This window comes from Jaculus jaculus, chromosome 10, assembly GCF_020740685.1.
Source record: "Jaculus jaculus isolate mJacJac1 chromosome 10, mJacJac1.mat.Y.cur, whole genome shotgun sequence".
Lineage (NCBI taxonomy): Eukaryota > Metazoa > Chordata > Mammalia > Rodentia > Dipodidae > Jaculus > Jaculus jaculus.
The window spans coordinates 77828411-78088640 of NC_059111.1; the positions used below are offsets into that span (position 1 = coordinate 77828411).

Genomic DNA, 260230 nt, shown 5'->3' on the forward strand with positions numbered 1-260230 from the left:
ATTTTTTTCAATTTTATTTACTTATTTGAGAGAGAGAAAGAGAAAAGGGAGAAAGAAAGAAAGAAAAAAATGAAATATGCACACACATGAATGCCTTTTTGCCTTTCTGTATGCACATGCATCACTTTATGCATGGGTACTGGGAAATTGGACCCAGGCCTGAAAGCTTTGCAAGCAAGTGCCTTTAACCATTAAGCAATTTCTCCAGCCTAAAGAAATTTCTTTTTATGTAATAATAGAAAGGAAAATATTAACTAAAATAAATATTAGCTTGTTACTCCTCACAAATTCTGTCAGGTTCTCTATGACACGTGAACACACTATGTTAATGTGAATAATATCAAACATTTATTTTTCATGTGATTTAGTCATATTCAAACAAAAGAAGTATGCATATCTTATTGCTTGATCGAAATTAACATAATAATATAATAAACCATATAATTTAAACTGAAATCACACTCTAAAGAAAATTGTTTTATGTTATCATAATTTTTCCTATGGAGTATGGACAAAGAAGTTATGTTATACCACAAATGATTAAAAGCAAAGCTAGGAGAAGTTGAATAAGATATACATGTATAACTTTAAAAATTTCGGGATTATTTTTTCTGGAAAGTTAGCTTGCAAATGAAAAGCAACAGCCCAAATCCGCATACTGTAACAGTTGTCCTCTTCACAATTTTACTCTTCCATGTAGATACTTCCTCTAATAATGGTATGTGAGTTGGATCACTTTCCCGGTCATTCTGCATCTAGTATTTCATGTGGAAAAAGAATTAATGTACAATGCAATGAAAATAAAAACATATCTGATTTGAAAAAAACATAGATCCATCGTGCTAAATTTGATTTATACATAAGCAACTCAAGGCCTCCGTGGCAGATTTAAAGTGAACACTTAGGTTTTTTACCAGTATCCCATTACTGCTAATTATTAGTTTTACATGGATAATAAATATTTTTAGAGGTTATCACATGCTTTTCTATCATGATATAAAGTTCCTTTAATGTCAATTCAGTGGTTCTATTTTATCTACAAGGAATAACACCTAATATTTAGTCCCTTCTGTACTAAATGTCAAATCCTATGCTATAAACGAATAAGCTATAACGACAGCAACACTATAATGAATGAAGCTTAGCAAACACTGGAATATATTTTAAATGTAACAGTAAAAGCAAATGTCACTACAAACTGAAGTGGTTCATTTAGCACTCTTAGCAATGACAGCACATGACCTAGACAGTTTCCACATCCCCACAGATAGGCCTTTTGTGGTCAACTCCTTCCTCCCCCACCACCCACTGTGTCTGTAAAAGGGGCAGTAAAAGGGGCATGGGGAGAAGTAGGAGAGAAGGGAAAGAGAGAGATGGCTGCTGGGGTGGGACCAGAGTGAAAATAAGCAGAAACCAAAAGATCCTGGAAGATAAAAAGAATCAGGCACATTCATGGAGTGATATTTACTAGAAACATCCTGTGCCAGAGTAGAGATATAAATACTTTCAACATTAGTAGGGATAATGATTTCTAAATTCTACATTGTAAATATTTAATTTAAAGTCGGCAATATTAATTTAAATTTATAGCTGAAAAATGGGCTGCAATGCCAATCTCATTAATACTGTATTCTTGGTCTACTTTCCAAATGGCTTCATTCAGCAACAGATTCCTTTTTGACACTGATGCACCATTTACAGTCATTCCTTTTATTATCCAGTTACTTAACAATGACTTTTTGACAGGAGATGGCAGTGTGTTGTTTGAAAGAGACTGATGTGGTGTTAAAGGCCAACCTTGACCTCTCCCACCCTTTCTTTGTTACCTCCTTACACTTATCTGTGATAACATGTATATTTTAAAAAATTCCTATTGGTAAACTGTGAAATATCACAAGCTTAACAAGCATGATAGTATATTTGCAAGAATGGAAGCCTTTATAGTTCCCTAAATAAAATCTCATTAGGATGATTATTACTTAAGGAAGAATAATTTAGAAAACTAATCCATTAGCTTGCTCAAAAATTCTTTCTTGGGGTGGAGGGATGGCTTAGTGATTAACACATTTGCCTACAAAGCCAAAGGAGCCAGGTTCAATTCCCCAGAACCCATGTTAGCCAAATGCACATGGGGTGAATATGTCTGGAGTTCATTTGCAGTGGCTGGAGGCCTTGGTGCACCCATTCTCTCTCTCTCCCTCTTTCTCTGTCAAATAAATTAAAAGAAAATTCTTTCTTTACCAAAGAACTGTGTCTGTTATTATTACAGACAAATTAAGGTTTTCAAAGCTAGTCTTTACATAGAAAATTTTAAATTCCATGTAGAGAACACACACACATACCCTTTCATATAGCAAAGAAAGAGGGAGATTCCCTTTATGGGCACACAAAATTAGCATAAATGTTATGATTTCTGATGTTTTATGTTGTTTTAGAATCAGGTAAGTCTCTTGGCAGTATTTCTTCATTTCAGTTACCTCAGAAAACTCTGATTCTCCGTAATCTCACTTCAGTTCTCTACCCACTCTCATGCTTTTAGTTAGAAAAATCAAATTAGTAACCACTCCTGAGGCAAAGAAGTTTTAAGGAACTTCCTACTATTAAAGTAATGCTTTGTAGGAAGTTTCTATACAGAAATCCTTCCGGTTTTTCTTTGGATTTCCATGAAAAATATCATGCTAAATACAATTAATACCACTTTTATTCAATTTTTCTAGATGAGATAGAGGTAATGAGGATGAATGGTGCTATAATTTTTATATTGTCAGCAAGTTCAGGTTCTAGCTAGATTGTGTAGAGCAGGTGCCTGATATATAGTAGGTACTCAACATCTGTGAAAGAATAAATGTCTCTTATAATACAACTTCTAAGATGCTCTCACTAGAAAGGAGTTATTTTCTCTCTGGACTTGAAATCTACAAATTTCTCCATTTGAAATATCTTTTTCCCACTATTATAGAATCTGTTCACCATTTCCTTGTGACTTTAAAAGGTTTCTTTTGATTAAACATTTATGTTAATAAGTAGAATGATGAATTACCTTGAGCATGTATAAAGTTTACTTTGAGGATAATATTTCTGGTAAAATAGTAGTAAAATGCATTATATTATTATATGCATTTTAGGTTAAGACTATAAAAATTAATGCTTAACTTTCATATCAGATATGTCACAAAGCTGTACAATCATCAAATTTACTAAGTAGACGTGAACTTAGATGTGAGTTCTTTAGTTAACTCATAGTGTTTTCCTCTATCTTTAACAAAGACTACTATTTCAGAAACTTACATATTTGTATAGCCAATTTTCTTCAAGGAAAATAATTTGTTCTTAAATCCAGATATATATTCATATATCTTCTATATAAATAAAAAAGAACCTAAAAGCTCAAAATCTAACAGTAGTTAAATTATAAATGATAATAATAGAGTCTAGCCAGCAGAATGAATATTCATGTATAATCCTATCTCATTAACAGAGTTAGTAAATATTTCATATTGGCCTTTTTGCATCTACATGATTATATGTAACAAGTAATGTACAAATAATACTTTAATAAGTACATATTTTATTTTAATGTTTTTCAACTAGCTTCATATTATTATTATTATTTTGTTGCTGAGGACTGAACCCAGGGCTTAGGACATGCAAAGACACCATGTACCACCGAGCTACACTGCTAGCCCATGGCTGCCATTATTATAACAAATAAGCATACTATAATTTATTAAGGTTTTTTCCTAGTATAGAATAACTTTGGTAATATAATTTTAAAATCAACAATTACTGAAATATACTATTTTTATAGTTTTTGGCTCTTCTTGCCAGCCTGCTTTTCAAAGGTGTTGTACAGGTTTTACATAAGAAATGTTTCGTGAACCCTAGCTAGAAAGACTATCACTGCAGTAGTGCCTTTTTCTTGTAAATCAAGAGCATGGAAAGGCATACTATTTTCTTTCAGCAAGCATTTCTTTTTAAAAAATATTTTATTTACTTATTTGAGAGAGAGGGAAAGGGAAAGAGAGGGAAGAAGGGAGAGAGAATGGGTGCATCAGTGCCTCTAGCCACTGCAAATTAACTCTAAAGGCGTTTGTCACCTTGTGCATCTGGCTTATGTGGGTAGTGGAGAACTGAACCTGGGTCCTTTGGCTTTGCAGGCAAGCACCTTAACTGCTAAGCCATCTCTCTAGCCCTAGCAAGCATTTCTTTAATGACCAACCGTGCCATATATATTCCTCCCCGCTTTGGAAACCTCTTATTCACTCCTCTAAGTATTCCATTTGTTGCTCTAGTCAGAATTGCTTCATTGTCTAAGATCTAGCTGTGAAACATTTCCCTCAGTTCCCAATCCTTGCTAATATTAAGTATATACCTTCTGAATTAAGTCTTTCAGTTTGCAGACTTCACCACTCAAATCTTCAACATTGTTAACTAGTTCTTCACAAACTGAAGTAAAATTTCTGGGAGAAGCCCATTCTAGTACTATCTGTTAATAAAAGTTATATAAGATGTATATTACTTTTTATATCATTTTACAAAACATAATACATAAAATTATACAATAGTCTAAAAATGCAGTTATATGATTGAAAATGGTATTTTTTGTTCAGAATAAATCCTGGTACCAAAGAAGAAGTTAGTGATTTTTTTTTTTTTTTACCAACAGTTCAATCAGCTTGCTACTTAAGTTTCATAAGTATGTATATATATTTTTCTATGAGGAAATGAAATTAGTAGTAATATATTATATATAAATCAATTTGTGAATATTTTAAAAGTGGCGTAATTTTCATGCTAGTAGTATGTAAGAATCATAGGGAAGCAAGTCTGATTAAAAATCTTTCACTATAGACAAATAGCTAAAACCAAATAATATGCAAAACTTTAAAAGTATGCATTTTCAAGTTACTACCTAAACTGTGATAATTCTAAAATCTTTATTTTGATATAGTGTTTAAATAACACTTGATACACCCTTCTGTTTCAACTTTCACTTGGGTTTCCTTAACCCCTTAAAAACACATGACAAGTCAAATACATGGATAAGTTTAAATTTTGGATAGGCTCATTTTCCTTTGTGTGGGGGTGATAACATAAAGTCTTTAAGTTAATTAGCATGGAGAATAGTAATATTAAGCAAATTTTATCATTTTAGATCTTATGTTAAACAATGATATAATTTCACCAGATCAGACTGTTTAATGAATTATTATGAACTTATCTGGATTGTTAGTCAACATTCACACTTCTCACTCAGCACCTTCTGTAGAATACCTTATGAGAGTTTACAGGTAGCTCAGTGATGATATTCTGCACAGCTGTTATTAGATGGCCACATTGTTTATTTAATTTCAGAAGGAAGCTGAGGAACTCATCACCACTAAAGAAGACAAACAGTAATCACTTAACAATAAGTTATTTCATTCTACAAAATTTCTCATAAAATTACTTCCTTTTGAATTTTTTTAAACTAGCCAACATATGTTTGGAACTGAAATGTGAAATTCATATAAAGAAAAAACAAAAGTCTTCCACGTCTTGAGAATGTCAAGTTTTCTTCTTCCCTTTTCTTGAGTGCTGAGATTAGAACCCATGGCCTTGCATATGCTAGGCAAAAACTCTACCACTGAGTTATAGCCCTTGCCTCCACCTGAACATCTCAAATTTCCAAATGTAATACAAGTGATACAGCCATCCCATTACTAATATTTAAAGGAATCCACAAAGAAGGAAGATAAAAGAATCAATATTTGAGTATGTGAGGCTACCCACCCAAACTAGAAGGCAAGACCTTATTGCTGAAGATACCACCTGCTTGGGCTTCAGTTCCTCTGAACTGAAAGTGGTCAATATCACTGACAACTGACCCATTGGTAATGAAAGACTTAAGATATAAATATAACAAATGTGTACACAATCTATGCAATGTGAATTAAAATATTCTGACAAAAGAAACTTTAAACTATAGACTTCTGAGTTGATGCATTAATAGATTTAACACATTGTTACGATGCCACTATTACATAAATTATTCAATAGCATTAGTGTAACAAAGTCTCCAAAGTTTTTTTTAGGTATATAGAACAGCTTAATCTAAAGTGTAAGTGTAAAGCAAAAAGGTTCTAGTCTAGCAAATTCTGATAAACAATAAAATGAATCACTTTTCCTGATGTTAAGTTTGCTTTATGTAGTAAAAACAATCAAGCCAATAGAATCTGAATAAAACCTCAGAGCATTTTGGATTTTGAGCTTTGAGTGTTCCACAAAAGTCTATGCAAGTATTCCAAATATGAAAAACTCCATAATCTGAGGCATTTCTGGTCCCCAGCACTTCAGATAAGGAATACTCACCTGTACTTGTGCATGCACGAACACACATATCTCCCACATACATACATACATACACACACACACACACACGTACACACACACACACACACAAAGAATACAAATCAGAGGTCTAGACTATGTCTACACAAATATGCCCAGTCTTTATTAACACATAATCAAAAGCAATTCAATGGAGGAGTTATAACCTTCTAAATAAATATCAGTTGAACAACTGGACATTCACTGGCCAAAAATGAACCTCCACCTGTACTATTTTTGTTTAATTTATTTATTTGAGAGTGAGACAGAGAAAGAAAGAGGCAGATAGAGAGAATGGGTTCACCAGGGCCTCTAGCCACTGCAAACGAACTCCAGATGTGTGCACCCCCTTGTGCATCTGGCTAACGTGGGCCCTGGGGAATCTAGCCTAGAACCCGGAACCTTAGGCTTCACAGGCAAGTGCTTAACTGCTAAGCCATCTCTTTAGCCCTGCCTGTACTTTTATAAAAATGAATTCAATATGTGCTATGGACTTTAATGTAAAACTACAGATCTCCTAGGAATAACAGGGAAACATTCTCTAATTTCTTAAATTTGATACTAAAAGAATGACCCATAAACAGAAAATCTGATAAATTGGACCTTATTATCATGATGAGAAATTTGGGGCTAAGTAGGTGACTTCACTGTGGCAGGCTTCTGTAACCCCAGCATGCTGATGGAAAGTAAAGACAGGAGCATTTCCCAGAAGCTCACGAAATGCAGCAAATAATAACAGAACAAAATCCAGCAACAGAAATCCTTCCTCACATGAGGTGGAAAGGTGAGGACTGACCCCAAAAGTTGTTTTCTGACCTTCATATGTCCACTGTGACATGCATGTACCCACTCTCACCTGCATTATCTGCATCCTCACAAGAGTGTGCATGTGCATACACACACACACACGTGCACACACAAAGAAAAAATTTTTTTACTCAAAGAAAGACTGGGAAGACTGATTGTAACTATCCGAAGAATTAAATCTTAATGGATCCTAAAACTATCAGTATTAAAATACAAATGGTCCAATGAATTAAAACAGTTTGCAAAAGAAGAAAAAAAACATCAATGGCCAACAAGTACTTAAGAAAATGTTCACATCCTTAGCTATGAGGGAAATGCAAATTAAAACAACTTTGATACCATTTTACCCAGTCAGAATGGTTATCTAGAAAACAGACAACAAATACTGTTAAGGATGTGGGTAAGAGTAGCTCTTATCCACTGCTGGTGGGAGTGCAAACTAGTACAGACATTATGGAAATCATCATAGAGATTTCTCAAAAGTTAGATTAGACCTACCATATGACCCAGTCATACCACCCCTGGGTATATATGCTAAGGACCCCACACTCTATTAAAGAGATACTTGAATGTCTATGTTTACTACACCTCTATATATAATAGTTAAAAATTTGAAACAGCCTACATGGCCAGTGAAAGATGAATAATTACATATACACAATAGAATTCTATTTAGCAGTAAGGAAAACTAAATTATGAAAAATGGATGGATGGGCTTAAGAATTAAGAATTTTATTAAGTGAAGTAATTCAAATTCAGAAAGACCTAAATCACATGTTCTGATACATGAGTCTTAGCTTGTAATTCCTCTAAGTATGTATATCTACGATGACAAATGTGGATAAAACCTATAAACTGTAATCAATAGTGAATAAAGAAATGAGCTGGAAGAGGGTGAATGGACAGGCAATAGCATGTATGTGACATGTAAACAGAAGGAAGTACAATGTAGAGGAGATGGAATTGGGGAGAAGAGGAAAAAGGGACAGTCGGAGGGATAAAAATCAATAAAAACAAGTTATATTTGAAAATGCCTAAACAAAAAATAGAAAATAGGGAAAAGTCACAAAGTGGTATTTTTTTTTCAGAGAAGAAACACAGATGTCAAATAAGACATGAAAAGAAGTCTCAACATCATTAACCATCAGTAAGTACAAGTAAAATAAAACAAAATAAAATTATAAGCTATTACTTTTTATCTATCACCGTGGTTCAACATATTGAAAAGTGATCACTCATACTTTGTTGGTTGGGATATAAGACGATATTATGCTGGAACCAAAAAGGAAACTAGCTCCCTCCTGCATATCCCTGATATTGCTGGAAGAAAGTGGTCACCAACAGCATGAATAAGCAGGTGACCCTGCAGACTACAAATCAACCAGTCAGATAAGTACACATTTGTGCAATACTGACACACAGACTCTGTAGGCAACCAATTGTTCTCTGATTGGACATAAGACCTGCTCAGTGGGAGAGAACTCATTACCTGGTACTGGAAACAAAGCCAGATTCCTAGTCAGGAAACTCATAAAAAAAAAAGATAAAGCCCTCACGTGCCCTCTGGAGATGAGTGGACTTGCACGCCAAAACTCTCTCAAATAACTTTGCACATCCACTTCAACCCAAGCTGCTCTCAATCTTGGTGGAGAATCTGATTTATTTTACAGATGGGAAAAAGGAGCAGAGTCAAGGTCCATCTCCAATAAGACAAGAAGATAACTGACTGCCCCAAGACTTGCCCCCTCTTCCATGTCTGCCAGGGCCCAGGAAAACTTGCACTGGAAGTGGCACCATGAACACTGCTCTTACTGCTATTCTGACTACTAGCTCCAGTGTGATGTTGACAGACATGGTGATCAATCAAAACCTATCAAAGCAGAAATCCAGGGGCTACAAAAACTCAACACTAAATAGACTGCTAACAGGCCTGTACTGTATAACAGGGAACATTGCAGAAGAGTAGCCAGAAATATTTTAAAAGCCACAGAGTATGTGAGAATATGTTGAGGTATGGTTCCCTCACTATCACACTGGGACTGACTGAAGCCTTCATGACCCCACAGTAAATCCTATAATGTCATAGAGGTGGGCCCCAGGAAATGGATATAGGGGAGAAGGAATGAAAGAATATGTTTTTTGTTTTTTTTTTTTAAAGACAGCACTGACATTTTGGAAAACAGATGGGTATTTTGTTGTTGTTGTTGTTTTGTTTTGTTTTCAAACTCAACATGCACTTACTATACAACCTAGAAAATGCCCTCTTGAGTATTTTTCCAAGAAAGAGGAAGCTTGTTTTCTAAAAGAATTTTGCAAATCAATGTTCACAGCAACTTTATTTGAAACAACAATAACCTAAAAAAATCTACTCAAATGGCCTTTAATAGGTAAGTGGTTAAATGAAATGTATAAACATACCATGAAATACTGCATTGCCACAAACATGAATTAACTATTTTATTAGTAATGCAACAACCCTGATGAACCTCAAAGAACTTACATTGATTTTAAAGTAAACCTCAAAAGGAGGTAAGCTACATGATTCTATTTATATAGCATCAAGGAAATAACATCATTATAAAGATGGAGAACAAATTATTGGTTTATAGATTATTAGGGATGTTTTACTTAAGTGTGGCCATAAAGGGGTTTATGATGAGTGGGTCTTGTGGTACAGTTATGTTAAATATTGATTGTAATAGTAGTTACATAAAAATTACACAGTTACATATATGCATACACTTGACTGCATGTATATAACTATTGAAATATGAATAGGCTCTTTAAATTGTACCAATTTCAAATTTCTTGTTTTCATATTACATTATAGTTGTATAAGGTATTAACTTTTGAATAAACTGATCTAAGGATATATAAGACCTTCTTTATTGCTTTGAGTTATGTGAATGTATAATTAAGACAAAATCTTAGTTATTATTTACTATTATATTGATATTAATAAAATCACAATATTTTCAAAACAATTGAAATTACTAATAATCAGTATCCAACAAATTTGTAATATTGGAAATTAAGCTCACATATTGATAATATTTTTCTCCCACAGTAAGGTGAGGTAGAAAATAGAGCTGGACTTACATGAGGAATGCTTTCTTTTTGAATTAAGTGAAAATTTTACTACTTTTCAATTTGATATCTTATCTAAAGAAGGTAAGAACTGTAGTAGGAACAACAAGGTATCTTTTATATGGTATAATTTAGCAGGATGCAATAAAAAAATCTCAAATGTTTATATGTGAGTTACTAATATTCATAGTTTTGTTTCTTCATAAAATAATGTTATGAAAATTAATTTCATAAAATGTATATATTTATTTTTTAAAAATATATTTTACTTATTTGAGAGAGACAAAGAGGCAGATAGAATAGACACACTAGTGACTATAGCCACTGCATTAGAACTCCAGACCCATGCTCTACCTTGTCTGGCTTTATATGATTACTGGGTAACTGAACCAGGGTCCTTAAGCATTGCAGGCAAGCACCTTCACTGCTGAGCCATCTCTCCAGCCCCATGAATGAATGAATGAATGAACCTGAACCCATGAATGAACCTGAACCTGGCATATCCCATAATCACTCAGATGTTAAGCTAAATAAAAAATTGTTCTAAACAATATTGATGTAAATGAATATATTTTTACCTGATTTCCAACTTTGCCACTTCAGGTAACTCTCCAAAATTTATCTCTTCCACCTCCAGTTCTTTAAGAGCAGCCAGAATTTTCTGCTGATCTTTACTGGTAATTCCATTCTAAGGAGAAATAATTTTAAGGTGCGGTAAGAGAACCATACTTTAATAATTATATCTAGAAACTATTAAAAAAAACTTTGTACTTGAATTTTCATCTTGGAAAATAGACACGTTATTGGAAAATAACATACTATATATTTATACTCTGCTCGTGCTGTAACAATGTTAGTTACATCACCAAAATGACTAAGCCATATAGTTAACTACAGTCATGTTTCTGTGCTGTATAACAACAACTGTGATACACTATAGAATACATTATTAGATTTTAATATGTAAGGGGTGTGGGAGAAAATGGGTGCATCAGAGCCTTCAGCCACTGGAAACTGCAGACACATGTACCACCTTGTGCATCTGGCTTACGTGGGTCCTAGGGAATCAAACCTGGGTCCTTTGGCTTTGTAGGCAACCACCTTAACCTCTATGCTATCTCTCCAGCACTGTATTCTACTTTTAAACTAAAATTTCCACCCTGGATTTAATGTGGTAGTAATGCTTATTTTGCATTTTAGCAAAATTTGCCACATATTTATGGACCCAGCAAGATCATTATTTTTTAAATATTCTATTTATTAATATACCTAATAATTCCCACAAATATTTTTAAATTATTCGTAATGCTACATGACCAAAGAACTAGTCCTGATTGCTTTGTGAACTCACCAAAAGGCTTACTATTTGGAAGATACACATTTAGGAAGGACCACATTAAAAATCACCTTTTCTTCCTAAGTAGCTGGTTTTATAAATCTACTATACCAGTTTATCATGATAACCTTTCAAAGAACACACAATTCTAAGTTTCTCAATGTTGTTTAAGTAACAATACTACAATAATATTTTAAATATAATTATCCATTATCCCCTCTAATCAAGAACATAGCAGAAGATCCGTAAGTTTGAGATCCTGGGATTTTACAAGTAGAAGACAAAAGGACCTATAACCTAAAGACATCAAAGAATCTATCTGGAGTTTCTGAAAGTTTTACTAACCTTTGTAAGCTCATCTTTTTTCATAGACAAAAGGTGTCTTAAAGTTATATCTCTTTCCTGTACCAAATGAATAAAATACTAATTTTCAATAAAAAGTACAAAGAAAAATAGGTGAAAATACATCTTAGTCAGTTGTATGCATCACTCAGAAACAACTTATAGTTGATATCCTAGAGGATATGCAGATACAGAATTATTTATTGAGTAGATAATATATATTCATCAAAAATCTACAAATATATCTTGTTTTCCAGTCAAATAAAATGATCACCATTCTAATTATTTAGAAAAAGAAAAGCAGTAAAATCTGACAGAAATTATGTTTTTTAAATTTCTGACTGCATCAGGTTAATCTAGGAGTAACATTATTTTTTACTCAAGATTTTTCCAGATAGGCAGTTTCAGCATTGCATAATCAAAACCAGCATTGAAATCTTGGAACAAGCATTCATATTCTAAGGAGAACCTGTCTTCAATAGTGCTTTGCTGTTTCAGTGCCTTCATCTACGTGATATACGTGATATATACGTGATAATAACTGTGACCTACTCAAACCCCACAGTGTATGCTTAAACCATCTATAATACTGGGCATACATTCCATTTAACCTTTGCAACAACCTACACTTGATACTGCCCTTACAGAAAAAAGATATTTAAGTAACATTCCAGTTAATAATCAGAGAAAGAATTTGACATCACTATTTTTCTGGTTTAAAATCATACAAGAATATCAAGAAAATCAGCAACTACATAAAAAGGCTTAAGTGTATACAGATGTATCATACAGTGGATAAAAGTTGTTAAATCCAGTCAGGTTCTAACTTATATATATTCCTAGTTTAATAATTTTTTGAAATGCTTATTATAAGTTTAAAATTATCTAGACTAAAAATTATGGAGAAAAGGAATGGTAATCATTTATAGGCATGTTTATGAAATAACATTCAATATTATATTAAATAAGTACATACACATATACATAACTCACTGAGTTACATGAAATCTTACCTTTAATACGTCTGTAATATGTTCAAGTCCAAGACCATGTAAAAATATTTCCAGATCTCCAAGTGCTGTATATGAACTATATATATTTATAGCAAGGTCAGATTCAGGACAGATTAGAAATGTTAGATTAGAATTTTATACATATATATGTATATGTATGTATGTGTGTATATGTGTATATGTATATGTGTGTATATGTGTGTGTATATATATATATATATATATACATACACACACATACATATACATACAAACACACATATATGGGTTTGTATACATACACACACACACACATATATTTCACAGAGCATGAGAATAATTAAAAATGAATCCATGTAGAATATATTTGTAAGTTTACATACTATACTTAAATACTATAGCAAGTGATAAACAAGGGACTCTTTTCTCCTCTCTACTTTCTCCCTCCTCCATCCCCTCATTCACAAAGTGCTGGGGTTTGCTAAGCAAGTACTCAACACTGAACTATACTCCAAGGCAAAAGCAAGATTTCTACAGCAAAAGCCAGAGAAAGATAATGATGATGGTAAAATACAGCTCATGTTCCCTAAGACTAAAAATATTCATTAATAGGCATTCCTTGTGAAATCCTTGGAAAAATGGGGTTGCTATAAACATGAATAACAGCTTTAATGTGGTGAGTACAGACTGGTTTGTAACCATTTACTGAACAATAATGCTCAGGGAAAATTTTTAGCTTATAAACTTATAAATGTGATAAAAATAATTAGAAAGCCAGATACAGTAACCTTTGAATACTAACAGATACAATTTCAATTTTTATGAAAAATTTCAAAAATTTATGATAAGTATACATCTACTCACAACCATATTCCATTTAGATTCCTGCATTCAGTGTTGGAACAACACCAAAAGATATTAACACTGATAAAACCTAAATATAATGTATAGTTTAGATAGCAGTATCTTACTACTAATGATAACTCTTAATTTTAATTCTTATATCATGATTGTAAAGTGTACATTTAGACTCACTCCTCACCATGCACAAAAATCAACTCTAAGTGGATTAAAGGCCTCAATATTATACCCGAAACTCTTAAATGACTGGAAGAAAACACAAGAGGAACTCTCCATGACATAAAGTTGAGAAAAGACTTCCTAAACAATACCCAAGTAGCCCAAGAAAATTAATAGTCACTCAATCAGTGGGATCTTGTGAAGTTTAAAAGCTTCTGTACAGACAAACATACAATAAACAGAGCAAACAGACTATCTACAGAATGGGAGAAAATCTCTGCTAGTTATACCACTGACAGAGACATAGTATCTAGAATCCACAAAGAACTCAAAAAAAGCAAGCAATAAAAATATCAATGCACTCAAAACATGGAGCAGAGGTCTGAATAGAGAATTCTTAAAAGAAGAGGTACAAATGGCTAATACTCAAGAAAGTGTTAAACATCATTAACCATCAAGAAATGCAAACTATAACAACTATGAGATTCTACCTTACTCCAGTCAGGATGGCAATTATTAAAAAAAAAAATCAAACAATATTTTCGCAAGGTTATGGGTAAAAAGAACTCTCATTAACAGCTGATGGGAATGCAAACTTGTACAACCACTATGGAAATCAATAGGGATACTCCTGAAAAAGATCAAACTAGAACTACCAACTGACCCAGCCATTCCTATACTGGGCATCCACCCTAAAGGCTACACTCTCCACTGCAGATATATTTGCTTAACCATGTTTATAGCTGCTATTCACAGGTAAGAACTGTAATCAGCCCAGATACCAATGGTCTGATGAATGGATAATGAAGATATGGTACATATATACAATGGAATTCTACTTAGCACTAAGGAAAAAAGATATAATTTTTGGGAAACTGGACAGATTTGCAGTAAATCATACTAAGTGGTTAACAAGCACAGAAAGACAACTGCTACATGTTCTTCCTTGTCTGTGGTTCCTAACCTGAAATACCTCCAGTTGCATACACACTTGACAGGTAACTTGAGGGACAGATAACAGGGATGGAAGAATTTGGGAGGACTGTAACTGGAAGACAGAGGGAGATATACACAAAGCTAAATCCAAAATGAATTGGTACCACAGAAACATTCCTCCTGGACTACAAATTAGAAGATAACCCTCAATAGGAGTATGGGGGGATCATCTGATATTTTTATAAAATTCAGAACAAAAAAACTGAAATCTAAATATTTCTAAGTGACATTAAAAATGCTTGTAAAAATACCCCAATATCTTACATATGTTGCCAACTGTAATACAAGTAATGAAATATGCATTTTATAAGATTTTGGTTGAACTAAAATATGTTACCTAAATATAGAATCTTTTTCTTTATCAGAATCTGCTGACAATAGTTTACAAATAGTCTCTTCTTTTGTTAGCTGTTGAAGTTTTCCTTCCAATGGATTTAGAGTCAAAGAAAGAAAGTTGAAGATCTGAAAAAAGTTCACAGACCATTAAAATATAGTTAATTTATTATATATTACCACACTTAAGTGAAAGTGAATATATTCTATCTAGAATGGGGATTTCAGTGAGGTGAGAGGAACAGAGTTAATAATATGCTACCCTTAGAAGTAGACCTATAACAAACCCAACACGGCTCAGGGAAATTTGCAGAAGAAGGGGAGGAAAGATCGTTAAAAGTTGCAAGCTGGAACGTCATGTACAGAGACATTGCCTCTTCCCCATAACTGATGGCTATGCCCACAATGCACATCCCACAATCCCCATGGGGATAACTGGCATCCCAAATAAGGAAGGTCCCCAAGGATGAGGGTAAGGATGGTACCAACATGTGCTGTTTACATAATGAGTATGTCCATAATTAATAAAAAAAATCCAAAAAAGAAACACTGCTATAAAATCAATAAGAAAAAAGTGTATAAATTCAATATAGCAAAATTAAAAGAAAATAGTAATTATATTTTTACTAAGATATGAAACTAAAAATGCCATTTTAACAAATTATTCATAAAGATTGAGTACTAAAGTAGTACTTTAAATATATTGCTAAGCAGTGAGAAAGAAATAAGCATGACTATAGGTGTATCAATTAAAGTGATATACCTTAAAACAATGTGGAAAAATTCCTTAACTTTGCAGTATTCTGCTTAGGAAGTCAATGCTATGTCATCAGCCAAAGTAGATTTTTAAGTAATTTTAAGAGATGGCTTAAATATACTTTGAGGTTCATAAGTGTCTTATTCAAATTACATGTCATCTCCCAAAATTCAATAGTGTACCAAGCTAATTTTAAGTTTTCAAAATATTAAAGCTTAGAAGAAAAACTAAAGTTTCTGGAGTTCTATTAGATTTTAGTGTTTAGCATCTACTCTAATTTTGAAAATGTAAATTTTATATGTAAAAGATAGGCTAATCAGATTTACTCAAGAAATTAAGAGTATTGTTTTACATGTAGAAAAAGTGGCCTGCTCTGATAAATATGTAATTGAACCTTTAGAATGTCACAGGCTTTACAATTCAAAAACTCAGTGTTTTTAACTCTTGAACTGAATTTTGCAATTGTACTGTATTCTTTTTCTAATTATTTATTTATAAGGGGAGAGAGAAAGCAAGAGGAGAGAGGGAGAGACAGACAGAGAGTCATCAGGGACTCTTGCCAATGCAAATAAACTCCAGATGCATGTGTCACTTTGTGCATATGACTTAACATGGGTACTGGAAAATTGGACCTGGATTGTCAGGCTGGACAAGCTTTTGACCACTGAGCAAACTCCCCCATTATGTATTTTATTTTGTTTAGAAATTCTAGACCTATAGTTGAAGCTTTAATGTTTAAACAAAACATTGGTATCAATAAGGTAATTTAACTTATGTAATACATGTATTACTGAATTTAAAATAATAATGATGGTAGATATATAACCCAAGTATGTTATCACATGTATAGGAATAAATGTCACCATGTATTTAATTTTGATAGCTTATATCTGTTAATTATAATTACAAAACAGTGTTAGATGTACAATTCTTAATATTTACTAGCTTTCTCAATATATAAATTAATTTTTAAAAAAATTAGAACCAGTTCAAATGTTTAAATTGTCTATTACAATGTTATTTCTAGAGACAGAATAAGTCTGTATTATTCTTATAAGTAAAACTATTATATTATCAATAATTTTGATTTAAAAGATGAATATTCTAGCAAAAAGTTTTTATCTAGAGAAAAACTGCTTAAATATTAGCAAGAGCTCAAATACTATGCTTATGAATTCTTTTTTAAATATGTATTTTAGTTATTTACTTTACAGAAAGAGAATGGGCATATCAAGGCCTCCAGCCACTGCAAACAAACTTCAGATACATGTGCCCCTTTGTGAATCTGGTTTATGTGGGTCTTAGAGAGTCGAACCAGGATCCTTTAGCTTTGCATCTCTCTAGCCCATACTTATGAATTTTTAAAAGTTAATTAATTAATTAATTTATTTGAGAGCGACAGACAGACAGACAAAGAGGCATATATATATAGAGAGAGAGTGGGCGTGCCAGGGCTTCCAGCCACTGCAAACTCCAGACACATGCGCCCCTTGTGCATCTGGCTAACATGGGTCCTGGTGAATCAAGCCTCAAACCAGGGTCCTTAGGCTTCAAAGTTAAGCGCTTAACCCCTAAGCCATCTTTCCAACCCTTATGAATTATTTTTTAAAAAATATTTTATATCCCATGGAGATCAAGATTATGGACTTTGTTGAGAAACTTCCCCTTGTCTTTAGCCAGAAGTTAGGCTACACTCATTAAAATCTCCCCAAATTAACAATGCTTATACTCTTTAACCTATCCTGATCTCATGCTGCATTGCAGAATCTGTTTTTCCTTTTTCAGAAAGCAGTGAAGACCGAAGACAACCAAAATCTATCAACAGAGCAAGGGCCACTGACTCCATTGAACTACCCCTTGCACAGCAACGAGAGCCAATGTGAAAACACAAAGAAATTGATAAGTTAAAAAGATTGCTGCTTCCATGGTAAGCCTGACACCATGAGCCAGGGTAATGAAGAACAACACTGAAGATACTCAAAATGCACCAAAGCAGAAATCCAGAAGCTGCTGACAGCTCAACACTATAGTAGACTTAAAGCACACTGAACAAGGTTCAGGGAATTTTACGAAGAGGGAGTGGAAAGCATGTAAGAGCCATAGGGTAGGAGGGAATATCCAGAGACATTGCTCCCCAGCCCCCACAATGACTGACTGCTGCTCTCACAACTCATAACCCAGAACTCCATGGTGAATACCAGCAGTCCCACTAAGGAGGGCCCTGAATGGAATGGGGGCAGGGAGGAGGAGAATGATGGTACCAACACTTCATCCATACAAAGTTTCAATTTAATAAAAAAGTTACTGTGTAAAAAAAGAATTAAAAAGCATTCATAATTTTAATGCAATAAAAATAAAAAGTTTTATCACAAAAATTATTTTTATTACTTATTTGAGAGAGAAAAGGTAGACAGAAAGAGAGAGAATGGGCAAACCAGGTCCTCCAGCCACTGCAAATGAACTCCAGACATATGCACCACCTTGTACATTTGGCATTATGAGGGTACTGGGGAATCAAATTTGGGTCCTTAGGTTTTGCAGGCAACTGCCCTAACTGCTAAGCCATCTCTTCAGCCCTACACTTATGAATTCTAAAAAAATAATGTAAGCATTCTACATATGATAACATGACATTAACACAGAAAATTAATATACAGATATTACCTCAAAGTGTTTATTTCTTTTTGCAATCTCACTTGGTGTCCTTCCATCTTTGGTCTGTAGCATTTTATTAGCTCCTAGTTCAAGTAACTTCAAAATTACATTTTTATGACCTTGATGTGCTGCCCATGTTAAGGCCTATAAGTGGAGGGAAAAGAAGGTTGTTTAAAGAAAAGGAATGTATATGAGATAGGCAATGTTTTAGCAGCATTTGTGACATAATAAAAAAAAAAAAGAACATGGCTAATTTATTGAAGGATGCAATCTCTTCAGGTCACAATATAATATAAACAAAGTTCCACACACGTAACTGAACAGTACAATGTAGTTTTCACTGATTTTATATGTTTTTATTTTATATGTTTTATATAGTTAAATAATGTTAAAGACATGATCTATCTTCCAATTGAAGATGTTTTCTATAAAAGAAGTATTCCTTATACAGCTTTTTGATTTAAGATTGAGGACTGAAAGAGTCACATAATTCCTTTTTACTCTGGATGGTTATTGTCACAATAATTTTACCAAACACAGATTATATCCCAAGTCTTCTGAAATTCTTAGCTCTTACAACTTTTTTTGGTAATAAATGTGAACCAAACAAAAAAACAGCTCCATGTATAGATTAATGATAACATTAACAATATGCCTTTGAAAGAAAAATGAAAGCTGAAAAAATGTTTCTCACGGTATAGCCATTCTCATCTTGGGCATTAACTTCTGCCCCATGGGCAACAAGGAGAGCAACAACCTGTGTGTGACCATCCCTGGCAGCATACATGATTGGTGTCATGAGTCTCCTAAAAAGTGGAAGGAAAGAGACATTTGTGTTAGTTACCATACCAACTAACCAATTTTAAAAATTTCAGCCTACATAATACTATTAACAGTATTGTTTCAAATAAAAGTGAAGAAAATAAAAGCTTTTATATATAGATCAAATGATTTTTAAAAAAATCTAATCTTGTAAAGAAGTAAAACTGCTTAATGTTTACACAGCACCCTCTAGTGAAAAAGCATACAAATTTTAAGTGAGTCTGGTTTTCTAGCATGTTTCATTAACTTATGCATTCCTCTGGAAAATGGTCAAAATATTCATATTATGCTTCTGCTGGGATGACAGTGATCAACAATATAAAGTCCTTGTATCACAATTATCCTAGTCTAAATGTTTATTAAATTTTATTTATGCTACTGAACAAAAACTGTCAATTTTAAAAAACTTTAGTTCTTAGTCTATTTTATCATGATTTTAAGACTGAAAGAATTTTGTTCTAAGCTATGTCTTAGTCTAATCAAAATAGAGATAAGTCTACTCTTTAATCTGCCTAGTATTTATTCCTAAGTTTTCACAATCACACCATATATGTATGTATATATGCATGTGTAATATATATGCATATATATGTATTTAGGAATTATTTTTCCCCTAGCACTTTATTATTGATGAAGTACCATTTGCTTCTTTTCCTTTGCTAAATTTTTGGTTCAAAAAGTATATATTTTTACATTCTAAAAGATATTTTCAGAATGTATTTAGATCTCATTAAGTAATCTTAATTTTAAATGCAGTTTTCAGCATTCTCCTTTTCCTTCAGCCAGATAAAATGGCAATCCTTTACCAAGATGCTAGGAAGTTTTCATCTTCTGTTAGGTCTCTGGGATTTAGAACTAGTTGCTGAAGCAGTTTTTAAAATTTTTTTTTATTGACAACATCTATACTTACAGACAACAAACCATGGTATTTCCCTCTCCTCCCCCACTTTCCCCTTCACTCACTGCTCTCTATCATATCCCCTCCTTCTCTCCATTAGTCTCTTTTTTATTTTGATGTCATCATCTTTTCCCCCTATTATGAGGGTCTTGTGAAGGTATTGCTAGGCATTGTGAGGTCATAGATATTGAGGACAATTTTTGTCTGGGAAGTTGCATTGCAGAGTGGTGCCCTTCCTTTGGCTCTTCCATTCTTTCTGTCACCTCTTCCGCAACAGACCTTGAGCCTTGCTGAAGACTCTACATGTGTGGGCAGCAAGATCACTGAAAATTCAAGCTGGTGCTGAACTGAAAACCTTCTCCCTGTAGACCAGCCAACTGTAAGCTGGAAAAACTCTAAGCTGCATGGCATGCAGCCCTATGGGAGACAGAAGTCATCAAAACAGCGGATGCTGGAAGCCTCAAGTTTAGCCACACAGGCCAAATGACTGAATGAGTGCAACAGTGGCATGCCTGCTCTAAGGGAAACCAACTGTTCTCTAATTGGACTAGAGGCCTGTTCTACAGGAGGGAATACATGCCTGGTATTGAAAACCTAATCAAAAGACTATGGCAGAAGAGGTCATGTACCTCAGGGATATAAAGCCTGCTCTTGTCTGGTTAAATGCATATATTATTCTCACTAAACTGCCCTGAAAGCACTACACACAATGTTCATATTCATATATTAATGCTCTCATTTTTGGTTACAGAAGCTTCTCTTTTTAGATGGTGGTAACCACTGGGATGACTGAAAAAGCAACAGATCCCTGAGAAGAAGTGATGGAGGAGTGCTCAGCACTGAAGCAATTTTTTAATGGCACAAATCCTTGCAGATTTTAAAAATTAAGTTTCCCTTGTAGTGGATCTACAGTTAAGTCCAGGATACTAGCTCTCTCTAGTGGTCAGAATAATGACTAAAGTGTTATTTTTGAATTTAATGGATAAGAAACAGGACAAAAGAATATATCCTGCAATACATGGGGCAATTTCACTCAAAATACACTGTCCCTACTGATGAAGATAGCTTTAAGTTCACATACATATGAAAAAGTTTTTACCTTCACTCTTAAACAACAAAATGACTAAAATTATAATTTTATATTCAAAATTTGTTTCTCAGGCCATTTGTCTTCTTCCATGTACAGTTGTTATATTGTCAGATATATAGTACTGGGTACAGAATGTATGTCTTCACTGGGCCCAAACCTCAACTTTCTGGAGTTTGTATTAGATGACAGAACTTCTAAAACTGCCTTCTACTCTTATATTTTCCTTTATAGCTTTCATTTCTATTGTCCTTTCATAGCAATTTCTTCACACCTACCTTCAAATTCACTCATTAACAGTGTCCCATCTGCTGTTTGCAAATATGCCTAGTTTTAATAAAAATAGTTTATTTCTATGTAAGAGAGAGAGAGAGAATGAGAATATATGAATGGGCATGCCAGGGCCTTTAGCCACTGCAAATGAACTCCAGATGCATGTGCCACCATGTGCATCTGGCTATCATGGGTTCTGGGGAATTGAACCTGGTCCTTAAGCTTCACAGGCAAGTGCATTAAGAGTTAAGCCATCTTCCAGCTCAAATATACCGAGTTTTAATAAGCTCCCATCACAATTTGCTGTATTTGTTTCATATATCCTATTTGTTATTGTGTAGCAGCAAGTAAATTCCTCTCATTATTCAGAGAGATAAACAGGTCCTTTCTTCAATTTTTCTTTATTTAGTCTAAGTCTTTTTGTTGAATTTTGCATCCCTGTTTAATTTCATGATGTTAATATTCTGTCTCTTAATGATTAAGGATAATGTGCCCTACCTTCATGACTATTGTAATGCTCCCACCATGTATTAGTTACCTTTCTTGTTACTGTGATAAACTATCTGATCAAAAGCAACTTGAAGAAAGGGTTATTTGGGTTTCCATTTTGAAGGGAATAAATCATTCATGGTTGTGAAGACATGGCGGCAGAACTAGGATCTGTTAAGTTTCATTCAGTCATCCATTAGTAAACTGAGAAAGATGACTGATACTGCTCAGCTTTTTCCTGTGCATATAGTTCAGATCCATGAAATGGCATGGCCCACATTTAGGGAAGGTCATCTCACCTCAAACAAATATAGAAAATTCCTCAAGGACATGCACAGAGGTTTGTTTCCATGGTGACTCTAAATTTTATGAGAAAGTAATTGTGATTACCCATCAACCCCACCAAACAGAAGACCCTGTGGCTATCAATGCAGATTTTAGTAAAACTAGGGTTCCATTCATTTCTTTCTTCAGAATTATCCCTCTTCTATTCCAGAAGTATAGTCCTTGTTCTTTCAAATACAGCTTTCATAAAATATTATAATGCCTTGATATCTAAAATTTGATTTGTTGGGGGAAGTCAAAGACTTTAACATATTCTCAGCTTAATATCCTGAAGTCATAAATTGCTTTTCTAGAATTTATTGGTCATTACTCATATTTTTCATTCAGGGCTTTTAGCCCACTGGATATTTAATTTTATAAATAAGTTTAGCTTAAAATATATATTTTTCAAAATTTTTATTTATTTACTTATTTATGAGAGAGAGAGACAGAGAGAGAGAGAGAGAGAGAGAGAGAGAGAGAGAGAGAGATAGATAGATAGATAATGGGCACACCATGGCCTCTAGCCACTGCAAATAAACTCAACTGCAGATATATGTGCTACCATGTGTATCTGGCTTATGTGGGTTCTGAGGAATTAAACCTGCATCCTTAGGCTTTAAAGGCAAGTGCCTTAATGGCTAAATCACCTCTCTAGCCCAAAAGATGTCTTTTAGATGTTGTCATCTCAGCCAAAACTGGGATGGTTATTCAATATTCTTATATTTCCCACACTATAATCTAAAACCTTTTAAGTTTCCATTTTCTTGTATACTAATCTCTGTATGTTCATGGCTTTGTTCTTGAGAACAAGATCCATACTATTTTATGTCTTAAGCTGGTCATTATTCATAGATTGAAAGTCAACTGCATTTTGAACATTTGTATTAAAAGTGATTTCATGTTTTCTCCTAACAGTTCCTGAGTGGACATTTTGGTTTTATCAAGTAGAGAACCAGTATTATCTTAAAATTTATAATTCTGTTACCTTTTTGCTAATTATAAAAGGACCAATGCTTTAACAGAAACATTAGAGCTCAGTGGTCTAGGTCAGATTTCAGCATGATTTTCCTTAGCAAGCAGTAGAATAAGTCCTTAATTTTTATAGAGCATACAGCACATGCTACAACCATTCAATTTGTGGCTGTAGTGTAAAATCCTTATCCATAATACATAAATGAATGACCATACATGGGTTCTAATAAAATTTAAGAAGTCTGGGTAAACCTCTGGTTTTAGCTATAACTGTGATGCCAGTCAGCCAAGGTTCAAATTTATCCTTTAAAGCGTTTAATGGACATAAAGCAAGCAGGCCTCCTAAACTATCACTGCCACAGTTTCTATATACGTGCCTAAAAATAGTTTTGACACATGTGCACCTATTTGTGACATTACCAGAATCTATGATAATGTTTAGCAAAAATAGTACCAAGCACAAAGTAAATGCTCTGTAATTATTACCTGTTTTATTAGCTAGACCTCATTTTCTTCTCTTGTATAACAATCACTTTGTAGTTCTCAAAAATAATGGAAAAGCACATATTGTTTGTAACATATATTCTAGTCTTCTCTCTGGCTCTAATACAAATGTTGATAATATTTTTTCCATTGAACATTTGACTTGTGTTGGCTTCAGAATTATATTTGTGAAATTAAGGAACTAGTTATCTAGTCAAACTTTACTATGGTTATAAAATTATAGATTTGAACTTTTATAAAATGTCTTTCTGACATCTATTATAGTAGTGATAGCCCTCCTTGAACAAAATTCCTTGACATATTTATAAAGCTGTTTTTCTCATATTCAACCATTTTTCATTTTTGCATGAATTCTATTTGATCACAGTATATTAATCATTTAATTTTCTAATAACATTAAATTTGCTGATACCTCTTAAAAATTTAGGATTTAATTTTTAAAGGTAGAGTTTTGTTCTAGGCCAGGCTGACTTGTAACTCACTATGTAGTCTCAAGCCCAGGCTGACTTGGAATTCACTATATAGTCTCAGGGTAGCCTTGAACTCACAGCAATCCTCCCACCTCTGCCTTTCAAGTGCAGGGACTAAAGGTGTGTGCTGCCATGCCCAGTTTAGTTTTTTTGTATCTAATTTACAACTAAGCTAAACACACACAGGTTTTACTCTGAGTAGATAATTTTTTATTTGAATTTCAAGACCAAAACTAAGTTCGCTTCATTTTAGAAAAAAGAGGTTGTTTTTTTTTTTTCTGTATGTACTAAAATTATTTAGAAAGTAATAGTACATTATATTCCTTTGGAGGTCTAAGGGGAATAGCTTGTTATATTCTCTGGGCTGACCATACTTTTGGAAAAAGGTATGACTCAGAAATTTTTTCAAAAGATGTGTAAAAGTACTTTTAAAATAGAAACAAAAAATAAAATAACATATTTAATACATCTAAAATGAAAAAAATGTGTAGTAAGAATCTTATAAATCAATAGAAAACATGTGGACTGTCAGAAAGTGAGAAGAATAGAATATAAATAACAAAGCATAGAAGACTTATTAGCTATGTATAATTGAGAAGCATACCAACTAAAATGATGTTAATTAGATGTGCAAATCAGATTAGAAAACTGAGAACATTAAAAAAAAAATCTAGTGTTAGGGCTTGGGCTATAGCTCAGTATTAGGACACTTGCCTAGCTTGTGCAAGACCCAGGGTTCCAGCATAAGCACCAAAAATAAATAAATAAATAAATAAATAAATAAATAAACGAAAAGAAAGAAAAAAATATGAAGAAAACAAAACAAACCCCAAAATCCTAGTGTTGTCACTGTATATCCTCCCAAATACTGCTGGAGCTAGTGCAAGGTTGACGTCTCTAGGACAAGCTGGCAAGACCTGTAAAACACACCTATGCCTCAGAAATCTTTAGGAATGTGCTCTGCAGAAATCTATACAAAGAGCCAGGAACATGGCTCAGTATGTAGAGCATGAGAATGTGAATTTGGATTCTCAGCACCCAGGTAAGACATGGTGGCACATTGTGATCCTAGCACTGAAAAGGGGAGGCTGGAGTATCCCTGAGTCTAGCTGAATCAAGTGAGATTCAGTTTCAGTCAGAGACTTTGCCTCAAAGAATAAGCTAGAGAGTGATTAAGGAAGATATCCAATGCGGACCTCTGGCCTCCACATACATGTGCACTTCTCTCTCTCCTCTCTCTCCCCCCTCCTCCCTCTCTCTCTCTCTCTCTCTCTCTCTCTCTCTCTCTCTCTCTCACACACACACACACACACACACACACACACACAAATCTAAGCAAGGTTTAAAAGATATTCACTATATGGTATTTTTATAATATTAGAAAACTTAACCCATCTAATTGTTCAGGAAGGGAGGGAGAGAAAAGAGAATCTGCTAGAAGGTTGGGGACAAGATAGCCTAGTAAAAACAACAATAAACAGCATTAAGACCCTGCCTCAAAGAAGGATCTATCAACATCTTAAAGTTATCCTGTGACTGCCACATGCATGTGTCCACACTCACACATGTGAATATGCTCCCCTCCCCCCAACAAAAAAAAACCCTCACAGGACTAAGTTTGGGAGAAAAACTTCTAGAAACTTTCATTTGTCACCTGTGTCTCAGTTAAAATTTCTTTCTGTTTGTAGACATTCTCTAACACCTCTTATCTTACTACTGTATTATGAAATTCTTTAGGAATAGATTTCCATTTTTATTTCCTACTGCTTAGCAAGCATTAAGTGTTTAATAAAAACTAGTTAAGTTTACAAGTAGTATTAAGTAATTTTTTATTCATACATATTTCAGTCAAAAAGTGTTTTTCAGAGCTAGAGAGATTGCTTAATGGTTAAGGTGCATGCCTGCAAAGGCTACCGACCTCAGTTCAATTTCCCAGTACTCATGGAAAGCCAGATGCACAAAGTGACACATGAATCTGGAGTTTGCTTCCAGCAGCTGGAGGCCCTGGCATGCCCATTCTCTCTGTCTCTCTTCCCCTTTCTCTCTGCTTGCAAACAAATAAATAAATGATTTAAAAAATTAAAGTATTTTTCAATGTATTTTTGTAAGTATTTTAGTAAGCAACTTATTATCAGGTCTTTTATTCATTCCTTAATGCCTGGTATTAAGCAGTATCAGTTAAAATAAAACACAGGAAAAAGAAGAAAAGGTTTTATTTGTATGGAATTTAATAATGTTTCTCTGAAGCTATTTCTTACAAATGTAGAAAGTGTTCATGATGTAAGTGGATGGGAAGTTTTCATTCAAATGCCTAGTACTAGTGCCAACATATCAAAAATATAAGCTGGTTAGAACATGAGCATTAATACAACTTGGTGAGTTTCTTTTTGTTCAAATGAGCACAGCTGAATACTGATATGGAGCTTTCTCACTAATAGGACGAAATGTCTTCTTCAAATCTCTAACACTAAAAAAGTTAAGAGTTAGTTAAAAAGGATAAGTCTCTGTACATTATGTAACAAATTATTTTTCTGGGTGACAAAGCTCTCTTCACCAGTCTTATTTCTGGTTATTTTCATTTCAAGAAAATTTCCACTAGAGGGCATACAAAGAAAAGATGAAGCAAAACTCAACTTGATAGGAATATTCTTTAACAATGCTGTACTAATCACTTCTTTGTACTAAGGATTAACTGCTTGTTTTATCTTTGGTAACACACTAGGGGAATGACTAATGAATTAAAGGGATGCAAAAGTGCAGTTATGGGGGTCATATACTCAGAGTACAATATACACTTTATATAAAAAGGCATGAGGCTGGGCATGGTGGTGCACGCCTTTAATCCTAGCACTCTGAAGGCAGAGGTAGGATTACCATGAGTTCGAGGACACCCTGAGAGTACATAGTGAATTGCCTAGACAAGAGTGAAACCCTACCTCAAAAAAAAAAAAAAAGGCATGAAAAGCCTGTACCATGTATAATAAATATATGCCAATTTAAAAATATTTTTAACATAAAATTAAAAAGTGGGATGCTTAATTAAATAGCAAACTGGAATGTGTCTCTGTGTTATCTAGTTTAGAAGTCAGCGCATGAAAGAACAAACTCTTCCAAAGAGAGACATAGGAAGAGCATTGGAAATCCACAAAGTTACTGAAAAGACACATAAAAGTACAAAGAAAAAGACAGGTGATAACAATGAAAAGAAGATGCCATGCAGAACACAGTCCCAGTGACATGGCTCCCTGGTGTGTGGAGGGGAAGCAGAAGCATCATCTAAAAGGTAAGCCAGGCAGCCAGGTGAAAAGAGGCTGGCAGTCCTATCCTCAGTACAAGCCCACAGGCTTCACAAGCCTCACATCATTTTGTGGAGACTGGTGAGACAGCGATGAAGAAATCCCATTTAATCATTCCATATGACTCAGAGGGTGGTGGCAGAGCACCATCCTGAAAAGGAACCTATTGTTTAAAATTGATCTATGGGGCCTGATAATAGGGAACAAAGTTAAGTCAAGGGAGCCAAACAAACAACTTGCCACAGCCCCAGGATGAGGAACAGTCCTGGAGGCCACTGTGAATTACTGACAAACTGCAAAGTACAAGCTACAGGAGGCTCCTGCACTCAGTGGCCAGGAGCAGGTCTGAACAAGAGATTAGCAGTTTGGCAGCCTGAGGTCAGATGGATCAACCTCTAAAGCCACCAATCTGCTGTCCACTGCTGAAGACCCTGAGAACTCTCAAATGTATCCCTATAGCAAAGTGACTAATAAATACTTCAAAGGTCTCCAAAGTCCAAAGAAGGTAGGTCTTCCAATAGTACAGATCTCAGTGCAGCCACAGTCCCATTGCTCTTGGGAGATACCACCAGCTGCATTAGCTATCTGCGGGGGGAGCAATCCTTGTTTCAGTAAGGTGAGATAACTGGTCTAGCAGACGGCAACCTAAATTTGGCCAGCAGAGGCCTCTGGTACACAAACACGGCATCCTACTAAAGTGAAGTCAACAGGTCAAATGGGTTTGTTTAACAAATACAGAATATTTCATCTAACAAATAGAGAATACACAAAATCTTCTGAGCAGCACACAAAACCTTGAAAATAGATCACATTCGTGGTCACAAACAAGTCTTAGCAAATGCAAAAGAATCAAATATTCTTATAGTTTATCAGATACAAAGCAAGTCTTAGTAAATACAAGAGAATCAAATATTCTTATAGCTTATCAGAGCATACAGTTAAAAATCAACAGCAAGAGGGCTGGAGAGATGGCTTGGCGGTTAAGCGCTTGCCTGTGAAGCCTAAGGACCCCAGTTCGAGGCTCGGTTCCCCAGGTCCCACGATAGGCAGATGCACAAGGGGGCGCACGCGTCTGGAGTTCGTTTGCAGAGGCTGGAAGCCCTGGCGCGCCCATTCTCTCTCTCTCCCTCTATCTGTCTTTCTCTCTGTGTCCGTTGCTCTCAAATAAATAAATAAATAATTAAAAAAAAATCAACAGCAAGAAATTCACAGAAAACTACCCAAATACTTGGAGACTGAATAATGCACTCTTGAATGACCATTGGGCTACTAAAGAAATAAGATAGGAAATTTGAACATTCCTAGAATCAAGTGAAAATGAAAGTACAACTTAGTGAAATTGTTGGATGGCTAAAGCAGTTCTAAGAGGGAAAGTTCTTACTCTAACTACCAGTCAAAATAAATGACATATTTTATGAAAGCAAACAGACCAGAAGCAAATATATATAATATCCAGCATCTATGAAAAAATTACTAAGCGAAGGCGAAAGTGATCAAGAGAGAAAATAGATATCCAAATCAGATGCATAGGTTTATTTTTATTCCCCTACAATCAAAAATATACTTTGAAGTAATTTTGATTAGTATATTAAAAAAAAAAACCAGAAGATGAGAAGAAAAATGTATCAACTGACCTGAAATTTAGGAAAAAAAGAAACAATTAGAAACTATAAAGTTAAAAAATAGAATTAAAGAACTTAAGAAGTTAATCAATGAGTTTAACAGCAAATATGCTAGTTTGTCATAAGATTACGGATGAGGATGCTATGCCAAGAAAAATGTCCTGTGTGAAATTTGGTAAGGAAAAATAGATGTATCATTTAAAAATCACAAATTAATGGCAATTTCTAGCAATGTTATCTAAACTATGTTAAAATATTTTTGCAAGTGAAAGTTTATGTAATATCTGTTTGCATGCAGAAGATATATCACACATTTCCCTATAACTACAAAGCAAGGTAACACTGTAAGTCAATGCTACGTTCAGTCTATGAAGCTGCTCCACTGTCATTTACATCTAAATTTATAGTCTGAGAAACAAAGCAAAAATTTTCCCAGGGTTTCTTCTGTTCAATAAAATAAGTCAGTAATGTTCAACAAGTTCTTAACCCCATGATGATTACGTCAAAACCTTGAGCATTAGTTAATGTGTTCTATTTTATCAAGGGTAATAAAACATCTACTGAAATTAAAATGCCATATAATTTTATAAAAATCTTAACTTGTGGCTGAATAATCTAAATTTAGCACACTCCTTTTCAGATAAAAGTACCTTCTATATATAAATGTTTTGTTTTTTTAAAGATAGGGTGTCATTCTAGTCCAGGCTGTCCTGGAACTCACTCTAGGCCCTGGCTGGCCTTGATTTAATAGTCATCCTCCTACATCAGCCTTCTGAGTGGTGGGATTAAGGATGTAAGCCATCATACCCAGCTTACATACATATATATATATATATATATGTGTGTGTGTGTATATATGTATATGTATATATGTACATATGTATATGTATATGAAAAAGTTACAGCACAATAGAAAAAAAATCTTGAAAATTCTAAAAACAAAAATGTTATGCATAATTTTAAAGGGTTTATTACTCTACCAATAAAACTGTCAATTCTACTTATTACAAAGTTGTAAGGATATTTCAGATAACATTTAAAATCAATCAATATAGTGCCTACTACACAGTAAACTTCTGCTATACAACAAACATTCTGCAAATGTTTCTTTTAAAAAGAAACAAATGAAACATCCTTACCTTCCCCAACTCTCAAGTCAAAACCAATGAAGTATTATAAATTCCCTTATTTGCCAGTCACAGGACTTCAGTAGCAGTATTTTAGAGAGGCTTAGGAGGTAATCTGTCTCCTAGAAAGCTAAAGTTAAAAATGGCTTACAAATTGCTACTTCTTTACCTTAGTCTCACAGAAAGGAATCTGAAACTCTACAATTAGAAAAACATAATAAAAGAACAAGGTAGGTCTGTATGTACCAACATGGAATTTTTTTAAATAAAAAGTTAAATTAATGCTATTTTAGACAAAATGTTTAAAAATCTGAATGAAAAACAAAGAAATTCAGAGCTAAAAAAGCAACTATAAATATACAGGCAATTAAAAAATTTAGAAGGTTCTTATTTCTACCTCTACAAATGGAAAACTAGATACATGGACCAAAACGGTGAAGGCATTTAAAACAACTTTATCAGAAATATTAATTTCTTTAAAATATAAACATCAAGTCAAAAGACCAGAGATGGGTGGGTGTGGTAGTGCATATCTTTAATCCCAGCACTTGGGAGGCAGAGATAGGAGGATTGCCATGCGATCAAGGCCACCCTGAGACTACCTAGTCAGCTTGGACTAGAATGAGACCTTACCTCTAAAAAAATTAATAACAAATAATTTAAAAAAAGCCAAAGATGCCAAGTTAACATTCACCATTGCTTTTTGCCTTGAAGGCATTTGTTAATTCAGAAGTCAGTGAAAAAAAGGGCACCGAATAGAAGGAACTAAATTAAAAACCCATGATAAAGAGCTTGAGAAACCATACTTGTGATGAATTGAGCCGGGAGTAGAGGGGCTACATCTTTAGGATAAGAACAAGCCTTCATATTCATGGCTCCAATATAGTTTAGGGAACCCCAATCTCAAATTTAAGAAAGGTGGCATGGTTCTTTCTTTTCCTCAATGTTTAATTAATTAATTAATTAACTTGAGAAAGGGAGAGGAGGAGAAAGAGAGAGAGAGAAAGAAAGAAAGAAAGAGGGAGAGAGAGGGAATGGGTGTGCCAGGGCCTCCAGCCACTGCAAATGAATTTCAGATGCATGTGCCACCTTGTACATTGGCTTTATGTGGGTCTTGGGGAACGGAACATGGGCCCTTTGGCTTTGTAGGCAAGTTCCCTAACTGCTAAGCAATCTTTCTAGCCCTAGTGCATGGTTCTTGAACTTATAATTTCCCAATCACCTTTTAGATATAAACAGAATTTTCTCTGATAGATCAGTATAGGCTTCCTGTTCTTCCCATAGTATGCTTGTAAATCTAATGACTAGCACCTAGTCATTGATAAGAAGCATGAGAAATATTACTAACAGAAACAAGCTCTCAAAGATTCTGGACATTGTTTCACTTAGATGATATGTTTATCAAATTAAAGCTTTCATTTAGAGCTTGAAAATATTTTCAAAGAACCTAACATTATAAAAAGTGACAATGCAATCTTAAAAAGGAGTAAGAAATCTCTAGAATTTAATTGAGGTGATGAAGTTAACAACAGATTAGAAAGTAAAATGAGATTTAGTAAACCAAAAAATATCAGAGAGCCAAGTGCAGGGGTACATTCCATTAATCACAGCACTCAGGTGACAGAGGTAGGAGGATCACTGTGAGTTGGAGGCTAACCTATGACTAAAGAGTTCCAGGTGAGTCTCGACTATGAGACTCTAACTCAAAAAACAAAACAAAACAAAACAAAACAATAAAAACAAATCATCAGGACTGGGAAATGCTGCTCATTGGTAGAGCTCTTGCTTTCCTAGCATGTATAAATCCCTAAGTTCTATCTCTAGCAACACACACACACACACACACACACACACACACACACACACACACACAAAAGGAAGATCAAATACTATTAGTTAAAATGCAGCATCGTGCAACATAAGGATGAAAAATGAAAACAACAACAATAAGGAAAAACATTGACCAGGTCTAATGGAGACACTACAATTAGTGGCCCTGAGGAACTAAATAATAAGGTAGAGGTAATATTTGGAAAGGCACTAGATAAAACTGTTCCAGAACTAAGGCAAACATTCAAAATTTAGAAGATGCTTTCATGATATCATGATGGGTATATCTTAATGATATTGAATTAGCTTTTGTTTATTTTTATTTGTTTGAGAGTGAGACAGAGGAGGAAGAGGAGGGGAGGGAGGGAGGGAGGGAGGGAGGGAGAGAGAGAGGAGAGAGAGAGAGAGAGAGAGAGAGAGAGAGAGAGAATATGGGCACGCCAGGGCTTCCAGCCACTGCAAATGACCTCCAGATGCGTGTGCCCCTTTGTGCATCTGGCTAACGTGGGTCCTGGGGAATCGAGCCTCAAAAGGGGGTCTTTCGGCTTTACAGGCAAGCACTTAACCACTAAGCCATCTCTCCAGCCCTATTGCATTAATTTTTTATTTGCTATTTTTAAGACAAAACAGAAGAAACATTCTGAAGAACTATGACATTTTTAGAAAAACTGACACTTAGGAATCTAACTGGTAGTAAATCTGGACATTTAGTTACAAAATTGAAGAGCAACAGAAACATCAAGTAACTAAGAATTGCTCTTTTAATCTATGTAAAATGTAATATTAAATATTCACCTTCAAATGGTAATTTCATTTATTTAGTAAAAAAAATTAAGGGCAACTTCCAAAAGAGTAAGGGTTTAAGACTTCTGTGAAGAACTAGAAAACAATTTCCTCCTTTATGAATGAAACATGCCTAAAGTGTATTATCAGAACTCAGGGCAACAAACATACGAACAAAAACCAGCTGTAGACTCTGTAGACAGCCCCACCAGACAAAGAATTTATCATTCCCAAAATATAAGTAGTGCTAAAGTTAAGTATGTCTGACCTAGTGTGAGAAATGGCAAGATGTATAGATAACCACTATTTAAAAAAAAGATTTTAAAAAGGGATAATATCTGTACATTTTTAGCACATCAATTTATAAGAATTAATTCTGTGGTTTATGGTATAACTCTTAGGAATAACTTTTGAATCTAGTTGTACTTTGAAATTGAGGCAGGTTTTTAGAACACCTAGTTGAAGTAAATTTTTATGAGTGCTGCCATTTGGATTTCTACCTTTAAAAGTGACCTAAGATAATTGCCTCTGTGGGTTCAATGGAAAATTATTTTTGTTTGATGTTCTCTATTTCACATTATTAGTACAACATAAGTAGTAGCTAGACTTGGTGACACATGGATATAAATCCCAGCACTCAGGAAACTGAGGCAGGAGGGTCATGAGTTGTAGGATAGGATGGATGTAGCAGTATCCCTAGCCCTGTCCATGAAATACTAGGGACATCTTTCAGGAGTGAAAATAAAGATATCTTTAGAAGGTATGGGGAGATTGTTCAGTTGGTTAAAGTACTTGATATGAAAAAGCATGAGAACCTGATGGCAATGCGAGAACCCATGTAAACTTCAGGTGTGATCTTCACACCTATAATCCCAGAGGATGTGGAAACAGTTTTGTGCCTAGAGTTCGCTGGCCAGCCAGTCTACCCTAATTGGTGAACTCTAATCTCAAACACAGATGGACAATGCCTGAGAGGCATAACAACCAAGATTGTTTACTGATCTGGACACACTTGCACATATATGTACACTGGACTGGCACATACATATCTTTAGAAATTGGCAAATGCCATATGCGAGGCAAATGATTCTTGCTTGAGAAACACTACTATAAGATAAAAATCTTTATTTTATCAAAGATTTAGAAATTAGGTAAACCCTTACAGTTGTTCCCCAGCTGCTAGTACAGTATTATAGATAATAAACTAAATTAGGAAGAAAATTCTAAGCCAAGCATAATGATACTACATATGAGGTAATAGGTGATAATTATTTGAACTATTACCAATAATAAGTCTATTTACACTGGACATTTCTATGACACAAAATATTAGTTTTTCATTTTGAAGATTAGCTAAAACAAAAAATATATTTAATAATTAAGTTGGAGAAGATGGAATAGAAGACAGAGACAGACAAGATGGAAGTCAATGTGATAGAAATTTTAAGCAATCTGTCTTACTACTGAATTATGGAGAGATGTATAAATACATTTAATGTCCAGCGCTATTACATGTATGTTATTACATAGCTAAAAGGTGAAAATCTTACGAAAATAGAAACACTTTTATTAGTATTTGTGTGATGATGTTTAGTCTTATATGGAGAAAACACTTAAGTGGCTTTACTCGATCATAATGTAGTGTTATTTTTTCCAACTACTTACAAATTCTTATAAGATTCCTCTAAAAAATTACAAGTTGAATTATTACCTTCATGTTATCTCTTTCCTCTGTTAGACAGTTAGAATTGTAACCTTTTGACCTGCTCATTCACCAACTATTTGGCCAAGTAAACAATATTCTTGATTTAAAAAATTGTTCTGGGCTGGAGAGATGGCTTAGTGGTTAAGTGCTTGCCTGTGAAGCCTAAGGACCCCAGTTCGAGGCTTGATTCCCCAGGACCCACGTTAGCCAGATGTATAAGGGGGCACATGCATCTGGAATTCGTCTGCAGCGGCTTGAAGCCCTGGTGTGCCCATTCTCTCTCTCTCCGCCTCTTTCTCTGCCTGTCATTCTCAAATAAATAAATAAAAATAAACCAATTTTTAAAAATTGTTCTACCAAGTAAAAGAATGATACAGAAATATACCTTAAACATTATATCTTTAACATTTTTTTTCAACAGACAGGCTCTGTGATGGTTAAATGTGTGTCAACTTGATCTGTTTAGGAAATCAAAGACATTCCTCACAAGTGTGCCTCTGAGGTTGCTTCCAGGAAGATTAACTAAAGGAGGAATCCTTCCCCCAGGGTGAGCCCTTCCCCCAGAGTGAAAGGCCCCTCTTGGAGGGGAGGCTTTATCTAAAGAAGCTCTGGGAAGAATAGCATCCTCCTCTTCTCCCACCTGGCTGCAGGTGCTGCTTGCTCCTTGCTGTTTGATGCTTTCCAGTGTGGACTGAAGACCAGAGTAAACTGAAGAGCAGCATCTCTCCAGGACACCTCCAGGCCTTCAGTGCCAGATTGGGAATGCTGAGGCATCCAGCTCTAAGGACTGAGCAGCTACATGGTTCCTTAACCCTCAGGCCTATAATAGGCTATTGTTGGATTGTTGTAAACTAATCCAATAAATTCCCTTTTAATACAATTCATTCTATGGGTTCTGTTCCTCTAGAGAACCCTGACTAATACAGGCTCTTACCTACAAGCAACATTTGGATCAGCATTTCGTGAAAGCAGCAGCTCTACACACTTCAAGACCTGTTCCTCTGAGCCATGAGCAGAACATGCAGTTATCAAAACAGTTAGCTTATCTACAGTGAATAAAAAAGAAAAAAATCTTTTCACATTAAGAAGAATCTGCAATTTAATTATTTACTATCCTAAGTAGTTATTGTATTAAATATTCTATAATCTCTTCCTACATCTGTCACTCTTAGCAAATCTCATTAAAACATGAGGAAGAGATCTCTTGCATTGCTAAGGTATATGTACATTTCATTTCTTAATTTTTTTCCTCTATTCCCAATTTTTTAAGTAAGTAGAAAATGGCTAGGCACATGGACTCTTGTGTAGCTACACTGCCTGTATATGAGTAGTTTTCATGGGTTAACATTTACCTTGAACTCTTGGTTAGAACATAATGATCTATAGTCTGTGCTTTCACATCTTATTACCTATTAGACAATTCTTTTTTTTTTTTTTTTGCTTGTTTTTCGAGGTAGGGTCTCACTCTAGCCCAGGATGACCTGAAATTCACTATGGAGTCTTAGGGTGGCTTTGAACTCACAGCGATCCTCCTACCCCTGCCTCCTGAGAGCTGGGATTAAAGGCATGCACCACCATGCCCAGCTGTATTTGACAATTCTTGAAGATTTTTTTTTAGATAAAGTATATTAATAAAATTATTTAATGTAGATACAAAATTAACACAAGAATTAATTCTGAAACAAAATTTATACTTGAAATATGAAGTGAGTTCAACTGTCTATTAAAAACATGCAATGTGAAGTGAATTCAACTGCCTATTAAAAACACAGTAAGTAATCAGCAATTCAATATAGAAAGTAGATGTCTTCTTCTACTTTAAAAAGACTGAAATACTACTACATGAAAATTATTTCACAAAGACAGAAATATATAGATTTAATAAATTATCTTAAAAATAACTTAAATATAACTCAGAGCTTACAATTATAACCATTGATTTCATTTTCAGGTAGTTTTTCAGAAAATTATCAGCTTTTTAATATATCTTGCAAGGTATCTTATTTTAAAAATAACCAGAATCCTCTACAATTAGAAAGCATATAATAATGTAATCTGCTATAAAGATGACAGGTTATAAGTTTATCTTCTCAGAGAGTTTTTCAAAACATGTATGTTTCTAATTTGATTTTGTCTATAATTTATCTAATATAATGAACAGAACATTTTTGCTCAAAGTACTTTATTTTCACTTTGCCTAATTACAGCTTGGAAATCAAAGAATCACAGTAGACCTAATCAGTTAGGTTTCCTCAAACATCTTACCCTTATCAAAGCTTGCATTAGCACCTCTGTCCAAAAGAAACCGAACCAGCTCTACATTGGCAATGCTAGCAGCATACATAAGAGGAGTCCATCCGTATCGAAAGCTGGAATCTACACTAATTCCTGCCAATATAAAAACAAGCTTTTAAGAGCCCCACCACCAAAGACTTAACAGAAGCAAGGACAAAAGGCCTCACTTTATATGTGTGAAATATATGTACACAGCAACTTACACAGATAGGTTTTTCTTGAAGGGCATTTCTTGGTAGAAAAGGCTTCAAATAAATAGATGTATTGGGACTTTGATTTGCTTTTTCTAGCTTTTGTGTAAAATACCTGTAGCATTGACAGATTTTCATACTCAATATTTTTTTCTCTTTGGGGTATTGGGGAAGGTTTCACAAAGTTAAAATGTCTTTTAAATTAGAACATGGTGAAATTATGCATTGTCTCAATCATAAAAGAAAAACTTTGCAGTTTACAATCCTATACATTTTTGCATGATTATTTTGTATCTCTTAGACAGTTAATGCATGTTAGCTCTTAAATAATTTTAATTATTATAGCAGTAATTTGTGTAATTAAATATATTAATTTAATCCAAAGAAATTAATAATGTTTTACATGGAGAAACTGATGCTCTGAAAGTTTAAATAATATTCCCAATGAATCACAATGAGTAGGCCATAAAGCTGGAACAGATATTCAGATACTTATTTTGATATCTAAATCAGGCCTCATTCTAACAAAACAACACAACAAAAAAGCCAGGATGTAGAGATGGCTTAGTGGTTGTGGCATTTGCCTGCAAAGCCTGAGAACCCAGGCTTGATATCCCAGTACCCACGTAAGCCAGCTGCACAAAGTGGCTCATGTGTCTGGAATTCATTTGCAGTGCCTAGGAGCCCTGGTGTGCCCATTCTCAGTCTCTCTCTCTCCCTACCTCTTTCTCTCTCTCAAATAAGTAAATAAATATTTTAAAATGTCAAAGAAAACAACAACAAACAGTTCTTGAGAAACATCTTTCACCCAAATAAACATCTAAAAAAGAATGACCTAAGTGGAATAGGGTCAGTGAGAACAGACTTCCTAAACAAGGTGGAAGAACAGCTGGAAGGAAATTAGGTAAGTATTCCAAATGTGAGGGTAGAAGAAAATAAATGGGCAGAAATGCAAGTCAACTCAGACCTATACATTATAACAGTCACTGTTTTCATAAGAAAAACAACTGAAGCAAAACAAAATCAAAAACCAGTGAATTGAGCTCTGTTCAGTTGACACTACTTTTAACTCTCACCAGAATCCAGGAGCTCCTTCACTAAGGAAATATCTCCCGTGGTCAGTGCTTTTTTAAATGTTTCATTCTTTTCTTCAATTGGTAATGGCCTTTTGAATCTCTTAAAAACAAAAAAGCACAAAGTTAAAAACTTGTTACATATCTTTTCATTTTCACCGTATTAAGAAACAATCATATCTGCTTAGGTTTGTTTTACTTTGGTTTGGCTAACCTACAAAATCTGTAAAGAATTCATGCCTAAAAACCATCATTAAGAAAGTAGGCAATGACGACTCACACGGCTCGTCAAGAGCTACGTCTAACACGCAGAGTAAAGGACTGCTTCCCACGGAAACCACACTCGTGGAACTAGCGGATCATTTGCTTCATAGCTGCAAATATCCGTATTTTGAGACCCTGAGGTAAAGTTGGGGAAATGGGCGAGGAAGAGAGGTTTCCCATGGCTGGGCCTTGCCCTCAAAAATCAAGAGAAGCCAAGACGAGGGGCACGCAAGACTAAGCCTCCAAGCTCTACCTGAGAGGCCCGGTCGAGGTACCCAATATCCCAGCCGTCATCCTCGCTGTCGCTGCTCTCGCCTCCACCAGCCAACACGAAGCAGCGCGGCGCGCCAGCCTCGGCCGCCATGCCCTCCAGCAGCTCTCCCCGCGCCTGCGCACTGGGGGTGGGGGTGGACACGCAGCGTGCTGCCGGAAGATTGACGTGAAGACACATGCGCAGAAGGAGGGGCGTGGTGGTGGGGGCGGAGCTCTTCACCAGCGCAGGCGCAGAGCCACACAAGGGCTGCCTGGCACGACGCTCTGCTGGGGCTCAAGTGCGAGAGGTGAGAAACTTTCCTTGAAGTGGTTGCTCCGCGAGGCTGGGTAGATCCACATCCTCCACCACGCTCCTGCCTGCCACTGTCATTCCTGTGAGGGAGTTTCCCCTCGTTCCTTTTGGAGTGTTTGTTTCATGGTGATTTTGCTAGTCTAGGACTGTGCCTCGCTTGTGGTGGGAGCGAAGGAGGCCGGCACTCTAGAGTCCTGCCTTGGCCTTTCCGTGCCATGGTTGCTTCCCCTACTTACTTTGCAAGTGTGTGCGGGTTGAAACGGACTCTTGTTTGCTTGGAAAAGTAAGACGTCCCAAGGATTACCATCCAAACCTTCCAGGAGGCAGCGGACAAAGCCAGGAGAAAGCACATCCCGGTGAGAGCGGAACTCAGCCTAGACTAATGTAGAAGCTTTCCTCTGGCTGTGAAGTGTAGGGGTGGAAACAATCACCCGAGGACCGCGTGAGGGAACAGTGGATCCAAAAAGATCCAAACATCAGAGAACAAGTGAGACAACCCTCAGGTAAAGGCAGGCCCAAGGTGATACTCACTTTTCTGCATCAAATTTAATGTTAGATGGAATGTCAATAACACATTTATCATTGCTACCGTAGAGAAGATTCACCAAAAAAAAAATACAGTATAGGGTGGTTGGGGAGAAGGCTCCCTTGCAAAGCCTGCTACGCTGAGTTCATTTCCTCAGAGTCCACACAAACAAACTGACAGGCATGTGACCACACTTCATCACACTCATGTGCACATGATGGGGGAGGGGGAGAGAAAGAGGCAAATTATTAAAAAAAATATTCACACCTCAAGATAAAAAAGAAAGTAGCCATGGACCTTTCTTGAAAGCTTTTGCAGTCTTTTTGGCATTGAAGAGTCCTTGATGTAAGATTTTCAAATTATTTACTTCAAAGAAGTATTTTTTGATATTTCATTAAAAAATCTGTAATAACTTTAAAAAATGTGTGTGTGTGTGTGTGTGTGTGAGAGAGAGAGAGAGAGAGAGAGAGAGAGAGAGAAAGAAAGAAAGAAAGAAAGAGAGAGAGCACACACCAGGGCCTCTAGCCACTGCAAAATGAACTTCAGATGCTTGCAACACCTTGTGTATCTGTCTTACATGGGTACAGGGGACTAGAACCTGGTTCCTTAGGTTTTGCAGGCAACTACCTTAACTACTAAGCCATCTCTCCAGCCTTAATTTTATTTATTTGAGGAAGCGACAGAGAATGAGGCAGAGAGAGGGAGAGAATGGGTGCAACTAGGGCCTCCAGCCACTGCAAATGAACTCCAGATGCATATGCCACTTTGTGCATCTGGCTTACATGGATCCTGGGGAATCAAACCTGGGTCCTTTGGCTTTGCAGGCAAATGCCTTAACCACTAAGCCATTTCTCCAGCCCATATATTTAAGTAGGTTGGTTACTTCGGAACCCCATTAATCTACCTAAATGCATTGATTGAATAAATATGGATAGTTAAGTACTACCAGGCACAACTAGAATTTTGGTTTTTGAGAAAGGCTCTTGCCATGTAGCCCAGGTTGAACTCAGACTCTGGACCTCTAGCCTCAGCCTACACGTGTTGCCACACTAGTCACACACCTTCAGCTACAACTAGGTTATTGAGGTGATAGCATTAAAAAGACAAACCAGGGTGCGTCATGGAGGCCACATTTTAATGAAGAGTGACAGATAACATGCATTTGAAAAACAAGTCTTTCAGTATATAAGTGCCTCAAACCAAGTAAGAGTGCTCAGTTTCTGAAATCAAATCACATGGGTTATTTACTGGTAGAATATTTTGCTGTAGCTTTGTGCCCTTCAACAATTTACTTGGTGTCTCTGCATCGTTACCTTTTCTGAAAAAAAATACAAGAAAATATCTTAGTATCCTTCACGAAGAGTTGTTATGAGGGCTAAAAGAAGTAATGGACTTGGAATAGGACCTGTCACAGAGGTAGGCAGATTTCACCTGTGATTATTTAGATAGTTAAACCTGTGCAGGATTCGGAGGGACAAAAAGGAGATAACCATGAAATCTGAGAGAGTAGAACTTTCCTGACAGTATATGTGGCTAAGCCAGCTTCTAAAGCAGGGAAAAGCTGGACCCTGGGCTCCAGTCCCAGGTGCATATATGAGGCCCTTTACTCACTTTGAAGGTCTTGTAAATGCAGCCAGTGGCTTATTACATTTGGCACCCCAAGCAACTAACTTTATTTATTCTAACCCTTACCCCTGCTTGGATCAGAATGGAGTCCTGAAACTGGAGCATCATGAGTAGAAGGATATGTGCTGAGTAAGTTTTTGTCATCCCTAAGTAAGGAGGATCAGACTATGTATGACCAGTTGAACACTAAAGACATGTATGTGTGTATGTGTGTATACATGTGTCCTTAAGCATACTAGCACTTTTGCAGAAGTGTTTACTGAAGTTGGCTAAGTACTGGTATCATTTACTAAGATGGGGTAAGCTGTGGGATAAACTTGGAGATATGATGAGTATCTCAAATAGATTCAAAACCAAGAAACCAAGAAAATTTTTCCTGTTTAAGCAAGAAGGGTAGGAGAGTCTATTAGAAATGTATGCATTAGAGGGTCATCTATATACAACCTCTCTTTAAAATTTGGCATTTACCCAGAAAGAGTTATATGTGAGTATAGTTAAAGTCATTCTAAAATTTACATGAAAAAGGAAGGGAGCTAGAATATCTAAGAAAATCATGAAAAAGAATGGAGTATGAAGAATTGCTTTATTTGATTTCAAGACCTATAGGTACCCTTGAGCTCAGGATTTGGCTATATAAGTAATGGAACAGAATAAGTGACTTAGAAATAGCACCATACAAATGCAGTATATTGGAGAATTAAATAAAGATACAAGGTCAATTCAGTAGAAGAAGGATAGTTTTTTAATGGTGTTAGAACTAATGATTATCTGTAGATTAACTTGAAAGCAAACTTATGTTTTACAAATTTAACTCAAAATTGATCATAAATCTATGTGAAAATCCTTAGCAGTATTGCCTGTCCTAGTTAAGACAGCTCAAATGTTCACCACCTAAAGGAGGGATAAACAAAATTGTACATCCACTTGTGTTAGTTTTATATGGCTACTTAAACAATTTACTATAAATTAGGTGGCTTAAGACAACATATATATTTTTTCCATTTGTAGTTCTGAAGGCTGAAAATTTGAATTAAGGTGTCAGGAGTGCTGTGCTTTCTCTGAAGGTTGTAGAGGATGATCCTTCATAGCTTCTGTTAAATGCTGGCAGTCCTTGGCATCATTTAAAACGGTGCCTTCCTCTGTTCTGGCAGTTTTAGTTCATGTCTCAGAATTTCCTCATAGTAAAACTATGAGTCTACCATTTTTTTGTGAGATTTAGGCCTCACCTTAAATCCACTATTGCGGGGAGGTACAATTAGGGTGACCAGACCCGAGAAGGTAAAAAGTGTAGGAAAGTTTGCACTCGCTAGAAATCAAAGATGATCTGACTTCTTATTTCTTGCCTAGTTGCCTAGACCTGTTTTTCCACAATAACCAGGACCCCTCCTGGGAGGGAGGTCCTTCATAGGATTTAAACATTGTGTTTGGTCAAGTTCCATTCTCCCCACCCCCTGGGACTTGATATCAGGGCTAGCCTCTTCCTGAGACATCCCCTAGCCCTAACCAACCAGCTGTCCTTTTGGAACCAGAAGACAGCCCACCACAAAAGGTCATCAATACCTTTGCAAGGGGAAGGCAGGCTCTCTGAACACCTGGGAAATCGTAGCTGTGGATTAGTTTTTCCTTGGCCTGAGCCTGAGCTGCTCAGCTCTGGCCCAGACCCAGGCCCAGTGGGAGGGCCCCCTAGCCCTTACTTTCCACATGGGCTCCTTTATCTCCTTCAGGTCCCCAAGTGGCAGGAGCTCCTTGAACTTTCTCTTTTCTCTCTATACGTTTTTCCCTAGGCCCTCCACATGGGATCTTTAGCCACATGGGTGTTTTTCCTTGGCTCTGTACTTCCCTCAATAAATATAATAATTTAATAATTATCCTCAGTCTTTTCAAAAAATATATATTATTTATTTATTTGAGAGAAAGAGAGAGATATAGAAATAGGCAGGTAGAATGGGGGGAGGAAGGAGGGAGAGACTCCAGGGTCTCCAGCCACTGCAAAGTCACTCCAGATGTGTGTGCCCCCTTGTGTGTCTGGCTTATGTGGGTCCTGGGGATGAAACCTGGGTCCATCGACTTTTGCAGGCAAGCCCCTTAACCACTAAGCAATCTCTCTAGACATGAGTCTTCTATTTTATTCATTTCTTTGATTAAAATTAGAAACAAACTTAGGGATTGGGGTTGAAGGACTCCCCTGGACCCCTAACAAACTTGTTATACAATGACCTCTTATTTACTTGAGTACCTCTGCAGAGACTATTTACAAGTAAGTTCACAGGCATAGGTTCTGGGCGGACCTGAACTTTTGGGAGATATTATTCACTACACTGTATGTGTATATTTTTGAGACCCATGTTGTAGCATATAGCCACACTTTGTTGATTTTTTAAGAATGAATGCTATGTGGCATTAATTTCAGAGTGTGAATTCCTAAGGTGTAACATGTCCCTTTAGAAGGCTTTTGTAATTGTGAATTAGAGAAAGGGCAGGAAAAATGGAGAAAGATTATTCAAAATTCATTGTAAATTAGCATTATTAAGCTTTGTTGATGAAGAATGAAGGATGAAGGAAAGAGAGAGCAGTCAAAACTAATACGACAAAAATAAGAGGAAAAGGTAGGGAGGAAACAGGTCAGAGATATCCTTAAAATTTCAAGTAACACTGATTTCTGCTTTAGTTTGGAGTTCCTCCATTGGGTCTGGGGTCTTGGCCTAGTTTTAGAATTCATCTTTCTAAGATGAAACAATACACATAGTGGTGATTACCAAGAGAGAAAGAAGAGGATGAAATTGGAGGTCCAGGAACTTAATCTCTAGCAACACTGAAGGAAAGGGACTACCAAAGGGGCTCAAGACATAGTTATCAATCAGCTGGTAAAGAGACCAGTGCTGTAAAAATCTTCAATTGAGTTTTAGCTCACAAAAATAATAATAGTAGCAATAATAACAGCCATATTTATTTTATAGTCTTATGTGCCTTATATAATCTCATTGGAATAAATACTGCATTAATTTTACTAATTTACATATAATATATACATATTATATAAGCGTTACTTTTATAAAAGGGGATATTGATGTACAGACAGTTATAGTAACCAGCCCAAGGTCACCTACTTTGGAAGAACAGTAAGAAGTCCATATTATTAAGTCAATGCTATCTAGCAATTGTATAGCACTTCCATGTGTCCTGACACTTTTCTAAACACTTTTATTCTCATTATAGCTTTTTGAGGTGATACTAGTTCTCTGTATTCTAGATGAGAAATGTATGTATAGGAAGGATATACAAACATGTCCAGATTCCCTTCAGGCTTCCTAGATCCAGAGTGGTGGTCAAGTTTATCTTGGAAAGTGTAATGCTCTAAAGAGCCCTTTCGCTTGGAGGGCACTTACTTCTACTACCTGGTTTACCCCGTGCTCTATGGAGATGCATTCTTTTTCAAATATTCCATCTTGTCACTGGAAAAAAATCATACTCTGAGTAAACCATGATTCATTTTCGGGTAATCACAAGTTTTATTCCTAACCAGATAAGAAATTGATAATTTAGTTTTGTCTGAAAAGATTTGGAAATTCCCTCAGAGTGGTTTCCTGGAATGTAATAGAAAGTTACCTACCTACTCCATTAAAGATTATAGTGTTCTGCTTGGTTCAGTGATGACAAAAGGCCGGCAAGACAAAGAGGGCAGGAAACCAGCAGCACACTAGGAATAGTTATTACTCAAATTTGGGCTCTTCCTAGTTCCTGGATTTATTTTTTATTAACTCCTCAGACATTAGTGATAACTAATACTGTTCACTTTTACCATTACACATGCTATGCTGCATTTTGTGGCAAACTTATTTTAAAAATGAAGGTTATGTCATTTTTATAATTCTTTCTGACTTTTCCCTAGAGAGATATATGATTCTGTTTTCAAATGTTTGAAAGAAAATATACATGGAATTTTTAAATCTTAATCATCTGATATTCATTTGGGTTACTTCTGTTTTAGGGGTGATACTGTGGGCATCAAGATGGTAAAAAAAATTCAGTTATTATAATTCATTTTCATAAGAAAGCCAAGTGGAAAATAAATATACTTTTTATTTTAAAATATTATTTATTCTACTAATACTGTGCTGCTACTATATTATATATGTTATATATTATATGTATCTAGGCATGATAGCAGAAATTGTAAGGAAGACAGATAAGAATTTTGACCCCAGGATGTTTAGTCTAGCAAGAGGAACAAATGAATGAATATAGAATTAAATATCCTTAGTGGTGGGTTCTCCAAAGAAAAATTAACTCAGTAAAGATGATAGAAGGTAATGGTGGCAAGTGGAAACTTAAAATAAAAATTTCAGTAAATAGTACTCTGAAGTGTCATTCTTGATGTGATGGGAAATTACAAATATCTGAGTGATAATTTTAAAATGTCACTGGCTATAAAATGAAAAGACTAAATGTATGGGAGCAGGTTAATTAACTGATTTTGTAGATGTAAGGTGCTTAGAGACTCAAGAGTACCAGGTAAGCATCTGTACCAATAATCTTAGTCTTTAACCTGGCTTGCATGTTAGAATGCTGTGGAGACAATTCTGCATAGCCCCAGTCCTAAGTTAACTACATCAAGATCCTACTCAGCCTAGACATTGATACTTCTGAAGAAGTCACTGTTCTTTTAATATTTACCTATGCCTTGAAAGGCAGTGGAAGAAAGATATTAGGTTCTGTGTTTGGAGCAGTTATTTATATATGGTATAAAAATGTTAAAACAGAACTAATATGTTCTACTAAAGCTACTGATACATGAGTATGTTTTAAAACTAAAAAAATATATTGTGTGTGTATATGTGTTCCAGTAGTAGTCGAGTTTCCAGTATTATATTGAGGTTTTTGATCCATCTGGACTTGATTTTTGTGCATTGCAAGATGTATGAATCAAGTTTCAATTTTCTGCATATGCTTACCAGTTTGTCCAGCACCATTTGTTGAAGATGCTGTCTTTTTTCCCAGCCTGTCTTCTTAGGGCCATTGTCAAATATCAAGTAGCTGTAGTTACTTGACCCAAAGTCTGGGTCCTTGATTCTATTCCATTGTTCCATACTTCTGTTTTTATGCTGTTTTTATTACTATGGTTTTGTAATATAGCTTTAGATCAGGTATGGTGATGCCTCTGGAGTTGTTTCTTTTGCTGAGGTTATGCTCAGATATCTGAGGCCTTCTGCCTTTCCATATGAATTTTGAGATCATTTTTTTTCTATCTCTGTGAAGAACAATGTTGGGATTTTGATTGGAATTGCATTAAATCTGTATAATTGCCTTTGGCAGGATTGCCCTTTTCACAATGCTAACTCTGCCTAAACAGGAGCATGGGAGGTCTTTCCATCTTCTCAAGACCTTCTCAGTTTCTTTTTGAGTGTTTCTATGTTTTCATTGTATAGATCTTTCACTTCTTGTTTAATGTTATTCCAAGGTATTTTATTTTATTTTATTTGCTACTGAAAAATGGGACAATGCCACTTATTTCTTTCTCTGTATCTTTGTCATTTGCATATCGAAAGGCTACTGATCTTTGTGCATTGATTTTGTATCCTGCTACTTTGCTGAAGGCATTTATCACCTTTAAGAGTTTGGGGATGGAGGCTCTCGGGTCTCTTAGGTATAGAATCATGTTGTTTGTGAATAGCGCTAACTTAACTTCTTCCTTTCCAAGTTGTATCCCTTTTATTTCTTTCTCTTGTCTTATTGCTTGAGCTAGGACTTACTGATCTGCTCAGTGGAATGGAACCCATAACTGGAACTGGGAAACAAGTCAGAACCAGATCCAAAAATGAGCCTGCTCTCCATTATCAAGCTCCTACCAATCGTGGGCTATAAGTGGGCCTACACCTATTAAACTCTTTCCAGAAAATAATGGTTATCACATTTATCTGGTGCTAACTTTACTCTCCATCAGAGAATCTACTCCTCTTTTTCAGATAGATGCAGATCCTAAGGAGAGAACCACCCCATCATACCTCCAAAGGGCTCCAGCTGAAACTACAAATAATTGGGGAAACATGAAAGAATGCTGTTTGCTTGGTGAACTGGGAACCAACACAATGGTGAACGAGATAGACGCAGAGAACAATCAACTCCTACCAAATGAGATAACCAGACACAGAGACTCCCAAGATCTCAACACTGAAGCAGACTTAAAATGAACCCAACATGGCTCAGGGAAATTTGCAGAAGAGGGCGCAAAAGAATGTCAGAGCCACATGTTGGGTCATGATATGCAGAGACATTTTCTCCTACCCCAAACTGATGGTTGACCCCACAGTGCATGACCCATACCCCAAAAAGGAGGGTCCCTATGGAGGGGGGAAGGAAAGGGAGGAGGCTAGCAATGGTACCAACTTGACTGTATTCACTTGAGTACAAATGTGTGTGTGTGTGTGTGTGTTACGTTGCATGCAGCTCCATGGGAGAGAGAGAAGTTTCAGTGGAGATAAATAACAGTGGACACTACAAGCCTTAAGTTGGGCCAGCCAGGCCAAGGGAGCCAGCAGGTACAATAGTAGCATATCTGTTGTGGGGGAACCACCTGCTCTCTAATCAGACTAGAAGCCTGCTCCATGTGAGGGAATACATACTTGATACTGAAAACCCATGACACAGGAGGTCTTGAGCCCTAGGGGTGTAACTCATGTTTGGCTAAATGCATATATTATGCTTACATAATGGCCCAGTAAGTACTTATCTTAATTTTCATACCCATATATTAATGCTACTCTTACTTTTGGTTAGAGAAGCTTCTCTTTTCATATTTCAGTGACCTTGAGATGACTCAGAAGGCACCATAGTGGTGAGAAGTGACAGCCGAGTGCTTAGCATTGAAGCATCTCTATAATACCTTCCGAGTTTCAGGGTCCATTGCAGAAGAGGTGGTGGGAAGAATGTAAGGGCCACAAGGGTAGGATTCATTAAAGTGCACTCTTCCAGACACAAAATGGCCTAAATATCCATGACTTCACAGTTCTTGACACTACCTGCACAAGACCATCATAATAGTAGGAAAAGATGTCATCAAAAGAAAAGACTGATTTAGAGAGGAAGGGGATATGATGGAGAGTGGAATTGTGAAGAAGAAAGTGGGGAGGGGAGGGAATTACCATGATTTGTTGTCTATAATTATGGAAGTTATCAATAAATAAATAAAGGAAGTATTTTAGGGCTAGAAAGATGGCTTAGCAATTAAGGTGCATGCCTGCAAAGCGTAAGGACTCATGTTCGACTCTCGAGGTCCCATATAAATCAGATGCACAAGATAATGCAAGTGTGCAAGGTCACACGTGCACAAGTGGCACATGTGTCTGGAGTTTGATTACAATGGCTGGAGGCCCTAGCACTCCAATTGTCTCTCTTTATCTCTTGCTCTCTCACATAAAAAAAAAAAAAGGCCAGTCTGTTGAGTTTGCTTCAAAAGAATTTTTTAAAAGATGAAGTTAATTTTAATGAGAATATTTGTTTCCTCACATATTCTTTTGAGGAGCTCAGGGTTGAAATGGCTATGGGAGAAGGATGTGAGAGGGAGACAGTTACCTGTAGAGGTAATTAGCAGATTGCAGATTTATGTTGTGATGAGATAGCAGATATGATTGGCTGATTGATTGGAAATATAGGATTATAGGAAAAGAGACTTTAGGAATGACATAAACTTTAGTCCTAACCAATCTGATGAATGGTAATTGTATTTACTATAATGGCTGAAAAATGAATAAAAAATCAGATATAGATGTATGCATGAGTGAAGACAGGCATTAAGTTTAAGAATATCAGTTTAAACTTCATGATGCTGAATACTAGTTAAACTCTAAAATAGTTACCAATTTGTTAGGTATAAATTCACAATTTGAGTGATTAGTTTCATAGACTAATTTGCTTTTGCTTACTTGTTTGAATTAACTAGAAAACTTTCTTCACTTTAAAAAAAAACATTAATTTTTAAAATTTATTTGCACATGTGTGTGTTGGGGTTTCATGGCAGGATATCTTACTGCTGCAAATGGATACTTGTCTGGCTTTATTTTGGCACTGGGCAATTAAGCCCAGAATGGTAGGCTTTGTAAGCAAGTTCCCTTAACTGCTGTGCTATCTGCCCTGCCCCTCACTTCATTTTTAAAGTCCACATTCTTACGCTTTGTTTTTATTACCTATGATATTTTATCTTACCTGTTTTTCTCCATAAGTTTGAAGTATATACCCTATGACACTGTGTGTAAGTATAGAGGCAGACTGCGGAGAATTAGTAATGGCTCATAAGTGCATAAGGACTTTGTGTTTAAAACATTGTAAAATTATAAGCTTAAAAGTTGATAAAAGAGGTAACTAAGTATGAAATTTGAGATCTATTACTACCAAATATTTTTGACTATATAACATTTTAAAATTAGTAATAATGTGGCAAAACATGAAGAAGAGCTCAACAGATATAATGGGTCTTTGCATTAAAGTAGAGCAAAAATGAGCTTTTAGGCAGAGTAATTGCTACAAAAATGATCAAATTTGTTATATGTCTAAAATATGAGTTAAGTAATATAGTTCTGTTGAACTTATAATAATATATAATCACACAAGTACATGTTATAGACTAATGGATACAAAATTGATGCCTACAACATACCATTAACTGGAAAAGGCAGTCAGTCATCTGGGTTTTGTATCTGCAGATTCAACCAAGTATATGTAAAATATTCAAAAAAATATACCTGGGCTGGAAAGATGGCTTAGCACTTGGTGGCACTTGCCTGAGAAACCTAAGAACCCATATTCAACTCTTCAGATGCCACACCAGCCATGTGCACAAAGGTGACGCAAGTGCAAGGTTGCACATGCCCACTAGGTGGCACAAGTGTCTGGAGTTTGATTGCAGTGGCTAAGCACCTAGTCTGCCAATTCTTTCTCTCTCTCTCTTTCCCTCTCTATAATAATAATAATAAAATCTGACTGTATAAAATAATTAATGAATTACGTTATTTGGGAGTGAGAGAGAATGAGAGAACATAAACTGATGAGCCAGGGACTCTTGCCACTGCAAATGAGCTCCAGACTCATGTACCATTTTGTCCATCTGGGTTTATGTGTGTCCTGGAGAATTAAACTGAGGCCACCAGCTTTGCAAACAAGTGCTCTTAACCATTGACCCATCTCTCCAGCCCTCGTCTGACATTTTTCCTGTCATTTCTCCCAGAAAATATAGCATGGTAATTATTATTTTTTAACTATTTAGTATTTTTTATTTCATTTTATTGCTAGCTAAGAGAGAGTGTATGTTTGTGAATGGGCACAGTAGTAGGGCCTCTTGCCACTACAAATGAACTCCAGAGGCATGCATCACTTTGTGAATCTTGCTTTATATAGGCACTGGGGAATCGAACTTGGGTCACCAGGCTTTGCAAGCAAGTGCCTTTAACCACTGAGAAATCTCCCTTGCCCCTAGAATAGTAATTATTGACATTACTATTCTACTGTAAGTAATATAGAAATGACTTAATGTATATGGAAGAGTATGCATATGTTATAAAAGTACTACATCATTTTATATCAGGGATTTGAGTATCTACACAGATTTTAATATTCATGCAGGTCCTGGTATTAATTACCACCTGGTACAGGAACCAACTGTAATGCTTGTCCGTAAAATTTTTGGAGTATTTATAATGGCTGAAGTCTATTTCATGCTCCTTTCATGTATTAAGCCTGAATCAGAAGTACTTTTATGTAAAAGTAACAATATTCAGTATCATTCTCATTAAAACATTTGCTTTTTTTTTTTTAATGTTCAAAGGCATCTGGCAGCTGGTATTGATTGGTTCAGTGGCACTATGATTTCTGGCAGCATCTACCAAACTCTTTTGGCCTTGGTCTCATATTGGCCAGATATATCTCTCAGTTCCTAGCAACAGGTTTGTATTGAAGGTGAGAAAATGTAAGGAAATAATGGGCTCAGCCCCATATATCCTCTTTTTCAGGCTATCCAAAGCTTTCTCAGAAATTCTAACAGATTTCTACTTACATCTCTTCTGCTAGGATTGTTACCTACCACCTCAATAAATAAAAATTGAGAAATTAAGTGTTATATTTTTCTAAACTTTATCATGGAGCAGGAAAAAAAACAAACAGGTTAAGTATACGCATTAGATTAGATAGACCAATAATGATTGCCACAAATTCATGTAATTTTGATGAAAATGCTGTCAAATTTTTACTTTTCTATTATTTCACAAATGATCAACCAAATAAGACACAGAAAAGTTAAAAAACTTGACCAAGGTCATACAACAAAACAATGTAAAGCTAGAAAATCAACTAAGGTGGACTTATCTTCAGATTCTTCTATCTAAGCCATTCTCCCTCACTGTGAAGATAAAGCCAAATACACTATATCACACCTTTTTGTGTAAATGAACTTCTGTATTATGAACATTTTCATGAATGGCACCTTGTTGACTGTAAAAGACAATATATTACTTAATGATAGTCAAAGTTTATGTTACTGCCCTTGAGATTTATTTCAACAGTAATATTAAACCATAGAGTTAACTCTGATTTGTAAATTCAATTTTTCAGTGGATTCTAAGTATTTTCACAGCTATGAGTTTCTCATAAATTCTGTGAGAAATAGAAGTAGATGTGATCATTTTTAACTGATAATTTGGAGTGCACAATTCACAATAGATAATTTATGGAGTCAACCTAGGTATCATTCAGCCCATCAATGGACCAGGAAAACATGGTATGCAAACATAGTCAAAATTTATTCATTCACAAATAAAAATAAAATATTTTTGTCAAATGGATGCTACTGTAAATCATCATATTGAATAAGCGAGATCCAGGCCAAATAACATATAGTTACTCTCATTTGTATATCTTAGATCATATATAGAGAGCATGAGAAAGACAGACAGAGTGAGTATGGGCACATCATGGCCTCCTGCCACTGCAAACTAACTCCAGATGTATATGCTACTTGTTGAATCTGGTGTTATGTGGATACTGGGGAATCCAATCCAGGTTGACCGACATTGCAATCAAGTGCCTTTAACCATGGAGCCATTGCTCTAGCCCCTATTTTGTTCTTATTTTGGTAATGCTTCCTAATAAATAAAGAAAAATGAGACACCAGTGCTCTCTGCAACTCAGGAAACGTGAAGGGAGAGCAGCAGTGAGCAAAGGAGGAGCAGACCACAGGGTAGAAGAACACGTGGAACAGTGAGAGAACAAGAGCAGCTGGGGCTCCCTCCCCTCCCCCACCACCTGAGCCCAGTTCCCACGAAGAGAGCAGTGGTCCTGGGACCCAGCCACGCCAACTTGAGCTGACAGCGGGACCCAAGCAGGAACAGAGTCCGGCAGCAAGATCAGCGCCTCCAGCATCGGTAATAGTGGCCCAAGCAGCGGCAGACCCAGCAGCAGCAGCTTCAGTGGCAGCAGTGGCAGTGGACTCAGCAGCAGTAGCTTCAGCAGCAACAGTGGCTCCAAAAGTGGCAGCTACAGCAGCAGCAGCAGCAGCTTCAGCAGCAGCAGCAGTGGCTCCAGAAGTGGCAGCTACAGCAGCAGCTTCAGCAGCAGCAGCAGTGGGCCCAGCAGCAGCAGCTTCAGCTGCTGACAGACACAGCAGAGGCAGCTTTAGCAGCAGCAGTTCCAGCAACAGGGGTACTGATCTGCAGGGCCACAGTTGCCAGGCTAGGTTTGCCCTACAGGAAAAGCCAGTGCTCAGCTCCAGAAATCAGAACAGCAGCCCAACGACCAGGCAGCAACTTGACTGAGACCAAAATCATCCAAGATAACTGGGATTGCACCAGGGAAGGGTCTCACTTGGTCACAAGCTGACTTGGATCCCTCAACAGACCAGAAATCTTAACCTCTATGTTGATAGAGGATCTGGTTGTTATAATAACTACTCTGGAATACATACTTGGGGCTGTTTTTGATTGAATGGGTACAGTGTTTAGTTAACTTTTAGAATCTACCTGTATTTTATTCCACTTAGTCTACTTGAATACTCCCATAGCAGGGAAACTCAACCCCTAAGAGCACCTTTGTAGATACTCTCAGAGTCTTAAGAGCCACACCTGACGCTTTAAGCTCCTACCCTGAAAATATATAACATCAAATCAATTGATACAGCTAAGAATACCCAGCTAGCTAGAAAATCCAAGCATTAACTTAATCTAAGATGCAAAAATATATACATTATAACACAAGAAACACTAAAAAGCAAGAAGATATAAATCCACCTAAAAGTATTAATGCATCAGAAATGACCTCCAGTGAGAACAAGTTAGAGGAAATGCATGTGAAAGAGTTCAAAAGAATGATTGTAAATATGTTCAAAGAAGTCAGAGAACAAATCAAAGGAGTCAAAGAGGAACTTAAAGAGAAAATCAAAGGAATCAAAGAAGATGCAGGACAGCAATTTCATGAAATAAAGAAGGCAATACAAGACATAAATAAGGAAATAGAAATAATAAAGAAAAACCAGTCAGAATTACTAGCAATGAAGAACACAGTTAATGAAATAAAAATTCTGTAGAAAATCTCACCAGCAGAATAGATGAAGGAGAGGACAGAATATCTAAGCTAGAAGACAAGGTGGCAGATCTAATACACTCCAACAAAGAGAAAGACAAACTTATAGAAAAGTATGAGTGGGAATTTCAAGATATTCGGGACAATACGAAAAGATCAAATATAAGAATTCAGGGCAGGGCTGGAGAGATGGCTTAGCGGTTAAGCGCTTGCCTGTGAAGCCTAAGGACCCCGGTTCGAGGCTTGGTTCCCCAGGTCCCACATTAGCCAGATGCACAAGGGGGCGCATGCGTCTGGAGTTCGTTTGCAGAGGATGGAAGCCCTGGTGTGCCCATTCTCTCTCTCTCCCTCTATCTGTCTTTTGTTCTGTGTCTATTGCTCTCAAATAAATAAAAATAAAAAATTTTATTAAAAAAAAAAGAATTCAGGGCATAGTAGAAGGAGAAGAATTCCACTCCAAGGCATAGTGGGCATCTTCAACAAAATCATAGAAGAAAATTTCCCCCAGATTGGGAAAGAGGTGCCAATGCAGATACAGAAAGCCTTTAGAACCTCAGCCAGACAAAACCCGGAAATAACCTCTCCTCGCCATATTATAATCAAACTTCCAAACACACACACCAAAGAAAAAATATTGAAAGCAGTTTGAGAGAAAAATCAAGCTACCTATAAAAGCAAGCCCATCAGGATTACAGCAGATTATTCAACACAAAGTTTTAAAGCCAGAAGGGCTTGGAGTGATATATTCCGAGCTCTGAAACATAACTACTGTCAATCAAGGTTACTTTATCCTGCAAAGTTATCCATTCAAATAGACGGAGAAATAAGGACATTCCATGACAAAAGCAGGTTAAAGGAGTATTTGAAGACAAAACCAGCTCTACAGAAAATACTTGATAGAATCCTTCATGCTAAAGAAAAGGAAAAGCACACATATAAGGAACCTAGAAAAAAACAAGCAATACCCAAATACTAGTTAACACAAGAGAGCATAGGTAGAACTGGAACCACAAAAAAAATAGCAAACATAAATACGCACCTTTCAATAATATCTCTTAATATCAACGGCCTCAATGCCCCAAAGAAAAGACATAGGTTTGCAGACTAGGTTAAAAAGCAGGATCCTACAATTTTTTTGTCTCCAAGAAACTCACCTTTCTACAAAGGATAGACATTATCTTAGGGTGAAAGGTTGGAAGACGGTGTTTCAAGCAAATGGGCCTAAAAAACAAGCATGGGGTTGCTATCCTAATATCAGACAAGGTAGACTTTAGTCCAACGTTAGTCAAGAAAGATAAGGAAGGTCACTTTATATTGATTAAGGGCACACTCCAACAGGAGGACATTACAATCCTAAACATATATGCACCTAACATGGGGGCTCCCAAATTCATCAAACAAACACTATTAGAACTAAGGTCACAGATAACACCAAACACAGTGGTGGTGGGTGACTTTAACACCCCACTCTCATCAATTGACAGGTCATCCCCGGGGAAAAAATAAGCAGAGAGGCATCTGGACTAAATGAGGTCATAGAAGGAATGGAACTAACAGATATATACAGGACATTTCATCCAAAGGTTGCAGAATATACATTCTTTTCAGCAGCACATGGAACATTCTCTAAAATAGACCATATATTAGGACACAAAGAAAATATTAACAAATTCAGGAAAATTGAAATAATTCCTTGCATTCTATGTGACCACAATGGAATTAAACTACAAATCAGTAGCAAGAAAGGCTAAAGAGCATACACAAAATCATGGAAACTAAGCAATACACTACTAAATGATGAATGGGTCAATGAGGAAATCAAGAAGGAAATCAAAAAATATAGAGTCAAATGATAATGAGAACACAACATACCAAAATCTCTGGGACACAATGAAGGCAGTTCTAAGAGGTAAATTTATAGCCTTAAGTGCCTATATTAAGAAATTAGAAAGGTCGCAAGCAAATGACCTAATGCTTCACCTTAAAGCTTTGGAAAAAGAAGAACAAGGCAAACCAAAAATCAGTAGATGGGAAGAAATAATAAAGATTAGGGCAGAAATTAATGAAATAGAAACAAACAAACAAAAATCAATCCAAAGAATTGATGAAACAAAGAGTTGGTTCTTTGAAAGGATAAACAAGATTGATAAACCCTTAGCAAATCTGTCCAAAAGAAAGAAAGAAGAGACACAAAGTAATAAAATCAGAGATGAAAAAGGTAACATCACAGCAGATTCCAGAGAAATTCAAAAAATCATAGGGACATACTATAAAAGCATATACTCCACAAAGTATGAAAATCTGAAAGAAATTGATGCTTTCCTTGATTTATATGATGTACCTAAATTAAATCAAAATGAGATTAATCACTTAAATAGACCTGTAACAAACCTGGAGATCCGAACAGTTATCAATAATCTCCCAACTAAAAAAAGCCCAAGACCAGATGGATTCACTGCAGAATTTTACCAGACCTTTAAGGAAGAGCTAACACCATTGCTTCTTAAGCTTTTTAGGAAATAGAAAAAGAAGGAATTCTACCAAACTCCTTCTATGAGGCCAGCATCACCCTGATACCAAAACCAGGCAAAGATAGAACAAAAAAAGAAAATTACAGACCAATCTCCCTCATGAACATAGATGCAAAAATTCTCAACAAAATATTGGCAAACAGAATACAAGAGTATATCAGAAAGATCATTCACCCTGACCAAGTAGGCTTTATCCCAGAGATGCAGGGATGGTACAATATACACAAATCTATAAATGTAATACATTATATAAACGGGTTGAAGGACAAAAATCACATGATCATCTCATTAGATGCAGAGAAAGCATTTGACAAAATCCAACATCCCTTCATGATAAAAGTCCTACATGGACTGGGAATAGAAGGAACATATCTCAATATAATAAAGGCTATTTATGACAAGCCTACAGCCAACATATTACTAAATGGGGAAAAACAGGAAGCTTTTCCACTAAAATCAGGAACAAGACAAGGGTGTCCACTGTCCCTTTTATTTAATATAGTTTTGGAAGTCTTGGCCTTAGCAATAAGGCAAGAGACACACATAAAAGGGATACAAATTGGAAAGGAAGAGATCAAGTTGTCATTATTTGCAGATGACATGATTCTATACATAAAGGACCCTAAAAACTCTACTAGCAAATGGTTCGAGCTGATCAAAGCCTACAGCCATGTATCAGAAAACAAAATAAGTACACAGAAATCAGTAGCCTTTCTATATGCTAACAACAAACACACAGAGGATGAAATCAGAGAATTGCTCCCATTCTCAATTGCACCAAAAAAAATAAAGTACCTTGGAATAAACCTAACCAAGGAAGTAAAGAATTTCTACAATGAGAACTTTAAAACACTCAAACGAGAAATTGCAGAAAACACTAGAAAGTGGCGAAACATCCCCTGTTCCTGGATTGGAAGAATCAATATTGTGAAAATGGCAATGTTACCAAAAGCAATCTACACATTTAATGCAATCCCTATCAAAATTCCAAAAGCATTCTTCATGGAAATAGAAAAAACAATCCAAAAATTCATTTGGAATCACAAAAAACCTCGAATATCTAAAATAATACTGAGCAACAAAAATAAGGCTGGTGGTATCACCATACCTGATTTTAACCTATACTACAGAGCCATAGTAACAAAAACAGTGTGGTACTGGCACAAAATAGACATGTAGATCAGTGGAACAGAATAGAGGACCCAGATGTAAGCCCAAGTAGCTATAGCCACCTGATATTCGATAAAAATGCCAAAAATACTCATTGGAGAAAAGACAGCCTCTTCAGCAAATGGTGTTGGGAAAACTGGATATATATCTGCAGAAGGATGAAAATAGATTCTTCTCTCTCGCTATGCACAAGAATTAAGTCCAAATGAATTAAAGACCTTAACCTCAGACCTGAAACTCTGAAACTGCTAGAGGAAAAAGTAGGGGAAACCCTCCAACATATTGGTCTTGGCAAAGACTTTCTGAATACAACCCCAATTGCTTAGGCAATAAAACCACAGATTAATCACTGGGACCTCATGAAATTACAAAGATTTTGCACTGCAAAGGACACAGTGTAAAAAGCAAAGAGGCAACCTACAGAATGGGAAAAAACCTTCGCCAGCTATGTATCTGATAGAGCATTAATATCTAGGATATACAAAGAACTCAAAAAGTTAAATAATAAGGAATCAAACAAGCCAATCAAAAAATGGGCTATGGAGATAAATAGAGCATTCTCAAAGGAAGAAATACAAATGGCATATAAGCATCTAAAAAAATGTTCTACATCACTCGTCATCAGGGAAATGCAGATTAAAACTACATTGAGATTCCATCTCACTCTTGTCAGATTGGCCACCATCATGAAAACAAATGATCATAAATGTTGGTGGGGATGTGGAAAAAGAGGAACCCTTCTACACTGCTGGTGGGAATGCAATCTGGTCCAGCCATTGTGGAAATCAGTGTGGAAGTTCCTAAAACAGCTAAAGATTGATCTACCATATGACCCAGCTATAGCACTCCTAGGCATATATCTGAAGCACTCATCTCATTTCCTTAGAAGCACGTGCTCAACCATGTTTATTGCTGCTCAATTTATAATAGGTGGGAAATGGAACCAGCCTAGATGTCCCTCAACTGATGAGTGGATAATGAAGATGTGGCACATTTATACAATGGAATTCTACTTAGCGGTAAAAAAAAATGAAGTTATGAAATTTGCAGAAAAATGTATGGCCCTGGAAAGGATTATATTAAGTGAGGTAACCCAGGCCCAGAAAGCCAAGCACCACATGTTCTCTCTCCTATGTGGATCCTAGCTACAGATGGCTGGGCTTCTGTGTGAGAATGAAAATACTTAGTAGCAGAGGCCAGTAAGTTAAAAGGAGACATAAAAGGAAGAGAAAGGAAGGGAGGAGGGTACTTAATAGGTTGATATTGTATATATCTAAGTACGATGATTATGATAGGGAGGTAATATGATGGAGAATGGAATTTCAAAGAAGAAAGTGGGGGGGGGAGGGAATTAACATGCGTTTTTTTATAATCATGGAAAATGCTAATAAAAATTTAAAAAAAAGAAAAATGAGACTATAATTTTCTTTTAGATTTATTTTGTATTTTATACCTCCATGTAAAAAATAGCTGTCTTTTTTCAATGCTGTAAGGAGAAAGATGTCACCTCTAGAATTGAGATGGGGAGGGTATATGATGGAGAATGGAATTTCAAAGGGGAAAGTGGGGGAAGGAGGGTATTACCATGGGATATTTTTATAATCATGGAAAATGTTTTAAAAAATTGAGAAAAAATAAAATAAGATTAAAAAAATATATATACTTTTTTGCCAAGAAGCATTCTTATGCAGTCTTTTATTAGACAAGATCATGAGATAAACACAAATATAAAAGCTTTATTTATGTATACTGTAATTTATCCTGCAGATTTTTGATGCAGTCATTTGGGATTGCCCATTAACCAGTGGCATGGATATTTTTTTTTCTGCAAGAAGAATGTTAGAAATGTTTCTGTCATAACTTAGTATTTAGGGAAAAATACATCTTCAAAGGTGGATTATTTGAGTAATATTTATTCTGTTATGGGAAAGAAGCAGCTGTCTCCTTGCTTTTACCTGGCTTTATGGTTATTGCTTTTCTTACGTTACTAAAGAAGCCACATCGGCCAGACCAATGTGAATCATTCAGTTGCCACCAGCTAAAAGTTGATTTCCTGAGCTTTCATAGGTTCATGCAGTCATGGGGAAGGTAAATTGAATGTAGCAAGACATAGTAGAAGACGTATTTAAGATGGAAGTGAAATTACTGCCAAACATCTTATGGGGTATTTTCATTTTTCATGTATGTTTAAGAAACATCCTCTAAAACACCAGCTGTATTTTGCAATTGAGAAACTAATGTTTAGCAATTTCAATTACCTTGCCTGGAATTACTACATTTGATTATGAATTTCAAGCTGTGTCTTTAAAAATATTATTTATTTGAGTGGGGGCAAGTAGGAAGACAGAATGGGTACACCAGGGCCTCTAGCCACTACAAACTCCAGATGCATTCACCACCTTGTGTATCTGGCTTATGTAGGTACTGGGGAATTGAACCTGGGTCCATAGCCTTCACAGGCAAGTGTCTTTACTAAGCCATCTCTCCCACCCCTCAAATTGATTCTTTTTTTATTGCATAACTACTTTGTAAAAACATATTTTTGTATTTCTATTCAAACATACACAGAAGTAATAAACAGTATGTTAGTAAGCCTTCTGTACACTGTGATAAAATACCTGGGAAAATCAAAGGATAAAAGATTTATTTAGCTCACAGTTTCAGGGAATACATGGTCCAGCAAAGCTACTCACTTCCTGGCAGTCAGGAAGGGAAGATAGAGCTTTTTGTTTGTTTGTTTGTTTGTTTCTTCTTTTTTTTTTTTTTTTTAACAAAGGTCTTTCTTAAACAATCATTAAGCTATGAGCTCTCACAATCTAGTCACGTCCCACAGGACCTACATCTGAACATGGTTGCATTGGAGAACAAGCCTTTCAATTCATGAATGTTTTAAGGACACATAAGATTCAAACCATAATACATAATAAGGCAATGTTTTACAAGGAGGTACTAGTGTTGTTCTTTCCTAGGTACCTCTTGCTTCTCCACCTTCGCCACTGTGGAGAGCATCACTCCCCCATCCAGCCCAATGAGTAATTATCCAAATAAGTTTGGTCAGCTATCACATAGGTTCCACCATTTTCTCTCTCTCTCTCTCTGTTTTTGTTCCCACAGTTCTAGTTCCTGTGCTAAATGTTGTGACTTTTGACAATAGTTCTTATTTTCTGGGCAAGGCTACACTTCTGAGTATCACAATACACCTCTCACCACCACTTGGACAGTCCTGGAAATTTTGGGAGACTTGGTTATTTCATAGATGCCTTTTAAATGGGCAGGAATGTGTATATTATATAATGTTCTGCTGGAAAGAGTCCCAGAAATATTCCCTTACTTTTGGAACTCTGCCAAGCATTGTGTTTTTCTGAAGAAACCATACCATTCTTTCAACTTAGCATTTTTTTTTTCTTCTAACAGACATCTGCTTATTGAGCACTTTCATCAGTACTGGCTTGTCAAGTGTGGCATTGCAGTTATTATTTTTAAAATAAAAGTTTTCAGTTTTATATGTAAGGAACCCAAGAACAGAGAGCTTACATATTTGCCAGGTGTCTCATGGGCAATAGTCACATGGTGGGGTTCTGAGCCAGAACAACTGGACTCTAATAAATACTGATATGCAACAAGATTTACTTTACCTTCCTGTACTTCTGTCCTCAAGCTGACCTGATGGGTAACTCACAGTTACTCTATTCTGAATGACTGTGATTCTTCTTACTAGTAGATCTTGACCACTGCCTGAAAAATAGGCATTATCAAAAGTGTTAGCACAACTGAAGGCGAGCTAATTCTATTAATTCTATACTGCAGGTTATGCTCCAGAACTTTCCTATGGGATCACAATCCTAGTATCCAGCTAGTCTGTAACTGAACTATGGTCTTGCTTCTCTTGACCTATCCTGCTTCATAGACTTATCTATATTAGAGTACAGCCCAATAAACTTTTTGAACAAGAAAATATAAAAAATAACAAGAAAATATAAAAAAGAATATATATCAATCTAGAAAATCTAGAAAATATATATATATCTAGAAAAAATATATATATACACACACATCTGTATATAGTTGTTGTTTTGTTTTCTGAGGCAGGGTCTCACTTTAGCCCAGGCTGGCCTTGAGCTCACAGTGTTTTTCCTATCTTTGCCTCCCAAATGATGAGATTAAAAGCTTTCGTCACCTTGCCTGGCTATATCCTATTTTTTAAAAATAATTTTTATTGACAACTTCCATAATTATAAACAATATCCCATGGTAATTCTCTCCCTCCCCTCACTCTCCCCTTTGAAGCTCCCTTCTCAATCATATCCCCTCTCCCTCTCCATCAGTCCCTTTTTTATTTTGATATCATGACCTTTTGCTCCTATTATGATGGTCTAACACCACAGTGCATTGACTTCTTGTCTTTGGACAAGGACTGTTTCTGTCGTTCCTTAGGATAAACTTCCTCAGTTGCTCCTATAAAAAGATCATATGAAGAGAGACTCCCCTTGATGAATGCTTCCTGTGATCAGGTAAAGTGATATTGTGAAATATCCTTGCACTTAGAGTATCTTAAGTTAAGCATAGATAAATTTTAGGAATCATTTGTGTAACCTGATAGCCCAAGGATGTCCAGTGAAAATTTAAGAATATATTTCTTAAGTAGAATTAGTTTTAATATTTTTCATTTTTGATAACAGTTATATTACTGGAAACAAAATTGAGTATATTTTGATACACATAGCTGGATTCCATGGGAAAGTATGTATTTTCTCTATTCCTGAGCACTATGGACTTCACCTCTAATATATAGTTGTGGGAAGCAAATTGTATGTCCATTCAGGATTTTACCATTATATAGTAATAAGTACACAATGTCTAACTAGGAATTAGAAACTAAAAGTGTAAGAAACAAAGTGATATGTACACATAAATAACTTCATTTTTCCAAGCATACATATGCTACAATTGATTGATTGACTAAAATGTACATCTTATCATTACAAGTAACGTCTGTCTAATTGATCCATACAAAGCATTCCAGGGGAGGCCTTTGTTGATTACAGATTGTACATTTAACTTCAAGATCAGGGAAGCAGACAGAATTGTAATGAATGGTATAATTGTTGAACACTTAAGCAAACATAATTTGCTTGGGAATGAAGAATATGATTTACGTAATGGAAAATCATGCCAACCGATCAAGCTGAATTCACCAAGTGATAAATAGCTGTTTTAAAAATGGGAACGAGTAGATGTAACTTATTAACATTAGAATTTCTCAGACAAAGTCTCTATTCTCCCTGCTGTACTCTACCACCCCACATGCTTATACACAGACTAGATCTTTAAAAGATGAACTATTAGATTGGAGAAACACCTTTGTCTTGTGTAGGAATTGACTTAGAAACTGATAAGAGACAGTTGGAATAGTTACTTATTTACAAAGAAAAGTTTGGTAATGGCTTTCTCTGACAAAAGTGCTGATAAGAATTAAAATTTTTATGGTTCAAACCCTTAAATCTTTGTGTTAACAATCATATTCTATGACTGAGTTTTGGTTCTGAAAAAAGTATGAGAGAAGTTTCTAACATCTGGTATGTTGGGAGGGACAGACAACTGAGAGAGTTGAAATTTAGTATGACTAAATATAAATCTAAGATGAAGTATATAAATAATTCAGATGTAATTACCTGGATATGATCTGGTGTCACTATGGTCCTTTACAACATATCTGAGGAAATTAAAAATGCATTCTCATATTTAAATTCTTTATATTTATTTATTTTGTACTTTGGTAAGAGACACACAACACACATTTAGCCATTTTTGTTATTTTAGTGGTAATAGATCAATTTCAGTGACATTGAATACATTCAAAGTGGTGTGCAATCACCACCACCATCCACTGCCAGAACTTTTTATCTTCTGAACAAAAGTCTGTACCCATTAACAACTATCTCTCCACTTTTCTCCCCCCTCCCCACTCTCAGCCTTTAATAACTTCCTTCTTGCCTAATCTAGGTACCTTCTATAGGAAGAATCAAGATATCTAACTTATTTGTAGAAATATAGCCTAGATAGTCTTAAGTAACATGCTCTAGTAAGAATTTAAATTAGCATTTGGGATAGGTATATATCTAAGTTCAATTCCTTAGGCAATACAGTAAGCTGTCACTTTAGTGGGATTTATCTGGAAATATTTTTAAAGTTTGTATCTTTGAACTTTAAGAAATAAGTTCTCTCTCCTCTCTCTTCACCTCTTTCTCAAATAAGTACAATAATTTTTAATAAAATTAAAAATATGGGCTGGAGAGATGGCTCAATGTTTAAGGCACTTGTCTAAAAACCAAAGGACCCATGTTTGATTCTCCAGGACCCACATAAGCCAGATGCACAAGGTGGTGCATGCAACTGGAGTTCATTTGCAGCAGCTAGAAGCCCTGGCATGCCCATTCCTATTCTCTCTCTCTCCCTCCCCTATTTCTCTCTCAAGAAATAAATAATATATTTTTTAAAAAATTAAAAAATAAATATGTAAATATGCAAGATGGCATAGAAAATAGAATCTGAATGAAAAAAATTGTTGAATTTTATTGCTGCTGCAACATTAACTAATAAGTATAACTGCATTTTATTTTATTTTTAAAAATATTTTATTATTTATTTATTTGAGAGAGAGGGAGGGAGAGGCAGAGGGAGGAGAGAGAATGGGTATGCCAGGGCTTCCAGCTACTACAAATGAACTCCAGATGCATGCGCCACCTTGTCCATCTGGCTTATGTGGGTACTGGGGAATCAAACTGAAGTCCTTTGGCTTTCAAGGCAAGCGCCTTAACCACTAAGCCATCCCTCCAGCCCCTGAATTTTATTTTGGTTCTAGTTAGACAAAGGTAGAAAGGGAAAATGATTTGCTGAAGGCATTATTTAGTTTAAATATATCTTTGGGGCTGGAGAGATGGCTTAGCGGTTAAGCGCTTGCCTGTGAAGCCTAAGGACCCCGGTTCAAGGCTCGGTTCCCCAGGTCCCACGTTAGCCATATGCACAAGGGGGCGCACGCATCTGGAGTTCGCTTGCAGAGGCTGGAGGCCCTGGCGCGCCCATTCTCTCTCTCTCCCTCTATCTGTCTTTCTCTCTGTGTCTGTCGCTCTCAAATAAATAAATAAATAAAAAATTAAATAAATCTTTGTTTGGGCAAGTCTTGGAATTTTAAAAGTTAAGGTCTTTCAGATGGAAAATATAGCCATATATATATATATATATATGATGTTATTTATTGAGAAAAGTCAAAATTTATGAGATAATAACATTAACAACTTAGTTTTCTAAGCTGATGGGCAGCTGTACACATGTCACATGCTATAGCCATACCTTTGAAGCCAGATAGAAATGGGTCTGGTGGTTTAGGCCTATAGTACAGGTAACTTGGAAAGTCACATGGTTATAATCTTATATATTGGTTGTCAGCTTGATAGGACCTGGGATCATCTGTGAGTTATCTAGATTGGGTTAGCCTCTGGGTAAGCATAACTTGATTAGGTTAATTGAAGTTAGAAGACAACCCCCCCCCCCAACTGTGGGTGGCATCATTCCATGGGCAATGGCCCTAGATTGTATAAGTAGGAGAGAGGTGACTGAGCACCAGCATTCACAGGTCTGTTTCCTAACTGTGGGCAGAATATGACCTCAAGTTGCCATGGTGAACTGAACCTAGAATTGTCAGCTGAAATAAACCCTTCCTGGTTTAGACTATTTTTAATTTTAAAAAAATTTTTATTGACAACCTCCAAATATATAGACAATATATTATGATCATAATCCCCTCTCATTACCCTCATTTTATCCTTTCCCAAATCTTTCTCTCCATGAAATCCCCTCTTTCCAACTAGTTTCCCTTCTACTTCTATGCCTCCCCCCCTTCTATTATGCAGATCCTGTATAGGTAGCACCAATCACTTTAAGGTCATGAATACAACAGCCAGTTTGTGTCTAGAAGAGAGCATTGCAAAGCACCCTTCCCCTTCCTTTGGCTCTTACATTCTTTCTGCCACCTCTTCCTCAATGGTTCTCGAACCATGGAGGTATGATAAAGATGTCTCACTCAGTGATAAACGTATTATTATCATTCCTCAGCTCTTTAGTGAGCTTTAAGCCCCCTCAGTGGTCACTACCATCTAAAAATAGAAGTTTCTTAAACCAAAAGTATGAGTAGCAGACAGCTTGGTGGGCATAATATAAATATTTAGACTTATTTTTGTCAGGTGTTTTGCAAGGAAAAGGTAACTAACCAATACAGGGGCTAAGGCCTGGCACAACTGCAGAAAGAATTAAAGGTCAGTCAGGACAATCTAGGAAAACAAAATTAAAAAAGAAGGCTGGATATATCTCAGAGGTAGAGTACTTGTCTAGAATGTGTGATGCCATATGTCCAATTCATAATACAATAGAAATGAAGAAAGAACCATATAGATTGTCCAAAGGTTAAGTATTTTAATTTGTACCTGCAACAACAGTCTTATCAATCTACATATTAATGCTTTTGATGACAAGGACAACACACAGTTCCATGTCACCATTGGACTTTGCAGGCATTGGAATCTCATGTTTGGACTAGTTCTTCCTTTTGTTTTCAAGTCTAGGATCTTATTCCATTTCTTTCAAGAGACCATGCAGAATAGATCCCTGTGAAGTTTTTTCAATATTTGAAGATATCATAATTAGCCTACTATTCACTGCTTAAGATGATTACAAGCTAAGGCTTGAGAGGTCAATGTGCCTGGGAGAAAACTTACATTGAGACCTTGCCCTTGATACTTATAAACATCCAAAAAGCTATAACATCACAAGTGTAATGGAAATGATAAGTAAATGTGGCTCTCTTAAAATTAAGTACTTTTTTTTCATCAGATAGTACTATTAATAATGTAAAAAGCAAATCTATTGAGGGGAATATTAGTACAACATTTTGAATTTGTGTGGTAAATTAAATAGATTCCCCCCAGTAGATTCAAGACTTTATTAAAACTTCTTAGGACTTCTGGTTAAGATGGTGGCGTAGGTACCACGCCAAAGCAGCCTAGGGGGGAGAAAGACTAAAAAAACTCAGCAAAATACACACTTTTACTAAAAAGTGAGGTGTATAGGAAATTGAAGCGGCAGCGGAGAAGTAGAAGAGTTATAGAGCATCCAGAGCCTGCACAGGCGGGAAAAGCGGCTCCGGCAGCTCGGCCAACTGCCGCGGCGCAGCAGAAAACCGCCAGGCTCGGCTCGAGCTGCAGGAAAAGCCAGGTGCGGGATTTTCCCCTCACACCGCGCTCTCCGCAACTCAGGAAACGTGAGGGGAGAGCGGCAGTGAGCAGCGGAGGAGTAGACCGCAAGGTAGAAGAACACGTGGAGCAGCGAGAGAACCAGAGCAGCCGCGGCTCCCTCCCCTCCCCCACCGCCTGAGCCTAGCTCCAGCAAACAGAGCAGTGTGGCCCGGGACCCGGCCACGCCAACTTGGGCTGACAACGGGACCCAAGCAGGAGCAGAGTTCTGGAGGAACATCAGCGGCCCCAGCACCGGTACCAGCGGCCCCAGCAGCAGTGGACCCAGGAGCGGCAGCAGCAGCGGCAGATCCCACAGCAGCAGCTTCAGGGGGATCAGCGGCAGTGGACACAGCAGCAGCAGCTTCAGCAGCAGTGGTGGATTCAGCAGTGGCAGCTACAGCAGCAGCAGAGGCAGCAGCAGCGGCTCAGTTTGCCCCATAGGAAAAGCAAGTGCCCAGCTCCAGAAATCAGAACAGCAGCCCGATGACCCAGGTAGCAACTTGACTGAGACCAAAATCACCCAAGGTAACTGGGATTGCACCAGGGAAGGGTCTCACTTGGTCACAAGCTGACTTGGATCCCTCAACAGACCAGAAATCTAAACCTCTTTGTTGATAGAGGATCTGGTCATTATAATAACTACTCTTGCATACATACTCAGGGCTGTTTTTGATTGAGTGTGTACAGTGTTTAGTTAAATTTTAGAATCTACCTGCATTTTATTCCACTCAGCCTGCTTGAATACTCCTATAGCAGGGAAACTCAACCCCTAAGAACATCTTTGTAGATACTCTGAGAGTCTTAACAGCCACACCTAATACCTTAAGGTCCTACCCTGAAAATATATTACATCAAATCAATTGATACAGCTAAGAATACACAGCTAGCTAGAAAATCCAAGCATTAACTTAATCCAAGATGCAAAAATATACACATTATAACACAAGAAACACTAAAAAGCAAGACGATATAAATCCACCTAAAAGTATTAATGCATCAGAAATGTCCTCCAGTGAGAAAGAGTTAGAGGAAATGCCTGAGAAAGAGTTCAAAAGAATAATTATAAATATGTTCAAAGAGGTCAAAGAACACATGAAAACAATCAAAGAAGAAATCAAAGAGGAAATCAAAGAGGAAATCAAAGGAATCAAAGAAGAGGCAGGACACCAATTTAATGAAATAAAGAAGGCAATACAAGACATAAATAGAGAAATAGAAATAATAAAGAAAAACCAGTCAGAATTACTAGCAATGAAGAACACAGTTAATGAAATAAAAAACTCTGTAGAAAATCTCACCAGTAGGATGGATGAGGGAGAGGACAGAATATCTAAGCTAGAAGACCAGGTGGCAGACCTAATGCAGTCCAACAAAGAGAAAGACAAACTTATAGAAAAGTATGAGTGGGAATTTCAAGATATTCGGGACACTATGAAAAGATCCAATATAAGAATTCAGGGCATAGTAGAAGGAGAAGAACTCCACTCCAGAGGCATAGTAGGCATCTTCAACAAAATCATAGAGGAAAATTTTCCCCAAATTGGGAAAGAGGTGCCAATACAGATACAGGAAGCCTTTAGAACCCCAGCCAGACAAAACCCAGAAAGAAACTCTCCTCGCCACATTATACTCAAACTTCCAAACACACAAACCAAAGAAAAAATATTGAAAGCAGTTAGAGAGAAAAATCAAGTTACCTACAAAAGCAAGCCCATCAGGATTACAGCAGATTATTCAACACAAACTTTTAAAGCCAGAAGGGCCTGGAGTGATATATTCCAAGTTCTGAAAGATAACAACTGTCAACCAAGGTTACTTTATCCTGCAAAGTTATCCATCCAAATAGATGGAGAAATAAAGACATTCCATGACAAAAGCAGGTTAAAGGAGTATCTGAAGACAAAACCAGCTCTACAGAAAATACTTGATAGAATCCTCCATGCTGAACAAAAGGAAAAGCACACATATAAGGAACCTAGAAAAAACCAGCTATACTCAAATACCAGTTAACAGAAGAGAGCACAGGTAGAACAAGTAACACACACACACACACACAAATGGCAAACATAAATACACACCTTTCAATAATATCTCTTAATATCAACGGTCTCAATGCCCCAACAAAAAGACATAGATTTGCAGACTGGGTTAAAAAGCAGGATCCTACAATTTGTTGTCTCCAAGAAACTCACCTTTCTACAAAGGATAGTCATTATCTTAGGGTGAAAGGTTGGAAGACGGTGTTTCAAGCAAATGGGCCTAGAAAACAAGCAGGGGTTGCTATCCTAATATCAGACAGGGTGGACTTTAGTCCGAAGTTAGTCAAAAAAGATAAGGCAGGTCACTTTATATTGATTAAGGGCACACTCCAACAGGAGGACATTACAATCCTAAACATATATGCACCTAACATGGGGGCTCCCAAATTCGTCAAACAAACACTATTAGAACTAAGGTCACAGATAACACCAAACACAGTGGTGGTGGGTGACTTTAACACCCCACTCTCATCAATTGACAGGTCATCCAGGGAAAGAATAAACAGAGAGGCATCTGGACTAAATGAGGTCATAGAAGGAATGGAACTAACAGATATATACAGGACATTTCATCCAAAGGCTGCAGAATATACATTCTTTTCAGCAGCACATGGAACATTCTCTAAAATAGACCATATATTAGGACACAAAGCAAATCTTAACAAATTCAGGAAAATTGAAATAATTCCTTGCATTCTATCGGACCACAATGGAATTAAACTACAAATCAGTAGCAAGAAAGGCTATAGAGCATACACAAAATCATGGAAACTAAACAATACACTACTAAATGATGAGTGGGTCAATGAAGAAATCAAAAAGGAAATCAAAAAATTTATAGAGTCAAATGATAATGAGAACACAACATACCAAAATCTCTGGGACACAATGAAGGCAGTTCTAAGAGGTAAATTTATAGCCTTAAGTGCCTATATTAAGAAATTAGAAAGGTCGTAAGTAAACGACCTAATGCTTCGCCTTAAAGCCTTGGAAAAAGAAGAACAAGGCAAACCAAAAAGTAGTAGACGGGAAGAAATAATAAAGATTAGGGCAGAAATTAATGAAATAGAAACAAAAAGAACAATCCAAATAATTAATGAAACAAAGAGTTGGTTCTTTGAAAGGATAAACAAGATTGATAAACCCTTAGCAAATCTGACCAAAAGAAAGAGAGAAGAGACACAAATTAATAAAATCAGAGATGAACAAGGTAACATCACAACAGATTCCAGAGAAATTCAAAAAATTATAGGGACATACTATAAAAGCATATACTCCACAAAGTATGAAAATCTGAAAGAAATGGATGATTTCCTTGATCTATATGACCTACCTAAATTAAATCAAAATGAGATTAATCACTTAAATAGACCTATAACAAACATGGAGATCCGAGCAGTTATCAATAATCTCCCAACTAAAAAAAGCCCAGGCCCGGATGGATTCACTGCTGAATTTTACCAGACTTTTAAGGAAGAGCTAACACCATTGCTTCTTAAGCTTTTCCAGGAAATAGAAAAAGAAGGAATCCTACCAAACTCCTTCTATGAGGCCAGCATCACCCTGATACCAAAACCAGGCAAAGATAGAACAAAAAAAGAAAATTACAGACCAATCTCCCTCATGAACATAGATGCAAAAATTCTCAACAAAATATTGGCAAACAGAATACAAGAGTATATCAAAAAGATCATTCACCCTGACCAAGTAGGCTTTATCCCAGAGATGCAGGGATGGTTCAACATACGCAAATCTATAAATGTAATACATTACATAAATGGGTTGAAGGACAAAAATCACATGATCATCTCATTAGATGCAGAGAAAGAATTTGACAAAATCCAACATCCCTTCATGATAAAAGTCCTACAGAGACTGGGAATAGAAGGAACATATCTCAATATAATAAAGGCTATTTATGACAAGCCTACAGCCAACATATTACTAAATGGGGAAAAACTGGAAGCTTTTCCACTAAAATCAGGAACAAGACAAGGGTGTCCACTGTCTCCATTTCTATTTAATATAGTTTTGGAAGTCTTAGCTATAGCAATAAGGCAAGAGACACACATAAAAGGGATACAAATTGGAAAGGAAGAAATCAAGTTATCATTATTTGCAGATGACATGATTCTATACATAAAGGACCCTAAAGACTCTACTAGCAAGCTGTTAGAGCTGATCAAAACCTACAGCAATGTAGCAGGATACAAAATAAATACACAGAAATCAGTAGCCTTCAGATATGTTAACAACAAACACACAGAGGATGAAATCAGAGAATCACTCCCATTCACAATTGCATCAAAAAAAATAAAATACCTTGGAATAAAGCTAACCAAGGAAGCAAAGAATCTATACAATGAGAACTTTAAAACACTCAAGCGAGAAGTTGCAGAAGACACTAGAAAGTGGAAAAACATCCCTTGTTCCTGGATTGGAAGAATCAATATCGTGAAAATGGCAATCTTACCTAAAGCAATCTACACATTTAATGCAATCCCTATCAAAATTCCAAAGGCTTTCTTCATGGAAATAGAAAAAACAATCCAAAAATTCATTTGGAATCACAAAAAACCTCGAATATCTAAAATAATACTGAGCAACAAAAAAGAGGCTGGTGGTATCACCATACCTGATTTTAACCTATACTACAGAGCCATAGTAACAAAAACAGCATGGCACTGGCACAAAAACAGACATGTAGATCAGTGGAACAGAATAGAGGACCCAGATGTAAGCCCAAGTAGCTATAGCCACCTGATATTCGATAAAAATGCCAAAAATACTCATTGGAGAAGAGACAGCCTCTTCAGCAAATGGTGTTTTGAAAACTGGATAAATATCTGCAGAAGGATGAAAATAGATTCTTCTCTCTCGCCATGCACAAGAATTAAGTCCAAATGGATTAAAGACCTTAACATCAGACCAGAAACTTTGAAACTGCTAGAGGAAAAAGTAGGGGAAACCCTTCAACATATTGGTCTTGGCAAAGACTTTCTGAACACAACCCCAATTGCTCAGGCAATAAAACCACAGATTAACCACTGGGACCTAATATACAAAGATTTTGCACCGCAAAGGACACAGTGAAAAAAGCAAAGAGGCAACCTACAGAATGGGAAAAAATCTTCGCCAGCTATATATCTGATAGAGGATTAATATCTAGGATATACAAAGAACTCAAAAAGTTAACTAATAAGGAATCAAACAAGCCAATCAAAAAATGGGCTAAGGAGCTAAATAGAGAGTTCTCAAAGGAAGAAATACGAATGGCATATAAGCACCTAAAAAAATGTTCTACGTCACAAGTCATCAGGGAAATGCAGATTAAAACTACATTGAGATTCCATCTCACTCCTGTCAGGTTGGCCACCATCATGAAAACAAATGATCATAAATGTTGGCGGGATGTGGAAAAAAAGGAACCCTTCTGCACTGCTGGTGGGAATGCAATCTGGTCCAGCCATTGTGGAAAACAGTGTGGAGATTCCTAAAGCAGCTAGAGATTGATCTACCATATGACCCAGCTATAGCACTCCTAGGCATATATCCAAAGGACTCATCTCATTTCCTTAGAAGTACATGCTCAACCATGTTTATTGCTGCTCAATTTATAATAGCTGGGAAATGGAACCAGCCTAGATGTCCCTCAACAGATGAGTGGATAATGAAGATGTGGTACATTTATACAATGGAGTTCTACTCAGCGGTAAAGAAAAATGAAGTTATGAAATTTGCAGAAAAATGGATGGACCTGGAAAGTATTATACTAAGTCAGGTAACCTAGGCCCAGAAAGCCAAGCGCCACATGTTCTCCCTCATATGGGGATCCTAGCTACAGATGACTGGGCTTCTGTGTGAGAATGAAAATACTTAGTAGCAGAGGCCAGTAAGTTGAAAAGGAGACATAAAGGGTGGAGAAAGGAAGGGAGGAGGATACTTAATAGGTTGATATTGTATATATGTAATTACAATGATTGTAATGGGGAGGTAATATGATTGAGAATGGAATTTCAAATGGGAAAGTGTGGGGGTGGGGAGGGAGGGAATTACCATGGGATATATTTTATAATCATGGAAAATGTTAATAAAAAATTAAAAAAAAAATGTTCTACGTCACTAGTCATCAGGGAAATGCAGATTAAAACTACATTGAGATTCCATCTCACTCCTGTCAGATTGGCCACCATCATGAAAACAAATGATCATAAATGTTGGCGGGGATGTGGAAAAAAAGGAACCCTTCTGCACTGCTGGTGGGAATGTAATCTGGTCCAGCCATTGTGGAAAACAGTGTGGAGGTTCCTAAAACAGCTAGAGATTGTTCTACCATATGACCCAGCTATAGCACTCCTAGGCATATATCCAAAGGACTCATCTCATTTCCTTAGAAGTACATGCTCAACCATGTTTATTGCTGCTCAATTTATAATAGCTGGGAAATGGAACCAGCCTAGATGTCCCTCAACAGATGAGTGGATAATGAAGATGTGGTACATTTATACAATGGAGTTCTACTCAGCGGTAAAGAAAAATGAAGTTATGAAATTTGCAGAAAAATGGATGGACCTGGAAAGTATTATACTAAGTCAGGTAACCCAGGCCCAGAAAGCCAAGTGCCACATGTTCTCTCTCATATGTGGATCCTAGCTACAGATGACTGGGCTTCTGTGTGAGAATGAAAATACTTAGTAGCAGAGGCCAGTAAGTTGAAAAGGAGACATAAAGGGTGGAGAAAGGAAGGGAGGAGGATACTTAATAGGTTGATATTGTATATATGTAATTACAATGATTGTAATGGGGAGGTAATATGATGGAGAATGGAATTTCAAATGTGAAAGTGTGGTTGTGGGGTGGGAGGGAATTACCATGGTATATATTTTATAATCATGGAAAATGTTAATAAAAATTAAAAAAAAAAAAAAAAACTTCTTAGATTTCCAGCCACTTGGCTGGAGGAGGTGTCACCGGGTGGTCCAGACCTAAGGTGTAGTGGTAGATTTTACATTCTAATCTAAAGATTTAAAAATTGCCTAAGTTCCTCCTAGAGTTTCTAAAGTGTGTTGTATGCTTGTGGCTTCTCTTTCTCTCTACTTGGACTAGTACAAACAAGGCCAACTTTTTTTGACACTACAAAACTTCTCCTAAATCTATAAGATTCAATAAGTATCCCTTCCTCCATAATTGTGCCTGGCTTAAAAGTTCATCTCAACAAACCTGAAGATGTCTATTACAAAAATTGGTACCAGGAGTGGGGTAAAATAATTCTTAACAATGCAGATTTGGGTCTTTTACAACTTTTGTTTTGAAGGAACATAGACGTGGTACTTACAACTAAAGATTTCTTCTAAATCGGTAAGCCAAATATTATGGACTATTATGATAAAAGTTTAAAAGTGCTTAATACAAATAATTAAATACTTGGCTTATGAACTTTCTAAGGAAAAGAAAAAAAAAAACTACAGAAAACTTTGTTAAAACATGGGTCCTGACATAAAGGCTGACTGCATTCTTCTGCCCTGGCCTAAAAAAGTTAATCAAGGTTAAATTTATAATAGACTAATGTGTTTGCCTAAAGATATTGAACTAAAAGATATAAATTTTAAATTAAAAATCTTTCAGTTAAAATTAAAGACAATAAGACTGGTTTTAGGTTACTAAAACTACTATTGTTAACAAAATAACAGTCTTAAAAAAGATAACCCAACTGCTTTACATTAAAACAATTTTTAAAAGCCTGAATAAAACTATGTTAAAAATACAAACTCTTTAAAAAAGTTAGCTATATAAAAACCTGCTCTTCAAGTTCATGATTTATTTTGTCCCTAAATGAAAAATAGAACTGTGTCCTATATACCTAATATTAATACTAAAAACATAAAAAATTCCTAAAATAAGTAATAAAATATACATGGTTCCAAGAGCTGCTGCTAAAACACAACATAAGACAGGACCTAATAACCCTAATAAACTGACAGTCATTAAAACGTAGACCATGGTTTATATAAAGACCTAAAAACTTCAGATATACCAAAACTATACATGGACTACCATAGAGACTGTTGGCTAAAAATAAAAGTTTTCTCTGACTACTCAGCCCAGCTTGAGGGACAAAATTTAAAAAATCCCAAACAGTCACTGGTTAAAACTACAAACGTTTAATGTTTGCTTGATGGTTGTTAAGTTTACATTGTTCTAGTATTTCCCTCTTATGCCTTATAACAGTTAAAAATGTTTACTCTGTGCAGTATATATATATATATATATATATATATATATATATATATATGTGTGTGTGTGTGTGTGTGTGTGTGTGTGTGTGTGTGTGTGTGTGCATACACACACATATGACTTGTTTGACTTTACAAGACTCACAGATAAAAAAACAATCTTAAATCTCAGATAAAACTTTAAGACTTTAAAGCTATCTTAAGTTAATAAAAACAATAGACCTTTAAAATTAAATGAAATACAATTTACAATGTAAAATAATTTAAAATCTAGTGGTGGCCAAAGACAAAATGTGGTAGTTTAAATAAATGCTCCCCAATAGATTCAAAATTTTATTAAAACTTCTTAAATTTACTGGAAAAAGTGTCACTAGACGGTCCATCTCTAAGGTGTGATGATAAATTTAACATTCTAATCTAAAGACATATAAAATGCCTAACTTCAATCTAAAATTCCTAAAGTGTGCTATGTGGTGTTTGAATTTTGGTTTGTGACTTCTCTCTCTCTACTTAAACCTGTAAAAGCAAAACCAACTTCTGCCATTAAAAAACTTCCCCTAAATCTATAAACTTCAATAAATATACCTTCCTTCATAACCATGCCTAATTTAAAAGTTTATCACAACACACCTAAAGCTGTCTACTATACTATGATAAAGGTCTGTTCTAGAATATGTGAAGATTTCTTTAAAATTATTGACAGAGAAAACACTCCCCATAGTAGAATGATGAACAATTTCTTTATATGTAAACAAATTCAATTAACCAATAACCTCATAAAAATGCACTCAAAATAATTAATCATCAGAAAATAGAAATTAGAATCATGGTAAATCATGATGGTTAAAATTAAAACAGGGTGAGATGGAGAGATCAGTGGTTAAGGTGATTGCCTGTAAAACCTAATGACGCAAGTTTGATTCCCCAGTAAAGCCAGATGCACAAAAGGAGCACATGAATCTGGGATTTGTTTGCAGCAGTTGGAGGCCCTGTCATGCCTATTCTCTTTGTTTCTTTCTCTCTCTCTGTTTGCAAATAAATAATTGAAAAAAAAATAGAGCAAAATAGAAGCTATAAAATTGTCATGTATCTATGTGAGAAACAACTAGAACTCCCCTGTATTTTGGCAGAATATAAATTATGTTTATACATTTTTTTTGCAGTGCTAAGATTTGAATTTGGGGCATTGCACATGGTAGGCAAGCATTCTATTACTGAGCTACATCCCCAGCTAGATACTAAATCATTCAAAAGCTGTGACAATAGCTACTAAATTGAACATAATTCAGATTACAACACGTAGATTTTCTGCTCTTGATAACTTAAAAAATGCAAAAACTGCTGGGTGTGGCAGTGCACACCTTTAATCCCAGTACTCAGGAGGCAGAGGTAGGAGGATCCCCATCAGTTCAAGCCTACTCTGAGACTGCATAGGGAATTCCAGGTCAGCCTGGGCTAGAGCAAGACCCTACCTCAAAAAATTAAAAAAAAAAAAAATCCAGAAAAAAATGCAAAAACTAAATAGTAGAATGGAACTCTGTGTGGTGAGTCATGTTAATCCAACTATTTGGGAGTCTGAGGTAGGAGGATTACCAGAAGTCTGAGGTCAGCCTATGCTATTGTGGTGGTTTGATTCAGGTGTCCCCCATAAACTTAGGTGTTCTGAATGCTAGGTTCCCAGCTGATGGATATTTGGGAATTAATGCCTCCTGGAGGGAGTGTATTGTTGGGGGCGGGCTTAAGGGCTTTATAGCCAGTTTCCCCATGCCAGTGTTTGGCACACCCTCCTGTTGCTGTAGTCCACCTTATGTTGGCCAGGGGGTGATGTCCACCCTCTGCTCATGCCATCGTTTTCCCCTGCCATCGTGGAGCTTCCCCCCAAGCCTGTAAGCCAAAATAAATCTCTTTTTCCCAGAAGCTGCTCTTGGTTGGGTGATTTCTACCAGCAATGCGAACCGGACTGCAACAGCTATATAGTGAATTATAAGCTAATCAGACAGTCTGGGTTACAAAGTAAGACCCTATTAAAAAAAAAAAAAACTCACCAGAAAACATTTTCACTAGTGGGGGGGGGGGATGCAAATTGATATAGCCACTGTGGAAATCATGCAGAGGTTTTTCAAAAAACTAAAATTGAGGTAACAAATGAACTAGCTATAACACTTCTGTGTATATAACTAAAGAACTTGATATCCTAACACCGAGATACTTGCACATCCATGTTCATTGCTGCTTTACATACAGTAGCTAGTAAATGGAATCAGTCTACGTGTCTATCACCTGGTGACTGGATAATGAAAATGTGGTTCATATACACAATGGAATTTTATTAATTGTAAAAAATATACAAGAAAATGGATGGAACTGGAAAAGATTACACTAAGTGAGGTTAAACCAGGTCACAAAAGACAGTTATCTCATGTTTTCTCTCATATGTGGATTTTAATGTTTGTACATAAGTAAATAAAGAGATTTGAGAATGAGTAAAGACTATGGGTCAAGACCACAAGGTAGGAAACAGAAGTGATGGATGGGGGAGAACACAAGAAACATAGTATGAAAGTAGAAAGGAGGTGATATTGGGGGAGGGGACGAGGAAATAAAATAACAAAAAGAATTTGTTTTAAAGTACACCACAATGGAACTTAATTCTCTGCACACTAGTAAAGAATAAATAAAAACTTTAAACCCCCAAAACAACCAAAAAAAAAGTAGAATGGAAAAATTTATCACGTAAATGCATATAATGGAATACTTTATAGAAATTAAATGACTGTTTCAATGTACAATTACAATTAAAAATTAAGTTGAAGAATCCAGATACTAAAGTGTATATGCTATAAATCTACTTGAAAAATTTTTTAAAAAGCCAGTTCTCTACCCCCATCCCCCATGGTGATCGAAGTCATAATAGTTCCTTGAAGGGAATGTCATGAAACAGTGACAGGAAAGAGACTTCTGAACTTCTGGTATAACCTATTTCTTAATCTGATAGTAGTTACTTGGACATATTTCCTTCATTAAACTTCAAGTTATGTATATAACAAATGCGTACTTTTCAGAATATATATTAAATTTCAAAAAGTTAACTTAAAAAAAAGAAATGCCTAGAGAACTTTGTATCCAAATTTAAGTGCAGAGTTACCATATTGTACATTTGATGAGTTTGAAACTTATGCTACACTTAAAAAATTAAGTTTTGGGTTGAGGCACTCTGAAATATTGAGACATTATCATTTCCTGATCTGTCTTAGAAAAAGAAATCCAACTCATTCTTTTTGAGAATGAGAGATGGACCATAAGTGAAGCAACTGTGAATGCAAATCAGCATTATCTTGGGGTTTTATGATATTTTTACAGTCTGTAGGAATAACATGTACAAAGCAATCAAGATGGCTATTGCTACTTTTTTTGCACCTGCATCAAACTGTAGATCTCTTGAATTTGCTAATGACTGAAATTTCAAAGTATGATTCTTATGCTTGAACAAATTTGAAACTGATGTAGTAATTTTTATTTACTCAGTGTTTAGTTTATGACAGTCTTTATGGACTGGGATCTACTAGACTTCATTCTAAGCTTGAGTGAAAATGTTATCCACTTGGGACTTAAGCTGAAGCCCTCCAGACCATCCACGTTAGAGCCATGCTTACATGATGCAGTAATCAGAGCCCTTTATATGACCCTTCAATCAATTATAAATGCTGTAAAAAGAACTCATTGAAGCCATGTATATTTTGTCCATAAGGATGTAAGAATAGAAACGGCATGAAATATTTTTCATTTGGACAATTTTTAGATGTTTATGCTCTTATTTTAGCATGACCATTTATATGATTTGTATTGAATATTAAAAACATTTCCAAGTCCATTTTCTGAATTCTAACCCTAACTCAAAAACAGTATGCTCATATATGAGTGTTGTGTCTAATTGGAAACAATTTTCACTCAATCTGGTCTAATGAAAAAGTTTTAACATTTAAAAAAAATTTATTTATTTGAGAGAAAGAGAAAGAGGCAGAGAGAAAGAAAATGGGCATGCTAGGACCTCCACCTGTGCAGAGGAACTCCAGACACATGCGCCACACTATGCATTTGCCTTACATAGGTCCCGGGGAATTAACCAGGGTCCTTTGGCTTTGTAGGCAAGTTTCTTAACTGTCAAGCCATCTCTCCAGCCCATGAAATTTTGTAACACTAAATTCTTATTTTTAAAATGAACTTTTTCAGGGTTTATAAAGCTTCTTTGATTTTAAAAATTATGTATTATTTAGTTTTGTACACAGTGGGCAAATAGAGAAGAAGCAAAAATTAAAGGCTTCTTTCTACCCTTGATTTAAACTATGTAAACATTTTTGTCTAAAATGCTTACAAAGAAAGTTACTTTGTTTTCCCTTTATTCTGTTTTGAATATAATTGTTATAATTACAGAATTTAATTTCTTACAAAGATATTTGGATTAACAAATTCCTAATGAAATTAGTGTTTCAAATTTTGTTTACAAATTAGTGCTTATATATATATGTGTGTGTGTGTTGTGTGTATGTGTTGTCTGTGCATATGTTTTGTATATGAGTATTTGCATGTGTCGGGGTAAATGAGTGCATATGGAGGCCTAAGTTCATTTTGGGTGTCTTCCTCAATCACACTCCACTTTTTTGAGACAGACTCTCTCACTCAAACCCAAAGCTTGCCAGTTTGTCCTGTCTAGCATGCTCCACGTGTCTCCTTTTCTGCCTCCTAAGTACTGAGCTGACAGCAAACCACTGCCTTTGTGTCTGTGCGGGGTATCCAAACTCAGACTTATGCTTGTGTGGCCAGTGCTTTGCCCACAGAGCCATCTCCTTAAACTCGCCATGATTATACCTTAAAAATCAATTATATTTTGATGTGACATAACTAAAATGTCCCCTTTCATGATTTCTTAACTTAATTGTAGTTAAGTTTCTATAAATATTTCTCAGGTACCTCTTAATATAACCATTGGTCATTGACTTCATGGCCTGTAGTTTTATTAATCAAGTAATATGTGTCTTAAAAACAATTGAGCTGGGGAGTGGTGGCACATACCTTTAATCCCAAAACTTGGGAGGTTGAGGTAGGAGAATCACTGTGAATTCAAGGCCAGCCTGAAATTAATTACATAGTGAATTCCATGCCAGCCTGGGCTAGAACTAGACCCTATCTTGCAAAACCAAAAATAAAACAAACCAACAAAACAGATGAAGGAGAAGGAGGGCTGGGGAGATAGCTCAGCCACTAAAGGCACTTCTTTGCAAAGCCTGAGGATGCAGGTGTGATTCTCCAGTGCCTATGTAAAGACAGATGCACAAAGAAGATGATGTGTCTGTAGTCCCTGGAACACCCATACTCACTCTGTCTTCTCTCAATCTCTTTCTCTCAAACAAATAAATAAATGAAATAACCGAAAGAAGGAACTTCAAGTGACATATGATAGTTTTTTTTTCTTTTCTGCAAGGTATACCCCCAGGAATATTTAAATACTGTTTTAGGAATATATTAAGATGTTTTCTCATGCAGTTTTAAGTTTGTTTAATCAATAATAAAACAACCTTTCCAAAAAATTAGGTGGTATAATGAACCACATAATTTAAAGCATCAGCTTGGCTTGTAGTTAGTCATCATTCAATCAAAGTCAAGTGGCAACTTGGAGTTTTTGTTTCTTTGGTATAAACTGTACCACTCTTGAAGGACAGAAGCAGGGAAAAATTGAGTATTTTCTACCATTGGGAAAATAAATCTCCATAGTGTTTATTCCAAGTACTAGGAAACCTCCTTTTCTCTTCTTACAGTGAATCTCATTATTAATAATGTTTTTGTGAAATGACAAACAAGGTTACTTACAGAGTTCAGAACACTGCTATCACTTGGAAAATGCAATTGTAAGTATTGCTTATTAGTGCAAAGTCATGCATTTCAAGTACATTAATTAAACTAGGATCCAATAAAGTTGAAAAATTGATTCTTCACTAAAAAGAAAACATAGAATAATTAACTTACTCTTAGAAGTACTAATTCAGGGCTGGAGAGATGGCTTAGTGGTTAACACTTGCCTGTGAAGCCTAAGGACTCCAGTTCGAGGCTTGATTCTCCAGGACCCACGTTAGCCAGATGCACAAGGGGGCACACGCGTCTGGAGTTTGTCTGCAGTGGCTGGAGGCCCTGGTGTGCCCATTCTCTCTCTCTCTCTATCTGCCTCTTTCTCTCTCTGTTGCTTTCCAATAAATAAATAAAAATGAACAAGAAAATTTAAAAAATATTAAAAAAAAGAAGTACTAATTCTATTCTTCATTTTGTTAATGAAGAAAACATCTTGACTAGTATAACTCTTAACACATCACTTTACTAGCAAATGGGAGAAATAGTGGTACCACTTCAGTGTTTCAGAATAAGTGTTTCCTGATATGCTGAACTGGTACTGAATTTCCTGAATACTTGTAATGAAATGTGTCTGGATAAGACCTAATTTATATATATATATATATATATATATATATATATATATATATATATATATATATATTATTTATTTATTTGAGAGCGACAGATACAGAGAGAAAGACAGATAGAGGGAGAGAGAGAGAATGGGCGCGCCAGGGCTTCCAGCCACTGCAAACGAACTCCAGATGCGTGCACCCCCTTGTGCATCTGGCTAAACGTGGGACCTGGGGAACTGAGCCTTGAACCGGGGTCCTTAGGCTTCACAGGCAAGCGCTTAACCGCTAAGCCATCTCTCCAGCCCAAGACCTAATTTTTACAAAGGAACCAACCTGGATAAGGAAGTTTTACCTTTGATGCTGAGTTTTCTTGTCAATAATTAAATAATTTAAAAATATGGATCAAAAGAATAATCTTTTACCTTCTGAAAACAAGCTTACAACCTGGGACAGAGGTGAGGGAGGGATCTAGGATTTAGTGAAAAGGAAGCTTTGGTTAGGTGAAGAGTGATAAAGCTTCAGGCCTAGGGTTAATTTTTCTGAACAATCTCTTCCTGCTGCCCTAGGTCACTGTGCTTGTTTATTCCAGTTTTATCTTTATAAAACACAACAAGAGGATTTGACTTCCTTGATCCCAATCTCATAAAGAGGCCCAGACCTCTAAGTTTATTAACAAAATTTTGACTTTATAATGATAGAAATGTAGTATTTAGTAGAAACTATATATTAAAATTTGATTTTTTTTTTGTTTTTAGCACTGCTGATGTACAGTATGGCTCCTTGTATTGGGCATCTAACTGATGATACTCTATGATGAACTCTTCTGCTAAGCTGTAATGCTCCTTAAGCTAGGTGTATTAACTACATTTTTAAATTCATGTTACTTTCAACTTAAGATGATAGCTACTACCCTTTCATAAGCCCATGATCATCTGTTTTGACTTCTTAGAACTCTGGATTTTGCCAAGTTGTGATTCTGACAGAGTCCCAGTCTGATTTTTTGCATCTACTTCCTCCAGTGTTGTCCATGAAATAGGGCTCTCTGTGCTTATAATTTTCTTTATCTCTCTTTTTAAAAGAAGTTTCTATGCTTTTTTTTCTATTTTTATTCATATGTGAGAGAAGAGGGAAGAGAGAGATAGAGAGGGAGGGAGGAAGGGAGGGAGGGGCAGATGGAGGGAGAGAGAGAGAAAGAAGGAAGGAAGGAAGGAAGGAAGGAAGGAAGGAAGGAAGGAAGGAAGGAAGGAAGGAAGGAAGGAAGGATGCACCAGGGCCTCTAGCCACTGCAAATGAATTCCAGAGGCATGCATCACCTTCTGCATCTGGATTACGTGGGTTCTGGGGAAGCAAACTTGGGTCCTTAGGCTCTGCAGGCAAGTGACTTAACCACTAAGCAATCTCTCCAGTGCTCTGCTTATAATTTTCTTAATCATCTTTGCCTTCTAATAGCCCCATTCTCTCAAGATGCATCTTCATCATGACTCTTCCTAAAGACATTTTAATTCTTATGTGGAAATGATGCTTGGTGCCCTTGAATCTCATAACTGTATAAATTTCTAGAATTGCTTTCATCTTATTCTCTCTTTTATTGGGAGATATTATATAGATACAGATATAGATATAAATATAGATATAGATAGATAGATAGATAGATAGATAGATAGATAGATAGATAGATAGATTATATATAGACATAGATAGAGATGCATGTGAGAAGACTGCCTTAGTTCCAGAGATCAGTATGGTACATTGCAGGTAGAAGAGCCACTTGAAAAAGCCAGAGCTACTGGAAATTTTCAAGATCCTGATTTATTAAAAACTAAAGAAATTCCAGCATCACAAAATTGTGTATTTTAAGTATTACAGAAAACAAATAGATGTAAGGAAAACACACATATGCTTACAGCAAAGCACAATGTGACTGATATGTAAGACTGTCATAGGATTTCTATAAGATTTAACTCAGTATTCTTGACTGGTATAGTCTTCTAACTAGACCAAAGATTAGTGTTTTATGGTGACTGTCTTATTTCTGTTCTTCTCCTTTGTCTCTGGGTCTCTATATATTTGGAGGTAAGGCCTAGGTTCATGGTCTTCCAGACACGGAGGAGCCATCATACCTGATGATCCCTTGATACTTATTCTATAAGTTGTATTAAATTATGTACCAAAGACTTGCTGTATATAAATGTCACACATTTTTTATTTAGATCATTTTCAAATATAATTTGTGCACTGATTCCATTTTATTTTTTATTTTTTTAAATATTTTTTGTTCATTTTTTTTTTAAATTTTTATTTATTTATTTGAGAGCGACAGACACAGAGAGAAAGACAGAGAGAGGGAGAGAGAGAGAATGGGCATGCCAGCACTTCCAGCCTCTGCAAACGAACTCCAGACGCGTGCGCCCCCTTGTGCATCTGGCTAACGTGGGACCTGGGGAACCGAGCCTTGAACCGGGGTCCTTAGGCTTCATAGGCAAGCGCTTAACCGCTAAGCCATCTCTCCAGCCCACTGATTCCATTTTAAAATGTGGTCATAATTTAGAAATAAGACTGAAAATTATAATCAATATTAAGTTTAATGTCCAAACTTAACTTTAATTTTTGTTTAGGAGGCCAGAAAACTAATATTGAGAAAAAAGTACTTATTTTTGCTTCCTTACTAACTGTGCATTTTCCTGTACTATGAGATGTAGAAAGATGTGAATTATATTCTCTGTGACTCACCTTCTGAGTTAGTCATTTGAATAAATGCTTAATTAGAATTAATATAATTTCATTTTTTCAGTGTGTGTATAGTATGTGTGGTGAATGCATGTGTCTGTACAGTGTATTGCATATGTGCATAGCCTGTGGAGGCATGTGGAGGCCAGAGGAGGAGACAAGGCTTCCTATTCTGTTGTTTTTCTTTATTTCCTTGAGACAGGGTCTGTCTTTGAACCTGGGCTCATGCTCTTTTGTAAGGCTAGGCTAGCTAGCCAACAAGGTCCAGTGATTGTCTTGTTGCCATACACCCTTCAGCATTGTAGTTACAGGAATGTGTGACATGCCCAGCTTTGTATGGAGGATTATGGATCAAACTCAGGTCCTCAAACTTGCACAGCAAATACTATTACTCTCAGAACCATCTTGCCAGCCCCATTATATTTAGCAAAAAGTTTAGGGATGAAAAATAATGAATTCTTAGACTTTAAAATATTCAAATAAATAGTCATAAATTATTACCCATAGGTTTAATGCAATATCAATATTCAGTCATTCGTGCTTAGCAAAGATAGCTTAAATTTGTCTCTATAACCAAATATCAAAGTCTCTTACCAAGAAAGGGAGTTATTATGGGTTTATGGTTCTAGTGTAAGGTCAGTTGCCTGCATCTGGTGATGGCATCTTGCTGTGAGAGTACCAAGTTGTGCCGAACATCACATGCTAAGAAACAGAGATTGATATGTATGTCCATATCCTCTGGTATCTTTCTTCTTATAAAGCTATTAGTACTCAATCATGGGCGCTCCATCTTGAATTCTTTATTTAGTTGTAGTCATGTCCCAAAGACGCCACCTAAAATTATGGTGAGATTAAGTTGCCAGTTTCTTATTACTTTTCAGTGGGGTGTAAATTTCAACCCATAAATGTCTGCAGACTACCCTGAAATCATTTCTAAGCTATCGTAGCAAACAAATTTTATAAATTTTTATTTATTCATTTATTTATTTACTTACTCATTTATTTTTGAGGCAGGGTCTCACTCTAGCCCAGGATGACCTGGAACTGACTCTGCAGTTCCTGGCTGGCTTCAAACTCACCATTATCCTCCCACTTATCGATATTTTATTTATTTCTTTTTGATGGGTGGGACATATACACACAGAGAGAATGGGTATTCCAGGGCCTCTAGCCACTGCATACAAACTCATGTCACATGTACCACCATGTGCATCTGGTTTATGTGGGTTCTGGAAAATTGAATCTGGGTCCTTAGGCTCTTAGGCTTCACAGGCAAGTGCCTTCACCACTGAGCAATCTCTTCAGTCTGATCCTCCTACTTTTGCTTCCCAAGTGCTGGGATTAAAGGCTTCTGTCACCACCCCTCGCCAGATTTGATTTTAAATATTTATTTATTCATTTATTTATTTATTGGAGAGTGGGAGAGAGAGAGAGAGAGAGGAAAAGAGAAAGTGACAGATATAGAGAATGAGTGTGCAAGGACCTCTAGCCACTGCAAGTGAACTTCATATGCATGTACCACCTTATTAATATGGCTTTACATGTGTACTGGCGAATTGAATCTAGGTACTTGGGCTTTGTAGGCAAGTGCCTTAACCACTAGGAAATTTCCCCAGGTCCCTAAAATTATTTTATAATGCAAAGGAGAATTGAAATGAAGAGGACTTAATTACTTATTATTCAGCTATAAGAAAAACACTAGTTATTTAAATCTTAAGTATAAGCCTATTCTTCTACTCTCATACACCTAAGAAAGATTGATTTTAAAAAAATTAACTAACTTATTTGTAAACAGAGAGACATAGAGAGAAGAGAGGTAGACAGAGACAGAATGGGCACAGAGGCTTTCTGCTGTTGCAGACAAACTCCAAATGTATGTTCAACCTTGTACATCTGGCTTTAAGTAGGTACTAGGGAATCAAACCTGTGTCAAAATTAGGCTTTGCAGGTAAGCACTTTAACCACTGAGCCACCTCTCTAGCCCAAGATTGATGGTTTTTAATGAGTAACGATAGATTACTGGACAAGTTGTACTGGGCACCAGGAAGTGGTGAAATGTGAATTAGTTAACTAATAGTAAATGCAAATGATTCTGAAAACATTCTTTGCCAGAATTAATACTAAGTTGTGGATGATTAGATATATGAAAACTAGAAGGATAAGGCTATTTGTCAAGTTATTATTAATTTGTTAAAAACTACATCTATTAAAATTTATTATGAATTACAAAATTAAAATCTATATAGGCAGTGATTTTGTGACTAGAATCAAGTAAAATATGAATCAGTTAATTATTCATACACATACTTTTGACTTATTTCCATTTTCTACCCAAATAGCTTTAAATTTGTCTAAAATATAAAAGCATTTTGATAGCCTAAAGTGTTTTATAATAAAAGTGCAAATTATTAAAAGTTTTTTTTGTTATTATTAGTTATGTACACAGTGTGTATACAGCCTTGTTGGTATCATCATTAGCCTCCTCCCTGTCCTCCCTCTCTACAAGGAGCCTTCTTGTTGGGGAATGTGGGTCATGCATTGTCTTTGTGAATAATGCCCCAACATGTGTCTCTAACAATCTTTCCACCCCTTCTTCCACTAATTTTCCTGAGCCATGTTGGGTTCGTTTTAGGTCTACTTCAGTGATGAGGTCTTGGGAGCCTCTGTGTCTGTGGATATCTGGTTTGGCAGGAGTTGAATATTTTCTGTGTCTCTCTCCTTCACCATTGTGCTGGTACCAGGTTCACCAAGAAAGCAGCACTCTTGCTCATTTCCCACATCACTGTATGGTTTCAGCTTGGGGCCTGCTGGGGTAAAATGGGCTGATTCTCTCCTCACCCATTTGATTCACCCATTTGAAAGAGAGAAGCAAATTTTCTAATGGAGAGTGAAGTTATCACCAGATAAATGGGATAACCATTATTATTTTAGAGAATTTAATATGTATAGGCCCTCCTATAGCCCATGATTGGTAGGAGCTTGATAATGGAGAGCAGGCTCGTGTTTTGGATATGGTTCTGATTTGTTTCCCAGAAGTAGCTATGGATTCTGTTCCACTGAGTGGATCACTTAGCCAAATCAAGAGCAGTTGGTTACCCACCATCTCTGTATGCCACTATTGCACCTGTGTGAGTATCAGGTCAGGTTGTTTGCTGCTGAGTAGCTTAGACCATGAGTTGCTTGGACAGATGTTGGCCATTTTCCCCCTGTCGCTCATGTAGCACCTTTTGGCACTAGATGAGCTAACTGTCTGGGGACTGACTCTCTTCCAGATTCCAGTCAGGTCACTCCATGTTCTGTACCAACAGCATATGGTGTCTTTGGCAGTAGGCTCTTACCACTAACCTTTGGTGGGTCTTCAAGTACTCTTGACAGAAATGTGTCTTTTGGGAAACGTTGTAGGTCTCTCTGATCAACAGCTCACTGTGGATGTTGACTACATGCTAGTACTAGGAATTACAGGCCAGTGCCAATGAAAAGAAGGAAGAAAAAGACAGGTAATATAAAAGAGAAAGATAGGAGAGGGAGGGAGAGAGAGGAACCAGAAAAGATTAAGATTAGTCTTCATCATACCTTCTCAGGGTCCTGTGGTTCAGGTGTTCCCTCTAAGGACCTGATGAAGGTTCAACCTTTTAGTTTGTCTTTTAGGATACAGAATTTTATGGTAGCATTGCCATTGGGTCCAGTTTTGTCCCCCCCACCATCATTTCCTCCCCTCCAGCTCCACACTCCCTATTGTCCAGTCCTGGAGGGGGTAATTAGGTATGTTAGCATCTCGGGAAGTTTTAGGTTAAGAGCCACAGGTGAGTGAGACCATGCAACAATTATCTTTCTGTGATTGGGTGAGTTTGCTGAGAATGATCTGTTCCAAGTTCAACCATTTTCCTTCGAATTTCATTGTGTCATTTTTCCTTACTTCTGTGTTGAATTCCATTGTGTAGATATAACACATCTTGATGGACATCTGGGTTGATTCCTACTCTTAGCTATTATGAATCGAGCAGCTGTAAACATAGATGAGCAGCAGAGTACCAGCATAAAAATAGGACTATAGACCAACAGAACAGAATCAGGACCTGGGCTTTGGGTAAAGTAACTATAGCTACTTCATATTTGACAAGGACCCTAACATTGTAGGCTGGAAAAAAGACAGCATCTTCAACAAATGATGTTGGACAAACTGGAAAACCATTTGCATGAAAATGAAACTCAATCCACACATCTTGCCATGCACAAAAGTCAAGTCCAAATGGATCAAAGACCTTAATATAAGACAAAGAAACTCTGCTACTACTGGAAGAAAAAATAGGAAGAAATTTCCATGATATAGCAATGGGAAAAGACTTCCTGAACAAAACCTCAGTAGCTCAGGAACTTAATTACTCAACCATTGGGATCTCATGAAGCTGAAAAGTTTCTTCATAGACAAACAAACAATAAGTAGAGCCAACAGATTACCCACACAATGGGAGAAAAATTTTGTTGGCTACACAACTGACAGAGGCCTAATTTATAGACTCTACACAGAACTAAAAAAATGTAAACAATAAAGAAAACCAAACAACCCACTCACAAAATGGGGCAGAGAACTGAATAGGGAGTTCTCAGAGGAAGAAATACAAATGGCAAACACACACTTAGGAAAATTTTTATCATCCCTAATCATCAGGAAAATGCAAATTAAAACTATGAGATTCTACCTTACCCCAGTAAGGATAGCAAACATTAAAAAATCAAATGAAATCAAATGCTGGTGAGGATGTGGAGAAATAGGAACCCTCATTCATTGTTGGTGGGAATGTAAGCTGGTACAACCACTATGGAAAACAATATGGAGGCTCCTAAAATGGTTGACTGTAGAGTTACCAACAGACCTGGTTATTCCCTTGCTGGGCATTTACCCTAAAAGCTCCATGCTGCAGTTCAGAGTGATTTGCTCAGCTATTTTTAAAAGTGAATAGTTAAAAAAATATTTTTATTTATTTGAGAGAGAGAAAAATAGACTGGGAGGGAGGGAGAGAGGGAGAGAGGGAGAGAGAGAGAGAGATAGAGAGAGAGAGAATAGGCACACCAGGGCCTCTAGGTACTGTCAATGACTCCAGATGTGTGTGCCCCCTTATGCTTCTGGCTTATGTGGGTCCTGGGGAATTGAACCTTGGTCCTTTGGCTTTGCAGGCACGTGCCTTAACTACTAAGCCATTTAAAAAAAAATTTGTTCACTTTTATTTATTTACTTGAGAAGACGAGACAGAGGGAGAAAGAGGCAGAGAGAGAGAGAGACAGAGAGACAGAGAGAGAATGGGGATGCCAGGGCCTCCAGCCACTGCAAATGAACTCCAGACGCGTGTGCCCCCTTGTGCATTTGGTTAATGTGAGTCCTGAGGAATCGAGCCTCGAGCCAGGGTCCTTAGGCTTCACAGGCAAGCGCTTAACCGCTAAGCCATCTCTCCAGCCCTACTAAGCCATTTCTCTAAACCCAGATTGCATGATTTTAAAAATAAGTCACAGTTTGTTAAGCTTTAGAAAATTATCTATATACAAATGTTATCAATGTAGAATTTATGAAAAGATGGAAGAGTGACTCTCTGAAGCCTAACAACTATAGATCATAGTTTAATCTCTTCTCTTATATTCTAAGTGCTGCCCAATCAGACAGATGAGCTTCCTTTGTGTGTAGGAAGAGTAATTATTTGCTTCTTCACCCAAAGCTCTGCAACATGAACCTCTTTGGACTCAAAGAAACCAAAAAATTATTCCTTTTTGCTAAATGCCAAAAATAAAAAATCTGTATAAGCTTAAGTCATTTGAATTTGCTAATTCATATTACTTCATAGGTTCATTTTTCTCCATTTTTTTCTTAACTGTTTTTCTTTTTTTTTTTTAATTATTTATTTATTTATTTATTTGAGAGTGACAGACACAGAGAGAAAGACAGGTAGAGGGAGAGAGAGAATGGGCGCGCCAGGGCTTCCAGCCTCTGCAAACGAACTCCAGACGTGTGCGCCCCCTTGTGCATCTGGCTAACGTGGGACCTGGGGAACCGAGCCTCGAACCAGGGTCCTTAGGCTTCACAGGCAAGCGCTTAACCGCTAAGCCATCCCTCCAGCCCTTAACTGTTTTTCAAGAGTTTAAGGTCTCATTAAATTTTATAGGAAAATAGTTGTAAAATTTCCTTTCTTAGTGATTTTAGTTTAGTTGACTGGCTGTTATATATTTCATCCTGCAATAATATAAGAGAAGTGGTCTATGAATGGGTTATACCTACTCCAGGATAGCCTGTACTATATCTTAGATTATAAATGAAGATATTAAAGATTCTTTGGACTCTTGTTTTCCTCAAGTGTAAAATGTTATGAATGACACTCATCCCCTAGAGGTATGGATAGAACTAAATGTAGGGAAGAGGGTCACATAAATGTCTTAGCACATTGGAGAATAATGTGCGTGAATTTTCTTACATTTTGCTTATCCTATATTTGTTTCAGATTGAAAAATAAGATGAGGAGAGATTTAGATGCATGCATTGTGCTTCAGCCATTTAAAATATTAATTATTCCACAAAGAAAAGTGTTTTGTTTGTAAAATATGTTTTTTAAAATTAGTTTTCTATTCTGCAAGTACAGGCAATTTGGTACCATTATTAGGCTCATCCGTGACTTACCCCTCCCCATTGGCACCTCCTTGTTGAGGTATATGGGTCATGCATTGTGGAGTTAGCACACAGTTATTGGTATGAGAAATGTCTCTGTATATCATGACCCAACTTGTGGCTCTGACATTCTTTCCACCCCCTCTTCCTCAAAATTTCCCTGAGCTATGTTGGGTTCATTTTTGGTCTGCTTCAGTGATGAGGGTGTTGGGGGCTTCTGGGGCTCTGGCTCTCTGATTTGGTAGGCGTTGACTTTTCTCTGTGTTGGTTTCCTTCCCCCTTGTGCTGGTATCGGGCTCATCAGGAAAATAGCACCCTTGCTTGTTTCGCCCATTTTCCTTAGTTTCAGCTGGGGCCCTTTTGAGGTATGATGGGGTGGCTCTCTCCTTAGGATCTGCATCTATCTGAAAATGAGAAGCAGATTCTCCAACAGAGAGTAAGTTAGCACCAGGACAAAAGAGATAACCCTTACTTTTTTTTTTTTTTATAAAGAGTTTAATAGGTGTAGGCCCTCTTGTAGCCCATGATTGATGGTAGCTTGATATTAGAGAGTGGTCTGATGTTTGGATATGGTTCTGACTTGTTTCCCAGCTCCAGCTATGGGTCCCGTACCACTGAGGGGATCAGTTAGCCGAATCAAGAGCTGTTGGTTCCCCACCATGGTTTTGTGCCACTATTGCACTTGTGTGGGCATCACACCAGGGTACTTGCTGCTAAGTAGGTTGGACCATGAGTTGCTTGGACAGATGATTGGTCATTTCCCCCAGTTGCCCATGTAGCACCTTGTGGCACTAGATGCACTGACTGTCTGGGGACTGACTCTCTCCTGGCTTCCAGCCATGCCTTTCCATTTTAAGTGTCAGCTGCATATGGTGTCTTCAGCAATAGGGTCTTACCACTAACCTTTTGTGGGTCATCAAGTACTCTGACAGAAATCTGTCATTCTTTTAGAAAACCTTGTAGGTTTCTCTGATCAAAAGCTCATTGTGGGTGATAGCCCCATGCTGGTACTGGGAGTTACAGGTCAGTGTCCCCTAAGAAAATGAGGAAAAAAGGTAACTAATATACAGGAGTTAGAGAGGAGAGAGAGAGAGACAGGGAGAGGGAGAGGTAGGGTGGGAAGATGTAGAGGATTTAGGTTAGACTTGTTCCTACCCTCTCCAGTGTCTTGTGGTTCAGGTGTTTCCTGTAAGGGCCTGGTGAAAATAGTTTCTTACATTAGGAACTCTTACTATATAATATCAATTATTTTAAAAATGCCTTTTTTGAGTAAAATATGATACCCTTTGCTAATTTATAGCAGTTCTATTAAACACATAAGGGTGAAAGTAGTGTCAAACATAGTTGAATGAAGAGTAAAATGACTGGAGAAATGGAAATTGCTGTAGTTATTTTCTCATTATTCAGATAAATCTCCCTACCAAAAGCAGCTGATGGGAGGAAAAATTCTTACTTTGGCTTACATTCTTGAGAGGAAGCTTTATGATGGCAGGAGAAAGAATGGCACAAGCAGAGGTTGGACATCACCTCTGCCCTCAGCAGGTAGACAAAAGCAACAGGAGAATAAGCCAAGTTCCAGTAAGGGAGAGGTGCTATAACATCTCTTAAGCCTGCCTGCAACAAAACACCACCTGCAGCAAGGCTCTCCCTCCCTAACTGCTCTCAGCTGGGGATGAAGCATTCACACATGAGTTTGTGGGGGAGAACTGATCCAAGCTACCACAGAAGTAAAATTAGTTAACTATAATACACTTCTTTAAGTAAAATATTTTTCCTGTAAAAAAATGAAGAGTAGAACTTTAGAGTGAAACCTCTGTTAATCCACTGTTTTTCCATATCATTACTTTTATGTATTTATTAGGAGGGAGTGACAGTGAGTATGCTAACACCATCTGTCACTGCAAATGAACTCCAGACACATGCACTACTTTGTTCATCTGGTTTTACAAAGGAACAGTGGACTCAAACCCAGGCCAGGCCATCTAGGTTTGCAAGCAAGCACTTTTAACCACTGAGCCATCTCTCCAACCAATCAATCCACTGTTTTCCCAGAATCCTTTCTTTTAACACAAAGCAATAGGGTTAGAAATTTGTGATCACTGTAGCCAAACTCATTTTTCTTTTTGTTTATTTTTTTGAGGTAGGGTCTTGCTCTGGCTCAGGTTGACCTAGAATTAACTATGTAGTCTCAGGGTGGCCTTGGACTCATAGAGATCTTCTTACCTCTTCCTCCCAAGTGCTAGAATTAAAGGCATGCACCACCATGCCTTGCGCCAAACATATTTTTAAGTTTCACAATTCTCATAGTGAGAAGTTCAAGTACTTTGAAACTTGGCTACTATATGGCTTTCAATTGTTATAGACCACTTTGATAGTTATAAGGTGCTTTTGCATGAATTTATTCCTACTGGGAGTAGGAAGAATTATTAAGGTCATAGAATAACCTAATTCAGGGCCCTATTTCCAGATATACACAGTTCATTCTGTGAGCCTTAGATACTATGGTCATCCTTGCAAGGGAAATAATTGAGAAAAATAAATAAAACTATTACATTTGAAAAAGTATTACTGGGCTGAGAGATGGCTTAGTGGTTAAGGCGCTTGCCTGTGAAGCCTAATGACCCAGGTTCAATTTTCCAGGTCCCACGTAAGCCAGATGCACATGGTGGCACATGCATATACACATACTCTCTCTTTCTTTCTTTTTTTTTCCTCCTTCTCTCTCTCTGCGTCTCAAATAAATAAACAACAAATCTATGTCCTTCCCTCTATCTGCTCTGCCTCTTCTATGTTTCTTTAAAAATAAAGAAAAATAAAAAAGTATTACCTCTTAATAATGCCCAAGATGAAATTAAAAAACAACAACATAGTGGACCTGAAAGATGAGTAAAGACTTAAATTGTCAGAACTTTGTTGTTGTATAGAAACTGTTCAAAAGGTCAGTGAAATATTTTTGAACATTTTAAAAGTTATCACAATTGTCAAAAATTGTAAAAAAAAAACATTAAACGATCACAATTGTCAAAAATTGTGAACGTAGAGCAGAGAGATGGCCTGTTGGTTAAGGATCTTGTCTGCAAAGCCCAATGGCTGGTGTTCCATTCCCCATTAATCACATAGGGCCAGGTGCATAGGTGGTCCACACATCTGGAGTTCATTGTAGTGACATCCATTCTTTCTCTCTCTCTCCTTTCTCTATTAGTCTGTTTTCTCTTTATCTCTCTCTGCTTACAAATAAATAAGTAAAGAAAAAAATTTAAAATTTGTAAAAATACTACAGGGAGATTTCTTATACCCCACACCCACTTTTACCTATTATATTCCATTAGTAGACTACGTGTGTATTGTATATATGTAAGTAGAAGAACAGATTACAGGGAGGGGAAAGGCCTAAGTGAGGTCAGGGGAAGAGCAGGGGGAGGGTCAATTAAAATTCAAGATATTCTGAATAAGACATATGAAAATCTACTTTCTTAAATAATGGCACATTCAGAAGCCATAGATTGTTATTAGAAAATTTTCAGTGTCTGGGATGGGATACCTTTCAGTGTGCCATTGTTCAGGGAGGTCCCTGTTGCCTCCAAAACATTACAGCCTATTGCAAAGGCCCTTGGTTCCCCATGAGAAAGAGATGGTAAGACCCTATTGCTGAAGTCTTTTCATGCCTGAGAGGTAGTCACTGAGAAATCAAGTTGGTGCTGAGCAGAAAACCTTCTCCCTGTAGCCCAGCCAACTGACAGCCAGAAAAAAGATGCACTGTATGCAGTCTTATGGGAGACAGAAGTCATCAGCAGTGAAAACAATGGACACTAGAAACCTCAAGTTTGGCCAGACAGGGCAAATGGCTGAACGAGTGCAATAGTGGCATTTCTGCTCTGAGGGAAACCAATTGATTTCTAATTGGACTGAAGGCCCACTCTATGGGAGGGGAATAGTGCCTGGTACTCAAAACATAATCAAAAGCCTATGACAAGGGAGGTCATGAGCCTTAGTGGTATAAAGCCTACTCTTGTCTGGATAAATGCATATATTACTCTTACCAAATTGCCCTGAAAGCACTACACTTAATTGCATACTCATATATTAATGCTACTCTCAATTCTGGCTAGAGAAGCTTCTCTTTTCAAATGGCAACGACCACTGGGATGACTAGTGCTGAGAAGAAGGGACAGAGGACTGTCCAGCACTGACATCTCACCCCCACCAAGGCTCAGGGTCCATTGTGAAAGAGGTAGCAGAAAGAATATAAGAGCCAAAGGAAGGGTACCACTCCTTACATACAACTGTCCAGACAGAATTTGGCCTTAATATCCAAGACCTTGCAGTGCCTAGCAATACTCACACAAGACCCTCATAATAGGAGAAAAAGATGATGACATCAAATTAAAAAAGAGACTAGTGCAGAGAGGGAGAGGATATGACAGAGAGCAGAGTTATGAAGGAGAAAGTATGGGAAGGGGGAGTGAAATACCATGGTTTGTTGTCTGTAAGTATAGAAGTTGTCAATAATATACATACATACATACATACACACACACACACACACACACACACACACACACACACATATATATATATATATACATACATACACACATATATATGTATATATATATATGTATGTATGTGTGTGTGTGTATGTATATATATATATGTATATATATATATACATACACACACATAAAGACAAAAAATTGAGAAAATACTATAGAGAGATTCCATATACCCCACACCCACTTTCACCTGTTATATTTCATTAGTAGACTACATGTGTTATGATTAATGAATTCATCCTTATATATTAGTGTTAACTAAAATCTATGTTTAGTTCAAATTTCCCAGTTTTATCTAATGATGTTTTTCTGCTCCAAGATCTTATTCAGTATTCTATGTTGTCTTTAGTACTCTTTTTGATTTTTTTATGAGGTAGGATCTCACTCTAACCCAGGTCAACCTAGAATTCACTATGTAATCTCGGGCTGGCCTCAGACTCACAGCAATCCTATCTCTGCTGCCCAAGTACTGGAAGTAAAGCTGGTTGCCTGGCTCTATAGTCCTCTTATTTCTTTACACTCCTCATAGTTGTTTAGTTTCTAAGAGTATTCTTTCTTTGTTTTTAATCTTGATTTTGAAGACATCTTTTCTGCTATTTTGTAGCATTCCCCTCCATTTGTGTTTGTCTGATGTTTTCCTCATGGTTAGACTGGGGCTATGAATGGGGTTTTGGGAGGAAGACGATGGAAGCATGGCAAAATTTTCATCACTTCATATCAAGGATGCATACTATCTGTATGACTTCTCAACACTGATATTGTGCTTGGTGACCTGGATGAGGTAGTCTTGTTGGATTCTTCCACTATAAAGCCATGCCAGTCCCTAGTAATACTATGTTCGTTGGAAAAAAGTCATTATAAGTAGACCATACCTAAGTAAGTGAGGCTCTACCGCCTTGACAATGAAGTATCTAAATCATTATCTGGAATTCTTCTGTACCACAAGAAAGTCTATTTTCCCTTAGACATGTATGTGATCTAATTCATTTATGTTACTATGGACCCATGGATATTGACTTTATACTTTGGAGTATAATTACATGGTAATTATTTTATTCCTTATATTGTTCTAGCCTTGGTTATTAAAATGTCCTGTTCTGTGGTTCCTGAGTCTCTTTGAAATATTTCTGGCATTTTGTATTTGTTTATGATTTCTCATTTCCTTATTTTCTGACAATACAAGATGTCCCATGATCATCTTGTATGCTTCCTGCTTCTATCCTAAAAAGAGCTATGGTTGCTTTGTTTGGAGGATGATATTAAAAACTATGGTCTGGAACCCCTGTGCACTAGTACCTATTTATTAAGTTATTATGGTTTCATAAAGTATCTTTAATCCTGCTATGTTGTTACCACACAGATCACTCTAGTCTCTTTCTTTTGTTTATCAGTAACTTCCTATTTCAACATTGGGAAACCTGGCTTCGACTACCCGCTATCTTTTGATTCAATTTTCCATTTCTAGAATATATAGAGAGTGGTTTAAGAATTATCACATGCATTTCTGTAGGATACAACTTTGTCAACAAGAGGAATGCATATGTTGTTGTCTTACCTACAGTCTCACAAGGCTACTTCAGTCAGGATCTTTCTTCTATACTTCTTTTCATGAGTTTTTTTCTTGTAATAATTTCTTTGTTGCATTCTGCTTTGCATCATGCAGTTTCTCCCCCATCCAGTCATCTAAGTGATTTTTAAATTAATATGTCTTAAAATTTGTTGCACCGTAGTGCTCAAAGGCCTTAAACAAGTACACAGTGTAACATATCTAGTAATACAATACCGTACTGCAGAATAGTTTGACTGCTTTAACAATATCTCCTGTGCTTTTCCTATTCTGTCCATTCCCTTTCCATCTCAAACTCCTGGCAACCACTGATCTTTTTATCATCTGTACATATTTATACAATTTGCAGAATGACTATCATAGAAGTAATATAGTATATCAACTTTTCACACTTGCTTCTTATATTAGCATTGTGTCTTTAGTATTCATGTATTTCTTTTTTTAAGTTGATAGCTCATTTCTTTTTATTGCTAAATAGTATTCTGTCATATAAAGATAGCAGTTCTTTTATGCACTTACTATTGAACAATGTCTTGTTTAATTATAGCTTTTAGCAATTATGAATAAAGCTTCTATAAACACTTGAATTCAGATTTTTTTGTGGACATAAGATTTTCAAATCTGTTGGGTAAATACCTAGGTACATGATCATTAGATTGTATAGTCAGACTATGTTTAGTTTTTTAAGAAACTCCAAACTATATTTCAGAGTGACTGTACTATATTATTTCCTTACCAGCAATTGGTGTCATTATTTTTAGATTTCAATCAATTTTATAGGGTGGATAATAGCATGCCATTAGTATTTTAATTTGAAATTTTCTGATGAGAAACAATTAAAGGTATTTTTATATGCTATTCCAAATTGTGTATCTTCTTTGCTATGGTTTTCAATTTTTTTCTTGATTTTTATTTTTTTTATTATTGTGTCATTTTCCATTATCATTATATTTTAAATAATTTCATATACTTATACACATTATATTTTTTGTTCCTCCACTTATCTTCTGTTTTCTCTTTCATTCTCATGCAAACTCCTCTTCCTATTAGGTTCTCATCCTACTTCCATGACTTGTTTATTTTTATTTTTTGACCCACTATTTTAAATTAGGCTATCTTACATAATCACAGGTGGGAGATTATTTACTGGAAAATGAGCAATCTTTCAGTGGCTACACCATTAAAGGACATAGCTTTCCTTCTCTAGCAATCATCAGTTTCCACTATTGACTCTGGAAGGTGTGGAGTCTGGTGGACCCACCCTCATCTAGTGATATTGACATACTCAGGAAACCCCTTCAATTGTAAGTCCATAATTGTACTGTGTTTGTTGTATCCAGAAGATAGCATTCTGCAGCCCCACTTCTGATCTTTCTGCTTTTACATTCTTTTTTTATTTTTTGTTCATTTTATTTATTTGAGAGTGACAGAGACAGAGAGAAAGAGAGAGAGAGAGAGAGAGAGAGAGAGAGAGAGAGAGAGAGAGAAAGAGGAGAGAGAAGAGAATGGGCACACTAGGGCCTTCAGCCACTGTAAACAAACTAGTTATGTATGTGCCCCCTTGTGCATCTGGCTTACGTGGGTCTTGAGGAATCAAGCCTGGAACCAGGGTCCTTAGGCTTCACAGGCAAGCACTTAATCGTTAAGCCACCTCTCCAGCCCTGCTCTTACATTCTTTCACCCTCTTCTTCCACAAGTTTCCATAAGCCTTGGAGGGTGGGGTTTAAAAGTCACCTTTAGGGCTGAGTACAAACTAGTTATTTATTTGGTATCTTTATCATTTGTGAATATTTGCATTCACTTTTACTATTTTCATAAAGAAACTTCACTGTTCAAGGCTGTGAGCATAATAAACTATGGGAACAAACAGATTTTTAGAAGATAGTTTGATATTTTGTCCAATTAGCATATGTCAGTGGATAAAAACTGCATCCAGAAGATACAGGATGCTAATTGAAAATCCTAGTGTCAAGGATGTGTTACCTCCCAGTGACTTGTTGGTCAGGTGAGCCACAGAGGGTCCTCAGACACAATTGATCATTGCCATTTCTTTTGGTTACCCACCACAACTGGACAGTTATTGCTGAAGATAGCTCATGCTTCAGTTACAGGAAGTCAAGAAACCAAGCTGGAGCTTAGCTGGAAGCTTACTACCTGCCAGCTAGTTTTCTTTGTACAGATGATGCTATGCAAGCTGCTAGGGAAGACAACAACCCTTCATAGCTGTGGACCTGTGTGCTCCAACAACCTTTAAGGCAAGATATGTCCACTGGTATAGTAGAGGCAAGAGAGTTACGGGGGTAACCAGTTGCTCTCTGATTTGAGGCCTGCTCAACAAGAGGGAAATCATGCCTGGTACTGTATAAATCTGGCAAAAACTCTATGGCTAGGGACCTATGTTCTAGAGGGTGAGGGTGAGGGAACCCAAAACTATGGTCATGCTAACTTTCCATTATTTTTTAAGAAAAAATAAAAAAAAACTGTTTGAGAAAATATGTTTTTAAAATCATAAAGAGTTTTACCTTACATTTCATTTTCCATATAAAGTAACCATGAGAGTCTTAGTTCAGCATCAGTGGACTGTTAATTATGTGAACCTTGGATTGTTAGCATACACTGTTGATCATTTGACTATGTCTGTCACTGTGCTTAAACTTTTAATTTTTCTATCAACTCATTTAATTTCACTGTAAACTCTATGTAATAGAAGTTCTTGTTTCTCTGATTTTACAATTAAGGAAATCTTAGCATAACCCCCCCCCATGAATTATAAACCACTATACTGTGCATTCTGAACCTAAACAAACATACACACGTAAGACCCTATTGCTGAAGACTCCACATACTTGGGCTGCAAGGCCACTGAGATATCCTGCATAAAACATTTGATATATGTTCTTACTGTGTTGCTTAGACTAACCACAAGACAATATATTTTAAAATAAAATGTTTGTTTATTAACAGCTAAAGGAAAGTACATTTTAAATTTTATGAGTGAATGCGGAAACAGATTACAGAAACCAATTGTATTTTCTTGAATTATCCAAGTTGTTACAGATCTTGAAGTTGTTTTGGTTTGTATAAGAGTCTGTTTAGGTATTTAGGTGATAGAGTTGTACTGTTTTTCAGATGTTATTTATTTTTCATCAGTTTTTCTGTTCTCCTTTCTTGAAAGCAAACAAGATATCATAAGTATAATAATCAAACAGGCTCTTTTGTCCTTTTCATCTTCCCTTTCCATTAATTTTCAAAAGTCATTTTCATTGTTATTTTATAGGTAGTGAACAAGAGGAATTATTCAAGACAATGAGAATCATGTACAAACATGGTCTTGATAAACACAGCAGTGCAATCACAGCTGGTAACTGGTTGGTGGCTGGCGGTAAGCCTACAGCATGGGGCTAGATGTTCTACCATGACTTTGGCATCCCTCCAGGGAGCTGTCAGTCTCTGGGTTCCCACAGTGCCAAGCAGGAGGCAGGTGCGTAAGGTTCAAGGTTTCTGTTGCCATCAGTGTAGAGGCATGTAGGTCATCTGATGGGAAGGGCACATGGATGGCTGTACCTTGTCATAGGCTCCACAGCCTGCTTTTTCTCCTCACATTTCTCAGCCTGTCCATGAGGATGAGTGAGGAAATCTTTTTAGAGAAGCAGAAGAATGAGGTACTTCTACTTCTGAAGCTTCTGGAATATTTCTGTGGAGAAAGCCAAAATAGAGTTCTAAAATTTGTGTTTTGTTTTACAATTTAAAATAATATTCTTAATGTGTAAAAAGTTGTAACTCAATAGAAAATTTATACTTACATAAGATGTATAAGATTTAAGGAATTTTTAAAAATTAGTGATGAATTAGTGATGGAGAAATGAAGTTACATTGATATTTCAAAGTTATCTGATAGAAATATTTTCCTACTCCCAACATGGCATCTTTGTGACTAAATATAGTGGCTCTAGTGAGGAGATAGAGAAATGTGGGGAGAATGCCAGCCAAGGTTAATGGTGACAAAGAGAAGAGACCCATAGATCTCACAGGACTCTGGAGAATACAGAATAAATTAAAGAGATGTTAATGCTGATAATTTATTTTGGGTTTAGGCAACAAATGTTTAGCTTTGTCAGAGTTTTAGCTCTAAGAAGCTGCTTGGAATTTGCAGCAGTGGCTGTCTTGTTTATGCTGTCCCATGCCTGACACAGAGCTAGGACACTCTAGACTTTCTGAAGACATTTGTGGCATTAGTTAGAAAGTCACTTTCTTCACAGAGTAAATTTATTTTCATTGTTATGTTATTTTTAAGTTTAGAAAATTATGTCAAGGTGATTATGATATATGTCTTGTTTTTTTCAGTGAGGTCTATGTACTAATATGTATGTAACTTGTTTATTCCCCTTCACCCATATCTTAGACTAAAAATAAGGTCATATTATATTTTGAAATTTTAAATATTGAACTTAGCCAGAATCCCAGAAAGTTTTTCTTTAAAAAATTTAAAAATATTTCATTTTCTTTGTATATGAATATATACATGTATATATATATATGTATGTGTTTGTGTGAATGATGTGTGTGTATGAGCAAGTGCAAGGCACAACATGTGTGTCATCAAGGACAACGTCAGAATGTTGCTGATCTCTTTCCACTTTCACTTTTTTTCCCTTTGGCTTTTTAAGTTAGGGTATCACTGTAGTCCAGGCTGACCTGACCTGGAATTCACTATGGAGTTTCAGGATGGCCTCAAATTTATTTATTTACTTATTTATTTGAGAAAGCATGAGAAAGAGGCAGAAACAGAGTGAGAGAGAGAATGGGCACACCAGAGCCTCTAGCCACTGCAAACAAACTCCAGACGCATGCATCACCTTGTGCATTCACTTGGCTTACATGGGTCTTGGGAATTGAAACGAGGTCCTTTGGCTTTGCAGGCAAACGCCTTAACCACTAAGCCATCTCTCCAGCCCCCTCAAGTTTATTTTTAAAGAAACCTTTTAGCTAAAAATGTTCACCATGCTGATACTGAGGCATAATTCTTTAAAGCTCTAAATGGCAAGTTCTTCTATTAATAGATGTAGGGAAGACCTTTTTTCTTTCTATGAGAACTTGCTATTTTCTTCTACCAGATATTACACCAAGAATCATGCATGGTACTGGGATTTGATAAACCAAGACTTTAAGAATTAACTATGGCCGGGTGTGGTGGTGCATGCCTTTATTCCCAGCACTTGGGAGGCAGAGGTAGGATTGCCATGAGTTCGAGGCCACTCTGAGACTCCATAGTGAATTCCAGGTCAGCCTGGGAGAGAGTGAGAGCCTACCTCGAAAAACCAAAAAAAAAAAAAAAAAGAAAAAAAGAAAAAAAGAAAAAAAAAAAGGAAAAGTATTGACTATGGATATAATAAAGAACACTTCCATCTAGCACTGTTCTTTCTTTATATGATCTATACCACCTGTTTTATTACAAATCAACTGTTTACAAGGAAGCAGTTATGAATAAGTAAATCACTCACTATTCTAGTTATTGTCTTCCACTGACTGGCTAAATGTGTCTTCTACATGGTATATAAATTAGATAAAATTCATCTGGGGGAAAATCAATTTTATTTTTGCAAACTTATTTTAAGTCTACATATAACATTTGCTTTCAGCATGCTATCACCAATGAAAATATAATTTGTTGTTAAAAATTCTCATTCCTAAAAAAGTTTTGACAATAAAGTAAGGAGAGGCCTGGTGTCAATAATGTAACATTTCATGACAAAGTTCTGTTTGGCTGTTGCTCGTAAATTGTTTCTATTTGTAACAGTAATAAAGCTCTTATTTAGTATAACTGGAGGATCTTTTAGCCTTTCTTCCTGAGGAATCACCTTTAAGATTCAGAAGACAGGGTTCCAAATTCTATCTGAACACAGTTACAAATATACCACTGTTGATAAACTAAAAATTAAAGGAACAAATGAAACATGTTTTCAGTACAAAAGGAATAAGGGAATTTCTAAAAAAAATAATTTTGTTTCTAAATCAAAATTACTGAACACTTGTAAGCTTACCTGCTTCCCCTTTTTCTTATAGTTCTATGTGGCAAAATACTTCAGAAGGCATGAGCACCCAGTGTTCATAAGAATACTAGCAGCCTCCAGGGAGTTCATTTTTCTCATTTTCTAGTGTTACATATCCACCTTATGTGATGGTAATCTGTAACTTTTGTTGAGTGCTTATTGGGCTCTAAGTCTTTTGTGTCTGTTATCTATATCCTATTTAGTTCATTTCTGCAGGAGTTTTGAACTAAAGTCACTTTTCACCTCCTCCCTTTGGATATCTGGCAGTCTCTGGGGATAGTGCTGGCTATTACCAGGTAGGGATAATGGTAGTGGTTTCTAGTAGCACCTTTAGATAGAAGCTAAAGATGTGCTTAACATTCTATGATCCAAAGATGATTCAACCCTATGTGTCAGTAGCACAGAGGTATAGTAGTAGAGAACCTTTCTTAATGAATTCAGTAGTCCTACTTAGTGAGTGTTATTTATCTCATTTTCAGAAAATGAGAGTTCTTCTGAAGATTAAGTAACTTCTCTAAGATCATACATGTAAGTGGTGGGAACCAGGATAGAAAACCTAGCTTTTGTTGCCTTAAAGCCCAAGTTCTTTCCATATATTTTACGACCATCTCCTGAGAGAAATAAGTTAGGATGAGTAGATAATGAATTTTGAAGGATATAGATACTGTTTTATTGTATATATCTGTCCTTTTATCACTGTCTCTTCATTCACTGAAAGATTTATAGCAAGTGTTCATTGCTTGAGACTGTTCAGATTTCTTCTTTGAGATGTCCTTTCTCCTATGAAGGCAGTAATACCACAAGAGATTATTTGTGTGTACCATATTACTCAGTAAGACATGAGTTAAAGGAAACACAAGATACTAGCTTTGCTCCCAGGAGGTTTTGGGAAAGAAGGGTTGTATAGGTATATCAATAGTAGTGTGTGTGTACATATATGTTTGTAAACAGAATAGTTGGACCAAATATAATGTTGGAAATAATAAAAATAGATAACTGGGTTGGAAAGTTGGTTTAGTGGTTAAATCCACTTCCCGTGCAAGCATGTGCAAGCAGGTGCTGAGGGGGACAAAGATTGCCCAAGTTAAATCCCATGTGAATCTCTGGATGTGTCCATGTGTGCTATACAGCCCAGTTCTGAGGGGTCGCAGAGTCCCAAGAATTAGTTGAGCTTGGCAAGCTTCTGGAAATGGTGTAAAGAGGGTCTCTGGTTTAAAATAAGCCCAGGTAGAACAATGGACCAGGAAACCTGACAGGTGCTACAAGGGCACATACACATGTATAAGCCAGACACAAACCTAGCACACAACCAAACAAACTAGGTGACCAGATGGCTTCACTGTGTACCAGGTTACCTCGTTCTAGCCCTGAAAACTCTTTGGAAGACTGTGACATGTATTTGCATCCTGGATGATCATTGTGTCCTGCTGTGGATGAGCTGCTGTTCCTACCGTTCTGCCTCTGATACATTTCTAAGCAGAGCCAGTTTATGCACATGAAGCTGGCAAAGCCTTTGTCTTCCAGGAGCTTTTCTTCCCATGTGGGGACTTTTCCCTCCTTCTGCTTGTCTAGATTTTATGCCATTCATGATTCCAGCTACTCACTCACCCCTCAGGAAAGATCTGAGGAACACTTGAACATGACAGTAATGTGAAATATTCTCTCTTGTGATCTATAATATGGAGAAGTTTCAGTCTTTGTTTAGCAGAGTGAGCAACATACGACAAGAATGTTATCTCTCATAACCTTTCACATGTTGAGATCTTTATAGGAAACACTTGGCATGAGATTCACATCTCATATTACCATCATGAATGTTAGCCATATCTGAATATTGTTCTGGTGCACTCTTACATTAGCTATGCACCTAGATGCAGACCTGGGTGTTATATTTCAATTAGTTCATTTGGACATGTCTACTAACATGGTCAGATTTCTGAATGGTGAAATCTTCTGCCAAAACAAATTTGGGCTGTGATGGTTTATGATATAAATCTAGGGTGTTCCATGTAAATCTACCCTTTAAATAAATATAGTTGTATAAAATGTGTTGAAGATTATATAATTTCAGTGGGTACTTGGTTTGTAGGTTTATGTTTTTCTACTTTATTGTTGAACATGTTTAGCAGTTTTGACTTCATAAAACTAATGTGAGGAGAAAGAAAGAAGTGATGGAAATGACATAGTATACATACATGGTAAATTATTTGACTAGAAGAAATTTTATATATTAATGGAACTGATGAATCAGAATCATATCTGAGTCTGAATCATAGCTTTATTGTTACATTCAAGCATGTGTTTCCTTATCTAAAAATTGGTGATAATTATATACACATACATACATATACACATAGTTGTCATAGGTTTATATGAATGATAACTGGCAAATAGTAAGAAAACAAGTCACTGTTCTATTTATTCTTTTGAGAGGAAGTTGACTAGAATCTCCTGAAGTGCATTGATTGGTTAGCTTTGATGATCTTTGGAATTTTGTTTTTTATCTGTTTATTGTCTCATGTTCAGTGATAACAAAGAGGAACTAATTACCAATTTATTTTAGAATGTGCACCTCATATATGATGGGTCACACTAGCAGTTATAAAGCAAACAACAGGGTGGGGAAGGGACAGAGTGAGTTCATTCACTTACCTGGGAAAAGTCAATAATGAGGATAGACTCTCAGTTTTGTAATACTGGAGAAATAATAAAACAACGGAAGACCAAATTGGAAAAGGCTGGAGCTTTTACTTCTCTAGTTTTATGCAGCTTCGTTTGTTTCTTTGCTTATCTTTTTCTATGAAATTTATTTATGTGCGAGCAAGAGAGAGAGATAGCAAGAGAAAGAAAGGAAGAAAGGAAGGAAGGAAGGAAGGAAGGAAGGAAGGAAGAAAGAGAGGGAGGGAGGAAGAAGAATGAGAAAATGAACTCCAGATGCATGTTCCACTTTATGTGTCTGGCTTTATGTATGTACTGGGAGATTGAACCCAGGCCATCCGGCTTTTCATACAAGTACCTTTAATAGCTGAGCCATTTCTCAAGCCTCTTTTTCTTTTAAATTTAGCATACTAAAAATGAAATGTCATTACACTCCATTTTAAGCTAAGAAAGCCAAGGGGGGCCATGGAAAGCAAAGCAGAGCTTTAAAAAAACTTGTTTTTTGTTAGTTTAGATATATTTTTCTATCTTCATAGAATTATGAAATATTCCTTTTACTTTTATTGTATTTGGGTGACCATAAATTAACAATAATTCACAAGTAAGCACACTTGCCTTTAAATGTTGAGACAATAATCAGGCCAAAAATTTTACTTTTTCTAGGATTAAAAAAAATTTTTTTTAAACTCATTATACTTTTGCTTTTACACAACAATGCTCAGGAATTAAAATGCTTGACTCTTTAAAACCCAGCAGCTGGGCACACAATCCTCACACAAAAATTTTTTAACAGGTGTTTTGAGGTGCCTTGCCAATGCACCAGTATGCCAACATACCAATAAATTTATAGAGTATCCCAGATTCTAGACTAGAGGTTAAGGATTAGGGATACTTTATTAGATTAAGAGAAGGAAAGAGAAGAAAATGTAGAGAGCTCCTGCCATGTGTATATATGTGGTGGGGGGGCAGGAGGTAGAGAACCTATGTGTAAGTTAAGGGGTGGGTCGTCCATTCTTCTCAGCCCAACTAGGCCAAGATAAGGGAAGCTTACCAGAACCTCAAAGTTCATCAGTCAGCCTTGTCCCCTGGCACATATCTATTCATAACCTTATTTACCTTCTGGCTCAGGTGAGCCAGAGTGAGGGCTGGTTGGTCTGGGCTAGGGGTTCAGTCAGGAAGATGATACCATGATGCCAAGGCTGAACATGACCAACCACAATGCCATGATTAGATTTTATTTATTTATTTGTTATTATTTATTTGTTATTATTATTTGTTTGTTAATATTTTATTTTTTTTTATTTGAGAGAAAGGGAAAGAGCCAGGTGCAGAGAGAGAGAGAGAGAAAGAGAGAGAGAGATAGAGAGAGAACCAGGGCATCCAGGCACGGTAAACACACTCCAGACACATGTACCACCTTAGGCACCTGGCTTCCGTGGGTAGGTCCTGGGGAATTGAACCTGGGGCCTTTGGCTTTGCAGGCAAGTGCCTTAATTGCTCAATCATCTCTCTAGCCCCAGGATTAGATTTAAATTCTAAGAAAGAAAGGGGACCTCCCTCCCAGGAGGGGCTCAGATTGTGGACAAACTGATTTAGGGAAGTCCTTTATACAAGGGAAAAGAAGTCAGATCATCCTTCATCTCAAGTAAAGTGGAGATTGTGAGGGCCAACATTCCTTCCTTTACTTCTGGGGACCAGTCACCCTAACCTACCTCACAAAGCTACCTTACTTCCTCTCATTTGGAAGGAAGGTACACAACTGTGGCAACTCTCAAAACCCTTTATGTTGAAGACATTGTTTCCTTCCAGAGTTGGGTCAAGGTGAACACACTACCTTCTCTTCAAAGACTGAGTTTCTGTCAGAGTACTTATTAGTCAAGATGTTTTGCTGAGCAAGACTAGGAAAGCTAAAGGAGGGTGTGTTTATTTACTTAGCTTATATACTGTCTACTTGACTGACAGACACACACACACGCGCGCGCGCATACACACACACACACACACACACTAGACCTAAGTACCAGACAAAACAAATCCTGGGCACAAATGAGCAAAGCAGTAAAGCTGTTAGCCCACCTCCCCCCATAGAATGTAATGTAATTGTGACATAGCATTATGACATATATGCTCTGAAGGTGTCTGTGCCACACCATAGGCCAGCCTGGGCCTGAAAAGGTCAGGATGCATGTAGGCTAGCACCTCTGAAAGTTTTCAGCTTTTTGAAGCTGTATTTTGATATTTTAGTCTTCTGGTCAAAAGTGGACCCTAAAGAGGTATGTGTAAAGTAGACAGAACCTCGGGAGACTAGAGGAGGAAAGGAAAAAAGGGAGGCATGGAGTCCCCGGACCCTGGGAAACAGAAACCTAAGAGGGCTTGGGAGGGTGCCCAAGAAGTCTCCTAAGGAAGTCCAAATGGACTCAGGAGGAACCCAGGGAGCCTCCAGGAAGCCCAAGGAGCCTCCGCAGGTGCACCAGAAGGCTCTAAAGAAGACCAAATGGACTCAGGAGTCAGTGGAGACTCTGAAAGAGCCCAGGAAGGCTCTGGAAGCGCTAGAGGATCCTCTAGAGGGGCCGTCGACCTTGGGGGCCCCAGACTTTCAGCCCAAGCCCACGGACAAAAAGGCGTACCCCCACAGAAGCGCGATGCTCTTCCAGGACATCCCAGGGTGGCTGCACCTGAGCCCTGACAGAGTGGGGTTCGCCCGTAGGCAGGCAGTGATTGACGTGGAGGAAGAAGAGGTACAAGGTAGGGCGCTGGAAGGAACTCGGGAGGAGGTGGGGAAGCCGAGCTCGTGGGAGGCGCGCTTGGTGGGCGGGCCGGCTGGGAGGGACGTGGGGAGAAGGAAGGAGCCGGGCGAGGGCGGGGAGGCACCCGCGAAAGCATTTGGGGCTGGGCTAGGCTGCGCCGGGCTTTAACCTGGGCGGCAGAGTCTGAGTCGAGTCAGAAACAGCGCAAAGACGGGGAGGTGTGGGACCCAGAGTTGAGAGCAAATGACATCCCCGCAGGCAACAAAGGTTTGGGAGGCATAGAGCGCAGGCCAACGGCAGGAGATCGAATCCACTTTGCCCCGCCAGAGACCATGCAGAAGTCGCCCCTGGAAGGAGCTAATTTCATTTCCAAACTTTTCTTCAGGTGAGAGGATGTCTAGAGGATCTTTGAAAGGACACATCTGTGCCCATGAACACGGAGGGAGTGAATGTGGGCAGCTTGGGGCAAATAAGAGGTTTTTTTCTTTTTTCTTTTTCCTTCTTTCTTTCTTTTTAAGATGCGCTATCATTCATTGTTTTTAAAGATGTGAATTTTGTAGTATAAAAAGAAAACAAGTAATAAAAGAATACGTTGGAGCCTTTTCTTTGAGAGAGCAAAATCTATTTGCATCTGAGGGTCAGACACCCAGGATTGCAAATATGCTACCATGCAATCTTTGATTTCTTTGACTTTTCTGTTCAGAAAAAGTTATAATGTTTCTGGTAGCAAATTCTTAAGATTGATCCTCTGTTTGTTTCTCTGGGAAGCTTGTCTTGTGGTCACATATACCTGCCATGCCTGCATGCATGTTCTTTGGCGCTCAGAAACTGTTTGGTTGACTGAATTTTGAAAAAAAAAGTGTGAGGTATATTGTACTTAATTTTTCATTGTTATGATAGTAGTAATTCCAGCAAATGTTTGCTACCATTCTATTATTCTTTCTAAGAATGAGAACAAAAAAGTTCAAGTAACTACCTTTAAAAAGCACAAATACTATAAGCTGTAAATTAAACCAGGTCAGAACTGCCAGGTTAATGTGAAGCTGTGGGTATGTAGACACGGTTACATCCACTGAACACTTAACACATTTTCTTATACAACTTTGCATGTGATGAGGTATAGAAGCAGACAGACTTTTGTCTTTTAAAATTAGAACTTTAAGTTCAAAAATTTGGGCAGGTGTAATTAAGTATATACTTTGTGTTTGACAATTTCTTTGGATACAGCACTAACGTTGCTCCTGTCGTTGTATGAATGAATGAAAAGGTACAGCACTGTCTTGGGACATTATTTGACTCATACTTCCCCAGTGAATCAGCACACTAAAGTATTAACAAGTCAAGCGTGTTATAAATATGCTCCTGTACATGTGGGTAGAAATCCAGCTTTCACATCTAATGCACAACCTTTGCATGTCTAGCACACTTGGAGCTGTCACTGCAGGAGAGCTCCTCACGGCGGAAGGGAGAAAAGGACTTTACTCTTTGGAATTACCTTTTGTATTTACAGCGTCTTTTGTTACTTCATCTCTAAAGTTAGGTTATCAGTTCATCTATTTTCCTACTACTTATAAAATCAGAATGTTAATTGGCATAAATTATAGGCTTTTAGGAAATCATTTTGAGGAACCTAGATTTTAGTCTAAAAATGAAGTTTTTAGGAGAATGATCTCATTTTTTTTCCAAGTTCCAAGGAACTTCAAAAATGTTCATATATCATAGTGTTTTAATTTTTTTTTTCCTGTTTTACAGATCACCTAATACATTTTTTTTATGGTTTAGAAATGCTCTTACATTGATTTGGAAAGGAAATGTATTATAATGACTGTGTTATTTGTTAAGAACATATTCATTTCTGTTCTCTAAACTATTTCATAATAAGTTGCTCTAAACGTAAGTGTGTTTTTAAAAGTTAAATTCCTACTATTTATAGGAAATGACAATCACCTAAAGTACCAGCGATTATAAACTTCCTTCTGGATTGTAGTTCTTAAAGAATTGCTTAGTTGTCAAGAGGGTTAGGCTTTGAATTCTTACTGTTTGGATTCAAATTCCAGATCTACTGCTTAGAAGCTATGTGACACTAGGCAAGTCCTTTAACATCTATAAGTGACTTGACCTTTAAAAATTGGAGCATTGCTGTGAGTTCGAGGCCAGCCTGCGACTACATAGTGAATTCCAGGTCAGCCTTGGCTAGAGCGAGATCTTACCTTGAAAAAAACCAAACCAAAACAAACAAAAAACAAACAAACAAACAAAAAACCAATAGGAATTATGAATGGGAGTTAATCTGTTGAGAAATATATGTTTTGTATTTACCAAATAAATGTTAACTGCTATGGTTTTTTCCCCACCTTTTAACTTATTTTTTAATGGTATCACATACCTTGTTATATAAGATGATGCATTTATCTCTGTTGAGTTTAATTTTGTGACTGTCAGAGTGTATATGCAACAAATGGTCCTGTTTGAGAGTTTAATTTACAGAACATCTCTTTTAACATAAAAATACTAGACATTTGGAGCAGGAAGAAAGTTACATACCATATCTTCCTAAATGCCTTAAAATTTAACATTCTGAATATGATCCCTTCAAATTTCAAGGTCATAAGAAAGTAAAACACTGTTCTGATATGAGTTATGGATTAAGTTTCACTTTAAACACCTAGGCTTTATTTCTGGAAAACCAAAAATAATTGGGAAAGATGTAAATATGTTCTTAATTTTGTAAGGGTTTAACATCAAGTACAAAACTTAAAAGGCCTTGAAGTTTTAATAACGCAAAATATAAAATACTTTTGCCATAAAATGTTCACATATTTTATGAATATTATAAAAAATGAGTACATTAACTTGATTTTGACATGAAAAGAACACTAATGAAGTAAGTTTTAAAACTAGTGGTGATACACTTGAATAGAATTTATGACTCATTCTCTGATGGGATTAATTTACAAAAGTTTACTAATGAGAATATATGCTTTTTTAAAAAATTTTTTGTTGTTGTTATTTTTATTTATTTATTTGAGAGTGACAGAGAGAGAGAAAGAGGCAAAGAGAGAGAGAGAGAGAGAGAGAGAGAGAGAATGGGCGCGCCAGGGCCTCCAGCCACTGTAAACGAACTCCAGACACGTGCACTCCCTTGTGCATCTGGCTAACGTGGGTCCTGGGGAATCGAGCCTTGAACCAGGGTCCTTAGGCTTCACAGGCAAGTGCTTAACTGCTAAGCCACCTCTCCAGCCCTATATATGCTTTTTTTTGATTTGGGGTAATATTTCAAGTTGAGATATTCTCATAACTTTTAATATCATAACTCAGGTTCTTCTCTGCTTCCCCCATAGCCTGAATTTCTCATATTTTGTTTAGTCTATTAGATTGTATATTGGAGCATGTGTTGGATGATATTTTTATTAGATTTTTGATTCTCTTATTGTAGAATTACTTTTAAAATTAGCTATAATTTTTCTATAGGCATACATTAACTTCATTAAACCATTATGTTATAATGATAGCTAGTGTTAGATTAAAAACTATATTACCTAGTTTAGTTATTTGAACTTGCTTTAAATAAGTTTTGGCTATATCTTAATTTTAGTTCTGCCAAAACAAGCACTTGAATATATCTCAAAATCAAACTTTTTATCATAATTTGTTTAGTAATAGCATCAAACTAGAGAGCCTCCTGCCTGTTTTGTGAGTGGTGAGTTTATAAGTGTGTACCATTTTAGTGTTTAATGCTAACACTGTTCGATGAAAATTTGCTTTTACTAAGTGTGTGTATGTGTGTGTGTGTGTAATATGTGTGGTGTATACATATATATGTTGTGGCGTGGTACTCCATACACTGGCCTGTGGTACCTCATGAGCATCTGCCATAGCTAGAGGAAAACCTCAAGTATCCCCTTCCCACCACTCATCTGCCAGTTTACCTTGCATTGGAGTCTCTTACTGATTCCAGAGCTTGCCACTGAGGATCCCAGCTAATCTCTGGTCTCTGTTCCCACAGGTCTGATATTACAGACCAGGGTGTCTATACTGAGCTGTTTATGTGGATTCTGGAGATTTGACCTCAAGTGGTCTCAGGCCCCCTCAGGCTTTCATGCTGGTGCAGGAAATACACTTAATCACTGAACCATCTCTCCAGCCTTAAAGACAATTCGTAGTGAAGACAACAATATGGTTCAGCAGTGGGAACATAATTATATGTTATAAATATATAAGCACAATTATGTAATGAAATATTTGTAAAGGGGATAATATTGAAGAGGACCAAATTTAATTGTTATATGAATTAAGGTATATTGTAGAGATAAACCTTAACAGTTATTTTACATTGATTTTATTTACATGTTTATAGAAAAAGAGGAAAGCTTAAATTGATTGAGTAATAGGTATTTTACAACTTTTTGGGGGTATTCACAAAATACTGTCATGGGAAGGTAGTTAGCTATTTGAACTTATCTAGTGTGGTTCTGATCAGTGTACAACATTATTTTACCTTTGTCTCCCAGGCTAAGCTTAGACTGTCCAAATCCAAAGACCAGTTTTTATTTACCAAGAGTGCATATGCAGTATTTAGGAGACCTCATGTGTGAATCCTATGTGCTCATTTAGTTAGTTGGTGGGCAAATGCTATGGGTGAATGCAGCTCTGGTCATCATCCTCTTTCTTGCCTTTTCCTCCTGTAGGAATTAGAAGAGGCCACTGATTCTGGGATAAGAACCCTTCTGTATTAAACAGTATTGCATAAACATCCAAACATCCATCACCAAATGTTGATTCTCAATTCTGGTCCCTCAGTATTCCTTTCTACCCATTTTCCTTTTGCTGAATTTATTGTATGTGTTATTTTCATTTCTATTTTCTTTAGTTTAATGCTGAGTTCTAATGGTACCTCATATATGATATGACTAAAATTGCCAATTCATATATGTTCACATAAAAACTATCTCTGTAAAACTAAGTTTGTCTTAGTTTTTAAGAATTTTACAAATTCCTGCCTGGTTTTGAAGTATATTCCAATGACTATTTATATGCATTTACAACACATACAAATAGAGTAGTGGAATCTAATTTTACTTACTGCTTCATCAATGCTTTATGTTTAATGTGGGACTAACATATCCTTTAGTGCCTGCTAATACACAGAGGAAATCAGGGTTTTCTACTTTTCTGTTTATGTTTTTATAGAAGTAGGACTTAGTGTGATACTATTCAATTCATAAATGTTGAAACTTGTTTAAAAGGTCCTTGAATGAACAACAGTATAAAGTATATTATTATTGTTAGTGCCTTTTCAGAAGAACCTGTAATTTCAGTGTGATACACTATATGATAAGTATAGGATTGCCAAACCATCAGGGAAGGGTGTTAACCATTAGCATGCAGTTTTATGTTGTTTGTCAAAACTTTAAAAACATCTCTGACTCAGCAGCAATTTTGGTCATTTTGATCCTCTAATTCCTGACACATCTTATGTAGTGCATTTCCGTAGAGCAAAATTCCTGCTGTTTGAGGACACTGACAAAATGATTACAAAACATATATATATATACACACATACATACATACATACATATATACATATATATGCATATATATGCATATATATGTAAAAATTTCTATAATTATTAGATTGCTTGATACAGAAACTTATATTCCTCCAGAGCTCTGAAAAAATGTGATTTTCACAGCTGTGTATACAAATTGTAAGGCAGCTCTATTAATTTATTCCTATCTTTTGATATTAATGGACAATTCAAATTGTAAAATAACTTAGTTAGTATAGAATCCAGGCCATTTCAAGATTCCAAGGTAGACTGGTCTCCTAAATATCTGTGGTATAAATGATTCCATTGGGATTAGACCTAGTGATTTGTGTATACTGTGTATTGATATTTAACATTCCTACAATGGTGGCAATCATTATGAAAAAATGGGTTAAGGAACACAGCAATGTGGGCTGATTCATAATGGAACATTAGTTCATTAAAATTTCTTAGTGGCTCTTACGGCCCCCTTTGGAGAATGGTCTACTTGCTCTTTGGGTAAGGAAATGATTTGGAGTTTTTTGTAAAGTCTGTTAAAAAATTAGGATTCTCAATCTTGAAGCCATACTCTTGATAAGGTCATAAACTTCCCCTAAGGAGCCAAGTGAAGCAATATTTTCTTTATAGTTTAGGATTCTGACTTGGAGGATACTTTCATTCATTTATTCATCATTATGAAGGTCCACGTGGATAGAAAACAAAGTGTTGGTGCCTCTATCACTCAGTTTCTCACTGTTGGGACAAAGCAACTGACAAGAAGAAACTTAGGTGAAAAATGGGTTTATTTTAGCTTACAGTTCTAGATGAGAGTCCATTGTGGTGGGAAAAAACATGGCAGGAACACAACAGCATCACATCATCATATCAACAGGAAGTAGAAAGACAGATGAATGCTATTATTCAGCCAGCTCTCTCTCAGCTCTCTTTTTATATGGCCCAGTATCAGCCCATGTAATGGTGTTGCCCACAGTTAAGGTAGGTCTTTAAAAGCTTAATTAGTCTAATCAAAATAATATCTCACATACATGCACAAATGCTAACCTAATCTACATAATTGCTCATAGGTGATTCTAAGTCTTGATACTTGATATTACTGTTTATAAATCTTGGATATTCTGGTACAATGGCAGTCACATTAAAAAAATACTATAAGTAGGATGGTGAGGTAGCTCAGCAGTTTAGAAGGACTTGCTTGCAAAACCTGACATGCTGGGTTTGATTCTCTAGTACCCATGTAAAACCAGGCACACAAAATGGTGCATGTGTTTGGAGATCATTTGCAGGAGGCCCTGGTACACTCATTCCTTCTTTCTCTGAAAAACATACATAAGGGCTAGAGAGATGGCTTAGTGGTTAAGGTACTTGCCTGTGAAGCCTAAGGATCAAGGTTTGATTCCCCAGTGCTCACGTAACCCAGAGGCACAAGGTGACACATGCATCTGAAGTTCGTTTACAATGGCTAGAGGCACTAGCATGCCTGTTCTCTCTTTCTCTATCTGCCTCTCTCAAATAAATATACAAAATATAAAAACCTTAAAAACATAGCTGAAGTATTTTAGTACCTTTATCAGTTGATTCCAATTTTCAAATTTAATTTGGCATGGAATTTTCAATATATACAAATGGAAATGACATGAAAGATAGTCACTTTCCCATAAAGAGAAAGATATAATTAGTCCTCAAAATAAAGGCTATTTCTATAACATTTTCTGCACTGGATTTTTATCTTACATGTCTGTGTTTTTTGTAATGTCGCATTTCTGAAATTGAAGTGGCTTTTATTTTTAATTTTTTGTTGTTGTTTTATCAAGGTAGGGTCTCTAGCCCAGGCTGACATGGAATTCACTATGTAGTCTCAGGGTGGCCTGAAACTCATGGCGATCCTCCTACCTCTGTCTCCCAAGTGCTGAGATTAAAGGCATGTACCACTATGCCTGGCTGAAATGGCTATTATAATTAATTTCTAAGAAATCTTTTCAGCTACCAGATGCAGGAATAAATTACACTATGGAAACTTAAAAATACATAATATATATGTATATTCCTGAATACACACACACACACACACACACTCCTGTGACTTCAATTTTTTGTTAGTTGCAGCCTACAAAGTTGACCTTTACATTTAATTTGTTCGGTGATATTTCTTGAAAAAGATCACTCTGTGATCAAGTCTTGAAAGAAGCAGGTAATATTTGCTTTGAAGTTTGTCTGGCATACCCAGGCAATATAATTACAGTAGAAGTTCCCCCAAGCTCAGCACTTCACTTTGCCTTGAAATTATATACCTATCTCACGGGAGAAAGTGTTAGGAATACAGTTTGTTGCCACAATCCTTATTCATAGGTATGAATGGCCAAAAGTAATTTATAAGAATATTTATTTTAAAAATATTATTGAGAGAAAGAGAGAGAGAATGTGAATGAATGAGCATGCCAGAGCCTCCTAGCCACTGCAAATAAACTCCAGATGCATGTACCACCTTGTGCATGTGCTTTATGTGGGTACTAGGGAATTGAACCCTGGTACTTAGACTTCTCAGGTAAGCGCCTTAACCACTGAGCTTTCTCTTCAGCCCTGGAAGAATATTTCTGGCCTGCATGTGAAAAAAGCTTAGATCAAAACATTAGTTATGGTGCCAAAGAAGAAAGTGATAAGCAATTGTGTGAATTACTATGTAATATTGTTATTCCTAAAACCCGTGTGTAATGTAGTACTTCTTTTTGAAAAAGCAAGTGTTGAATTTATGGTGATTCTTATCATTGGTGTCTCCTTAGAGTGCATAAGGATGATAAAGTAGTCTAAAACCATGATCATGTCATCTGTAGCTTACTATCTAACATTTCTTGGGTGTTGTACAGGTGTGATGAGACCTTGTGTCAGCATGGAGATATGATAGGCTGTTAACTGAGCTGTCATAAGTTGCTATAGTGACTTAGTAACTTATGCAATGCAGAGATAACAGTGAAGATCATAATAGGTTTAACTATGTGGAAAGAGATGTCAGGAGAGGTTTTCGAATAGAGGGAACACTGAAAATTGAGCCTAGCCACCCACGGTAATGCTTGAATAACCCTAGGATACTAAAATTAATATATAACACATTCAAGAATATAATTATTTTATTTCCCATATCTTTTTAAAAAGAAATTTATTTATTTATTAGACAGAGAGAGAGAGAAGGAGGAAGAGGCAGATAGAATGAACACTTCAGGGCCTCCAGTCACTGCAAACAAATGCCAGAAGCATGCACCACCTTGTGCATCAGCTTTACATGGGCACTGGGGAATTGAACCTGGGTCCTTAGGCTTCACAGACAAGTGCCTCAACCATTAATCCATCTTTCCAGCATTCCCCCCATTTCTTAAAATAATAAAATTTATTTAAAATATTGATATTTTGAGCTGGGCATGGTGGCGCACGCCTGTAACCCCAGCACTCGGGAGGCAGAGGTATGAGAATCGCCATGTTTGAGGCCACCCTGAGACTACATAGTGAATTCAGCCTGGGCCAGAGTGAGACCCTACCTTGAAAAAAAAATTGATATTACAAATCAAAACTTGGTAAATTCTCTCATGAATTTATGGGGAATGGTAGGTATTAGGACTTAGAGTTTTAAAACCACTGAAGTAGAATTTCCTTATATTGATTATCCTTCACCTTTCTTGAGTTCCACATTTGTCCATCTACATTCATGTGTAATCTCATGTTCTTCTTCATGTCTACCCTCATTCAGGTCTTATGTGGTGAAATATAGTAGAAGAAGCATGTACTTTGGAATCAGGCTTGGCTGGAATTCTCACCCTGTGACTTATTAACAGTGTGATCTTAGGCAACTTACTTAATCTTTCTGATACTTAATTATGCACATTGGTACAGTGACTTAGTTCTCATCTGGCCTAACATTTTGATATCTAATATTTACTATGTGCTCACTCTGTATATTAGGGTTTTCCAGAGAATCAGAATAAATAATAAATGGTATTTGATACATATGCTTAATTATAAGGAATTACATCCCATAATTATGAAAATATTCAAGTCTGAAATTTTCAGGGCTGGATAGCAGTGTAGAGAATTCAAATAAAGTTTACTAAGGGTTTACTTTGACTCAAAAAAGATGATCTTTTTGTTAAAATCAGGTCTTTGACAGGTTGGGTGAAGGAAGTCTGCTTTACCCCAAATCAGTTTTCAGTTGACACTACTTCTCATCACTCTTTCGGAGGACTTCCTGTATGTTAAATTTCAGTAAATAATGCCAGAGACTGAGTAGCTCTTTAATAAATATTAATACTTATCAGCTATAGCAACAGTATTATAATTAACACCCTTTTATCCCTGTCCAGGATGCAAGAAGGTACTTATTTATTGTATATTTTTATTGATAACTTTAATGCATAAATATATTGTAATTTTAAAAATATGTATTTATTTGCAAGCAGAGACAGAGCAAATGGGGGCAACAGAACCTCTAGGCACTTCAAATGGACTCCAGAGGCATGTGCCACTTTGTGCTTCTGCTTTTCATGGGTATTGTGGAATCAAATTCAGATTGTTAGGCTCTACAGGCAAGTACCTTAACCACCGAGCATCTCTCCAGCCCAACATATTATAATTTGATCATATTCTTCTTTGTCTTTCATATCTCCACCTCTATTGCACTGCAAACCCTCCTCTTTCTAAATAGCACTTCCTCTATTTTGATGTTTAATTCCTTTTGTCCTCCTCCATCCTCCATGTCAAGTGTTGATGGGCTCAGGATAGTGCAGTTCTGCTGGGGGATTGGAAACCATTGTTAGGTCATGAATGCACCAGTCAGTTCATGTTGGGAAGTACTCTTTCCCACCCAGTGTTTCTTGCATTCTTTGTGCCTCCTCTTACGTAAGGTTCCCTGAGCCTTGGAGGACCTGATTGAGATGTATTGTTTAGTGTTACATCTCAACATCCTATTTTCAGCTTTTTTGAGATTTGAGTCTCCTCAGTGTCTACTGTCATCTCCACAGAGAAGCTTTTCTGGCTAACAATGAGAAAGGCATTAGTATTCTTTCCACTACTTCCTCACAGTGTTCCCTAAGTGGTAGCCGATGTGATAAAGATGTCTTCTCCAGTGCTAAGCACTCATTACCTTTCTTCTCATTACCTTTCTGAGTCTAAAGATTTCCCAGTGTTCTCTGCCATCTGTAGAAAGAAGCTCCTCCAATAAAAAATGAGAACAATATTTTCAAAGGGCATAAACGTATATATATTTACAAGTCTTTTTGATGAGCATAGTGCATGCATCTAGCCACAGAATAGTGGTAACTTCCCTCTAGGGTTTATATACTTCCAAGCCATACGCTTGTGATTCAATTCTTAGCCACAGGCTTTAATTTACTCCTACTGAGAAGGCCTAACACCCAGAGAGATGATTAGCTCCATAAAATGTGGCACTATTGCATCCATGGGCACATCTTGTCTGGCTAATTGATTGTGTAATTTGTAGCATCAGCTGTTAAGACTGTTGATGGCTGAGTTTTCTCCATCAGCCTGTAAATAAGCACTGTGGAAGCTAGCTGGTTGGGAGTGTTTTCTCTCTGTTTTAGCTTAATTTCTCAATTTCCTTCACTGAAGCACATGTTACCTTCAGCAGTTGGGTCTTACCATCTAGTTCTGGTGGGTAACTAAGTGATTTGGTAATAACCTTCATTGTTTTTGGGGCGTCCCTGACCAACAGCTCACTGCTGGAGGGGGAGTGGAGTCACCCATCCCTAGCAATGAGATTTATTTGCAGCAACATATGGCTTCAGGATACCTTTAAACTAAATGCAATGATTTAACTGATTTGTGATTATATCCCTATAATGCTCCTGTCAAGTCCATAGCCATTTGTACTCTATTTTGCCATTGACTTTCATCCTCAACACTTTCTGTTTTGTTGTGTGTGTGTGTGTGTGTGTGTGTGTGTGTGTGTGTGTGTGTGTGTTTGTGTATTGCTGGGGATTGAACCTAGAGTCTGGAGACCTCATTTATGCTAGGCAGTTGCTCTACTAGTGAGCTACATTCCCTGCCCTCAGCCTTAACTTATAACCTTATCTTGCATTCTTGAACTTACATCCTTAAACTATTCTAACATTGAATTTCCCTGCTACTTAAGACCAGGGTATTGTATTTGCAAGGGCTTCCATAACAAAGTACTATTAACTTAATTGACCTTAACATCAAAACTTTATTGTGTTATATTTCTGAAGGCTGAAGTCTGTGATCAAGATGTTGGAAGATTGGCTTCTTCTGAGGGCTATGAGAGTGCATCAGAAATATGCCTTCATGGGTATTCTCATTGTGCTCTAAGGGCAATAGTCGAATTGATTAGAGCCTATTCTAATTAGTTCATTTTAAGATTGATTGATTTATAAAGGTCTTATATTTAAATAAGGTTACATTCTTAGATACAGGACCTAGAGGACAAACATTTTTAAGGAGACAGACAATTCCATTTATAATAGTAACAGTCCTCAGGAACAGAATGAGTTATGGAAGTAATTTGAAAATATAGACTACAATATATGTTGCATATTACAGTAGTTTAGGAAACCTTTGAAAAGTAACCTGTACCTCATCATTATTGGTACATAAATGATAGGCAGACAGTGCAGAAATTGTCATGTGATGTGGGAACTATCAAAGATCTGTCCTTAAGATAAGAATCATTCTCCATTTATGAAATTTTGATATATATATATCTACTAAGAATCGGATGAAGACCATTATTGAAAAGAAAGTTTTGATAATGAAAAGTGTTGCAAGGAAATCAGTTTACTGAGGGCTAATAAGTGTTATGGGCTGGGAGTTTAAGATTATAGACTTTAATGATGATAGAGAGGAAAGGTTATTAAAGAATGATCCCTGGTTGGAGAGATGGCTTAGTGGTTAAGGCATTTGCCTACAAAGCCAAAAGACCTCTGTTCAACTTTCCAAAACCCATGTAAGCCAGATGCACAAGGTGGCACATGCATCTGGAGTTATTTGTGGTAGCTGGAGGCCCTGGTGCTCTCATTCTCTTACTACCTTCTTCCTTCCCTCCCTCCCTCCTTCTCTCTCTCCCTGCATCTTTCTTTCTTGCTCTCTCAAATAAATAAAAATAATAAAAAATTTTAAAAAGGAGTGATTCCTGCACAAGTATAGAACCCCCATGTTTCAATCTCAGTCACATTACTATAGTTTTAAAAAGTGTTTTGAGGTTTTTTTTTTTCTTACTTTCATAACTTTGACCAGGAATAATGTCAAAGAAACACCTATTTTCAATGGATTTCCTCACCCAGGCTATGAACATACTATGTTTGTAGAATTAATTATTAACAGATCAATTCACTCAGTTTCTATTCTCTTCAAGGCACTGAACAGGACAATGGAAATAGAAAGATAAATGATACACTTACATTGTTCCCAAGAATTTAGTCTTATAAAGGAAATAATTAGTAAACACAGTGTAATGTGTTAAAATTAATTTAACAATTAAAAAAATTGAATGTTACATGCCATGTCCTATGGTGGGTGAAGGGAATGCAGCAGCTAAAAAAGATCCATAAGGCGTTTCCCCTAATGGAAATGTAGTGTGCTTGGAGGCATGGGATTGGTTAACAAGTGAATAGATGATTTGTGGTAGAGGTATAGATAAGGAGGCCTAGGGTAGAATGATATATATGGGAGCAAAATTGACACAGACTGTAGAGAGGCTTATGTGGCCATAATTCACATTATGCAGCTACTTCAATGTACCCAGGGATTCTTGAAAATGTACTTCCATTTTTATATTAAGGAAGTTATTAACATTTCTTCAGTTGTGACCTGACTGAGTCAAAGTTTACTTTGTCTGGTAATAACAAGAGGAGAATCCTTTTAAAAATTAAGAGCTGCCTTATTATTAATGGTTTCATCCAATTGAGCTCCTGCCAAGTTCAAAAAGAAGGGAATCTGGCTCGATATTTTCTTTGAAGTTCATTTTCCTAAAGCATAATGGGACCAAGAGATCATGACATTTAGATGTTATAAAAACAAAACAGAACAAAAACTTCTTGCATACCAGTATTCAATCAATTGTGCTTTTAATTAATTAATTGCCAAGGTTGCTCGTTTACTTACATTAATAATGCATGTTACTTATGTTTAAACAAAGTTAACAATATTAAGTGAAGGATACTTAGAGTAAGGCTCTTGTGGTAGTTTTGTTCTCATGGTAAACAACCTTTAACCAGTTGTTGATGCCATTCCCTGTGTCTTGGCTTCTTCTTATTTTCTCCTGGCATTCACAGTGGTGATGGGCAAGGCAAAGCTTCCAGCTTTCTTTCCCTGCATGGCTTGCTCACCTCATTGTGTTGGTGCCTCTCCCAGAGGTATCCAGACTTCAGGACAATACAAATAGAAGCATCCTTACTCCTGAAACTCAAGAACAGAATAGGAACCTTAAATTCTGTCTTAAGATGTCATCAATAACCAAATTCCACATTTAGATTGAAGATGTGAAATCTGTAGCCAAAGGCCTGGATCCAATGCCATGAATCTTTGAATCCTTCTGTGAAGTTGTCACAGGTAACAGTGTCATAACAGCATGAGGTGGGGAAAGATATTTAAGTTAAGGGGAAGAGATAAGATGATGAGGAAAATTCCAGAATTGAAGACCACAAATCCTAAATGTCATTTTTATCTAGGCTGGAATAGAAAAATCACCAATTTTTTCTCCATAGTGTAGCATCCATATCAGAATTATTTTTTGAGTATTCATTTTACAAAAAATATATTTTTATTGACAACTTCTATACCTACAGATAACAAATCATGGTATTTCCCTCCTGTCCCCCATTTTCCCATTCATAACTCTGCTGTCTGTCATGTCCCCTCCCTCTCTCCATTAGTATCTCTTTTAATTTGATGTCATTATCTTTTTCTCCTATTATGAGGGTCCTGTGAAGGTATTGCTAGACACTGTGAAGTCTTGGATATTGAGGCCAAATTCTGTCCGGACAGTTGTAAGGAGTGGTACCCTTCCTTTGGCTCTTACATTTTTTCTGCCACCTCTTCTGCAACGGACCCTGAGCGTTGGAGGGTGTGAGATGTTTCAGTGCTGGATACTCCTCCTTCCCTTCTTCTCAGCACTATGTTGCCTTTTGAGTCCTGCCAGTGGTCGTCGCCATCTGAAAAGAGAAGCTTCTGTAACCAGAAGTGAGAGTAGCATTAATACGAGTAAGAACATTAAGTGTAATGCTTTCAGGGCATTTTGGTGAGGATAATATATACATTTATTCAGACAAGAGCAGGCTTTATACCCTGACAGCTCATGACCTCCCCTGCCATAGGCTTTTGACTAGGTTTTTAGCACCAGGCATGTATTTACTCCCAGAGTATTAATTTTTAATCATCTTCATCCTGAAACATTTTTTTGAAGCTGTTCTATCCTCCATTTTACTATTTTAATCCACCAAGCAAAATATGAAAATAAATGATCATCTTCAAACTATGTTGAGTGAAAGTACACTGATTTTTTAAAATAAATTTAATTTTAGAAAAAGAAAACTTGTGGTATTTGTTAGTAAGTATTCTATCTACCAGCAAGGTTCAATCTATATCCTGTGGGAGATATCCTTGTATATCACTGATGTGAGATATGATATACTTCTGCCCAAGGAAGAAGACAGGTAGAACTTATGTTCTTTCTTTCCCTGTCATATTCCCTCAGAATATTTTAAAGGGCTTCTCTGGAATGTAGTTGTCTCACAGTACATGGGGATTTTCTGACAGTCACCCAAGTTTCCCTTTAAGTTATAAAAATTGCCTGCCAGTAACTCTGTGGCATTTCTGCTGTAAAATCTCAAGGATCTACTTCCCTGCTTCCTTACTTTTTTTGGTTTCAAATATATTTGTTATTGCCAATAGAAATAAAACCTAAAAATTAGAGTGCAATGATATCACTTGTCATTGGTGGTTAGTAAAGACTCCTATAAGTGATCTCATTCAGGATGCAGCAGTTTTATGGCACAGTTAATCACCTGTCTTTCTTGCCAGTGGTTGCAGCTATAGTCAGTTTTGTGGCTTTTCCTAATGGCTTCAAGCCCAGGTAGAAATCAAATCTAAATCATGCAATGATAGTCTGAGACTTGGTTCCTAGAGAAATGGACACTGACTCTAAGTCACAACGTTGGCTGTATGTCTTCTGTTTTCTTTCAACATGGGTAGAAATTTTCTTCTTTGTGGCCTTACTTCCTTTGTTGAGTGTTGAAAAGCAACTCATATGAATGAATTAGGTAGAGTGTTTTAAAAATATTATTTATTGGGGCTGGAGAGATGGCTTAGTAGTTAAGCGCTTGCCTGTGAAGATTAAGGACCCTGGTTCGAGGCTCTATTCCCCAGGACCCACGTTAGCCAGATGCACAAGGGGGCATACGCGTCTGGAGTTTGTTTGCAGTGGCTGGAGGCCCTGGTATGCCCATTCTCTCACTCTCTCTCTCTGCCTCTTTCTCTCTCTGCCTGTAGCTCTCAAATAAATAAATAAAAATCAAAAAATTAAAAAAAATTATTTATTTTATAGATGAAAAGGCAGATAGATAGATGGATAGATAGATAGATAGATAGACAGACAGACAGACATGTAGACAGATAGATAGAATATAGGCGTACCAGGGCTTTTAGCTACTGCCAACGAACTCTAGTCTCATGGGCCATTATGTGCATCTGGCTTACGTGGGTACTGAGGAATCAAACCTGGGTCTATAGACTTTGTAGGAAAGTTCCTTAACTCCTAAGCCATTTCTGCAAGGTAGAGTTTTAAAAAGAAAAGAGGCCTTTTAATGCCAATGATCATCATATGTTTTTTTTTTACAGGGCTGCCACCATTACCACTCCTCTCTACCCTAATACACAGAAAATTCATAGTAGTTCCATACCTTAAGTTCATTGCTTATGTCACCAATTTTTAGGTGTCCTCCTGAGCTAAAAACAGGAGTCTTACCATCATTTTCAGTAGCTACCCAATCATTTATTTATATATTTCATTTGTAGAAGTTTTCTAGCATGCTTTAGGTTATCTTTCTACTTTCTTGATGGTATCTGTTAAAGTATGAAAGTTTTAAATTGTGATAATACACATTTTTTTGTTACTTATGCTTTTGGTGTTATATTCAGGTGTAAGTGTGCTGCTTTTTTCAAATTAGATGTAAATGGAAAATTGGACACAAGGGTAAAATTTGAGTCCAGTCCTATTCTGACTGTGCTTTTGACAAATTATTTCAGTATCTCTAGCTTCAGCTTCTTTACAGCACTGTTACCATTACAACCTATCTGTTAGAAGGATGTATTACCAAGATTTATTTCTCGCACAATTATAGGATCAAATTAAATGTTTGTGAAATATTTAGAATTTTAGTAGGCTGTCATAATACTCTACTATGTTCACTACTATTATTGTTAAAATGTTTTGTTAAGGTAGGGTCTCACTGTAGCCCATACTGACCTGGAATGCACTATGGAGTCTCAGGGTGGCCTCAAACTCAAAGTGATCCTCCTACCTCTGTGTCCCGAGTGCTGGGATTAAAGGCATGTGCCACCATGCCTTGCTCCCTATTATTGTTAAATCTTAATAAACACTTTCTCTTAAAATTAAACCAAAGGCAGACTGGAGGAATGACTTAGCAGTTAAGGTGTTTGTCTGCAAAGCCAAGGGACCCAGGTCCAAGTCCCAGGACCCATGTTAGCCAGATGCACAAGGGAGCATATGAGTCTGGATTTCGTTTGCAGTGGTGGGAGGCCCTGGTATGCCCATTCTTTCACTCTCTCTTCCTCTTTCTTTGTCAAATAAAAAAAAAATCAACCCAAGCCAAGCAGCAATAATGTACAATTATAATGCTGTATTGAATTTTGCCCACATGCAAACCAAGTATATTAGCAATCATTCAGGGTAGGATGTATAGCAAGAGTGGTAGCTGAATTACTCTAAGAGCTTTTTCCAAGGCTACCTGGCTGGGAAATGATAAAGACAGGGTTATAATTTAGGGTTTTGTTCTTTTCTTTTTAAATCTCTGCTTCAGTTTATTATTTATTTGAGAGAGAGAGAAAGAAATAGGAAAGGAGAAAGAGAGAGAGAATGACCACTGCAAATGAACTCTAGATGCATGCACCCTCTTGTGCACTTGTCCTGGGGAATTGAACCTGGGTCCTTTGGCTTTGCAGGCAAGAGCCTTAACCACTAAGCCATCTCCCTAAACCTGCTTCAGTTTTCTCAGTATAGGATTTAGAGTAGAAGTCAGGAAATAGGGATTTGTATTTTTCAAAGGAAAGTATTACCCAGGACAACCATTTTAAGAAATATGAAGTGCTCTCATTGGAAATTCCATTTATAGTGTACATTAGATGAAAATGGTAGAGGTAGAACATATTTGACCAGATAACCATATGTTGACAGTTAACCATAGCAGTTAGTGCATTATTACATTGGTACCTCTTGTTTAAAAGAAATGTCTTTCCTATTTCTAAAGCTATATATGCTTGTTATTAAATGTTAGAAAATATAAAGAAATAGAGAAGAACATCTCCAGAAAAATTTTAATTACTTATGAGAGAGTGAGAAGAAGCAAGAGAATGGGCATACCAGGGCCTCCAGCTACTGCAGATGAATTCCAGACACATGTGCTACCCTGTGCTGCTGGCTTACATGGGTACTGGCAAATTGAACTTGGGTCCTTAGGCTTCATGGGCAAGCACTGTAACTGCTAAGCCATTTCTCTAGCTGCCCCCTACCCCCTTTTTTTTTCATAGAGAAACAACATCCTTCCTCATCTCTGTCCTCCTTATTCCTCTCCTTCCCTTCTAGCCCTGGTCTATTTATATTTACAGGTATTTCATGAACTGGGTAGACATCTTCTATTATTTAAAGAGGAAGTCATTTACCATGAAGTTAAATTGATTTCCATTAGGATACAATAAGTCTCCAAAAGATTTTTTTTTTTTTTCTCAAGATAGGGTCTCACTCTAGCCCAGGCTGAAGTGCATATAGTCTTAGGCTGGCCTCAAACTCATAGAAATCCTCCTACCTCAGCCTCTGGAGTGCTAGGATTAAACTGTAGGCTACCATGCCCATCAGTGCTCTTTTTATTGAGCAGCAACTAATTAATTATCCAGACTTCCTAAAATTCATTGACCTCTTTAGCTGTGTGTTAGCCATCCAGAGAGAGAAAAAGAACTTTTATAATTCCCTTGGTAAATTAACAGCCTCCTAAATAATTTGCTTTCAATTACAAAATGCTTAGCTTTTAGCAAACATGCATAGTATTCTTAAAGTTGATCAAGTTGATCTACTAGTAGTCATGCTTTTATATACTCACTGTTTCACACAGAAGTATAAAATGCTGTCCTAAATACCTCATGGAATCAGAGAAGGTCAGTCTGACCTCATTGCTGTGATTTTAGGTTGAATTCTGAAGCTTATGCATTTTACATGGGACTTGTAAGAGCTATATTTTATTTCAGTTTTACTAAAATCCTTTGAAAAAAATATCTATGAGCACAAGATAATTTGGAATGTAAGTTGATAGTGTTCAAAATGTTTTTATGTGAGTTTTTTAAAAAAAATCTTCACAAATGCTAGATGACTGTTAGTCTTAAATTATTCTTCCCCATCATAACCATTTATCAAAATAACCAAAGCAAAGTAGTGGGATACAGCTCTGCTGTAGGAATTTGGGGTGCACCCTTATAATCTGCTCAAATGATTGTCTCCTGTCTTCTACTGGTTTCAACACATCCTTGTCTTTTTAGGCATAGCCAGAGTATGTGGGCTATTTCAAATGCATGGTAAATTGGATGCTAAATAAATTTTTGGTGTATTTAACTCTGTCTGCACAGAGTAGTTTGAATAATTTTTACTACATTTCTTTTTTGAAAATATTTTAATTAATTAATTAATTCATTTGACAGAGAAAGAGGGAGAGAGAATGGGTGCATCAGGGCCTCCAGCCAGTGCAAACGAATTCCAGATGCATGTACCCCCTTGTGCATGTGGCTAATGTGGATCCTGGGGAATCAAACCTGGGTCCTTTGGCTTTGCAGGCAAATGCCTTCACTGCTAAGCCATCCCTATAGTCCACATTTCTTAAGCATTAATTATTTCATGTAAAATGAAAGTGGAGTCAACATGTCAGTTTGTAGGAGGAATACCATACAACTGGTGATTTATTTGAGTTTATTATTTAATTTTATTTGGCTAGTTAAATAAAAACTAATGTTAAATATTGTGAAAGAATGATTAGTTTTTCTAACAAAATTCTTTGGAAATATCTGGTATCTGGGCTCGGGATATTGCTCACTGGTTTAAGGTGCTTACTTGAAAATATATGGTATCTGACTTTGATTTCAAGTTATAGCAATTATAGTGACTATAACAAGGCTTTCATAGTCACTATAATTGCAAAATTATAAAAGGAATTTAGAAACTGCTTTGACTAAAAAGCTAACTCCTCACTGTAGTTGAAGCAAGATGAAAGCCTAGCATACCTTCTATTTGCATCTTCCTCTTGTCTTAAAACTAGCTCAGATTCCTGCTTAACTTTGTACATAGGCATGTTAATTGCTCTTTAAAATTTCCCCTAGAGATTTCCTTTTGTATCTAATTTATTTCACAATTCTTCTTTCTCTCCCTGCTTTTTTCCCTTTTTAGGTTTTCTAATCTTTGGAAAAGTTATTTTCCCTTTACCATAGTGGTTAGAAACAGCATGTTTGAGCTTACCAGGGTACCCTTTAATTTCTATCATGAATTGTTTTACTAGATGCTTTGAGGGCAGATGTGTATTACTGTCATAGGGTAAGAGATAAACCATAAAAAAAATGATGATCCCTGTCCGCAAAAGACGATTCATGCATGTTATTAAGTCAACAAATTGATACAAACTATTCACTCTCTAACTGTATAGTCAATTCCTGAATACCCTGGGACACAGTGGCAAAATTATATGAATGTTGTGTAAATGTCTGCTTCCTTTGAGCAATCTATTTTTACTCTTGGAAATAATTGTCTTAAATTCCTGAGCCCTTTGACAAAGAGGCTTTAGGATCAGTTCAAAGGTGCTGATATTTTATGTAGATATATCAGGTAAGATATGCATTCTGGTATTTGTATAAGTTGTTGTATTTTATTATTATACTAAAAGCCAGAGATTTGAAGTAGTATCAGATTGCATGTGCATCTGACACTGTAATGAATAAATCAAGCAAACATTTCAATCTGCTTTGTCTTTCTGTTTTAGCTGGACCAGGCCCATCCTGAGAAAAGGATATAAAAAACGGCTGGATTTGTCAGATACGTATCAACTGCCATCATATGATTCAGCTGACTTTCTATCTGAAAAATTGGAACGGTATGTTCTCACACATGGTTTAGTAGTTGAAGAAAAACACCATGTGATTATTTATGAGAACATAAAACTAACATACTGTGGGATTAAGTCTTAAAATGGCATATTTAAAGTAGAAATATCTTATATTTCCGCTGACATCTTGATCAATTCAAAAATTAAACAATAAAATGATGAAACAAAAATAATCACTTTCTCAAGTCACTATCTCTCCTATTTCACAGCTAATTATATTTCTATGTTTTCATGGTCTCCATGCCTTTATCATTTATTTGCATCTTAGTGCCCTCAAGTATGTCTTTCTACTTCCTTAATATTTTTAAAACTACATTGACAAAGGTAACTAGAGACTTCTTACTAGTGAAATGTAATGACATTTTTCTATATTAGTTACTGTTGCCTAAGTCTTCACTTTGAAACTTTTCATTGGTTTATGTACCATCCCTTTTCTGGCTTTCCTAATGTACCTATTCTTTGCATGGGGAGGATGATTCTATTACATATTTAGCTGGATCCTACTTTGAGCTACCAAATATCATAGATTGAGAAGAAAGCTTCATGTGTATGAATAAACAGTGAAGGAAGAAAGTGGGAAGGAAAAGATAGAAAAGGGGTTGATTAGGCTTTTTAACTAGGCTGTCTTTAACAATCTTCTAGTGAAATCCATGGCCCCATGCATAGAGGCTAACTACCAAACTCATCATCAAATTTCAGTTGTATGTTCCTTCTTTAAAGTAAAATCAACGCATGTTTAGTTTTTGTAACTCCATAGCAATGAGAATAGACATTGATGAAATAAAAGGCCCGTATCTAATTACTTTGTTCTTGCTTGAGATTTGTGGAATTTTTTATCTGTACAATTTGAAAATTAAGATGAAATTAATATTGAAACATTTTTTCACTATAAAGATTAAATGAATTTTTTCTTAACTGAGAGCAGTGACAACAACCGAAAGAAACATAATCAGTTATTTTTCTAGTAGTTAATAAAAACAACAAGTATTATATTTCAGCCATTTTCACAGTATATAATGCCTATTCTTAATAATGAACATATTCTGTTCTGTTTTCCAAAACCTTTCACCTTACTAAGTGATTTAGATAACTAGAAGTGAAATTTGATCCCTCCATTCTTCTTTAACAATTAATATAGGTTTTTTGTTTCATGTTAAGTCACACAAAAAATTTCCTGGTATTATAACTTGTTTTGGGTTTGACAATTCAATATTATAAAACCCGCCATAGTTTTAAACAGATAAGGATAAAGGGATGAAGGGGGAAAGCTTGGAATGTTAATTTCTTTTACCTTGTTTGTGTACAAAGTATATTCATAAAATTGTACTTCATTGGTACCCTTTCATCATTCTAATGAAGCCCAGAACTTTTCTTTAACACATACAATATAATCGTTCATGGTGGAATATTGAATTCTGTTGATCAGTTAGTATTGGAGAGTCTCTATAAGGTTCAGTGTCTTTAATCACTGGATTAATCTCTGAACATTTGTGTGTGAAACAAGGTATGAAAGGGAATCTAACAACTCACATGTTTGCAACCTATAACTCACTGGCCTCATTATTTTATTTTTTACAGAGAATGGGAAAGGGAACTTGCATCAAAATCCAAACCCAAACTATACAGTGCTCTACACCGATGCTTTGCTGCTAAATTCATCTTTTTTGGCATTTTATTATATATAGGGGTAAGAATCTTGTAAATAAAAAGACTAGAACAATCTGGTGAGTAGGAATAAAAATGTTATAAAGGATAGAGAAGCATTATAATGAAATAGAAGTGTTATAAAGGACTCATCCAACTCTAAATACTGAGAAACCACCCAAAACTCTAGCAAAGGTAAGAAAAATAGCCTTTGGAATTAAAACGTCAATTTATAGTTAAAGTGGATCTAACAAAATAAACTACTTGTTTATAGTTTATTTTTATAATTTCAAATCCCATTATCTTAATATGTAAGGTTAATAGCACTTTTATTTTGTTGTGGTCAACAGAGAACTGCTGGAGAGACAATGTCAAAGGAAGAATTAGGTCACAGTCATTTACATAGATGGATATTTATCCTATTTCAAAATCATATCTTCATACTGAATTATTTCAAAGAAAAAGCAAAAGTTTAAACTTTGGTTGTGATGTATATTTGCACTGTGCTTTCTCAGCATCCTATATCATGTATATGGAATCATTTATCTGGAAACCTAGGCTTTGTGGTGTGCAGTGACCTTTGATATTCCCTAGCTGTTCTCAAAAGTGATTCTTGTTTGTTACTTTCTATATCATCTACAAATAATTTTGAATACTTTGTCATAACCTGTTAAAAGAAGTGATAACTGACAAATATATTTAGTCTTTCAGTAATGACTATATACAATATTGTTTGAGATGCTATGTTCTGTGAATTATGTTATATTTATATTGATTTTTCTGCCTCAGAGTTAACAGGGTCAAGGTGTCTACCCAATGCCATATGAGTTGCATTGTGGTAGAAATTTTAGCTCTTATAGCCCCCCAAATTTATTCAAATTGTGATCAAGATGTATACAATTAACTCCAGTTGTATAAATTTTCTAATGCTCTTAATAATCTGAAAGAAATTCTGGCTTTTCTAGATCTATATATGTATATATGTATATATGAATCTATATATTTCTATTTATATATAGAGAGGTTCATGTATACTGTATGTATATACTCATATATTTGCACATAGGTAGCTTCATATCATGTACTCATAAAATGATATATCTCTTTTCTATTATTATGCATTGTAGGTTTGTTATTCATGGTTGGATCTATGGATTTCTGTATTTATGTGTTTGTTATTTTCAAAAGCCAAAAGAATTAGAATTTCTTCTAGGAAAGTATGTATGTATGTATATGATATGCAAAATGTATAGAATCTTATAGAAACTTGAGAAAGTTTGGGGGTTAAAAGAGTAAATATGACTGTAGAAATAACCAAATTATGAATCTTCTATTCCTATATATTTGAGGTCATTCTTATCAATTGTGAGCACTCAGATGTTTAATTAGGAATTTTTTTTTTCGCTGAAGATACTGCAGTGCTAAGGGTAAAACCTATTGACATAAGTAAGAGACAGGGAAATAGACTAGCATGATGTATTACATTGTTCTTAAACTTTTCAAGATTACAGTATCTTAGTTTATGAAAGTCATTCATAATATGTCAATTACCATGGATGGAGCAATGTAAAAAGTGCTTCTGCATGAATGTGAACAATGGTTTGTATCTCTTGAACCAGCAGAACATCTGAAGGGAAAGGTGTATTTTCCAGTTCAATTCCTTTCTAAAAAGTTATTATGAGAGTGAGAAAGAGAAAGAAGAGAAGGAGAAAGAGAAGAAGGAAGGAAGGAAGGAGGGAAGGAAGGAAGGAAGGAAAGAAGGGGAAAGCAAGGGAAGTAAAGAAGGGAAGGGTACAACAGGGCCTCCTTCCACTGCATATGAAATCCAGGCACATGCACATCTTTCTGTGTCTGGCTTTATGTGAATATTTGGTAATCAAACCTGACCAACAGTCTTTGCCAATAGTGCCTTTAACTGCCAAGACATCTCTCCAACCATTACAAGGTCAATTCTTGCTAATAGCAAAATATTGGTGAGGAAAGATCCCAACAGGAGAAATTGCTACAGTGTATAAAGTGGGAAGACAAGACAGAAAATTTATTGTGCGCAGTGTGTTTTTCACTCTTACCACATAGAACTCACTGGAAGTCACATAGTTTTAAGTAGTTAAAATGTAGAAAACCAAGTCTCAAGGCATTTAAACCACCATTGGGTCCATTTGCATAACTTTTTAGTACATTTTGTCAATTGATTTTTTTCATAGAGCCAGTTGGCTTTACACATTTTTCAGTACAGACACCATTCTACAAAATAAAATGAAATTTCCCTATAGGCAGCATCAGAACAGATGGGTTTACAGGGTGACAACAAGGAAACCACAATGTGCGCATCTGATTGGTTAACATTAGTTTACTTCAGACTGTGTTTTTATAAGTGTTAAAAAGATGAATTTGTAGCCAGGCATCATGGCATATGCCTTTAATCCTAGCACTTGGGAGGCAGAGCTAAGGAGGATCACTGTGTCTGTGGCCACTCTGAGACTACAAAGTAAATTCCAGGTCAGCATGGGATAGAGAGAAACCCTACCTCAATTAAAAAAAAAACAACAAAAAACCCCAAAAACAAACAACAACAACAACAACAAAAAGTAAAGAAAAATAAAGATGAATTTCTTATTAGATTTTTTTTTTCTGTTGTGTGAGAAAATGCCTGAAAAAAAGCAACTTAATAAAAGGAAGCATTATATCAGGTAACAGTTCAAGGATACACACTCCATGCTGGTGGAGAAGATGTGGTGGAAGTAGCTTGAGGCAGCTGGTCATATTGCATCCACAGTCAGGAATTAGGCAGTGATGAATGCTGGTACCCAGCTTACTCCCTCACTTTTTAAATTTAACTTTTACTTAAAATTATTTATTCATTTATTTGAGAGCAAAAGGAAGAAGTGGGCGGGGGGGAGAGTGGGTGTGCCAGGCCCTCCAGCTGCCACAAACAAACTCCAAATGTATGTGGCCCCTTGTATATCTGGATTACATGGTGCTGAGGAATCAAACCTGGGTCCTTTGGCTTTGCAAGCAAGCACCTTAATTGCTAAGCTACCTCTTCATCCCTTATTTTAAATTTTTATGGACATGTAACAATTATACATATTTATAAGATTACAGTACATTCCAATATATGTACATATTTTGTCATAATAAGATGAGTGTAATTAATATTGTTCAATTTCTTAAGCATTTATAATTTCTTTATGGTAAGAACATTTAAAATCTTCTCTCTTGGATATTTTAAAAATATATAGTATATTATTAACTATAGTCACCTTCTGTGGTTGTTTGAATAGATGGCCCCCAATATATTCAGTATTTTATTAGTTTGCAGTTTGGATCTGTAGCCACTTGGCTGGAGGATGTGTCACTGAGCAGATTTTAGGGTACAGTTCTAAGGTGTGGTTGTGGATTTGCAATTCCAGTCTAAAGATATGCAAAGTGCCTGGAGTTCTTGAAGTGTTTTTGTTCTTAGTGTAGCTTTTAGAATTTTTGTCTTGTACCTGCTCTCTCTCTTTCTCTTTCTCTCTTTGCTTGCACCTGTGGAAGCAGGCCAGCTTCTTCTGCCATTATGGAATTTCCCCTGGATCTGTAAGCTTCAGTAACTCCCTTTCCTCCATAAAAGTGTGTCTGGAAGTTCATTTCAGTGACCTGGATGCTACCAGCTACACCTTCTTAGAACTTATTCTTCCTAGCTTTGAATTTGTAACTGTTTGTATAAGTAGTTCAGTGTGCAAGAGCTTGTTGCAATCTGGCAAGTATATAGGGTGTTCAGAGTGCAAGTGCTTGCTGGGATCAGAGAATGGCCAGATATGGGGGCACATGTGGATGACAGAGGAGGATGAGAAAGGAATACTAGATGACAAGCCACTGGAAGATTTGCCGAGAGAGGGCAAACAGGGAAGATACATACGGAAGTGAAAGAGCCAAAGGCAAGGCCTATCCACATAAAGACTGACCCCAAACACCCTTTGTTTTTGCAGTAGGCTTATATTCAAAGAATTGTCTTTGTTTAAATGTAAGAGACAAAGATCTGCCTTTATAACAGTCTGAGGGACTTGAAAACTCTGGAAAAGTGAATACCAGGACTTCTTTATATTCCTAAACGTCCTGGGAAAACATGAAATCCAGAATATTCCTGAGTGAATGCTTATGAATTTTTATAGTAATAAATGCACTGCGGGAATCATAGTCTGTCACTAATATCCTTACAGGCTTTTTCTACATTGCTTCCCTCACATTATCCTTAAGTGACTCTCATACTCAGTTTTCTGACAGCCAATTTCTCTTCTGTGCTAAAGTCTTAACTGTTAAAGACAATGTTTATCTGGCTGCTGAGACAGATGAAGACAAAACAAGCTCCCAGTTTATGGTGACACAGCGTAGCTAACATGATTTAAAATTGCATCAGTATTATAGAAATAAGCTCCTTCATGGTGGCATTTCCTTTTTCTTAACCTTTCACAGTTAACAGAAAATTTTAAAAAACACTTTCTTATATCATTCTGGGAACCAACTATGTATTTATTATCCCATAATCATGATGAACAGGGAACAGAAATGTATACATAGTATGAAATTAAGTTGCTCTATTGTTAATAGAAGTGCTATAACAGTTTTAAGAATCCTCATTTCACAGAAAGAAGGGAAGGCTCAGAAAGAACTCTACAAGCAGTAAGGCAGTGACATTATTTAATGGTATAGAGGACTTAACAAAATAGCCAATCTTAAACTGGGTGTGGTGACACACACCTTTAATCCCAGCACTCCAGCACTTGGGAGGCAGAGGTAGGAGGATCACTGAGTTCAAGGCCACCCTGAGACTACACAGTGAATTCCAGGTCAGCCTGAGCTAGAGTGAGACCCTACCTCAAGAAACCAAAAGAAAAAAAAGAGTTAATCTTTACTGTGAGTGGGTAAAAGAATGAAGACAACAGAGGCTATAAAGGGTAGTGGGGAGAAGACTGAAAGGTTGATAAAGGCAGATCTTTGTCTCTTACATTTAAACAAAGACAATTCTTTGAATATAAGCCTACTGCAAAAACAAAGGGTGTTTGGGGTCAGTCTTTATGTGGATAGGCCTTGCCTTTGGCTCTTTCACTTCCGTATGTATCTTCCCTGTTTGCCCTCTCTCGGCAAATCTTCCAGTGGCTTGTCATCTAGTATTCCTTTCTCATCCTCCTCTGTCATCCACATGTGCCCCCATATCTGGCCATTCTCTGATCCCAGCAAGCACTTGCACTCTGAACACCCTATATACTTGCCAGATTGCAACAAGCTCTTGCACACTGAACTACTTATACTTTTGTGATCACAGTAAACATTTGCACACTGAATCCCCAATACTTGTCTTGTACCCTGAATATTTCTTCCCACTTTTCTAGAACCCCTGTCCCAGCCCTAACATACAAACTGCCATTATGAAAATATTTTATACCATCTTCAGTTTTTACATATTATTTCATGCAGTCGGCAAGTCAGGAGATCTCTGTGTATCTAAAATAATCTGAGCAACTGAGTGCCATGTAGCTTTCATCTACTAAGAATATAGAACTATTTTTTTCTAAGAGTAATGTATAAAGGACTGCACTTTATGGATTAAGCTAGGAGTCAGGCACCATGTTTCTTTTCTGAATTAAAAGGAATCAGGTGGTGTCTATATATGGTTCTATTGTAAATATCAGAGAACACGCATGAAACATATTAGGAAAAGTTATAAAAGGGGAAGGGTGACTAGGAGTGCTGATTTTGTCCTTGAATGTTCCATATAGGGCAATGAGGTTTATGTTGACTTGCTATTTGCTATTATTTTGACTAAGAAATAAACTGTATTTGGTTCTATAAGTTTACGCCCCAGAGTAATGCTACCATTGCCTTTGTGAAATAATACATGTTGTAAAACAGATAAGTATATCCTGTTGGTTGAGGCAAGATGACAATTAATTCAATTCTAACAACATGTAAAATGGGCATTTCTTTTCGAGGGAACTTACAATTTTTAAGTATAAATTGTAATCATTTTATTATAAATTGCAACCAAATAATTTATCAAATAAGTTCACTATGATAAAGATAACAAGTTATGGTATAGTAAAAAAAAAAAAAAAAACCAACTTCAGATTGAACAATAAGGAGTTTAGTTCCAATCAGCAGGAGAAAAAAAAAAACACTCATGCAAGCCTGTGCTTTGTTAACTTGAAAATTACTTTTCTAAAGCTCAATTGCTAAAATACTTCTCTTCTTTTTTTTTTCCTCACAAGGCTTTTCAGCATTACATAATTAGGAGTTCCTCCTTAGAAGTGGATACATATTTTTCTACAAAGTGATATTAGAAATAGTTGCATACTTACTCTACAATGTAATATTTGATATAGTCTCTCTTCTTCTCCTCTTACTTTAAAAGAGACAAACTATTTATGCTAAACATATGATATAAGCAGTTGACTTCATGGACAACATTGCACTCTTCCAGTGTTACTTTACAATGAACAGTGATTTAAAAAATAATTGTATTTATTTATTTGCGAGAGAGAGAGAGAGAGAGGGAGGGAGAATGGGTATGCACGGGCCTGTAGCCAGCAGTGCAGACAAATTCCAGATGCATATATGTGGGTTTTGGGGAATGGAACCTGGGTCCTTAATTTTCACAGGCAAATGCCTTAACTGCTAAGCCATCACTCCACTCCAAAGAGTAATGTTTTAGCATGCATGCATAGGCAATGTTAGTACCCCTTGCTTTCTATCTCTGACCACACATGATGGTTCTCATATGGGTAGCATGTCAAGCACAAGTGCAAACTCACTAGTAATGGAAAAATGAGAGAATGTCAATGTGGTATTATTTATTGTGAAAAAAATAAATATTATGTTATAAAATACTGATATAATTTTGCAGTTTAAATATTAACCACATGTAAATGTGGTATGAAGATATAGTGTATATATACTTTTAAATCCAAGTTTTATCATGATAATATATTTTCATCACTTGGCCTTGTTCAGTATAAAGAAAGTTGTCATATGTGTGTGGAAGTTCATAGAAACAACCAAGATAGTGCTTGCATTGATTATAATAGTTTAAGGATAGAAACAACACACCTGTTTCATTGTAGGCAATAGATAAATAGCATTATTTCTTCACAGAATAGCATTGTACTTAGAATAAATGAGGTAGCTATATGATATCTTTAGGTATAAATGTCAAAAGCAATTTTAGGTTAAAAAATTGCAAAAAGCAAAGCCTGATACCATTTATATAACATTTAAAATCTCAAAACTTCTATACATTAATATACTAAAGATGTATGTCTATATAATAAAAATATAAAATATGCATAAGGTAGTGCATACTAAGCATTAATTTATATACTTAATAATTTTAAACAAGTTTTCTTTTACTGATGTAGTAAACTATTAACATGTTTTATCAAGTTAAGAAGTTAGCAGTTATGTTTTCTGTATCGACCTTTCTCATTTGAAGGCAATTTAGTAAGATGGATAGGATTCGACCTCCTGGTTTCAGATCTGTTCATATATATGTTCAGAAGCGGCAATAACTTGGACGGACAGTTTGGTTTAGCAGTCAGCTGAGGACTGTTGAAAAGTTGATGAGCCTGAGTTACAATGTCTTAGCATGTACCTTCACTGAGGTTCATTCTAGTCTCACACAGAAATGATCAGCACTGCAGGTGGCTGGCTTTAAATACCACTGACCATCCTGCTCCCTGCTGTCACCAGCTCCACTTGGTCCTAGTTCCTTGAGAAACTCTTCCTTTTTGAAAATAATGCTATTGATCAAAATCTTTTTCAAAGTTCTTACTGAAATTGCATCAGGTCACTTGATTTCTTTAGGCACTGTTACTTGATCTGCAAAGTGTAAATAGTAATGCTTTCTTTGATTCTGAAAGTTGTTATGAAATTAGTGGGAAATATTTCAGAGACATTTTAGTGCTATGTAATTAACACAGTGCTTCTAAAAAACCACCTTTACTTTATAATGAGTACCTTTTCAGTGAACACCTTATACATAAACTTGCCTCCAAATGACTTTTGCTACAAATCAAATACCAAATCATATTTCAATGTCCAGAAATTAAAGATAGTGTCAGGCTTTTCATAGGCAGTTTGACCTGTGCTATATACTTGTTTTAAGTCCCCCTGTAAAGACAAACCTTCTCATATTAAGATTGTGAGGGCATTTCAAGACAGAGAAATGAAATATAATTTCTGTTTTCCCCCTTCTTCCTTCTACAGGAAGTCACTAAGGCTGTACAGCCCCTATTACTGGGGAAGATCATAGCTTCATATGATCCTGACAATAAGACTGAACGTTCCATCGCTATTTATCTAGGCATCGGCTTTTGTCTACTTTCCATTTTAAGGACACTGATTCTCCATCAAGCCATTTTTGGCTTGCAACATATTGGCATGCAGATGAGAATAGCTATGTTTAGCTTGATTTACAAGAAGGTAAAATTTCTAGTTTTTGTTTTGTCTTGCTACTATAGTGCTAGAGCTTGAACCAAGTGCTTTTCATATGCTAGACAACTTCTCTGCACTGTTGCTAACCTGCGCAGTCCCCAGATATTCTCTATGGCATGTTTTAAATGCCTTGAGTTACACTGTAAGATGATGGAAGAGGTAATGCTGAAATTGAGTTTAGTTTCATATGCCTGTGAAAGAAATGGCAAGAATAAGAAATGACAAGAATAAGAATAAGTTTTTTTTTTGATAATTCAATTTATATCAACTGAGAGCTATTTAGTATCTTCTGTAACCTGCCTATATAGTAGATTTCATTTTAGTCACCTTATTAATTTGGGGCTTTTGGGGCTAGATATTACTGTTTTTGTTTTGTATGTGGTGGAATTTGAACTCAGAGCTTCACACATGATAGGCAGGTATACAACCACTGAGTGACCTCTCCAGCCACAGAAACATTTTTAATCCAAATTTCCATGTTGAAATGGCATATCGTTTGCATCAAAGTCATTGATAAAATGTCGTCTTATGGTAAAATGCCCTCTATGTTCACTAACAAGAATATATTATATAATTATTAATAGTAACTTAAGTAGTAAGTTTCTTCCTTGATCACTTATTTTCAGTGACAACATAGTCATTGTACTGATACTTCTCTACTACCTAGTTTGAGTAGGGTTATTGTCATATTGTTGAATCCTGTACCTTTAAAATTTGTAAAACAACATACATTGGCATCATGAGAACCCTCCTTTTCTGTATCTACCATCCAAACAGGAGCCCAAGTTCCTGGAGTAGGAAAGAAGTGAATTCAAATGAAGATTTAGTTACCTGACAAACAAATCTTAAGGTCATTTCAATGACATGGGCTTTTCCCAATCTGAAGCAAACATTACATATATTTGCTTTACTCCTCCAAGTCAATAAAGAAAGCTGTGTTGATTAAATAATTTGCATATTACTTTGTTCTTCCTTTCTGTTACCTCACTTCAATGAAAAAGTTTATATATTTTGCTTATAAGGGTTATGGAGCTGAGGCTGACCTCTAGCAAATAACCCATGACACCTCTATGATATATATGCAAGGTCAATTGTGCTGTAAAAACCTTGATAGCCATACTTCATTGTTCAATACAGGCTTTTATGGAGGCAGAGGAGGAAACATAGTCAGTAGTTTAATTGAATCTTCTCAAGTGAAATCTATTCAATTCACAATTTTCAAGAAAACAAGGGTGATAAATAAAGCATTTGATTTTTATCCAGAAAATAAGAATTTATTAGGAATTACTTGTAATGCAAAAGAATATAACTGGCCATCAAATAAAATTAAATTTATTTTAATAAATATCAGTAAATAAGTACTTAATAGAGTAATAATAGCTAAGGAGACACTTGACACATTTCTAAAGATATAGAGATATGTGATCCCATTTGATTCACCCCAAATCTCCATACTTTAGGTACCATTATTTCTACTTTAGGGATAAAGAAACAAATATCTAAACAACATAGAACATTGTGCAAAAACTACTTCAAAAATTACAAATAAATAAATCACAATCAATGAAGTTAAGTGGTTTCAATTATTCAGGAAAATAATTACTGAAATGCAGTAGTTGAGCTAAAAGGGATGTGAAGTCAAATAAGGAGCAAGGTTAATTTCTTAACATGTCATCATGTTATATTTGGCACAGTCTCAGAACACATAAATGTAAAGCTGCAAATCATTATGTATTTATTTCTTAATGCCTAATAACCTCATCAGTTTCCACTTTGCTTTATCTTGTGGCCATAGTTACTCTCCTGCATGAATATCATCACCAAAGAATGTAATATCATCTCCATGTGGTACTAGTTTTGTCCCTTAATTGAGCCTTGTCTTGGCTCTTCTAAGGTCTCATTCCTTCCTGTTTGGCCCTGTTTCATTCTCATAGCAGACACACATAAGATCTTTCCTACAATATTTCAAATTTTACAATAAACAACTCTTTGTTTCAAATACTGACACCAGAACACACTATACTTGAATAATTAATTTAAATATAAGCAAAAATAAGCTTTGCTCATGAATTTCAAGAATGATGAAATAAGTAAATTAATATTGACTAAGTGGCCAGGCAGACTAAGTGACCAGGCATGGTGGTGCATGCTTTTAATACAAGCGCTTGGGAGACAGAGGTAGGAGGATTGCCATTGCTGTGAATTCTAGGCCAGCCTAAGACTAAATAATGAATTCCAGGTCAGCATGAGCTAGAGTGAGACCCAACCTAGAAAAGCCTGTATATATTTATATATAGTGCACACAACTCAATGTTTTTCTCCATGTATGACTCAAAGTGACCTGACACTATATCACCTCATACATATGCAATAGCTAAAGAATTTCCTCTTTTCCTCATAATTATCTGATAATGCTTTGGGATTAACTATGTTGATTTCTTCTTCTCTGCTTATCCAAGTGCTGTCAGTTATTCCAAACTAATCTGTAATCAAAGTGTGAATTTTCTCTTGTCCATTTTTTAACTTTCTTGCACCCTTAATTCATCTATTGTATTCTATACTTATTCACATTCTAAATTATCCTGAGGCAAAAATTAAAAATTTTAAAATCTTAATTCCTACCATAGACAGTGACTTGCATCTACTAAACTCTAAGTAAATATGTGAAGGATTCGACTGGAGCAAGTATTAGACAGGTGCTTTGCAGTCAAAGCCATCTATCTGCAAATAAATTTGTATTAAAATCCATAGATTATTACTGTGATCTTTCATAATCAAAATTAATTTATCAATTTAATAAATTCAAATAAATAATTTATCCACTTACATATGCTATTGTGATTTTGGAAAATCAAAGATTTTTTTATACTCAATATAATCTTTAAAACTTATTAATGATTTAGTTATCTATAATATACTTTTATTAACTTTAACAGTATTTATGCTTAAAAGAATTATTGTGAGATTTACTTGATGAAAAACTTAAGGCTAGGTTTTTAATCTCAAGTTTCAATGTCTTAAATTTGATCATTTAAAACAAAACAAAACCAAAACCCAAAAACTTATAAAAGACTCATATATAAATGGACTTTTCAAAATACAACATCAAATATATATAATATATTCCTATTACAGAAATAAAAATAGTTATCTATATGTCAGAATATGTAATAAAGGTATATCAGTATAATATTTATAAATCTAAGAAGACTGAAGCTAATGAATATTAAATTTGCTCATTATTTTCTATTAAAAGGCATGCAGAGTAGTTTGCTTCCCCAAATTTTTTATAATATTGTTTATGAATATATTTGTCTCTTGTTTGTTGATGTCACCTAATTTCCCAATTTTTCTTTTAGACCCTAAAACTGTCAAGTCGTGTTCTTGATAAAATAAGTATTGGACAACTTGTTAATCTACTTTCAAACAACATGAACAAATTTGAAGAAGTATGTACTTAGTGATTAAATGTTTTATGCATTATGTTAGAAATCACACTCTTAAGGAATGAATTTTCCTGGATCAGTTAACAGTAATCAGTGACTAAGTCATACCCATCCCTACCTTGGTTACTACTGGAAACTCAAAAAGCTAAATTGTAATACAATGTGCCATTTTGAGGTTGAGTAGAGCTGCCCAACTCAAATATACTTCAGCTTGTCCTTATGTAATCCTTATCAGACTTTGCTTCCCTTTATATAGTACATTAATGATTTACTTTGGCTGAATATGATACTCTGAGCAATTCTTGTTCCATGCTGTCTCAATGTGACAAATAAATTCAGGGTCCTTAAAGAGACCCACTTTGTTTTATTCATCTTTGCATTTCCAGTACTTAACATAGCAAGTGCTAAGTCAGTTACTACTGAATGCAGGAATATTCTGAATATTTTTGTCACATATTGAGCTGTTCTGGTGGGTGTGAATTGAGCCTTTTAAGAGAGTTCTTTGATCTTTCATGTTTCATGGAAGATCTGGATTTATTTAAAAAGGATATTATTTAAAGGGCTGGGGAGTTAGTTCAATTGATAAAGTGCTTGCCTCACATGCATGAAGACATGAGTTCAATCCCTGGAACCCACTTAAAAATTCCAGGCATGGTGGTATGAACCTATAATCTCTGGGGAATCAGACACAGCAAGATACTTGGAACTTGCTGGCTAGATAAGTTAGCTCAATTAGTGAGCTCTAGGCCAATGAATAACCCTGTCTCAAAGAAGTTGGATGGCATTTCTGAGAGTGACACCAGTGTGTTTGTCTTATCTTTAAATGGATATATATGTATGTAAATGTGTACCTGCATGCACATGTGTATCCATACACATTTGAACCTGCACATACATGCATTAAAAATTATTTGAAATAAAAATTGGCATGATTTTTAGGATATCCGATCTCAATTTCACTGAGTAAAAAGACATATTCAGATTTTTCAGTGATTTCAAAAGAGTTCAATGAGAAAAACTGGTCTATGTATAGACTAAGCCCATTAATGTGGGTTCCAAGTCATGAACACTTAGATTTAAATGTGTAGAACCATTATTGATAGCTTGCTCCCAGTGCTTATTTTCAACCCATGTATGTTTGCTTGCTTGATTTTAGCTGAAGAATAACATGTCACTTTTTTTTCCTGTTTACTTTGCAGGGATTTACAGTGGCCCATTTCATATGGATTGCTCCTTTGCAAGTGATCCTGCTGATGGGGCTGCTGTGGGAGCTGTTACAAGCCTCCTCCTTCTGTGGTCTTGGCCTATTAATTGTGCTATCCATTTTCCAAGCCATCATAGGGAAGATGATAATGAACTACAGGTAGCCACATATTGTCATCGTTTGAAGAAGTTTAAATCAGGTTTCTAGAAAATTCATGCCCATGCCAAAACATTTTTGCACACTGGTCTGAAAGCTAGACAAAGTATCAATAAAAAAAGGATTTTTAAAAAAAATAACATTAATAGCACTTCCTATTTCAAAAATAATTTTTGGCTTCACAGTCTATTAAATTTCTTTTCAAATATATAAAGATTCAGTACATTTTTCTAGTTCATGAAATATAGATTAAAATGGATGCAGTATTTATATGAACTAGAAGGAATGTCTAGATTTTATGTAGCTTATTAGCTTTTCCCATTCAAGTTTATGTTTTATCACACCAGATCTTTAATTACTTTTTAATTTTTATTTTTTAACTTTTTTGTTTTATTTATTTATTTTTTATTTATTTGAGAATGACAGGCAGATAGAGAAAGAGGCAGATAGGGAGAGAATGGACACACCAGGGCCTCCAGCCACTCACTGCAAACAAACTCTAGATGCATGTGCCACCTTGTGCATCTGGCTTATGTGGGTCCTGGGGAATCAAGCCTTGAACTGGGGTCCTTAGGCTTCACAGTCAAGTGTAAAACCACTAAGCCATCTCTCCAGCCCCTATTTTTTATTTTTATTTATTTATTTAAGTCAAAGAGGCAGAGAGTGAGAGAACGAGAGAAAGAGAGAGAGAATGGGTGCGCCAGGGCCTCTACCCACTGCAAACAAGCTCCAGACACATGTGCCACCTTGTGCATCTGGCTTATGTGGATCCTGGGGAATCGAGCCTGGATTCTTTGGTTTTGTAGGCAAGTGCTTTAGTCACTAAGCCATCTCTCCATCCCTAATTACTTTTCATTAAAGAATGAATTAGTAATATTAGTCTAACTGCTTCTGACTGAAGACTTCCAGAATATGAAAAAACATACAAATTTTGGAGTTCATATAGGGTTTTGCTTAAATGCCAGCTTGCGTGCCATATTGCCTATTATTTCAAAAATTTTTACATTTGGATTTCAAAATGGAGATAATCACCCCTTGCAAACTTTCCTAAAGATTAGAGATGGTGTATAAAATACAACAAACATTGTCTGACATGAAGGAATCATTTAATCAATCATAGTAATTATTACTGTGTATCTGGTAACAAAATAAATGTCCATCTTCTGAATAAAAGAAATGCTATTTTTCTTAAAAATTTGAGCAGTTCTAACTAGATAATTTTTCTTGTTTTATTATTGATTGATCAATTGGTTGATTTGCAGAAAACGGCGTTCTGTACTGATAAATAATCGACTTTTGCTAACCTCAGAAATCATAGAAAATATCCAGTCTGTTAAGGCATATGGTTGGGAAGCAGCAATGGAAAAGATAATTGATAACATGAGAAGGTAAGTTATAGTTAATTATTAAAATGCTGTGAACATTACATTAATGTCTAAAAATGGCTAATAGGGTAGACTTCCAATCAGCACATGCATTGAAATATGTCAGTATTTATGCATTAGTTGCATAAAATTGCTTTGATGGATTATGGTTTTATAGGGATGATCTAGCATAAGTTTTTGCATGACAAGGATATTTATACCTTATGAATGAAGCTCCCATAGGTTTTTATAGTGTTTAATACAACTAATATAATTAACAATGATTATGATACTAGAGACTAATTGAAGCTTTAAATGGAATTGCTAGAATGTACAATTCTGTGTCAAGACTTGATTTTCCATGACATTATACTTGCTTCATAATGATTCACAGAAAAACGTAGGAAAAAAAACCCTTGGTATTTGTTCTTCTTTAACTCAGGAATGACACAATGTAATATTCATAGTGTTGTTCCTATAAACTGTGAAGTGAGTTCATGTAATGAAGGCTACCTCCTGAGAGAGATTTCATACAGAGAAATTCTGAATGTCATGTCTTCTTTCACAGGTTAGTAAAGACCAAAACTGGCAGGAAAAAGCAAATCTCAGGCTGAGATATAATTACTGAGAGAATTTGGGACAAAATATAAAGTAGAACATTTCTGTAGCCATATGACAATTTTTCTTAAGTTGAAGTCTGTGTTCTTCAAAATGCAATCAAGAAAAGGTTCTAGGAGGGCTAGAGAGCTGGTTTAGTGGTTAAAGTGCTTGCCAGCAAAGCCCAAGGACCCAGGCTCAATTATCCAGATTCCATGTAAGCCAGATGCATGTGGTGGCACATGCATCTGGAGTTCCTTTGCAGTGGCTAGATGCTCTAGTGTACCCATTCTCTCTCTCTTTCCCTCTAATAAATAAATAAAAATATTTTTTAAAGAAAAGTTTCTAGAAGACTTAGGTGGCATAGCTAGGCAATTGAGAAGACTATTGATTTCAAGACCAATGGCACATGTATATTTCACAGGGAAAAATAAAGAGTTCCCTTTTGGAAGATGTGAGTAATAATTATTACAAACTCAGGTTGCCAAGACCCACAGACAATGGTAGCTGTGCTCCAGGTGTGTGATTGGAACAACAACTGAAATGCTGAAATGTTAAGTCCTTTGCCATGTAAATAGGAAGAGTAAAAGAGCATTTATTTCCCAAACATTATTGGTCATCTGTTTTTGTTATGCCTTTCAAGATAAATCCAGGAAAGGAATTGCCTATTATTTCAAAAGCATCCTTAAATATGATGAGGAATTGTTCAGTTGGTGAAAGTTGTTTTTCATATGAACAAGTGAGTGCTCCATCATATTTTTGCCTATAAACATAGGCATAACAAGGGTTATCAGAGGACTGGTTTTCTTGGGCTCATGAGATGCTTAAATACAAGTTATTCTTGTAGCTGACTTCTCTTGATATCGGTACTTTTCCTCCCTCCTCCTCAGAAAGGGAAATCTGTTCTTTCTGTTCTATATTTGTATTCAACTACTTTACATAGCAAATGTCTGTGAGCAACTTATGCAATCCAGCATTAAATTGTTACCTGAAAAAGCTAGAAAGTGCTGACGTAAACGGCAAAGTGGGAATTGCTTCTACTTAACAGAGTAAATACAGTGTTCTAGAGTACATTGACAGGATGCTCTTCAAAGGGGTGATTACCTCAGCCTCAAGGCCACTGTTGAACTGGGCCAAAGTCTATGCAGAGCACCTTGAAAATCTGTCTTTTTATTGCTCTTTGGTAATAAAGGCACTCTCTATATTTTTTATAAGAAACTGATAAAATATTTTTATGACTCATAAAGTGTTAGGAATTTGTGTTATAGTAGGTACTTCTTTGTAGAAGACTCTTAAAAATGTTCTCCAATCCATTCTTTTTTCTTGTGTGACCCCTTCTTCCTATTTTCCTTTTTAAATAATGACACTTTGACAACTTTGTTAGCACTTTATTATGTTTATGATTTTATAAGTATCAATTTAATATATATTGCAGAATCTAAGTTGTAGACCTTTTAGTTATTTTGTTATTTAAACTTGACTACAATTGCACAAGGAAGGAGCTGTGTCTCTTTTATTTAGGTATAGAGTCATCTTAAATCAGAGAAAAGAGTCACTTCCTTGCTTACGATGTCATAGCTACAGTTAGCAGAACTAGAATTCAAACTCAGCTGAGATCCCCAAAGCATAACCCATCTTGAATACCAAATTAGTAAAACAGTAAACATTGGACTTCCTTTAGGCTAATCACAACCTAGGAGAGGCACATCGGATTCCATTTCCAGCCATGTGCTTCTGTATTACATCTTTTTTTTTTTTTTTTTTTTGAGGTAGGGTCTCACTCTAGCCCAGGCTGACCTGGAATGCACTATGGATTCTCAAGGTGGCCTCAAACTCATAACAATCCTCCTACCTCTGCCTCCCAGGTGCTGGGACTAAAGGCATGCACCACCGGGCCCAGCTACTGTATTACATCTTTTTCTGGTTAGAGTTAATACAAAAAAGATTTTCTCTGGGTTCCACCACGTGAGAATGAGAGTTGTGTCTCTGAATTCTAGAATGACATATCCCAGTTACTGCTCCTGCCAACAGAGCCCTGTTCTCTTTCTGCACACACTACACACAGGATGGCGAGGACCTTTAGTGGCTCCAACTTTTATGGTGCCTGGAAGAATGGGTCTGCAGCTAGGGGTAGCACTGTCTTCTGTTCTCGCCAACCTTTATTCCTTGTTTTCTGCCTGTTGAGACATTTAAATCTCATGTATGTTTTAAAAATAAATAGTTCAAAGCTGCAGTTCAGACTAGAGTGTTGAAACTATAATGAGGCATGATTACAAATTGTACTCAGATGACAGATAGAGAGGATGTAGTACCTCCTCCCCTAATTTTTCAAGTTTTCATCTGCAGCAGAATCACCTGGCCTCTTTGATGAAATGTGGCTTCTAGAAACCTAGTTCAGACTCAATGAGCTTCCAAAGGGGTGGGTCCACAGGATGCCTATTAACAAGCTTCTCAGGTGACATTTATCCATGCCAGCATTGAAGAGCCACTACTCTATTATGTATATGTGCCATTTTCTATGTTAATTTCTACCAAGGTAGAAATTCCAAAGTGCTAAGAATCCATTAGGTAATCACAAAATAATGTATTTTCTTTCATCAACCTTGTAACATTGTTTTCCTTCCCACAATTAATTAAAACACTAATAAAAATTTATAGTCTCAATTTTTTTAAACAAACAAATTGAACAAAGCTGCAAACAAAATTTACAACTTGAAATTATAAAACATTAAGATAAGAATTGAAATTATTTGCTATTTTTAAATTATGTTTATGAAGTATATGCAAAAACCTGGTATATTCATTGCTATTCTTACAAAGCTATAAAGGCCCAGAGAGGCTTAACAACTTGCCCAAGTTCACACAGCTCATGTAGGATAAGGACAGGATCAGAACACCGGCAGAAGGACTGTATCCTGTGCTCAAATTTTATGTTCCAAGATGCCATATAATTGAAAAGCAAAATAACATCCCACATCTTATTAATTTCCACAGTGCTGAATTGGCTCTGACCCGGAAAGCAGCATATTTGAGATATTTAAATAGTTCGGCATTTTTTTTCTCGGGATTCTTTGTAGTCTTTTTATCTGTGCTTCCCTATGCACTCGCTCATGGAATCGACCTCCGAAAAATATTCACCACTGTATCATACTGCATTGTTCTGCGCATGACAGTCACGCGACAGTGCCCTCTTGCTGTACAAATGTGGTATGAAACCCTAGATGTAATCCAAAAGATGCAGGTAATTTTTATGACTGTGTATCATATGCATGATCTTAAAATATTTTACAATTGTTATAGTGGGCAAACTAGAAATGAATTCCTTGCTTTGACTTTTAAAGTACAGGATTTCCAATCATGGTGTGTATATGTGATCTAATGAGTTGCTGCAATGAAAACAGCAAAATAAAAAGAAATTTTATAAGATTCCCACATGTCAAAGAAATTCAAAATAATTGTTTCTATAATCTGAAAAGTTCCATTGAAGTAATAGTGACAACTGATTCTAATAAGGTTTCCAAATGTGGGAGATTGAAAAGTAGACTTCTTTCAAGAGGAAGTTATGATACTTTCTAAATCCTACTAGGAATGCTCACACTTAACTTCTAGCATTTCCCTGGACAGTATGATGGATAAAAATGGCATTTTTTGGCCAGTTTAATTACCTTAAAACCTTGCTATGCTGAAGCAGCTGCCAGTGGTGACATGCCAGTGGTCTTGACATTATGAAAAGCAGTTTATTCAGAACTAATTGGATATTTTAAAATTATTTATTTAAATATTTAATCTAGAAAGTAAACCACTGAAAAGTGAGAGTGAACGCCTCTTAGGTGGACCATTCATTACCTAGGCCAGTGGTTGTAAATGGTGGCCGGAGCTCATTTTAACTCTTGCTTATTGTTTTATTTGGGATTTATTTTGAATTCTTTTAAAACAATCTTATTTGAGAAAGAGAGAGAGAACAAATGAGAGAAAGAGAAAGAAAGAGCGGGATAATGGGTATGCCAGGGCATTCAGGCACTGCAGACAAACTCCAGATGCATGTGCCACCTTGTACAACTGGATTATATGGGTCCTAGGGAATTGAACCTGAGTCCTTTGGTTTTTCAGGCAAGTGCCTTAATCAGTAAGCTATCTCTTCAGCCCTATTTTGAAATAGTTTAAATAAACTGCCAGCAATTAGAAATTAGGAGATATCATCTGCACATGAGCGCACACATGCCTCTGTTTAGTGTCTCCTGAAGAACTGGAATATCTTGTAAGCTGAGTCACCTTTCTGCACTGTGGCAGCTGCTCCCTCACAAAGTATCCCTATATAGTTTATCACAGTCTTTGTCAGCCCCTTTCTTAATTATATCACCTTTTTGACTCCTAAGACTGAATGAACTTGTGTGGCTATACAGAGTGAATGAGGTTTAGAATCCTGGTGGCTCTGAGAATAATACTGTTTCCTCTGTTAACCCTGTCACAATTCAGAGAGAGGGAGGGGAAGAGGAGAGCAGGGGAGTGCATGTCACTGAACAGGAACACAGGAAGAGAGCTGGGAAAGAAACCTGGGAGAAAATGAGACAAGCAAAAGAAAGGAAGAGAAGGAGAAGAGCAGAAAAGAAACTAGGCAAGAAACTGGTTTCCTTCATGACTTTCTATGTGAAGACTTTGGGGTGTTGAGGCTGACATCTTATGCTTCCATATTTCCTAGAAAGGGTGTGGTTTGGACTCTCTGATAAAGCTTAATTTTGCATGGCTAGGTAAGCCTTAAAAAAGTCATATGAAGTCTAGGTCCCCTTACTTAATAAAAAAAAATGAAGCTAATTTCCCCACAAGGAGGATGCTAAATATTGGTATTTGTTTATTCTTTGTCCTAACATACTGAGACATGTGAGTGGGTAATATTCAGTGATACTATAGAAATTCATCACAAAGGTTAACATATAATATGTACAGGAAAGAATCAGCTGATGAAACATATATGTTTTATGAAAATGTTTTATATATTAAACTTTAATATACAGCTGATTATATGTTTTAAATATGATGAACCCAAGTACTTGGCACATTAACTTTAGTATAATTATGAAGTTATTTTAAAATAATTTAATTGTTAACATCTATATATAAGATATACAAATGTTAGAATGTTTAAAAACAATGTAATAATACATTAATGCTATGCGGATTCTATAATGTTTTGTTCTCTTTAATAAATAGGATTTCTTACAGCTACAAGAATATAAGACTTTAGAATATAACTTAACACATACAGATGTAACAATGGATAATGTAACAGCCTTTTGGGAAGAGGTAAGAATTTCTATAAATGTTTGAGCTTTGTCCCTTTGTGAATCTTGAGTTCTTCCCAATGGCAAATAGTGTTAAAAGGATGATATAGTTGATGGAACTGAAAGGAAGAGAATGCTTTATATTTTACAGTGAGAAGTAGAGGACCAGAAGCATCAAATGCAAGTTTTTAAAAGCCTCTTTATTTCATTAAAGTCATATAATTGATTTAATAGAACAGGTCAAGAAGTAATACAAAGATCATAGGTCTTGAAACTGGGTTTGAATCTTGTCCTTGTCATTTATTCTCTATATAATTTAAATTAAGTTACTTTAACTTGTCAAGCATCCAGTTTTCCATAGGTAAAATTAAAAAAAAAATACTTATCTTCCAAATTGGTTGTGAAGACTGAATGAGGTGATTAAAGTGTTCATTAGAATCCCATATACATCATGGTTCCTTGGTGAACTTTTATTGCCTTGATCTCAAGTTCCAGTCCAATGTATTTATATATATCAACTAAAAAAGATGTAGGTGAGATATGCCAATGTACTTTTATTTTGTAATTTAAAGTTATTTTTATTTACTATTAAAAATTCAGTCATGGGCTGGAGAGATGGCTTAACAGTTAAGGTATTTGTCTGCAGAGACAAAGGACCCAGGTTTGATTCCCCAAGACCCACGCAAGAAGCCAGATGCAGAAGGTGGTACATGTATCAGGAGTTTGTTTACTGTGGCTTAAGGCCCTGTCATGCCCATTCTTCTTTCTCTCTCAAATTTATTAAAAAAAATAAGATAAATGAATTTTAAAAAATTCAGTCATATTTCTTCATCAGAAAAACATAACTTTGACCTGTAGAGAAAGCAATATTTGATTATTGTAAACACTTAGCAGTTAAATGAAAGTAGACCTTACTAAGCCAATGTCCTATTTCCTAATCTCTCACAATACTTTATATTGAATTTATTTATATATGTAAGTTCTTTATTGACACGTCATTTTACTTCATTTTTAATATTATAGGTAAGAAATTATCTAGCAAAATTATTTTTTAGAGAAGCATATGATCATATTTACTTCTTTCCTTTTAGGGCCTTATGATATCTTTCTAGGCACAAAGGGAAAATATGAAGTTGGAAATACTCTCTGCTCCTATCAAATTATTCCTTTCATACCCTGTTGCAAAAGTCCTCTTTCCTTTCTCAGTTCATCTGCCTGTGTACCAGACATTTTATATGTTTGGTCTCATTTAATCTTCACAACATCAGTAAGACCTAAATAACATTTCCAAAAGAAAAGGAAGAATTCAAAAGTGTTAGGAACTTGGGTCATCATACACATGGCCAGGGCTAAAGTTGGATTTTGAATCCTCTGTCAGAGTATAGAGCCTTTGCACTGAACCATTGGTTCTCACCTGGCTGTACTTTCCTCTCCAGCCCATGACTATACCCTGTCCAAGTCCTAACAAGCCTTGATGATGTTTACCTAGGCTGGTGTTCTTGTTAAACCTCTGCCATCTTGTCTGAAACTTCAACATCTACATAAAGGAGTCTTCCACTACTGTTTTTAGAACTTACATTTCTGACTTTTTCAGAAACTTTCTTGGCCAAGTCCCATGTTTCATTGATATTGGACTTAGTCACTGGGAAGGTCTTGCTTTGAGATCTTTCAGCCTAGAATTTCCCAGTGTTACAGCTTTCAGTCTATTGATTTTATTTTCTTCCAGTTTCATTAAGATTTTTATATTTTAATTAAATACTTTTTTTTATTAATTTTGGACATACTTAGTATGGATACATCATGTGTTGGTACCATCCTTTCTATCATCCCTGCACCCATTCCACTGGGGGCCATCCTCAGTGGTGTTGCATGTTTTCCCCGTGGGGCTGTGGGTTTTGTGTTGTGGGAGAGTTATTGGGGAGAGGCAGTGCCTCTGGGCATGATGTCCCAGCTTGTGGCTCTTACAATCTTTCTGCCCCCTCTTCTGCAAAATTCCCTGAGCACTGGTGGGTGTGTTTTTACTCTATTTCAGTGATGGGCTCTTAGGAGCCTCTGGATCTCTGCTTTGGTAGGAGTTGAGTGTCCTCAGTGTCTGTCTCCTTCACCCTGGCACAGATAGTCAGGCTCACCATGGAAGCTGTATTCTTTTTTTTTCCCCTGTGAAAATCTTTTCTTTATCAGTTATGAATACAGTATGTATACAGATATGTTGGTACCATTGTTAGCCTACTTCCTGTCCTCCCCCCCACTTCACAGGGACCCTCCTTATTGGGGAATGTGAGTGGTACATTGTGTGGTTAGCCATCAGTTATGGGTAAGAGGCAATGTCTCTTGTGCATAATGTACCAATGTGTGGCTCTAACAATCTTTCCACCCCCTCTTCTTCAAATTTCCCTGAGCCATGCTAGGTTTGTTTTAGGTCTAGGAATCTGTATTCTTGTTCATCTTCCCAATTCCTCTATGCTTTCAGCTGGCACTTGGCTTAAGTGTGAGGGGTAATTTATCTCCTCAGGTTTTGCTACCTTCTGAAAAAGAAAATCATATTCTCCAATGGATAGTGAAGTCAGCACAGGTTAAATGGAATGAGTTATTAATTTAGGGAGAATTTGATGGATGTAGTCCCCTTTTTAGCCCAAGATGGGAGCTTGACCCTGGAGAGAATAATCTTTGTCTCTATAGGATTCTGACATGGTTTCCAGTTCCAGATATGCTCAGTTCCACTGAACTGATCTCTTAGCTAATCAGAAAGATATTGGTTGCACACTGAGGATGTGTGCCACTATTGTACCTGCATGTACATCTCATCAGGGTGTTTGCCTCTGAGTAGCTTAGACTCCTGGTTGCTTAGACATTTGTTGTCCACTTCCCCACCCTCCTCTGGTAGCTCACGTAGTGGTTTCAAGCACTAGATGGGCTGTTTGGGGTCTGGCTCTCTGGAGTGAAGCCTGGTCTTTCTATGTTCTGTGCTGGCAGCATATTGTGTCTTCAGTAGTAGGGTCTTACCATTTATCCCAGGCAGGTAAGAATTCTAATTTCTACATTTGATCATTTCATACCTCTTTCAGCATATCCTTTGCTTGTTCCAAGTCCATTCAGTTTAGAATTTCCCCTAGCTATAGTTTTGCTCTTTAAAATTTTTGAACCTGGAAATCATTCACTGTTTCAGCAAAGTAAATGTTACGTGTTACACTCTAATCAACTGTAGGTTTTATGCATTTATCATTTGTACATAATTTGGTCTTGTTATCCTTGGAAAATATATTCATTTGTATTTAATTTTCTTTACCAGTTTCCTCAAAGCCATTCCCTACTTTTATTACTTTCCAGAATTGTTCCAAGGATTTGTGCACTCTTAATAAATGGCCTTACAAAAGTCTGTGGAAAAATGTCAAAACTGTCATGTAGCAGTACTCCCAAATTCTCTCTTGCTCCTTGGAATTGCCTTTATCTCCTTACTTCCTATTTAAGGAAAAAATATGTATTCTCTTGACCTTATCTGAACTGTTCTATGTTGCTTCTTCTCAGAACAGGGAACCTGTAGTTATTTTCTCAGCTGATGCCTTACATTTAAGTATATTCAATGGAAATATTTTCCTTCAAATCTTGTTTCCCCCATCCAACTTCATTTCCCATCACTGTGTTGTATGTTGTCTAAATGTGTTAAATCCATCTTGGTTAACCTTTTGAGTGACAGTTTCAGAGCATTCAATTTATGAAGAGTAAGTAAATTTATATAATTATATATATATATATAATATATATATAATTTATATATAACTTGCTGCTTGTGAGAAGTGTGACTCACTAATACTAATAATTAATCTATATTAATAATAATTACTGTATGTATTTAATTACTAAAAAGACATTACTGCCAAATAAATTCCTGAAATTTTATTTTAAGATAGGTAGGGCACATGCATTGCTTTAAGTTTGAAATAAGATGCTACCTCTCTCAGTATCTCTGGCTTTGTTTTGGGGGGGCCTGTTTCAGGAGAAAACCCTTGCTTGGTTTTCAGAGGTGCTTATATTTTGGAGAGTGTTTGTGAGATGCGTGCACACTTGCCTTGTAGGTGAAAAGGAAGTTGCTTCTGTGTCAAATAAAATGGAACTGGGTTAAGAGATATGACAGTCAGATTCTCAGCAGATTGAGTTTTAGGAAAGAGTACCTTTGTGCTGAGGATCTGAAAACAGATTTCTTTAAAGCAAGGTGCACCAGTTTCATTCTTTATTAGGGGCCATAGAAAGGAAAGACATTTTCAGAAGGAAATTACTCTGGTATAGAAACTCTTGTATAAATAAACTCATTTGAATCCTCTGGCAGTCTAACCCTATTTTAAGCCAACAATAGTTACTTAAGATATGTTTGGAGCCTCTCAGAGAAAGAAATTACCAGTGGGATAGTACAGAAGTTAAATTGAGTTGTAATTCCACTCTGTGAACTACTGGTATGCTGTTGGCTATTTTTCCGTTCTGGGTCTGAGTTTAAAATTTTGAAGAAGGAAAATTAAAAAATCCTACTGTATCTATCTACCTAGTTACCTACCTATCTATCTATCTTTCTCTCTCTATATATCTTTCTCTATCTATCTATCTATCCATCCATCCATCCATCCATCTATCTATCTATCTATCTATTGATAGATAGATATTATGCTAAAGATTAAAATAATATTTATATATGCAACCTGTAGGAAAACAGTGTGTGTGCATGCATGCACTATAATTTAGCTTTTAAATTTAAATTAATTGATAATTGGCAAAGGTTTGAGGAAGGATCCTTAAGTTCCCATTAAGTACTACATATACAAAGTTACCAGGGTTTTGAATCATGTTCTCTAGAGATTATGTGTTTTATGTAAATTAATAATGTATGTCTTATTAAGGTATGGCTCACAAGCCATACATTCTTTAAACTAATTGTACCTAAGGTATTTATTTGGCTTGTATCACTGAAGTAGACTTAAAACACACCCAGTATGGTGCAGGAAACTTTGTGGAAGAGGGGGCAGAAAAATTGTAAGAGCCACATGGTGGTTCCTCATGCCCAGAGCCAGTTTTCCCCCAACAACTGACTGCTGCTCCCATATCACATAGCCCACAAACTCATGGGGAGTACCTGCATCCCCACTAGGAAGGCCCCTAGTGGAAGGGGGTCCAGAGATGTGGGAAAGGATGGTATCAACTCATGATGTATCCATCCTAAGTATGTCCATAATTAATAAATAAAGAAAAATGGAGTGCAGAGGGTAGGTATTACCATGGGATATTTTTTATAATTATGGAAAATGTTAATAAAAATTGTAAAAATAAAAAAACGAAAAATGGAAAAAAGTATTTATTGAAAATACTCCAAAACCTATTTTTGATTTGCTTTTATAGCATATTTCCAGCACAATAAAGAGTTATAAACTACATTATAATAAAGATGCCTTTGTTGTGAGTCGCCTAAACCTTCTAGATTGCTATGTCCTGAAGAACATCAACTTCAAAATAGAGAAAGGACAGCTGCTGGCAATTACTGGATCTACTGGAGCCGGCAAGGTACTTTACTTCTCTGTCATTAAGAATTTGACATGCATTTTTCCTTTATAGCTTTTTATTTACTTACATATTTTTAATTTTATTTATTTGCAAGCAGAGAGAGAAGAGAGATAGACAGAGAGAGAATGGGCACTCCATTCTCCAGGCCCTCTATCCACTGCAAACAAACTCTAGATACATATGCCCTTTGTGCATATGTCTTTTGTGAGTCCTGGAGAATCGGACCATGGTCACTTGGCTTCACAGGCAGATGCCTTAACTGCTAAGCCATCTCTCCAGCCCTTCTTTATAGCTTTTAGTATATGAAATATTATGGATAAATTCTTACACCAGTATTAGAATAATATAGTGTCTTTGATAATATAAATTGCTCCACTGATAATTTCTATTTTTTACTTCCTCATATTATTTATAGTGATCTGTCCTGTGTTTTTATGTAGTGCACAGAAATTAACATAGTGTCATGCACAAAATGGGTTTCCAATCACTATTCCGAATAAGGGATCCACTTTAAGCAGTTTTTAGGAAAATCATGGCTTATATTGTTACACTGTAACCATGTAAATATAAGGTACCCATTTCTTTGAGATTTAGAATGTGTGCAAATGGACCTAGTCGTGCTTATGACAAATATTGAGTGGGACAGTTTTTCAGGAACTTTTAAATTTAATCAGTACTCAGCCTTCCCTCTCCTCAAAGCTGCAATAGCAACTTCCTATATAAATTCAGAGTATTTTGATATATGTCTGACAAAACTAAGTAGGCAAAATTGCTGAAAAATCTGGTTTTATGCCTGGAGTAGAATTTATATGATCTTTCAAAATATGAGCTATCATGTAATGTGGATAATGTTTTCCATTAACTCCTTCAGAAGTACATTAAATGGCATAAAGAAGTGAAATTCAAGGTGAGAACTTTCTTCATCATGTTTGAATGGGCTACTGTGAAAAATATTTCTTACAAGACCTATAAAAACCAGTCCTTGTTCCCATTTTGGACTGTGATTTTAGAGTGATACTTTTTCAAATTACAAGAAAGAGTTTACTGATCTCTCAAATTCTTTCTAAGAGAAAGAAGGAAGAAAGAAAAGGAGGGAGATAAGCCCCAAAGAACTATCAGTGAGCTGAAATTAAAACTAATAGGAGAGGCTTGGAGAGATGGATTAGTGGTTAAAAGTACTTGGTTACAAAAGCCTTCTGGCTTGGGTTCAATTTCCTAGTGCCTATGTACAGTCAGACACACAATGTGGTACATGTGTCTGGAGTTCGTTTGTACTGGCAAGAGCATCTGCTGTGCCCATTCTCTCTCAAAGTAATGAGAGAATTAGAGTTGTAGAACTGATGTTAAATGTGTTATATCCCTTGACAATAAGAGGTTGTAACTAAAAGCCACATATACAAAAGAAAGGAATTAGGCCATAGATGAGGGATAGAGAGGAAATTTGCTATCTTTATCACGAAAAGCTGGATATTAAAATTTAACAATTCAAGTTAAACAAACATAAACATATTTAATAATATTAACAATAAAAAGAACACTGTTGGATAATTTTTGAGTATAAGAAAAGGAGGTAGCAGAGGAGGAAAAATAGTGATTTTATCAGAGCTCATTATGAGTGAAGTACAGATAACAAAGAATAAAATGTTTAATATATACTGAAATTATAAATGAAAATAATAGAAAAAATCAAACTATAGTCATTCCTGGGTATCCTTATGGGTTTATAAAAAAATTCTTATGATATATAAAATATAAGAATACTTACATTTAGCATGTGTATGTCCTCTGAAATACTTTAAATTGTGTCTTGTTTACTTATAATATTCAATACAATGTAAATATTAGTTGTAGTATACTATGTTATTATTAATGATAACAAACAAAATATATGTTAACACAGACATAGTTTTAAAAAATATTTCTGATTTGTAATTGGTTGCAATTTGCAATGTTCTATGGAACTTTCAGATAGGACTGGCCAACTCTACACATACATGAATTACATCCACATGCATATCTCCTAAAGTTCCAAAATGCTGACAAAACTCTGCAAATTTTTGAAGCTTGCTTAAAAAGTAATAAAAAACACAAGCAAATAGCTTATTCTATACAACTGATATTCAAATATAAGGCCAAGCTAAATCAGCACCAGAGTGAGGCAAAAATAGATAACAGAGACAATGTGGCATTCTAGGTTATAGAACTAGCTCAGTTGTGGTTGAGGAAAGACTGAGTGATTTGATAAAACAATTAAATATTTTTTTCCTATGTAGACATCATTACTTATGATGATTCTTGGAGAATTGTTGCCTTCAGATGGGAAAATTAAACATAGTGGAAGAATATCATACTGTGCCCAGTTTTCTTGGATCATGCCAGGAACAATCAAAGATAACATCATCTTTGGAGTTTGTTATGATGAATATAGATACAAGGCAGTAATCAAAGCTTGCCAGCTTGAGGAGGTAAGCAAATTTGTGAAAAATTGTTAATTATGAATATGGAAACTTCAAATACTCAAAACATCTATTTAGCTCTCTGTCCTACTAGTTGATTTGTACATATTAACATTTCCTCCAGAAGATAGATATTGTGGATGAGTTAGAGTACAACCTGTGACCCCCTGCTTGAAGGTCACTAATATATAAAATAGATGGAATTTATTCCTTTAATAATGAGCTGGTTTGGTCAAAGTAAAACCTCTTTGCAGTGAGTGTGGTGTACCCATTGGTACATCTCTAATCTCAGCACTCAGGATACCAAGGAAGGAAGAACAGAATTGAAGCTAGTTCGGACTACACAGTGAGCTCTAGGCCAGTTTCAGCTATCTTGTGAGACCATAGCCTCAAAAATAAACAAAAGCAAAAACACTTTATGAAATAGTGATCATTTTGTATACTAATGGGACAAATGTTATCAGTGTATATGTATATGATATGTAATTTTTATTCCAAAAATTACACATGAGAAATTAACAGTTTTAATCACATAAGATGAAATTGTCAATTTTAATAAGAAAAATAATTAAATGAATATTGATTTACTAATAGAGAATTAGAGACAGAAAAGTACCCTGAAATTTTCCCTTCTTTCTTGAACACGCAGACATCATTTATGAAAAAACATAGTAAGAACAAAATGTAATATGCAAAAAATGTGAAAAAGGGGTAAGTTGTAGATGACATAGTGATGTTATTGATATTAACCTCTCCATGCTTGTACTAACTCATGTGTATAGGTTTCTTTAACTACTTTTACCTTGTATATACCTTAAGCTATCCTATCAAAGTAGTATACTTTGAATAAGATAGCCACCATTCCTCAAAAGCCCTTTTTTGAAGAACAGTATATCACAGCTTAAATGTTGGTATAGTTTAGGTTTATTACAAAAAATAATCCAAATTCTAGATGTTTCTAGAGAAGTCAGTTATTAATCTGGGAAGGAATAATGGGATGTAGAAAGGTAGCCTTTGCTTTGACTTATGAAAGGAAACATGGCAGAAAGTCACAAGAATGCAGTGTACCTCCTTAGAGTATAGCATTAAAAAGTTGCCACCAAAGTATAGAAAAGATTTGGTTGATGTAAAGAAGTTGGCTATTGATAAACAAAACAGTTGTTGTTGAGATTAAATTTGATATTGATCCTAACAGAATGTGACCCATTTGTTTTTAGCAAATGTTAACTGGTTTCTATATCTCATTTAGGTAGAGAAGTCCATTAAAAAATCAGGAGAAAATTCCTCTAAGTGCCAGTTCTTTTAGTGAGTGACATTATGGAGGTAGGATGGAGGATAGAATAGAGGACTCTAAAAATTGGGAGGCAAAATGAGAACCATAGGAATAATCAATCATCATCAATCTGGTTAAGAAACAAAGTGATAGAGGTGGTCATTTTAACTATGTTACTTGGGCTATCTATGGAAGAAATTAGATGCCATATGATCCTGAAGATTTGGACTATGGACACATTACTTCCTTGTTCAAGAAATGGCAATGTGAATAGGAAGTAATCCCACATTCTATGTCACATTGTGTCTCATAAACACCACTTAAGTGATGCCCTTATGTCAGGCACATTGTGAAGGCACAACACGAATGCCTAATCTCTCCCATATCAATGGGAGTATAGGCTATTTTTTTTTTTTTTAGTAAAAACATAAAAATCCCACTTCCTTATAACATGGAACACTCTCTTAGGGCACTGCAGGAGGTAGGCTTTTAGTCAGCCTGGGTAGTTCAGGGAACCTGTGTCTAAATGCAGACACTTTGAAGGATATGTCAAAGATTGAAATCATATTCTGGACAAGGAAACTCTGTGAAAAAAAACACAAGTATGAAACCACTGCCCTGGTACAGGAAGTTCCAAGCATCTTGCTAGAAGTCAAGTGTAATTAAGGACAAGTGAGCAGGAAAGGGAGTCAGCCTTGTCATGGATATTCATCTCAGGAATTTGATCTTGGAGAATTTTAACTAAGAGAATGATATCATCACTTTGAGTTTAGCTATGTCACTCAGTGGTGATGAGAAGGATTAAAGTAGCTGTCATTAGGTTAGTGTCATAGATTTTGAAATTTTACAAAGCCATGTTACTTAAAGTTACTGAACCAAGCTATGTGCCGAGTTTTATTCTCTATATTATGAAGCTAATATTGTCCATTTTATAGATGTAGATTGTTCTAGCACATAGAAAGTTCTTATAAATAAAACAATTATTAATAGTGGTATTATTTTCTACTTGGACAATGGCCATGATAGTACAAAGAAATGGAAGTTAGCAGAATTGGGAAGGGGCATAAGGAATGTCATTTAATAGAATTTTTGCATCAATGGGAAAGGATATGGAAAATGAGCTTTTCAGGAAAGATTGAGGTTTTCACTCAAGAAAATGAAGAGGAGATTCTTTGTTTTACAATCAATAGTTCCCTAAAAGCAGGAATTAGAAAGAGGGACAAGCATATGTTATGGGGTCAGGAAAGACATGAACTTGAGCTATAGAAGTAAGACATGTATTCAGACCAGAATGATCACAGGTTTGGCAGATAGCCAATGAAGGTTACCACTGGGTGAGATTTAATACCTACTTGCTATGATGATTGTGACTTCCATTATATTTTATTTTTACAATATTTTATTTATTTATTTGCAAGGACAGAGAGAATGAATGGCATATATGACCTCTAGTCACTGCAAAACAAAAACAAAAACAAAAAAATCCCTCCAGATTCATGTGCTACTTTGTGCATTTGGCTTTATATGTGTACTGGGGGATCAAACCTGAGTCATTAGGGTTTGCAAGCAAGTGCCGTAACCACTAAGCAATTGCTTCAGCCCCCTTTATTTTATTTTATTTTATTTTATTTTATTTTATTTTATTTTATTTTATTTTATTTTTAGTCTCAATTTTTATTAACAATTTTCATGATTATAAAAAACATCCCATGGTAATACCCTCACACCCCACTTTCCCTTTTGACATTCCATTCTCCATCATATTCCCTTCCCATCTCAATCAGTCTCTCTTTTATTTTGATGTCATGATCTTTTCCTCCTCTTATGATGGTCTTATGTAAGTAGTACCAGGCACTATGAGGTCATGGATATCCAGGCCATTTTATATCTGGAGGAAGCACGTTGTAAGGAGTCCTACCCTCTTCTCCTTTTTGCCTAATATGTCAAATAAAACTTTTATCTTTTATTTCAAAAGTCCTTGTCCTTACTCCTTTTTGTCTTGCTGATTTCTGCAGCCTAATTTTTTCTTGTCACTATATGACAGGCAAAGATTATCCAAGAATTTCCTATATCCCTTGTTTTAACTGCTAAATGTAGTGTGCACAATGAAAAAATGAGTATCTTTGTTCTGTTCCCTGAGGTGAATGTTTCATATATTTTATCTTACCAGGTAAGTTTCTGGAGCACAGAAATTCCATGTACTGCATTCACATAGATAAAGCAGTAAATTTTTGTGGGATGACTGTTTTGGAAATAATTTGAAATAGGCGTTGCTGGTTGAGAATTTTCCTCAGAAAAGGTTCTCTTGTAGCCTCACAGTGTCAGAGTTTGAGCATATGGTCACATGATAGCACTCAGTTTCCAGACGTAACTTATAAAAATGACAGTACTTATCTACCTTGACAATCAAAATCAGTTTTCCTTATTGTCAATGACTGAAGAGGTTCTGCTTCTGTTTATGCGCTTGTTATATAAATGCTGTCACCTTTGATAAGGTCTTATAAGAACTCAGTATAATTTAATATCTGTATGTCATATGAAGATTTTATTTAATTATGTTGGGTTTTTGAGGGTTTTTGAGCATAGGAACATAAGATAGCTACAGAATCCTCACTGGTTGAGTAGCTGGCGCTAACACAAGAATGTCTCAGCATAATCTCAGGGCGGTCTCTCTTGCCAAACACAAGCCTTCATGACTGTTTTGATTTTGACTACTGCTGTTGATCTACGTCCTCATGTACGATATTCAGGCTTGGAACTTGAGATAGAGATGGAATAGGTATTCTTTTCCTTGTTTTTGTGTTTTTGTTTAGCTCTCATATCTTTAAAGCTGTTATGTACTTCATAATGCCCAGTGTCACAAGAGTAGTCAAAGATGTGGAAATTTTTCTGGATGAAGAAAGCATGCATAACATATTTTACATAGATTTCTGATTTTAGCTTGTTATTGGAAATTATTCATAAGACAACTTGAAGACTTTATCATGGGGAAGGGAATGGAGTAGTTCTGTGTTGATAGAATATAGTTTATAGCAGTAAGTGGATAAGTAATGCTTAAATTTTTCACTTTTTCCTATCTTTTGGGAACATCTCCATGTTTTGCTGTATAAAACCCACTTTAAATCTAGATTTTAACAGAATTACTTCTAGGTGAACCAATAGTTACTTCTGAAATAGTAACCCCTGTGCATATCATTTACTTTACTCTTCTTTTCCCCATATAGGGCCAAACTATTTTGAGGTCCTTTTAGATATTTATAGCTACTGTGACTAACACAGGAGACTGTTCAAGAGTAAGCAATATGATTGAGTCCTAGTTGAGTTACATGTTCACTATGAAATTATAATCACATTTCAGTATTTAAAAAGAGCCAGCCCACACTACTTTTGCTCACCTCTCTTGCATGTTACCATCACCACTTGGCCCCAATGGCAAGAAGAGAACTCTAGGTGGGCAAGTGTTTGGATAACTAGTTGTTGGACTACCGTCATTCAGTGACTCACTCTGTTATAGAAGTGCCTAGGTTTAGAGAAATTATCTTTTTTTTTTTTTAATAAAACAGTGTGTTGGGGCATAGAGGTGGTGAATATGTCAAAAAACTCAGGGGCTTAGGATATGCAATTGGTTTTTACAAAGTTGTTGCTTGTTATGATACTTTAAGATATTTTTATTTATCTACTTAGTTATGAGAGGGAGGATGGGCATGCCAGGGCCTCTAGCCATAGCAAACAGACTCCACACACATGTGCTGTTTGTGCCTCTGGCCTTGTGTGTGTACTGGGTAATTGAACTTGGGACCTTGTGCTTTGCAAGCAAGCACCCCAAGTAAAGAGCCATTTCTTGGTTATGATGCTTTGGAACCAAAAAATGATGCTCAGTAGTATCTGTCATAAAAGCCATTACGTATGTATTACAATAAACATATTTACTATGTAAGCTGAAGAAGGCAAAAATCTATGTAAGTTTTCTATTCTGTGACTGCTTGGTAGTTTTCATATTAAAATTATTAGAAAAAAATGTAGAGGGAATCTGGCAAAGAATTTACTGAAATAAAAACTTAGGAGGGAAATTGGCAAGAAGTAATAAAAAAAAAACCTTTGTACAGAAGTAAGCAATGAAATGCATTAAGGAATGTTGTAGAAAATAAATACCACCATAGAGATTTCAGTTTGATCTGTGGCTGTCCAGATCTGGCCAAGACTATCCTGTAAGAAACTGATACTTAGCTTTTGAATAACCAATCTTTCAATGTGGGAGAACTCATGACTATGCAGTTGGAAGTACTAGAAAGATAAAGGAGCTATAGAACTTAGTATTTACATTACTGGTAGCTAAAACATAATGAAGATTTTATTTATTTATTTACTTATTTATGTTTTTGTTTTTAGAGGTAGGGTCTCATTCTATCCCAGGCTGCTCTGGAATTCACTCTGTCATCTCAGGGTGGCCTTGAACTCTTGGTAATTCACCTATCTCTGTACCCATGGAATTAAAAGCGTGTGCCGCCACACACAGCATAATGGAGATATTTAAACTCATCAAACTACATCCCTTTAAACCAGAATGTGTCTCATTGACTGTACTTTTAGTTACCTGTAGTTTTCTGCTTATAGGAAATTAAATTAGAGAGTGCTTCTTTAACTTCTTTAACTATAATATGATGCAAGAACACTTATTTTATAAAACGATTGAACCAGAACTAAATAGGAACACCACAGTGTTTCATGAACTTATCTAGTATTTCACTTCATTTGAGGCCTAGAACTTAAAAAAAAAAATACTAACCAATACCTATGAACAAGGCATCCATGTTAGTGCTGTGTGAACAGTGTGAACAGGCCCATTTGCCTGAGGTATGCAGTCCAAATGAAAATTTGCTGATTCCAAAAGTATAGACCAGGCTTTATGGGTGAAGATCACAACACTGAATCTAATTATTAGGTTAACAAATAAGGGTTCTTAAGTCTCTAAAGCCAAAATAGCCCAGAGACTGCCCCTCCTAGTAAGATTTGGGCAAGTCAACAGAACAGTAGTGTACAAATATAATTATGACTGTCTGGGCCTAAGCCATCCTATGAATATATATGAAATTTGGACAGTAAAGCCAAGCTGTCATGTTTTAAACACAAAATTTTAAAATTGCTAAATTTTCTAAAGATACAAAGTCCATATTATGTGAAGCATTATGTATATCCATATATTCTTGTTGTTGGATCCTCTTTAAGAGCTATAAAGGGACAGAAGACAAATGTGTAATTGAGAACACTCAATATTTGCAACTTTCTTGGAGAAGTCAAGTAAAGCTAATAACTAATTTTAAAATTTTATAAAAATGTGTAAAATTAATAAGGAGATGATGAACAAAATGGTAAAATGGAAGGGCAAATAAGCAGAAAATTTAATTAAAATATCTAAAGTCTTGAACATCTGATACTCAATCTCCTTCACAATTAAAGAAAACTAAATTGAAACAGTGAACATATCTAAATAATAGGAGGGAGCCCCAAGAGAGAGCATCTTAAGGCACAGAGGTGCTTGCTGTAGAGCAGAAGGGGGCCAGAACGCTAGAGTGTATTGGATGAAGCCCATGCATGTAAAAGATACCCACTTCTGATGAAGTAGAAGAATAAAAAAAGACATTATGTGATCATGGTATCGCCTCTGTGAGGTAAGTATGAGACATTATGGATGCAAACATAAAATTGGTATAAAGGGAAGTTGAAAGAGTTAATATTCATCTAATCATGCAGAACTGTTTGAGCTTGAGGCAAGCATTGTTCTAAGAACTGAAGACCTACATTACACAATTCTTACATTTAGATGATTTACATTATACTTAGATGAAATAGATTGTAACAGGAAAAACACAAAAAACTTATGATAATTTGGTAACAATAAAAGAAATGTGATATATGGAGCACCAGGGAGAACGCTCTGGACCACTTCACTTTGTTCTGTCATCTGGACTGTCATTTCCTCTTATGTTTTCAGGGCACTTTTTATTATTTTATTATAGTCCTTTCCTTACAGAAAGTGATAGTGTCTTCTCATACCCAGGGAAGAAAAAAAACAATAACAAGTATAGAAAAGAGGCATAAAGATAAAAGGTCTTTCATTTCACTATCGTATTTCATGTAATTGATGAAATCTAAGTGTCGTGCAATACTGTAATTTGTTAGAGTGATCTGGAAAGCGTAAATGATTAGTGTTTAGATTTGAGAACATGGAAAAATACACTGGGAGAAGAGCATGGGTAAATGCAGTATCTTTCTCAGTTACTTTTGTTTAATAGGGATGTGTTCTAACAAAACAGCATTTTGACTAGATCTATCACTGTCATTTGCAAACTAGAGTAATATATGACTATGGTGTGGTTAGTAGTTGACAAAATGCCATTTACAGTTTAAGAAAAGAAGGGTTGAAAGTTAGAAATTGTTCAAATCACATATTCAAAATTTAATAAACAGCAATAGAATCTGAATCTTAATACTTATATTTTTGGTATGAATATTAGAAAAGAAACCATCTCAGACTTATAATGAATTCCTATTGGATATCACTGAGTTTAAGTTTACATTAGGACTTCATGCTAGTTAATATCAATAAGACTATGGGTTTGAATTTTTTATGAGAGAGAGAGAATATATTGGCATTCCAGGACCTCTAGCCACTGCATTTGAACTCCAGATGCATGTACTACCTTGTGTGCATGAATTGACCTTGTGCACATGAGTCACCATATGTATCTCTGGCTTACTTGGTCCTGGGGAGTTGAAGCTGGGTCCTTAGGTTTTATAGGCAAGAGCTTTGATTGCTATAACATATCTCTAGCCTGTTTGCCATTTTTTTAAAAAATAATTTTATTTATTTGTTTACAAGGAGAGAGAGAGAGAGAGACAGAAGAGAGACAGACAGAAAGAGAATGGGCATGCCAGGGCCTTCAGCTATTGCAAACAAACTCCAAATCATGTGCCCCTTTGTGCATCTGGCTTACATGGGTCCTGGGGAATCAAACCAATGTCCCTTGGCTTTGCAGACAAGCTCCTTAACCACTAAGCAATCTCTCCAGCCCCTGGATTTGCCAGTTTTAAATAGATCATATAACAAAAATCAGTGAACTTATATAATATTGACAAATCTGTGACACAGTTTAAAAATGTTTCAGGGCAGTAGTATTCATGGAAATAGTACTTTTAAGCAACTGTAAACCTATGTAAGTGTTATCTTAGGAAACTATCATCTTAATACACTTGACATTAAATAAGCCAGAAAAATTCTTTCCAAATGTACTTCCCAAGATATCTGCTTCTTTTCTTACTCCCCAGAATCACCCCTATTAGCCTCCCATCACAATCTCAAATTTAAATACAAAAGTCCAAGAACAGGTGGGCAGTTATCTGAGGTCTCAGGGGAATTTGAGCAGCTCCTGATCCAGTCAGTTCTCGAGACTTAAGATTGTGGTAAGAAGTTCAGAAGCAATAGGTCTTGAAGCCCATCTCCTACTCCTAAGGAACTGAATTATAAAGTAAGAGGCTTTGTTGCTGAGGACCTGGAAAACCTTTTAAGAAACCCAGAAAAGGGACAATTTCAAGATACTACAGTGATGTACTTTTGAAGTACAGTGTTCTTTCTCTGAGATTTAGTTTGTCCTAGCATTTAGGGTGGATTGACCTGGAGGATTTAGATAAGAAATTAGCAATGCCAATTCTTAAGCCAACTAAATCAAAGTCATCCAGAAGTTTTAAATCTATATCTTAAGGTCAATTTGAGTTTATGAAATATGCTATTCAGAAATTGATAGCTGAGTTTAATATAGTGTTTCATGTCTTTTTTATGTCCTATATGTCTAGCAAAATCTAATTTTCTAGCTATAAAAGAGTCCAGGAAACCTAGTACTTAGTGTTGTAGTCCAGAGGGAGTCACCCCAAACACATAAATCAAGGTGCACTTTAGTTTCTCTTACAAATGCTTGAGCTACCCATTCTAAATATGAATTCATATCTATATACTGGCAACATACAAAGATATTAACAGTTCTATGTATATTTACAAGTCTGAACACATGTAAAATTGATTATGAGTACACAGCTAATGACAACAACTATGAAATCAATTTATGTACTTTTGTTGATTCTAGTAAAGTATGAAATATCAGCTTTCTGCTATAAACATAGTTCCTTTTAGTGAAAGAAAATCTATTTCAATTTCAAGTTTATTAGAAAGTCTTTCTAATAGGTCTTTCTCTTTAGCCAGTATTTCTTTTGCATGTGTGTATGTGTGTGGTCATGTGTAATAATTTAGGCATACATCTATCATGGCACACATGTGGCACTCAAAGAACAACTTTGAGGTGTTGGTTGTCACTTTCCAACTCATTTGAAGCATAGGGTCTCTGATTGTTCCCCATTCTGCCAGACCAACTGGCCTTTGAGTGCCTGGCTGTTTCTCCTGTCTCTGACTCCCTTTTGCCATCTGTGTAATCAGGTACCCTCTACAAGTACCATTAGTCAATATCTTTATATGCACCTATTTGTCATTAAGTTCAATTTAGGAGTCATCAAGCTGTGTTATCTAAACATAAGCCAGTTTTAATTTGTGAACTCATTAATGTCTTTATTGTGTCATGGAAGCATACCTTTCCTGATAAGTATCATAAAGAACTCTACAGCTCTCTGGAATACACATGTACAATAGTTGTGTGAAACAAAGTGTTTTACTTAATTTATTTTCTCTTTCTTGGCTCTCTCACATTATCTCTCCTTTTCTTCCTTTTGTTTTCCTACTAGATTTTTCTTTGCTCCTATATATCTTCCTTAACTTGCCAAATTTCTTTGTGCACAAAGGATACATAAGTGTTTAGTAATTTTAAACATTCAACAGCATTAAACAGTGGTTCACTGTTAAAGATAAACTTTATTGAATGGCATTAACTTAAAGTTCATGTTCCTCTAGCCCTAGCTTCTCATCCTCTTCTCTTACAGCAAGCATTGGTATTGCCAAGGTTGTTCTAAAAGTGATAAGCCAGCCATAAAATAAGGTTTATGATATTTTCCTATCTTCAAAGCTGCAGGAAGCTCAAGTGTACTCAGTAAATATTGCAAAATTACACAGGACTATTAAATGTAACACTCCACCCTTTCTTCTTTAAAGGCTCTCTCTCTGTCAATATAGTACTCTACATCATCACTCTATTGTGTGTTCAATTCAGCTTAAATGAACTTTATATTTGCAACTCTTCCTTAACTTCTGATTTATTTGATCTAGTTGAATAATACTGACATGATAAATTTTAACTTGGCTTTAAAAAAACGTCAACGTGTTAAACATGTAAGTGGCATACATCACAAAGTGCATATTATATACTCCTTAATAATAAAATGTTAATCTTTATTGCACTTATTATAATATTACTTTGACCCTCTCCATTACCCTTATCTAAGCATTTTCAAGTGTTTTATATTTGCAACAAACCCATTGTGCTGTGCACAAGAATCCTTTGAAGTTGGCATCTACTTTTCTGACTAGCATGTTACAGAGGAGGTCAACCAAAAGAACAAGTGTCCAGATGTACTCACACACTGGTAAGCACCATCACTGCATGTTAACATGGAGACTATCTATCCAAAGTCTGCTGAGGAAGAATAGGTGAAGTGATTGAAGTGGTTGTTACTAAGATCCCCAGGTGTTTCTGGTAGGTGGCCAAAAGACTACACCATAAGGATTCATGATTTTATGTGTGTAAATTATGCTGAGAGAATAATTGAAAGTAAATGCAATAGATAATAGTTTGAAAGAAAAGTTTCTCAAGGTCTCTTAAGGAGACCACAAATGTTTATAATTTATTTAAAATTATATTTTTATTAAAAATAACCTAGGGGAGGTTGCCTAGCATGTACAAGGACCTGAGTTTGATCCTCACTACCAATAAACAAACAATAAACCCAGTAGGTATTTTTTACATAAATGGCTTCTGTAATAACTCCAAAGAAACTCAAAGGAGCTTGCAGTATCAGCAAAGCAAGGTAGAATTTGTCCCTGTGCTTTCTAAACAGCATATGCTCTTCTGTGGACTGTCATGATAGCATTGAGTGCTGTAACTGTTTTTAGACTCTTGCACAAAAGGAAAATTCTTTCATAAAGTTTGAAACCAACACCTTTAAAAAACCTATATTAACAAATTGGAGTGTTTATAGGAGTCAACAAACATAAGTGTTTAATAGTGCACACAGGAGTGGTATGTGTTAAATCAAATGAAAGAATGCCAAACACTAATAAATCTGCAAGTGATCCATAAATTTGGTAATCAGTACAAGTACTACATAAATAATAGGATACTAATTTTACTAATGTAGGCTTTAAATGAACTCAATCGCAATTCTTCTCAAGTTCCTCATTGCATAGCTTATTTCAGTCTCTACTGCTTTATATTAATTCTGATCTTGAAGATATCTATTAAAATTATTCAGATGTACACATTTCTTTTCATAAATTGTTTCAGTTCAGAAAAGGAGGACAAATCCTTAGCTAAGAACATCCTATCCTTTCAGAAGTAGGAAACTTTTATTTTCAAACCTTTTGAAGATAATCTGTGAAACTAATGTCTATTGTAGATAGGCTATATTCCCATAGCATCCCTACTAAAGTGCATTGCCAGAGGCCTAAACAGATTCTTACTGTAAAAGTCCCAGAGCTCTAAATTCATCCTTATTTCTCTCTCCTCCCATTAGACCATAGCATACATACTAGATAGACCTGGAACCACTATATTCTGTTATACTATTTAAGGATAATATTGATTTGAGAAGAGGGAAAACCCCTAGCCCCAGCCTCTACTTCAAAACATCGCTTATCACTCTTCCCTTTTAAGACATGTTCCTTCCCCTTTCCTCTGTGTCCTGCTGTCTCCTTTGGCTTTCCTGCTCCCTCCTCCCTTTCCACTCTCCCTGTCTCTCTCCCTTTCTGGTTCTCTTGAGACTTCCTGCTCTCACCATAGGACATGCCCCATCTCTCTTCACATCCCCTCTTTGCCTCCTGATATTAACCCCTTTCTGTCTCTTTTTCCTTTCTCCCATCTTGCTCTCTTACTCTTTACAATAATGTCTTAAACTCAAAAATCCATTTGTCGTGGCTTCTCTATACTAACTTCCGAAATCTAATGGTAGGACTATTCAGTCCATCCTTCTCCCCACAATTCTGCCATAAAACTCTGTGCTCTAGCTATCACAATTATGAATTTAAAGGAATTTATACTCATATATACACGTGGTTATATATGAACAATATTTACTAATTTTATTTATCATTATAACCTGCATAATTACATAAACTTGTACATATCCTTTAACTTGCTTTCTTGGCTCCCATTAATTTTCTTAGACCTATTTATGTTGTTAATATGTAGAAATCTATTTCATTCTTTTTATTACTTCTGTATTATACTCACAATGTGTCACATTTTCATCTACTCATTCTGCTACTGATGTGCTATCCACTGTTACAGTGAAAATAACTGAATGTTTCTCTTCTTCACAGAGACAAACATTTATCTGGTATAGAAGCTGAATTTCAGGGTTATAGGATATATGCACATGTTTAAATTCTTTTTTTACTTTTTTATTTTTTTACGTTTAAATTCTTACTGGGTATTTCAAACTTGAACTTGAAAATAACTGTACCTACTTACAAACTTCTCATTTATTTAAAGGCATTTTCATTTCCTCACATCTTTGAAAATTTTTGTTGCCGAGTTTAATTCTTGCCATTCTAACTTGTGAATAAGACTCTTGTTCTATCTGTGTTGTAATTTGAAGTTAATTTATTGCTTGAGATATTAAGTATATCTTCATATTTGTTAGACATTTTGACTTCCTATATTTTTTTTTCCTTTTTTAAATTTATTCTGGTGACCTTAGTACATGTCTTATAATTCATGGATATACTTGACATGATTGAATTTTTCTTGATCCAACCTCCACATTAATGAATGATTTTAGCAGGGCTTCCAAAGATTCCATTTGGAGACCTGAGACTTATTTAGTAGCTGGGTTTTGGCTCATGGACTCTCAGATTGTTTTGCTAAACCTTCCTTATACTGCACAGTGCTGTAACATCCTTCCACCCAACTATATATCCTTCTACTTTGTGACTGGATTTGCAGTGGGAACTTATACTCTTCTCTATCTATTTTCATGTTCATTTGAAAAGTATTCTTCCAACAAAGTTCTAAACCAGTTAACACAATTGTGGCATCCATAAATTGGAGCCAACATAGTCATGCATTGCATTATCATTCTCTTCAGAGATATCTTTTTTCTTAAGATAATTGTGGTTTCTATGTTTGTATATTCTCTTTAAGGCATTTGTTCCTAGCATAATCAGAACACAATAGTTTTAAAGGTTTTTTAATTTTTATTTTCAGGACTACAAATCATGAGGATTAACTTTTGTATATTGTATGAATTAGGGATCTTGCTTCATTATTTTACTTAGGGAAAACAGTTTGGCCAAAGGTAATTTTTGAGAAGACTTTTTTCCCCCCTACAAATTTTCATTTGAACACCATTATTGTAGCTTGAAATCTATGTGTGTTCTTGTTTGTAGAAAGGAATTCTATTCTACCCAGATATTTATTCTCATTATTTATTTTACAATAACAATGACTTTGTTAGTTAACTTTTTTAGTGTTGTAGAGTGTCCTTTGATGATACAACCTAGTTTGGCAAGCAGAATACAAAGGAAAATGAAAGCCAGGATCAGTGAATTTGAATAGAGAAAAGCAAGACATGATCCATATATAAAGCAAAGCTAGCGCTAACCAAATTAATTTGTTCTCTACATAGCCAGGTGTGATGGCTCATGCCTTTAATTCCAGAACTCTGGGGGCTGAGGTAGGAGGATCAGTGTGAGTTGAGATCAGCCTAGCCTACAGAGTGAATTCCAGGTCAAACTGGGATTAAGTGAGATCCTGGCTCAGCCTCTATCTTCCACACCTCTACTCAAAAGAGGCATTATCCTCTACACTCACCATAGATTATTAGTTCTTGAAATGGAGGCTATATTTTAACCACCTCTATGGTGCCTAAAATACTTCATCACTGCTTGGAATATGTATGACTACAGTAGTTTAAGGCTGCCCTAATTTGCAAACAGAGAAAAAATTGTGGTTTTCCCTTTGTGGACTCAGTCTTCAAGAGTAGAGATGTATGAACAGATTATAAGAAGAAAATGAATTGCACATAGGTATAAAAAGCTAGGACTACCTCACAGAGATAAAAATGTTCCATGTGATGAAACTTAGTATTGGGAACTTAATTGTAGGGATGATTTTCACTGGAAAATTATTTTTTATTAATCTTCAAGGGTTATTTTTCCAGATGAATAAATAGGGACAAGCATTCTAGAGGGAACAGGGGATTCAAATGCAGAGTATTGAAAGGGATGGTATATTTAGAGAACTTTCAATCTTCAGTATAGCTCATGGATAAGGTGGACACAGAAGGCTGGGAGGTCTAAAAGAAAAATAAGCTGAAAAAGGAAAAAAAAATATATATATATATATATATATTCCTTTTAAAAGTTTAGACTTTATTGTAGAGTTCACATGAATAAATTATTTTGTTTTGGGTTTTGTTTTAATCAAGGGACTGACATGATCAGCTCAAATGAATGAACTATTTGAACTATATCACATAGTCTACTGTCTTTAAAGATGCTGTCAACCAAATTTTATCAACTAAGAAAAAATTGGATTTCTTGTTTGCAGGAAAATGTGATATGGCAAACACTTTCAGTGAGTCAACTGTTATATCATAGGATGGAAGAAGATAAATCTTGGAAACAGGAAGAGCTACATTTTTATGACTTTCATATCTTTCACATGTTTTGCTTTTAATAAGATAAAAAGTAATCTAGTTCAAAAAGGAAACAATCAGGCACATAATCTTTCTGAGAACCATACCAATAGATGGTGTGGAATCAAAAACTATGAATAGAAGTACTTGCATGTGACAGAGTGTGTAGAGTCACATTTGCATAATTAGAAACTATCATAACTCTTGGTTATATTTTACACTGTAAATGGACCCCCATCATCTAGGCCACTAAATATTACTGCTGAAAGAAGGGTAAAGGATTTCCTATTGGATAAATATCTTCAACATTCTATCTTTCTGAAGTTATCTAAAAACTCCTCTCAGGCTAAATTTACCACACAAAAGTAACCATGTTTTACAGTGCCCTTAACTAAGAAATATAAAATTTTGTTATTACTTTGTGATTTTGTTTATACGTATAAACATTTTTAGTAGCAATCTTTATCTTCTCAAAGTTTTTTTTTTTCTCATGGTTTCTTAAAGGCATCTTCAAAAGTTATTTATCCAAGTTGTTATTGGGAACATCTATTGATAACATGAAGCATGTTAGTTATGTGATTAGGTGGTTGACTGTAGATAAGCATACAAAACAACTAGTCTCTATCTACATTAGCAATAACCATCTAGAAGTTAATATGGAAAACTAAAAACTAGGCAAAGCATAATAGCAAGCCCTAAAATATTGAGGGATAACCTAATAGAATTTTCAGGCAATAATTTTAAGAGAATTATAAGCTCTTATTGAAGTTAAAACAAGAATAAAATACAGAAATGATCCTGATTCTTTTGTTGTTGTTGTTTGTGTTTTTTGAGGTAGGGTCTCACTCTAGCCCAAGATGGCCTGGGATTCACTATGGAGTCTCAGGGTGTCCTCAAACTCACGGCGATCCTCCTACCTCTGCCTCCCAAGTGCTAGGATTAAAGGCATGCACCACCACACCCAGCTGATCATGATTATTTTTTTTTTAATTTTATTTCTTTATTTATTTACTTGAGAGCGACAGACACAGAGAGAAAGACAGATAGAGGGAGAGAGAGGGAATGGGTGCGCCAGGGCTTCCAGCCTCTGCAAACGAACTCCAGAAGCGTGCGCCCCCTTGTGCATCTGGCTAACGTGGGACCTGGGGAACTGAGCCTCGAACCGGGGTCCTTAGGCTTCACAGGCAAGCGCTTTACCACTAAGCCATCTCTGCAGCCCTGATCGTGATTCTTAATTAAATTAGGTATTTGAAAATATGAACTCTGTGAATTTGATATTTCATAAAGTTGAAAACAATCTAATGAGATGCTTTTTGGAATTTTGTTGAACTCAACTTCCTTTTTATATGGGAAGGAAATATAAAACATTTAGTACTTTTATGGACTAGTTGCCTTGATTGAAATACTGCTGCCATCATCTGTAGCCTTTTTGCCATGATATTAATCATTCCTCATATTTAAAATGAGAATAGTGGCTACAGAGATGGCTCAGCAGTTAATGCACTTGCCTGCAAAGCTTAACATCCCAAGTTCAATTCCCCAGTACCCATGTAAAGCCAGATGCATATGGTGGCATAGGATTCTGGAGTTCATTTGCAATGGCTAGAGGCCCTGACATGCTCATTCTCATATTCTCTGTCTGCTTGTTTCTCACTCTCTTTCAAATAAATAAATAAGAAATAATAATACTATAGAAAAGTCAATGTACATAAAGAATTTAAAGTAGTACCTAAGATATCACGGGAGCTCTTCCTGTTATGATTTATATTATCATTGCTCTTGATATTGTTAGTAGATGGGAGATTAAGAGACCAAAGTAGCCAAGAAATTTGTAATTAAGAATTGTACTTTATCAGTTATTAAGCCATGCCAGAACCATTAAAAATGAAAGCAACCAAAATCCCAGTAGGGTCTTAATTAATATAGGAGTAGAAGAATGGATTATGGAAATCAGTGAAATTGGAATATGAGACTAAGGTAAATGATAAGTAAAAGTCACTGACCTTTCCTGGAATGTTGGTATTTGAAAGATGAAAAAACAATCAGTCTTATCTGGAAGCATACAGCTCACTTGTACCTCCCCTTCAGGAGTCCTCACTTTTGGTTTTCAGACTCAGGCCAAGAGTAATTACAGCAGTACATCTGGCAAGGTCATCCAAACCTGGGACCTGAACCTAGATCTTTTGATTCAAAATAGAGAGCTTTGTTGATATATTATCTCTCTTTATGCCATCTAATGATGTGCTAGTAAAGACCATAAGATTAGGCCTTATAATCTGCTTGTCATCAAATGGGGGAACAGGACATTTTATACTATTGGGTAAACATTTTACCAGAGGCCAGTGGAAGTAAATACCATGTTCAAATCATTGATACAAAACTCATAAATTTACAAGAATCATCAATGTTTGAGTATGTACACTAATCTCTGTGTTAAGTGCCTTCAAATCCTTATAATACTAAGTCATTTTAGTGATAGAAAGGCTTGAACAAAGCTCTTTTTCTTTTTGGCAGTGGAGATATGAATACAAAACTGGTCTCTCTAGTCATTTATTAGGTCTGTTTTCTATTTTATTCAGTTTGTTGCAGAATTTGAAAGATTCTGTTTGCATTTTCATGTTATCTCATTGCTTTGTATTTTGTGACTTTCTCTGACATGCCTAATAAAATGTAGATATCATATAGGTTCCTAAGGGAGAAATTTGGCTGAACCAGCCCTTTAGTTATTATTTTAAGAAAATTAATGTAATATAATTGCATTTGTAGTTTATGTACATCCAAATTCAATATGCCTAAAATGTGTCATCTGTAGTTTCTTTCTTACAAATATTTTTTATCATCAGCCTTACTTTCTGTGTCCCTTGATTTTGCCAATATTTTCTTATTTAAAAACAAAACTGTATAGGGGCTGGAGAGATGGTTTAGTGGTTAAGGCACTTGGTCTGTGAAGCCTAAAGACCCAGGTTCAATTTCCCTAGTACCCAATAAGCCAGATGCACAACGTGTCATCTACTTCTGGAGTAGCTAGAGACCCTGGTGTGCCTGTTCTGTCTCTCTATTGGTTAAACAAACAAGCAAAATAAATAAAATATTTTAAGGTATTTGTATCTCCAACAATTATTTATTTCAAGTTTTCTTTGTTCTGTGTGGCCATCACTTTCTCATTTTTCATTCCTTTTTTTATTTTTTTGGAGACAGGGTCTTGCTCTAGCCCAAGCTCACCTTTTTTCCTTCTTTGTAACTCATAATTCTTAACTAGTATTGTTTATTTCTGTCTCTCTTTTGTAAGCATTTGCTGGTATAACATTTTTCATTGTGTAATTCCCTAATCCTATCTGAAATCTAACAGTGTCATAATCATTGTATAATGTCATTTTAATTTAAAAATACTTAAACTTTTTAACTAATATAATATTGAATTCAAATTTGAATTAAAATTAGAAAAACTAATAATTTCTATAACTTTTGAACAAAACCTTTCTGGATTTTCAAAACTTACGTCTTTAAGAATTTGTCTATTTTACAAAAACTTTCACTCAAATCTTTTCTTCCTCCCTTTCTTTTTTCATTCTTTTTTTTTTTTTTTGACCTGTGTGGGTAGTGAGCATGAATATGTATGTGTATGTATATATGTGGAGGTCAGAGGCTAATATCAACTGTGTTTTCCTTACTTTCCACTCTCCAAATCTTGCTTAATAATCACGAAAAACACTTTTAAAATAAAAGAAACAATTTACTTGTAAAATTTTCTCAATAGTATTTTCACTAGCTAAGTAATAGTATTTGAAACAACTGAGATGCAGTGTTCTGATTATGGTTTTAAAAAAGCCTGACATTCAGTTACATTGTGAGAAAGACATACTTTTCAACTTCAGATTCAAAGTGCTAAAAATTCCTCTTTAATTTTATATTTTTGTTAATAGGACATTTCCAAGTTCACAGAGAAAGATGGCACATTCCTAGGAGAAGGAGGTATCACACTTAGTGGAGGCCAACAAGCAAGAATTTCCTTAGCCAGGTAAATATTTTTATTATTGGTCCGGTGAGCATTTGTTATACATATCATACATATACAACTTTAACATAGACATCTCTGTGTTGCTTTTTAATCTGTTTGGGAATTATTGAGTTAAAAATCATTGTAAAGCAATATTGGGCATTATATTCAACTAAATTGAAGATTATGGCTTCTTAAAAATTTATGGCACTATTTGTTGTATCTGTGCTTGTTTGATTTATGGTATAGGTTACTACAAACATAAAAATAACTATTTTATTCTATATTGAACAAAGGTAGAAGATAGAAGTCTCTGTTAATTCCTTCATACATTTCTCTTTCTGCCCTCACAGATATACTTGTTTTATGCTTGTGTTTGTTTCTTAACTTAGAAATATATATATATATATATATATATATATATATATATATATATATGATTTTTTAAAACAGAATTTATTAAAAATTTCAAACATGATTTATAACTTTCATCATGAAAATATTAAGACAAACAGGGTCACTAGGATTGTGTCACTATCATTCTTTTTTTTTTTTTTTTTTTGAGATAGGGCCTTACTATGTAGAAATCATGATCTCTTGCCTTTCCTTCCTAGGACCTGAATTACAGACATGTGCTATCATACTCTGCTCAGATTTATATTAGGTACATGACTTTATTTGTGGCACCAAAAATTGTTCATTCTAGGAAATATACAGGGCTTATACACCTGACATCCTATGGGGATAGGAAGTCCTTTGGTAAACATTCTTGTTCCAAGCATTTACAAGCATTTTTAAAGATCTGTTGAGAAACTGTGATCATAACTGTGAGGGATATTACTTGGTAAATTTTTTTCTATTACTAATAACACTACAATCTGAGTAAACTATAAAGGAAACAGGTTTGTTTTTTGCTCACAGGTTTAGTCCAAGGTAAAAGGGATATATCAGCTGATGATGGTCTTTCATTGACAGAGTCCTTAGACAATATAGAAAATCACATGACAAGAAGTACACATGTGGGTGTCTGTGTATGGGTATCTACATTTTTGCTGGTTTCATGTTTTCTCATAAGCCATTACAGAAGCCAATCACAGAAGCTCCTTCTTGATCTTATCCACTCCTTCTCATTTTCCAAAGGCACCACCTCTAAATACCATAGTTGGATTCGTTTTCTGCTCTTTTACTACCCCACACTGGGGAGTCAGCTTCAATGTGAGTTTCAGAAGGCATATATTGAACCTCATTGTACAGAGAAAGAGAAGAGCAAAATGTGGAAAAGACTTAAAGCATATTTTCTGGAGTCCTAGCTCTTCCATATTGTTTCCAAAACACTTTACAAAAGAAATGTTTTGTTTCATTACTTATGTGATGATTAAACTAAATTGTTTTACAAACATTAAGAATTATCTATTTAGGGACTGGAGAGATGGTTTAGTACTGAAGGTGCTAAACCTAATGACCTGAGTTCAGTTTCTCAGTACCCACATAAAGCCAGATACACAAAAGGGTACATGAATGTGAAGTTTGCTTTAGCACCTAGAGGCCCTTGTGTGCCATTCTCTCTGTTTTTGCCTCTATCTCTCTGCTTGCAAATAAATAAAAATACTTTTTAAAAATGTTCCTTAAAAAAAGAATTACCTCATTAATACAAAATACTTGGCAGTTCTGATAACGTATGAAGCCATAAAAAGTCATCTATAATTTATATCATTTTTCTTATTTAATTCAATGTATACTTTAAAGATATATTTATAAAAGAATCTTCTAACAATGCTATTTCTGCTCTATGTTGTGAACAGGATTTTTTCAGTGAAGGGAGATGATCATACTGTACACCTGTAGACTATTTCCAAATATCCTACTAAATTACAAGGGATTATTGAGGGAATATAATTATTTCCATTTTTATAGGGCTGTATACAAAGATGCTGACCTCTACTTACTAGATTCCCCCTTCGGACACCTAGATGTACTAACAGAAAAACAAATATTTGAAAGGTATGTTACATAAATAAGCTACTTATAATGTTCATGTTAAAAAAGAAAAGTAAAATTATTGTGCCATCATAGGCTGCTTATTGGCTTGTGAGTGATATGTATACTATTGCAACTCAGTATAGTAGAAGAAAGCATGGCACTTACATCTGGTCTCTCTTTCATGTCTAATTTATTCCATTACCATTCTGTTATAACGATTGCTTTCGAAGTCTTTTTTTGTTTGTTTGTTTTTTTGAGGTAGGGTCTCTCTCTAGTCCAGGCTGACCTGGAACTCACTAAGTAGTCTCAGGGTGGCCTCGAACTCACGGGGTTCTACCTACCTCTGCCTCCTGAGTGCTGGGATTAAAGGCGTGCACCACCATGCCGGCTTTTTGATGTCATTTTTATAATGTATTGTCTTGTGACATATCTTCTCTTATTTCACTACACCTCAAAGTTTCACTTACTTTTATGTATCTTAGTATTTTTCTATTATTTATTTCAGTCTTTTAAAAAGTTATTTATTTTTTAAATAAAAAGTTTGCACAAAGAGGACCCCCTCTTCCTCACCCCAATTCTGCTGAGGGTCATAGGTGGGGTTATTGACATTCACTGTGGGGACCAAGAGGCCTCAGTAAGTTTCTACAGGGATGGGGTTGGGGAAAACATGGTGTCTCAGGCTGTTCCCACGCACCCTGAGGCTCTTGCAGTCATTCTACCCCCTCTTCTGTGATGCTCCCCGAGCCTTGGTGGGCAAGACAGAGAGATCTGATTAAGTGTTGCTTTCTCTGGAGATGCTGCATATCTGTTTTTATAAGGTTTAAGTGACCAGTGTCTGTCACTATTTCCTGGAAACTGGTTTCCTGGCTAGCTGTGAGAATATCACTGTTTCTACTGTAATGGTTTCTGGGCCTGGGGAACAAGAGGTGGAGGGCACCCATCTCTTGGCAGACAGTCAGCTCTCTCTTCTTGATGTATTGATGTATCCATGTTCCCCCGCATATTCTCTTCAATCTGTAAAATAGAACAGATTAACCAACCAAAAGTGAGAACAGTTTCAATAAAAGGGGATAAGCCTAGTCATTAAAAAAATGTATTGATGCATATATTCCTTCTTCTTAGTTAGAGAGCAGTGGATGATCTCACTGGAGCCTATTGGTTTCCTGTTCTAGGACATCTGGCTTGGTTCAGATCCAAATATGAGTTAACCCTCACTGAACAGGTCTCATGTCCATTCTTTGAGCAGTTGGTTACCTATATCAGCTTTTTGCCACTATTCCACAAGTGTGCACTTCTTGCTATGTTGGTTGACTTTGTAACTGGCAGGGTCTCCTGTTTAATGTCATTTGGCAACTGTTATTCTCTAGCTGTTTTCATAGTACTTTCCAGCACTATGAGGGCTAGCTGGGAGGGCACTGGATTCCTTCTCAGTTCTGGCATGATCATTCGATGTCCTGTAGTTTCAGGCTATGGTGTCTTCAGCAATAGGAACATAACCATTTTAGCACTTGCAGGTAACCAAGTGTTTTTGGCAATAGTCTGTATTATTTTGGGGACTTCATATCTCCCTGACCAATGGCTCATTGGGAATTACCAGCCAGCACCCATGATTTTAGGGTAATGCTTTTTGTGGAGGTCTTCTGTTTGGGTCCCCTCCTCCTTATTGAAGGTAATAACTTGTGGAGTGGTGTCCCAAAGAAGATTTATATAGATTACGTTGCCAGTAGTTTTACATATCCACCCCCATGCCTCCTAGGCCTCTCTCTCCCTCCCTACCTCTCTCTCTCTTTCTCTTTCTTTTTGCTGATCATTGTCTTGTAGCCCAGGTCCAGTAGTCATTCCTCCTTTCCCTCACTATTTCCCTTTTGTCTTATCTTCATTCTAATGCCACATTCATATTGTTGATATTTATAATGGTTTACAATTAACTGGACCAGATTAGGAGCTGCATATGAGAAAGGTCAGGCAGTGTCTTTCTGAGCCTGTGTGACTTCACTAAGCATGATATTCCCAAGTCCTTCCATTTCCCTAATAATGTGATTATTTCAATTTTTCTTACCACTGAGTAGAATTCCAGTGTGTGTGTGTGTGTGTGTGTGTGTGTGTGTGTGTGTATACACATACACATACATACATACATACATACCACATCTTCATTAATCATTTGTTGATGGGCATTTGAGCTGCTTCCCATTCCTGGCTATAGTGAATAGAGCAACAATAAAAATTGGTTGTGCAAATATCTCCTTGGTATATGCTAGAATCATTAAGGTATATGCCCAATAGACGTATAGCTGGATCTAATGGTAGATCTATTTTCAACCTTTTGATGAGTGTCCATACTGATTTACGTAGTGACTGTATAAGTTTGCATTCCCACCAGCAATTGATGAGGGTTTCTCTTTCCCCACATCCCTGATAGCAAGTATTGTCATTTAATTTTTTTTTTTTTTTTGAGGCAAGTTCAGCAGACTAGCCTTCTGAGAGAGAAAGAGAGAGAGAGAGAGAAATAGGGTTGGCATGCCAGAACCTCTAGCCACTGCAAGTGAACTCCAGATTTGTACATCACCTTGTGCATATGTGTCACCTTGCATGTCTGGCTTACATGGGTTTTGGGGAGTTGAATCTGGAGTTTTAAGCTTTGCAGGCAAGCACTTTAACCACTAAGCCATTCTCTAGCCCCTGTCATTGCATTTTTTGATGGCTGCCATTCTGACTGAAGTGAGATGGAATCTTATAGTCATTTAGGTTTGAATTTTCCTGATGAGAAGGGATGGTGAATATGTCTTTAGGTATTTAATGGCCACTTGTAATTAAATTTTTTACTTTAATAATCTTCAAGATGCAAAAGATTTAAGAGTCCTGCTTATTTTCCTCTGTGATATGCTATAATATTTTAATTTTGTACTTTGCTATATTAAAACATGGAGCCAAAGGAAGCTGAGGTGGAATCATGTGGCTTTTTTGTTAACATTTTCAATTTACATTATTAGTACTCAGGTTATGAGTTGGCTTATGTGTTGGGTTCTCCAGTCACAATCCCAAGAGAATACATCCCTGCTCTCTGAATAAGCTACCAAGTCCCATCAATAAATCTCCATTCTGATTTTACTAGTGTTTACTTATGAGCTTCTATACTGATCCATGTACTATACTATGACAAGGTGTATTTTATGACTTCATCTCAAGCTTCTTATACTTATTTGTAATATAATAAGGAAGGTTTTAGAAGGACCCAGTCACATTTTTACTTCACTTAAAGCTTTTTATATATCCTCTCTAATATGGTCTTGTATTAATAGTGCACATTAATTCCCCAGTTATCTTCTAAATCTCTATAATTGCCTTGAAATGTTCATTACCTATAGTTCTCTGACTTCTTTATAATCAGAAAGGTTGACGATTTCAACCATTTTAAGCATATAGCAACTCAATTTAAGATACAAAGTTTTCTAATTTATTTGACAGAAATAAAGGAGCACACATCCTTGAGTGGTACAGCATGATATGGATGCTATATCTGAGGGTCATACCAGGAGGGATGCTCTCAAATTTCACATGGAGCATGTCATCATTTTCTCAAAGCTCTTGTTTGTTGTCAGGAGTCACTGTGCTGTTTTTGTTTGTTTGTTTGTTGCTTTACACAAAATGGAATATAGCTTCATTTTGGGCAAAAACCTTTGATTTTAAAAGGGCCTGACACTCTTTTCTTTTTCCCTTTTACTTGAGTAGGATTTCACTAGCCCAGGCTAACTTGGAACTCACTCTCTAGTCTCAGGCTGGCCTTAAACTAACAGTGATCCTCCTTTTGCTGCCTCCCAAATGATGGGGTTAAAGGCATGTGCCACTACACCAACTCTTTAATTTTTTGATATCCAACATAGAGCCAACAATATGGTCTTACACCATAGACTTTTAGCCATATATTTGCTATTTTATAAATTCCTGTTTTATGATGCTTTGACTATGATCAGTAATGTTACTTGTATAGAATTTGCTATCTGGTGCTGGAGAAATGGCTTAGTGGTAATGGTGCTTGCTTAAAGCCTAATAGGTTGTTTTGATTCCTCAGTATCCACCTAAATCCAGACACACAAAGGGGTTTGTTAATAGTGACTGGAGGCCCTATTTCATTATTTTTCTCCCTCTCCCTCCATTCCTGTCTCTTTCTCTTTCAAAACTTGCTACCATTATATCATTGTGTTTACATGGAAGAGTATAATATCTCTTACTATATCATGTATAATGTTTTACTACTAAAATAAACTGGTCTCCCTCTGGACAGTTCTAGTCAGAATTTACTTGAAGACCAAAGAAAAATTTTATTAGAGGAAAGACAAATTTATTATGCAATTCTAAGTTGTTGTGTTTTTTAAAACAAATCAGATTAATCTTAAAGTGGTCAAATCAAAATGCAACAGGAAATTTAAGAAATTAAGATAAAAACCAAAGAAGTTCTGAAAGATAAGTAGAAATATAGACTTGTAGGGACATTGAAGATCACCTAATAATTACTTTATTTTCTGGTGAAAGGAAGCCAAACTTAGAGGGATAAATAATTTGTTCAAAATCAGGCACTTACCAGTTATCAAATATTTAATGTCAGTAGAATTCTTGTCCACCTTTACAATATAATATATCATTTAATGTTATTAATGAGGTGCTTACTTAGTTGTTATAGAATATTACTCTATAATCATATTAAGTATAATAATACAATGGTCTGAGTGAGATTTTATGCAATGACATATTAACAAAATGTGAAATATATGTTATATCAAAGTATCTATGAAATGACATCTTATATTTTTTTATATTCTTAAGCTGTGTCTGCAAATTGATGGCAAATAAAACTAGGATTTTGGTCACATCCAAAATGGAACACCTGAAGAAAGCTGACAAAGTTTTGATTTTGCATGAGGGCCACAGCTATTTTTATGGTACATTTCTTGAATTACAAAATCACCGTCCAGATTTTAGTGCAAAACTAATGGGATATGACTCATTTGATCAATTTACTGAGGAGAGGAGAAATTCTATTCTTACAGAGACCTTGAGTCAAGTGTCCTTAGAAGGAGATTCTTCTGGCAGAGCCCGAAGGCAATCTGGAGCACAGAATGCAGAATTCGGACAAGGTTCGAGTTCTATTGTCAACTCCATCAACTCATTCAAGAAATTTTCAATCTCACAAAAGAATGCACACCTGACTGTCAGGGAAGGGAATTCTGCTGAACTCCGAGAGAGGAAACTGTCCATCGTTCCAGATTCTGAGCAGGGAGAAGCAGCTCTGCCTCGTAGCAATGTCTTGGACATCCCAGCAGAGTTGCAAAACAGAAGGCAGTCCGTTTTAAACCTTATGACATCTCCAGCAAACAATGAGGGGATGAGCCCTTACCAGAGGTCAAGAGCATCTGTTAAAAAAGTGTCCCTGGCTCCTCCGACAAGCCTCACTGAGATAGATATATATTCAAGGAGGTTGTCTCAAGGTGTCGGGATGGAGTTCAGTGATGTAGTTAATGAAGAAGACTTAAAGGTATGTAGCAATTGTGTTCTTGATATTGCAGCAGAGTACAATGCAACATCAGTATGTGACAAAACTTTCTCAGTTTATGGAGTTAGGATGGGGCTTCTATGAGGAGAAGTCCAAAGTCCATTACCTATGTAAACAACTTCAAAATTGAAAAGCTAACTGTATGTTGTCAACAAGAATACATTGTGTTAAAGGGAAAAATGTTTTTTCTTAAAACAAAATAATATAAAATAGGAGGTTTGTTGCTTACTAGAAAATGTATTTGTCTTAAATAATGTTAATCACAGAGTTGTGTACTGACACATTTCATAACATCAGTGGTTTAAGAGCAATATTTCTTTTAGCCAATCATGAACAATTTAACTTCTCCAGTCTAGAGTTTCAGGTGTTGTGAAAAGATTAAATAATATATGCTTTTTGCATTTCTATAATTAAAAAATGTTTCCCAAAGGATAATTTATCTATGTTGTTTAATAGCCACCTGAATGATTTGCCAACTCTGAGCATATATATTTCAGGTTATGGGTTATGCAAAATGTTTTCACTAGCCACTCATAGTAAATGTTAATCATTCAAAATAGAACATCATTTATGCTATAGAATTGTATTGTCTCATTGTTAATATCCATAATTCCTTTTCTCAGGAAAACTTTCATGAAGAAATATCAAATGTACCACTAATAACAACATTGAACACATATCTTCGTTATATCAGCACAAATAAGGGCGCACTTTTGGTGCTAATTTTTTGTCTAGTTATTTTTGTCATTGAGGTAAGAATACTTGCTTATCAAATGTTACTGTGATTTAAATAAAAGAATAGGCTGGGAATATTATGTATACATATACATGTGTATATATATGTATATATGTATATATATGTGTATATATATATATATAAAATATATAATATGTGTGTGTGTGTGTGTGTGTGTGTGTGTAGCTGCACATACAGATACATATATGGCAATATAGTTTCATGTGTAGTTCTCAGTGTCTGAAAATCAGCAATTTGAATTCTTTCTGACATTAACATTTTAGACATAACATATAAAGTAAGATTAAAGGAAAATACTGTATATGAAAAGTTGTTAAAAACAAATGTCATTGTATATGTTTAATATACATATATATATAACATATATATGTATATTATATACATATATATATTACATATATATATATTTATATATATAAAAACAGGTTTTTGGATTCATATATATTACCATCATCTTTAATAGCTAGTTTATTTTAGATTTATGACAAGTGGAACTACAATCTATACATTTTTCATGAATCCCAAACAGTAAAATTTTATTACCTTTATTCACATGTTGCACATATATCCATATATGAAGTTTTAACAGTGATTCAGAAGCTCAAAGTCAAGCCATCCAATTAATCTGCTTATCTGAATGTGTTTCTGAAGAAATTTAGAAAAAGTTGGCAGTAGTGATGGCATCTTACGAGCCTTAAGAATAACTGAGGTCTTTAAGGTCCCTGAAAATGGCTACAATATTGTAATGTTGAAATGTTTTCTAAGGCTTAATTAACATTCTACTGTAACTTGTTCTAAGCTTAATGAAACTTGAACAAGTTAATAAATTGCATGAAAAGCTAAAAAAAACCTCAAAGCCCAAGGAGGTTGTATAAATTAAAATAAAACACAAAATAATTTTCCACTACATTCCAACTTTATTTAACACTAGATATTACATTATTAAATATGAACATGATGACCCTTTGAATAACCATTTTATCACAAAAGACATATGTATATATATATGTACATACATATATATACATATATACTAGTGACTTAGGAATCATTTAAAACCACTCTTTCAAGAGTTGTCCACTTGTTTATAGAAATCCCATTGTGGTATTTATCCTTCATATAATACAATTATACACATACATACATACATACATACATACATACATAGAAAAAGATGAGTGCAGAGGAGCACACTCAGTGGTGAGTGACAGTTTCTCTAGCTCAGAATAGGCGCATTGAATGCATAGAGGGATGCACAAGGGACAGCGGGCATGAAGTTAAGCTGGTTGCCTGTGAAGCCTAAGGACCCAGGTTTGATTTCCCCAGTACCCGCATAAACCAGAGACAAAAGGTGGCTCATGTATATGGAATTCATTTGCAGTGGCTGTAGAACCGGGTGTACCCATTCTTCTTTACCCTTTCAAATAAATAGAATGAAATAAAATAAAATAAGAATTATTTTACAAATTACATGTGAAATGTCACCACAAAACCAGTGACTTACATTTGATCATTGAGTTTTAGTAATCTCTCTTTTTAAAAATATTTTATTTATTTATTTGAGAGGAGGAGAGAAAGAGGCAGATAGAAAGACAATGGGTGTTCCACTATCTCCAGCTGCTGCAAATGAACTCCAGATGCATATGCCACCTTGTGCATCTGGCTTATGTGGGTCCTGGGGAACTGAACCTGGGTCTTTTGGCTTTACAGGCAAGTGCCTTAACTACCAAGCCATCTCTCCAGCCTGCTCTTTTAGATCAGCAAAACAAATAGAGACTAGTTGAGATTCAGATAGCATATTGTCAGTTACACACACACACACACACACACACACACACACACACACATATACATATTACACATATATGGTTATATAATTTGTCACTCACATATGATGAATAAATATTATATGGACATGTATTTCAAATTTAACTCATTAAAGTCTGCCAGTCATAACAAATGCATGTGAATGAAACCCAGCCTTTATTCCATTTAATCTGAAGCAACCCTTTCTAAATGTAAATGACTTGAATCATCCATTTTGAAAGCCCACAATATGATCTTCTGTGGCCTTGAACTTTTGTAAGAAAGGCAAAGGGTTTGGCTGTGGTAGTGAGTTTTATAAACTTTAGAAACCTTTCTTCAGGCATCTCCATAGAATTAAATTCGGGTACTTTTCATGATAGCATCTGTGATTGTTTCATGGTGTGTTGAGCTGCCACACTTGTGTGCAATATTATTAATTCATCAGGCAATGAACTAGCTTATGAAATAGGATGTAATTGTTATCTTACTAACCATTAATTTTTGAACTCTTGCTATGATTGCAAAGAAAATTGTCTTCTTTTAAATATATTTTATTTATTTATTTATTTGATACAGAGAAAGAGGCAGAGAGAGGGAGAAAGAGAGGAGAAAATGGGCACACCAGGGCTTTCAGCCACAGTAAATGAACCCCAGATGCATGTGACCCCCTGCCTTGTACATGTGGCTTACATGGGTCCTGGAGAATAGAACCGGGATCCTCTGGCTTTGCAGGCAAATGTCTTAACAGCTAAGCCATCTCTCCAGCCCGAAAATTGTCTTCTTAGTGGACAAAAATGATGGAAGATGTCCTATTTGGCAAGAAAACATATAATAAAAGATGAACCTTTTGTGCCATAATCTGTAGGCTTGTTAAGAAGTTCTTAAAATTTTGGGTAACAAAATTGTCATAAGACATAATTTGTAAATTATTTACGCAGTTGTCCATCTAAACAAGTTCTTCCCTAGTATGCACAATTATGTTTCCTTCTTTAAATCAAAACTTTTCATATAATTTATTTTAGACTAAATTTCTTTTCTAATACCAATGTATCCATTTCTTATTACTTTTAGAATATTTCCCTGATACTTCACATTATGGAATAGTTATTAATTCATGGTGATAATTTAATTCTTTTAAACCCTACTTAGGTCTTCATAGTTATGATCAGAGAACCCAAGGTACGATTCATATCCTCCCCCATGAAAATTATATACATATCTATATACATACATACATATATATACATACATACATGCATACATGTATGTATATATCTATATATGCTGGTTTTTCAAGACAGGGTCTCACTCTAGTTCAGGCTGACCTGGAATTTACCATGTAGTCTCTGGTTGGCCTCAAACTCACGGCGATTCTCCTACTTCTGCCTCCCAAGTGCTGGGATTAAAGACATGCACCACCATGCCTGGCTTAGTTTTAATAAGGGCTGCATTTCTATTTAGATTTATGTTTTCATGGAATGAGTTCAGTATGATCTCCCTTTGCAAATTGAAATACTTAGTACCCTCTTTCCTAATTCTTCAAGTCTGTTAAACTGAACAAAAAGAGCATTTAATTTAATAATACTATCAGTTTTTCATTCTAAAATGCATATATTTTTGTACCATCTTCTCTAAAGTATAGTGTATTCTATAAAACATCAAGCAAATAGACTTTTAAATTTTTTATTGTTTATCTTTCTGTGACCCTACATGGAAGTTCTTGATGGTTAGAGTAAAAAATGCACCCAGTAGATTAAATAATAAGCTACCAGAGGCTATTGCTGAATGGAGCATCTGAAGGTCCTACTCAGTACTTCCATCCTATGCTTTTAAGACTGCCAGAGAACTGCCATCTCCTATTTTTTATGACTTCCTTTCTATTAATTAAGAATATCTGTGTGTCTTTATTAATAAAAATGGAGAGGTAGCATGTTTCCATAGTATTATTTTTGTTGTTGGCTGATGTTAATACTCTAGTTTGCATTATTATTTATCATAGATCTGCATTTTAAAGCACCGTTTGACCTGGGAAATATAGAAATCTATGCATTGTCCCAGTAATAAACATATTTATCTCTGAGATTTACTCATATTCAAAGAATGTTGGTAATGACAGCATTATTGACACTCCTTTAATTGCCACAAAGGATGAATGTAATAATCAGAGTGACACATTAAATATATCCTTATTGCCTACCTTAAGTAATTTGATTAGTATTGAGAAATAGGAAGGAGTTTGTATGAGGAGAATGACTTTTTACAAAACTAGGTTATTGCTGAGTTTCTTCTTAGTTTCTTTGCAATATATTTTTAATCTTATGGAAACAAAGATTTTTCTTTTTATTGAGACAGCATATGGAGACTGTATAATAATTAAGATAGGGAAGTGAGAATTATGCTATAAGATTTTCATCTATGAATTTAATTAATATATGTTCCTTTGTATATTAATACTCAATGTAACTTTTATGCCAATATTTCGCATAAGTTTTTTATAGTACTGCTAAATATTTAAGGCAAATTCAAGAATGAGATAATAAGAATTATAGACATTTTATTCCAAGTATATTTATATTTCCCTACTTAATTATTTATTCTGTGTTAATTCTGAAAATCATTCTAATCACGATAACTTCCTTTTTGATTTCATTCTCTAATTATTAATGGGATGATTGTATATTTCAGAGTCATTTATACTATTACAATTGGCATAACAACAATATACGATTAAATTTCTCCACAGGATTTATGAGAATGAAATGCCATGTTTATGTAGAATTGAACACAAATAACTTAAGTATCAAAAAATTATAGATGCCACAATTTATTTAAATATTATTTTTGCTTATTTATGTATGGTATAGAATATTTTTTTTTCATTGTCCAAGTGTTTACACCTTGAGAAAGACCTAACTATAGTAACAATAATGTGTGCTTTAGCCTGAATGCACATGGTATTTTTTTGTTAACTGAATTCTTATAAGGTTGACATTTTTTACTTTCATAAATATCAATCTCCTCTTTTACAGTAATTAGTCTCACATGTATTAATCTTCCATTAGCACTGCTCAGCAAATTACATTATTTATAAAACCAAAGATATTAGTTGTCTATCAGGAGACTGAGATTAGTCTCTATTAAAAAAATAAAACTTGGGTCTGGAGAGATGGCTTAGCAGTTAAGCGCTTGCCTGTGAAGCCTAAGGACCCTGGTTCGAGGCTCGATTCCCCAGGACCCACGTTAGCCAGATGCACAAGGGGGCGCACACGTCTGGAGTTCGTATGCAGTGGCTGGAGGCCCTGGAACGCCCATTCTCTCTCTCTATCTGCCTCTTTCTCTTTCTGTCTGTCGCTTTCAAATAAATAAATAAATAAATAATTTTAAAAAATAAAGCTTATTATTTTGAATGGCTATAGTTAACTTTTCTATAAGGTTCAATTAATAATTATTGAATTAATGAGGAAATGAACAAAATATTTACTTCAGTAAAAAGTGAATTTCTTTAACTAAATGTGCACTTACCACAAATAATGGTACTTGCACTTACCAAAAATAATGGTACTTATAACAATTACTGTAGCTTCCTGACCCAGGAAACCAATGTAAAGAAACTGACAGTGTGGGTGCTATGATGTTGATGGTGTTCAAGTTAAAAATGGCTGTCAGGCTGGAGAGATGGCTTAGCAGTTAAGTGCTTGCCTGTGAAGACCCTGGTTCAAGTCTCAATTCTCCAGGACCCATGTTAACCAGATGTACAAGGGGGCGTATGTGTTTGGAGTTCCTTTGCAGTGGCTGGAGGCCCTGCCACACCCATTCTCTCTCTCTCTCTCTATCTGCCTCTTTCTCTCTCTGTCACTCTTAAATAAATAAACAAATAAATAAATAAAAAAAAAGGGTGTGGAAGGAACAGGTAAAGATGATAGAAAACCAATTGATTGCGCATTGTTTCTTTCCAGGTATTAGCCTCAGCTGTTACATTATGGATACTTAACACGTGAGTATTCCCTTTCCTGTTATGAATTGTGTTTTGTTTCCATTGGTTACTTGAATGGTATAAAATATTACAGTACCCACTATGTGTTACTCCTTCTTCAGTGTTGTGGTAGTGAGAAACAGTCATTCCTTGGTTTCTGAGGAGGATGGGTTCTACAAACCCTGTGGAACTAAAAACTGGAGGAGCTCAAGTCCTTGTGTAAAATGCTGAAGTATTCACATTATAGCCTATCCATAGTCTTTAACTTATGTCTGGATTTATCTGATACCTAACATGCTAAGAGGGTTGTGTAAATACTTGTCATAGCAAATTATTTAGGCTATAACTATGAAAAAATAAGTCTATACATGTTTAGTAAGATGCAACTTAGAAACACCTTTTTTCAATCTCCTGTTGGCTGACTCTATAAGTGTGTAATCTATAGATCCTAGAGCTAACTACTTTAAATTGTGAGCCTGTTCAAGTCCTGTAGCTCTTTGCCCATTTCTAAAGGAAATAGTATGTTCAATTTCCTTGAAACTTGATAAAAGTTTATGAAGTACCTTGGACATTTAGTATTTTTTCCTGTATTTTATTTTCTAATAAGGATTAATTATATCTATTTCAGTGGAAAGAAAATTTAAGAAACTTTTGTGAAACTATTATAACAAAGTCTGCTACTTCAATGTGCTTTGTTTCCTTAGGCTCCAGTTAGTTTTAATTATGTATATTTGAAATTCAGTTGGCCTGTTTAGTTACCAAATAACATTTCTCTTTTGTTTTACAGCAACCCTCTGTCATTGGAACACAATAGTACTAAAAATAATTATGCTGTTATTATAACAAAAACAAGTTTCTATTATGTTTTTTATATATATGTGGGCGTTTCTGACACGCTACTGTCCTTAGGAGTTTTTAGGGGCCTTCCACTGACGCATACATTAATAACAACTTCAAAATTTTTACATCATAAAATGTTTCATTCTATACTTCATGCACCAGTATCAGCCTTAAATGGGTTAAAAACAGGTATGTGAGTAGGTATACAAAATGAAACAGTTGTGTGTTCACTTTGTTTCTTTTGCTGTGCAGATTTTTTTTTTTTTTTAAATTTCAAGTAGTTTGAATTGTTAACTCTTGGAGCTATGTCTTATGTGATTGAAGCTCTGACCTGGAAGTCTTACATGTACAGAATGAAGAGGAAGGTACCAAGGAGTGAGTAAGAGTGGAGAAGAACTAAGGATGTATTTGAAAATGTGACAATGATACCTAAAACGCTGTATGCTAAAAAATCTGAAAGTAAAATTATTAATCAAATGTAAAAGGAGAAACTATTGGTCACCATCCTCAGAACTTGTAGACTCCTGGCATTCTAGTATCAGAAAGGCTTCAAATGCATCTGTTCTTTATTGAGCCTTATTATGCCTGGCAGGGGTGCATTTGTCAGACAGTACAGGCATTCATATATTGTGACTCCTAATATTTCTGTATCAGGTAATAGTAACTCAATGTGTGGCATGTGTGTTGTTGGGATGGTCACATTAGAAGCAGTTTTTTCTGAACCACTTGTCCTTTTTTAATTTCAGTTAATTAATTTTTAATTAATTTTATTTATTTATTTAATTAATTTTTAATTTCAATTAATACTTAATTGTTCTTTGCTATACTTGGCAACACCCAGTAGCTTATCTCAAGTGGGGTCCTTTGCACTTGGACTTTACCTGATTTTCCTATGTAACTTTTTTCTTTGCCACTTTTAAGTGACCTTAAGCCCATATTGACTATGGATTAAAGGATTAATATAGGGTTGGAGAGATAGCTGAGTCAATAAAGTATTTGCTTTGCAAGCATAAGGACCTAGATTTGATGCCCATCCCTAACAAAGCTAGGCATAATGGCACACACTTGTAATCCAAGCACTGGCATGCCTGGAGCTTTCTGGCCAGCCTGACAAGTATACTTGGTAGGGACCAGACAAATGAGAAATCCTGGCTCAAAAAAGGTCGGGAGGCAGAGGTAAGAGGATCACCATGAGTTCAAGGCCACCCTGAAGCTACATAGTGAATTCAAGGTCTGCCTGAGCTAGAGTGAGACCCTACCTCGAAAAAACCAACCAACCAAACAAACAAGCCAAAAAAACCCAAAAGAAAAGTACTACTGAGGGGCAATACCCAAGGTTGTCCTCTGGTCCATACCTGCCCCCACATATATTAATTCATGAACATGCACACAAACAAGTACGTACACAAAAGTGTAAATGTCTATTTTGACACATCAGGAATATAAATATCACCAAAGCAAACTCAGTTTCTAAATGGTAATTATAATTATAAATACTACAGGTTTTTCCAGCTTTGGTTATTTTATGGGAACATATACAAATATTTTTAATAAAAATTGTTAAAGAATAAATTAATAAATATATACCAAATAATCCCTATGTAGGTTCTTTGCTTGGGCTATAAGTGAAACAAAACAAATGTAGAATAATCCTGTTGATTTCTAGCAACCCACTGTCTAGGAAAAGACAAAAACATGTGCAAATATGTGATTGTGATCTATAGCATATATACAGTAACACAGAGGTACAGACAGAAGGAAGAGATTCCTTCAGCTAGTGCTTTTGTGTTTAAAAGTATAGGTGAGTTTACCTGAATGAGGATAATAAAATATAGGAAGCTGGTACTAGCAAGATGAGGTAAGACCAAATTATAGAAAGTCATAAATGTTAAACAAAGAATTTTGGACTTTATCCTATAGTTAATAGTGATAAAGTTCAAAAAAGTTAACTAATTTTTAGACAGTTAACCCAATGAGAAATTAGAGTGACTTATTTACCACTATTAACTCAATGCCTTGTTTCATGCTGGACAGAGTGGATAGATATCCTATATGCACTTTTTTTTTTTAATTGAAGCAACCAATGATCAGACTTGGGGATGGGATCTAAAATTTAGAAGATAAGTTGAATCTTAGATGGCCAGTGGAAGAAGGTAGACAGACAACATTGCAGAGATAGTCCCCACAGTGATCATGTGGGGAGATAGCTGTGGATACTTCTGAGCTATGTCAGAGGAGAGGGTAGGCTTTATGTGCTGGAATAAAGACAAAAGGAAATGATAGCTGCCTGTGCAGTAAAGTATCTTTAAACCTAAAGTGGCAAAAGTCGAGTTGGTTTAGTAGGATGACCACCCATTCCTGACCCAACTTATAAGAGTTTGATTAAAGACATTGGTTTTCCTGAATCTTTCAGGCATCTGTATTTTGTAAAAGTTCAAAAGTGGGGATAACTTGAACACATAATTAAAATGTTAGAAAAATTAAAATCTCTAGTTCCTTAATTCTCTGATTACATGCTAAGTCTTGAGTTCTGAATGTCTTTGCTGTGATTAAAATCTAGTATTAAATATATTAATGATCTTTTAAAATTTATTTTTGAAAAAATTTTCTTGGTATTATAGGTGTAATTCTAAACAGATTTTCAAAAGATATAGCAATTTTGGATGATTTCTTACCGCTTGCCATATTTGACTTTGTCCAGGTATGTAAAATATAACTATTTTATGTTTTGTATTTGTCATATTGTCTATATTAGTTAAAAAATGAAGCTCAAAAATTTTCTGTATAAGAGTTGAAATCCTGTCAATTGAATAAGTCTTACAAGAGGCAAAATCTTAAATAAAGACTCATATTGAGTAAGTTCAATAACAAGTCATATCTATTTACTTCACCTAAGCCCCAGAAAATCCCACATTTAGATGTAACAGTTGGGTTGGATTGATTTGAAAGGTACAAAAAGACTATTTTCCACATAATTGGCCATAAAACTGTACATTTTGGGATTCACATATCATTTGATGGAAACTCATCTAGTTTCAGAAAGCCTACATTGAAATGATAATGGCACCCCTGGGTGGGCTACACTTTAGCATCACCCAGAACACTTTGGCACAGATTAGCTATTTTATCATAGCAAGGGTCTCCATGAAGGAACAGAAAGAAGGTGAGTTGAGTAGTGAGAAAGGCTATCCCTGACTGACAGTTGTAACTTGGCTTTCAGAGTAGCCAGGCTACAATCTGACTTTAGGGTGAAGTGACTCATGTGATAAGAATGAAAGACATTGGGGTGGAGAGGAAAGTGACCTTAGGGATACCTCATTAGGACTTCAAAGTGACAGGGTTTAGGAGGGTTTGTAATTCAATATCCTTGCCTGTTGGATTTCATTTGTGCACAGCTCTCTGAGCTTCCTGCTGGTTTTACTGAAGCTTTAGAGAGCAAATGGCACAGCCTCCTGGGCTGCCCTTTGTGGAATGAGCATTCTCCCCCTCCTCCGTCAACACCCCTGGAAAATAATACTGCATTGAGAAAACTTAAAAAAATAAAAAGAAAGGACTACCATGTTATTGTGTGTATTTATAATCAATACCAGCAGAAGAAGAGAATGGGGCCTGTTGGTTTGTCTCATCTGAAATAATGATACCATCAAATACATTACTCTTCAAAGTGGCCTTTAGTGTGATGCATTGATGGTATAGTGGTGAGCATTGCTGCCTTCCAAAGTGACCTTTAGCATTTTTGATTCCTTTCATGGCTGTATTTAGAGAAATAACTCAGCACCAACAGCACCTGCTAGAAAATTTTAATTCATGTTTTGATTTCAAAAGTGTGTTTCCTATGTCTTTCTTTAAACACTAGATATCTGTTCCTCATTCTAGGACTGCAATCACAGGTCTCTAATATAATCTGTGCTTCTTGAATTGATTAAAAAGGTATTTGAGTATTTCAGGAACAAAATGAGGCATACCAATAAATTTTCTCAAAAAAATCCTTCTCCACGTTGTTTCTCAAATTTTAATGGCAAGTGTACTTTCTGGACTAGGATGCTATATGATGAAAATGGAAGTTTTTGGGTTCTATTCTTCAATTATCACCATTTTGAGCAGACAACTTCAAAGGTTTCAGGTTTGTCACCTGTAAAATAAGGATGAAAAGTCTGATGATGTTCCATTTCACTTCCTAAATTACATGGATATTGTAGACTGACATGCTGAAAAATTTAGTCATGAAAGCCAACAGACAAACTGGACTCTAGCAATCTGGTTATTTCTATATCTGAGTAAACGGCTCTCTCATTAAACAGAAGCATGAATATGCACTTTAAATACTTTTGTTTTATTCTTTCTTATCCCATTTTATGGTTATGCACTGAGTCCCTGAACTGTGATCTCTGCAATTTGTCTTTTATGTCTTCTCTCCACCCTGCTATTCTTGCTATTAATTTCCATTAGTCTAGTTCTTAGTCATTTTCAAGGATTTCCTATTATTTATGGATTTAATGTCTAAGATTCATATACATCATAGTTTAAAATAGGCATGTAAAAAACCTCCTTTTTTGAAGATTTGTAATGTGAACTTCTCTTAGTAGTATCTGCTCCAGTTTCATAAGTAAGCTGTGTGGCCTTCAGGTACAGAAATGCTTTTGAGGCTCTTCAGTGGTAGCGATATGTTGCTACTTTATAGAAACATCATTTCACAGTGCCTTTTAGGTTTCCATATCCTGCTTTTAATTGTTTTTTTTTTTTTAACTTTGTTCAGGAACATTTAGGATTTAGTTAACAATGAACAGAAATTAGAAATATGTGCTCACATTTTATCTTGTCATGAAGTTTATTTGTTTACCTCTCAGAAATATAACTGCTTGGTAATGAGTCCTATCTAATCCATTAAGAATTAAATCTAGGATATAACATTTGTTTGCATTATTAGATTACTGAGAATACTAAATCAGTGCCTTTAATTTTACATAAGTGCTAAATTAGTAGGACCCAACCTCATTCTGTGAGAATAATTACCTCTGGTAGGAAGAGTTACTTTTCTCAAGGTTGAGACTTTTTATTATTCATCGTTTGTTTCTTTTGGTTTATTTTTACAAAGTAGGGCCTCATGCTAGCCCAGGCTTACCTGGAACACACTGTAGTTCCAGGCTGGCCTCTAACTCACAGTGATCCTCCTACAATGCTAACATTACTGTCATGTACTCACCTTCTCCATTATTCTGTAACCCAGTCTTACTGAGTTGATTTACCTAACCCCACTTGTATTTGTTCACTCCCCATTACCATAACACATATCTGAAGTAATGCAATTTATGAATCAACAAGAGATTTTAGTCCATGATCAACTGACTCTTGATTTTAGGTCTGTAGTGAGATGCCAAATCATATTGGTAATATGTGGTAGAATAAAATCTTCACATTATAGCCAGAAACTGAAGATAGGTAGATAATAAATGTAAAAGAGGAATATGAAGTAGCTGGGCTTCCTCCATCCCCTTTGAGGACACACTTCCAGTGACTCAGACACCTCCCCTTAGGCTCCATCTTTATAGGCTCCAGCACTTCCCAAAAGTACCACATTAGGAACTAAGCCTTGAACACCTGGGCTTTGAGAGAGCATTTAGATAAGGTTTGTATTGTGAACTTACTGGATTGCAAGCACCTAGAATATGAGTGAGACATACATGTGGTTGTGTCTTCTATGAAACATTTCCAGAGAGAATTCATGGAGAAGGTATGGTCCAGTCCTTTGTATGGTACTATCCCCATGGGCTGAAGGGTTAGAATGGAATAATAAGTAGGAGAAATCTGCCCAATGTTGGTAATTCCCCTTCTCTCTGTGCTTCCTGACCAATAAAAAGTGAAGAAATTCTGTTCCTACTCTTGCTGCCTATGCATGTGGGGCCAGGTGACCTTCTGAAAACTGTGAGCTAAAAAAAAAAAAAAAACTTTCCTCTTTAAGTTGTTCTGTTAGGTATTTCATTACAGCACCACAAAAATAAGTAATACAAGATACAACTATAATGCCACCCATTATAAGACTCTACACCATATCTGCAGTCATTAAAAATGAAATGAAGCTTTTGATAGAAAAAAATGTTGATGGTTAGAATGTGTCTTTATACCCTTAGGTTCATTTTTTCCACCCAATGTTTAAATTGGTATTATATAGCAAAAATAGCAGTAGTGAAAATTAATGCAATTCAGTTCATAATTACCAATAGTAATCAAAAGATCCTGACCCTAGTGGAATAGCTGGATATCTCTAATATTACTAATGCAATAGCGCTTGTGTTTCAGGCATGCTCACATTTAATTTGATGATATATTTAAACTATATTATATTTCCACCATTAATGTACACTGCCTAGAATTTAGTCAGTTCCTGTCCTTCCCTCTTCATCTCTACCCCCTCATGAATTTACCTACTCCCTCTCCTCCCTTTCCCTATCCTCTTTTCTCTTGAAACTCCTATTTCTTTGAAATAATTGTCCCAAATGTAAAAAAAAAAAAAAAAAAAAAAAAAACCAAAGCAACTATAGTTTGTCAATGAGGAAGCATTTTGTTAAAACATTTGGGATGTTTTCATTACACTACCGGCACTTGTAAGTCAGTAGGGGAATATGGAAGATTTTCTGGTTGCTAGATCACAATATTTCTAGTGTAGTGCATGGTACAGTAAAGATTCATCCAAGTACTTGCAAATGAGAGAGAGGCTGGAGGTCCAACATTTGATGGCTATAGCTGTAAAGGCATTTCACTTACATAAGATGATTACCTGAAGTGGTAGATGGAGATAGGAAACTATTTAAAAGTTTGTCCATATCTAAGTTCTACACTGTCCCAGCCCCAACTGCATGTTAGCTGAAAAATCCATGGAAACTAATAGAGAATTGGCTTACTGAATATTACTTGGTTTCTTTCTTTCTTCTTCTTCTTTTTTTCTGATAGAGAGTTGGCTTACTGACTATTACTTGGTTTCTTCTTCTTTTTTAAAATTCTTGTTGAGACTTAATTTCTTCAAATGAGTTACTGTAGAATAAATGTTAGCAGGTATTTTATCTTTTCAAATATCTATGTATTTAGTATCATATTGATATGTAGAAGTTGTTTCAGGATTGTCCACAGAGTTTCAATTTTCTGTGAGAAAATATGAGAAAGAAAAATGAAGATCGATTCAGCTGAAATGCAAAATTCATTCTGACAACACACAATGTAGAAAGAATTGTGTAATTTCATATCAAACCAGCCATCTCCCTGAATCTTCTTTTGTGCTGTTAAAGTATCTCAAATTATTGCAACAAATAGGAACAGAATAGTTAAGGAAGGGAATAAAATTTAAGTACAGTGTCTTTCAATATCAAACATCAGGAAACATGGGACCAAGAAACTACACAATTTTCTGATGTGAATATTTTTAAACCAAATATTTGTGACTCAGAAGACTCCAAGATGAATAAATGCTTTATTTTCAGAAATGCCTCAAAAATCCCCATACTAATAATCATACTGAAATTATTTCAGAGGTTTAGTTTTTAAAGGTGTGTCTAAAAATTCATATTTATATAAAATTATTATACAATGTATAAAATGTCAAACAATAAAAATATCCCAAGATCAGGCAGCACAATGTTTTCATACCTAAGTAATTTTAAATTATCATATGACCTATCAAAATATCCTTTGTGATATCTCGCTTCCTAGGAGAAACACAACTTCTTCTCATTAAGAATAGAGCAGAGCAGAGTTATAAGAACAAATGTATCTCTGTCACCAATACACCTTATCTATTTTCAAAGTGAAATGTTTGCTCATCCATATTTTTTATTTGATTCTACAGTGGACATTTGTTGTAACTGGTGCTATACTTGTTGTATCTGTTCTGCAACCATACATATTACTGGCAAGTATTCCAGTGATGACAGCATTCGTTTTGTTGAGAGTGTACTTTCTTAACACCTCGCAGCAACTCAAACAACTGGAATCAGAAGGTATGACATAATATAGAGGACTTGCCTTGGAAAAAATGCCATAAGGGCTTTTCATTATTCTTTTTTATTACTCTACTTTTCTAAAAACATGTGTTATGGTTTTAAAATATTACATTATTTAATAGTGATTTTGTTGAGATATATATGCATACTAGTGGAAATTCCATTACAAAGTATACATGGATTGGTTTTGTTTCTTAATGACCCTTGATACCTTGTATTAATTTTCAAATATATGTATTTGATGTGTAGTCATTCATTCATAATTTATTATTATAATCAAATTTTAAAATGATAATATCTAAACGTTAAACGTTTCTGTAGGATCCCAAATGGTACTAGTTAGAGGGCTTCCCTTTGGCTTGTCTTCAGACCTTTCCTTTATGTTCGGGTTGCTTTTTGGTGTATCTCCAAACTCTGCCTGAATACTTTGAAGCACATTTTTCAGAGACATTCTGGGTATTGGTGCATTTTCAGAGAATAAGCCTGAAATGCATTTCTATTTGAATGTTATAATACAAATCAAATCTCATAAATTCTTTAGACATTCAAAAACTTATTCTTAAAGAAAAAATACTCAGTTGCCAAGTGAAAAGGAAGTATAAATGTGTCAAAAGTGAATCCTCCATCTATTCAAAGTAAAGACCTGCCTAGCTAATGATATTTGTGTTATAATGACCCTGAATTAATCTTTTTTCAGAAACATGATTATGTGAAATTCCATTCTGTATTTACAAGATTTGCATTATTTTCTATGTGATAATTCACAGCCAGAAGCCCCATCTTCACCCACCTTGTCACCAGCTTAAAAGGCTTATGGACACTTCGTGCCTTTGGACGGCAGATTTATTTTGAAAGTCTTTTCCACAAAGCTATTAATGTACACTCAGCAAATTGGTTCTTATACTTGTCAACATTGCGGTGGTTCCAGATGAGCATTGAACTGATATTTTCACTGTTCTTCATTGCTATTACCTTTGTCTCAATTTTAACAACAGGTACTGTGGGCTTTTTCAGTATTTAGCATACCATTTAAGTCAAAACATTGTCAGTGCCACATTCTTATATGTTAATTTTTAGATGTCTTTTAATTTTTTGAGCATATTAATCAGAAATTTGTGAGTTTACTTTTCAACAAATGATTTCTTTGCATTTGTGTTTTTATTGTTGGATCAAAAATTTCTTTGATTTTATTAGAGCTATATATGGTATTTCTTTGGTTTCATAGTTTAACAGAACCAGAGATACAGATCAAATAACAAAAATATGTGATTTACAGATAAGAACAGGTATTTTGTGCTAATGTTGGTAAAGGATACTGGCTTCTAAATTAATATATTTCCTTGTGAAAGAACTCTGAATAGGGGAAAAGAAACATAAACACATACATATGTGTGTGTGTGTGCATGTGTGAAACAGAGAGAGAGGTAAAAAAAAAGAGAGGACAAAACAATTTTCTTTCCTTCCTCCATGATAAGTTTTGTTCTTTTATTCACTTAACCACTAGTCAGTAAAAGCCTCTATCAAATATAACTTGTGCATGAAGCAACTTGACAGAATGAAATAACTTAGATAAAAGTACCATACTTTCCAAATAGAAATATCATAGATCTTCGGGTGAAAAACCCAAAGCATACATAAATGAGTAAAATTATATATATATATATATATATATATATATATATATATATATATATATATATACACATATATATACATATATGTATATATATATATATATATATGTTAGAAGAAGAAGTTGAATTTTGGAGTGCAAAATTATACATATATATATATGTGTGTGTGTGTGTGTGTGTGTGTACTTAATACCTGTGTGTATGCATTACAGTGGGAAAAGATTCAGAGGAAATTCCAAATCTACAGCAGGTTTGATCATAAGAACCCTGCCCAACCTCAAATGAGGCATTATTTGGAGTTATGAAAAACCTCATGTAGTCCTAGGGCTTGTGTCACCATTGTGCCTGTGGCGGGACCAGAGATGGACCAGAATAGGCAGGCACTAGGGAGTCAGGCACTCATTTCTCTCTGGAGAATGGTTTTCTTGATTGACTAGGGCCAAACCACATGGATTTTATGTGGCTTGTCTATTCTGGCCTTTTGAATTAATAGTAGAGTTTCTCTGTCCAATTATAAACTTCTGCAAACACACTCACAAACACATAAAAGAACAGCTTCCTTTCTGCTCAGTCTACCTACAGACTACATAACCTCTTTGAGGTCAATTTCCCCCTTTTTTCACTTTTTCCTCCACCACATACATGCCACACACAAACACACAACCACACACACATCAAAAATAATAAACAACAATCATTGTGGTATAGAACCTCCAAGTCAGAGCTGAAGTAGATACAGCAGATAATGGTTAGTAGTTGTTATCAACTTTGGCTGTACTAGTTACACTATATTCATGATGTAATGCCATATTTACTTTCAAGCATTAACTTTTCTAGTCCCCTTATGTGTAAATATGCTTATATCTTTCCATGAGTGTTGAATGAGATAATTTGTGCAAAACACTTTTAGTGTTTTTAGGGTTTAGCCTTGTCTGTGTAATAAATGCCTAGTGACTATTACATGACTTTTTGTTATTAAGATTTTACCTTAATTTCTTCTTAGCTTTCAAAATATGGCCCTGGATTAATTTTAATATTTTAAATATATTATTTAGTACTAATAAAACACACATGTGCTGTCTGTGGCATACCTTCTATTGAAGGAATTATGGACATAAAATTATAATTAACAACTTTTTGCCTTATGAAAATTTACCATGTATGTTAAATACAAGATCTATCATCTGGAACCTGGTATCCTGAACTTACAGTTCAGGATATGAACATTTGTCTTAGCAATTTTTATTGTCATAATTTTGTATATGTTCAATTTTAATTAGTGGTCCCTCTCCCACCTACCCCTGAAGAAAGAAACACTTACTCTAATAAAACACTTCAGCTTGTTCCTTCCCACGCATGTTAGTTTTTACTTTTCCTTCTTTTTAACATAATGAGTAAGCTGCTCTTTCTAAATGGCTGACCTATTAGTTTTCTGACTGCCTGGTAATATACTAGGTCCATTTTATTCCATTTTATTTATGGCAGAATGTCATCCTTGCACAGGTACATCTAGACATCCTACTCATGCTACTCAAATGTATGCTTCAGTTTTTTTTTACTTTTTCCTACAGTTTATTTGGACTCATAATTTTCTTTTTCATTTTTCAGTCTGGTATTTGTTATTACTATTACATACAGGGAAATAAAAGAGACAAATACGATACCCAATACATAGTAGTCCTTTAGTACTTGAGATATTTTTAGAAGGATAACTTTTTACTTTCACTGTTTGATTTAGACCATTGGTTAAATACTTGCTATATGAGGATATTATTCTTCCTAGTAGAGGCTAAAATTAGCATAAAATTGAAATGTGATGTGTGTGATAAGCGATAAGAGATATAAAATGGTTTACGGAGACAGGAATAACATATAGCTTATCCATTACCTTTTTCATGTATAGGTGGAGGGGCAGGCTCCTCCATTGGAATCATTCTAACATTAGCTATGAACATCATGAATACACTGCAATGGGCTGTAAATTCCAGCATTGAACTCGACAGCCTAGTAAGTCATTTTTATTTTTTTTTAATTTTAAGAAAAAATTAGAAAACCCTAAAAATCAGAAATAATACAAGGAATAACTATATATCCAATACCCAACTTCAGAAATAAGGGTTAGAAGTAAATTTAAGACCACTCTATATCACCTATCAAGTGATGATTTAACTTTCTTCTTCATAGATTGTCACTATGAAGATTTAAGATAACAGTTTGCATTCTTGCACATGACTCCTTCTCTAGAATATTTCCAAGGCAAATCTTAGCATTGAAATTGCGTCTTAATAGAAATTTACCTCAAGTTCAACTTTACTAGACAATCTCAAATTGCCAAATCTCAAGTCTGTTCTAATAGTAAGCACTTATACCAAGAGAATGTAAGAGTTCTTGTAGCTCCATGGGGCTACTGACCCTTATTTATCAGATTTTTTGACAATATATTGAATGTAGTGTTTACTGAGAAGCCAGTATAACTTAATGCCTATTTATTCACTATTTGGACTCCTTGTTTGTTAATTGCTTGTACATATTGATTGCTTATCTTTCAGCTAAACCTTTTTTAGTTTCTAAATTGATTTGTAGTTTATAGATCCTGGGTCAGTTATCAGTTCTATATGTTTAAATATAGTCCTCAAGCCAGTGATTTTACTCATAGCATGTTTTAATAAAAAGAAACATCTGTGTTCTATGAAGGTAAATTTATTTATGTTTTCTTTTATGATTTATACTTTTAGTTTCTTGTTTAATTTTTTCATAATTTGGTTTTAAAATTCAGCATCTTTAGGCTTTTTATAATCTTGATATCTGCAGTCATATTAATAGCTCCTTCTTTCTTAAAGATTTTATCATTACTTTCTTTCTTCTGACTTAATCAGTGTTGCCACATATTTGTATACTGTATCACAGTATACAGTGACTATGCTTGGGATTCACTGTATGAAGAGCACATAGTGATGTCCATTGCTAGCACTTTGTCAAGAGACACAATTACTGTGGTAGCCAGAGCAAGAGATCAAAGGCAGACTTTTTTTTTCATTATTTGAAAGGAAAAAGCATAATTTTTGCTCAGACATATGGTTGGCCTGGAGACTACATGATTAGTTTCTCTTAGGCCCTTGGGTGTGTTCTCCCTAACTGTTGTAGACAGTTCCATGTGGTTGGGATAAATCCAACCAAACACAGTTTTATGGGAGGATGGAAATTATTTCAAGCTCACAGATCCAGGGGAAGTTCCATGTTTGGCAGAAAAATCTGGCTCCATTCATAAATCCAAGCAGAGAGAGAGAAAAACTACCATTAGTTAGCAAACACCAAAAAACAGCAAGTAGCAGGTATCCCACCAGAGGTCAGACTTCTCTGCATACATTTGGGCTAGAATTCAGATCTTTCCCAAATCCTACTTTGGTCTGGACCCCAGGATCCACCCCAGTGATACCTCCTCTAGCCAGTCAGCTTGAGAGACACAAGTTACAAGCTTTAAAAAAACACATGAATCGATGAGGAACATACATTCAAACTACCACAACTGTGTTTTTGGAAGACCCTAGAAACATGAACTAAAATGACTATACAACACTTTTTACTTATGTTTCCTTTCCCATTCTCTGAGGTAAGTCAAATGTTCTCAAACCACATGCATTCATATAATTGTAAAATGTATATTATCAATTTTGATCAGAACAAATAAAAAATATTTCACTGGGGGAACAGGGCTCTTTTCTTACTTGTGTGTCTCCATGTTTTATTGAGGTATTTTAATCATTAAAATATAATTTCCATTATCTTTTCTGTTGCTGTATTTATTTACTTGCAAGCAGAAAGAGAATGGGCACACCAGGACATCTAGCCACTGAAAATAAACTCCAGATGAATGTGCCACTTTGGGCATCTGGCTTTAAGTGGGTACTAGGGAAGTAAACTCAGGTAATTAGGTTTTACAGGCAAGCACCTTAACCACTGAGCCATGTCTCCAGCCCTGCTATTTTTGCTATTAGACTAGTTCTTTTTAGTCTCCTACATGTCTTTTCTTCTTAGTTATAGTCCAGTGTGCTTTTGGACTTTGGTCTCTAAAGATATATAAAGTATTTCTTCTGGAAATTAGCAGGAAAATATTGAATAAATTTTATATTTATTAAGTTTTCTACAACAGTGACTTTACATTTCAAACTCTTGTTTAATTTATGTAATAACCTATACACATGCTGTCAAAACCATTGTTATGCATGTCCAATCTCCATAAAGAGGAGCTTTAAGACATTTTCACTTCTGTTTTCCTCATAGGTGCTTGTGATTCTTTGACATTGTTCTTACATATTGTTGCATGAAAGTACCTTTGTAAAGTGTGATTATTTTGCAATACAGACTATGAAAATTATCAGTATTAAATTTCATTTTTTAAAAGTCATGTTCTTCTGTTTGAATATCAGCATGAGTATGCAGGTGTTCATTTTCCTGACAAACAGTATTAGTGGTCTTTGCTGGGTGATTATGGGAATTTATTTAGGCACTGGTTCCATTATAATGCTGTCACTCAAATGGATGCTAAAAGTATACAGTAATGTCTTTACTTTCACCTCAGCACACATTGGGAGTAGAAGGGAAGAAAGAGCAATGCCCTCAGATTTCACCTATGCGTGATATTAAATTGTATCCATGATCTTGTGACTTTTGCAGCAAAAACTCAATGTGTTGTGGTTACTTGCATTTATAGGGAGCAAGTTTCAAATGATGGATGTGAGGGTGATCTGGCTGTGACATCTGTCACCCCATTGATAGCCAGGGTTGATTTGGCTGATCTGGCCGGCGAGGTGGGTGTCCCCTTCCTCCCTCACTGCTCCATGTGCATCCCTCTGGAAGCTGTGGGCTTGGTTGAAGAGGATGACCTTCCCCGAATAGAATAGGACCAGTCCTCTGTCAAGGGTATACAAGTAGCTGTACTCCCCTGCTAGAACCTCCAAACAAGCTCTCAAATGAAACAGGATGCTTTGTTAGACATACACTTAGTTTTAAGTTCAGTGCTCCTTGGGGGGAAAAAATCTTTAGAGTTGGAATGAATATTTCACTTACCAATCTGGCCCAGTTTGAACATGGGCACAGAGCCAAACTGACAGAATTATGAAATGATAAAAATGGCAATGTGTCTTTTTTTTTTCTCTCTCCTACCTGTTACACCAAAGTACCTAGCTTTGTTTAGCTTTTGAGTAGTAAATGCAATATTTGGATGACAACATTTCAGCTTATACCTCAAGGTAGTTTGTGTTTATCACCATGTATCTCAAATCCAAACTCTAAAAATTATTCATTGATTCCTTTCCTATATTTTTTTAATATCAAATCCCTTATTAATTCCCAAAGTAGCTCTTTCTTTTAACCTTGCTACATACCTCATGGAAACAATACCAAAGAGAGTTCTCCCATTTATGTTCACTAGCTCTCTCTTGATAAAGCAGTATAACAACACCTTCTAGTACAAGTGAGTCTCATAGAAGCCTACTACACTTCTCTTCAAATTCTTTACCTCTCCTTATATGTCCTTCCTATATATAGGTCAATAATGGGTAGTCGGCTCCTTCTTTGTGAGACCTTTCATGTCTAGCTTCCATCCCACTTCTCTGACCTATTAACAGAAAAACTTCTTCAGGGATTGTCCTTATCCCAATTCTTTCTCCAACCTCCCCACATCTTGCAACAAATACCTTGCCCAAACCTACATCTTTGTCTCTTGCAATTGCTTAGCAGTATTTGTAATGAATGTATCCTGAGGCCACTCCACCACTTGTCTTTTTGCTTACCTCATAGATACTCCTTGGTCCTCATTGCTGCCCCTGCTCTCTTGCATTTCTTTAAACATTGTCTGTATTGCAACTCTCTTGTATCTGAGTTCTCTATATCTAGGATCTAATCCATGCTTCAAAAACCAACTTTTGATGAATCACAGATTCATATGGTTAATGTACACCTCTCTCTCTTGCTCTCTAAACACATTCAAATACCAGCTTGAGTACATATATCACAGTACTAGAATGTTCTCCAGGAGACTGAACACTCTAGGGCATAGGTTCCTGTGGAGCAGTTCCTTACAACTATACCAAGGGTCTTAAGGGACCATTAAGATGAGCTAAAACTGCTTCTCTGCCAACTTGTTTGTTTGCAAGATTAAATAAAGAAATAAGAGACAGAGAGAGTGCCAAAGGTGATGTTTTAAACTCGAGAAATATTTAACTGATGACTCATCCGTTGCTCATACTCATCAGGTGCCTAATTTGAATGCTGCATTTGACAACTCATGGCTTTCCAGGACTGTCTACCACAGAAGGAACACAATTAAAATATGCTCACTTTGTGAATGTTATCTTGCTCCCTTAGTTTCTAGGTAAACCATACCTGTTCCCACTAGTTGATTGAAATAAGTGACCCTACTAAGAATAAGGAAGTCACTAGGATGACTGAGACAGTGAATCTTCAGGGCTCCCATTTATTTTGATTCCTGCTAATGAAGTTTCAGAAGGTCCTTGACGGTTGATGCAATCTGGGAAGAGTTTTCTGTCAATACAAACTCCCTGTGTTTCTCCTTTGTTCTTTTTTTTTGTCTGTTTATTTTGGATTCCAGTAAGATCAAGTGACTGATTGTATAATGTCTATCAGGAAACCTGGTGAAGGAGAAAAGGAGATTTCATTTTTCTCTGTGGCTCCAGGTGATTAATATTCTTGTACTAAGAGCTATTTCTGTTATAAGAATCTGAGAAGTTATATTTTTCCTATTTTACCTTTGCTGCTTTTAATGGTCTATTGGTCATGTCTTTATTTTTCAGTTCCCATGGTCTATATACTTGGTATGCATGATCTATGTATCAAGATGTGTTTCTGTCCAATTATTTTCCTATACTGCACAGTGAATGTTATGTTTTGTTCTGGACTTAATACTGAAAGGCAGACAAGTCATAGACCCATACCCTACCAGGGCCCCATTTTTCTTATGTGTAAAACAAAATAATTTGGTTAAGAATTTTCTTAGGTTCTTGCTAGCTCTAGTATTCTCTCTCTCTCTCTCTTTTATTAAGTAGTTTTGTGCTCAGTGAATACAGTCAATTTGGTACCATTTTAGGCTCATCCATGTCCTACTCCCTCCCCCTGACCCCTCCTTGTTGAGGTTTATGGGTCATGCATTCTGGAGTTAGCCCATAGTTATGGGTAGGATAAATGTCTCTGTATATCATGACCCAACATGTGGCTCTGACATTCTTTCCACCCTGTCTTGCACAAAAATTTCCCTGAGCCACGTTAGGTTCATTTTTGGTCTGCTTCAGTGATGAGGTGTTGGGGGCCTCTGGGTCTCTGGAAGTCTGATTTGGTAGGAGTTGATTTTTCAGTGTTGATCTCTTTCACCCTTGTGCTGGTACCCAGTTCACCAAGGAAACAGCCCCACCTTGCTTGTTTTGAATCATTGCATATGACAATCTTTAAATGTAAACTAACATGGATGCAACCATTATTCCAGATACTTATAGAAATCATATGCTGTTCCATCCTGAATGCTGAAGTCCATTGATTAAGTTATCCTGCGATTACTACAACTGAACTAAGAAATTAACTAGATGCATTGCTATAATCAACAAATATAAAGTAAACACAATTAAAATGTTCTAGAGTCATGAATTAGTACAAGAATCTTATGCCTCAGGCATTGCTACAGTGTAAAAAATTGAGAAGTTTGAAAAACTAATTGGGGCTTACGTCTGTCACTTTGACTTCCTGACTTAGATTTTCTTAGTTTTGCAATGAAAAGCTGAATTAGATCATAGCATCTCAACTTGGCAGCACACGAAGAAACCTTATAAAAATAAAACTTAGTCTGGGTTCAAAAAGGCCATTGAAATAAGTTCTTCTGATGCTGTCAATATTTTGAAATGTGCCCCAGGTGATTCTAATTTTTCCAGTCTTGTTAGTCACTGGATTATGTACTGTGGTAGATTGAGTGTATGGCTCCATAGGCTCAGGTGTTTTACTAAAATTGAGTTTGCAAATTCAACCCCTAGCAGGCAGACTCCTGCTACAAGGAATTCCAGCCCAAAGGTGTCGAGAACAGTGTGAGTTCTGGGGTCCTGTTTGCTGCTGGTGTGTGCTTGCTGAGTTTTGGTGTTTGCTAGCTGGTGGTGGTTTCTCTCTCTGTTTGTATTTATGAATGAGAGCCAGCTTTTTAGGTCATTGATGGAACGTTCCCCGGATCTGTAAGCTTATATTAAATTCCTTCCTTCCATAAACACTGTCTGGTTGGATATTCATTCCAGCATTGTGAAGCTGTCTACTACATACACTCTCTAATATTCATCTTAGTTCTGATTTTCTGTGTCATATCAGAAAAGTTAGCAACCTTTTTCTTTTAATGTTTTAGCTTTACAAGTTTATGTGAACACATCTTAGTTATTTAACTCAATTTTTGCAGAGCAAGGCAACTATAGATGACATGTAAGCATATGATGTGTTTGAACATGACCTGTGGTTAACTTCTGGTCTAAGGGATAAACTTTTGGATTGATAGAACCACCAGCAAGTTATTGTTTCCCTCTGACAATGTTACCTATGTAAATCTCTACAAAGTGGGGCTGGGAGGTTGACTCAGTAGAAAAGTTCTTGTTGCACATGTGTGAAGAGAGCTGAATTATGATCACTGGCACCCACATAAAAGCAAATCAGGAATAAAAGTGGTCTGTAATCCAAGCATTTGGGAGGTAGAAATGGGGAGTTACTCTGGACAAGCTGACTAGGTAGACTAGCAAATCACTGAGCTCTAGGGTTAAATGAAAGACTGTCTCAGTAAATCTGGTGGAGAACAACTAAGGACGACACAAGGGCACACCAGATGATCTCCACAAGCACACATACACACGCATGTGCACCTACACTCATGTGTACTCTTCACAAAAACATGCATACATGTACATATTGCATCACACCTCATACACACATACAAAAAATAAAAGATATGTGAAGGATGATAGCAACAGACAGAAGTCTTTGGGAAAGTTATAGGATTAAAAAGTTTCTGGGCTGGAGAGATGGCTTAGTGGTTAAGTGCTTGCCTGTGAAGCCTATGGACCCTGGTTCAAGGCTCGAGTCCCCAGGGCCATGTTAGCCAGATGCACAAGGGGGCGCATGCGTCTGGGGTTCGTTTGCAGTGGTTGAAAGCCCTGGCACGCCCATTCTCTCTCTCTGTGTCTCTCTCCCTCTCTCTGTCACTCTCAAATAAATAAATAAATAAAAATGAACAAAAAATATTTTTAAAAAAAGTTTCTGGGGCTGGGGAGATGGCTCAGTAATTTAATGTGCTTTCTTGCAAAGCCTCCTGGCCTAGATTTCATTTCCCAGCTACCCACTTAAATCTAGAAAGGCATTCATTTGCAGTAGCAAAAGACCCTTGCATGCCCCCCACTCATTTATGTGCCAAAAATTACATAAAAATTTAGATGAAAAAAATTAAATGATTAAAGAAAAAAATATATTAAAATAATAACAAACTTGATATTTTGATTTATTGCTTTAGATGCTTATCATTGTGATCACCACAGAACAATTTTAGTGGAATCCACATAGACTCAGTTGCATTCACCAACACACTGGCTAATGTCCATCCATGTGTTTCTTTAAGAAATAACAGAAAGATGTCAGACCTATCACATACAAGGTTATATTGTCTTGGCCTACTTACTACTACTATGTTTGCTAATGCTCTCAACTATTAAAAATTGTCACAGAAAAAAGACAAAAAAAATAAACAAAAAAAAAGCAACAAAAATTGTCACAGATATCTTTGAAAGCATTTGTCTTTGTGTATGGCTTTTTAGATATTTTCTAGGTTTCTCTTATTTTGGATCACTATATCTGTCACTTCTAATAGTCAGAAAGGGTGATCCTGACTAGTCATATCAATTGCCACAGAGTAGAGTATATAAGCCAGTTGTGTAGGGAGTAAACTAGAATTTACTCAAAGGTTCAATTTTTTTAGTCTATAAGTAAGTCAGTTATGATGTTAATTTATACTCACATGGGACTTGCCTGACTTTTTATATGTTCTATGAGCATAACTAATAGAAGCTGAAAGATAGCTCAAAGTTTTAAGAATATAGTTTGAACAGGGAGTGGTTTTTTTTATTAGTTATGTACACAGTGTATATAGTCATGTTGGTACCATCGTGAGCCTCCTCCCTGTCCCCCCTCTTTGCAGGGCTTCTCCTTCTTGGGAAATATGAGTTGTGCATTGTGAAGTTAGCCATCAGTTATGGATAAGAGGCAATGACTCTGTGCATAATGATCCAGCGTGTGGCTCTAACGTTCTTTTTGTCCTCTCTTCTGCAAATTTCCCTGAGCCTTGTTGGGTTCATTTTAGGCCTGCTTCAGTGATGAGGTTTTGGGAGCCCCTGTGTCTCTAGATATCTGGTTTGGTAGGAGTTGAGTGTTCTCTGTGTCTATCTCCTTCAACCTTGTGCTGGTACCAGATTCACCAAGGGAGTAGCACTCTTGCTTATTTTCCCAAGTACTCTTAGTTTCAGCTGGGGCCCTTTTGAGGTGTGATAAGCTGGTTCTCTCCTTAGATCTGTGTCCATCTGAAAAAGAGAACCAAATTCTCCAATGGAGAGTCAAGTTAGCTACAGCTAAATGGGATATTCTTTGTTTTTTTTTAGAGAGAATCTAATAGGTGTAGGCCCTCTTGTAGCCCATGATTGGTGGGAGCTTGCTAATGGAGAGCAGGCTCCTTTTTGGATATGGTTCTGACTTGACTTCCAGCTCCAGCTATGGGTTCCGTTCCACTGGGCAGATCAGTTAGCTAAATCAAGAGCATTTGGTTTCTTGTAACCTTCATAAGTAATGGTGAGATGGAGCTGTGGAACTATCTTTTAATTATGTCTGTCATTCAGTAGAATTTGTTAGTGAGGGCTGGAGAGATGGCTTATTGGTTAAGCGCTTGCCTGTCAAGCCTAAGGACCCGATTCGAGGCTCATTTCCCCAGGACCCACATTAGCCAGATGCACAAGGGGTGCATGCGTTTGGAGTTCCTTTGCAGTGCCTAGAGGCCCTGGTGTGCCCATTATCTATCTATCTCTTTCTCTCTCTGTCTGTCACTCTCATATAAATAAATAAAAAACAAAAAAATTGTTAGTGATACTTTATTAGATTAATAGCTATAGATCTCCTTATAAAATTAATGACATGCGATGTTAAGATTGACTCATCCTCAAGATATTCAGGGGAATTTGGGGATTATAATAAAATTAAATAATGTAGTAAGATTGGAAAGTTGATTCTCATGTAAAAGTCACTTCATTTTCACTACATTTGAATTTTATAGACTTGTATAGAATCTATGCAAATTACGGTGAGTTCTATTCTTCAGAAGTAAGGAGTAGGTTGAGGTTGAATGTGTCAGTACCTGGTTCTCATTTTGTCTTTTGCCTTTAAGGTCAAAGAAAAGTGCTACCCTCTGACCTAGCAGTAGCTACAATGAGGCTTTCCCCATCAGGCTGACTTAACTAACCAAGCACAGTACCCCACATTCTTCCTCTGATGACTCCTCTCTTCAGAGGAAGCAGCAGATTGAGATTGAAGACTATTTCAGTCTGCAGTCACTTTGATACTTGACAACTCTGAAGCTCTATCCAGCACAATCCATGCAGCCAACAGTGACATAGCATATGAAACTATACAGTAGACATTTTACAACAGGATTAAGTGGGGTTTAAAAGCTCAATGAAAACAAAGTAGAAGAAGCTTAAAATGGTTTGCTATGTTGTAATTTCTGTGCAATCCAAATTGCAACATATATTTTTAGGCCTTGATGACATGTGCTGACATCCTCATAGTACTGTCTTTCTCACTGCAGAGACTGGGGGAAAATAGTGGCTTTATTTATTATTTTCAAAGATTTATTAAGTGATTACCGAGGGCTAAGCCATATATGGAGAGGAAATCTATGAACCAAGTCTATCTTAATGGCCCAATCAATTTACGGGAGCATGCATGAGGGATTAGCTACAGAAGCATGGATGACCTCAAAACAGTTGCATCACCCCAATGTCCCAATTTGTAGATGAAGACCTCATGGAATCTGCATCATAGAATCTTACTTTCAGCTAATCTTCCACTTTTATATACTCTACCACCTCCTAAGATCATTTGTAGCTTGTGGGGAGGGAAGGAAAGAGTAATACTGACTGGAGTACCAGATGAAGATTTGGATACCCTTCCCCTTTCCACCATCTCTCTATTAGATAGTACCACTTGTTCCATTACTGTCACCACAAACCTAGCTAGTTATCATTGCATTTTTCTTGCTGTCATGATTACAAGTCCAAGATCATAATATCTCTGCCGCACATGGTGACGTGTTGATCGTGTTATACCCAGAGACAAAGGCCATAATACATTAAAGATACATATATTCAATCACATTTTGCTCAGAAATAGAAATTGATATTGTGGTAATTTAAATTAAAAGTGTAAATTCTTGGGCTGCAGGGATATCTTAGTGGTTAAGGCATTTGCCTACAAAACCATAGGACCTAGGTTCAATTCCCCAGGGCCCATGTTAGCCAGATGCACAAGAGTATGCATTCATCTGGAGTTTGCAGTGGCTGGAGGCTTTGGTGCACCCATTCTCTCTCTTTCTCACTCTTGCTCTCTCCCTCTTTCTCTGTCAAATAAATCAATAAATTTTTAAACAGTATAAACTCTTAACTTCTGATCTATGCCAATGGCTTATATTTGAAGGTTATTATGGAGTTATTTAAATTGGCTGAGAATCAGGAATGCACTTACCACCCAGCTGACATGTAGAATTATAGTAGTTTGTTAAAGAAGTTCAAGAGAAAGGTAGAACTTTTAGCAATAGATTTGAGGTCTGGTGCTTTTTATTATACCAGTCATACAGCCCTGTACAGAACTATTCATAGTAGAAACAGTATTTCTCTTTGACATCATCTATCCCCTTGAGAATATGTTGGTTATTTATGCCTACATTACATAAATGAAAATTAATTGGTCACAAAAAACCCCAGATATCTACAGTGATCATTTATATGTCTTAGTTGATTATTTAGTTAAGCTTTTAATTATGTCCAATTATTTCTTTTTAGTTTCCTGAAAAACCTGACAGATAATCCAATGATGAGTAGTCACATCACAACTTGCAAGTTATTTTTTAGGAAACATCAAACAAATTATAACACTATTTGCACTTCTGAAACAAACAAAAATAAAATACTGTTGTTTTCATTTCAGATGCGCTCAGTGAGCAGAGTATTTAAATTTATTGACTTGCCAAAAGAAGCATTTAAATCAACTGAGTCAGAAGTAAGCTCAGTGGATGATAAGAAGCTGACAGAAGTTGTTGTCATTGGGGACCAAGACCAAATGACGGAAGTCATTGTCAAGAACAAATATGCACAAAAAAGTGATATCTGGCCCTCACGTGGGCAAATTATTGTTAAGGATGTTACAACCAGATACACAGATGATGGGAGGCCAATATTGGAAAAAATATCATTCACAATAAGTGCTGGTCAAAGGGTAAGAGTTCAGCATTGTTTACTTTGTTGGATTAGTGCTTACTTGATGTCCTGGCAGTCTGGTGGAATGTGCTAGTAAAACCCATCTATAACACTGTTATAGATGTGGACTAAATTGCACATATATATTTTAAGGTGTGTCCATATGAAATCATCAAATTTTTATGAAATTTATTTTATAGAATATTGAATATACATTATAGGCATATTTTAAATGTGACAGTACTAGCCCAGTATCTAATTATCGATTTACTAAGTATAGAAAAAAATTAAACAAATACAAATAACATGTTTTAAACTTTTCATTTAAAAATGATCTGAAAGACAACTTTTTTATTTTCTACTTAAAATTTTTTATTTATTTATTGTTTTTTTGAGGTAGAGTCTTACTCTAGTCCAGGTAGACCTGGAAATTCACTGTGTAGTCTCAGGGTGTCCTTGAACTCATGGTGACCTCCCACCTCTGCCTCCTGAATGCTGAGATTAAAGGCATGTACCACCATGCCTGGCTTAATAGCTTTTTTTTTTTTTTTCAGAGAAAGAGAGAGAGAGACAGAGAAAGATAGAAGTGATGTGCCAGGGCCTCAGCCACTGTAATTAAACTCCAGATATTTGTGCCATCTAGTGGGCATGTGCAACCTTGCACTTGCCTCACCTTTGTGCATCTAGCTTACACTAGATCTGGAGAGTTGACCATGGGTCTTTAGGCTTTGCAGGCAAGTGCCTTAACCACTAAGCCATCTCTCCAGCCTAATGAGATCTATTTTATTGTTTATTCTATCATTATATTCTTCAGTTGTCTGATTGATTGTCAATCAAATGGAAGTTTATTTTCTAGCCTCTACAGATTATTTAAATTTAATTAAATTAATTTAAATTAATTAATTTTTGCCAATTATTTACTAAGTTGAAGTTATGAAAATTGTGTAGTCAAGTTATATTAATTGCTAGGTATAAATAACAGAACTCTGCTGAAAACAAATTATATAGATTTTTGGAGTTGATTCTCAGAGAAGGGAAGAGTTGTTTGCTGCATACAACATGTTCTATAAACATAGGTTCACATTATTTTCAAAGCTCTTATTCTAGGCCCCTGTACACACACACACATACACACACACACACATGCATCAAATAATATAGATAAGAAATATGTAAATAACTTTCTTGTTATGGATAAAGGAAGCTGAGTCTTAAAATATTGAGTTCAGGGGTTAATTTCTAGTAGAAGCTCTTAAAAAGAAATTGGTTAGATATAGTTAGTAAATATGTTAGGCTACTATTAATAACTTTGATATAGAAACAGGTGATTATTGCATATTTTCATTATACTTGATTGATATATTAATGACTTGGGCAAAATTCTGATAAGTCAAAACTATAGAATGAGCAAAAGTCCCTATGTACTATGAAATATTTTAAAATAGATCAATAGAAATTTAAATTTTTATCTTAGGATAAATAAATTAAATTATCACATCAATTAATCATTATATTTTATGCATCAAGAACAGGATTTGTTTTATTTTTTTCTTTTCCTCAGTAAAACTAATTTTATAAGCAAATCCCTGTGACTCCTGAGCCATATCCACAGCCCCTAAGACCAGTTTTAGATGACATGAATAAAAAAAATTAGATTGTGTTTTCCCTTAGTATTAGCATTAGTATTAGTATTTCCCTCAGCATTAGCTTTTGCATAGCAATATTTACTGATATCTTGGTTATATTATAACCTGATGAAAATCTTAATTTTATGTTTGCTTCACTATAGACTATAAGGGGATGTTAGCTATACCTTGAAACTATGCAGTTTATGATCTGCCTTATGTTCCTTGCATTGGATTAAGCATCATTAATTACTCTTTATTTTCACATCAGTGGATGCAGTAGGTGGCTGAGAGTGTCTTTTCCCCAGTCCCAGTGATGGGTGCCAAAAGTACAGTCATTACTAGAAATAATGGCATGCACAGGTAAATGTAGAAAGCCCTGGCAAAATGTGTGCTTTAGCATAAGTATATCATTGTTCATCCTGAATTAGTTTATGTGGGCCTTGAAATTTAAGTGGGTTTCTTAAGTGGGTAAATAACATGTAGTTGGGTCTGTTGGGTGGTCACTATGTCAATCTCTGTATTTTGGTTGATGTACTTATCCCATTGCCAGTTAAGGGGCTGATTGGCATAGTTGTATGATCAGTTATATCTATCATACATTATACTTTTTTTTTGTTTGTTACCCTTCTTGTTCCTATTTTATCTTCAACCCATTTTGTTTACAATATTTTATGATTCCCTATTTTCTTTTTTGTTAGATTAGTAACCATCTTTTTTAATGGTTTGGCTAGAATTCACAGTATACATTTAAAATGAATCTAGGCCTATTTTCAAATGATATTATATCATTTAATGCATAGTACTAGTACCTTACCCTAACATAATTGTCTCAGCTCCCTGTCCTGTGTTTGGTATTCTGTCAATATTTTATTTATATAACACATGTAAACAATTGCATATTGCTTAAACAAATGCATATTGCATAGATTATTTTGAGGAAACTTTTCTGTTTGACCATTTAGAATAAGAAAAATTAAAAGTTCTCATTTACCCTCACTTAATTTTTTTCTATATTACTTGTTATTTATGCAGGGCTACTTTTTGTATTCTATGTATATTATAAATTTCTTTTTCCTTCTCTCTGAAGACTTTAACATATCTTTCATTACAAGTCTACTGATAATGCATTGACTCCATTTTAACTTTGTAAATTTTTTATTTCACAAAGGACCCAATTCTGGCTTTGTTAAGTATTTGACTTTTACTCTATTTCTGGACTATATGACTTATGAGGAAAGGTTACACACATTTCTTGGCTTTGTTTCTTTTTTATGTAATGTGTTTTATTCAAGATTTTTTTTTCTCTTTCTGTTACTCACATTGTATACAAGTTTTTTTTTTTTTGTAGTTGTGTGGGAGTTCTTAGATATTTGGCATTTTCTCTTTAATTTTCACTGTTGGGTGTTGGTGGTCTCTGCTGTTGCAAGTTCAAGCTCAGAAAGTGTTTCCTCAGCCATGGTCCAATGAGATCATCAAAGCCACTCTTCATTTCCTTTAATTTGTTTATCTGAGAGAGCAAGTTAGAGAGAAAGAGACAAAGAGAGAGAGAGAAAGAGAATGGACATACCATGTCCTCTAGCCACTGCAAACAAACTTCAGATGCAGGCACATCTGGCTTTATGTGGGTACTGGGGAATTGAACCCAGGTCCTGAGGCTTTGAAGGCAAATGCCTTAACCACAAAGCCATCTCTCCAGTCTCCATTCTTTATTTTTGTCACACTATTTTTGCTGCATTATATCTAGAATTTCTTTTGATCCTGTCTTAGAATTTCTACTTTTATGTTTACTTTAGTCACCTATTTCTGCATGTTACCTGCTTTTTTCCATTAAAACCTTATCATATTAATCACAATTATTTTAAATTCCAAATCTGGGACTGGAGAAAATGATTAGTGGTTAAGGTGCTTGCTTGCAAAGCCTAAAGACCTTGGTTCAATTCCCCAGTACCCATGTAAACACAGGGTGGCACATGTATCTGGAGTTTGTTTGCGGTGGCTATAGGCCCTGGCATACCCATTCTTTCTCTCTATATCTGCCTTTCTCTTCTCTCTCTCAAATAAATAAATTAACTAATTAATCCATTCCCAGTCTATTAATCACAGTGTACTCATCACGTCTGATGCATGTTTTGTTCTGAGTTCCTATTTGCTTATTGACTGACTGTTGCCATTTGATATGCTTTCTAATTTTTTTTTTTATAGTGGGCATGTTGTGCTTCATGAAAGGAACTGTAATAAATAGGCCTTTAAGGGCTATAGGGATGGCTTAGTCATTAAGGCACGTGCCTGCAAAGTCAAAGGACCTAGCAATGCTCCAGGACCCATGTTAGCCAGATACACAAGGTGCTTCTGGAGTTCATTTGCAGTGGCTCTCTCAGGTTCTCCCTCTCTCTCTCAAATAAATAAAATGAATATTTTTTTTTAAAAAGAAAAGATCTTTAGTGATGTAGTGGTATGGTGTTGAGTGGTAACATTCTATAGTTCTCCTTGTTTTAGTCCTTCAGCAAACCTATGCCATTAAGCTGTCAGTTTCACAAATTCTAATAGCACGTTCACTCTGTTAGATCAAAAAGAATAATTAATTATAATTGTCATCCCTTATGCAAGTTAGGCTCTAGCAAACACTAAAACAACAAATCTCAAATAAAGCATTGTAAAATAGTATCACTTAAATTTAGGCCTTAAAGAGAAGAGAATGTTCAGGAGTATTTCAAAATGGTTCTATTCCCTCTCTTCTTGGCTAAGGCAAAGAGAATTTTTATAACCTTCACTGTGAGAACATGATAGAGCTCATGGAGGTAAAATTCCTAAGTGTTTAGAACCCTCTGATGACTGGGCCTCTGTAACTGACTTTTTCTGTCTTGTCTATTCTCATTCCTGTCACTTTAGAGTTTCCCCTATGGTACTGGCTCCCTCAGAGTTTGTGCTTGCTGATTTCAGTGCTGTCTGTATCTGCTTGTCTCTCTCAGTTTGGACTGTGGCATTACCTTTTTGGTGGACCCAAGAAAAGACACTGCTCAGCTATTTACTATTTGGGGTAGAGGAACAAGTTCTAAGTTCCACATGCATTGGATAAATGAATGGCTTATATCTACTTATAGGTCTGATGCCTCCTTAGAATAGGAGTTGATTCTTAAAATGTTACTCTAAACAACTTCCTACAGAGTTTCAGTTCCAAAGCTTCATTTTCAGAGCTCAATACAGCATCTTGTACATTATAACAGATTATTCAGAATTGTTTCTTACATGCAGAATCAAGAAGTATTCACATTATTTGACATTATTTTACATAGAAACAAAGTACTTGAAAATTCACAGCTTAGACAGATATTTCATTAAATGTGTGATGAATTTCAGTTCTATTAGCTATATGAGAATTATGTTGAAAAATCAATATTTTATGCAGAAAATGATTTAATCCTCATATTAAAACACTTTATTCATAACAATTACCATAGGGAAAATGTCCCTATTACTTTATTTGCTCTAAATTGAAGTCTTTAGTTCACAGAGCCTATTCTTTAAAAAAAAAATTATTTATTTACTTGAGAATGGTGTGGAGGGGAAGAATGGAGAGAATGGATGTACCAGGGCCTCTAGCCACTGCAAGACTCCAGATCCATGTAGCACCTTCTACATCTGGCTTATGTATATACTTGGATACTGGAGATCGAACATGGGTCCTTAGGCTTTGCAGGAAAATGCCTTAACAACTAAGCCATATCTCCAACCTGAACCTATTCTTAAAAAGGTTTTATTTTCAGTGTCTTGGAATAAAGCAACTACCTCATAGCTGTTTTTCTACAAATCTATTTTCAAGCTGGGGAAGCAGCTCAGTTGGTAGAGTGTTTACTTGCATGCAATGAGGCCCTGAGTTCACTCCCCTGCACTACACACACACTCTACACCATACCACACCACACACACACACACACACACACACACACACACACACACACACACACACTTTCCTTTTGAATTCTTAAATAGCTTTTTCTTTAAAAATCATTGGAATTTTTATCTAATTTCTAATAGCCAGAATATTTTTTCCTATCTTTCTCTTCCTTTCCTCCTTTACTTATCTATCCTCTAAAAAAGGCAGATGTTTCAATTTTGAATTTGGTTTATCATGGTAAACCTAGATTTACCAAACTCTTCAGATGTCATATTGCAAAAAGTATAGTACTTGGACATAGATATTTAATAATATCTTACATTTGATTCTTTCTGTGATTTTAGCTGCCTTCTGCATTTGTACTCTTTTCAAAATGCAGTGTTAGAAATTACTCATAAGAAAAGATAAGAGTGCTAGTTAATCAACACACTGTGGTTGAATGCCTGTTTCATTTGGTAAACATACACCTCATTTCTGTTTGACAGAAGTTTGTGTGAAGTAGCTGAATCATTTAGTAACTGAGAAGCTCACATATCTTATTAATAATATACAAATTATGAACATATCAAAGGTTTAATTATATTCCCCTGGTGGATCTAAACTTCATTTGACTTAAAACCTTGATTTCTAGAGACCATGAGTAAATTAAAAATAATTACAACAGATTTCTATTTGTTGTTCTGTTAAAATGGCAAGTAAAATCCTCTAACAGGAATGAAGTTAGCACCAGATTCACAATGTTTACCTCTCCACATAATAGTTTTATTTATCTTAATCTAAAATTATCAGAAAGGAGGTGCATTAACACTAGATGACACTGAATTGAGTTTAGACTAGTTCTTATAAGTTTATTTTCAGGAAATGCCCTTACAAATTCCAGATAGAATTATAATGTGCCAATAATATAATCAAGATGACTTTATTGATAGAAATGAATCAGATTCCTTGTTTGTGAAAATCTTGTCAGACATAATGCATTGCTAACAGTTCAATGATATGAGGAAATCTGAGTAATAGCTAAATGCTTTAAAGCTAAAGAAAATATTTATCAACTGATTCTCAACCCAGTCTTATCCTAACAGAACTGAATTCTCTAAAGCAGTGTTGTCTTTTCCTTCCAAAGGAAATCCTTCCAACGTAGTCATATTTTTGTATTCATTATAACCCTACTGTTAATTCAACAATTCAGATTTCAGGGAACTTTGTACCAATGATTTTTTGATATGAATCTCCAGAAAATTACTTTCATATATTAAATTGCCCTCTGTTCTCTTCCATACCTCACCTGCACTGACATATTTAAAGCTATGTTGTTATGTCTGAAGATCATGACATATGGTGAATGTGTGTTTGCAACATGGGCTAATGAAGACATCAAAATATACACATGAAATTCTACCATATTTTAAAATTGATTGTTCATTCATTTGCTCATTATCTCTCAATGTAAATATTTAGTAATACTTTGGTAATAACACAGTTGCTCATCCACACATACATCCATTCATCTTCCCATACAATAGTGAATCAAGTATTTTTTGAGAAATTAATGTAATCCATTCATTACCTGGCTGTGAGAATGGAAAAGGTAGACTTTTGTTGAATTTAGGTTCTTGGAGTAAGTAAATGAAAGAAATAATCTAGCATAAATAAATAATTACCAACTGTAGTACTTTCAGTACAAATTAAAAACTCAAAAGGTACTCCTCATAATATTTGGTTCATCTAGTTTCCCCAGTTTTCTCAAAGAACCAACACAGGTTGTGAAAATCAAATTGTGAAGTCCTTATGATGGACAGGAAGATAATTATTCTTCTTTGCTAGTTCTGCCAAATGTATAGGTTATTTTTCCCCAAGTTCCTAATAAAGTACCTAGTAAATTATTGTTAATATTAATGGGTAATAAACTCTAAAACTTATATTGTGGACCAAACACTGGTGTTGGTTTATAGTTACTAGTTTGTGATGAATTAAGCATAAAAATACAAATATTCAGAAATTCCTTGTTATTACACATTTAAAAGTACTAATTTGCAGTAAGCTGGAAACTAAAATAAAACAAGGCCAAACATTCTTTCACCACAGATAGTGTGGAAATCACTATTCTGAAAGACCATTTTCTCTATAAAGAGGTTAAATGATATTTTTTAAAGGAAATGGTATAAGAAAATAAACACTTATTCAGTGCTGAAAATGTTAAGCAGTTTTTGTTGTGGTCAGTTAATGATTACCAAGTTATTTTCTCACACCCAAAGCATGTTCCTCAAGAGCTGTGATCTGATCTGACATCAGAACACAATTTAGCTCATTTAAAAAAAAATTGTCCATTTTTATTTATTTATTTGAGAGCAACAGAGAGAGAAGGAAGCAGAGAGACACAGAGAGAGAATGGGCACGCCAGGGCTTCCAGCCACTGCAAATGAACTCCAGATGTGTGTGCCCCCTTGTGCATTTGACTAACGTGGGTCCCAGGGAATTGAACCTCGAACCGGGGTCCTTAGGCTGCACAGGCAAGCACTGAACTGCTAAGCCATCTCTCCAGCCCTAGCCCATTTTTAAAGGGGTTATTTATGAAGAATTCTAGCTTTGCTTTAATACAAATTGGGCGTATTCATCCTTTGTGTCATTAATAAAGGTAGATGGTAAATGAAGATAGCATCAAGAGTCTAGCCCCCTTTGGCCATTTTCTGATTTCTTCCCTATATCAGTAGTGATCAGAATTGAGAGCATACAGACTGAATGAATAAGTGAACATCTCTTTCTAATGACAAGAGAACAAATCCTAGTGGTTTCATTGCAGTAGTACTGAATTACTAACTGGAGCACAATGTTCAATTCCATACTAAAGCATAGTACTGAGTCACATAGTGCTATGATATCTTCATGTCCCATAAATAATGCCATCATTTTTGCACTCTAGGTTGGACTCCTAGGACGCAGTGGGTCTGGAAAAAGCACCTTATTTTCAACATTTTTGCAATTACTACATTCAGATGGTGACATCTTAATAGATGGTGTTTCTTGGAATTCAGTACCATTACAAGAATGGAGGAGAATATTTGGCGTCATACCTCAGGTGAGCACAAAGATATAGACATAAGAAAAACATCAAAAATGATTTTTAAATCCTTATTTTACACTTAGACTGAAGAAATTCATATTATTCTGCAAAATATATTTGCTGTGTTTCATCTTTTGTGCAACGTTAGGAAAAATTCCATAGGATATTAAGAAATGTTTCCCAAAGTTTGGAATTCTGTGTTACATGAAGCTTATTAAAACTGGTTCATGGGCTGGAGAGATGGCTTAGCAGTTAAGCACTTGCCTGTGAAGCCTAAGGACCCTTGTTTGAGGCTTGGTTCCCCAGGACCCATGTTAGTCAGATGCACAAGGGGCACGTGCATCTGGAGTTTGTGTACAGTGGCTGGAAGCCCTGGCAACACCCATTCTCTCTCTCTCTTTCTCTCGATGTCTGTCGCTTTCAAATAAATAAATAACAACAACAACAACAACATCTGACTCATAATAGTGATAATGTTTCCTAGTGCACAGTCTGTAACAGGTGCCTAGCTCTAGTTTTCACTCTCTTCTATTGCTTTTCCTCCCTCAGTACTCTGCAATTGCAGCAGGTTGAGAAAAGATATTCCTAAAATAACAAACTGTTGAGACAGTAGAATTGAAAATAGAAAGTATAGTGATAATCTTTTGATTTGGGGACAGGAAAAACCTTATTGGATTAATCTGTAGCTCTATTTCAAGGTTAGTCTGTGATGTGGGTCACAAAGGAACCTCTTGCCACGCTAAGTACAACTCTCTGTGTGTTGATGCACAAGTAAACTTCATGTCAGGAAAAGAAAGAGAAACAGTTCCAATTTAAAATGACCTCAGTGAAAACCAAGAGATGCCTTTAGTGAGACTGAAGCTAGAAGGCTGTTCTAAGATTTATTTTTCTCCTTTTGTTCTACTAGACACTGACTCCATTCCACTATGGTGATTCTTTTAAATACTTCTCTACTTTTAACACAAAATTAAAATGCCAGGAGTATCTCCAGGTAGATTGATTCCAAATCCAGATGAAGACAATGCTTGTGTTTCTTGACAGATTAGCTCTCTGGACCATTTGATCCTTTCAACTAATGAGGCACTAAATATTGTCACTACTAAACTGATGCTTTCAATTCATTTGTGTAAAGTTTACCATCTCCTAGGAAGTTTTGTCATAGTTGGAGCTTTGGAAACATTTTTTTTTCAAAAATATAAAAAGGGTTTGTCAGGTGGTCTAAAGATAAATAAACACTGGAAATTCAAGTATCCCAAGGTGATAGCCCTAGGCAAAGTAAAAATGCTAAAGAAAATGGAAAAGAATCTGGTTGTCAAGTGCTACTATTCAGATAAACCTAAATCCTGGCCCCATTCTTGGATTTCACTGTTCTTGTGCAGGCAAGTGTGTCCAGTAGAAGAAGCCAAACCCCAAAAATTAATTTTTGGTTTTTCTGGGAATTCTTTCTTAGATCTTCCATGTGTTAGGAGGGCTTTTGTTTTCTTGCTAACTAGTTCTAGTAATAACTTAAAAACACAGGGCTTAGGGGAAAACCTGGTGGGCCAGAATTATGGAAATATTTTATATTGCCTTTCTGCTAAGGTAAATCTTTAAAGCTTACCTTTATCTCTTTCTCTTGTCTTATGGCTTCAAACTTTATATAAAATATGTTCAGAAGTTCCTTCAGAGATGCTTGGCAACACTGATGTAGATACTTCTCACACGCATGATAATGACCCTGTTGTCAGAGGGGGAGGCATTTTTAATATAATAGGAGCATCTGCCACCATGGTGAACAGTGACAGTTTTTAATGTTATATAGGTGGCCCTAGAAAGAGAGAAAGAGGACAAACTTATCATGTGCTTTGATGTCTAAATAAAGAAATGCTGTGATTTTCCTAACTTTTCTTAAATTGTTGAAATTAGAGAACATTTTTCCTTCTCCAGAGTTCAATCTTTCCAAGATAAAAAGAAAGAAGAGGGTTGAGAGAGCAAATTTTTCCTTCTTCCTCCTGTTTCCTAGACTTAGCAAGAACAAACTTCTAAAGGTCTCTGACCTTGAGCCATCAAAGAGCTCTCAGAGTCTATTGCCCACTGGTTTTCAGACACACAAAATAGAAACTGAAAAATGTTCCTTCTCACACAGTGATCCTAAAACATTAGCTGTGAAATCACATGATGCCATCAGTTTTGGCAAGTCCTAGCAGGAAGTTCTTTATTTTTTATTTTCTGTGGCTAGAAAGCAATCTCAGAGAACATGCCAGCCTGGAAGTCAAGCTGTTGTATACATTTAAAGGCAAAGCCTCCTTTCATTTGTTTTCCTATATCTGTGAGCTCTAAGGTCAGGAATAAGCCGAGTTGCACTGGCTAGACAATTGAATCACTGAGATTGAAATATCCTTTAACTTTGGACCCAATTAAGTACATAATTCTTGAAAAACCCATAAATATTTTAAGTTACAACTGTGAAAGGTTATAACGTTATTCTTAAGAAATACTAGGACATTACTTTATGATCTGGAAATACCCCACATCCACTTAGAATTCCTGTCACAGACAGTTTGGGTGTCTTTTGCTCTGGGAGAGATGAGATTGAGTCAAAACAGGTAGCTATAGATATGAACAATAAAAATCAGTGGTACAGCAGGTGGTGCTCAGCTTACTAATTAACAATTTAAAATTATTAAGCTGGTCTGGAGAGATTGCTTAGTGGTTAAGGTTTCTACCTGCAAAGCCAAAGGAACCAGGTTCAATTCCCCAGGGCCCATGAAAGCCAGATGCACAAGTTGGCAATTGCACTTGGAGTTTATTTTTAGTGGCTAGTGGCCCTCGCATACCCATTCACTCTCACTCCTTCTCTTTCTCTCTCAAATAATAAACAAAATTAAATATTAAAAAAATTATTAAACTCCTATATTAAAATTACAATATCATAGACTTTTAGTTATATCACAGAGAAAGACATGATAAATCTTATCCTTGATAGTCAGCATGAGGTTCTAGTCCAACCTATGTGCTTCTAATGAGAAGCTCAAAATGATACTCATTGTCATGGTGCATAGAACAAAGAAAAAAGATGACCAGATGAGAAACTGGATATTGGTAACCAAACACAGTTTTAGGTCAAGACATGAGATAGTCAGGGAGGGCTGTGAGTACATCCCCATACATCATTGTGTCCTACCTTTCTAGCTATTTTACTCTTCTTCTCTTTTCCTCATCTCTTTACTTGCATCTCTCTATTATATATGGCACATGAACATGCCTTTTTAAAGGAACCGTCAGACTTTATGAAACTGAGTATTTTTACTCCAACCCAAATGCTCTGCTCTCATGTTCCAGACCCGGATGAATCTAAAATCTTGGATATAGTCTGTCCTATTATTTGTTGTGTCTTATTTTCAGATTATCTAATTGTTCAACTTTAATTTTAAATTTCTCAATGAATTTTAATTTATGTTAATCATCTGTTCAATTTGCCGTCAGCATTTTCAAAACTTTTCAGACATTCTACAAATTTAAGATTTAAACACAAAATCACCTAAATGGAAGTAGAATATATATACACACACACAGAATGTAGTAGAAATGCAAAATAAAACATTTTTCTTACATTTTTTTTATGTTACAAGGTGTGTAACACAATAACTTGCATAGAGGAAATTAAATATATCTTGTTTTGTGCTGACTCATTGTTTGATGTCTCTCATAAGGGACTATTGATTCTAGCAACATTAGGCTTTAATCTGTGTAATCTTAGGTAACTTCTTTCATTTCTCTTTTCCTTGATTTCCTTATCTACAAATGAGGTATAATGATGGTAACTATCAATTGAATAGAAAGTACCAAACGCTTGCTTGCCACATATTCTCTGTGGGAGATTAAAACTATTATTTATAACTCCTTGAGGAAAGAGTAATATCACCTTTGTCTACTTCATTGGGGTATGTTTTGTAAGAATAAAAAATGAATGTGGACATTTTCACAATAAGGTAATAATGAAAGCATGCTATAAGAGGAGCATAAGGTTTTTAGGTTGAATATATATAGGACAGATCAGGGAGATTATGAACAAAGACAGGAATTACAAAAGAGGCCACAATGTTATGGAGCATTAGGAGAATAAATGAAGCCATGGTCCACTGAGAAAGTGGCTGGCTCTCCTGGAGTGAGGATAGTCCTGGTAAAATTGTGGAGCATAGTGTATGGGTGACGGATGAGGAGGATGAAGATTCCAGAACTGTCCAACTATGATGTGATGAGTAGAACTTAACTGAGGTGGACAGTGGGGACCGAGAGTGCTTTTCTCTTTTTAGTTTCATTTGACATCTAGTCCAAAAGCATATTGCCTATTGCAGTGACAATGTGACCAGTTGCGGCAACTCTGTAGGCACAGCTGCTTCCACTGAGTTGAGGAGTCAGCTTCAAGGAAGAGATTAGTCATGAGGTGAACAATGGTGATCTCTTTATTTTTCCCTGAGTCTAAAGAATTGCTCTTCAGACCATACATGACATTAAATAAATATCAAATATTTGTACACCTAAGTGTCTTATTGGTGAGTAGTTTCTTAAAAGAGTTCTAGAGGATCATTGTGATTGAGAGTTTGAGGTGGGTTTCTTTAGTGCACAACAAATCTGACTGGGCCTTGTTGACAAAACCATATAACTTCTCTGGGCCTTGGCTGTTGTATTTGTAAACCAAGGGGAAAGAACTTAAGTTGACCTACAAGGGCCTTTCAGTTATACAGATGGATTTGTGGGAAGTTAAGTTTAGAAAACAGAACTAAGATACTTACGGGCACCCTTGGAATCAAGAGAGTACCAGATGTTCTTTGTATTATAGGAATAGAATGTCTGATTAATTGTATGTAATTGAATTGTACCCGAGCCTGTTTGTTCAGTTCATTTTTCTTTAAAATGGGAATATGTAGCTCATTATCTTATACTAGACAATCAAGTATATGAACACAAGACCTAAGAAATTTCTGAATGATATTCCTACAATACTAAAACTTTTGGATGTCTAACTCCAGAAAAGAGCCCCATTCCTTCTTAATTTTAAATACACATTTATTTTAAATATATTAGTTAGATATATTAGTGTATATTAAATGAACTATTTTGCAAAAGAAAATAGACTATTATGAATAAGTTAGGCAAACCACTTCTTAAGAAAATATAAAGACCAATCAAAAATTTAATGAGTTATTAGAATTCCTTAAAAGATTGTGATATTTGTAAACATTTAAGTCATGTTTTAATAGAAGCATACATTAAATACACACACACACTCACACACACACCCCTGAGCCAAAACAAAACAGTGGCTTTATAATGGCTCTCTTTATAAATGGAAGAAAAAGTAACACATATGGAACTCTGACTTGATAATTTTTGTTTTTAGTTCTTACCGGGAATCCGTTCATTCATTCATTCAGGCAACACTTTTTTTTTTTGAGCTTGTATGATGTTTGTAACTACAACAGGATGCATAACTTCATGGTTTGATAGGAGTTGTGAGCATTAAAAACAAAATATCCATAGATGTTCATCTAATCTTAGTATTTTGAAAGTATGAAGATATAGGAGTTTGTTATGAAACCATATTCTCAGAGTCCTTATTTTTTTTTAATTTGTTTATTTTTATTTATTTGAGAGCAACAGAGAGAAAAAGAGACAGAGACGGAGACAGAGAGACAGAGAGACAGAGAGACAGAATGGGTGCACCAGGGCCTCCATCCACTGCAAATGAACTCCAGACGTGTGCGCCCCCTTGTGCATCTGGCTAACGTGGGTCCTGGGGAATCAAGCCTCGAACCGGGGTCTGTAGGCTTCACAGGCAAGCGCTTAACTGCTGAGCCATCTCTCCAGCCCCTTATTTGGTTTTGAGAATAAACTCCCACTGGTAGTGAATTGCTGGAATGAGTTAGAAGTATAAAGGAAGAAACCAATTAGGCAACTCTTGGAGTGGTCAAGAGAGATTAGTTGATGGCTTGGACTGTTCAATGGGAGCAGAAGGCAAGAAATAAATGAATTTGGACGGGAGAGATGGCTTAGCAAAGCCTAAAGACCTGTGTTTTATTCCCCAGTACCCACATAAAGACAGATACACAAGGTAGCTCATGCATCTGGAGTTTGTTTGCAGCGTCTCGAGGCTGTAACATGTCCATTCTGTCTCTTATCTGCCTCTCTGTCAAATAAATAAGTAAATAAATATTTTTTTTAAAAAAGAATAAATGAATTTGATATATTTAAGCATATAGCAAACCTAAGTAAAAAGTTTACACCCCATAGAGTGTCTTGGGGTGGTGGCTGTGAAATGCTCCTTAAAGGGAATGAGATTACCAGCTCATGTAGATCACTCCCATCTGCCTCCCTTCTATAACATTCACTCAGTGAATCAATCATTTGATTTCTAGTATTTTACCAATTTCAAAGTTGTTCTTTCTCCTGTGTCTCTCTAGCTATAAAAGTAGATATGTAGGTGGGTTGATAAGCCAAATGAATATGTGTGTTTTAACAAGTGTCTTTGTGTTAGAGCAGTTTCAAAATCCCATAGGAAAGTTGGTTTATCAGTGAAGTCCAAGAAAAATACATCAATAAAATGGAAGTTTCTCCCGCAAGTTAATTAACTCACAAGTTTGATGTTTTATAATTTTATATATTTGCTTATAGTTAGGAATAGCAATTTTCATTTTCCACAGCCTAAAATTATCTTAATATCCATATGCTAAAGGCATTAGGATTTTTAAAAAGTATCCAAAGGGGCTTTATATACTGCTTTGATGTTTCTTAAAGATGATACAAGCAAATTTAATAAAATATTTAAAATTTAAGAAAACCAGATGGTGAGTCCATGAGTGTTTGTTGTGTTGTTTTAATTTTTTCTTACTTGAAACACTTCAAAATAGTAAGATGCCTAGATTATTCATACTTTCTTCTTTTCCTGTTATTACAGCATCCATTTATTTTTCATGGATCTTTTAAACAAAACTTGGATCCTTATGGAGAGTGGACTGATGAGGAAATCTGGAAAGTTATTAATGAGGTAAGGATACTAACTGAAATGACTTGAAAGCAGTAGCTCATACCACCAGTGGTTGTCATCTGTAAGATTATTTTTCATAGTTACTCTTCCTTCTAAGTGGAGTATTCTAACCTAACTGGTGTATCAATACTTTGGATTAGGCCCATTTCTCTTCTCAGTGGAAACAGACCCTGTGTTACTCCATTCAGGCTACTATAATAAACTGCGATGGCCTGAGTGGCTCATATATGACAGAAATTTATTTCTCAGTTTTGGTGGCTGGGAAGTTTAAAATCAGGGAACAGTAAACACTGTTTCTTGTCTGGCGAGGGCCTGCTTCCTGGCTTAACTCACAGGTGGTACCTTTTTGCTGTCTCTCACACAGGGGAGGTGGTGAATGAGCTCTCTGGGTTCTCTTGTGTAATATCACTACTCCCATTTATTATTAGGTTAGCCCTCCCAACCTAATCACATGCCTCATCTCTCAACAGTACTACTTTGGGGTTTAAGATTTTAACACATGAATTTCTGAAGGACATACACATTTAGACCTTTAACTTTGCTACTTTGTTTCCCAATGTCATGTCCTTTTCACATAGAAAATACATTTCTTCCATCTAAATAAACCTAAGGTCTTAATTCATTCTAACATCAATTGAAAACTTGAAAAACTAAAGTTTTACCTCAATCAGAGCCACGGGACTTTGAACTTTATATTTTGCATAGTGTCATTCTACCATTTCCTGCACTTTGGTCTTTGCAGGGGCTCCATTTCTGTTTATCCCAGATTGTCTTCTCTTTTAGGCCTCCCTCCAGAATATACCTTGTCAGGAGCTTTCAAATGCCTCTGAGTGCTAAATTCTGGCCCTGTGAGTGCCCAACCTTAACATGCCCCTAATAAAATGTACTGGGATTAACCGTTTTCATTATCAAAGTTTCCTTATTACCCAGCAAATGCAGGAGTTTTAAAGAAAACATTAACTAAATTGCAAGTGACACATTGTAAGATCTTTGATGTGACTTCATAGAGTGAACTAAAGGAACATAATGTGGTGGGAAAGAACTTAGGAAGGAAGACATTAGACTATATAAAATCTACAGGTATTGCCATGTCAGAATAAAACTTGCCAGAAAGCAGGATCATAAAATAATCTAAAATTTTAGAAGATATGATTGAGATTTTAAATACCAGCATAATACATATTCATATGGCTGGATTTTTATTGAGTAGTCCATTTTTAGGTGTATCTTTTTATTGATATCCTTTTTAATTTTTCTCTTGATAAACAAAGATGGTGATCCTGCCTTCACCTTTATGTCATAAATAGATTAAGTAGGAGTGATAAGTTTTTGTTGAAGAAGCTAAAAAGTAGCACATAACAATCAAGGGGAAAAGAAATTTGAGTTAGAAGGCCGCAGGCCGAGGTTTTAATTCTGTGTGGCTAATCATATAATCTATGCAAACAGGACATGTTGGAATATGTCAAATTCTAAAATGGAAATTACAGTGGGACAAAAATAGTAACTCTTCTGGCTTGCTCTTTTCGGCTCCGTAGATTTTTCTAAACCCAGCATTTCATTACTTTTCTCTTTCTTCCTGTGTCTCCTTATGGCCTGTTAGACAGGCTGCTGGGCTGTGCACTGTTCACAGGGCCTTTGGGATCTGCTCTTTATGATCTGCTCTCATTTATCTAGGCTCTTCTGCTTCATGATTCAGCTATCCGTGAATTTTTGTGGTGCCTTTAAAGCACTGAACACAGTCTGTTGTCCAGAGGGATTCTCACTTGCTGCTCTGTGTATCTAGGAAAGTCTCACAGCCTAGCAATGCCTGGTCCTTCTCATTCCAGCTTCTCCTTCCACATCACCCCTTCCTCAAACCCATCCTCATGCTTCAGCTGTAAGACAGGAACTTTTCCTAGGTGTATCCCATGCCTTCAACCCTTTTGCCTTCCTCACACTAGATCAATATTTGCCTCAGAATTTGTTCATGTTCCCCATGGGATCCTAAGTTTTCAAGGCTAGAAATCATGTCCTATTCATTATGGTACTTTCTTCAGTACCTAGAGTTGTGTAGGACACATGAATGGTGTTCATTAAATATCCTGAATGATTGGATAAATGAAGGATTCTTTCATTTCCTTGGAAATATATCATGGTAACAACTTCAAAGTTGATCCACAACAGGTATTGCCATCCCCATTTTAGTAATGAAGATACTGAGCCTGGAGCAGTCTAGGACTTTGCTGAGATGACTGGTGAATGCAGACTGAGCTGCAGCCCTGGCTTCTGATCCTAAGGCTGTTTCACCACAGTGAGCTCTGTGTAATCTTGGTACCTTGACTCCTGCTTTGAGAATGAAATCTTTTTTTGGTGACTTTTTGCTCACTAGATAATTTTTGCATATGCTTAGTATGTGTGCTGTGTTTTTGTGGTGTGTTGACATGTGTGTACTGATTCCAGGCCCAGTGGTGCATCCTTTAGAGGCCAAAGTAGAATGTTAGGTATCCTCCATCCTCACTCACCCACCTGTTTTTCCATGAGAAAGGAGTCTCCTACTGATTTCAGAGTTTGCCATTTTTCTCAAACCCCAGCCATTTTCTAGTCTCTGTTCTCCCTGTATGGCCACACTCAGCTGTTTATGTGGGTGCTGGGGAATAAAACTCAGGCAGCCTCAAGACACCTCTGGCCTTCATGCTTGCACAGGAAGCACATTTAACCACTGACCATATCCTTAGCCATAGATGTTGTTTTTTCCTTTTCTCAGTAAAGCCACATTTAATTCAAATATCATTGATCTGTGGTTGATTAGATATCCATTTGTAGAGCTCAAGGATATGGATCACTGATTATAGACTGGGGAGCCCTTACTGCCAAAAATACAAGGAATAAATGTATTGGAATCTGCCATGAACTTATCAAAAATAATTTTCTCATGTTCCAGAGCAAACTGACCCAATAACATTTCCCAGTCTTCCTTGCACATGGAAGTTGTCTTGCGCACAGATCTGAGTGATTATTTTTTTAATCAAGATAATTATTTATATCTTTTTAAAATAAATTTTATGTGTTTCTTAATAAGTAGAAACTTTGTATGTGCCCTTCATGTGTTGGTGCCATAATTTCCCTCCTTCTTGCCCCCATTCCACTGAGGGTCCTCCTCAGTGGGATTGCTGGTATTCACCATGAGGTTGTGGGTTATGAGTTGTGAGAGCAGCAGTCAGTCATTGGTGTGGAGGGGGCACTGCCTTTGGATATTCCCTCCTACCCTGCCCCATCTTTCTGCCCCCTTTTCTGCAAAATTTCCTGAGCTGTGGTGGGTATGTCTTAAGTCTCCTTTAGTGCTGAGCTCTCAGTTGCTGCTGGATTTCTGTTTTGGTACGTTTTGAGTATCCTCAGTGTTTTTTTCTATCACCCTGGTTGACAGGTTAGCCATGGAAGCAGCACTCTGGCTCATCTCACCAATTCCTCTGCGGTTCAACTTTTTGTTCTAAAAATATAAAGCTTCCTTCCTTGTACATGGATTGCAGAGAAAGTGGCCTTTTATGTTGAAGATTCTCCCAGGGAAACCTGGAGTAGAAGTAAAATGAGTTGAATGTCCACTTTTAAGCATCCCACCAGTGGACTGGCTAAAGCACACTGCACTTGTCTGCCTTTGTAATGTCCTTATCACAAGAACTAGCTTCGTACCATTCCATAGCATAGCAGCAGCAGCAGCTAGAAAGTAAAATGTCTGGTCTTTTAGGAACTGTGTGACATTTCCTAACCTTGATATTTGACTTCTTAGCTCAGCAGCCTAAAGCTCAAAAGTGGTCTTATTCTAAAGTTTCTTATGCCACAAATAGTTGATGCTTCATTTATTTGTTTATTTTGAGGCAGGATCTTAGACGAGGTTAGCATGGAGCTCACTATGTAGCCTACGTTGGCCTTGAATTCATGGTGATCCTCCTGCCCCAGCCTTCTGAGTGCTGTGATTATAGACACAAGCCACCATGCACAGCTGATCCTTATTTTAATGCTAAATGGGGAATGAAAATAGAGAAGCTTAGATTCCAGTAATTTTGAACTTATGTTAGTTTACACAGGTCCGAGCTAAAGTTTGTATTTATTATAATCTGTTGAAAAAAGTGGTTTTTAGCCAGTTAAGGTACTGTACACCTGTAATTTCAGTACCTGGAGGAATATGGTGAGCTTCAACAGCATTTTCAGTACGTAGTGAGTTCAGGCTCCTGGAACACTTGGGCTACATGAAAGCATGTCTCAAAAATAAAGGAGAAAAGAAAGAGAAAAATGTTTTGATGATAGCATTAATAGGATTATATTAGGAATAGATATGTATATGTGCTTGTTATCTATGATTCTATTGTTCCTGTTTATCAAATAATAATCTCTAACAGAAACAGGTACTCTTTACACTTATTTTTTAAATGCATTGACTTCAATAGTTTAAGTTCCACTTATTTACATTGACCTTTCTCTCATCAGTATGATTCTAAAGGATATTTTCTATGCTTCATCATGCATAGAACAGTGAACTATGAATGTTACAAAATTACTTCTAGATTGGACAGTCTTATTATCATTCACTTTTAAAATTCTGATTTTAAAATATTTTTGCTGATCTATACTTATATTTTATTATTAAAAGAGTTTCATGTGGAGGAAACACTTTTCCCTGCTATTTAACCTAGGAAAGCACAAAGTATGGCTCAGTAAGTAGCTTCTCTCATGTGGCCTTAGGAAATTGTGAGTGCTTTGTCTGCATCTAGAGGGAAACACTACATACCTGTCTAAATCTTAAGTGTCTTTCAGAAACGTAACTTGTGAATTCACAACAGAACTTAGAGAAATATGTAGGAGCTAGAATATGCTAGCCTGGGAAATAAACTCTTCTTACAGATTCTCAAGCAAGTAAGATTCTCAAATTCAGAAATGGCCTCATACTCTCTATAGGCTAGGCCAGCCTTGGCTGCAGAATAAGAGTCTGTTTCAAACAAAAAAAACAACATAAAAAAAATTCAGAAATGAAAGAGAGGGAGGGAGGAAGAGAGATGGAAAAGAGAAAAGGAAGAAAGAAGGAAGGAAGGAGGGAAAAAAGGAGGGAGGGAAGGAAAGAAGGAGACTGAGGATAAAGATATAAAGATCAAATTAAAGATATGGAGATAAGGTGTGTTTTTCAAAGCTTCTATGAAATTAAATGGATGCTCCTTTGTTGCACACACGTACTTCTTAAAAACTTGTATATAGGGCTGAGGAAATGGCCTGGAGGTTAAGGCATTTGCCTGTGAAGACTAAGGACCCTCGTTCAATTCTCCAGCACCCACGTAAGCGAGATGTACAAAGGAGTGCATGCATCTGGAGCTCATTTGTAGTGGCTAGAGGCTGTGGCACGCCCATTCTCTCTTTCTCTCTATATGCCTCCTCCTCTCTAAAATAAATAAATAATAAAATATTTTTAAAAAACATATATATAACCTTTGGAGGCTGCCACCAGCTAGCAGTAAGTTCAAAAAGTAGAAACCTTTTTTGAAACTGAGTATGGGTTTATATTCTGAGGTATGTAATAAGTTTAATCTGATATATAGAAAGTACTCAAACCTTTTAATGGAACTGTATTAGTAAAAGTACTGCCAGCCTAGATAACAGGGAGAACGGTTATTCAGTATTTAAATACATTTCTGGACCTTTGGCTCCATACAGAAGGCTGATAAAGTTGTTCAGAAGGAATACTAGGAGATGAATTGGAACTGGACACTTGAAATTTTAAATATACATAGCAAAGCAGAGAAATCAGAGAAATAAATAACACATGTAACTCTGAAGCTTGAAATCAGAGCTATAGATAAATATAGAGGGCATCAGCACATACTAATATGTATTATGTACATGTATGAAAATTGTCCATAAAAAGTTTTGAAAATAAGAGAGAGACTGTAGCAGGTTCACAAGCTAAAGCAATGAATAGGAAGATGTTGAAGACAGAACGACTACAGGCCCTCTGACTCCATGAAGGATGTCCTTCATGCATTCTTGGCTACTTGTTTCACAAAGTAGTTTGTTGTTGTTGTTGTTTTGTTTATTGAGGTAGGGTCTCACTCTAGTCCAGGCTGACCTGGAACTCGCTATGTAGTCTCAGGATGGCCTTGAACTCATGGCGATCCACCTACCGCTGCCTCCCAAGTGCTGGGATTAAAGGCATGTGCCACCATGCCTGGCTCACAAAGTAGTTTTATGGTGAGTCTCCTGGGATGCATTAGGCCAGTCCTTTTCTAATTAATATGCTTACATCCAAGCCACCTCAGAAAATCTTTCAAGCCGTAATGAATTCATACAAAATTAGATTGCTTTAATGAGAAATCAATCATCTGAAATACACGTCATAAGCACATTGAGCACATAATAAAATCTTAGTCTTTTTAACTAAAGTTCCCTTTCTTCATGAGAAGGTTACTGATTTCTTATAACCACATTTTATGAATAAATGAGATGAGTGTGATTTTGATGACTCCCCAGCTGATTCTGTCATGATATTTCTCATTCCATTATGCTAGAGTAGAAATGGAAAATGGTGTATCCTGTCAATCATAACCTCCACCCTTTATGCTCTTCTGTACTTTGCCATCTACACAGGATATCATGGTGGAGTGAATAAGTACTTTCTGTATATATTATCTTGTTAGAAACATATCCAGTTGCATTGTAAATATATGTTTCCATGTTTATATACTCTAAGCCTTCAGGAAATAGACATCATCATTTCTGCACTGTCTGTTAGGCACATAATTGACACCCACTGAAATTTTTCTGAATGAATGAAGTATGACTAAAACGATACCTGTGATCCTTTAGAGCTGCCAATATTGTAAGCAGATGTTTGCTCAATCAAACTTAAGTGGTAGGTGTTAGGAGTGGAAAGTGATATGAAATGTAAGCTTTCTAAACTCTTGTATATTTTTAAGCGGTAAACTCTTGAGTGATTTAGTCCTATGGTACTCAAGTGCCCTTTATAACCACACTGTTTTGCTCTTTCTTTTCTGCAGGTTGGAATGAAACATTTGATAGAAAAACTACCTGGGAAACTAGATTTCATCCTGACTGAAAGGGGTAATGTGCTCAGCCATGGGCAAAAGCAGTTAATATGCTTCGCCAGGTGCATGCTTACTAAAGCAAAGATTTTACTCCTGGATGAACCTAGTGCTTATTTGGACCCTATGTGAGTTTCTGAATCTCTGTCACATACTAGCACAGTCAGAGTAGAATCATTGAGAGATATGTTTTTTTTTTTTTTTTTGTATGTTTTTTGAGGAAAGTTTTCACTCTAGCTCAGCCTGACCTGGAATGCACTATGTATTCTCAGGGTGGCCTTGAATTCATGATGAACCTTCTGGTTCTGCCTTTGGAGTGCTGACATTAAAGGCGTACACCACCACACCCAGATGAAAGATATTGCATATGGACACAGATACTGATTCCACTATCATTTGTGCAAGGTTGTGGGACAGATGTAATGATTTTTCTTAGGGAAAACTCACTAATTGATGAGAACAAAAATGTTATTTCCATATATATGAGCCCCTTGTTTTCTTCAGAATGTAGTATGGAATTTCATACAAATGATCTTGTCAACTATAATGAAACATTTAACTTCCTAGATACACTCTGATCCTTAGGATGTTTCCTTCTGTCCCATTTATACCATAAACACATCTATAACACACAATAAAGAACTGATAGTGATTCTAAATTGTGATAAATGGGCTGCAGAACTGGCTTAGTGATTGCCTGCAAAGCCGGGTAACCTAGGTTTGGTTCCCCAGAACCCATTATAAACCATATGTACATGGTGGTGCTTCTGGAGTTTATTTGCAAGGGCCAGAGGCCCTGGAAAGCCCATTCTCTCTCTCTTTATCTCAAATAAGTAATAAATAAATATAAGTTTAAAATAATGACAGAATATCTAAAATAATAGGACATTAGGCATATTGTCAAATTAAAGGCAGATTATCCATGTTCTATAATGATATATATGTTTTTTCTTTTTTTTCTAGGGCATACCAAATAATTCAGAGAGCTATGAAACAGTCATTCACTGGCTGTACAGTGATCCTTTGTGAACACCGAATAGAAGCCTTATTGGAATGTCAACAATTTTTAGTAAGCCTTTATATATTTATTTAGAGTCTTACTTTCCTCATATATGTTAACAATTTTGCATAATAGTTACTGCAAACTGATATAGTTCATACCTCATTTTTGCTTGGTGTGTGTGCCCCAGAACCATCCAGCTCTCCCTAGCATAGCTGCAAATTTCTTTTTGTTTTTGACTTGACTATGAAATGAGATTGAATTCAGCACACCTAAAATGACATATTAATGAATGGCAGTAATAAATTATATATCTATGCTGTTTAAAGACTGTCTGAGAGGATTAAATTTCTTTTATATATATATAATAAGTAAATCTCCTCTAGAGAGGGTACAGGACAGGCCTAATTGTCAGTGGTTTTAATGTAGTAGCTGAAAGGCCTGCTTCATTTTCCTCATCATTATTTGAGCTCACATTAGTGCATTTGCCAGCTACCTTCTCACTGGGCTTTCAAACTGCCACAATTCCTTCCAGTGATGTTTACTAATTCCCTTGGGTTTAGTCACAAGGAAGTTCTGAGGATCAAGTAGCATACCAGCTCTACCATGGCTTTTGAGCCTTCTGGAGGTAAATCTTCTTACTGAAGCATCTGTATCCCCATCATCATCACTAAGCTCAAAGTGAGTGATTAGGGAGGAGACATATCATCTCCTATCCTGCCATAGTCAAGATCAAGGATTGGGTAAGGATCCCTCTCTTGTCTCAGGCTTGCAAAACTCCAGCACACATAACAGGCACACCTCAGGCTTGCACGATTTTAACATGCATCACAGGTACACCTGGTCAGTTTGGATTTGTTTATCATCAGATCCAATGTTAAACTGAAATGAGGTTTTGGGGTTCAGAAAAGTCCTTGAACCCCAACCCCTAGGTTCATGTCTACTTTTAACCAAATAATTGAATAAGACCAAGAAGGATAATTATTAAATTATTATATATAAAAGGAAGGAAAATGAATAAACCCACATGGCCTGAGAGCCCACGTGGTGGGCCTAGAAAAACCATAGAGAGGACAGGAAAGAAAGTACAGAGAGCTCCTGCCATATGATTGGGTAGAGCAGGTAAAGAGCCCATGTAGGAAGTAAAGAGCCCTCCTTTCAGCCCAAACTCACCAGGACTTGGAGGTTCATGAGTGGTCAGGCAGCCCAGAGAAAGAGATTTCCCAACCCTGGTAAAACATATTTATAATTTTATGGTGTGAGGGTTCACCTTCTGGCTCAGGTGAGCTATAGAGACAGCTGTTTGGTCTTAGGAAGAGGCCAGCCATGATGCCAAGTTCTGGGGTCTAAGCTTGAATGACCACAATATTGGGAATAGATTTAAATCCTTGGAAAGACCTCCCTCCCAGGAGGGGCCCAGGTTGTTTGTGGAAAAACAGATTTCCTTGAGGCCTAAGACAAGGAGTCAGATTGCCTTTGATATCTAGCAATGTGGAAACTGCAAGGAGGGGCCCAGACATTTCTGCTTCTTACTCTTGGGGCCCAGTCACCCCAATTGCCTAAGAAAGCTACTTGACTTGCTCTCAAAACAGGTTCAAATATTTATGGTACTGTGGACATAACTACTTTTTAAGGTATATAAGAGATGGATTAGGAATCTTTGTAGTTGAAAAAACACCCTCAGTTCCTTTAATATGTTATAAAAGAGTGCACCTAGTGCTCTATTAATGTTGAAAATTTTCAGTGGCTGAAATACAAAATCACAACTTACTTCACAGATCTGGAAGCAGGAGGGTATGAAGATTTAATATAGAAGCCCCTGGAGGCTGTATTTCTTTGGGTTTTTACTCTTTTGTGAGACAGGGCTGGTTTCTATCTCTGCTATGCTCTGATCTGCTGCCTATCTGAGGTCTCACCAGTGGCTTCTTCCCTAGATTGTAGAAGACAACAAAGTAAGTCAGTATGACTCTTTCCAGAAGCTTCTGAATGAAAAGAGTGTCCTCCAACAAGCTCTGGGGTCCACAGAGAGGATAAGGCTGTTCCAGAAGCGCCATTCAAGCAAACAGAAACTTCGCACTCAAAGTAAAATTACTGCTGTCAAAGAAGAAACAGAAGAGGAAATGCAGGAAACCCGGCTCTAAAGAGCCTGGTACATGCCTTCATGGGACATCCACTCACTTCATGGTACATCAATAGATGAAGGGAATTAAAACACAAAACAAGGGTGAAATACCACCACTGGTTTAAAAACAAGAAAAAGAACTTGGTAAGAAGAGCCAGGGATATTTATATGAATGTAGCTTGCTGGACAAGATCAAGTTGTGAAAGACCCTTGAAATCCTTGAAGAGGTAGTATATTTTTATGCCATATATTTCTATTTTGCCTCTCATAATAGTTATAAAAGGCAGATTTAAATGCCAGTCATAAAATGCTTATTTAGTTTACTTTTTAATGAAATCGGTTAATTCAGTCACAAAGCAAGGGTGAAGTACCACCACCCCATTTAAAAAAAGAAGAAAGAGGAGCTTGGTAAGAAGAGTCGATATTTATATGGATGTGGCTTACTGGATAAAATCAAGTTGTGAAAGACCCTTGAATACCTTGAGCTAGTATATCTTATGCCATATATTTTTGAAAAATATTTTGTCTATTGTGATACTTTTAAAAGGCCAGCCATAAAGAAATGCTTTATTAGTTTATTGTTTATTGAAACTGGTTAATTTGTTCTACTGAAAAATACTGAAATAACATCACTTATAATAAAGTAATGACAACTACAAACATTCATGGGTTGTGTAATTTATATCCCTTATGTTCTCTTCTCTCCAAAATAATTAGACATGGGGCTCTATTATCTGTTAAGCATTATGACAGCTCATTTCCAAGCAAGTGTCAGAATAGCATGAGAACCCTGGGCCACCCATTAAGATGGACCCCGTTCAACATCAAGACTAGATCTTGACCTAGAGATCAGTCAGGAAAAACATTTGCAGACCTGGGAAATCAGAATTAGTACTACATAGCTCTACCAAATATCTAAACATTCAGAAAATCAGAATACCTGTCTGACCTGGTAAAAGAGCTGCTGCACCCTCAGGTAGAGGACCAAGATAGCTCCTGTGCTATGGAAATGACCCCCAGGAAATAAAATGCTTATTATAAGATGCAGAGGGTAGCTGTTAAGATGTGTTAGTATAAACTAGTGCAGCAGACAGCTCCTGGATAGCACTGTATGTATTGTGTAGAGGTAAACATAGGTGATGTGGGTAGACACACATGCAGACATAAAGAGTAGGAGTAGGTTTTCCAGCCAGCTAGGTGCACTATATTGTCTACATGAGGTGGGAGAGGAGGGGAGACACCCTGAGAAATACTCAATCACAAATTAGTTTTATATCTTTCTCTTCTATAATTTTGTGATGCAAATGAAATTTTCTCTAGGAAATATTTATTTTATTAACAATGTTTCAAACATATACAACAATGATGTATTCTATGAAGGATTATATGATGAATTATGTTTGTATAAAATAATTTTATATTTAAAATGTTGAATTTTTAAGACACTAACTATTTTTGTTATAAAATGTGCTAAGAGTGAAGAGTATGGGAGCCTGGGTGACCATAAATCACCTTTATTGTATGGAGAAAAGCATCAGATGGATGCAGATATTGCACACATCTGTGGTGGTTCTTGGAAGCACAGATGTTCCTTCTAAGGTACAGATTTGAAGAAGATGGTACCAGAAGTCAGGTGGTGCTTTCAAGGGCATATGAACTTCCCAAGTGCCAACTAGCCCTTAAGAAGAATGTATTACATTCATTGCTCTAAGAAAATGTATTGTGTCAATAAAATCTATTATTTGTGGGACACTCATCTGTTCTCAGAGTGTTTGTTAATTGTATGCTTGAAATATTTTACTTCAGCCCCTAAGCTTCATGGAAACAAAACATGAATCTTCCTTTTAGATACAGTTTCTTTGGCAACTTTGTCAGGAGCAAACAGCTTCAGGAGGATTTCTGGAGAGGTTGAATCCAACTGGAAGAAGGCTCACAGAGTAGATATTCATAGACACCAGTTGCAATACAACGCATGACAGAGAAGAGCTGAGAAAAGTAAAGTTCTTTATTCTAGTCACAGGGTGCCTATGTACAATGATCTGTTTGGCACATGCGCATGAAGGCACACTGTACAATGATATCATTATCACAAAGGGTGCTACATGATGGTTTATATTAATAAGGTTCAGCCATTCTGTATGCTCAGCAAGAAGTCAAGCCTATTTAAGTTATATGCCTCCTACAAACACTAATGAATTAGGACACAGATTTTCAAAAGCTGTCTCTTTAACTTGGGGAAAGTATATATTAACATAATATTTATCATTTTATTTTTTATTAACAATTTCCATGATTATAAAAAATATCCCATGGTAATACCCTTCCTCCCCCCACTTTCCCCTTTGAAACTCCAATCTCCATCATATCCCCTCCCCATTTCAATTAGTCTCTCTTTTATTTTGATGCCATAATCTTTTCCTCCTATTATGAGGGCCTTGTGTAGGTAGTGTCAGGTACTGTGAAGTTATGGCTGCCCAGGCCATTTTGTGTCTGGGGGGAGCACATTGAAAGGAGTCCTATCCTTCCTTTGGCTCTTACATTCTGCCACCTCTTATTCAATAGACCCTGTGCTTGGAAGGTGTGATAGAGATATTGCAGTACTGAGTATTCCTGTCACTTCTTTCTAGCAACATGATGCTTTCTGAGTCATCCCAAGGTCACTGCATCTGAAAAGAGAAGATTCTCTACCATAAGTGAGAGTAGCACTAATATAAGGGTATGAACATTAATAGAAGTGTTTACTGGGCAGTTTGATAAGAATAGTATATATATTTAGCCAGACAGCAGCCGATGTGACACCACTAGGGCTCATGACTAGTCCTGTTTTAAGTTTTTAGTATCAGGGAATTATTCCCTCCCATGGAGCAGGCCTCCAGTCCAATTAGAGGGCAATTGGTTTCCCCCGTAACAGACATGACCCTATTGCACCTGTTGTCTCATTTGGCCTGGATGGCCAAATATAAGGCTTGTAGTGTCCACTGTTGAGTGTCTTCACTGGTGGTATCTCTTTCTCCAATTGAACTGCATGCAGAATGGCTTCTTCCAGCTTTCTGTCAGCTAGTCTATGTGGAGGTTTTCAGTTCAGTTCCAGCAGGATTTCTCAGTGGCCTTGCAGCTCATGTATGTGGAGTCTTCAGCAATAGGGGCTCTTACCATCTATTCCTGGTGGGAAACCAAGGGCCTTGGCAATGGCCTATAATGTTTTGGGGGCATCAGGGACCTCCCTGGCCAACAACTCACTGGAAGTTATCCCATCCCTGTCACTGAAAATTTTCTAGCAACAAGCTACAGGTCCTGAGTGTTCCATTGTCCAAAAAAGAAGGTTTCCATATGACTCATTTATATACTCTTAGATTTTGATTAGCCTTCCCTCCGTGTTTACTTTACTCAGTCTCTATCCCTGACCTCACTTGGACCTTTTCATCCCCATTAATCTATTCTTCTACTTACATATATACAATACCATCCTATTAAGTACTCCTCTCCCATAATATTATTTTAAAGCGTACTTCGGTGGCATTTTGTAAATTCACATTGCTGTGCAAATGCCATCACTGCTCATCATTCATTTTTAGTTGCAAAAAAGCTTTCATCTTGAAAAACTGCAAGTCTTGGGCTGGAGAGATGGCTTAGCGGTTAAGCGCTTGCCTGTGAAGCCTAAGGACCCCGGTTCGAGGCTCGGTTCCCCAGGTCCCACGTTAGCCAGATGCACAAGGGGGCGCACGCGTCTGGAGTTCGTTTGCAGTGGCTGGAAGCCCTGGCGCGCCCATTCTCTCTCTCTCTCCCTCTATCTGTCTTTCTTTGTATGTCTGTCGCTCTCAAATAAATAAATAAAAAATGAACAAAAAAAAATTAAAAAAAAAAAAAAAACTGCAAGTCTTTACCAGTTGGACCATAACTCTTTCCTCTCACCCCTGGAAATTAGGATTCTCCTTTTCATGACTATGATTTTGGCTAATTAACTCAGAGGAATGGGATCATACAGTATTAGTCCCTTTGTTCTTGGCTTATTTCTCTTAAAAGTATCTTGAGGGCTCAGCCGCATTATATCATGTACCAGGATTTTCTTCCTTTGAAGGTTAGGTAATATTCTGTATGTGCACAGAACATGCATGGCTTCAGTATTCATCTTTTCACACATGTGCATAAGTGTAAAAATATCTTTTCATATTCCTCCATTTATCACTCAGTATATGTTAGGGGTCATTTTTAGATTAAAACATAGGCAATATAATGCAAAAGATTTGCAGAAAAAAAACTATCAATACATCTCACATCACTTTTGCAACTGAGTCTACATTGAGACAACATTATAACACAAGGTCATCTTTCTCACTCCTTTTAGAAGTTTCATCTCTTATCAACCTATTCTTTGCACTTTGTCTACTCTTTGCATGAAGTCAAATAATTGTTATTTAATTCCAAATTTGATAATTACAAAATTCTTGCCATATAAAATTCTGGTTCTGATGTCTCCTCCTTGTTCAAAACAGTTTTTCCTTCTGAGTTTGGCTTGTAATTCTTTTTTGCTTTCTGAAAGCAAGGTAGGCTTACCTGGAAAAAGAAGTGGCAAACAATTCAGTGGTGATTTGAACAGACACTCTAGTTCTATGATTAGGTCTTGGTGTTTGGTAAAAGTGATCCCTGAGGCTTGGGAAGATAGCCTGATGGTTAAAGGCACTTGCTTGCAAAGCCTGCTGGCCTGGATTTGATTCCTCAGCACCTACATAAAGCCAGATGCACAAAGTGACACATACATTTGGATTTTGTTCTCAGTGGCAAGAGGACCTCGCATGCCCATGCTGCCTCTCACATGTTCTCTTTCTCTCTCTCTACTGCCTCAGTTTCTCTCTTTCACACACATAGACACAAATAATAAAAATAGTGAACATAAGGCTGGAGTAGTTAAGGTGTTTGCCTGCAAAGCCTAAGGACCCAGGCTCAATTCCCTAGTAAATCACATAAGCCAGATGCACAAGGTGGTACATGTGTCTGGAGTTTGTTTGCAGTGGCGGAGGTCCCAGCATACCCATTCTCTCTCTCTCAAATAAATAAAAATAAAATATTTTTTAAAAAATAGCCCTTGGGCTGGAGAGATGGCTTAGTGGTTAAGCTTTTGCCTGTGAAGCCTAAGGACTCCAGTTCAAGGCTTGATTTCCCAGGACACATGTTAGCCAGATGCACAAGAGGGCGCATGTGTCTGGAGTTCGTTTTCAGTGGTTGGAGGCCCTGGCATGCCCATTTTCTCTCTCTCTCTCTCTCTTTCTCTCTCTCTCTCCCTCTTTCTCTCTGTTGCTCTGAAATAAGTAAATAAAAATAAAAAATATTAAAATATAGCCCTGGACTGTGAACTTCACCAGGGTTTCTTAGACATCTTTTTTAAAAGCAGGAGCAGGAGGCATGGTGGTTAGAATGTGCTGGCATTGTTGATTTCCTTTTCTCAGGTAGATTATGATGCAGTAAGACCTGAGCAGGTTAGCTTCCAGAACGTTACTCTGAGGGAAGGCCTTTTTAGGATTAATTGAGTGCTGTGAGGCATTGCAAAATAGTGACTTTTCCTTGCCCCTTCCTAAAGCAAGAGGGAATTTTCTCTTTAGTATCACTACCAGTATTCTTGGCAGGCCTCCTCAAAGTAAAACTCATGAAAGCCTGGGTCCTTGTTGTCTCTGACCACATCTCCCTAGAGGATATCACTCAGCATCATGTCTACCCAGAGCCTCCTGCACTTTACTCTGTACATTCCTACCATGTCACTGGCTCCTGAGGAGATCTCTGTTCAGCTGTTTCTAAGTTGTGATTCTATCTACATATTCATCTTGTCAGTTTTGGCAGCAGTAGTGAGGGATTGAAAAGGAAGGCAGCTCAGGTTTTTACTTGCTAGGATGGAGTGATGACTTAGAAACACCATGAGCACTGCACTGGAGCTGGAAGTTCTCGTTCATCCTTAGGAAAGAATGCTGCCAGGCTAGATAGAATCAAATGCAAACTGAGTGGGAGAAAGCTCTAGTTATGAAAGTTCTCACTAAGATGGCTGATTGGCGGGGAGGTGATCAATGCTGGACACTTAAGCTGCTGTGCTACACAGCTTTTTCTAGCATCAGGTTTTCTGTCCTTCTCTCTCCCATTTTTTTCATTTAAAGCTATTTAGTCACAGGTTTAATACTTTTGTGTTTCTCTATTGAAGTTGAGTTTTAGGCTTTTCTCACTCCCATCTTACATACATTTTCTTTATTTTGAAGCCCTTTCACTTTATCCCAATACTGCACAAAGAAAGCATGAAACTAATACCTTTCCTTCAGTAACCAGGGGCATTCCAGAGTTGAGAAATTGCTACCTACTAGAGTGAAAGACTAATAAAACCCCCAAAGTAAATATTTTAGTTGTTGGCTAAAAAAAGATCTTCAAATACTATGTGGAAGACAATTTAGAATGAGCTTTGTAAAGAGCTCAAAGCATAAAACCTGTTTGACCTGTTAAAACAGGTGTGGACAATCACAGTTTCTTACAAAATTCTACAGTGAAAAAAAAAATTATAAAACAAGACAAACTGATAGGGGCATGAGAACTCCAAATCCATAGATGGCACAACATAAGCTATTCTGAGAGTTTGAGCCCAGAGTCACTGTCTATTTACTGTACAAGGAGTTTTTATTAATTTATTTATTAATTTATTAATTTAATTAATTTATTAGTTTTATTAATTGGGAATCAATATTTGGATTACCAGCTTGGAGAAAGACTTCTTGGTAAAGTTTCAAGTTTATATTTTCTTCATTATAATAGAAATCCTTATTTGCTTTTTGTGAACTATTTTTTCTCTTTGTAAAATGGTTATGATATAGTGCATCAGGAAATGTAATTTTTTGCTTAAATGAATATGGAATTTCAGTTCATCTTTCATTAATTAATCAAACTACAAAATTCCAAAAAGCATAGCTTTCCCTTTGGGAACTGCCCCCTAGTGGAGAGTTGTTTTACTGTTAATTCAGAAGTGGACACAGGCAGCTTTAAATAATCTCTGACATAGTTCATTTCCAGTCCACCTTGTACTTTGCAAACAAAGCCTGCTTAAGTGAGATGTGGTTACCTTTGTAGCTGTGTTATCTTTCTTTGTTGCTGAGGTAGTCATAGAGGCATGACTTGTCACTATCTCGAGTAGATAAGTGATAAGTGGAAATAAAACTAAAGGATATTTTGATTGCTAAATAAAGGCAATTTTTTTAAAGAAATGCAAAACATATTCTTAAAATTTATAAAATTAAAGAAGTAATTTTCAAAAACTTATAATAAAAGAAATATACCATATATTTTTCAAAGGATCAATACATTCAGCCACAACAGATCATTTGGCTATCATTTTTGTCCAAGTCCTAAAAGCTAATTAAAAACAAGACTTTTTTTGTTTGTTTGTTTTTTGAGGTAGGGTCTCACACTAGTCCAGATTGACCTGGAATTTACTCTGTCGTCTCAGGGTGGCCTTGAACTCACAGCGACCCTCCTTCCTCTGCCTTCCGAGTGCTGGGATTAAAGGCGTGTGCCACCACACCCAGCTTAATTTTTAAACTATCGTATTTGGGCTGGAGAGATGGCTTAGCGGATAAGGCACTTGCTTGTGAAGCCTAAGGACCCAGGTTCCATTCTCCAGGTCCCACATAAGCCAGATGTACAAAGTGGCACATGCATCTGGAGTTCATGTGTAGTGGCTAGAGGCCCTGGCCCTCCCATTTTTTTCTCTCTCTCTAATAAATAAATACTAAATTATAAAATAATTTATATAATATATATACAATATAATATAATAAATAATAAATTAATCCCAGCATTTGGGAGGTAGGTGGATCACCATAAATTCAAAGCCACCCTGAGATTACATAGTGAATTCCAGGTCAGCCTGGGGTAGGGTGAGACCTTACCTCGAAAAACAAACAAACAAACAAAATCTATCATTCTTATCCCTGTCTGCTACATTGAAGTAGGTGCCAGAAGCTTATTATGAACACACAGAAAAAGAGTTGTGTAAGCAAATTTATAATGGAAGGCAATCTTCTTGCAGGGAAGAAAATTTCATTTTATTTTCTCTTATGTCTGAGCAGTATATGCTCCAGTGTCTTTGAGGGGCTAAGGAGGATGTGAGGTGTCCTACCCTTAGCTTCTTTCTTCCTAGGTGCCCATACCAGGCACTTGTGCTTGAACAAAGCACTGTGACCAGACCATTGACCCATCGAAGAAATTAAATATTCCATATGAGCCATAAAGACCTATTATATTGTTTTTCATTCCACTTCTAATTAAAACTTCTTTTATTTTTTTTGAAAATTTTAAATGTGCATAAGAGAGCATATAGAGTGTAATATACTTCATGTCTTATTTGAGCTTCATAGTTATCAATTCGTAGCCAATTTTATTTCCTCTATTTTTACCCTAGTCCCCTCCTATTTTATTGTTAATAAATACAACAGGCATATTACTTTAACTGAATGTATTTCTAAAAACAAAGTTTTGTCTGTCTTTAAAAAAAACACAGCCCATAGCTGGGAGTGTTGACTCACACCTTTAATCCCAACACTGGAGAGGCAGAGGTAGGAGGATTGCCATGATTTCAAGTCCACTCTGCACTCCATAGTGAATTCCAGGTCAGCAGGGGTTAGCAAAACTCTACCTGGAAAATCAAAAAACAAAACAACACCAACAAAAAGCCCCATTATCTGGGGCTGGAGAGATGGCTTAGCAGTTAAATGCTTGCCTGTGAAGCCTAAGGACCCTGGTTTGAGGCTCGACTCCCCAGGACCCACGAAACCAAATGTATAAAGGTGGCGCATGAATCTGGAGTTCGTTTGCAGTGACTGGAGGCCCTGGCATGCCCATTCTCTCTCTACCTATCTGCCTCTTTCTCTCTCTATCACTCTCAAACAACTAAATAAAAAATAAACAAAACAGGTATTTAAAAAAAAAACATTATCATTACCACACTAAAAATTTCATTAATATATTTATACATTCACTCTTTGTTGTATCATTATCATAACTTTAAGGTATGCATAATCTTTACTTTAGCAGGACTTTAAAAACAACCACACAAGGTAATTTGAATAATTAATGGGAAATTTATTATTCTTCCATGACCTTTAGCAATGTTACACATTATAAATTCTCTTACTCTTGGTTATAAATACACAGGGAAATGAGGAAACAATTTTCAAAAGCCTAGGCCTAGGGCTGGAGATGTAGCTGCTCTTTGGTGCTGTGTTTCAACTCACTGTTAATCCTGTGGTTTTGTTTTTCTCATCTGTGACCTTCAGGAAGACTTTTGAAATTTAGGAATAGAAATATTTCTTTTTTTCAGGTTTTTTTTTTTTTTAATTAGTTTTGTACTCAGTGAATACAGTCAAGTTGGTGCCATTGTTAGCCTCCTCCCTGTCCTTCCCCCTCCACAGGGACCCTTCTTGTTGGGATATATGGGTCATGCATTGTGGGGTTAGCCATCAGTTATGGGTAGGAGGAAATGGCTCTGTTTATCATGACCCAATGTGTGGCTCTAACATTGCTTATGCCCCCACTTCTGCAAATTTCCTGGAGCCATGTTGGGTTCATTTTAGGTCTGCTTCAGTGATAAAGTATTGGGAGCCTCTGTGTCTCTGGATATCTGGTTTGCTAGGAATTGATTGTTCTCTGTGTCTATTTCCTTCACCCTTGTGCTGGTAGCAGGTTCATGAAGAAAACAGCACTCTTACTTGTTTTGTCAATTATTCTTAGTTTTAGCTGGGGCCCTTTCAGGTATGATGGGGTGGTTCTTTCCTTAAGATCTGCATGTATCTGAAAAAGAGAAGCAGATTCTCCAACGGAGAGTAAACTTAGCACAAGATAGATGGGATAACCATTGTTTTTTTGAGAGAGAATTTAATAGGTGTCGGTCCTCTTCTAACCCACAATTGGTGGGAGCTTGATAATGGAGCGTGGGCTCATTTTTAGATATGATTCTGACTTGTTTCCAATCTCCAGCTGTGGGTTCCATTCCACTGAGTGGATCAGTTAGCCAAATCAAGAGCAGTTCGTTTCCCACCATGGCTGTGTGCCACTATTGCACTTGTGTGAGTATCATGTCAAGCTGTTAGACCATGAGTTGCTTGGACAGATATTGTTCATTTTCCCCCAGTCGTTTCTGTAGCATCTGCTGGCACTAGACATGCTAACTCTCTGGGGTCTGAGTCTCTTCCAGCTTCCAGCCATTTCACTCCTTGTTACATGCCAACAGCATATGGTGTCTTCAGCAGTAGGGTCTAACCACTAACCTTTGGTGGGTCATCAAGTACTCTGACAGAAATCTGTCTTCTTTTGGGAAACCTTGTGGGTCTCTCTGATCATTGTGGATGATAGCCACCTGCCGGTACTGGGAGTTACAGGTCAGCACCCAAGAAGAGCGGGAAGAAAAGAAAAGTATTATAAAAAAGAGAGAGAGGTGAGATAGAAGAGGAAGAGAGAGAGGGAGATAAACAGAAACAGGAGAAGATTTAGGTTAGTCTTTGAGAGAGAATGGTCATGTCAGGGCCTCCAGCTGCTGCAAACGAACTCCAGATGCATGTGCCCCTGGCTTATGTGGGTCGTGGAGAATTGAACCTGGGTCCTTTGGCTTTGCAGGCAAGTGCCTTAACCATTAAGCCATCTCTCCAGCCCTGTAAGTTTTAATTAGAGAAAAGTCTCTTGAAAATTGACCATACAAAGTCAGAGAACTACTTCCTCTTGTTTTCTGCTTTACAAAACCTACCAGCTCTGCTTTACCCTCCCATGGTGTTTTAAACAGAAAAAAATCTGAGAAACACAAAGTCCACTGCTGGGCTATGTGTATGCTTTTGATACTACAAATTTGGGGCTGTGATTTTGTTGCTGATTTTTAAGTCTTTGCACATAGCAGGGCCTGTGAAGATGTGGTAACAGAATTTGCAGTGATCTAAATTAAGTTTTCTGTCTGTTTAGTGGGCTACTTTTAGGGATTACTGTAGAATTTCTTATTTTTATGTGCATTTTGACTCTGAGGGAAGATCACATGCAATGTTTCCTGGTTCATTTGGCCATACAACCCTATTTCAAAATTCAGACCAGTTACACTGTATTATGAAAAAGCTTAAACCAAAACAAATTCTGAAGAAAAGTTAGGGGAAGTACCATTGGCTATGCAGGGGAGGAAAATTTGCTAATGTCTCATCTTTAGGTTAGTTGGCTGATCTATAAGTAAAACTAACACAAGAGAGATTAAGAGCAGCAAAACAGTTTTAACTCCTTGTGTACACATTAGTCTCCCTGTCCATGAGGGTATATTCATAGACTCAAAAGACCCAAGAAAGCAAGCAGATTATTGAAATTTCCTGATCATGCCATGTTACCTGAGATTCTAGGTGGTGGGTAAAATCATGGGAAGGTGAAGAGAAGACATGTATACCAATAAAGGTTGCCATTTTATGGGAACAATAATCTCTTAGGTGATACAAGCTATGTATTTACTATGGATGCCTTTGCTAATGAGAATTTCATTACATGTGTGACTGTCCTTCATGAATGGGAGAGGCTATTTTTTCAGCTAAGAGGGTACATAAAGGGCCTTTCCTACATCGGATACATATATATATGGAGAGATACAATGGACATGCTAGGGCCCTAGCCATTGCAAATAAACTCCAGATGCATATGCCACCTTGTGCCTCTGGCTTTCTGTGGGTACTGGGGAATCAAACTTGAGTCCTTGGGATTTGCAGGCAAGTACCTTAACTATTGAGCATCTCTCCAGACCTCATCCATGAATTCTTATGTGATCCAATTGATTATATAGCTAACTGCCTATTTTAGGTAGCTTGTGAGCTAAGAGGGACTTAAAAATAACATTTATTTATTTACTTATTTGAGTTAGAGAGAGGCAGAAATAATGGGAGGGCTAGGGCATCCAGCTGCTGCCAAGGAACTCCAGATGTGTGCACCACCTTGTGCATCTGGCTTACATGAGACTTGTGGAATGAAACCTGTGTCATTTGGATTTGTAGGCAAATGCCTTATCCACTAGGTCATCTCTACAGTACAGTTTCTAATGTCTTGTAGCTCAAAATAATCATCTATGCTAATGTGAACACTGTGGAATATGTGGAAGCACTAGAGATATTTGACTATGGACAATGTTTCCATTTACCACCCTTCTGTATCTGCTTGTGGAGGTTACACATACCTTTTGCCACTTTATGGAAGGCATTCATAAGCAGCTTCCACAGGATATATTGATATGATATGATATGACACAGTATGGATATAAAGGCTTGTCCAGCCTCTTTGACGATCACCCTGTCTGAGAATCCATGGAAGGAATTTATTTTGAGAAGGAGGGCTGGTTAACTCTGCCATTGTAAGAATAAGTGATTGTGTTTTCTGGTGCCAAACACATAATAGGAGTGTTTGAAGATCAATGCACAATTCAAGGTCAAGTTTCCTGAACAGGGAAATTAGCTTTGCCCTTCCTTCTAGGGATGGCATTGCTCTGAGGTAAAAGAGAGCTGAGGTTGGCTGCTGGATCATCATGGGGGCAGGTGCTTGGTGAGACCAGCCAGGATGGTTAGAAGTGCAGTCTCCCTCAGAGACCCTGCTCTCAGTCCTGGGTTACAAAGGAATGTTATACAGAGATACTAGCAGCTGAAAATAACTAGAACAGTGGTTCTAAGTGCGGCCCAGAAGCCCCTGACAAAAGGCAGAACCTGTGATCTTGTTTGAAATCCATGTTCTACTTTTCTAATCTACCAAGTAAGTCAGAGTTTCTGGCACTTTTACCGAGGAGTTTGATTTTGGCAAACTCTCCAGGTGATGCTTTCCTGAGGTTCTGACCCTCATTCATGCTATCCAAGCATTCTGCCACTGATTCTTATTCACATTCAAATTTTACTACTCCACTGCATTAAATTGTCCTCCTGATGTCAAAGTGAGAATCACCAGAGTGATGGTTCCGGAACCTACAGGAAAATTAGGAAAACCTAAAAATGTATAGGAAGACCTGGGGTGAATTCCCTCCCATGGCAACTAAAGAAAACACAGGGCTGGGTAGATGAGGCCTAGATACTAAGAGCTTGAGAATTCCCCAGGAGATACTCATGATGAGCAGGTGAGCACCCTTGACCTACCAGACAGCAGTGTAACTGAAGGGACTGGAGCTGGCCAGCTGGGGTACAAAGACAGTTAAACTGGTGCCTGGGGCATGAAGATACATTAGGGATACTCCTACCAAAGGTGGTAGTGACTTCAAGTAAGTGTTCTGAAATGGATATTTAGCAAAGAACTGAATATCATATGTGTGTTTGAAATGCTAGAGTTCATCAGGAAAGCCCAGAAGAGCTCATATTTCAGTGGGTTAGGGTATAAAATAGATGGTTATAATATGTCCTATTGTACATGAGAGAATTAAAATAGTTATATTACTTGCTATAGTAGTCAAAAAAGGCCTCATACATTCTCTCTCTCTCTCAAATAAATAAATAAAATATTTAAAAACAAAAACAGGAAAAAAAAGGACTGTAGGGATGGCTTAGCAGTTAAGGTGCTTGCCTACAAAGCCAAAGGACTCAGGCTTGATTCCCCAGGACCCACATAAGCCAGAAGCACAAGGTGGAACATATGCCTGGAGTTCATCTGCAGTGGCTGAAGGCCCCAACACACCCATGCTCTCTCTCACTCTCTCTCCACCTGTGCCTCATTCTCTTTATCTGTATCTCCAATCCTGTCCCAGCTCAACTTGTGAAGCTAAGCAGGGTAAGGCCTGGTTTAATACTTGGATGGGAGAAAACACCAGCCTGAAACAGTCAGCCACAATGTTACCTCTGAGAGGTGCTTGGATCCTGCATGTATCTTGAGGCTAGAGCAACACAGTTTGCTTGTGAGCTAGATATATGGTAAGAGATAACAGGACTTACAATGATGCTAAGAATTGTGGTCTGAGAAGTAATGATGAAATTTACTGCAATTGTGAAGAACAGATGAGAAACTAAGTGCAGAGTTTAGCATTCAGTAATGTGTTAAACATGCTATGTATGAAACGTCCAAGCAGAACAGCAAACAGGTAGCTGCTCTGAGTCTGAAGTTGAGGGATATCCAAAGTGGAGAAGACAGAAATACAGATCGTGTTTAAGAACTAGGGTCTTGTTACTCCATTAATATCACCTGGATTATAGTGGTATTGAGATGTAGGGTCATTGATGCTAGAAAATTGACTGTGTGGTTTTTGCACGTTTGGAACTAATTTGCCAGAAGATGTGTAAGGACTTGAAACTTTGGCTCAAAAAATGCCTTGCAGTGCTACAAGTAAAGCTTGATGGGTTTTGGTCAAAGTTGAAAGACCTCAATGAAGTAAGAACTGTGGACTGTGATATATGGCTTATGAGGGTGAGAAAGAGCTTTACCCAGGCTGGGCTAAAGTAAGTTTGTGTGAGAGGCTTAATGTTTTGCCTGTGTCTTGAGAACTTGTTTAGGGTTGCATTGCATAGTAATGGACTGGTGTTTGCAGAGGAATATGACATAGAAAGAAATGAAAGCTTTGGGCTAAAGATAACAGATCAATTCAGTTGCAATAGTTGAGGAGATTATAACCATTGAGATTGGGTCAGCTGTTCTGAATTGGGGCAGCAGAAAGAATATGGACTCTTTTGTAAGTAAGGGGCTTAAATGCCAAAGAAATTTACTGCTCTTCAAAGTCAGGTTTATTTTCCCCTGAGATTAACAAGATGGTAGCCCATCTGGTACTATGGAGTATAAAAATACAAACAAGAGAGGGTCATTGGGGCTGGAGAGATGGCTTAGCGGTTAAGCGCTTGCCTATGAAGCCTAAGGATCCCGGTTCAAGGCTCGGTTCCCCAGGTCCCACGTTAGCCAGATGCACAAGGGGGCGCATTCATCTGGAGTTCGTTTGCAGAGGCTGGAAGCCCTGGCGCGCCCATTCTCTCTCTCTTCCTCTATCTGTCTTTCTCTCTGTGTCTGTCGCTCTCAAATAAATAAATAAATAAAAATTAAAAAAAAATAAAAAAGAGAGGGTTATTGGATTTAAAATGTTGTTTTGTATTTTGTAAATAGCCACTGGGTATTGTGAAGCAGGATTATTGGGAGCTTCTGTGTGGAGGCCTGATGGAGCCATGAGGTTGTAGTAGAGCCCCCAGGACTTCTTGAAACACCAGGACTATGAGATGACCACCAAGGATAGCTACCAGCTTGTGTTGATTGGTCCCTATGTTGATGTTTCAGTGCTGAGCACGCGTCTGTCACTTCTCAGCACCATGGTGCCTTCTGAGTCATCTTTAAGGTCACTGCCATCTAAAAAGAGAAGATTCTCTGACCAAAAGTGAAAGTAGCATTAATATGTGTATGACCATTAAGAGAAGTGCTTACTGGGCAGTTTGGTGAGCATAGCATATACATTTATCCAGACAGCAGCCGATGTTACAACCCTATGGTTCATGAATAACTTTGTTATAGGTTTTCAGTATCAGGGATCTGTTCCCTCCCATGGAGCAGGCCTCCAGTCCAATTAGAGGGCAGTTGATTTCCACCATAATAGATATGCCACTATTGCACCCATTGGTTCATTTGGCCTGGCTGGCCAAATATAAGGCTTGCAATGTCCACTGTTGAGTATCTTCACTGTTGATTTCTCTTTCTCCCATTGAACTGCATGCAGAATGGCTTCTTCCAGCTTCCTATCAGCTGGTCTACATAGAGGAGGTTTTCAGTTCAGTTCCAGCAGGATTTCTCAGTGACCTTGTAGCCCATGTATGTGGAGTCTTCAGCAATAGGGGCTCTTACCATCTATTCCTGGTGGGAAACCAGGGGCCTCAGCAATGGCCTATAATGTTTTGGGGGCATCAGGGACCTCCCTGGCCAACAACTCACTGGAAGGTATCCCATCCCTGACACTGAAAATTTTCTAGTAACAATCTATGGCTCCTGAGTGTTTCATTGTCTAGAAAAGTAAGTTTCCATATGACTCATTTATATCCTCTTAGATTTTGATTAGCTCTCCTTTCACAGTTCTTTTATTCAATCTCTCCCCTGACCTCACTTAGGCCTTTTCACCCCTATCCTTACCATCCTATTAGGTTCCCCCCTCCCTTTATATTCCCTTTATATCTCCTAACTAGTTTACTGGTCTCTGCTACTGAGTTTTCTTCCCACTCACACAGAAGTCCAATCATTTGTAGCTAGGATCCACATATGAGAGAGAACATGTGGCATTTGGATTTCTGGGCTTGGGTTACCTCACTTAGTATAATCCTTTCCAGATCCATCCATTTTGTTTATTAATTATGCACATACTAGGTATGGAAACATCACGTGTTGGTGCTATCCTTTCCCTCATCCCTGCCCACTTTCTAAAGAGGCCCTCCTCATTAGGGTCGGCAGGTTATCCCCATGGGGATTGTGGGTCATGCAATATGGGGGAAGCATTATGACAAGTCATGGCAAAATGATTACTCCGTTTCTTCGAAGTTCTTTCCTTGAAAGCTCTTTATTTTATTTTATTTTTTAAAATTATTTATTTATTTATTTGAAAGTGACAGACACAGAGAGAAAGACAGATAGAGGGAGAGAGAGAGAATGGGCGCGCCAGGGCTTCCAGCCTCTGCAAACGAACTCCAGATGCGTGTGCCCCCTTGTGCATCTGGCTAACGTGGGACCTGGGGAACCAAGCCTCAAACCGGGGTCCTTAGGCTTCACAGGCAAGCGCTTAACTGCTAAGCCATCTCTCCAGCCCTGAAAGCTCTTTATTGAATCTCCTTTCTTGTGAACATTGGTTTAAATTATAAGCAGTTCTCATTCAATTTTAATGCTAGGTGTCAGGATGATATGTAGGTGTATGCAACTATGTATGTCACAGGGAGTGAGGGGAAGAAATCGGTGGCATCCAGATGTTCTCTAGATATGATGGATTGCTCTTCTAGCATCCCCTTGATGTTTCTATTTCCAGCTACTTGTATCATTTTGTTTCTGATTCACTTGACAAATATTCTTTGCAAAAACACCATGAGCTGAAGGACACCTAAAAATTTCCAGTATTCTGTCCAAGCTCCAATTGAGATGCATTTCTCTGCCCTCATAAGCTCTAGGCAGCAACCTGTGTTAGCATTTGTTTTCCAAGTTACCTGGTTACTCACTTCATAATTAAAGACACTAATGTACATCTACCTATTTCTATTTCTACAATACAAAGCCAAAAGTCCATTTTTTTCAATGAACTCACTTAGGATGAAATGTAGATTGGACCTCCAATGACTAGCAACTCCAATTCTTCACTCATGTTCCCTTAATTGTGTGTGTGTGTGTGTGTGTGTGTGTGTGTGTGTGTGTGTGTGTTTGTTTGTTTGTTTTTTTTGAGGTAGGGTCTCATTGTACCTCAGGCTTACCTGGAAGTCACTATGTAGTCTCAGGGTGCAATCAAACTTACAATGATCCTCCTACTTCAGCCTCCGGAGTG

The 260230-nt window shown here is 36.1% G+C and overlaps 2 protein-coding genes and 1 non-coding gene across 3 annotated transcripts; 2 read left to right on the top strand and 1 right to left on the bottom strand.

The window, feature by feature from the left end:
* Positions 1-602: 602 nt before the first annotated feature.
* On the bottom strand, positions 603-39173 carry Asz1 (ankyrin repeat, SAM and basic leucine zipper domain containing 1). The gene is made up of 13 exons (XM_004658577.2): positions 38976-39173; positions 38462-38561; positions 37165-37287; positions 35834-35945; positions 19389-19500; positions 18704-18838; positions 15287-15411; positions 12955-13030; positions 11945-12001; positions 10842-10951; positions 5275-5380; positions 4373-4486; positions 603-755 (listed from the first exon to the last, which is right to left on the bottom strand). Exons 1-13 carry the CDS (start codon positions 39171-39173, stop codon positions 603-605), a joined length of 1521 nt encoding a protein of 506 aa, XP_004658634.2.
* A 69746-nt stretch (positions 39174-108919) lies between these two features.
* On the top strand, positions 108920-242840 carry Cftr (CF transmembrane conductance regulator). Its single transcript, XM_045160653.1, has 27 exons — positions 108920-109051; positions 129479-129589; positions 131180-131288; positions 139487-139702; positions 143074-143163; positions 144360-144523; positions 145783-145908; positions 149476-149722; positions 151690-151782; positions 157143-157304; positions 159578-159769; positions 178808-178902; positions 180796-180882; positions 185686-186394; positions 187036-187164; positions 192932-192969; positions 193736-193977; positions 196410-196489; positions 201626-201776; positions 202547-202774; positions 205317-205420; positions 216686-216973; positions 225398-225553; positions 232476-232565; positions 239582-239754; positions 240590-240695; positions 242561-242840. The coding sequence occupies exons 1-27, from the start codon at positions 108999-109001 to the stop codon at positions 242765-242767; spliced, it is 4446 nt and encodes a 1481-aa protein (XP_045016588.1). The 5' UTR covers positions 108920-108998; the 3' UTR covers positions 242768-242840.
* On the top strand, positions 187779-187909 carry LOC123464290. Its single transcript, XR_006639519.1, has one exon. It is a non-coding gene; the product is annotated as a small nucleolar RNA SNORA33 (small nucleolar RNA).
* Positions 242841-260230: the final 17390 nt, after the last annotated feature.

Bases quoted from the DNA above. Each gene is read 5' to 3' on its own strand.
- Asz1 (XM_004658577.2), bottom strand. From the start codon at position 39,173: ATGTGTCTTCACGTCAATCTTCCGGCAGCACGCTGCGTGTCCACCCCC. The intron at 38,562-38,975 runs GTAGAGCTTGGA...TTTGTTTTTAAG, and splicing joins ACCTCGACCGGGCCTCTCAG to AGATTCAAAAGGCCATTACC. The intron at 5,381-10,841 runs GTAAAAATATAT...TGTCTTCTTTAG, and splicing joins GTGGCAAAGTTGGAAATCAG to TGGTGATGAGTTCCTCAGCT.
- Cftr (XM_045160653.1), top strand. From the start codon at position 108,999: ATGCAGAAGTCGCCCCTGGAAGGAGCTAATTTCATTTCCAAACTTTTC. The intron at 143,164-144,359 runs GTATGTACTTAG...TTTACTTTGCAG, and splicing joins ACATGAACAAATTTGAAGAA to GGATTTACAGTGGCCCATTT. The intron at 144,524-145,782 runs GTAGCCACATAT...GTTGATTTGCAG, and splicing joins AAGATGATAATGAACTACAG to AAAACGGCGTTCTGTACTGA.